Consider the following 238,246-nt stretch of genomic DNA (forward strand, 5'->3'; position numbering starts at 1 on the left):
ATCCCTTTCTAGTTTTCTACTTTTTTGATTGATTATGTGCCATCATATCAGTGTCAATTCCTAGCAAACATATAGATTTTCTCCGTTATGATCTGTCTCTAACCTGGTCTTTTCAAAGGTGCATTCACTGCCACAGTAACTGACTCCATCCACCTTGCTAACAGTCTTCTTCTCTTTCCTTCTACCTTTCTCAGATCAGAGCCTCCTCCAGAGAGCTCCTTGTCCCCCTGCATAATGTGTCTGAAATAGAATAATTTGTGCCTCAAGTGAGAACGTTGAATCTCCCTTTAGATTTGTATTTTAAGTAAAATGGGCAGCCTATGATAGATAAACTAAATCAAATCCAGTTATTTTCTAGCTGAAGCCTGTCACTGAAAGTACTTACTGCTAATAGCAAAGTCCAATGGCAAAAGATAGTACCTATGACAACAAATTAAAAAGGATTAACGTAACAGTAGCAAGTGTCTTCTTTTTAAATAAACAAGGAACGTATTTTATTTGGCAATTATATTTAATTAGTGCATTTTATTTACATAAATCATAAACCATCTTCTTTTAGCATGAAATACAGACCAAATAGAAACAGAAACCTGTACTTCAATTACATGCTAAATAAAATAGATCAAATACTTTTTATGGGACAATGCCTAACACATAAAGAAATAAATTAACACTTGCATATACTGCCTGTTGAAAAGTGCGAAACGATTCCTGAAAATTAGAAGATATTTTGTAAAGTTTAGTCTAGAAATACCACTTAAATCAGCCAACAGTGTAGCTGAGTTTAAAGATTTCCTATATCCAGGAAAATATTACCTTGAACAATTGTGCAGATTGTGCTCTTTTCAAATTTGTATCTTACCACCTGCTTTCAATTCCGTTTTTCAAAACCACTTTACTTTGTTCTGACAATGGTTAAAATCCTGATTGGCAATTAAAAAGAACACATACACACACAAAAAAAACCCCATAGTGAAATCTACATGATAGATACCAATGTATTAAGAACTCGGCCAGTCTTAGGGCTTCTGAGGTGGCCATAATGCTCAACTGCTGTAAGGCAAATGTGGTTAGAGTTGACTTTTAAAAAATATATTTCTCTTGCAGGGAAAAAAAAGCTTTTAACTATTCTCTGAATATGAAAAACATGGTATAGGATATTACTGTAATTTTTTCCCCTGCTACTAATGATTTTTGCTACTGAAACCATGTAAGCTGAACATGCAAATCCATAGGGCATTTAATTTTGCAGTGGACCAGATATTTAATTTCTTCTATTAGCCAAGGAATCCGTCCGTTACTTTTTTTCTTAAATACTCATCACACCAGCTTTTGGAATTCTCTCCATTTTTAAATAAAGACTTCTATTATGTACAAAACTTTTTTACATGAATGTAGAGTGTACAATCTTGGCAACCTCTCGGCTACAGATCATGTCCCCTTCATCAGCCAGACACCTCTGCTGTTTCCTGGGTGGTAGGAACATTGTGCATTAATGACCAAAGATCTTACAGTAGAATTCATTGTTGCTTCTCTCTGCGGTGGCAGTGCAGTAGCAAAAAGAGGGATTGTTCTTAGGAACGACCTTGTATTGTAGAAAGAGGGAGGGTATAATCCCCGATGCTTAAGTACGCCGTGGCTCAAGACGGTGTGACATCTGCGATAAAGTCCTCTGGTTATCAATCACATTTAATTGACGGACATAACCTCGGAGATCCTGATGGTTCTTATTTGCTTGAGATGCATCAGGACCTGATGAAACAGGAATGAAGAGCTATTGGGATGCTTAGTCAAAGTCAAATGTAAGCCATTTTATTACAGGTAGTCCTCAACTTCCAATCGTTCGTCTAGTGACCGTTCAAAGTTACAACGGCACTGAAAAATGTGACTTATGACCATTTTTCACACTTACGACCTTTGCAGAATGAATCATGTGATCAAAATTCAGATGCCTGGCAACTGGTTCACATTTATGACCATTGCTGTGTCCCAAGGTCGTGGCATCACTTTTTGTGATCTTCTGACAAGCAAAGTCAATGAGGAAGCCAGATTCACTTAATGTCAAGGTTCCAGAAAAACCTCTTCTGCATAAAGAAAACTCAGAAGCCATTGTCTTTAGAGTCCTTTACTAGCATGAGGAAACTGGCACACGATGAGTGAAATTCCAAAACTGAATTTCCGGATTCTTTTCCCCAAGAGTCCCACCCCCCCTGACCCCTTTGATGGTCACATGGTCCCACGTTCTCCCAGTCCATTCGAATATCTTCTTGCCACTCCTCCTGCAGATGTGAACCCCATCCGACCTTGACCGCTTGAAGAATGTTACCATACCCCTCAGCCCCCCTTCCTCCCCTCAGAGGAAAAATGTGGCAGCGTCTGGAACCCTAAGGCCTAGTATGGTTTCCAGGCCTGACACTTAACAACTGGGTTACTAACTTATCAACTGTTGTGATTCACCGAACAGCTGTGGCAAGAAAGGTGGTAAAATGGGGTAAAACTCACATAACAAATATCTCACTTAAGAACAGAAATTTTGGGCTCAACTGTGGTCGTAAATTGAGGACTACCTATAAGTTACTATTTATCAGACTTATATTTCCACTGAGACTCAAGGCAGTGAGTTACTTTACCTTAACATTACATTAAAAATGGATACATTTAACATTATTTTGACTGATACTGGAGAATTATGCATTGTTATTTAATTAGCAGAGATAATATTTATGATCTGACAAAAATGACCCTCATAATTTGAAAGCTTCCTTCCTCTCTCTTCTAAAAACCTAGACAAGGTTTTGGGGCCTAGGGCCTCTTGTGGCTCAACAGGCTAATGCAGTCTGTTATTAACACAGCTGCCTGCAATTACAATTACTGCAGGTTTGAGTCCCACCAGGCCCAAGGTTGACTCAGCCTTCCATCCTTTATAAGGTAGGTAAAATGAAGACCCAGATTGTTGGGGGGGCAAATCAAGTTGACTTTGTATATAGTATACAAATGGATGAGACTATTGCCTTATACAATGTAAGCCGCCCTGAGTCTTCGGAGAAGGGCGGGATATAAATTCAAATTAAAAAAAAAGCTGATTTCAGTAGCATTTGATTCTACTTCTAGCTTTTACTCATTGTTTCCAATCTATGACATCTTATACTGATGAAACTGATGGAAAATTGTCATTATGACAACAGCAGTATTGCAATACTTACTGAAAGGCAGGCTCCGACAAAATCTCACTGTCTTAATGGTATTTGAAATCATGCGCTGAAAATAGAGAGGGGAAAATCACCAGAGAAAGAAAATTTAAGCACCAATTCTATTACATTCTGGATTACTAAACTGGAGCTCATTGGCACCAATGTGTCTGTGGACATTTCCACTGTTACCTATCACACTCTTTGCCCCATTTGATACCTACCCAGAAGAAAAATCCCAAAGATTAAACTAGGGATAAGCGATAAGAAATTTTGGGGACAATAAGCATGCACAAAGCCATTTCATATCTTGTCTTCTGATACAACCATTTTGAAATTAGTCTAATTTATATACCACTTTATAATGCCTTGGTAAGGCCACACTTGGAATACTGCATTCAGTTTTGGTCACCACAATGTAAAACAGATGTAGAGACTCTAGAAAGAGTGCAGAGAAGAGCAACAAAGATCATTAGTTTAATGAAAAGAAGGACCAGGGGAGACATGATAGCAGTGTTCCAAAATCTCAGGGGCTGACACAAAGAAGAGGGGGGTCAACCAAAGGTGGGATTCAAATAATTTAAAAGGCCGGTTCTCTGCCCTAATGATTTTTTCCAACAACCAGTTTACCAAATTGCTCAGAACGTTAACAACCGGTTCTCCCGAAGTGGTGCGAACTGGCTGAATCCCACCACTGGAGTCAACTTATTTTCCCAAGCACCTGAGGGCAGGACAAGAAGCAATGGGTGGAAACTAATCAAGGAGAGAAGCAACTTAGAACTAAGGAGAAATTGCCTGACAGTTAGAACAATTAATAAGTGGAACGACTTGCCTGCAGAAGTTGTGAATGCTCCAACACTGGAAATTTTTAAGAAAATGTTGGATAACCATCTGACTGAGATGGTGTAGGTTTCCTGCCTGGGCAGGGGGTTGGACTAGAAGACCTCCAAGGTCCCTTCCAACTCTGTTATTCTATTTGTATTTCTATTTCCCAAGCTCCAAACGTCTGGGAACTTTGTTTGATAAGGAAGACATTATTCAGGGCAGATATCATTAATCCAAACTTTCTCTAATTGGTTTAGTTCTTTACGTGCAATCCTCTTAATGAGTTCATCATTCTTGAAAGCATACATACGGTACATAATATCCACTTCTTTCTTGTTCTCTCCATTCTAAATTCGAATTAGCATGCAGAATGCTGGTAAAAATCTATTTCTAGGAATATTTTTAAAATCCTTTGGATGGACCAAAGCAAGTCCATTTTACCCAGCATTATCCTATAGTGATAGTTAGACCAATATTTCAGGGAATTCACAGGTATGAAAATAAAGGGTTTTGCTCTGTCCTAAACATTTGATGGCTAAGAAGGAGGACAATATGGTGTTCCCTTATATTCCGTGAGCTGATCAGGTTGACAATTCCTTTCAAAGCACAGGAAGGGACTAATTTAGGAGCACCCCACAGGCTATGCGATACTCATAATTTTTTACTAACAGCCTCTGCCATCATCAGTATCTGATAGCCCGGGTATCAGCAACCTGTGGCTCTGGAGCTGCATGCAGCTCTTTGGGCCCTCTGTTGTGGCTCCCTGTCGGGTGATCCCACCACTGGCTGGTTCCACCCTCATCCTCCCTTCCCAGTTACTCCTCACCTGGCCTGAGAATGTAAGGGGGATAGTGGGGGATGGAGAAGCAGCTGGGGCAGAGACAGAGAAATTCAGAGGGAAGGAGGGAGGGAGAGGGAGAGAGGAAGGGAGGGAGAGAGAACGAGAGGGAGAGAGATCAAAAGGGTTCCCGGTGTTTTTTAACAGCCGGTTCTCTGCTCTAATGACCGACTGGGTAGGCGTTTTTTAACAGCCGGTTCTCTGCTCTAATGACCGACTGGGTAGGCGTGGCTAGGGGGGTCATGTGACTGGTAGAAGTGAGTGACGCCGAGTTGGCCACACCCACCCAGGTTTTGTGGCTCCCGGTGTTTTCTTTTCTGTGGGAAACAGGTCCAAATGGCTCTTTGAGTGTTTAAGGTTGCAGATCCCTGTGATAGCCAAATATGCAGTATATCCTATGCTATCAAAGCAAAATGGGATCCTATCTTCCAGGAATACCTTCAGTAAAATGCTTTCTTTATCTCAATACTGAACAGGTTTCTTATTCCCATGTTAACCTAAGGCAGTTCTGAAAACTATGCTGAATTCAAGTAAACATAAGAACAACCTTCTTATAGCATCTACTAGGAGGCAAAATGCGTTAAACCCGGATTTAGTTGTGCTTGTGGTAAATCCATTTAAATCAATGGAATTTAAATTTATTGTCATTTCACTTGCCTTCCTCCTCAGATGAGTTATCCTTAATATCAAGGAAGAGTTTTGATAATTCCTTCCTATCAGTAAAGCAACTCAAGGAAATGTTAACTTTTAAGAAAGCCGAATTCACATAACCGTTGCACACCATAGCAAATACAACGGCGCCTCTCAACTCTATTTTAATTATAAGGCTGTTTCTGAAACAGTAATTTGATGATGTAGGGGTAGTTCTTGATATTGATTTATCCTGAAATGATAGTGGGTCTTATGATATGTCATGTATATAAGGGACAAGATAATAATAATGGAGGCATTTCTGAAAGAGCAACATTGTATATCCACCGAACATTCATTTACTTTTATGCAGTGTGTTTTGGAAGTCGTATAAGGGAAAACTGAAGTTCTGGATTCCTCCAAACAGAACAGATAGATAAAGCCATGGTGACTCTGGGTTTGCTTTCCCCTCCAAATCAGCTAGCCCTCCACCCACAATTCCAGTCAAAATCTACAGCCTAGAATCATGGCAGCAGGCCAGCCACATTAGCTGCTAATCCGTTTCTGGACCAGGCATCAATATTGTTATAAATATTCATACATACCATACAAAAACTGCTGTTTAAGTCACAGTTTTTGCATAATCTCTATGTTCCAAAAATGAAAGCATGCTCGCCCCTTCTTTTCTCCCTATAAGGATCAATGTGTGAATTCCTTTTGTTCAGATCCATAAAGCCTGAACACTAATATGTGCACCTTCGCTAATCCTCATTTCACACCTCAAGGGCGAAGGGCTCCAGTAAATAGGAGAACCAGCAGTTCGAAGGCACCGTTCTGAATTGCCAGTTGGAGGAATATCTGAGGTAAAAGTGCCCTGGGATGGCTTGCGGCTCTTTTCTGCAAAGGAGTATGGCACCGTTTTTGGGGAAGCCCTGAACCGAGACAAACCGTGTCAACCGGAGAGCAATTTGGGGAACATTTGTGCCCCTTTTCTGTCACCTCAAGATGTCCATCACTGTTCCAGCCATTTCTAGACATGCCATCTCTCTTTTCATCTGTGCTGCTGCCTAGGGATATCTGGATTACCCAGTCCATGGAAGTGGCACAAATTTGAACTGCATTTATTTTCCCACTGGGTCAAAAAGATTTGTTGGTGTGCTTTCGCATATCTGTCAAGAATCACAACACAGAGAACTCCTTTCCTCTGGCTTGAAACATCATCATTCCTCCTGCAGTATCTGCCCTTGACAGGTATGGTCTTAAGCAGGGGTGAAATTCAGCAGGTTCTGACAGGTTCTGGAGAACTGGTAGCGGAAATTTTGAGCAGTTCGGAGAACTGGCAAATGCCACCTCTGGTTGGCCCCAGAGTGGGGTGGGAATGGAGGTTTTGCAATATCCTTCCTCTAGGAGTGGGGTGGGAATGGGGTTTTTGCAGTATCCTTTCCCTGCCATGCCCACCAAGCCACACCACACCCACCAAGCCACGCCCAGAGAACCGGTAGTAAAAAAAATTGGATTTCACCACTGGTCTTAAGTCAAAAAAAGCTCACAGTATTTAATCATTTGATCAATGGAAAACAACCTTATGATTTAAGTGGGGCAAAGTCTCCCAATATACAAACACACCACAGATGTAACACAATGCACAGGGCTTTGATACAAGACACACTACAACAGAGGCAGTGGTGGGATTCAAGTAATTTAACAACAGGTTCTCTGCCCTAATGATTTCTTCCAACAACCAGTTCAACAAACTGCTGAGCAAGTTAACAACCGGTTCTCCCAAAGAGATGCGAACTGGCTGAATCCCACCACTGAACAGAGGGCATCGGGTTTTGACATAAGAAATACTGCAAGACATTGCATAAAATCTAACCATAATCAACAACAGCAATGCGGTAAACCTCTACCTGACTCTTTCCCGACTATAATGATGAAGGTGAAAATTATATTATGTGGTACTCTCTACCTATGGAATTTGTCATATAGGCTAGTTTCAAAAATTCTTTATCAACATTTAGTGAGATCAAGAAAGAGTTTTATGTCTTGAATTAAAAAAAAAGTAATATGAAAAAAATTTAGTCATCAGCATTATGAAGTGGTACAGCCTTGAATATTTGCTGCTTTTGAAAAAGATGGAACCTACAACACTCTGGTTAAATCCTGGACACAAATTGGTGACAGAGGAAAATTAAGAGTGCTGCATAATCATGGAAGGGAAATTGCCTCGGCTTCATTCATTCAATGAATAAAGCTAACCTGCAAGAGGAAATGAAGTGTCAAAAAAACATTATTCTGGATCCATTGAACTAAAATTACTGGTTGATTGATAACGAGAAAGTTTTCTTGGCAATGGGATCTTTTGCAACTTTGAATTAATTTAACATCTGATAGCTTCTTGCTCCAATGCCTGCCCGCTAAGGCTCTTTTTGCACAGCAAATTAGAAACCCGCATTCCAAAATCAAAGTTATTATTTTTCCATTGATTCCGGCACGATAAGGATGTCACATTTGCTTTGGGAATATGCATTACCTACCATTTTTTCAAAGTTCACCAGATTGTCAATAAAGGTCTTGTTACCTTCATATGTAAATGTCATGTCTGCAATATAAATAAATCCATATAAACAGCAGAAATTTAATTTATATATATATATCATATATATATGATATATATGTATATATATCACGTTTTGACCCTAATACAGCTACTTGAAGTATTTTCTTGTAAAAAAAACAGTAATGTTTAACGTATTTTTTTCATAAGCCCTGTTTGCTAGATAAGTTAATGTTTAGATATATGAAGATATTTTTCTATCTTTATGAGTTGGAAAACTACAAAGACAAGATCACCTGTCTAATCTAAAATATCTCATTTTTTACTTCATCTTTTTTCCCCTTTAGCTCATTACCTTTGATGAGTAAAGGCATAAAGGGAATAATAGGCGGCTCCAGTTTAGCAACTGTGAGTCTGTAGGCCCTATGGTTTCTTGAAGGGTCCTAAAAAAACAGAAGAAACAAAAGAAAGAGGTATTGGATAAATTCAAATATATGTAAATTATAGCCACCTTTTTTGAAAGGAGGATTACTGTCTGAAGTACATTTTTCTTTAATTAATTAATCTATCTGCAGCAAAAGTGGCTCTGTGGTTATAATGTAACATGCTTAATTCTCTGGTTTTTCTTCTTCTTCGGGCATTTGCTGATTCACCTCTAGAAGCTATAAAACTAGGATTCTGTAAAAAATAGCGCATGAACAAATTTAAAGTTGGGATATCTAAGGAAGATAAAAGTTTTTTAGATTTCCCAGATCGACTGTAAGTAGGACAGACATTTTCTCAGAACAGGTTCCCTGAGAGTGTAATTTATTAGTCATATATGCTTGTTTTATCAGCACTGTAACGGGGTCATAAATTCTTTAAAGTCACACAAGGACGCATAAAATGTAGAAAGTAGAGGGATTTAGAATCGAGTTCGGAAATAAAATGTATCCAGAATGTGCCATGCATAGAATTAAATCTGTATTGCCATTTACCATTAAGCTTTCAAACTCTGCATAGATCTTCTTGAACTTGCTTGGAAGTTTCTGCCAAGTAAAAACAAAGAAAACATGGATCAAATTTAGATTGCTTGGTTTTTCTGAAAGCTGGTTCATATTCTCTATGCCAACAGACAGCATGCCTTCCACCAGGCCCTTTTATAGGTGAGTAGAGTGACTCTGCCCATCTTCATATGAAGGGGCAGAGTGACTTGTTCCTAGTTCTCTAACAGGTCTGAGACGGCAGAAAATCTTGTTCTTCCACCGCTCATTTACAACAAAGCAGCAGTGAAAAATACAGCAAGTTTCCTAGCAACCAGATTATAAATAGAGAACTCTGAAGCTTGGAGCAGATTTAGTTGCAGACCCCAAAATATCCTGGGAAATAGAGAGCGCCTTTGCTCCTTGGTTCACAGAAGTTAAACAGCCACAAAAGAACTTAAATTCCAATCTGAATTTTCCCATCAGCCTTCTGAGGAAAGAGCCTCTTTCCATGTTCTTGTCGCTCCCATTTTTAATCACATCCCACCGTACAATAATCTAGCAACATCATTCACAGATCGTTGTTTACAGGCCTACTGTTTACCAAGGGCACATGGTTCCTAGTCATACTGCAGAGTGCAAGCCTATCACATAATGCTCAGATTTATGTTGTGGTGTCACTTTCCAATAATAAGTTCTACAGTAATGCAGAGGACCAATTTGGAATAGTGGATGAAAGTGCCAAGCCAGAAATCAGGAGAGTTATGAATGCTAATCCTGCCTTAAGTCAGAAGGCTTACTTTGGGCCTGGAATCCTCTTTCAGCCCTAGGAAGGGCAAAACATTTCTTAATCAGGAGAATGCTACCAAGAAAACTGCAGGGAAATGTCCTGAAAGTCACCAGAAGTCAAGAGGCAATAAACAACAACAACCATCACCACCATATAACATACCCACACTCACGCCCCATACTGACAGAACAGTACTGAACAGCTTTCCAGCTATTTCTCTCATTGGTTGATTATTTGCGATTAAGAAAACAGATTTGAAGAAGTCATCGGAAAACAAGATAGGTTACCACTAAATGGCATTGACACTTTCATGCTTGTCAGATGTAATCCTCAAGGAAAGATGAAGGGTTAAAGAAAGGTAGATAAAGGAATCCATGCAGGTTTTACTCTGCTAGTCATAGCCGACTTTAGGGGGCGGTATTCATCTCTGTTTCTTTAAGCCATTGAGCCAATTGCTGTCCAAAGACATTTCCATGGTCATGTGGCCAGCATGAGACCACGCCACAGCACATAGCATACGAAGAAACACAGTGTATTGTTACCTTCCCACCGAAGCGGTACCTATTTATCTACTTGCATTTACATACTTTCAAACTGCTAGGTTAGCAGGCCATGCTGTAAATAAATGCCTAAGCTTAATTAAGCTCCCGGAGGGGAGTAGAACTAAAAAGATATGCAGAGAGCAGGAACAACCTCACCTAGAAAGGAATTTAGATTTATTTTTATAAGGGGCAGTCTTCTGCCTGGCCTCACGGAAATTTGTTTTTGATACTGAGGAGCTTAGCAAAGGTTGCCAATTATGTGGGAGAAAAAGTCCAATATCCAACACAGAAAAAGTCCCTAGATTTGAGATCTAAATAGGCTGGAGTGATTTTGATTTTTCCCTACTGAAACATCAGGACTCATGGTTACGATCCTTATACAAAAGGCATCTGCAGAAAAATCACTCTCAATAATGACAAATGTCAATCATTTGGATATGTGGGAAGAGAAGAAAAGAATTGTTTTGTTGCTGCTTGCAACTGAAAATTAGATCTCTTGAATGATCCACTGAAAATACCCAAAGATCCACAAGCAGACTCAAACCTACTGTACTTGCTCTCTATCACCATAAGTGTAAGTATCTATTGGGTACTACCAGCCTAGCCTCCTTTGCTATTCTAAAGAAACAGTAACACACAAGTCAGATGAAGAAATCAAAATCAAATCCTTGAAGAACTGCACTCACCTCCCAGGTCATTGTGAGGCGACTCACTGCAACGTTGCTTAGTCCCATAATCAAAGCAAAGAAAGAATTCAGGTTTTTATATTCCTTACAGCTGGAAGAAAAGAAGAACACAATTTGAGAAAAGAAAGCATTTGACATGGAAAAAAGATCATAGGAAGCCTTACTTCTGTTCTGCAAATGTGTTTGATTTTGGATTGTGTTCTTCTACATCAATCTTAATAACGTGCATACGTAAACATACTTGAACTCAGTCTGAGAATATAAAATACTTTTGTTATGGCAACCATAAATAGTTGTCATTGCAGTTTATTAAATTAGGTTACAATTCCGAGCACATTTACACAGAAGGAAAAGCCATTTGGAATTGCCAGGAAATAACTATTTAAATTAGGCCTTTTGGCATAAGCAAGTTCTTCAAGTTAAACAGCCAGAAATCCTGAACTAAGAAAGGTTCTAGCAATGCAGACACATTTTTTTATTTTGTATTCTGATGATTTAGTCATCCTGTTTCAGTCAATAATTCTGTTATATTATTAAAACTCAGTCTAGAACTACAATCACACAAGATTCTCATTTGGAAAAAAAAGTTCTGTTTTCAATTAAGGATATTTTAGACAATGGCCTAATATGAACCTTACTTTTTAGGCATGGAGCTCATTCCCCCTGCCTGCATCAGAACAGGGATGGGCAATTTGTTGTACACGTTGTTTAGCAGGACAATTTTTGTTTTGTTTCATTTTGATAAAGGTGGAAACGGATGCAGGATGATTTGGGAGTCAAAAATTCCCCTTTCTGGCTTCAAACCAATCTCCACCCTCCCCAAATATTTGAACCTTTGCTGCCAAATCTGGACAAGTTTGGAAAATGTTTATGTATGGAAATAAAAGTAGTTTGCCTCCAGAAGGTGTGTGTGTCCCGCTACTATTTTCATCCACAAAAATCCAGAGAAGTCCAATAATGGACCCCACACACACACAAAAAAAATCACCTTGGGATGTTGTCCTCCTTCCGGGACCTTCAACCGCCTGCAGACCTATCATACCATCTCCTTCCAACCGCTTCCACTTTGCACCAGGTGACTCCAAAATAAACCCCACACCCCAAGCTCCTTTCTCTCAGTGTTTAAGCACCTAGACAGAGAGCAAAGAGGTTCCCAGAGTGGATTTCCTGTTCTCTCTCCTCATCTTCACTGCAGCCGTCTTTGCATTATTGGAGTGCAATTAGCACAATAGGTCAGGATAGCACTTCCCTGAGGCATCTTGTTCGCACATTAGATGCTAGATTCCATTGGCTTTGAGTCTAATCCTGCAGGGCTCTTCTTAACATTCCAAAGTGCACAAGCCCGTATTTTACTTGCTCCTTATCGCTTATACAGGACACCACTGCTCTTCTAAGCTTAAGAGATTACATTTACTACGTTAAACTGCGTAGTAAAAATAACCTTTACGATTTGAATATGAACAATGCAGGCCTAAATGAGAAAAGAGAAGGGGCTTGTCAGGGTATCTCGTCAACCTAATGTGCAAATGATGAGGGTCTTGAATATATTACCGTGCTTCATGAAATAAGACAATCTACGATTGTCAATTTACGAAGAAGCAGATCCGACCAGGGCATCTAGATTGAGTGAAAATCGACTTGCCTGTGTGGTATAATCTCAGACTGGAGAAGCTGAAATGGAGGTGAAGAGGAACCTATGGCTATTCCTCCCCACATTTAGGTAGGAGAGGGGCTGAAATGGCAGCCAAGCAACTTTGGCCTTGTCTTTCCCTTCATCCCACCCTGTGAAAGAACCTAAGAACTGACCCAGAACTCTAGGCCTGCTTTTGTGAGTGCAGGAACTTCAGGGAGGGGGGGAGCATTTGAGCTATTCAATTTACCAAGGCAAAAATATTAAAAAAACAACATAGAAGCAAACAGAAAATTGAATTCCAAGACACCAAGACCGATAGACTAACTATAGCTGATTGTCTCAATAATAATGTATTTTCTATTATTTTTTTTCTTATTAAAAACACATGGATATATCGGCAGATGGAAGTTGTACAAATGGTTCAGTTGTATAACATTTTCTCCTTTTTTGCGCTAATTATTAAGAAAAGGAATTCGTTTTTCTTCTTTTCTATATACGCTACTGCCCTCTACTGGATATAATAGAGAACAAAAAAAGATCAAGATGTATACAGTAAAAAAATATTATATATTTTGTTTCTATTGTGCTAATTCCCTGTGCTCAGAAGGACTAAAGACACCCTCTGGCATGTTGGATATGTATTCATTATGTACAGATTTGAACAGAATTGAGAGCCAGACTGCCACAGTTACGATCATTAGCAACACATGAACCAATGAAACTAATGTCCAAATGAGAATTCAGAAACTTGCTTTACTTAAACCACTATTAATTTAAATTTAAAAGGACATGTGCCGCTATACAGATTCCATCCCAAATTATTAAGATAACTAAGGCCAAGCTAATGAATAGTGCAGTGTTTCTCAACCTTTCCAACTTTAAGATGTGTGGATTTCAACTCCCAGACTTCCATTTCTATGTATAAAAGGTAAAGGTTCCTCTGCACATGCGCGCTAGTCGTTTCTGGCTCTAGAGGCGGTGCCCATCTCCGTTTCTAAGCTGAAGAGCCAGCGCTGTCCGAAGACGTCTCCATGGTCATGTGGCCGGCATGAGTAAATGCCAAAGGCGCATGGAGCACTGTTACTTTCCCACCAAAGTGGTCCCTATTTTTCTACTTGCATTTTTTTATGTGCTTTCAAACTGCTAGGTTGACAGAAGCTGGGACAAGTAACGGGAATTCACTCTGTTACGCGGTGCTATGTATTCGAACCGCTGAACTGCCGACCTTCTGATCAAAAAGCTCAGCATCTTAGCCACTGAGTCACCACATCCCTATTTCTATGTATACCGCCTGACACATTCTTGGAGTTGGTTCACACATCTTAAAGTTGCAAAAGTTAAGAAACACTGTACCAGTGTAACCTTCCTCATCCTAATATCTCCAGATATGTTGTCCCACAGATCATCAATCCAAATCCCTTGAATTGTTAGCTATGGATAATGTGATTTGTAGCTGGGGTGAAATCCAATTTTTCCCCCTACCAGTTCTGTGGTCGTGGCTTGGTGAGCATGGAAGGAGAAGGATATTGCAAAATCTCCATTCCCACCCCATTCCAGGGGAAGAATACTGCAAAATCTCCATTCTCTCCCTTCCTGGGGGAAGGATATTGCAAAATCTCCATTTCCACCCCACTCTGTGGTCAGCCACAGGTGGTATTTGCCGGTTCTCCGAACTACTCAAAATTTCCACTACCGGTTCTCCAGAACCTGTTAGAACCTGCTGGATTTCACCCCTGTTTGTAGCCCAATTCATCTAAAACAGGAGTGTCAAACTTGTGGCGTCACACTTTCGTCACATGATGTATCGCAACTTTTTCCCCCTTTGCTGAAACAGGGGTTGGTGTGGCCAGAGTGTGATGCATCCGGCCAGTGAGCCACAAGTTTGACACTCCTGATCGAGAAGATATAAGGTTGACAACAATGTTCTAGAAAACTTAGATATGTAAAATTGAAGCACTGAGTTGTGTAAAACATTTGTGTAATAATTAGTGTTCTGGGCAAATCTATTCTAACCTCAAACCAGTTTATAGGTTAACATAAACACAGGAAGACATTTTCCCTCAAGTAGTTTTAGCTTAATAGCTTTGTACAAAAGAAAAATAATCCATGCTTGCCAACTTTACTGCGCTTTGATGCCCTTTCTATGGGGAAGGCTTTACTGTCATCCGTGGGAGAGAGTTACCAGGCCTACTGAAATCTATTGGAGTTGGAATCTACTCACTGGGCTGCTATTTTAATAAATTTCTTCAAGAGTTGAACACGCTTGCTGAGCTGGGAGCAAAGACAAATCTCTGTCACGACCCAAAACTGGATTTCATTAAATCTTCGTAAAAACAAATCCAGATTGGCAGTTGTCTTTTTAAAATTGTGCCGCCCAAATGTATGGTAAATCAGTTCCAGCTAGAAAACAGAAAGGAAGGGGAAAATGGAAGTCGTTAAAAATAAACAAAAAGCAACAGTTACTTTTCAAAATGCTGTGTTTTGACTGAAAATGCCTGAATTGAATATTTTTGGGTTGTCTTCCCTCTGGAAGGTTTTGGTTCCTTCCTTCTTGATTTGAAATAAATAGGCTTACCATTATCACTGAACTGGACAAACTTTGTTTAGCAAAAGTCCAGAATTGTATTCAAACCATGATTTGAAGCAATGACTTCAAAGGCATTGGCAAATTAAGGTGTGAACTGCATTTTGGTTTTCATTAATGACTGATATGGAGGTTAAAACAAACCATTGTTATTTCATACTGCGTGAGTTGCATAGTGAAGCTTCTGCTCTAAAATATAGGTTTGCTTGTAATTTTGTCTTTATTCCCTCACTGTCACATTCTCAATCAAGATGGATATTTCATAACTTAATAAGCAGTACTTGTTTCTTCCCATAACACAACATAAATGAGTGACGATTGTTTAAATAAAGTAGAATTCCTATATTCCGAAAACTTCCAGTATAATATAAGATCTGCTTCTTCTCTATACATGATTTTTATGTTTAAAAAGGCACAAAGTCAATTAAATTTGAAGATAAATGATTTGTATATATTTCACTTGTGGATATTTTCCCATAGATTCCCCCCACCAGCTTAATAATTGGCAGAAAATGTACAGATCTTCAATCTATCCTACCACTTTTTGATATAAATGTAGACAGTTTAAAAGCTTATGGACATTCACTCTTTTTACCTCATGAACACAGTTGAAAAGTTCCCATTCAAAAATGGTCATTTGGTATGCTAGATCTTTAGAGCTCATGAGTTCAAAAGTTCCCATTGTCCCCGTCGATGGGCCTTCTTGCTCCTGTAGTGGTACCTAGGACAAGTAAGAATGTAATCCTAAGAACTAGAGAACTTTGCTGTTCATCGGAATTCATGCTCCTTTTCAGATTCCCAGTTTAACATATGACCACCGGTCACCACACCAAAGAACTATGTATATCTATATACAGTACAACAAAAGCATGCACATACTTTTAGGTACACAACATTTTCATGCATAAGTAAGAAAGAAATCTATTTCTATTTGTTACCTAAGTTTAAAACTATATTTAAAACAATTACCTAATGGAAGCATTGTAGAAAGCATTGCCAGTGCTCATGGGAGTGAACATAAATCAATATTTTCCGCTCAGTTTTTAAACCATTAGACTGATTGGAGGAATGCCACTTCAGCCTTAATTCTCTCTTTAATAGAGGAAAAATATTGCACGCTGCTGTTGCAAGGTTTATGGAGCTCAATGCATGAAAAATTTAAAATGTGCTAAAATCTGTCTTTAATTTCCCCCCAGATCTTCCTCCTCTGAAAATAAGGCTTCTATGTCATTCTCAGCACTTGTTGAAACATTTCCTTTTGTTGATGTCTTAAAGCAGAAGGTGGCACTTTTTTTCTCCTCCTTCTCTCTTCTTTTATTTTTCTATTGCTCCGCTACCTTTCTGGGTAGCTGCTTCTGAGTCTTAATTTGAAAAGATTCCTTTGAGGTTTAACAGAAGCCTAGGAAGCCAAGGACTGCTGGCGAAGGATGATTATAAAATGAAAAAAGGAGCCACATCACATGGATTCTCAGCTCCTTTGTAATTAAGCCAAATGTAAGAATCAACATCTTGCCCTTGAAAATATTTCCAAAATGATCTTACCCATTGGAAAAAAAGGAAAGAAAAAGCAATACCTTGACAAATGTTAGAAAACAGGAAATGCACACAAAATATTTGTCATTGCGGTCTGCAAGCCTTTTGGTTATAAAACACTGCACACATACTAAATATTCCTATTGAGAGGTCCTTGGTACTTTCTCAGCTTGCTTGTTTTCTTGCAGATGTTTCGTTACCCAACCTATGTAACATTATCACTGCTAGTAAGGAGTGTTAATTGCTGTCAGTTTATATTCTAGTAGCTTTCCTTGACAGTGTCGGTGAGGGCGGTCTTAGAGATTCTTTGGTTGTTGGCTTCTTTGGCAGTTTCTTGATTGGGGTTTTGTTTACTTGATTGTTGGTCTGATGTTTTTTTTTATTTGCATTTATATCCCGCCCTTCTCCGAAGACTCAGGGCGGCTTACACTATGTTAGCAATAGTCTTCATCCTATTTGTATATTTATATACAAAGTCACCTTATTGCCCCCAACAATCTGGGTCCTCATTTTACCTACCTTATAAAGGATGGAAGGCTGAGTCAACCTTGTTAACCTTGGAGTTAATCTATGCTGCTCTGGGTGCTGATTGCTGGTGGAGAGGCACTTGGGTCTTTTTGTTCCTTTTTGGGCTGGGTGATAGTCTCTTTTGCATAGTCTATAGATGTTGTTAATGTCCATGTGTCTATTGATGGCTGATTTGTCAGAGTGGCAGCTTTCTAGAAATTCCCTGGCGTTTTTTTGGACTTGGCTGGGTCTACGATTGTCACATTTTTCCCAACTGAAACTATGGTTAAGTCCGTCTACACGTTGTGAAATTAAAGAGTTTTCATCGTGTCTTCTGACGGTTGGCGTTCATGGATGTGTTCTGCCACTCTTCTGCCTGTTTGTCCTCCATAGTGGTTTTTGCAGTCACTACATTGTGTATTGTAGATGACTCGTTTTTTTCTTCTGGGGTTGCTGGATCTTTGCTTAGTTTGCTAAGGATGTTTAGAAAGGCTTTACTTGGCCTGTCCCAAAGGTGCTTTTTTCAAAAAGGCTTTCTGGACTTTCTGGCTTTTCTTTGAAAACTTTTCGCTTCTCATCCAAGAAGCTTCTTCAAAACGCCTTCAAAGAAAAAACAGAAAGTCCAGTTGCCTCTTGAAAAAGCACGTTTGGGACCACCATGAATGGCCTGGTTGACTGAGAATCTCCATAGACCTTTAGTTAGCTTGTTTGCTATGCTGACTTCATGTGGTTCCAGTGGTTGGTTCGTGATTTCTGAGATATGTGTAGTTCTTTTTAGGGTTTATGTTGGTTGTGCTGTATTGGGTTGAATGGTCAGGGACTTTCTGATAAAGTTGCGTGGATATCCATTTTCTCGGAATATGTTGTATAGATCATTGGTGGGTTTCAAATTTTTTTACTACCGGTTCTGTGAGTGTGGCTTGGTGGGTGTGTCAGGGGAAGGATACTGTAAAATCTCCATTCTCTGCCCAATCCAGGGGAAGTTTACTGCAAAATCCCCATTTCCTTCCAATCAGCTGGGACTCGGGAGGCAGACAATAGATGGGGGCAGGGCCAGTCAGAGGTGGTATTTACCGGTTCTCCGAACTACTCAAAACTTCCACTACCGGTTCTCTAGAACTGGTCAGAACCTGCTGAAACCCACTTCTGGTATAGATGCTCGATTTCTTTTTTTTCCTATTGCTTAATATTGCTTTTGCTTACAATAGCAACAGCTGATGAGAAGCAGCAATCCTGATTCTTTTTGGCTTGTGAATTGCACACAGTCACACGGCAGTACTTTACATATAAATGCAGTGACCATATTTTCTTGGAAAAATAAAGGAGAAACTGAAATCTGAACAAGCTTCATAAGGACAAAAAACAAGGACAGCTTTCTGAAAATACCTTCTTTTATAATAAAATATGTACAGTCGCTGTACTTATAAGGGATTTCTGAGGGGAAAGGAAGGAAGATGAAGAGTAATTTATTCCTGACACACTTTAGTTACAGTAGTTTTAAAATATGGAGGCTTACAAGAAGTTTTACTTTTCTGGGATTATATTTCTTCCAGAATGATTTTCCTTTTGAAACTGAATGTAAAAATAGTTCTGTACTCTTGTCATTTTCACTTTTCTTTCAATAATTTCACTTAGTTCCTCAATTCTAGAGGTAGCTACATGTCTAGTTTCTTTTTATTCCACCAGAGGGCAGTATAATCCATTCACATTTGTTTTCTTCCTCTTCATGTTACTTTAAACTAGTATTGAAAAATGGGCTGTTACTATCCAGTCGCTCAGTAGAAACCATCTTAGAATATATTTGGAAGAATGCAACTGAACGCTACCCCAAACCAGACTGCATTTCTTCTCTCCTCTCGTTTCCCAGCTGTGTCATAGAGAAAAGATGGAAACTTCTTGTTTGTGTCTATGAAGATTCTTACTCAAATTTTTACTTGACTTTCTCGTTTTTCTTCTTCAGCTCTGACTGGAAAATGGGGAATCTGCAAGGATTTATACTTCTTGCAGACAGCTGGTCATTTTCATTCTTTTATAGAGTCGTTAAGGCCACTTGGAGGTTTATCTGTGTCCTCAGAGTCATCCGAGTAGTGCAAATGAGTGGAACTGCTGAAAGGACTGCGTTGTAGATTGGAGATAGATGATGTTGTATCCCTCCTCCTCTGTTGAGGGAGGGCTGTTCAGTTTTGACATAGGTGGCCTCTTTGACCCCTATTTCAAACTAGTGGTCCACTTTGTCCAAATGTGGATTTTGCTGTCTTCAAAAGAATGGCTGTTGTCTTTTAAATGCAGATGGACTGCTGAATCTTGTCCTGATCTCCTATGTCTTGTTCTTTTTTTTAAATTTATTTACATTTATATCCCGCCCTTCTCCGAAGACTCAGGGCGGCTTACAGTGTGTAAGGCAATAGTCTCATTCTATTTGTATATTTACAAAGTCAACTTATTGCCCCCCCAACAATCTGGGTCCTCATTTTACCTACCTTATAAAGGATGGAAGGCTGAGTCAACCTTGGGCCGGGCTTGAACCTGCAGTAATTGCAGGCTGCTGTGTTCTAATAACAGGCTTCTAACAGCCTGAGCTATCACGGCCCTTCTACGTTGTGCCATGCATTTATGAAGTGGTTGTTTTGTTTCCCCAATGTACAGATCCGCACATATCTCACTGCATTGTACTGCATATACCACGTTGCTTAGTTTGTGTCTGGGTGTTTTATCCTTGGGTGGACAAGCTTCTACCTTAGTGTATTCTTGGGTATAAAGTGTGCACATGTGTCGTGTTGGCTGAAGATCCTCCTGAGCTTTTCAGATATTCTTGTTTGGATTTCTAGTTTAAAACTAAATGGAATACCTTGAATTATTTAGACTATAAACATTGGGAATGTTGGTGAACCAGTGGTGGGTTTCAACTGGTATTACCACTGGTTCACTTCATGCACGTGCTTCGCATGCAAGATACAGTTTTCTTCCAAGCCTCAAATGATATTTTATTGCAAAGCTACAGCAGAATTTGTCGAATCAAGAGATGCTTATCTTATTTAGTGTCAAAGTAACTTGAAAGAATTGGCTCTCATCTGAGAAATGTTTGGAACTGAGCAAAGATACATACCAGGGAGTCAAACTGGTCACGAGGGCAAGCAAAGAGACGTCCGTTAACACTGAGTGTCGTAAACACTGAAACATCATGAGGTTTGAGAACTGCCTTCTCTGTAAAAATGAAAAGCAGAAGACAATTAAATTAGCAGGTATGTTATCAGAACATTACAGAATGGATTTCTCTCCACTGAAATCGACTCTTTGTGTAAACAAGTGTGCAATCGAGTATCATGAACAGACCGAACACGTACCGACTTACATGACAAACTATTATACTCTCAGCAAGTTTGGTACATTCAGAATCTCGGATGCAGAGCTGGTTCCCATTCAACTTCCAAGTCTGTTATTTATATTCATGACACCAAGTTAAGCAAAATTTTTGCTTGGGAAAAGTAGGTAAGTCATTTCAGTTTTGTTTCTATCTGCCCATCACAGTCTACAACTTCTTCAAGGACGACTCAGAATTGCTTGGTGAATTCTACCATTATTCTGGAGGAATGTTAATCCAAAGATATCCTGCATTTCCAGTTTTTATTTTTAATTAAGGTCTGGACAAGCCCCCACATGCTTCCATAAAACATCTGAAGCACCTTCAAAGCCTTTTCACGTTTTATCCCACAAGATAAAAATAACATCTAAAACGTTACAATTTATAATGCAGGAAACTTAGTGTTTAACATTTGTTAAAGATGTAATAGCCCCACCTTTATAGGGTGGATAAAAATCAATAATTTTTAAAATAAAAAAATCAGATTTTTAAAAATTTAAATCGATTTTTTTTATTTTTATCTAATTTATTTTAATAAAATACTTTTGGAGTAAAAATCTGTCTAATGATTTTATTCAAGATACATTAACAATTTAGTTTATTCAGCATGAACTAGAGCTTAGTTATATGGCATGAGGCTGTATATTCTGCAATATTTACATTTTTGGTAAACTCATTTGATGAATCCAAGCTCTGCAAGCTAAATACTCATTTTGTTTGCAAATAATAATATTAAAGATTCTAACTACTAGCAAGAATGAGTCCTTACATTTAAATCACCTGTCATTTCAGATCCATCATGGCAGTGCCTGTTAGTGGGCATCCACTCACCCGCTGCCTGCCACGTCCCTCACCTTGTTGTGTCAGTGTTGCATCACCAGCCGTCCCATTAAAGTGAATGGGATTGTCGGCGAGTCAACAGCAGGTCAGAGGAGGAGCCTCTGCGGAACAGAGATGACAGTTGCTCTTTAAAAATTATGATTTAAATCAAATTACTAGGGAGTTAACTCGTGATTTAAATCGACTTGATTTAAATCAAATCCACCCTGCCACTTTGTATAAAAGAAGTTGATTAGGTTATCCTAGAACAAGGGTGCCAAACTCAATTTCATTGAGGGTCACATCAGGGTTGTGTTTGACTTTGGGGGGGCCAGGGGGGGCGTGGTCAGTGGGATGTCACTTGTGCCGGGGGTGCCTGTGGAGGCCCAAGCGCTCTGCCAGCAAAAACGGGCTCCCGAGCTCTGTTTTAGGCTATGACGGCTTCCTGCAACCCTCTGCTAATGAAAACGGAGCTCGGGAGGGCCGCCCACGACCCTCACAACCTCCATTTTTGGCTGTGACTGCCTCCTGCAATCTTCTGCCATCAAAAATAGAGCTTGGGGGGGCCGCAAGTGGCCTTCCCGAGCTCTGTTTTTGCTGGCAGAGGCACTGGGGGCTGGTCCTTTGCTGTTTCCAGGGTGGCCCTGCGGGCCAGACCCCTGGGCCTTGAGTTTGACACCCCCGTCCTGGAAAATTGTAAAGTTCTTAAGTCATACTACAGTCAAGTCACTGTAGCATATCAGTGATTTTGAGCAGGGATGCTCAAAAAAAGTCAAGATGGCAGCCACAACCATGCACTTGAAGACCTGCCCCTTTTCTATACTGAATATGTCACAATGAACACAAAAATGCCAGGCCTTCAATTGCATGGTTGTGGCTGCCATTTCAGATTTTGGATGCCCTCTGTCCTGTTACCCTGAGCAAGTACAGAGAGTCCTCGACTTACAACTGTTCATTTAGTGACCATTCAAAGTTACAACGGCAATGAAAAAAAGTGACTTGTGGCTGTTTTTCACAGTTACAATGTTTGCAGCATCCCCATGATCACATGATCAAAATTCAGGTGCTTGACAACTGGTTCATATTTATGGCTGTTGCTATGTCCTGAGGTCATGTGATCGGCTTTCGCGACCTTCTGACCAGCAAAGTCAATGGGGAAATCAGATTCATTTAACAACCAGGTTACTAACTTATCAACTGCAGTGATTCACTTAACAACTGTGGCAAGAAAGGTCGTAAAATATATATATATGTGTGTGTGTGAATAACAAGTCCCCGAAACAGCATACTTCATGCTTGCACCAAAGAGCCAGTTTGGTGCAGCGGTTAAGGCACCAGGTTAAAAACCAGGTGACAGGGAGTTCTAGTATTACCTTAGTCATGCAGTCAGCTAGGTGATTTTGGGACAGATCCTCACTATCAACCCTAGAAAGCAGAAGCAAACTACTTCTGAAAATCTTACCAAGAAAACTACAGGGCCTAGCCTAGGCAGTTGCCAAGAGTCAACACTGATTTGAAGGCATAGAACAAAAAGAAAAAAAATGCATCAAATTCTGATAATATGTTGCACATGTGTAGAATACACACACACACACAAATCTCTTCCCAAGTTGAATTGACATAAAATATTTTATCACAGCTAACAAGATGTGATTGTGCATTTTGCAAATTTAAATTCACGGATCAAGGATAAGAAAATCGCAGATACAAGGGCCATTCCTTCAAATGTGGAGAAGAGCTCAAATTATAACAAGAAACTTAATTGTATCCTAAATGTACAGCCTTTAACAGATTCACATTTTAAAGAATGGATTATAACACTATGGATATGTTTTGGGTGTGGAATTTTAATAGGGAAACAGAATACTAATGTAAGAGAAGTAAAGTAACGTAATATATAATTGATGGCAGTTGGCAACATCTGCTATTTGACTCTAATAGAACACAAAAAGCTAAGGAGGGTCAGACTTGTGAAAATGTGAATGGAAAACATTGGAAATCCTGTGGTTGCAGGCAAATTGGATCGCTGGAAAATCATCACGATGACAATAAAACGGGCAGCCTTTTCTTTAATGCTGCCTGGATGTGTCCATATTGCCTCAAGACTCCTCAACGAAGTCTTCATCTTTTATTTAACAGATATCACTTAAGGTTGCTAAAGCTTCTTTCATATTTTCTATACCTGTTGTGCCTCGCCCGCCCGCCTTTCCTCAGCCGGGCCCCTCCCATCTCCTGCTATCTGAGCCAGAGACTGATAGTGAAGAAGAATGGCCTGGCATGCCTCCAGCCCCCAGCCCTGGCACCATGCCCGGACAGACTGAGCAAACAAACCTCCCTACAGCGTGTGAGCACGAAGCCAGCCATGAGCTAGAATTGCCGGCAGCTGAGCAGGAGGACGAAAAGACACAGTGGACAGATCCCCGCTTCCGGAGAATGGAGAGGCGACGTCAGCAAAAGGAAGGGAGGGGCAGGCCTGGATAAGTGCTGAGTCATGGAGCCACACCCCATGGCCTATATAAAGGATCTGCTTTTTGGCATTCCTTGAGTCAGGCAAAGTCTCATCTGGTTGCTGAAGTCACAACTTGGATTCCTGCCTGCCCTGAGAACTCTGACAGGAATTTGGGAAAGCTGCAGAGGCTTCGTGGCCACGCTTGATACAGACTTCCCAGACCCGGCCTTCAGAGGAGGAATGGGACACGACAATACCTATTTTGACAAGAGCAACGCAGCAGATGCCACACAGGCCTTAAAAAGAACAAATGTATACTTGGTCACACCTTTACTAATAGATCAACTTTTAAGGTCAGCCTTTCCCTGGTGCCTTCAGAGGTAATGGACAGCAAATCCTGTTATTTTCAATTCAATTTTTCAATCCTGTTATTTTTAATTTGACAAATATTGGGGGGAAATCAGTATATTCACTTCACCATGATTTGCCACCTCAGGATATATTCAGGCAAGATACCCAGATGCCTTACCTCCTGCTGAACTCATCTTGACCAATATCAAGCCATCTCCAGAGCCCAGTTTGTCAGCTATTGCAGAGAGGACTTCTTTAACAGATGACAAAACTGGAATGCGGATGGTGGTGTATGTGTGATCCACACAGTATACCTTGAATAAAACTTGAGACAAAAATAACACATTACGAAGGAGCCCCTAAGAACCTGCCTCATTCTGTGAAACAAGCCACTGTTATGCTGCAGTATCACTGTATAATAATGGTTCTCTCATTAAGAGAATCGGGCCGTGATAGCTCAGGCTGTAAGAAGCCTGTTATTAGAACACAGCAGCCTGCAATTACTGCAGGTTCAAGCCCGGCCCGAGGTTGACTCAGCCTTCCATCCTTTATAAGGTAGGTAAAATGAGGACCCAGATTGTTGGGGGGGCAATAAGTTGACTTTGTAAATATACAAATAGGATGAGACTATTGCCTTATACACTGTAAGCCGCCCTGAGTCTTCGGAGAAGGGCGGGATATAAATGTAAATAAAAAAAAAAGAATAACAGAGTTGGAAGGGACCTTGGAGGTCTTTTAGCCCAACCCCATGCTCGGGCAGGAAACGCAACACCATTTCAGACAAGTGGTTGTCCAAACTTTTCTTAACAACCTCCAGCGTTGGAGCACCCACAATGTCTGGAGGCAAGTCATTCCACCAATTAATTATTCTAATTGCTAGGAAATTACTCATTAGTTCTATGACTAATTCTAAATCTAGGTCTAATATCTAAATTAAAATTAATATCTTAGTTCTAATATCTTTAGGTATTATATCCAAACTAGCGGTGACAGTTCTTTAGAATGATGGATAGTAGGCCAAAATGCTCTCCTCAGGCTTACTCATTATTTCCTCTTCCCCCTTAATATGATTAATTTGTTTCTGTCTGTGTGTGCATAGAAGGGTGTCCACAAGAAAGGTGGATAATTATTAACCGAGTCATGATATCATCATGCAAATGACATAAATTATGCAATTGACCTAATTCAAGTCATTAGCATGTGTATTGTGACTTCTACTGTAGGCCTGCCTTAATGGTCCTGAGTTCTTAAGAGAGTGGATAAGAAATGAAGATACCAACTTTGAAACGTAAAACAATACGAGCTTACATTTCTGGGCTGTTAATAAGAATTGACATCACTGAGAACTGGGACATGAAATGTTTAAGTCTATCTACTCATATCCCAGCTACATGTCAACAGTCATCTTCCCACTATTGTTTTTAAGTGCCTTCCTAAACACTGTTGACATGTTTCCATTACTGTTAATGTGTGTCATGGCACCATTGGAGCCCAGTTCGGAAGAGGAGAAGTTGGAAGAGGGATCGTATGATGGGATTGGCACATCTCCCTTGGCGTGTTTAGAGAGGCCAGAGGCCAGAGGCTGAGGATGGTGCTGTCCGGAGCCCCTCAGACATTGGGGGAGGTGGTGGGCAGAGAGATGCCTGCCCTCACAAACACAGGAGAGGATCGATTGCTGACAGTTTATCAAGATGTTTCCATTTTAGTATTATAGATAATCCTCGATTTACAACCATTAATTTAGAGACTCAAAGTTATAACAGCACTGAAAAAAGTGACTTACAACTGGTTCTTGCACTTACAACTTTTCGCAGAATTCCAACAGTCACATGATCCAAATTTGGAAATGGGGCAATAATCATCATGTATTTGCAACAGTTGCTGTGGGGCCATTTGCAAATTTACCCAGCTGGTTTGTGACAAGCAATGTCAATGGGGGGAAGCCAGATTCAGTGAACAACTGCATGTTTCGCTTAATAACTGCACTGATTCACTTAACAACCAGCAAAAAAAGGATGTAAAATCAGGCGAGACTCACTTAACAGCCACCTTGATTAGCAATGGAAATTCTGATCCTAATTGTGGTTGTAAATCAAGGACTTACCTTTACATTACAACCAGGCTGAGAAGTTACTGAACTTGCGACGTACCACATTTTTCCATGTATAAGATAATATTTTCTCCTTAAAATATTTATCTAAAAATGGAGGTCTGTCTTATACACAGGGGGCTGAGAGGCTGTTGTGAAACTGCCGATAACTTATCTCTGCAAACTAGCCTCACGAGCGAAACTTCTGATTGCAGAGACAAGCTAACAGGCCTCCTCCAATCATGAGCCTTATGTAACTGAAGTCAGCTGATCCTGCAGATAGCGTGTAGCCAGTGCCCAGATGTGACAGGGAGCGGTAATGTAGGAGCATTCTGAGCCCATAAAAATGTCAGAAAAGAGGGGGGAAAATACCGATACCAGTAAGCGAATGTCTTACTCTGCAAAATAAATGTCTTCTATTTAATGTTTAAAGTACTGATTTCTGAATTTTGGGTAAGAAAAGTGGGGAGCGTCCTATACATGGGGGCGTCTTACAGATGGAAAAATATGGTAATTATTTCAGTGTGTGGACCAATGGAGCTTTGTTTTCTTTTGGCAGTGAAACTCGGGTGGTCCAGCGCACCGACTTACTTTCATCACTTCCCCGGATGGGCTGGCGTTTTTGTGTTCTTTCATCACTCATGTTAAAGTGCTGCAAAAGGACTTTGTGCTGCAGGAGGAAAAAGAAAACTTCATAATCACAGATACAAGAGAAACACAAATTCTCTAATGTATGATCTACTATTAAAGGCAGAAAAGAATTCAGAAGAGAAAAAACCTCCAAAGTTGTATTTTGAAAATATTTTATGGTACCGATCTGATATTATGACTTTGGAGATCTAAATCTGCAAGAACTCCCTTTTGTAAATTTTTAACATATAACATCTTAACATCTGAATACAAAGCCATTTCTTGACTGCAGGCAAATGTCTTACCTGAAACTTATATGATATGGGAACACAGATGAAATTAATAAGGGAAATATGGTAGTAAGTACCATGGAAACATGGTAGTATGTAACACAGAATATTTGTAAATAACTTATTTTTGTGGCATACGTATCCAAAATATTTACCTTTTTCTGAGGTCCTTTAGCTTCTTCTGATCTATCAAATGCAAATGAAACAATATTTTTTGTTATATACTATATGCTAAACTAATTAACAAAAATACAAATGCATACAGAGAGTTTTTAAAATAAATTTATATTTTAGAGATTTTACCATAAATACTTTTAGACTCTTAAGCAATGCAGAATTGAGTTTTTGATTCTGTAAATTAATTCTAGTCTAACCATATTAGTTAAACATGACTTATGTCTAACTATTATTATTCTAACCCAGCTTGTTCGTTCATGAATACATTGAGTAGTTTCCATATTTAAAGCAATACGTTAACAAATATGGCAAATTAACCCTATTCCTCATATAAATACAATGTCCACTAAAAACAAAAGTACACAATATATGCTGTTGCATTGCTTGTAACAGTGAATATCCAGGAAATTGGCTTTCAGGCAATCAAAGATCATGAACCAGAGGCTTTTTGAAACCAAATGTATATCACTCAACATTTACAGTACCCAAAACCATTGGGACCACGCTTTGCTATGCTGATGATAGTTTACATGATCATCCTTGTTGGGCCTGTTGAATAGAGTAACAGAATTGGAAGGGACCTTGGAGGTCTTCTAGTCCAACCCGCCCTGTGCAAGCAGGAGACCCTACATCATTCTTGACAAATGGCTGTACAATCTCTTCTTAAAAGCCTCCAGTAATGGAGCACCCACAACTTCTGAAAGAAAGCCATTCCAGTGGTTTATTGTTCTCACTGTCAGGAAATTACTCCTTAGTTCTATGGTACTCAATTAGTTCCCATTCATTGCTTCTTGTCCTGCCTTCAGCTGCTTCGGAGAATGGGTTGACCCAGTGCCTAGAGTCTATGAGGAACTGGATGAGTCAAAACAAGCTCAGGTGAGATCCTTTCATAATGAAGTTGCTCTTTTGCTTGATTATGATTCCGACACTGAGTTTCAATAGGGTCACGCTCACCTGAAGAAGCAAATGCCACAAACAGTTAAGGTCCATGGCTGGAGTGCCTTTTGCACAGCTTCAGCTGATGCATCCAATTTTTGTGCCCCCGACAGCAGGAATGCTGTCCTTATCAACTCACAGTTAGACTACTGCACTGCACTCTACATGAAGCTGCTCTTGAAAAAAACCCAAAAGCTTCAACTGTGGCATATGCATTTTTATTAAAAAAAACAACAACAACTAGTAGAATTTTTTGCTGAAGACTGGTCTAACGATGATAATGCTTTAGATCTAATGCTAGGCATTGGCGGAGATCAGTTTGGAGCAATGAGCTCGATCTGATACTTACATTTGTTTCATGGTTTTCTCTAGCTCTGGGAGTTGCTCTTTGAGTAGTGTAATTACCCTTGCATCATCCGATACAGATACATAAAATTCCTGTTAAATGAAAAACACACTCTTCAAGTGTCATTAAAATGTCCAGCTGATTTGACAAAATCTGTATCGTATCTACGCTGATTTCAAATAAGGATGCTTTACGTACATAATAAATAGTATTACCGTATATACTCGAGTATAAGCCGAGTTTTTCAGCACGTTTTTTGTGCTGAAAAACGTCCCCTCGGCTTATACTCGGGTCTATACGGCTTATACTCGAGTTTTTTTTTTTAAGCCCCTCGGCTTATACTCGAGTATATACGGCTTATACTCGAGGTTTTTTTTTTCTTTTTTTCACATTTTACCGGACGGCGCGGGGAAGCCCTGCCGGTGCAGTGAGAGGGCGGGGCGGGGGAGCCGCCAGCCTTCTCAGCTGAGGGAGGGAGGGTTTCCCCAACCGGTAGGTGCCTCATTTCCCACCCTCGGCTTATACTCAAGTCCCCAGTTTACCCCAGTTTTTGGGGTAAAATTGGGGACCTCGGCTTATACTCGGATCGGCTTATATTCGAGTATATACGGTAGTTAGAATTATTTACCCCAAATATTTGGATGTGGATAAACCCTTGGATCTTCACTCTAAGAGTAATATATTTCTCTCATTACCATATTGAAAATGGTGGTCTGTTTTGTGTTGTATTTTAATTTATTCATTTTAGGTTCCTTTCATCTTTTGCTATCTATCTCAGCTGCTGCTTTTCCTTTTTTTTAAAAAAAAAGCAGCGTTTCAATTCGGTTTTAATTATTAAACAAAAGAAAAACAATCTATCACCAGCAATAATAAAATAGCTTTTCAAATGTTTTCCTCATCTGATGCTCAAAAGGGACATTGAGATTAGCCATTCCAAGTAGCACAGCGAGATGGCCACCTCAGGTATTATAAAAAGTGAATTCCATTATTATTACAAAGCTTAACTAAATGGACCATCCCTAAAATTATGTGGAGGAGACACCCATAGAAGACATTTTTTTCACGAAAGCCGGAAATATCACCATGGGTGACATCCTTGGAAGACTGAAAACAGGCTTTGCCCATGTTACAATGAATACTCTCACTGCAAAGAGACAACAGTTGTTGTAATAATGGGCCTTACCTCCAGAAACGCCACGGCTGCTTCCTCTTCTGGCAAAACATCACCATAAAAAGCAGCCCACAGTAGAACTAAACGAACTACTCGCCTTTTATTATTCAGCGCATAATCCAGTTTTTCTTGCTCTGTGCCTTGAGAAGGCTGGGCATGGTAGGTGCCAGGATGTCAAGGCGAACAGTCGTTTTGCCATTGCCCATCACTATCACTCCTCTGAATTCCCTATCACTTCCTCATAACTATGGACTTTCCGGAAACTGACTTTCTCGGCCATGAGGCAATACAGTGGCCAGTCCAGCAGGGCTTTCAAGTTCAAAAGTTTAAAAGATTATCGTGACACTTGATCACTTGATGTGAGTAGCAGAAAAAGAAAGCAGAGGTGAACCCAAAGAATTTCCCAATAAAACGGCCTAGTTTGTGTTAAATGTGAACATAGTGGATTTTTCTTTGCACTGTAAAAGAAATGGAGAACGTAGTTTTCCCGTACACTAAGTTTAGATTCAAGGCCTTGGTCAAATTCTCAGAAAGTGAAATATCAGGGGATAGGAATAATAGCTGTGCTTTTATCTCAGGGCAAAGATGGATGTAGACATAACAAGAAAAACAGGCTAAGTTGCTACACTATTTCTTTTGCTCTGTATGATTGTACCATACATTTCTAAAGTCCCATTCTAACAGTAGTAGTGCCTGTGATTTGTACTATTTGAACCCAACGTAAAGTTTCTAAATCAGCAAAGAAAACAGCTAGCCTCTGTTGATTCAGCAGATCAATCCCATGAAAGATTCTTTTTTTTTCTATCACAAATGTCACTGTAATGGACCAGGTTACCGTCTTAGATCCATTAGCCAGTTTAACGAAGGAAATACCGCATTACTAAGATTAAGTTCACTGATTCATTTCCAATCCATCCACTCAATTCCATATGCTTTTACCATAACAAATCACTCCAATCCCGCTACTTTTAAGAGTTATTCTGTTTGTTTTAGCGTTTCTCTTTCATCCTCTTTCTTCCTCTCTTTTCCTAAATTGAACCAATGCTTTATTTAAATTGTGCTTACTTTTTCCCCCCCTTTTGCATCTTACAATTTCAATTTATCTATTTTTAAAAATATATTATAGACAGATTGTATTGCTGGCAGAGTTTATTTGGTGTTTCACTCTGTATTCCGACTCTGTATTTTCACAACAACAATGTTTGCGAAAGATGGATGTAGTTTGTCTCAACGTGCCACACTTCTGTGATTTGCTTCCTGCCATCGCATGAAAGACAGCAGCATGTGAAGGCACTTACCATATGTTTTTGTGGGTAAGGCAAACCAGAACTGTTCTTAGATATTATGTGGTGGAGCGAAAGTGGCTAAGGCCCGATCTGGTGGTAATAGAGCGGGACTTTAAATCCTGCTGGATTTTGTGTTGCTTTCTCTCAGGGAGGTAAATCTCCCTAAGGCAGGTGAGCAGTATTTTTTTCAATTAGCATAATAAAAACCATTTTGTGCTGTGTAGCTCTCTTCCTTGCAGAAAACCATCTAGTGCATCTCTACACAAAGACTCATGACTGCTTCAACCCCCTCTCTTCATGAAACTTTTACTTACATTTCATTATCTAACCATCAACCAAGCATCAGGCATAACCAAATGGAAGACTAAGTAATAGGCCAGGATTCAATTGGTTTAAATGCTAAAATTCTACTTAGTCCTGCTTTGTTAGGATACACTGTGATAGTTGGATTTGACAGTCAGACAGCTAGACAGCAACAGGTATCCACAGAACAAGACTACAAGGTGAAACTAATAGCCCAGATTATCCTCTGCAAATGACAGTTCTGTCAAGCAAGAAGACTTGGTGAAGGCAATTCTTAAAATAAATTGTTTTCTTTAAATCAAAACCTGAAGGCCTTTATAGAGTAGTCTCCGATATAAGTAAAATACTTCAATATTTCCTCACCAGGAAATATTATATTTTTTTTTCTCTTCAAGATACAGCCATGTGTACATGAAATAATTAAGAGGGTGATTTATGAAAACATTGATGTATTCCTCACACAGCCACCATTTCCTTTCAGTTAAAATGAAACCTTGGAAATGGCTACTGAAGTTTGACAGCTGGGATTTGGAGCACTTAATCTAATCTGGAAAACACTGAATCAAGATCAGAAGTTAACAAGTGGTTTTATAGGAGAACCTGGCGAAGAAGTTTGACAGTGAGTGCAGGCGTTGGTCCCTATAGCCTTTCAAAATCAAACAGCATTTTATCGAGTTTCTCCTGCCTTCCCATGCCGCTTCTTCCATGCAAGCCCTGTAATTATTCAATATCCTTTTACCTGCTGATTAAGTGACTCACCGCAGGCACTAACAATTTCTTTTCCATTTTTCCATTGCTCATCTACTTATTTTTAATTCTGCTAATAATTCCTCCCATGCAAATTCTATCGTAGGAAAAGGTGGAGCCCTCCCTTCCTAAATTTCATGCTGCATTTCTATCAGAATAATAGTGTTATGTATAAATAATATTCTAGAGAGGCTATAATTTCTAAGGTATTAATCAACAATGATGTTGTGACTGAATACTGATTTCATATTTTGAGCTTTAAGAACAGTTACTAACTATGCAGTCTGTTCTGCCCTCTGTATAATCACTGATTTATTTCCTTTCAGATGCTTAAACCCAACCTCAGTGTTCATTTTGGGAGAAGGGAAATACAGAGATTCATGTAAAATGTTAATAATACAACAGTGATAATAATACTCAGCACTTACGTGCAAGTTTGCAAAGCTTCACAGCTATCTGAATGTTCTGATCTTTATTAATGACTCTGAATATTACCTGTCATTTTAATTGCAAACTCAGTTGTGGAGAACTAATAAAAATGAAGTTAAAATAGCAGATCTTTACTTTTTGGCAGAAAAAGGATTTTATTCCAGTCTATACTGGAATACACTTTACTGTATAAAGTGAGTGGGAATGCACTTAAATAGGATCCCTAATTTTGCTTATTAACATTTATCAATTTTTTAAAATATTATTTGCTTATTATGGTACCCAGTCCAAGCTCACATGTAATTATATATGCTGAAATAAAATTGTGATAATAAGCGGAAAAACAATATACCTATATTATTTTAAATGATAAAAAATTGAGTTTCCAGTAGAAAAAATGGATACACTGGAGTAGAATTAGAATTAGGGCAAAGAATAACAAGACATTGCAAAATGGTTTGAAGAATCCTTGGGTTTACAAGCTACAGATAATCCTTGATTAGAGCCGTCTGTTTAACAGCCATTCAAAATTACAAATGAAGACAAATAAATATATCCCAGGTAGGGGTGAAATCCAGCAGGTTCCGGAGAACCGGTAGCGGAAATTTTGAGCAGATTGGAAAACAGGCAAATATCACCTCTGGCTGGCCCCTGAGTGGGGTGGGAATGGCTATTTTGCAATATCCTTCCCCTAGGAGTGGGGAGGAAATGGGGATTTTGCAGTATCCTTCCCCTGGAGTGGAGTGGGAATGGAGATTTTGCAGTATCCTTCCCCTGCCATCCCCACCAAGCCACGCCCATAGAACCGGTAGTTAAAAAATCTGAATTTCACCATTGGTCCCAGGGTAATGTTGTGGGATCCAATCTGAGTCGGTAACCAGGATCAGAGTTTTAGTCTTCCGAGCTTTCAGACTCATGATGAAGCCCATCCTCAGGGAACTTCTCTCTCACCAGAATGTGTGTCCTGATGAGAGGACACATTCTCTCCCTCACACATTCTGGTGACAGAGAAGTTCCCTCAGGATGGGCTCCAGAAAGCTCGGAAGACTAAACCTCTAGTCCCAATGACCGACCCAGATTGGATCCCACATTCAAAGGTAGGATGGTGCTGGAAAAAAAACAACAACTTAGTGTGACTATATGACTTTAAAAAAGGATATTGAGCCATCAGAGCTGGACAAAGTTGATTATTTGGCATGAATACACAATGCATTGTAACAAAATCATTCACACCGGCATCTGTGAAAATAAAATCGAGGGCAGAAGCAAGGTAAGTTAAAACAGCACAAAACAACAGACATATTTTTCAGTAATTCGATATTATTAACCATATAATATCAAAATTTGACACTGTAAAGATAGGACCTTGGAGCCTTCACTTTTGGCTGGAGCCTGTGTCAGAATGCCCCTGCCGGTAATCAAGCCAGCACAGGAATAGTAATCAAATCTGCAAAGATGGAAGGAGAACTATTGGAAACCCTTCTACTCCATAGGCAGAAGTGCTTTAATTGCACTTTATAAAGTTTTATCATGCAAGTCGTACATGCAAGGTCTGGCTAACAGGAGCAGCAGATTTGAATTATCGATTTCTATTGACATTACATGAAAGCATCTGGCTTGCATGACCTTCAGTACTCATCCATTAAAAGTTATAAAAGCATACAAGTTACTTTAAGCAATTAAAAAAAAAAAGAATGCCACCACTGAAATCTTGTTTTTCATGATTAAGGAATACGACACTCTGAATACAATGAGGGTTCATTCCATGCAGTAGATTTTGCAGTAAATAAATTGAATTCCATAGCAAGACAAAAATTTGAAGTGTGCCGTTGCTCACAGTATCACTTCCTTCGGGATCTTAGCCTTCTTTTTATGTTTTCAGAACAATTTTCTGTTGTTCTAATCCTGTTGATGATTCAGAATTTGCAAATGTGATAGAATTGTAAATCTGTGGGCAGTGCCAGAATAACAAGCCTGATTACTGCAGGTTGGAACCCAAAGTCCTGCAAAATTTTTATTTACTGACTTGAGTAGTAGCAAATGAACAAATTATGAAAATTTAAGCCATGAAAAGGTATTTAATTAGCATAATTTACACAGATTACAACATGTAAGGTAGAACTGTGTAACTCACTTTTTTAAGCGTAGAAGCTATTTCCTATTTAATAGGGGATTAAAATACTTTCTAGAGAAAACTACAGCCTTAGTTTTTGAATAATTAATGTTAAGAAATTCCCTAGAAATGTATGGTTCTAAGGAAGCTAGGCCACTGCAAAAGTCCACTCGATTACAGATAAAGTGGCTATGTATGTGAAAATCTGCATACAAGAGAATCAAAATCAGAGGAAGGACAAGACTTGGAGGGCGAAATTTGTGGTTTGAAAGGACCACAATCATTGAATATTTAAAGGGCATGAATGCAGCCCTGTTTGAATTAAAATTCCCTTTAACAAGCATCGTAGTATTCTGATGCCATAACATTATCCTCTTGAGAAGACAACAATGAATGGACGCTGCAGCTAATTTCCTCCATAGTCTGTCACAGATAATTGAGCTGACAGCTCCCTTTCAATCAATAAAGGCAACATAATGGACATCTTTGGTAAGGCTAGAATATTGTTCAGCTAATGGAATAAAATTGCACATTGATCCATCCTGATCTAAAACTTGCTTGTTCGGAAGCCAGAATATTCTCTAAATACATCCAATCTAAAAGTTTAAGATACAAAAATTGGGCATAGAGTTTGCGAGATTTTTACTTATTGTCTTTCTTTTATATTGAGAGGGTGGTAGAAGTAAACCACACTTTGCAGGGCAATAATGGCAGTGAACACAGAGTTCCGTAAGCCATGATGCATTTTTGATAATTTGGGCAAAATCATATCTGGGGCTTTATCATTTCTCCATTATTTATTTATTTTATTTTATTTATTAGATTTTTATACCGCCCTTCTCCCGAAGGATTCAGGGCGGTGAACAGCCAAGTAAAAACAACTAGTACATAGACAAAATTAAAAACATATTAAAAAACTAATTATAAACTGGCCAATTAAAATTAACACTAAAACAAACAATCCTAAAACCCCTCTTAAAATTTCCTCAAGCTAGCCCCGCATGGTGGAATAAGAAAGTCTTGAGCTCGCATTTAAAAGACTGGAGGTCGGAGGGTTGACGCAGCCCCGGAGGCAACTCATTCCATAGGGCTGGAGCCCCACAGAAAAGGCCCTCCCCCTGGGGGCCGCCAGTCAACATTGTTTGACTGACAGCACCCTGAGGAGACCCACCCTATGGGAGCGCACAGGCCGATGGGAGGCTATATGTGGCTCAGGCTGTAAGAAGCCTGTTATTAAAACACAGCTGCCTGCAATTACTGCAGGTTCTAGTCCCACCAGGTCCAAGGTTGACTCAGCCTTCCATCCTTTATAAGGTAGGTAAAATGAGGACCCAGATTGTTGGGGGGGCAATAAGTTGACTTTGTAAATATACAAATAGAATGAGACTATTGCCTTACACACTGTAAGCCGCCCTGAGAGTTCAGAGAAGGGCGGGATATAAATGTAAATAAATAAATAAATAAATATAGGCGGCAGTAGGTGGTCCTGTAGGTAACCCGGTCCTGTGCCAGTTTGAGGATTTATGGTTTTAAAATTGGAGGGCCAATTGGGGTCAGATAGACAGGGGCCTGACAATATCACCACTAAAAAGAACATTGAATAAGTGGCCAAAATATCAGGGTCAGAACTCTAAAGAGATTAAATCCTGCAGATGCAAGTAGATTAACAGGTACCACTTTGGTGGGAAGGTAATAGTGTTCTGTGCTTCTTTGGCATATAGCCATGGTGGCCACATAATCATGCAAAATGTCTTCAAACAATGCCAGCTCTCTTGGCCAAGAAACGAGATGAGCACTATGCCCTAGAGTCGGACTCTGTTGGACAGGGAAACCTTTTACCTGGTTGTTAGAGCTTTGCCAATTCACTAGTGAACAGTTTTGCTTTTTCTCTCCCTCAAAAGCTTTTTGTACTCCTTTTTTAAATAAGTGAAAGGGAGAATCGTTATAAAACTGGGTACTTCTATTGGCTCTAAAATGATTGCTAACTTTGGAGAGTGGGTCATTAGATTGAAAAGTTAGCAAAAGTTTAAAGAAAAGAGAAGGATTTCAAATAAATGTAAAGAAAGTGTGATTGAAGAATTTTCCATTTAGAGCCTCATCCTGTGATGTTCCAGGACAGCAAACATATATCAGGAGCTAACACTGGAATAATTGAGTGAGGGGAGGAGGGACTATTACAAATAATTTCAAAAATAGTCCATTGGAAAGTTCTTAAAAATGTAAAACAAACTCCAAGCATATCAAAAAGATATTTAAGACTTTCTATCAAATAATTCCAAGCAATCCCATTGCCCAGCTTTTATAGCACAAGTATAAATACAACAATTACATACAGTATGGATATCAACTTTTGTCAAAGGTCTATACAGAACTTGAATAAAGTGAATTCCACTTGAATAAAGTAGAATTTAAGAAATAAATGTAAGAACTTCATTTAAGAACTTAGGTATGCAGGACTGCAGATTTTATTTCTTAGATAAATTGAAGTTACAAATAGAGTTTTATTAAATTGGCCTACCCATTCCTTCATTTAGCGTTGATTCTAGACGCATCGTTTCTAGAAAGTGTTCTAAAATTTTTTCTGGAGTTCCTGACATTACAATATATCTGAGCAAGAAAAAAAAAAGAAACAAATTTGTCTCTGCACCACCCAGTGAGATAATGTCCTTGGAACTCTTTATAAACGTAGTAATTGACATGATCACGGCAATACGATAATGTTAAAAAGCCGAACTAAAGCAATTTAAAGTCACATGCTGGAAAAGGATGTTTTCACATAAAGGGTGAACTCACTGGATAGGAGATGTCAACTGCTGGCGAAATAGGAAAATTCAGATGGTTCAAATGAGTATAAAGATCTATTGCAAGCTTAAGCTCTCTACAAGAATCAAACCAACTAGCGGTCAAGGGAAATGAGTGGGAGATAAGAAAGTCATTCAAGGTGGGCTGGACTTAGATCTCTTGCAGGCGTGCAGGGACTTGTGGCTTATGACGTGTTTGACCCCTCCCTCAGGCTCAGCCTGGTCATCTCCTATTGGTGTACCAAGCTGTACCAAGAACAACATATTTTCCCCAGGAGCCATTTCTTGCACTACTGCATTGCTTAATTTTATTAGCTCTTTTTCAGATGCACCACAAATATATTCAGAGATAAAAAGGCAATGAATCCAGATTTTAACAAAGTGAAAGGGAGGAAAAGAACCGAGCTGTCGCAATTTCAATGTGGTGCTGAGGAAAATAAGATTGATGAGATACAACAAATAAGCATCTGTCATCAGAAATTTCTAAAAAGAAATATTATGTTAACAACACTACATTAGACAATGTAACTCATAGGTCAACTGGGATGTGAAACACTTATTCTTCTAAGCATATTAAATTCAGCACTCTTTTATTCAAGCTTCTGAATGCTCAAGGGCAGCTACATACAGAGTGTGGTGCAGTGGGTTCAAAAGAGAACTGGCTAAGGTGTGAGTGACTGTGATGTAAAGATTAAATTCTTTACATCACAGTGTTGTAAAAGTGTTACTTAGGCTAAGAAGGAATACAGCATCCATTTTCTGTGAACATAACATATTCTTATTTCTTCTCTATGACAAGTTGATTCCAATCAGAAAATATATGTACAATATTTTACACACACACACACACACACACACACACACACACACACACACAGTCCAACACTCATGAGACTGGAATGCTATTAAGCTTTAATCAAAGTATGATTAAAGTATATCAGGAACCATGGACAACACATCATAAATCACCAAATGAAAGCATGAGATTATAAATTCTATCCATATCAGTAAATCTGTCCTAATCATATGAGAATTTAAAATATGTATATGTATATGAGAAGATTAAACAACTGTTCTAATAAAAACCATGTAATATCCTTATAGTAGTTGGCATGAAGAAAGCTAATTTAACATATTTTGAAGGAATATATGGTTTAACATATATTGCAAATTTTCCAGAATTGTTGAGATGTATATATCAGCCACGAACTCAAATATCTTTTGTTTGATTATTGTCTTGTTTGCAGTTCTTCCTCCTGTTCCTTAAGATTGTTCTTACAGTCGAGTTTATTCAGTTTCAGGCAGTGGTGGGATTCAGCCAGTTCGCCCCACTTCGGGAGAACCGGTTGTTAACTTTCTGAGCAGTTGGACAAACTGGATGTTGGAAGAAATCATTAGGGCAGAGAACCGGTTGTTAAATTACTTGAATCCCACCACTGGTTTCAGGTTGTTGTTTTTTTATTACTGCTTAAATGTCATCATCAGTTATGGTTAAGGATTTCTTTTTGTTGATCGATAAATTTTATAAGGAATGTTTTATTTTGATATTCTCCCATTTCTTCCAGATGAGATTCTGTTAGACGCATAATCTGGAATAATATTTAAGAAATTGTTCCATCAAATTGTTTCCTTGTAGAAGTATGTTTATTTCCACTCCAATCCTGTTCCTTTTACAACTGATAGACTAGCAATTTACCTGATTTACTGCTTTTTAAATAGTATTTATGTTTAATAAAATTCAACTTATTTTAACACTTGCTTATTTCAATTAAATATTGTTAGTTTCATATTGATTTCATCTGTTTTCTAAATCCAAAACTGTTTATGCCTTGATTTTAGTTGTTTCAGATCACTCAACCATATACCCTTCTGATTTTGTAATGTTTTCTTTCTGTTTGATGCCGGAGAGATAAAACAAACCTCTCAGAAATCTTGCAGACAAGGAGATAAAGACTAAATTGATTTGGCAAAAGCTTTTAGTTCCTGATAATACTGAAGTTTAATATCCTCTTGTAATAATAAGTTCATTGAATCTCTACCTTTTTGATCAATAACTTCCTCCATTTAGTTTTACAATTATTGGATTATGAGCTGTATAACTAGAAGCTGTGGCTTCCCTGTCTATAAGTTTGGATAACAATGAGTCAGAAATCCAGCACATCTATGAGTTTTATGAACTGAAAAGTTCTAAGTTTTCACTCTCTGTGTAGGATGCTACACAGAGACAAAAAATGCATCCAAAAATGCAGCCAAGACAAAAAATAATAATAACATAATAAACAGAGAGTTGTGGGGAGAGTTCATGATATTTCTTTTGGTAAAATACTTTCATTGATATATGGGGGAAACCTCATTCATTTTGCTAAGGATTAAGATATGTCCTTTTATGATTTCAAGGAGTAATTGAAAAAATATTTCACAGAGTTTTATTTTATTGTTCAGAGCTTAAATAGGGAAGGTGTTATTTCTCCAGATTCAGTGTAGAAATGTAGCATTATTTTATATGTATTCATTTCAATTTTAATATTAATTTTAATTAACATTAAAACTGTAAAATACAGTGTTCCTGTAGGAGATGACCAGGCAAAGCCTGATGGAAGGGTCAAATGCATCATCAGTTTGGGGTAGCTATGCTCCCTTAAGAGATCTAAATCTAGCCCCCTTTGAACTCCCTTGACTCTTATCCAGTGCCAATTTGCCTTGATCATCAGTAGATCAGATTCTTGTGTATATGTAACATGAAGTAAACTCATAGTGGTTTTGAACCCTATCCTGGTTCCTGATTTCTTATGCCTATTAGTTCCATAATATTATGGATCTTCTTCATCTTTGATTTAATTTTCTAGAATCTACTGTAAAATTACAGGGGTAATTACTTCACATATAGCTACTTCATTATTTCTTATTTGACTAAGGCCATAGTGATTGACTGAGATTTTTACATTCCAAGGTTTAGGTTGTCATTTTTAATGAGTTTCTCTGAAAGACATACAATTACAGTTTTTCCTTTTTAACTTAGAAAATATTTTTTTCTGTTTTTAACTTAGAAAAATTGGGTTTTTTTCCTTTTACGCGGATTATTCAACCCATTAATGTTGGTTGAGAACATTTTAAGTTAATGCATAATTACAATGTTTAAATTAATTTATGAACAGGTACCTGCTACTTGATTCAGTTTTTGTTCTTCTAAGTCTTTATTTCCCTGTTGTATTACAGATAAGGACTGAAACATTCTATTAGCATCAAGAATAGCATTAATAAAGTACGGAAGTATTTCATAGCATCCCAAACAAGCACAAGATAAAATGGAGTAGTCCATTTGATCTTTTTATCCTGAAGAATAATTGTAAAAATCTCAAGATTTCTCATCTTCCCAAATATAGTTAAAAGCACATCTAGTAAAATCTCAATTATTCTCCCTCACCAGTTTTAGAGTAGTTGCATTTCATTTTGTTTCAGCATTGTGTCTTTAGTTTTTATGCAAATTGTACAAGTACTGGTATATTTCATGGCAATTTTCCCTTTCTTGTTTCCCAAGATTTTATTTTGAAGATTTCCTGAATTTCATCCAGATGCAGATGTCTTTAAGTCTAAAGTAGGTTTTCCATTTCTCTTTATATACCTTCTCTACTCAAATATTCAAGTATACCTCAGAACTTTGTTATTTTAATGCATGTAACATGTAATGTTTCTGCTAGTTCTAATTCAATTTAATTCTTGTTTATGAAACTTCTGAACTGAAAACAGCTCCAGATGTCATGTTTGCCTTTGTTTTGTCTCAATGTGCCGTGGTGTCTCAAAGCGCCGTGGTGGCTCAGGCTGTAAGATAGCCTGTTATTAAAACACAGTAGCCTGCAATTACTGCAGGCTCGAATCCCACCAGGCCCAAGGTTGACTCAGCCTTCCATCCTTTATAAGGTAGGTAAAATGAGGACCCAGATTGTTGGGGGGGCAATAAATTGACTTTGTAAATATACAAATAGAATGAGACTATTGCCTTACACACTGTAAGCCGCCCTGAGTCTTCGGAGAAGGGCGGGATATAAATGTAAAAAAAAAAAAATGTCTATGGAGATTCTCAGTCATCCAGGCCATGATTGTCTCAAATGTGTTTGTCCAATTGTCTTTTAAAGAAGTACCTTTGAGATTATTTTTATCTGTTTATTCTGATGCTGTACTTGTTAATTTGTTAAATCTGTCATTAATATCAGCCTTCATGCTCATTATGTCTCTTGAGTTCAATTTTGCCTCCATATCTTGTTGTCTTTACTGAATAATTGATAATGATATTCCACTGTACACAACTCACCTATTAGAAATAATTTAAACTGAGGAAAACAAACAGAAGAATCAGCTGGGCCACTTCCAGTTTGGCTTCTTCTCTATTCCTGCTAAATTTTGCTTATTTTATATTCAGAAGTTCTATTCATTAAACTTAACCATGGCAGATTGTAACATTAAGACTAAGATACCAAATAAAAGAAAATTCAGTAATCACTGATAACAAGATATATAAATGACCATTAATACCTAAGAGAGGGAATCACATAAGTGAATGACTTACGCATGTAAAGCTGTAACTTATATTAAACACTGAAGTCATATATTAGAAAGTTGTTTTCCTGGTTTTATAGAAAAATAGCACAGAAGCTAATGGGGAGATATTCTACTTTCACATTTTGTCCCAGGATCTACTCTAGAGAAGAGTTTTAAGTAAGTGTGAAATCCTAATCAAAAAGACCAGAAGGAGAAAAAAAGCATATTGAAAGATATCCTATCTTCAGAACCCTATCCGATTTGGCAAGGGAAATGTAGGAGATGACCAAGGGTGAGCCTGAGGGAGGGGTCAAATGCATCATTAGTTTCAAGTCGTTTCATGTCCATGAGAGATCTGAGTCCAGCCCACCTTGAATTCCATTCACTCTTATCTACCGCCAATTTGTTTTGACCATTAGTAGTTCAGATTGTTGTAGAGAGCATGAGTTTGCATTAAACCTTTACATTCATTTTAAACTACCTGAATTTCCTGCACTTGACAGGAAACTGGGCAGGAGAAAAGCTGAAAAGCTGAAAATAAAGCAGCAGCTGAATGGTGTCACACTTATAATCGAAGTCATAATGAGAAGAATGTAGGACATTGAGCAAGAGGGAGGATCAATACAAGTTTGTGGCCCAAGCAGAAGTAGCAATAGAAGCACAAACAATAATAATAATGACCTAACAATTTGGAAAGAGTTAAGGACATATAAAAATAACATTAGAAATTAAAATCCAGTAACTAAAATCTTTGTAATAACTTTCCTTAGAGTTTGTGATTTTTTTTTTAAAGTTGCAATACTTGATGCGTATTCACACCGAGAACTGCATAGAATGGTTTTGGAAAATGAAGGGTCTCAACTAGCATGCTTGGGCAATGATAAATCATGCTTTCTATATGGCAAGGGAACAGTTGATTATTTTTTTTGAAATGTGGCACAACTCATTCCTCCATAGAGAGAGGTCATGATGTAAATTGAGTAAAATAATTTGGAATTATTAAACATCGTTGACAATCATGAATGAAAACATACTTGTGCTGCAGAGGCTGTGTGTTTCCTTGATTAAAAGGCCTGTTTCCTGCTGGGATCTTCTCTAACACCAGGACATCTTGGTCATGTTCCTTCAATCTTACCGTGTTTGCTTCAACATCCTGAAAAAGGATTTGAACTGTCAACGTGGTAGGTGCTAAATGTCAAAAGAGTAGCTTGGGTCCTAATCCCAATTCTCTATAGGCAGATCCAGTAGAGATTTTATAGGAAGAAGAGAGGGAGGAAGTAACATTCACTCATTCCAATTTTCCCCTTCAACCCTCTCCACCATTCTATTGTGAGCTGCCCAGTCAATTTGGAGTTGGGCAGTCCCTTAATTAAACTAATAAAATTGAATGAATGGATGGATGGATGGATGGATGGATGAATACATTGCCTCCAGTGGAGGTTGCTACCGGTTCACCCTGGTTCGGGCAAACTGGTAGCAGCGGCAGCAGGAGGCTCCACCCACCCACCCAGATACTTCTGCGCATATGCAGAAGCATCGCACGCAAGCACAAGTGCACCCACAAGCGAACTGGTAGTGACGGGTTTTGAAACCCGCCCGATTGCCTCCACTTTTCACAGTGGAAACCCCAGATTTTGATACCAGAATAGAGCTGGAAAGGGAAAGATAGTCTGATGAAAAATCCTATGCCTAAAGCACTCCTCATACCTATTAAAATTCAGTTTCTCTTGGCCTGTAAGAAGTAACATCTCAGCAGCCTCTAGCTGACCTGGCTGATTTCAGAAGCTAACCAGGAGTAAGTAGCTACATGAGGATTCACTTGTAGATTCTAGGACTGTTAGTTAAACTGAGAAATTGAAAAACCATTCTGGGGGAAGAAAATAGAAACCTATTGCCAAATAAACCTGTGTGGCTGAAGCTCACATAAACCTAAGGGTAAGTTTATGTTTTATGTTAGTTGTAATACAGGTAGTCCTCAACTTACGACCACAATCGAGCCCAAAATTTCCGTTGCTAAGTGAGACACCTGTTAAAGTGAATTTTTCTCCATTTTAGGACTTTCCTTACCACAGTTGTTAACTGTAACACTGCAATCGTTAATGTTATGGCCAGCAGAACTGGCAGCAGAGTCAGACAGTGAGGAAGTTGGGGAGGAACATGGCCCAGTCCTGGAGCTGGGGAAAGTTTGGACAAGGGCTCTGCATCGGAGGCAGAGAGAGAGATAGTGAGGCAGGCAGAGGAACAGCTGGAGCCCGTTCCCAGTGTGCGCATGGGCAAAGCTGCCAGAAGACAAGAACAACTCAGAAAGCAGGGTCAACGTGGGAGTAAAGCTACACCTTGGAGATGATTGGCCCCTCCCATAGGAAACAAAAGAGGAGTGAAGAGGGAGGGGGCTTTTGCAGGAAACAATTCGTTCGTTCAGTAGTTTCAAGAATGAAAAGTTCTGTTCGTGACTCTAAGAGACTCTGTGCCAAGTTTTGCCTTACTCTGCGTTTGGAAACAAGTTATGTGGCAGTTTGACAAGCGAGATAAGGTGTGTTGAAAAATATTCCTTTGAAAAACTGTTTGGATAAACCTTGCTGACTGTGAATGAAAGTAATTCACAGTCATGTAGATAAAAGAGGTTTTGCTGGGACCAATTCCTGCTTCCTGCTTTTTAAGGGAGCCTAGTCAGAAGAGTTAAGTTAGTTAAATGGTTGTTCAATGAATCTAGCTTCCCCATTGACTTTGCTTGTCAGAAGGTCACAAAACCCTGGGACATTACAACCATCATAAATACGAGTCAGTTGCCAAATGTCTAAATTTTGATCATGTAACCATGGGGATGCTGCTATGATCATAAGTGTGAAAAATGATCATAAGTGACTTTTTTCCAATGCTGTTGTTAAGTCTGAACAGTCACTAAACGAGCTGTTGTATGTCAAGGACTACCTGTAGCAGTTTGCTGTCATGATCAATTCACTCATGATAAAACATAAATATGATGTCATTGCAACATTCAGTAGAGCTCCTCAGTCAGAGACATGATACCAAAAACTTTTAGACCACATAGTTTCTGCCACGCATAAATAAATGCAAGAAACCTCAACATACAAAGGTTTGATATTAAATGATATTTAATATTTTTAGTATTCAAAAGCGATCCCTTATTCAGGATAAATGACTCAAGGTTATTTTCTGCACACTCACCCGGAGTATCCTATTAAAGTCTTCTTTATCTACTCTCAAGAAGTGGCAGTTCTCTTCCCGTAAAACGATGGAAGCTGCTCTGGGAGCATCATTCACTAATGCCAACTTGCCAAAATCATCACCTTCGTGTAGAGTACACACCACACCCTAAAGAAGACAACAGAAATAGCAACAAAAATACATTCACAAGAAAAAAATACCATAATTTTCATCTTATTCTATTGACACTTTATATACACACAATGGATTTCTACCCCAAATAGTATAACAGATGCATCTGGCATAAAATCAACAGCCAATATGCTGGCAGGGAACAAAGCATGGCAGCTGGTCATTATGAATACTGGAAAGAAAAGGGCAAAAACAAAAAAAAATGGAGTCCATCCTCTGAAACTGGGTTCAGAAGTTGACAGACGTCTAGCTCTATAAAATGAAGCCAAGTCTGCATTTTGTCTTTGTTTGTAAAGTTCGGCTCTCTGTCCTTATAGAATAGAATAAGAGAGTTGGAAGGGACCCTGAAGGTCCTCAAGCTCAAAACCCAACTGATCAATCACATCTTTCAGAAAATATATTCTACTTTCAGTTCTTCTGGCCCATTTAAAAAGACTTGCAATCAAAATAGTTGATAATCAACATTTATGGGGCAGGCTATGGGAGACTGGGTGAGCAGGGTCTTGCTTGTGCAAACATGGAAGAATCATGGGTATTGTGGAAGAGAGAGCAGGCTTTGTTTTCATACCACATTAGATATTGGTTTATCGATTTCTACTTATATATAGTTTAAATGGCCATTTACAATAAAATGTAGAAACTCCCTTTTTTTCCTGGAATCAGGATCTATAAAGACACCAAAGGTTGTACCCAATGGTAATGAAGCCATGTGACACTAGAAGTTCATTTTAGAACGCAATTTTCATCGGCTTCCTCATATCCACTATAGCCTTGCAGGATTCACAAGAACAATATAGGACATTAGGGGAGGAATTTGGTGAAAACCCTCTGATTTGCTTTGTACAAGCCAAATTGTTTTTTCATCAGTGCCACCAATGGACTTAGCCTATTGCTTCCACAACAGAAAGGAGACAGCTCCTACGGAAAACACATGGATACAAACATTTAGGAAAGAAAATAATATTAAGAAATTGTACAGGACAATACCTTTCCATAAATTACTACGTTGACTGAACCCTTCAGAATAATATACCAAGATGTCCCCTCTTCTCCCTGATTAAATACTGCGAAAGAAAGAAAAAGTAGTTAGAGCAAAGCCACTTTTAATTGTCCAAGATCTTGCAAATTCTACATGAAAAACTATTGGATTGTTGACATCACTGTGACTGGATGCAACTGAAGCAAAAATGCCAATCCATACCACATCATTCTTCCAAGAAAGATGTAGGGTACTAAGACCAGTCATGCTATTTTGCTATTGGTAGTAAAATCTACAGCTACCTTTTTTCACTCATTAGCAAAAAAGCAATGGAACTAAATCAAATAACTGACAACTTTCTTGGCTCTCCATAACATCCAGAATCAGTTGGCTTGAAGCAACGATCTATTTCTGCACTGGCCTGGTTTTGGCCTTTTTAATGCAGCTATCTTGCAAAAGACAACCATTTCATTCAACTTGTATGTGAAGTATATGAAAGGAAGCTTCTGTTGTTGCTTTTAACAATTACGGTAGAACTAAAATCCCATCTAAAGCTCAACTTAAAAAGTAGCAAAATGAGACTGCAGAGTTCTGAGACTGAAAGCAGACAAATCTATTTGACTATGAGTAAAATCGCATTTTAATGTTTTTACACATGGCAAAATTTATTGCAAGAAAACCAGCAGTGTTTCTTTAGCAACTTTATAACTGTAGCATTATAGCAATTAGCTTTTTTTTTTGTCTTTATAAGAATTATTATTCTTATCCATTAACAGTTGTCAGAACTAATTTTGGCTAGTTTTCTTCTTCATGATTCAAGCCCTACCCAAGGGCTCAGAAATCTGATTGTCTAATTATTCATGATGTGCCCAGCAGTGCCATTGTTTGTAGCTGAACCGATGTGTTCCAAATTTAGACAATCTAAATTCTAAGTCCTTGTGCAATGGCACTTAAGGCTCAAATGAATGATTGGTACCACTTTGACTTCTTCTTCCACATCTTTGCAATCTCTATTTGAAAATCAAAGTATTTTGCAATCTTTTCTAATTCCTCATCTTCTATGTTACTATCTCTTGGAATGGCTACAACAATAAACCAAACACGGTTCTTTGCAATGCTGTGTCTGGTGGTCATTGAGCAGTCAGAATTTCAAATCCCATTAAAGTTTTGCTTTGTCATTTTCAAGGATTTTATCTGCGATTTTACATTTCTACTAATTGTTTTTTTTTACAATGAATCTGTACTTTTTCATCCCTCCCAATGCAATATGGGATGAAGATGGGCAGTTCTTAAATATGACAAAATAAATATATATATATATTTGATCATGCCTTTCTATGGTAATCTGTCTATGGGATTTTATTATGTAGTCAACAGTCTCATGACACTCTCTAGCCAAAATGGTTTGCGTTTGTTTTTTCATTTTTGCTTGGATGGCTTTGTTGCACATGTTCTATGAGGCTGCACAAAGAATTCCTTCTGTATATTCCTTTTGCCATATTCCGATAACTTCATCATTGTCATTAACACTAATCGAGTTTGGTTTCACATGATAATCAATTCATCTGACTCCGGATTCCACAACTAAGTTGACTTTGTATATAACATACAAATGGATGAAGACTGTTGCTTGACATAGTGTAAGCCGCCCTGAGTCTTCGGAGAAGGGCGGGATATAAATGCAAATAAAACAAAATAAAACAAAACTATATTCTTCTATAACAAATTCATTTCACTCAATTATCTGTCAAATTTATTTGAGAGATCATTGGAGCTTATGGCCAAATAATAATTACAAAATGCATAAAGTTATGAAAATTAGATATTACACTCCAGTCCCCTTAGGGCTAATCATTGCCCAGACTAAAATCCAAATTTTAGTTTCTCCCATTTCCTCTTAATAAAAATAGCCCAGTACATTTTGTGCATTTACATTCTTGGGCTTTTCAAATAACACAGAAAATACAATTTACTCAATTGCAGATAAGCTTAAAACTACCATTAAAAAAAGCTTTACTTACAAACTGTCCCTGCTTTGGGATGTGATTCAAACACCAGAACACCTGCTAGTTCTCGTTTTACCTTGAAGAAATACACATATGCATTACATATAAGTTTTTTATATCCTTGAACTGCATGGCTGTCTGTAAACTCAAATGGGGAAGGAAGTGAGAAGGGAGAAAAGAAAGAAAGAAAGAAAGAAAAAAAGAAAGAAAGAAAGAAAGAAAGAAAGAGGAAGGAAGGAAGGAAGGAAGGAAGGAAGGAAAGAAAGGAAGGAAGGAAGGAAGGAAGGAAGGAAGGAAGGAAGGAAGGAAGGAAGGAAGGGAAGAGGCATCAAAATATTTCAAAAGATGTTAGGCAAAAATCTCCTGAAATCAGCAAAAAAGAGTCCTCAAGACATACTGTAAATTCATGATGTAAAGCTCCTCTCACAGATGAGGCTAGAATTGCATGACAAGGAAATACATTCATTCATATAATCCCTAATAGGTGCCATTGTAGTCACATGCTAGACCAGGGGTGTCAAACTCGATTTCATTGAGGGCCGCATCAGAGTTGTGTTTAACCTTAGGGGTGGGGGTGGACATGACCAGGGTGGGCGTGACCAGTTTGATGTCACTCGTTCGGGGGTGCCTGGGGTGGCCCGAGCACTCTGACAGAGAAAATGTCTCCCAAGCTCCATTTTTGGCTGCAATGGCCTCCTGCAACCCTCTGCCAGTGAAAACGGAGCTTGGGAGGGCCATGTGTACCCTCCATTTTTACTGGCAGAGGCACCTCTGACCAGTCCTTCACTGTTTCCAGGGTGGCCCCATGGGCCAGATCTAAGCACCTCATGGGCTGGATCCGCCCCCCAGGCCTTGAGTTTGACACCCATGTGCTAGACAATCTTTCTTTATTGTTTAGAGGTTATGGCAGCCATACCATAGTTGACAAGTTGACAAGCTTTGAGCAGGTGGGAGAGAGAGAACAAAATCTGTATCCAGTTATATTTCAGATAATTCATGTTCTTTTACAATGCTGCCTCCTAAAAAGACAAGCCTTGAGCTATACTTTCTCACTCTTCCTGAAGAAAGCTGTATGTTTTACTTTCTCTGCATTCCTGCTACCTTGTCTAATGTTTCCCGCAAGTCAGACTGGAGTATACCTACTACCAACAGAACTCTGACACTTCACTATATTTATTGTGGATTGAAAGAGAAAATTATACAGAATGCACAAGAGTATGAAAAAAATCCCAGATTGACTGCTTGATGGTAGTAATCTACGGCAATGCATTGGTACCATCATATATTCGAATAGCAGACATAATCACTTGCATTAATGAATAATATAAGGGCACAAAATAGATTCACATTCAATGAGTATTATGAATGTCTGTGTTCTCGCAGTCTTCTCTCCCATGTGGAATGACTGAGCCTATTAAGTGTTTCTTCCCTGTCCAAAAAAGCCATGGAATATCTGTATGTAGTGGCCAATAATATTGGAACAAGATGAACGTATGTCTCTTGCCTTAGTTCCAGTGGTGGGATTCAGCCAGTTCGCACCACTTCGGGACAACCGGTTGTTAACTTTCTGAGCAGTTTGGCAAACTGGTTGTTGGAAGAAACCATTAGGGCAGAGAACCCGTTGTTAAATTACTTGAATCCCACCACTGCTTAGTTCCCTCCTGAAAGATATTTTCTATAAGCAGAACTGCTGAGTCTAAGTAGCAATCTTAACAATTAAATCCATCCGAAAGAAGAGCCTTCAACAGCCTGGAACTGGATCAGAGAATGAGCAACCCTGCAGCTCTAATGGTTATCATTTCCCCCCAGAGATTTCAATATAATAAACAATAATCCTTTCCAAATCTTCATCTCTATTCATCTGTGTGGAGGTTACACTTTTATGGCCATCTTAAGGAAGTAGAAGGCAGAGGAAAGATTGGGATGTTACTATACGCAGCCCATATTTATAAATAGCTAGTCACTAATCAGCCTTAGGCTGCCTGCCTGCCTGCCTGCCTATCTTAAGTTAATAAAATATTTTAAAAACTCACTGTTGTTGAAAGATGAGATAAAGCTTTAATGTGCAAAAGTTCTTCATAAATAATTTCGAGATCATCCACAGTTCTCTGCCCAGGTCTATTATAAAAGATAAATACACACCCATTATGTTACATTACAAATGGTTTGATTTTCAGTCATATTGTTGGTTCAAGAAATTATATAAATGATATCAACTCAAAGTGCTACCATAGACAATATTCTGCAATCTACTGTAGTACTAATGGGGGGGAGGGGGGGCTGGCTTTGGGCCTTGTCGATTAACAGAGACCCAGGAGGTCTCTGTCGCTGCCCCCATCCCTTTGGAACAGCCTACCCCACCCCCAGTGCTGTAGGCCCCCCACATGCCCAGCTTCAAACAATTTCAAAAAACCTTGTTTTTCCCTAGGCCTTGGGACAGGATGTTTCTGATTAACCCCTTTTAATTGGGCCCAAGTATGTTGAATGCTGTTCCCTCAGACGACTGTTCCTTTTAACTTTGTGAAGCTGCAGGGAGTCCTTTTGGAGCTGGGCTGCCTAGGAATTTCATAAATAAATACATAAAGTCTGCAACTGTGGTTAATCAGGGTTTCACAGCACACCTGATTTCTATTCTTGCCTCATGCAGGTATATGCTCCATTTACTATTAGGACTGATGCACAGTCATATGGTGAACAGTAGAAACAGGCACAAACAACATAGACAGAACATGTGGTTTCCCTCTTTTGTTCTCCCCTTCTAACTGGATCTGAGAATCCCCTAACTTTTCAAAGTGAATTCCAGGAGTTCAATTCCAGCTGCAGAAAAACTAAATGGATTCCACTTAGTATTTATCTATTTGTACGTTTAACCTCCAGAATACAGTAAAATAACAAATTAATGTGTTTTGTTGCCATTTCCCCTCCTTTTCTATAGACATTTTATGACATCGATTGTGAATAATTGTTTTTAATTAAATTGAATTTATTTGAAATTCATTAATTTATTTCAGTGTATGGAACTGATCAATAATACTTCATCTGACTGGGTAGCAACCCTAACAATAAGTAAAGCATTATTTTCATGAGCCAATAGTAGCAGAGTGAGCATCTATTAGAGTTGAGTTAGCCAAGAAAAAATTCTTCCCACTGTCACTATAGTTCTCTAAGCTACTCTGACAGTCTTCACTCATAAAATAGTCTTACATCTTCCAATTTTGAAAGAGATGCAGGAATGCATTCATCCTATGGACATAGGAAAAGAATGTCTTTTCTACAGAAAAAAAAATCTAGAAAAAAACTTAGAGATCTTTCAGCCTAATATGAATCAGACCCAATCTTGCTTCACGTCCATATCCAAATAAGATCATCCAGGTCCAGCAACCTGCTAAGACAGTAAAAATCTCTAAGGAATGCCAAGACTGTATTCTAAGCTAGAAATTAAAAGAAAAAAATCTGAGAAGAAGGCAGGGACAAACCTCTTCCAGGGAACTGCATAGCCATGATAAGTCACTAGGAAGAAAGCAAAGGTTGCAGAAGACTAAAAATGTTCATTTGCTAAATTAAATTCCAATTCAATCGGGTATTAAGCAACACTTTCTTTTGTGCAGTCACAAAATAAATTTGTGAAAACTGCTTTGCCTTCCAAACCACAAATTCTAAGTTATGTTCAGGGCTAAAAAAAGTTAATTATACACAATATACACACAATAGATATGTGAGCCATATCTCACTTGATGATGTCACATTCAAGGATATACCGTACTTGGGAGAAAAAATCCCTTAGACATGAAGCCATTTGAATAATTTTGGGCTACTCATTTCAGTCTTTGCGGGGCAATGTCCAGCCAGGCAGGCAGGAAGGAAGAATTAAGTAGGGAATTAGCCTTGAATTGTTGTGCATCTACAAGAGATCCGGGACTGACACCGCCCCCCCGCAAGCTCCCTGGAACCTTATCTATCTTTCCCAAGGAAAGGCTAGCCATCCTGGGGAAATTCCTGTATTATAGGCAGAATGTATACTAAAGTAGTTATCTTGAACTCTACACATTTGGATCTGGTTGCTTGCCCTGACAATCTTAGGAAGAAGGCCATGGCCAAACCATTTCTGAGAAATGTTGCCAAGAAAACAGCACAGACCTGTGTATGTAGTCACTAGGAATCAGGGTTGACTCAAAGGATGTAACACACCCATACACAATCAGGCTTCACACCAGACACAACTTACATATATGGTGGTGCTGTGTTTCAGAACATGGTTCTCTGAGCTGGGCAGCTTTTCCTGGACACAGAATTTTAAAAGTTCCTTCCTTCATACTCTGCTTGCCAGAGATTGATTGATTTGAGAATCGCAGATGATAATGTTTGGAGAAAGTAGGGCTGCTCTTTAAAATTCAGGAGTTACTTGTTGCACGTCCTCTGTCCCTTCACACAGTTCTCTTGAGGTAGCCATCTTGTCATCCATACAATGGACATTCCCTCCCCAAATAATCTGAATCAGATTCATAACTCCCACATAAATGTGTGTCAATGGGAAGGGGAGGTGAAGACATGATGTCAAGATATCATCATGCAAAGGCCATGAGTTACGTGTTTGCATCAGGCGTTGGGATGTAAGTATGAAATGGCAACATATGTGTGATGACATCACCATGCGTGTGTTGTTATTTTGGCATACTGTGTTTTGGCATGAACGCCACTGCTCAGAATGACTATTCATAATTTAAGAACAAACAAATCACTACAGATACGGTGACATTCTAGCTTGGCTCTTAGAATATCAAACAGGTAGCAAGTGAGGTAGAAGCCATCATTATAAAACAACTGCCTATTTCAATAACACTTTCAAATTAAATGCCTTGTTTGATGTATATGTCTAACAGGTTCCAGTGAACCAACATTTTTGCTAAACAGGTAACTCAAATACACATTAAAAAATAAAAATAAAAATCCATTTTGGTTGTCACTTCTGAATCGCACCATAATTTTTAAAAGAGAAGTCACATTTTTCAAGCAGTTTTTCAACGCACACAACAGATTTGTATTCCTTAATACATACACCATTAGAACCAGGCAGCTTTGTTTGTAGCACTTTTTTTTTAAAAAAGCGAATTTTATATTTAGAGCAATGTATGTTTTTTAATAAAAAAGGGGGGGGGGCACCCCTACCAATAGCAACCAGGGTCTGCCAATTTTCTCCCTGCCGTTTTATTCTATTTTTTTTAACACTACAGACAGTCTTTCATCATTTGACAGTTAAAATGTTGCAGTATAATAAATAAAGAATTTTTAAAGTTCCCTGTCAAAACAAGTGACACATTTTGCAAGCGAGTTTCAAATTCAAAACAATAGAAAGCACCTTTTAAAGCAGCAGTGCCATTATACAATCAAATGCTCAAAGTAATCTTTTCAGCATTTTTTAAAAATAAAAAAAAAATACATTATTTCTTTCTTGGTAATTATATGAATTTTGCAACCTCTTGAAGAATTGCAAGTCAAAGGCAGCAGCTGTGGTAATTTACAAGCAGAGGATATTTTTCAAATCAACCCAGAGCCAATAACCTACACTTCCTGTGAACTTTAATAATAGGATCATGATAAGTAGGATAACTAATATCTATCTGGACTACTCCAAAGACTGAAAATCACTGCTAACAAAACTTTTTGCACCTGGAAAGTTAGTATTCAATGACGATTAGCCTAGACTCTTTCTGCCTAAAAAATAAATTTTCACCCAGAGAATTCTTTGTACAGCAGAAATTTCCATCACATTACTATAGGGCATGTAAAAAGGTACAGTGTAATTCTAGGTTCTTGGCAACCAAGCCCATGAAAACACCTGATTTAGTTTAGGTCTTTTGCTTTATTCTATCAAAGAAAGCATATCTGAGTTATCATTTCAATCAGGTTTTTGTGCACTGCTTCTCATAGCTAAATACCAAAACTGCACACGCCCTGCCAAGCATACATACAGGAGAAAGATTTAAATCAGGGTCTCAAAAACAATAATCTATTAACCATCTTACGGCTTCCTAAGAATCATCCTCATATGAGCATCAGGTCCAATCTGAGCAAGCAGGAGGATGGTGTCTTGCAGCTCTTCGTCACATTCCTTCTTTTCTTCCTCTGTTGGCATCACAGGGGCATCTTCATGCTCATCGTCCAAAAATCGATAAAATAAATATTTGTCCTGGAAGTACTGCTCCTGGTCGACTGAAAGCAGCAATAGGATATAAAAGATTGATGGTAGAAAGCTTTATTATCTTCAACACCATTAAATGATACAGACCTGCAGTTCTCAGCAGGCAAGGCAGGGCTCTTTATGGAAGTCCAGCCAGTTGCCAGAAGACTGCTGGACTTCTCATAGATCTCTGCCAACAATGGCTCGCCTGCGCCAGAAGAGAATGTCAATGCTGGTGATTCAATACATTAACAGACAACATGCTCATTACTTTGTGTTGGATGTCAGTCATGAAATATCTATGACTCTTCCTCGTATCTGACTCCACCACATCTCCACTACGTGAGCTTTAAGTATCTCTCTTCTACTGCAAGATTTTTCGGGAATGACTAGATTACTGACATGCTATTTGCATGAAAGGTCAGTTTTTAGCTTCATCCAAATTTTGAATTCAATATCCACACCCACCAAATTTCTATAAAAAGTTTTCATGTTTCAAGTAGGATTTACAAACAAGCGCGTGGCTTCTTCACAGGAAGTTTTAGAAAGGAAGCCATTTTTGCGGATCTAGCACTGTTCACCCAAAGGTGCTTTTTCAAGAGGCAACTGGACTTCCTTGTTTTTCTTTGAAGACGTTTCGCTTCTCATCCAAGAAGCTTCTTCAGTTCTGACTGGATCTAGCACTGTTCAGTGATTTTTAAAAATCCAGTTTGGGTGTCTGAAGGCTCTCTAAGAATATGATTTGATGTAGAAGTGGCTCTGTGGTGGAAGCACCAAATGAAGAGGAGGAGGAGGAGGCTCTGCTAGAGGGAGTAAAAAGACATTCCAACCTAGAGTCCAATTTGTGGAGAAAACATCTTAGATCTGACTATTGGTCCCCCTTTAACGTGCTTATCCTCTATTGACAGTGATTCTCCTAGAAACAGACTGTATCGCTGGACACTGGAATAATTATATCTGTCAAGCATCATAATTTAAAGTATAGGTTATGAACTTTAATAGATTTCCATTGCTTCCGGTTAGAATTACTGTACTAAGGAGCCTATGTTCTGGATTCTCTTACCATGATTGAGAACACCTTCCTCCAGCAATACTTGCCACATGCCCACAGCTTGGGTCCGTAAATGAACGCAGGAACTCTGCTGCATTATCCAGTCTACCAATTCTGTTCCTACACAGCATTGTCTGAAAGATGGAAACAATATCAGCAATTTCAGGCGCAAAATATTTAGCAAAACTTTGTTGCTGCTGCTGCTGTTCTTGACATATTTATAGACTGACTTTCTTTCAAGAGTGCCAGGCAGCTATGTCCACTCAGAAATAGATGAAAGTTACTACAGGTAGTCCCCAACTCATTGACTGTTCAAAAGGTATGACAGATACCCCCCCCCCAAAAAAACGAATGACAGCTGCCCCCTCATGGTCATGTGACAGCATTTGGGGCACTCAGCAACCAGCGCACATTTTTGGCTGTTTGCAGCATCCCTTTGTCACATGATCGTAATTTATGACATTTTTGCCAAAACCCAGACTTTACTTTTGGGTTTTGGCAAAAACAATCCTTAGCAAACAATCGATTTGTTTTATGACCATTGTGTTCACTTAAAAACCACTGCAAAAAAAGTCACAAATGGTCACCTGTTTTATAACAATCACTATTTATGGTTGTAATGCGCAGGCTCCTTTATAGTTATCAATAGAGACTACATGTATGAATTGAGTTCATCCTATACTTACAGATTTCTGTTTCCCCAACAGAAGGATTACCTGCCACTCAATTCTTCCTAGCTCCTAGGAACTCACATCGCCCAGTTTCATAGGATTACATACACATGGGTGTCAAACTCACAGTGTCACGTTGCTTCTCATGTGACTTATCACAACTTTTTCCCCTTCACGGAGCTGGGGTGGACATGGCCTGCACATGATGCATCTGGCCCACGGGCCACCAGTTCGACACCCTGGATTTTAGACAGGGGTTTATTTCCTTTTTGGGAAAAAGCCTTGATTCAGTTTTGCTGAAATGCTGCCTCTGCAGGGTTTATTGAACTCATTTCATGTAACTTGCAACACATATCACCTGACAGGGTTTCCTTCTGCTGGGCAGATTTTACATCATAATAAACAAAATGTGTTGAGCTTTCTGAATATGGTTGTGTAAGTTTTAAACATTAATTTTCCATGCAGCCACCCACAGCAGTCTGTGGAGGAGACTGTCTTTCAAACTGTCAAACAAATATACATAAATACAGGCAGATAAACGCATGGACAATAGATATATGAAGATGCTAGAAACTTATTTGCCTCTCGTTTTTATGAAAGGATGTTTGTTAATTTAGAGCAGGGGTGTCAAACTCAAGGCCCAGGCTGGATTCGGCCCATGAAGTGTTTACCCTGGAAACAGCGATTCCTTGCACAAGAAGCACTAGAAACATTTAAGACAGTATATTCAGTGACTGGATAGCTTGAAATCAAAAAGATGACCAGTGATTGGTTGGCATTCACTACATTTTGCTGTTAGAATACAGCAAATGGAACAATGATTGATCAGTGATTTCTATGAGTTCCAGACTCAGAAACAGACTACAGACTACTTAGTTCTTGCTTAACAATTGGACTGGAAACTCTGTCGCTAAATGATAAACGATCAGTATATCCTCTTTTTGCTCCATTTGTTCTCCTTTTCGATTGTCCTTGCCCTGCTTTGCCAGTTTAGATATGTGGTAACCCTAGCTGAGAACGTTTGAAATTGGCAGAGAATGAGGATCATGTAAAGAAATTGTGGGCTGTTATAATTGTGCCCACTGTGAATAACAAACCAACAGAAAGCCTCAGTGTATTCCTAGCTGCAGGAATCCAAAATGCCATGGCCTGACTTCAAAAGCTTTCCTCAGATAAGAAAGAGGTGAAATGCTACTGGTTCGCACCGGTTCGAGTGAACTGGTAGTGATAAAAACTACTGGTTCGGGCGAACCAGTAGAAAAAAAAAAAGCTACCAATTCCTTTGAACGGGTATTTCCAACGATCAGCTATGTCACACAATTTAAAATCTCTAGAAAGCAGGAAATCTTGCTTTCTAGTGAATCTAAATCGCGTGGCACAGCTGATCCCCCCCCTCGCTGTTCCACTTACCTCCCCAAGCCTCCTTTTTCCGCCGTTTGGCATGTAATGTGCATGCATGTGCAGCGCGTTTGGCACACAGCATGCCTGCATGGCCAGCGAACCAGTGGCAAACCGGTTCAGATTTCACCACTGCCTCAAACATATCCTGTGCTGATAGGTAGCAGCAGTCTAAGATCAACAACTGTCTCACTATTCCTCCTATGGGCCCAACAGACCCTGTCTAGCTTAGGAGCCTTCTGCGAATGTTGACTGTTGAAGAAAAGCCAGAAATATATCTATCAACAGAATGAGTTTTTATAATTTTAAACAATAGCAGTTATTCCTTCAGGGCAAGGGCTGCAGCTGATGTTTTTGAATGAAATGCCAAAGATGGGAGACTAAACAGTGAATGCACCAGCATCTAGGGATGAAGATCCTCAAGAAGCCTTCCCTGGACCCAGCTGTTTTGAGTAACTATCGTTCAGTCTCCAACCTTCGCTTTGTGGCGAAGGTTGTTGAGAGTGTGGTGGCACACCAGTTACCCCAGTACCTGGATGAATCTGTCTATCTAGACCCGTTCCAGTCCGGTTTCCGACCCGGGTACAGCATGGAGACAGCATTGGTCGCATTGGTGGATGACCTCTGGAGGGCCCGGGATAGAGGTTATTCCTCTGCCCTGGTTCTCCTTGATCTCTCAGCGGCTTTTGATACCATCGACCATGGTATCCTGCTGCGGCGGTTGGAGGGATTGGGTGTGGGAGGCACCGTGTTTCGGTGGTTCTCATCCTATCTCTCCGACCGATCGCAGACGGTGTTGGCAGGGGGGCAGAGGTTGACCTCGAGGCGCCTCCTTTGTGGGGTGCCACAGGGGTCGGTTCTCTCGCCTCTCCTGTTCAACATCTACATGAAGCCGCTGGGCGAGGTCATCAGTGGTTTTGGGGTGAGTTATCAACTGTACGCGGATGACACCCAGCTGTACATTTCCACCCCTGACCACCCCAATGTAGCTGTTGAAGTGTTGTCTCGGTGTGTGGAGGCTGTACGGGTCTGGATGGGGAGAAACAGGCTCAAACTCAACCCCTCCAAGACTGAGTGGCTGTGGATGCTGGCATCCCGGTACAGTCAGCTGCAACCGCAGCTGACTGTTGGAGGCGAATCATTGGCCCCAATGGAGAGGGTGCGCAATTTGGGGGTTCTCCTGGATGGACGGTTGTCTTTTGAAGATCATTTGGCGACCGTCTCCAGAAGAGCTTTTTACCAGGTTCGCCTGGTCCGCCAGTTGCGCCCCTTTCTAGACCGGGATGCCTTATGCACGGTCACTCACGCCCTCGTCACTTCTCGCCTGGACTACTGTAACGCTCTCTACATGGGGCTCCCCTTGAGGTGCACCCAGAGACTTCAGTTATTTCAGAATGCATCCGCGCGGGTGATAGAGGGAGCCACTTGTGGCTCCCATATAACACCGATCCTGCGCAGGCTGCACTGGCTTCCTGTGGTTTTCCGAGTGCACTTCAAGGTGTTGGTTACCACCTTTAAAGCGCTCCATGGCATAGGACCGGGATATCTTCGGGACCGCCTTCTGTTACCACATGCCTCCCACCGGCCGGTACGCTCCCATAGAGAGGGGCCTCCTCAGGGTGCCGTCAGCCAAACAGTGCAGGCTGGCGACCCCCAGGGGGAGAGCCTTCTCTGTGGGGGCACCTACCCTCTGGAATGAGCTTCCCCCAGGACTTCGACAACTTCCAGACCTCCGGACCTTTCGCATGAGCTTAAAACATATCTATTCTTTCGAGCAGGACTGGCTTAATAGGGTTTTTTAAATATGGATTTTATTGGGGTTTATTTTATATTTTGTATTGTATTTTAAATTTAGGCTATTGGAATAAGTTTTTTAAATAGTATTTTTATTGAAATGTATCGTATTATTTTATTTGCCTGTTCACCGCCCTGAGTCCTTCAGGAGAAGGGCGGTATAAAAATTAAATTATTATTATTATTATTATTATTATTATTATTATTATTATTATTATTATTATTATTATTATTATTATTATTATTATTATTATTATTAAGATAAAAAAAATTGAAAGTCACGGCAATATAATTGAAGCCCACCCCTTTGTGAATACAACTTCAGTGCAGATTAAAAAAAGGGTGGAGCTTTAATCGTGCTGCCACAACCACTATTTTGCCTTTTTGACCACTACCACCCACATCCCCTGGATACCGGTGATTGGATTTATAAAAAAAAAAAAAGCATTTGTTTTTATTTTAACTTAATTAAGGTTCTAAAAGTTGTTGAGAAGTTCAAGGAGATGCATTAAAAACTATGGCGAAGGGAACTTCACCTGGCCTTGGTTGGGCAGTAAAGTTTTGATTTAAAACATAAATGATAACCATGATATATGGTACAAATATATTAGAATATCTTGTTAATATTCTAGGCTCCTTTCAGAAAAATGTAACACAAAAATCTGGTTAATATAACTTCTAAGGAATAACAACTTTTCTATTTATAAACATCCGTTGTCCCAGGAAACTAGAGGTTTTGTTTACTTAAACCAAACCTGACACTGTTTCAAAAGGATTGTGATTCATTGCTATGTATAGGGAAAGCAAGCTTATTTAACAATGCAAATATAATCATCTTGTTTCTCAGACAATAGCCTCATCACATGTAATTTACCATTTCAGTGAGAGAGACAAAGAAAATAAGAATATGTTGACATTGCTGAAATGACATGGCAACCGAAGCCTGTACTTCAATTTATGAAAACATACCCCAAAATTAAAATAAGACTGAAAGCTTTCTGCAAGCTTCATTACAGGTAGTCCTTGACTTCCGACCACATTGGGACTGGAACTTCCATTACTAAGCAATGCAACTGTTAAGTGAGCCATCACGTAACCTTGCCCGATTTTATGATCGTTTTTGCCATGCATGGTTGTTAAGGAAATCACATGGTTGTTAAAGCAAATCTAGCTTCCTCCACTGACTTTGTTTGTTGAAGGCCTCCTGGGAAGGTAGCAAATCATGATCATATGATTGCAGGGACACTGTGACGGTTGTAAGTGTGAGAACCAGTCATTAGTCATTTCCCGACAGTTAAAGCAATTAATCAGTGGAATGACTTGCCCCTTAGAAGTTGTAGGTGATCCAACATTGGAGGATTTTAAGAAGAGACTGGACAATCACTTGTCTGAAATGGTATAGGGTTTCCTGCATGAAGATGGGCTTGGACTAGAAGACATCCAAGGTCTCTTTCAACTCTTATTATTCTGTTTTCTATTACCTTTTAGTGCTGTTGTAACTTTAAAAAGTCACTAAATGAATGATCATAAATCAAAGATTATGTGTAATCTCTTGGAAAGACACTGAATTTGTTCAGCAATTTTGATATAGCCATTAATTATCAAATAAAGGCGATGGCTCACTTATTTTTAAAATTGGAAAACATTTTAGAGAGAGAATGTGACTGATACGTTGCATGAGCTTATAAAAAAAATGCAGGAATAGAGAATACAACACATAATGCCTGATGACCAGTCATTTCCAGTCTGCTATTCAGATAGAATAGAATAGAATAGAATATTTTTATTTATAGACCGCCCTTCTCCCGAAGGACTCAGGGCGGTGTACAGCTAAGAATAAAATACAGAAAGAAAACAACAATACAAAACTAAAAACAACCCTTAAAAAACCTATTTGATATGGCTACCTATAGATAAAATATTACCCTCTAAAATTTACAAAAAATTTAAAACCCATAAAATCAGGTCAGGTATTTGTCGGAGCCAAGGGGGAAGCTCGTTCCATAGGGTAAGAGCCCCCACAGAGAAGGCCCTCCCCCTGGGGGCCGCCAGCCGACATTGCTTGGCTGACGGCACCCTGAGGAGCCCCTCTCTGTGAGAGCGCACCGGTCGTTGGGAGATAGACGTTGGCAGTAGACGGTCCCGTAGGTATCCCGGTCCTAAGCCATGAAGCGCTTTAAAGGTAGTAACTAACACCTTGAAGCGCACCCGGAAGACAACAGGCAGCCAGTGCAGTCTGCGCAGGATAGGTGTTACATGGGAGCTCCAAACTGCTCCCTCAATAACCCGCGCAGCCGCATTCTGGACTAACTGGAGTCTCCGGGTGCTCCTCAAGGGGAGCCCCATGTAGAGAGCATTGCAATAGTCCAGACGAGAGGTAACGAGAGCATGAGTGACCGTGCATAGGGCATCCCGGTCCAGGAAGGGGCGCAACTGGCGGATCAGGCGAACCTGATAAAAAGCTCTCCTGGAGACGGCTGCCAAATGGTCTTCGAAAGACAACCGCCCATCCAGGAGCACGGCCAAGCTGTGCACCCTCTCCATTGGGGCCAATGACTCACCCCCAACAGACAGCCGCGGCTGCAGCTGACTGTACCGGGGTGCCGGCATCCACAGCCACTCCGTCTTGGAGGGATTAAGTTTGAACCTGTTCCTCCCCATCCAGACCCGTACGGCTTCCAGACACCGGGACAGTACTTCGATAGCTTCGTTGGGGTGGCCTGGGGTGGAAAAGTATAGCTGCGTGTCATCAGCGTACAGTTTTTTTTTATTTATTTGATTTTTATTGGTATCTCACCCCAAAACCACTGATGATCTCACCCAGTGGCTTCATGTAGATGTTGAACAGGAGAGGCGAGAGAATCGATCCCTGCGGCACCCCACATATGAGGCGCCTCGGAGTCGATCTCTGCCCCCCTGTCAACACCGTCTGCGTCCGGTCAGAGAGGTAGGAGGAGAATCACCGATAAACGGTGCCTCCCACTCCCAACCCCTCTAACTGGCACAGCAAGATACCATGGTCGATGGTATCGAAAGCCGCTGAGAGGTCTAATAGGACCAGGGCAGAGGAGTAACCCTTATCCCTGGCCCTCCAGAGATCATCCACCAACGCGACCAAAGCCGTCTCCGTACTGTACCCGGGCCGAAAGCCAGACTGGAACATGATGATAGTTCACATGTTGAATGAAAGGTTGATTAAACAAAATCTAGATTGTGTACCTTGATTCTATTTTTTTTTTAAAAAAACCTCTGACAATTAATAACTGACAATTTATTTACTCTCCAAAGTAGAAAAAGGAACCCAACTAATATTTAATTCAGTTTTTCAGTGCTCTGAGGAAGCTAGTTTTAGTAGAAGAAAGGATAGAAATCTGTGTTTAGTTCTTATTCTGCCAAAAACAAACTTTTTAGCAAGGCACTGCTGCCACCAGCAGGATCCATAAAAGAATAATGTTATATATGCATAGTTGCTCAAATACACAACATACAGTAAAAATATTGCCTGTTGAAAGTTAATATGTACAATGCATGTGTTTTACATTGCAGTCTATATGAAAATATACACAAAATACTGACAATGCAACTCTACATTGTGTCTATTCAAAAGTAAGCCCACCAAGTTAAAATGACTCTCCCAATAACAACTCGGGAACTGGTGCCCTTCCACATATTGTTAGACATTAGTTCCCATTATCTCCAGCCATTAGCAATTCTGGCTGGACATCCTGCCTTGGTAATTAGAATTGTCATTTGAGGCCAAGTTTGAAGGCCCAATTTAAAGATAAGTCTACTTGGTTTAAGAAAGTACACACAGGTGGCACTTCAGAGTCAGTCTTCTTTGACTCAAGATGCCTGAATGATGTTTGTAGCATTAAATCTTCAAACAGCCCAGAATTCAATGTGCTGTAAGCCACAGGTTTCAAATGGCTAAAGCATATTTTGAGATCTACAATATTGCCAATAATTCCAATATTTGAAAACCTGAGAGGACCCAAAAATATTATTAAAAATCACAAGATGATACTCAAGCAAAAAAAAATGAATATCATATTTCCCTCATGATACCTGTAGGTCTTCAGGTGGTACTTCCGGTCTCTTATCATGTGAGGAGCACGGGAGAGGATAGTATTCCGTAATACCTTTCCAGCTCGGAGGATTTTTTCTGATGGTACCTGAAGGATGAGGAAGATAGAAGGCAGTAAAGCTATTTCGCATTCCCTTGAAAAACATTAACAACCTTTTCATTCTTAATAGGAGAAACCTAGCACATGTGACAAAACCAAGAAACGTAAGAAATATAAGCTTCATTACTGTAAAAGTGTAAGTTTTACACAAATAAATCCACACTGTTCTGTCCCCCCTCGCCTCCGTCCGAGCAATGGCTTAATTAGCCGGCATTATCAGCTCTGGCAACAAACTAGCGAGCGTCTGCCAAAGTGTCTCTGTTATCTCCCTTGATGCTGATGATCACCCAGGAACAAACAGTACTTCAGCTCTTAGTTAAGCAGTTAATTTGCCTGCTACAAAGAGGCACAGCAGCTCTTGCTGCCTTTATATCCTGTGGGGTGTGGCTCCATGACTCAGCACTTCCTAGGCCTGCCCCACCCCTGCTTCTGTTGTTCCTGCCTCTCCTGCCTACGAAACCTAGGGTCCAGCCAGGCCTGATTGCCATCAGCTAGGTCTGGAGGTGTGGCCTGGGGGGGAAAGAGTCAGGGGACGAAGGCCTCATTACCTTTTCCACCTGGCCTGCCTCTAGCTCCTGGAGCTGAGCCAGGGAAGCCGGTGTTCCCAAGTAAGTCCTGACAGCCCTTCCCCCTCACTTTCTAAGTCACTTTCTGGCAGGAGGCCCGGCTCGGGGGGCGCAGACACAACACACACCTAGAAATTTCCTTGAAACCAGAGTGCGTGGTTCTACACTGTTCTAGATATTCGCCTGCAGGCTGGCATTTCCATAAAATGATTGCACTTTGCAGTTTCCATCAAGAGCAGTGGTGGGTTGCCCCTGGTTCAGACTGGGTGTTGCGAACTGGTAGTAAAACTGGGGGGAGGCTCCACCCACCAATCCCGACATCATGAAGAAGCTTCTGTGCAGAAGCAAGCGTGCGCGCACGAGCGAAGCGAGCACACATGCACGATCCCATTGCGAACCGGTAGTAAAGGTAAGTAGACCCCACCCCTGATGAAGAGCATAAATATTCAAATGAATGAAGCCATCCTGGATGGCAATTCTGGAACAAAATGCCAAAACAGAGACTTCCCCCCCCACTTTCACCAACTATGTTGCTTTACAGCAACTTCCACCAGAGCCGTTCAGATGTAACTCTACTCCAACACATGCTAAAAATGACATTATGTTTGTGAAGTCTGTTTTAAACATAGTTTGAAACTTTTCTTCTACTAGTCACATTAGAAATTTAATCTGGCTCTAAGCATACTGGGATGTGTTACAGCAGAGTTCCAGGGCATTATTTTCTGTCCACCCAGTAACTGTCCAATTATACAAATGCCAATTATAAAGTGTCTTTTAAGTCAAGTTTGTCTTCTGGTGACTTTATTGGCTTCTTCATGAATTTTGCTTGATAGCAATACATGAATGGATTGTTATCACTTTCTTCTGGAATGTTTTTTGACTTCCCAACCTACACTACAGCTTTGGGATTTCCTATTGTCTCCCATCCAATTATTTACCAGCACAGATCCTGCTTAACTTTCCAAGATCAGCCAAGGTCATCTAGGACGGTGTTCCCAAGAGGCTGGTCTAACTTTCAATCAAAACATTTTCATTTTTATTATTGTCTCCCATTCTTAAAAATATCAAAGCCTATCTGACGAACGCACGGGGCTCTATTGCTACGCAAAAGACAAGGTTCAATAAAACTTGCTTTCCCAAGGAATGCAACAGAAAGAAAAGAACCATCACCGTACTCTGTTTGCAACTTATGGTAATTTCAAATGATGTTTCAGACACAGATAATTGCTAATGCAAGTAGTGGTATCTACACTTTCTGCCAAATAAGTAATAGGAAATACAGGAGAAGAATAAAAGACACATATGTCCTAAGTCCACATACAATCCATATCAGCATTTATATACTGTAACTGCATTGCTAAAATAATATAGTGGTTTATTTAAACAATGCAAAGGGACGAACCACAGTAAATTGTTTAGAAATCTTACAATAAGCATCTTTGTTATATTAGCACTGTTAATATCTGCTGATTAGAGAATTACAATATAAATTAACTTTCCTAGGCCTGTTGCATATGTAATTCCTTATTACTTCTGAAGTTGAGTGAGATGAACAAAGGGGAACATGGAAAATAAATTGAAATAAAAGAAAACAGGTACGTCAATGAAGAACACAAATATGGATGTGACATTTTAAAGGACATAGAGACTGATACATTAAAACTAAACAAGATGGAGTCTTAAACATTTTAAAGCAAATTCTTAACTGTGGTAGGACATACATGACAGTCTAGAATAATAAGACAATATGCTGAGATAAAATCAGGAAGCCGTATACAGTATATCACTGTGGTAAAATGAGATAATAAGATGCTTATACATACCCAAACCAAAACTGTGCTAGTAGCAAATCTCTCTGAAACTGGACATTCACGTCACACAAATCATGAATTTAAGATGATGTGGACTGTCTTCTTGGCTCAATTTTACACATTAGATACAATAAAACTATTTATGAATAATTATCTTCTCATTACGTAAGTAATCCACCTTTTGTTTAATTGCTTCCATAGCCAACTCTCTTTCTGACAGATTCAATCAATTTCAAAAGATCTTAGAAATACTCAAAATTCATTGGTTTTATTTCTGGGATCATACCAAAATATTACTCTGAATATGAAACCTAGAATCATCACTCTGGATATAAAAACAAAAAATCCAGAGGTTAGAGTTTTACACATAATTAATTAAAAAAACAGATACAAGATTTAAGGTACATCGATTTGGCATTTCTATTTCTGATTATACATTACAGCATCAGTTTTCATGATTTCTTTGGTTGGTTTTAATTTGGCTTGTTTTTCATATATTTTTAGATCGTTTGGGTAGTTTGAGGCATTAATAGCTAGGGCAGAAACTGTTTTATACAGTAGAATAGAATAGAATAGAATAGAATAGAATAGAATAGAATAGAATAGAATTTTTTATTGGCCAAGTGTGATTGGACACACAAGGAATTTGTCTTGGTGAATATGCTCTCAGTGTACATAAAAGAAAAGATACGTTCATCAAAAATCATAAGGTACAACACTTAATGATACGTACTTCAGTAAAATATAAATCACTAAGTCACACAGTTTTGAAATGTAGAAAGGCATTGCCTTCATTCTTAGAATAAATGAAGGTGTACAATTATTTAATATTTGTTTAGCCTTCAGTTTCACACCTTTTTCCCCCAAGAAATATCTCACTATTCAGAATGGGCGCAAAACATTTGCATTCAACTGGGAACATGATGTCAATTCACACAAATAATAAGCATAGCAATATAATGTGTATACTTTTGAATACTTTCTTACACCCCATTCCCATCTTTTCAAATGTACATGATTTTAGGTATTCACTTTCAAAGAAGTGCTGGGTACACATATTCATTTACATTTCACCCTTTCTTAGAGAGAGTTCAAAGGGCTTACAGGGCCTCTTCTCTTCCCTAATTTCATCTAATATAGTGAAGGAGTTTGGACTGAGAATGAATGAAAGGCCTAAAGTCATCCAAGAGCTCTGTGTTCAAGACTAATTAAGTCACTACACTATTATCCATTGCTTCCAATTATTTTAAGAGGACAAATTCAGAAAATGATACAAGGAAAATTTATTTGCCATAGTGGCTGCTGGTCCATGGTTTCCTTCAGAATTCCATCTTGCTTTTAAGGCTCATGTTTTTTCAACCTGAACATGGAGAGTTTTCTGCAGGGTAGATCACAGTAATGGAGTAGATGTGGACAAAAGGGTTCTCCCAATTGAAGCATAACTCAAGAGAGGACAAAGGTGTTCCTACTCAATTAAATCATAGAACAAGGACTTAACCTATGTTAGATGGGCTTACATAACCTCTGAAGTCTCATATTTAGAAAGAGGATATCCTCCAGCATTCAACTCTGAACCTGTATCCTAAGGCTCCAAAATTACTCAGGAATGAATCTGTGTAGCAAAGGCTACCATTCCTATGCCAGGAGATATCAAACCTGGTCATAGTGATATATGCCTTACCTTCATCCCATTTAATTTAATACAATGTGCTCTATGGAGATCTCTCTTTCAGAAACATTGGGAAATTTAAGGTAGTATAATGTTGCCATCAATTATTGGCTTGAATTAGTGCCGAAAACACAAGCATACCTTATTCCAGCAACTTCTGTGGTTATTGGCTTGTATTTTACAGTAGGGGTCTCCAACCTTGGTCCCTTTAAGACTTGTGGACTTCAACTCCCAGAGTTCCTCAGCCAGCTTTGCTTTGTACAATATGGTCTCACTCTACTATACTTAAAATACCACATTTAAGTTCTACAAAGAGGGTGGTGGTATCTTTTCTGTAGCGAGTCACATGCAGGCTCACATTTAGCAAGCTTTTCCCATGTTTTGGAGGCTCCATCTTGGATGCCCTTCCTCTGCAGGCAAATATATTTCAGATAGGCTTTCAGCATTCGCTGACCTGGTGCCTAATATTAATCTGTTGAATTTGACCGGGATTTTTTAAAGTAGGATTTTATGTCCTAATTATAATATTTAGTATTTACAGCTAGAGATCACCTAATGCTAACTATCTAAAATCCAATACAGTAATTCCAGGGGTTTTTTCTTAATAGAAATTTCATTGAGATTAAAAAAATTGAGAAATTGAAAACAGGATAGAAAACTGACCAGGGTTCATAATCCTTTTTTACAAGCCATCAAAACCAGGGGTAGGTTCTACTTACCTTTAATACTGGTTCTATAGAACAAGTGTGAACCGGGGACAACCCACCACTGATCAAAACACCCTGATAGTTGGCAATATAAGCTATGATTTCATGAATGAGATGGGGGCAATTATAAAAACTTCCTGTGAAAGCACCCCTAATAATTTTATCTGTATTTTATTGTTAGATGTCCAGCATATGATGCTTAGCAAAATAGAGGATGTAAAAGAAACATTGATGACAATTTAATGCAGGAGTTCCTTAGAAACTCAGGCAAAAATGGCACACTGCGTTTATTTAAGAAGAACAAATTAAATATTATTTCTATTTTAGTGACCTCAGTTAATTCAGGTTGCTATTGAAAAAAAAAGTATTTTTAACATTTTATATAGTGCAATAGTTAATGCTAATGTAGCTCAAAGCACAATGTCAGATGCACATTATTTAGCATTTTGCCGTGGGCTGCTTTAAACTACAAGCGTCTTTCCAGAAACACACACATCGTCCTGGCACAAAATGGCCAAGCCATTACCAAAATGACATATTACTGCCAATGTCAGTAGCAATTCTTTGCCAAGAAAAAGAAAAGGAATGTGAACCAGAAAAGGGTCTGCACACAAACACACGCTGAACAACCTGAACGCAACTAATGATGCCTCATTTTCCTGTCATTTTTGTGCTCTTCCGAAAAAGGTGCTTTAACTGCTTTGCATGAATTGAATAAATTGCTTCAAAAGGCAAAACTAGCACGTGCGTAGTTCAATCTAAGCCTGCCATTGCCGTGGTCATTCTCAGTTGGAAGAAAGAAATTGCTTGCCATAAATGTTTTAATCTAAGTAAGAGAGGTGAATTGGCAACCTCTTTAGCTGGAATAAAACATCTCTATTTAAATAACTTTGATGTAAGAAAATCAAGAAGGGAGGGGAAACTGAAGGGAAAATATCTTTGCCATAGTCAGACACAAAATAATGTGCTTGGCTCAGAGTGATATTTGCTCATCCTGTGCAACAGATTTCCTATGGTGACTCAGCAGTCTCTCTCTTCTCTCTCTCTCTCCCAGAAATAAAGGTATTTGGAAGTTGCATTTGATTTTCAGGTTGCTACTCTATTGAATTTTATAGGAGAGAAAGAAAGCACCGTGGGTCTTTCTTAATTTATTCCCCATTTATTTATTTTAAAATAGTTAAAAGGATATTCGGGGGAATTTTAGAGAATACCTAAATAGGCTGCTTGCTAAAGTCATAGCTGGCTTTCTATGAAAATTGTTAAGTCGTAAATCTTTGCATGGATAAATAGAACAAGTGACAAGCACCTTGTCCTAAGAAGGATATATAGCCTTTCTTTCTATTTAAACTGGTAACCTGATAAGATAATGAGCAATCTGACCCCACTCAATCCAGAAGTGTAAAAGCAAATTGATCCTCCAGCCCTAAACCCATGGACTTTAGATGCAAACAATTTGCTTAATAGGAGGACATTAAGCAATTTAAGCAGGGGTGAAATCCAGCAGGTTCTGGAGAACGGGTAGCAGAAATTTTGAGTAGTTCAGAGAACTGGCAAATACCACCTCTGGCTGGCCCCAGGAGTAGGGAGAGAATGGAGTATCCTTCCCTCAGAAGTAGTATCCTTCCCCTGCCACGCCCACCAAATCATGCTCACCAAGCCACACCATGCCCACCAAGCCAGGCCCACAGAACCGGTAGTAAAAAAATTAGATTTCACCACTGAATTTAAGAGAATAATTGTGTACTGGAGTAAGTTTTCATGAACTCCACGGAACTTGCTTCTGATTTTTTTTTAAAGTAATAGATCATGTGTTTTTATATAATTGTTCAATATTTTTATACTACAATACAAACAATGGGATCATTCTCTACAGGAGCCTTGGAAATGCAATTTTTACAGCTCAGGAATATCAATTCTAAATTGTTCTTGACTGGAAAATCTTTCCAAAGTGGAAAATGAGTAAACTAAATTACAAAGATATTAAACATCTTCCAAATAGATTATCAGGTGGACAGTAAATCATTTTATCTTTATCAATTCCTTTCTCTTTAAATTCTGATAGCATTGGCACCATCGTTGTCTTTCCTACATTAAAAAGGGGTTTCCATAGTTGTTCTATGCTTTTACTGATTATTCCATTAGCTTCATGTTATGTTTTCATACTATAACACCAATGTCTAGAATTGTTTGAAAGACAGGTAGTCACAATTCATTTAATACAAATTTACATTTAACAAAAGTCTTTCAAAACTGAATCATTGTAAGATTCAGAGGCATGTTTCAAATACAGATGCCAAATGCATTGATTGCATGAAGTACTGAACATTGAAAAAAGCAATATTACATTTTACTGTTATTATTTTCCTACCCTGAAAACATCCAATTTTAAAAACTAAGAGAACACGCACCTATAGCATCACGCAGAACAAATTATATGAGAACAAGAGGACAAGATCCTTTTTTTATTACACTTAATGTGATCCCGTAACCCAGGGGTGTCAAACTTGATTTCATTGAGGGCTGCATCAGGGTTGAGTTTGACCTCGGGGCGGGGGGTGTCGTATGTGCGGCCAGGGGACATGGCCAGCTCAACATCACTTGTGTCAGGGGCACCTGTGGTGGCCAAATGCTAAAGCAGGACTTCCCTCAGACCCTCCCTCCCTCTCATTATAATCCCCTCCCTCCTTCCTTCCTTTTCCTTCCCTCTTCCATTGTCCTTTCATCTTCCTTCCCCTCTTTCCTTCTTTTTTCTTCCTTGCTCTCTTCCCATCTTCCCATCTTTTTCTTTGTCTTTCCTCTTTCCCTTTCTCCTTTCATGTCCCTTCTTGGATGCTCAAATGCAAAAGGGGAAATATTTCTCCTTTTGTTTTTAGTTTGTTTTGCTAGTCCTCTGCCAGTAAAACGGAGCCTAATGGACGTGTGCAGCCCCCCCCCCCCAGCTCCGTTTTCACTGGCAGAGGGCTGCAGGAGACCGTTGTAGCTGGCAGAGGCACCCTGGGCTGATCCTTCGCTGTTTCCAGGACAACCCTGTGGGCCAGATCTAAGCATCCCTGGGCCAGATCTCGCCTGTGGGCTTTGAGTTTGACACCCCTGCCATAACCCATCTGATGGGATCTTTTTTGTGGATTTTGTATTCTGTTTATTAGTAGAAGTTGCTGCACGCTAACCATCCTAGTAATCTCAAAACAAAAACATGTATACAATTCATTCTAAATTGCCATTCCCATTTTGATATCTCTTGTTCTGCAAATCAGATTTCTTTAAAACATAGCATGTCATACTTAAAAAAAATCAGTAATAGAGACTTTTGGCACAAGTATGGCAAACTGGTGACTATGAGAAAGACTAAGGAACCTGTGAGTAGACAAGTTCCTTGGAACTCTTCGATGGGGATTGGATAGATAGGAAGTGTCTCACTTGGGCTTTGGATGGCTGCTCCTCGTGAGGAGACTACAGGTAATACTATTCCATGGATTTGAGACTTTCGGAGATTGATTATTCTAAACCTATTAGAAACCTTAGGACAGGTTTGAAAACCTGTCTTGAGTGAATTTACGTTCAACTTGAATTTTAAAAAAAATTACAAGCTTAAGAACTTATAGAATTTGAAATAAGCAGCAAAAAGCTAAATAGGTTTTTGTCTAAGAAGGATATAAATAGATTAAGAGTCCAGATAAATTTGAAATACTGTATTGACTTTTACTGTAAGATTTTGGAATTAACTATAAAAATAACCTTGTGGGAAGCAGACTAATTTGGTTATCCTGATAATTGCAAGTCAGAACAAAGTTAAGTGATGATTTTAGAAACTGGACAGTAGACAGGACTAAAGATTTTAAGCAGAAGAAAAAAAATTCAAATCAGATGTTAATTAATATTGGGACTTATAAAAGGTAAAGGTTTCCCTCGCACATATGTGCTAGTCATTCCCGACTCTAGGAGATGGCTCATCTCCGTTTCAAAGCCGAAGAGCCAGCGCTGTCAAAAGACGTCTCTGTGGTCATGTGGTCGGCATGACTCAATGCCAAAGACTCACGGAATGCTGTTACCTTCCCACCAAAGGTAGTCCCTATTTTTCTACTTGCATTTTTTTAATGTGTTTTTGAACTGCTGGGTTGGCAGAAGCTGGGACAAGTAACGGGAGCTCACCAGTAGTGGGTTTCAAATCCTGTCAGTACTAGTTTGCTCATGGACACACGTGTGCTCGTGCGCACAACGCTTCTGCGCAGACATCCGGGCAGGTGGGCGGAGCCTTCTGCTACCGCTGCCGGTTTGCCCGATCCAGCTGATGGGAGCTCACCCCGTTACACAGCATTAGGGATTCGAACTGCTGAACTGCCGACCTTTCAATCGACAAGCTCAGCATCTTAGCCACTGACACAAAATTTTAAAACAAATTTCTTTAGCCTTTCCTGGAATAAACATGTTCTTGCCAATTTTCTAGAGGTCAGAGCAGAGCTAGCCTGTTGAGAATCTATGGCAATAGATATTTTGCTGGGCAAAAGCTTAAGAACGAATAATCAAGGGTATTTTACTAGCATGTTCAACATTCTTCTTATCTTCAACATCCCTAAGTAAAATCTGAAGAAATTCCTGAGATGCTGTACAAATGCTCAGTTGTCTCCTTTGGATAATATTCCAGTCATTTCAATCAGATTCACAAGTAAAACGCTCATATTCAATAGCAGGTAAAGCTTTTTTTCCCATACCAGATTAATAGCTGGAGAGCCACAAAAACACAGGGAACATTCACAGTAGAAGCAGAAAAAAACCTGGGCTTGTAGTTATTACAATGCTCTCTAGACACCTGCTTTCTAGTTCAGCATTCTGCAGGTAAAATCATCCTAGGCTCAAAGGACCACATATAGAAAACATACCATCCCCTAGAGCAGTATGAACTCATGTTTTCCAATGTTTAAGACAGAAGTCAAACCTACAACTTCTCTAATCAGAAAGTAGTAATTTTTTAGAAAGTGTCCTGAGACAGAACATTGTTTCTGAAAATGCTTTGTGAATTATTTTATTTCTTTTAGTATCTAAGATATTTAATTTGCCCAGGTGAGGTCTCTGGTCAGATATGTTTGGTAGGTTTTTGGAATGCTACTAAATTTGTTTCAAAACTTAAAATGGAGAAAACATCCATACTATGTACAGTATTTAAGGGGAAATACAGCATCTAGCATTTTGGAGCAACCGCTAGCTTCAGGGCAATCATTTTCTGGTGTTAAGCATTTTTCTCCAATATATCACAACAATTCTGCACTAGATGCTACTGCTACTGCATAATTTATAATTGACATGTAGAACAGGGACCCATCCATCAAAACCCATCTAAACTCCAGAACCAGATCAGATTGTGATTTTTCTTGTAAACTAATTGTAATTCTCAAATGAAGTTACTGAGAACTATCTTTGTTCTTAAATCATAATGATTTTTTAAATTTATTAGTTACTTAATAAATGTATGTGGCTATCCATCTGTTTATACATGACTCTGGATAGCTCACAATTAAAACAAAATAAAATCTGAATAAAAGCACAACCAACTATTAAAAACAAAAATATTACACAGCATAAAATAGTAATCAAGTATAACAGAACCCCTCACAGTCAATAAAAAACCAAGTGAAATGGGCTGACTCACACTATCAAGGCTCCATGCTTGATTGCAAAGTGAAGTTTTAATATTTTGTGAAAGGCCAGTAGGGTTGGGCCAAGTCTGATTTCTGGGGGGGGGATGTTGTTTCCAGGGGAAGGGACAACAGTAGAAAAGACCTTCCTCCTGAATCTCTCTAATTGGCATTCTTTCGCCAAGGGGACCTGCTACACACATCTCCTACCTCATCTCATAGGACAGGTAGGTATCACCAAGTCTTACTAACGTTGAATCAAACCAGTGGTGACATTCAATTTTTTTTACTACCAGTTCTTTGGGCATGGTTTGGTGGACGTGGTGTGGCTTGATGGGCGTGGCAGGGGAAGTATACTACAAAATCTCCATTCCCACCCCACTCTGGGGCCAGCCAGAGGTGGTATTTGCTGGTTCTCCAAACTACCCAAAATTTCTGCTACTGGTTCTCCAGAAGCTGTCAGAACCTGCTGGATTTCACCCCTGAATCAAACCCTGTTATTCAACACCCATCTTGGGGTGGGGGTGGGGGTTATTAGTTAAATATTCTGAAGGAAGAAAAGTATTATAGAAAAAAAGCACCAAAAAGTGACAAATGTCGCACTCCAAAAGATCAGCAATCATATTTTGAATGCAAGCAGAATTCAGAAGTTATTTACATACTGTAGCCTAACTGGATTCTGTGTGCTATTTTGGCTTTCAGATGAGAGTAATTTCAGAACAGTATTTTCATATGTGCATTGCTGGAGAAAATAAGAATATCAACTTGAATCTGCTCAATATCTCAGCTAATATATGACGAAACAAATTCAGTTGCTTTGCTACCAATGTGTCCTAACGTTGGACCTCCATATTAAACGATAAATCTGGATTACCTCAAGTCACCACACATATCAGTTATGTTCATGAAAGAATTATTCGAATGGCGATGCAATGTGTTTCACAAACTCAGGTTGTATAACAGCTTGCATACAACCAACATGTTTCAGTACTTCAGCTTATATAAGTGAACTGACAAACTGATGATCTGAACATAATGTCAAGATAAAGTGATCATAAAGCTGTCTGGCACATACTTTTCCACTCACTGCTCCTCAAAGTGACATTGTTGTGACCCAGGTTCCTGGACCCAGACTCCTGGACTCGGATGATTCAGAAAATGAGGGAGAAGACCTGGCAAGCCCTGTTTCTCTTGAGCCCTCTCCCTCCCTGGCACCCACTCAAAGGGAGGGGCCGGCACGGCCTGATTCTCCCGGGCCTTCTTCTGATTTGGCAACGCCCCAAGAACAGTTTTGGAGGGACGCAAGATTACGAAGGCTTGATCGACGTGCGCAGCAGCGGAAGAGTTGGGACAAAGCCAAGTCATAATTGTCATGCAGTGACATCTGCAGAGACTATAAATAGGAGGCGGGACTTCCTGGTTTTTTGTCTCGGACAAAGCAATGAATTTGGCGCGAGCTAACTATTTCATGGAGGGAAGAATATATTCGTGAGTAATTCTGGCCTTATCTATAATTTCCTCGTTATCTCCAGAAACTTGGCAGGCCCGTGGGTAGACGTGGCCAGGACATGTATCTATGTAAATAAAAGGAAAAAAGGAAGGCCTCTGACGGACTCTTTGCTGGGAGTATTGGGGAAGGAAACAGAACATTTTGTCCAAGACCTGACTAAAACATCTTCCACCAAAGATGGATCAGCAGCAGGTACAGCAGCAGTTAGAGCAGCTACACGCGGCTAATCAACAGCTCCAGCAGCAAGTGGCTCACTTGGCAGGCCAACTTGCTGCCAGGAATGTGCCTGCAGCCCCCCCCCATCCTCCCCCTCCCCCTCCCCCTCGCAAGGGGCCCGTAACCGGGCCGGGTAAGATTTCTGGGCAGCCTGAGATGTTCCCGACCTTCTTGGGACAGTGCCAGCTCTACATGGCTATGAGGCCAGAGGATTTCCCAGACGACCGGGCTAAGGTGGCCTTCGTGATTAACCTTCTTTCCGGCTCGGCTGCTCGATGGGCCACGCCCCTCTTGCTCCAGGACAGCCCCCTGCTGGCGGACCAACAGCGTTTTTGGCAGCACCTCGCACCATGTATGAGGACCCGTCAATGCTGACGGCAACCAGGCGCCTTAAGGAACTCCGTCAAGGGAAACGCCCCCTGCAGGAGTACATCGCCGAATTTCGTCTTTTGTGCCAGGACTCTGACTGGAATGATGCAGCGCTGGTGGACGCGTTCCAGGAGGGACTCTCAGAGGAATTGCAAGACGAGCTGGCCCGCGTGGAGGCGCCGCGGACCCTCGACAACTTGGTGCCCCTTTGTCTATGCCTCGATGCCCGTCTGCAACGGCGACCGTCCCGTCGCACCCCCCGGGACCCTCCGTCGACATCTGCACCCCCACTTCCTGCACCACCAGCACCCAGGGTCGCCCCACGTTTTGTAACCACTGCGGAAGAGCCCATGGAGTTGGGAGCGGCCAGACCTCGCCTAACAGCCCAGGAGCGGAACCGGAGGCGCCAAGGGGATTGTGCCTGTACTGTGGGAGCCCGCCACTTCGCCGCTTCTTGCCCCAGAAAGCGGCGGGCACGACGCCAGTCCCCGAATCACAGCGTGACCAATCGAAGCGGAGCAGGCCCGACCTCGGGAAACCCTAGGTCGGGCACGCATTAAGCCCCCACTGGACGCTATGGAAGTAGACTCTGGGCCCCTCGGCATCTGATTCTGGACACACGGATATGGTTGGGGAACCAGTCGGACGGGCTCCAGGCGCATGCGCTGGTGGACTCAGGGCCACAACAAACTTTATGGACCAGGCCTTTGTGACCCAGTTTGCGGTCCCGTGGTTCCGTGGACCCTCCGATGCGGGTAGAGACAATTGATGGACGAGAACTGGTGTCCGGCCCCATTAAATTCGCCACCCAGCCTTTGCGCCTGGCTATTGGGGACCATGAGGAGGCGACCCAGTTTTATGTCACGGCGGACCTTCATTTTCCCTTGGTCCTTGGGTTGGCCTGGCCGGACCCACGATCCTCAGGTGGCCTGGTCGCGAACGCCATCTCTTTCCCGAGTCTGCAGTGCGTCGATCACATCCGCCACACCTGTGCCGCCAGAACGCCCCACCGCTGCCATCACCTTGCCTCCTGAGCTGACGGACTTCGCCCGACGTGTTCAGCGAGAAGGAGGCGGACCGACTACCCGCATCGGCCCCACGATTGCCCGTGGACCTTCTGCCCAACGCACCACTGCCTGTGGGACGCCTGTATTCCATGTCGGAGCCCGAGTTGGCCGCCTCAGGGACTTCCTGGTTTTTTGTCTCGGACAAAGCAATGAATTTGGCGCGAGCTAACTATTTCATGGAGGGAAGAATATATTCGTGAGTAATTCTGGCCTTATCTATAATTTCCTCGTTATCTCCAGAAACTTGGCAGGCCCGTGGGTAGACGTGGCCAGGACATGTATCTATGTAAATAAAAGGAAAAAAGGAAGGCCTCTGACGGACTCTTTGCTGGGAGTATTGGGGGAAGGGAAACAGAACATTTTGTCCAAGACCTGACTAAAACATCTTCCACCAAAGATGGATCAGCAGCAGGTACAGCAGCAGTTAGAGAAGCTACAGCGGCTAATCAACAGCTCCAGCAGCAAGTGGCTCACTTGGCAGGCCAACTTGCTGCCAGGAATGTGCCTGCAGCCCCCCATCCTCCCACCTCCTCCTCGTCGCAAGTGCCCGATAACCGTGCGGATAAGTTTTCTGGGCAGCCTGAGATGTTCCCGACCTTCTTGGGACAGTGCCAGCTCTACATGGCTATGAGGCCAGAGGATTTCCCAGACGACCGGGCTAAGGTGGCCTTCGTGATTAACCTTCTTTCCGGCTCGGCTGCTCGATGGGCCACGCCCCTCTTGCTCCAGGACAGCCCCCCGCTGGCGGGCCAACACCGTTGTTGGCAGCACCTACGCACCATGTATGAGGACCCCGTTCGAATGCTGACGGCAACCAGGCGCCTTAAGGAACTCCGTCAAGGGAAACGCCCCCTGCAGGAGTACATCGCCGAATTTCGTCTTTTGTGCCAGGACTCTGACTGGAATGATGCAGCGCTGGTGGCCGCGTTCCAGGAGGGACTCTCAGGGGAAATGCAAGACGAGCTGGCCAGCGTGGGCGCGCGGACCCTCGACAACTTGGTGCCCTTTGTCTATGCCTCGATGCCCGTCTGCAACGGCGACCGTCCCGTCGCACCCCGGGACCCTCCGTCGACATCTGCACCCCACTTCCTGCACCACCAGCACCCAGGGTCGCCCACGTTTTGTAACCACTGCGGAAGAGCCCATGGAGTTGGGAGCGCCAGACCTCGCCTAACAGCCCAGGAGCGGAACCGAGGCGCCAAGGGGATTGTGCCTGTACTGTGGGAGCCCGCCACCGCCGCTTCTTGCCCCAGAAAGCGGTGGCACGCACGCCAGTCCCCGAATCACAGCGTGACCAATCGAAGCGGAGCAGGCCCGACCTCGGGAAACCCTAGGTCGGGCACGCATAAGCCCCACTGGACGCTATGGAAGTAGACTCTGGGCCCCTCGGCATCTGATTCTGGACACACGGATATGGTTGGGGAACCAGTCGGACGGGCTCCAGGCGCATGCGCTGGTGGACTCAGGGCCACAACAAACTTTATGGACCAGGCCTTTGTGACCCAGTTTGCGGTCCCGTGGTTCCGTGGACCCTCCGATGCGGTAGAGACAATTGATGGACGAGAACTGGTGTCCGGCCCCATTAAATTCGCCACCCAGCCTTTGCGCCTGGCTATTGGGGACCATGAGGAGGCGATCCAGTTTTATGTCACGGCGGACCTTCATTTTCCCTTGGTCCTTGGTTGGCCTGGCGGACCCACGATCCTCAGGTGGCCTGGTCGCGAACGCCATCTCTTTCCCGAGTCTGCAGTGCGTCGATCACATCCGCCACACCTGTGCCGGCCAGAACGCCCCACCGCTGCCATCACCTTGCCTCCTGAGCTGACGGACTTCGCCCGGCGTGTTCAGCGAGAAGGAGGCGGACCGACTACCCGCATCGGCCCCACGATTGCCCGTGGACCTTCTGCCCAACGCACCACTGCCTGTGGGACGCCTGTATTCCATGTCGGAGCCCGAGTTGGCCGCCTCAGGGACTTCCTGGACAAAACCTGGCCCGAGGGTTCATCCGCCTTCAAAGTCCCTCTCTCGGCCCCGGTCCTCTTTGTGAAGAAGAAGACAGGGGACTTGCGCCTATGCTGTGATTACCGCCGGCTAAACGCCATTACGGTGCGGAATCGCTACCCCTGCCGCTCATCCCGGAGCTACTGGAAAGGTTGCGGAGGCCACGATCTTCACCAAGCTCGATCTCCGGGGCCTACAACCTGGTGCGGATACGAGAAGGAGACGAATGGAAGACGGCATTCGCACCCGATACGGACACTACGAATACACTGTCATGCCATTTGGGTTGACCAATGCTCCGCCGTTTTCAGCACTTCATGAACGACGTGTTCCGAGACATGTTGGATCGGTTCGTGGTTATCTACCTCGACGACATCCTGATTTACTCCCGGTCCAGGAAAGCCACCTTCGACACGCCAGTCTGGTTCTGCAACGCTATGGAGCAACAACTCAATGCGGCTGGAGAAATGCGTCTTCTTCCGGACTTCCATAGAATTCCTCGGGCATATCATCTCGCCCGAGGGCATAGCCATGGACCCATGTAAAGTAGAAGCTTTGTGTAGCTGGGAAGCCCCTCGTCGGGTGAAGGATGTTCAGCGCCTACTGGGCTTCGCCAACTACTACCGGACCTTCATCCCGGGCTTCGCCACACTGACAGCTCCACTTACCCAGCTCCTCAGGAAGAAGGTTGCATTCCGGTGGGGTCCCCCGCAGCAAGAAGCATTCACAGCCCTCAAGAAAGCCTTCGTCACGGAACCCGTCCTGAGGCATCCCGACCCGCTCCGGCCTTTTGTGGTGGAAACGGACGCGTCCAATGTGGCTCTGGGAGCGGTGCTGCTACAGGCTCCGACGAATGGTGGCACACTTTTTCCCTGCGCTTACTACTCCCGGAAACTCAACCCTTCCGAGCGCAACTACACTATCTGGGAAAAAGAGTTGCTGGCTATCAAGGCTGCATTCGAGGCTTGGCGACACCATCTGGAGGGGGCCCGACATCAGGTGGAGGTCCGAACGGACCATCGGAATCTCGAGCACCTCACCACAGCTCGGAAGTTAAACCAGCGGCAGATCCGGTGGTCGTTGTTTTTTGCCCGGTTCAACTTCCGCGTGACCTACATTCCCAGCGGTCACAACCGGAGGGCGGATGCCCTGTCCCGCAAGCCAGAGTACCTCTGCGCCAAGGACCCCCTTCCTCCACGGACAGTGCTGCCGGCAGAAGCCTTGGCCGCAGCACGGGGGCCAGTGGACTTGCGGGCCCAGGTGCGAGGCGCAGCGCCAGGACGCCTGGTCGCAGCAAAGGAGAGCGGAGGTGGGCCCCACGTCTCCTTGGACCTTGGAGGAGGACTTACTCAAGTTTCGGGGGCGATTATATGTACCCACAGGACCACTCCGAGCCCTCGTCATGACCCAGTGCCACGACAACCCTGCAGCAGGACATTTTGGGTTCTTCAAGACCCTCCACCTGGTGACACGGACCTTTTGGTGGCCCCGAGTGCGGCATGATATACATGCCTCACGTGACATCCTGCGACGTGCCGGCAAGCCAACCCCGCCACGGGGGCCCTCCCGGCTCCTCCAACCCTTGCCGACACCCGACAGACCCTGGGGGGCGATCTCTATGGATTTCCTGACAGACCTGCCGCCGTCCTCTGGGTTCACCACGGTGCTGGTGGTGGTGGACATGCTCACCAAGATGGCACACTTCATCCCATGCCGCGGACTGCCCACAGCCGCAAAACGGCCCGCCTCTTTCTGCAGCACATCTTCCGCCTCCATGGTCTACCGGACAGGGTGGTTTCGGACCGCTGGAGTTCAGTTCACAGCCCGCTTCTGGAAGAGCCTGATGGCGCGTTGGAGGTGCAGGTATGTCTGTCGTCATCGCACCATCCGGAGACCGACGGGGGTACAGAGAAGGTCATCGGTATACTGGAACAGTATCTCCGTTGCTTCATCAACCAGCAACAGGACAACTGGGCCGACTACCTATCTCTGGCGGAGTTTGCTTTTAACAACTCTCAGCACACCTCTACTCAGATGACCCGTTCTTTGCCAATGTGGGTACCATCCGCGCTCTTCCTCTGGCACCACCGGACTCTCCTGTTCCCGAACGCAGACCTTCCTGACGGAATTGCATGCGGTCCAACAGTTGGTACGCCAGCAGCTGAATCGGGCAAAGGAGGACTACAACGGTCCGCTGACCGCTCCCGATGGGCAACGCCCCGCTGGCAGTTGGAGACCGGTGTGGCTCTCCACCAAACACCTCCCGTCCGACCGCCGGTAAAGAAGTTGGACCACCGATTCATCGGCCCGTTCCTGTCGAGGCAGTCATCAACCCGGTAGCCTACCGACTGACCCTGCCACGATCCATGCGGATCCACCCGTTTTCACCGGTCCCTTCTGGTTCCTGAGGCCACACCGAGTCCCCTTCGGTGCCCAACAGCACCCGTCACTGTCGCCGAGGACGGGTCAGAGGAATCTGAAGTCCACAGCGTACGAGACTCTCGCTGGCTAAAGGGTCGTTTCCAATATTTGATCGCGTGGAAGGGATACGGGACTGATTTCTCCTGGGTAGATGCCTCCGACGTTCATGCCCCTGACCTGGTGCAGGCCTTCCATGAGCAGAACCCAGCCCGACCGCATCCCGATCGTCAGCCCCGGGGGAAGGGCCCTGCGGTGAGGGATAGTGTTGTGACCCAGGTTCCTGGACCCAGACTCCTGGACTCGGATGATTCAGAAAATGAGGGAGAAGACCTGGCAAGCCCTGTTTCTCTTGAGCCCTCTCCCTCCCTGGCACCCACTCAAAGGGAGGGGCCGGCACGCCTGATTCTCCCGGCCTTCTTCTGATTTGGCAACGCCCCAAGAACAGTTTTGGAGGGACGCAAGATTACGAAGGCTTGATCGACGTGCGCAGCAGCGGAAGAGTTGGGACAAAGCCAAGTCATAATTGTCATGCAGTGACATCTGCAGAGACTATAAATAGGAGGCGGGACTTCCTGGTTTTTTGTCTCGGACAAAGCAATGAATTTGGCGCGAGCTAACTATTTCATGGAGGGAAGAATATATTCGTGAGTAATTCTGGCCTTATCTATAATTTCCTCGTTATCTCCAGAAACTTGGCAGGCCCGTGGGTAGACGTGGCCAGGACATGTATCTATGTAAATAAAAGGAAAAAAAAAGGAAGGCCTCTGACGGACTCTTTGCTGGGAGTATTGGGGGAAGGGAAACAGAACAGACATGCTCTTTTATTCTTCCTTATATAATGTGATTCAGCCCCAGGCACTCAAGATATTTCTCATATTTTAAGGCAGACACATTTTCGTGATAACAGGTATCAGACTTACAATCAAAATTGGGACCGGAACTTCTGTTGTTAAGTGAGGCAGTTGATAAATGAATTGCACCCAATTTTACAACCTTTTTGCTGCGGTTGTTAAGCATATTGCCATAGTGGTTCAGTGAATCACATGGTTATTAAGTGAATTTGGCTTTCTCCTTTGACTTCCTTGTCAGAAGCTGGTTAGGAAAGTCACAAATGGTGATCACGTGACCCCAAGACACACAACCATCATAAATGCATGTCAGTTGCCAAGTGTCCTAATTTTGATTATGTGTCCATGAGGAGGCTGGGACAGTCTTAAATGCAAGGACCAATTATAATTCACTTTTTCTGTGCCACTGTGATTTTGAACAGTCACTAAACAAATGGTTGTTCAGTGGTTGCCACCTATATCTATTCACTCTGATAGCAAAAGACACATAAAAAGAAACCAAATCCCATGAAATTAAAACAAGGTCAAACCAAGTTATATATGAAATATATGTAATCAACAGCTACCATGTTTCCCTGAAAATAAGACCCTGTCTTATATTTTTCTGAACCCTGAAATAAGCGCTTGGCCTCATTGCCATGCGCTAAAAAGCCTGATTGGGCTTATTATCAGGGGATGTCTTATTTTGGGGGAAACAGGGTACATAAATGAAATGTAGAAAATCATTAAAAAATAGAATTGGAAAACGTTAAAAATCTTTTCACAGGGAGAGATGCAAAACGTCTTTTGGATATGGGACAGAGATAGGCAGAGAGAAAAAAGCAGAACTCAATGTTGTGCCTCGTCCGCTTTCCCCGCAGCCGGGCCCATCTTATCTGCTTCCGAACCCTGAGGAATGTCCTAGCATGCCTTCCGGCCCCAGCCCTGGCTCCATGCCCAGACAGGCCGAGGAGGAAGAAGTGCCTCCAGCCCCCAGCTCTGGCTCCATGCCCAGGCAAACAGAGCAACTAGACCCCTCCCCCTCCCCCACAGCATGTGAGCCTGAGGAAGGTCAATTACCAACAGCTGCAGACTGGAGTGACCCTCGCTTCAGGAGAATTGATAGGCGGCGGCAACAGAAGGAAGGGAGGGGCAGGCCTGGATAAGTGCTGAGTCATGGAGCCACACCCCATGGCCTATATAAAGGATCTGCTTTCTGGCATTCTCTGAGTCAGGCAAAGTCTACCTTATCTTGCTGAAGTCACTTTCTGGTCTCCTGCCTGCCTTGAGAACTTTGCTAGGACTTTGGCAGATCTGCAGAGGCACGCCTGATTCGGATTTCCCTGACCCGGCCGTCAGCGGAGGAGTGGGACATGTCACTCAATTCCTGTTCATTCACAATTCAGTGACCTCCATGAGAAACAAGGGATAGAGTGAAGAAAACAACATTGGGCCATTGCGACATAAGGCCCACCTTTTCTGTACTTGTGTCATGATATCACACCCACCTACAGAAAGGGTAGAACTTGCAGTGGGCTCTTGTGGCTGCCAATGCTCAGGTCTCTCATGCAGCTACAAGAGATTATCAAAGTACATGATACAACTCCTCCAGACCCTTAGAGCCAAATAATAGCTCCCTTGAAACAGTAAGCTAGCATCTGGTGAACCTTGGCTCACTGAAGCACACCATCTTTTCTCGCTTGCTTGACTTCTTTGACTAAGCAAAACAGAAATTGTTTGCTAAGCACATCATCTGAATCCTGCCCTTTGGCTGTTAAACTCTTGTGCAAGTCAATAGCTGTAACCCAAGATCAACCGCTGGTTTCCAAAATTTGGTTTGTTGGAAAGGAACAAATCGTGATTCAAGATTTAGAAGACTCTCTATACAATCTGGGGTTTGTCTAGCCAAGGGGAGGAGCTAAATGGAAGCCAAAGAAAAATGCACAATAGCGGAGTCCCTTTCCATGAAAGCACAGCTATAAAGTGATATAATCTGAGAATTACTCATCTCTTTCCATTTCTCTTCCTTGAAAGGCTGACAAAGAATATGCTATTAACAACATTACCTATGCATCATATCTGGATACTATCAGGATATAGAGTATTGCTAGTTTCCTTACATTCATTTGGAAGATCTCTTGAGTCATTGGAAAAATCCAGAACTGAAATTTGGCCAGATCTTTCTATTTAGTGGCATACCAATAATCAAAGTAGAAATCAGTAAACCATTGTGGGCTTTTAAAAACAACCACCATATCCTTTCCTCTGAAAAGACTGGAATTAAGGAAGAGACAATCCAAAAATAGTTTCTTCTGATACACAAGAAAAAAATGCTTGCTCAAAAAAGTGATGCAGTCTAATGTAAAAATATTTGTAACATTCCATTTCCTGCATTCCTGAAAGTCAGTATCCTGGACCTTTTTTTCCACCCTGTTATTTTTCTAACACTTATCTGCAAGTGCATCCTGATACAAAATGATAAACTAGCCTGCCAAAACCATCAATTCTGAAAAATAATGAAATGCTTTTTGATGCTGATGTGGAAAGAAACCAGACCAAACTCAAAATTTTGTCCCCATTAGCTATAGTCAAATTTTATGTTGTTTTTTTCTACCACTCTCTAATGGATATTCATACTAGTAAAATGCATTTTCTCACTACTATGGTTATGCCATATATTATAAATTAAGTAGTTCCAGATTTCACAATTCCAGATGTGCTACATCACAATTTTGATCATTTCCATCTAGCTTTGCTAGCTGTGGTTGATGGAAGTTGTAATCCCCTCAATATACATAATATATACAGTATGCACAGTATACACAAAACTACACACACACACACATATACACACCCTGCTGAATCAGGGTAGAATGGGCGAAAAATAATGATGATTTTGGCTGAAAATGATATGGTCACCTTCAAGGTAATTCTCAAAGGTACTTTTTCAAAAGGCAACTGGCCTTTCTTTGTTTTTCCTTGAAGTCATTTCACTTCTCATCCAAGAAGCTTCTTCAGTTCAGACTGAATGGTGAAGAACGAGAAGAGGACAGTCAGTGTGTAACCAGTGTGTATTGGTGTGTATCCTCCTGATTTGAGCGCTATGACTAGCTTTGTTAGGCAGCATACCACTCATAGATTGTCTATATTTCCTGAAGAGGTGATGTTCCATTCCTGATGATAGACAAACCATGTACAATCTAGTACTAAACATAATGGCTGTGAAATAATAGAAAATACTTGAGTTTTAGATTTTAGCAGTGGTTTGCTCTCCAAGCTTGTTTCAATTTAGCTAATAAACATTTCATTACCAGACTAGGTAACATCATCAGCATAATGGCTGTGTATATCTGAGATATCCCAATAAGGACAACCCTGGTTGTGCACTGCCTCCTGTTAGTCAAGTAATATCTAAAACCACAGAAAGAGAAATGTCTTTGATATAATGTTCATTCAGGACTTTGGGAGTTCTTAAACAATTTCAATTGCTACTTCAATTGTTTGAGAACCACTTTCTCAACCATTTTCTAAAAACCCATCACTATGGTTAGTTCTATGTTTAGAACTAAACATAAATTAATCTTAAAATACATCAACAGAATTCATTGAATTACTGTTTCATTGAGTTAACTTTGAATGAAGTCTTCTAGATTAGATCCACCATAGCATGGACAAATACGTAAAAGCTGGTTATGAAAACCTACTGTGGATGTAGTTAGTTCCAATTGTTTCAAACCTTACAATTTAATCTTTGCCCTGAGTAGGAAGAATGGTTTTTTTGTGAGCCATAAACTAGAGAATATATTTAATTGTATTTCATCTGTTTTACTAGTGACACCCCCCCAAATTCTAACCATTTGTGATCCTATCCCAGAATACCGAGAATCTAAAAACTGAAAAGAAAATTATTTTGGCCTTCCAATATACCAACTCTAATCAGCATTGAAGCACAATCAGTGATAGCTAAACACCTCCAATGTTAACCTTGGCCCGGAAGAATATGGCCTGGGATCAGGGGTGAAATGCTCCAAGTTAGGACTGGATTGGCCGATCCGGTAGCGATGGCGGTGGGTGGTTCGGAGAACCGGTAGCAAAAATCCCTGCCCCCCCATTACCACCCAATGCCCAGTCACCCGCTTCCCCATTTGCCGCCTCTTTTAAAAAATGCTTTTAAAAGGTAAAAAAAGAGGCCCTGACGATCACAGCTGAGCAGTACGATCATCAGAGCCTTTTTTTTACTTTTAAAAGCATTTTTTTGCAACCTATTCAGCCGAATAGGTTATTAAAAAAATGGTTTTAAAAGGTTAAAAAAAGGCTCTGACGATCCCAGCTGAGCTGCCTGGTCATCAGAGCCTTTTTTTACTTTTAAAAGCATTTCTTTTACAACCTATTCGGCTGAATAGGTTGCAAAAAAAATGCTTTTAAAAGTAAAAAAAAAAAAAGATTGCGTGCCACAGCTGATCCCCTCCCCCATGCCATTACCCCATGCCTCCTTTTGGCATGCACTGCGCACCTTGCATTTGGTGCATGGTGCGCACTGTGCATGTGCACTGCGCATGTGTGTGTGCAGCACGCATGCGCAGCCAGCGAACTGGTAGTAAATCAGTTCAGATTTCACCGCTGTCTGGGATATACCTGAATGCAAAGCTTCCTCTACCATGCATTCTGCATCTTGAGACCATCATGTTTGTTTGTTTATTTAATATGGCACCATTATTCAACCTCCTGCCTCCAGTGCATTATAGCTTCTTGTAGCTCCCATGTGACACCTCTCCTGCGTAGGCTGCATTGGTTGCCGGTGGTCTTCCGGGTGCGATTCAAGGTTCTGGTTATCACCTTTAAAGCGCTCCATGGCATGGGACTGGGATATTTACGGGACCGCCTTCTGCCGCCAGTAACCTCCCTTCGACCTGTGCATTCCCACAGAGAGGGCCTCCTCAGGGTGCCGTCTGCCAGACAATGTCGGCTGGCGACCCCTAGTGGAAGAGCGTTCTCTGTGGGGGCTCCGGCCCTGTGGAATGAACCGCCTGTGGGGCTACATTTTCTCCCTGATCTTCGGACCTTTAAGCGCGAGCTCAAAACCTTCTTATTTCATCAAGCAGGACTGGCCTAAATAATACAGTTTTTAATTGAGGGTTTTATGGGGGTTTTAAAGGGTTTAATATATTTTATTAATTTTTACTTACTAAATTTTTAAATTTTCTCAGCATATTGAATTAGATTTTTAATTTGTTGCTGTATTTTAAACTTTTTGATATCTAAGTTTTTACCTTTGCTGTACACTGCCCTGAGTCTTTGGAGAAGGGCGGTATAAAAATATGAAAAATAAATAAATAATAAATAAATAAATTACCTTTCATCTTTTCAATAGCCCCATCTAAGCTCATCTTGTCTAACTTTCTTATTGCCATTATCTTATGTATGAGAATTTTTTTCCTATTCTACTGATTTTTTTTTTAGAATTATTCAATAATATTTCACAAACTTTCCTGTTGCTGCTAGAAAAGGATTAGCTTCTTTTTTATATTGAATAGTAATTGATGTAGTTCGCGGTTGTCCTTTTCTCAAAGGATGTAATAAAAATATACTTACAATGCAATTCTAAGCATGTATGCTTAGGAAAAAAAGTCACAAGGTTTCCAGTAGAATTTATTCTGAAGTAAGTTTACTTTAGTTCCCTCCTAATAAGTTTAGGATGCTATAATTTTCCTAAGGAACCTCCCATCCTGGATTTAAAGAAATATTTGGGGGCCCTGGTCTTTTTTCCTCTGTTATAACAATGGAAATCACTATCAAAGTGTCACATGTTCATTCCACCCAAAAGTGTTTATTTTCATGCCGGATGAGAGTAAGGCGGGAAGTACATTCTAAGACAGAAGGAAAAGCAAGGAGGTGCAACAATGTTAGAAAAGATATTAAAGATTTAAAAGATGTTTTAAAACGATCAGTCTGTCTAAGGAAACAGAAGAGACAGGAAACAGTGATTTGAATATGAAGAAAAAAGTTTGTGTGTGTGTATTTATATTTAATAGAACAGTTATTTTCTCTTGATTATCTTGTACCTAAAACATTCCTTTTTGAGATCTGTTAATTCTTTAATCTTAGGAAATAAAAATAGACACACTAAAAAAAAGCTGCTACAATACAGTATCTTTAGGTATAAATAAAAATAAGCCTAGTTTTATTGGGCGGTTTTCTAATTTCAGTTTTAGTAAGAGGTCATGTCTTTCTATGGAAAGGAGCAGGACTAATAATCAAGTAATATCCCAAGGGGGATGAAATATTTTGGATCTTTATTTACAACTTTTGAGGAAGGGAAGGGAAGGCTCTAAATGGATGTGTTCTGCCAGGGAAAGGCTTAACACATAAATTTTCTCCTTTGTATGGGCTAAAGCAGCGAAATATTATGCTATCAAATCCATCATTTTATCTTTAACTTCTAAAGACTAAAAAGTAGGGCCCATGATTTTTCCACATTCATGAAGACATTTTATTTATTTATTTATTTGTTCATCCATTTATTCAGTGCCGTCAGCGAGGCAATGTCGTCTGGCGACGCCCAGGGGAAGGGCCTTCTCTGTGGGGGCTCCCACCCTCTGGAACGAACTACCCCCCGGACTCCGTCAGCTTCCGGACCTTCGGACCTTCCGCCGCGAGCTTAAAACATACTTATTTAATTGCGCAGGACTGAGCTAGATTTTAAATTTATGGGTTTTTAATTGGGTTTTATTTTTTATATTTTTTAATTATTGGGCTTTTAGAATAAGTTTTTTAATTGTTTTTTATATTGTATTTATGTGTTTTTTAAGTGCCTGTAAACCGCCCTGAGTCCTTCGGGAGATAGGGCGGTATATAAATATGATCAATAAATAAATAAATAAATAAATATTCAGACAGACAAACATTTTAACAGCTGTCTGGCTCTAAAAGATTCTGGGTAGCTTACATTGCAATAAAAGAAAGCAAAATAATTAGTGCCTCAGAGATAAATATATTAATCCCTCCCCTTCCCCCAAAAATCCATCCAGCAGAAGCTCAGTGTTCATTCTAACCCAGAACCTGGGATAATAGCTAGTATTTAATATCATCCTGAAAATCATCGGGCTGAGAGCTATCAGGATCTTTTCAAGAATATTATTCTAGAGGCAGGCATTGCAACAAAGAACATAGACCTAACACTGGCTCAACTAAATATGTCTTTCAATCTAAAATAGAAAGCGAAATATTGTTCTCAGGATGGATAACATAGAGATTTCTATGGCCACTGCACTTCAGTGATGGTTATTGATTAATTTAAAATTCCATGCTTTTTTTTTTTTTAAATTACTCCAGAAATCTTTTGCAGATGTTTGGTTATGTTTTTGGGGTGTTTCCCCCTTTAAATCCCATTTAGATATCTTCTGGAATGGCCTAGCTGTTTATTGCCATGCTTACATCAGGGTTTTTCAAATGGTGTTCAATGGAACGCTAGGATTCCATGATAACCTGTGAGAGAGAAAATGGGGGGGGGGGGAAGGTTCACTTGAACAGAGCCGTTTTTCTATCACTAGAGCGTGTCCAGATGATCAGAGTTTCCAGGATTTTTTTAAAATTAAACTTTCCACAGTTGAAACAAGTTTCAAACTCCCAGCTCTGCTCTGCTTCCACCAACTTTTACAATTTCTATCCAGGCAGTTGCAGTACACAGTGTGATTACATGTGGCATTCTGTTTGTTTGACCTTTTGATGGAGGTATAAGCTCACAAAGAACAATGTGGATGCATTACCACTGGAGTGATACAGAACCAGGCTCATTAGCTGAGTTAGGCCAAATAATAGAAACCGAATCTTAAAGTGCAAGCCTAATTTGAAATATTCCGCTGCCTGAGCTGCAAGGCATATTGGCCTCTTCCCCCTGTTCTACATATAAAAGCCAACTGGACATCAATGGAGTTAAGAAGCACGATGGCTTGTGTGGTTAGGACCAGGGATGAAATGCTCCCAGTTTGGACTGGATCACCTGATCTGGTAGCGATGGTAGTGGGTGGTTCGGAGAACCGTTAGCAAAAATCCCTGCCCCCACCGCATGCCCAGCTGAGCCGCACGATCATCAGAGGTTGTTTTTTTTTCTTTTAAAAGCATTTTTCCTTTGGCCAAAAAAAAAATGCTTTTAAAAGTAAAAAAAAAAAACCTGATGATCGCGCAGCTCAGCTGGGATCGTCAAAGCCTTTTAAAAGCATTTTTTACAACCTCTTCGGCCAAAGAGGTTGTAGATTAAATGTTTTTAAAAGTAAAAAAAATGTTGACCACACCCACCCAGTCACATTACCTCCCCCACCAAGCCACGCCCACAGAACCAGTAGTAACAAATTTTACATTTCACCCCTGGTTAGGACGCTGGGTAGAAGATTAGCAAGCCCATATTTGAAATCTGAGTGCTTCAGTGGGGCACAGTTGAGCTTCCGTCCTTGGCTCTACCTCCCGCCAGGGACATGAAAGGAGCCCCCAAATGGACATCTCCTGGGCAATGGTGATGTCACAGGCTAATCCTGTCAACCTGGTAATGCCTTGTTGCTTCTGACACGAGAGCTATGCTACCAATTGAGTTTTACTTTAATATTGGTAAAAGAAAAGTATCCACAACTATACTTGAGGGCAAAGACCAGTTTAATGGAGCAGGACAATTTTCTTCCAGTATCAATTTTTTTTCCTTGCCATCAATTCTGCTGTCTGATGTGGTCATCATCTCTAATATCTAATAATAGAGCTAGATCTCTATCTAATAATAGGGCTGGATCTCTAGATAAGTGCGCTGTTGCTGTTGTTTTTACTACAAGAGGGATTAGGTGTCTAGACATGCAGAATGTATGATTATCAGTTTCTGAAACTTCTGATGTAACTAAACATGAATCAATTTATATTTTCTATCTGCAAATATCTTATTACCACAGAGTAAGGAAGTTGCTTATCCTGTCAAAATTAATCGTCACTGACTTAGTTGTATTTTTCCAATCAATTGTATATAAACAGAATGCTTCTGCAAGTTCAGTCTCAGAAATGAGTATTTTCCTTTTAGTCTATTTTTATTCTCCACATTAACCATAGCGACACTGGTATTTCCTGTGTTTTGATGTGTTTATTCTGCCATGGGTGAAAATGTGTAGACTTTTGCCTTATTAAAATATACACAAGTTTACAAATATCAATTGAGGCATTTCTATGCTTTGACTGGAGGTAGTCCTCGATTTACGACCACAGTTGAGCCCAAATTTTCTGTTGCTAAGTGAGGCATTTGTTAAGTGAATTTTGTCCCATTTTGCAACCATATTTGTTAAATGAATCACTTCAGTTGTTAATTTAGTAACACGGTTGTTAAGTGAATCTGGCTACCCCATTGACTTTGCCCGCCAGAAGATTGCAAAATGGTGATCATATGACCCCAGGACACTGCAATTGTCACAACTCTGAGTCAGTTGCCAAGCAGCTGAAGTTTGATCGCATGACCATGGGAATGCCGCAATGGTCCTAAGTGTGGAAAATGGCCATAAATCACTCTTTTCAGTGATGTTGTAACTTCCAACGGTCACTAAACATTCTGTTGTAAATCGAGGACTACCTGTATTGCTTTCTCAAGAAATAAATTCAGTTAGCTGCATAATGATGCCTAGCGTTTCTTCTCCTCCCCCTGAAACAAAATGAAAAAAAATTATTTACCTTATTGCTGTTCTTAGAGATTGAACACAGGCTACTATTAGACATATTCTCCTTGTCAGGCATCCCTGTGAAAATAGGGAATATATTAAAATTTATTTCTTATGGATTAACAATTCCTACTCTGGTTGAGCGTATCTGTTCACTAACACCATGAACCTTAGTTAAGTAAAACAATGTCCTCATAGTATACATATGTTTACTGAGGCTATGGATCCTGCAGTTGAAATACTACATATCCTTAAGCCTTTTACTTTTTCAAGGGGATAAAAAAACAGGATATGTTTCAAATAAACTTTATTAAATCACTGAAAATCCCCATGGTCACTGAACAAATGGTTGAGGAACATAATGATTGATATCTGATGGTGGCCTTTAAAAAAAAAAGCAATGGAACAAGATTGATACAGACTTCAGAAAAAATCAAATAAATGGGGGTAAGTGTGACTAGATTAAACATTTTTAAAACAAAAAGGGAAAAACCTGTAAAAGGAGTTTGCTTCTTTCTTAAGTCCATGGAAACACGTTTCTTAAGCCTACAAATATCTTACTCTTAAATGATAAAAGTAAACATGAAGTCTCCTTTGAGTTAATTTTGACTCCTGTTCACGTCACATCCATGTCTGTGTATTTTCTTGGCAACAAGACAGGGGTAATTTGCAACTGTCTTCCTGTGAGATGCTTTTTTAATTTCCCAATTTAGATTACAATTCTGGTATTTCCCAGAAGTCTCCCATTCAACTAGGTACAGGAATTCTTTTGCTAAATTAAAAAAAATAAAATTGACCTTGTCTGGCAGCAGGATAATATCTTCCCAATAATATTCAGTAGGTGCTTGTAGCAATTGTAAAAAAGAACATTATAATGAATCGCAATGGAAGTTCTATCTGATATTCCACACAATACTGAAGAAAGTCAACTGAATCTTTCCGAGGTTGATGAGTAACAAATTATACCTTTTTAGTGGTCATAGGCTCTTAAGAGGTGGCAACTTGCCCAAGATCATTTATTGTAATCAGAGGTAAGAAAAGCTGATGTTTTGCCTAACCTCTTATATCCTGGAACTGTACCAGATGCTTGTCTGAATGCTGCCTACAAGGCTACTGATTTGGCTGAAGGCTCCTTATTCCTTTTAACCATACACGTTTCTACTCTGAGAATTAGAGTCTTATTTTCTCTGGATGAGAAAAGTAAAGAAATCAGAAGGAAGAGAAAGTGTGAGGAATTCTCTCAAGTCTTCTCATGGAATCTTCTGTGTAAAGACTGGATGAATCATTTGCAATTTTTTTCACTGCAGATGTTTTGTACATTGCATATACCAGGGGTCTCCAACCTTGACAACTTTAAGATTTGTGGACTTCAACTCCCAGAATTCCTCAGCCAGCTTTGCTTTGCTGGCTGAGGTATTCTGGGAGTTGAAGTCCACAAGTCTTAAAGTTGTCAAGGTTGGAGACCCCTGGTATATACTGTATATGTTGCAACATAAGATGTACTTGCAATTTAAGACATATAAGCAAGTAACTTATCACCGTGCGGCGGGGGAGTAAATCCTGAAGAATTTCCTTCTTCCCATTCATCAACTTTTGAATCCTTGAAAAGGGATGAATTTCCTTAAGCGCCAGTGGAGAAACATAAAATATAAAGTGTCTGATAATGGATATATGTTCAGGTTTGAATCTAAACTAGCAGGATAATGGAGGGAAAATATAATTCCTTCTCTTTTTTTATATATTGGAAGGACGTCATCTAGTAACCCTGTTTAGGGTAGTTTATTCGCTTTTAAGGAAAGGACAACAGGTAGATCCCATGTCTGGCTACTTTGACTAGTTAAGTCTAGCACAGTGATGGCTAACCTTTTTGCCGTCACATGCCAAAAGCGGGGGAAACGTGGGAGTCGTGCGCGTGCATGCCCACACCCATAATGCAATGCTTCCCCCTGCCCCCCTGTGCATGTGCATGTGACCCCTGTGGTCCGTTTTGGGCCTAGTAGGCCTCTCTGAAGCCTCCTGGTACCAAAAAAAGGCCATAGGGGGTGCACTGCAACTCCCTGAGGCCCGTTTTGGCATGTGGGCACACCGCTTCTCCACAATCCCCCCACCCTGCCCATGCACACACAACTCCCCGCGCATGCCCGCACGTCTCCCGCATGCGCCCCGCACTAGAGACCCAAAAATTAGTTGGCCAGCAGGAGGCGCGCGTGCATGCGTAGTGAAGCTGAGCTGGGTGACGGCTCGCGTGCCCGCAAAGAGTGCTCCGCATGCCACCTGTGGCACGTGTGCCATAGGTTCACCATCAGGGTCTAGCAGTTTGCTATTTTACTTCACCAAAGTCCTGAGTATACTTGACTAGGCTCCATGTGTTGAAGCCTGGAGTGGTTCTACTCTTTCTTTAGAGAGGATGGAGAAGAGATATTAGTCAAACAGTTGCTCATTTGTGGGATGCTACAGAGTTTAGTGCTTTCTCCCCTGCTGTTTAATATTTACACGAAAATGCTGGGGATAGGATAACCATTGGGTCAGGATGTGGTACCATCAGTATTAGTGATGCCCAACTAAATATCATTATCCCATGTAGTCAATATAATGGATGGTCTTGATTTGATTACTATAGCTGTTCTGTTAAAAATAGTTTTAGGTCATTCTTAGTCTGGTCTACCTGATAGGACTAACATCAAGCTTGCAAGTCTGAATGTGCTTATCTTCCTCTCTCTTCTTTTTCTTCATGTTAATTAGAAAGCAGGAGGAAAGAGCTAAGATGTTTTTGTGAATCACTTTTCTGATCCAGGCTCAAGCCTTATTTATTTGATCATTGCCTTGGCAACGGATCTTCCCTCTGTCCTTCAAGGCCATTCTCTAGACTCATTATAGGTTGTTTTAAATTATTTTTATATTCTTTTACCATGAATGTTTTATTATATTATTGATGTATATGACCCATTGAGAGTCCTTTTTGATGGCAGTGAAGTACAAATAAAATCAATAAATAAACACAGAAAATATCAAGCCTTTGTACTGCTGAAATAAAGCAGTAAACAGTATTTAATCCTAATAACTGGTATCCAAGTTATATTCAATATCCACAGCTAGTCAACTTCTTTCTACATGATACACAAAAACCTATAAACACTCTTCTCCCTCCCTGACAAGAACAATTATTATTAATGTTAATTGTTATTAATTAAATTATGAAGTAATTAATGAGTTACTTTTTCATGGCACCTCAGAGGAGCTGCCTGAAAGAACCACTTCTATCTGCCTTATGGTAGGGATTGCCCTAATCAATGATCCTCTTCTTAAAAATGAATAACTTGGGTTTCACTGACTTCCAAAGCTTTTAGCATGAATGGTGATCATTCATCATGAATTAAACTGATAATTCATTTATCTATCTATCTATCTATCTATCTATCTATCTATCTACCTACCTACCTACCTACCTACCTACCTACCTACCTACCTACCTACCTATCTATCTATCATCTACCCAGTTTCACCATAATTAACAGAGATTATATATACCATTAGCCAAGTAAAATCTGGAGGGACTTGTTTTCCTTTATCTTTATTGTCAAATGTAGTCACTGGAATGGATGACACAAATAGATTTTTATGTTTGCATTTCTTGTAGCTTTTGTGTACTTACTATCATTGTTGGAGCCAGTTTCCATAGCACCATATGGAGGAGCCAGAAGTCCAGACATATACTGTCGATATTTCTGGGGAGAAAATACATGATAACATCATTTTGATTGAAATATTTTATCACCACGTTATTTTTTTTATAACAAATTTCTGGAGTTACACAATATGTTCATGTGCTCTTTCCTTTTTTCATTCTAAGTTCACTGAAAAAAATACAGAGATATTAAACCCTCAGATAAAATGATGCTGTATGTAAAGACTTACATTTGCGAAGATATCACTTAGAATTAATCATAATTTTGTTGATATCCAGATTATTAAGATTTGATGAAGTTATTCTAAAACAGCCATCCATCATCCGTCCGTCTGTCTGTCTGTCTGTCTATCTACCTACCTACCTACCTACCTACCTACCTACCTATCTATCATCACAAGAACCCAAGACAATACTGCAGAGCCAGGTAAGTAGAATGCATCTAGTCCAAGTTTGCACTAATCCATATACTAAGTATGGCATATCTAACAGAATAGGTTTTTTTACAATTCATGTTAACCTACAGTTTATCACAAATATCCATGGCACCCAATCTCAAGTCATATCCTCCTAACTCTAAAAGTCTTCTATTACTCAGCAGTATCAACTCTTTCATCCAAGCGAAACAGCAAGCTGCAAAATTCCATTTCAAACCCAACCCTCCACTTTCCTTTGCATCTTGTTAACATCTTATATTTAACTTGTTTGGCTTTTTTTCTCCTGCCACACAAATTTAGATGTATTCTTTTGCCCCCGATCAAAAGATGCATCAGTTTTTATCTAAAAAAAAACCCAATATTTTAGGCAAGATATTTTATCATGAAAATTCTCCCTACCATATCAGTTTAAATCAGGGCTCTCCAACCATGGTCCCAGCTTTGCTGGGTGAGGGACTCTGGGAGTTGAAGTCCACAAGTCTTAAAGGGACCAAGGTTGGAGAGCCCTGGTTTAATTCATTGCTTCGTTAAACCTCATACTATGGCTTTGGAAAACTCTGATGTTACATTTTCATGCCTACAAACCATGATGAATTAATGGTATAGAAATGAAATAAATAATAACGATTAATCAATTAGTAGAATCAGGGCCAGACAATGTTCATTTTGTGCCTTTGTACTCCTCCAAAGCTACCACCACCATTTTAAATCACCTAAAATAATATTGATTTCATTAAATTTATCTTAAATGCAAATAAAATGTAATTAAATTAAATTATTCTCATGGCTCCACCTATCTGTTGGAGTGAAGTCCCCAAGAAGTCTCTCTGAGCCTAAATCTAGATTTCTTTTTGGAAAAAAAATTCACAGATTTAAATGAACCAGAAGATAGATGACATAACCATTTTCTTCCAAAGTTCTGCCAATCTTTGTCCCTCCTTTGATATAGTGGTAGAGAAGTAGGAGTAGTGGAGAAAGACCAAGAATGTACTGTCCATGTAAGATTATAGGGAAAATGTACACTAGTCAAAAATCCATTATCTGATAGCATCTTTTCAAACTAACAAACCAATAGCAAAGGCCTAAGCTCTCATGAACTGAAATAAGAAAAACCATTTTAGTTGAAAAGATGCTGTTAGACTCATTGTGATTTGAATAATAAGAACAAACTATAGTTTAACATTTAGGCCAGACCAGTGATGGGTTTCAAATTTTTTTACTACCAGTTCTATGGGCATGGCTTGGTGGGCGTGGCAGGGGAAGGATACTGTAAAATCTCCATTCCTCCCTAATCCAGGGGAAGGTTACTGCAAAATCCCCATTTACTCTCAATCAGCTGGGACTCAGGAGGCAGAGAATAGATGGGGGCAGGGCTAGTCAGAATTTTTACTACTGGTTCTCTGAATTACTCAAAATTTCCGCTACCGATTCTCCAGAACTGGTCAGAAGCTGCTGAAACCCACCTCTGGGCCAGACTGTAATTTGGAATGGTTAAAATGTCTGCAGCATTCTTGATTGATTGATTTGATGTGCAATGGCTCCCCATTCCAAAAGACTCTTTTTAATTTTAATCAATATTGAGAGGAAGAAAGAAGAAAGTAAAAAAGGAAGAAGGGAGGGAAGGGAAAGAGAGAAGAAGGAAAAGAAGGATTGTTGTAAAACAAGTGAGAAGAATTGGTAGAAGAGCAGCCCCAAATATATAGATATAATTATTATTTTTTATTTTTTTATTTTAAATTTTTCTTAGGATGATGAATGAATTAATATGAAAGTGTAAAGAGTATACATATGATTAACAAGGGATAAGAGACTGTACATTTATAATATGTCTATGTGAAATAAAATAAAAAACTTTTTTCAAAAAGAAAAAGAAAAAAATTCAATCAATATTTAATACAACTATTCAGTTCATGATTAGCTTCTGTCCTAATGCTCGTGAGTAAGGAATTAGGAAATATTCCAGAACAGGAATGTGGGGCTGCTTTGGGGGAGAATGAGAAAGTTCCACTGACACAGGCAGTTGATCAGCAGGCTTCCAACTGGCTTCCAACAATGCTAATGTTATTGTCATTACCTACGATCCAATGGTGAAATCCAAATTTTTTTACTACCGATTCTGTGGGCGTGGCTTGGTGGATGTGGTGTGGCTTGGTGGGCATGGCAGGGGAAGGATACTGCAAAATCTCCATTCCCTCCCCATTCCTGGGGCAAGGATATAGCAAAATCTCCATTCCCACCCCACTTTGGGGCCAGCCAGAGGTAATATTTACCGGTTTTCCGAACTGCTAAAAATTTCTGCTACCGGTTCTCCAGAACCTGTCAGAACCTGTTGGATTTCACCCCTGCTACAATCCATAATTCCCAAATAATTTTTAAAAGGTGCAAATTCAAAAGATTATAGTTTATTTCTAATAAAAATATTATTTTCAACAATGCTTCCCATTTTATTCTAATATGCCAAACTGAGTTTGATCTGACAATATTTATGCATGCTCTGTGGTCCCTTGCTATAACACTAATGTATAATAGAAAAGAACCCTCCACGCGGGGATATTAAAACAATCCTGCTGATTAACACTTTGCATATTTATAAAGGTGATTTTCAAACACTACACTTATGCGGAACTGTCAATCACCAAGAACATGTGCATTATAGTCAGCCCCTGAAAAGGTGTAAATCTGGCATGGCAGCAGGTATTAAAGCCACAGTCAGGAACCTATCACTTTCATTTCAAATACAATAAACCCCGCTTACAGCCTGAATAAAAGAGAGCATAACTGAATTGCTTTAAAAAGCAATTTATTTATGTTTTAAAATGCAGATATATATTTATTACACATTACATATATATCCCATCTTTTCTCTGAAGCTTTTTTAGTTGCAGTCCCTGACCTTTGTAATGATCTCCATCTACTCCTGGCCAGTGTTACCCTTCAGGAAAGCTTTAAAAATTTGGCTTTTCCCTGGACATTGGGCTGGGAAAATAGATAAGGCATCTTATGGAGGTCAGTGGTCATCTCTTCTATACCACTGATGAGCCTTTTGCTGTGTGAGTTCAGTTATGGATTTCAATTTTTTGTTGATATTGTATGATTTTTATTTCCAATGTTGCTTCTTGGGGTTATTTAATGTATGTCCCCCAGAGTCTGGCTATAAACCTTCTAATTAAATAAACTTTGCTGATGATGATAATGATGATTTAAGAAAACTTATATGGTACTTATATGAGCCACAAGGGCGCAGCGGTTACAGTGCAGTACTGCAGGCTACTTCTGCTGCCTGCAATTTGGCAGTTCAAATCTCACCAGGCTCAAGGTTGACTCAGCCTTCCATCTTTCCAAGGCGCCAAAATGAGGACCCAGATTGTTGGGGGCAAGATGCTGACTATGTAAACCGCTTAGGGAGGGCTGTCAAGCACTGTGAAGCAGTATATAAGTCTAAGTGCTATTACTATTGCTACCCAACTCCCAACAACCCTGGCAGACATGTTGTCATTTTATCCCAACAATTAGAATTCAGCTAAGAAAAAGCCAGAGATAGACAGAGAGATACAGAGAATGGTCTTCAGAGCTCTATGATGGGATTGCCATTAAAACAACCTAGGAAAGGAGAACAATGATGAGAATTTTTTTTCCACAACTAAATACACCACCAACTTATAAAAAAAATAATGATAAAAAAATAATGTTAGATGTGTATTCAACAAACCTGCACAGACCAGTGTTGCTATGTCGAATTGGTATGACCATCCTTTCTGTTCTTTGTTAAACATGAGCGTTCTTCTGATCACCCCAAATTTAATGAACCATTTTTGGAATTTTGAACAAACTGGACAACCAATGTTCTTCCTAGTTAAAAACTGTCCTTCGATCTTTGGGAAAAATGGACTTAAACCTGCCTATTTCAATCTTAGCCTAACCCCTGAATCATGAATCAACTTTCTACTATTGACCTCACCCCATTCCTAAGAGGACCATAAGGGGCGTGCATAAGCGCACAAACGTGCCTACCGTTCCTGTCCTATTGTTTTTCTTTTCTTCTTCATATATATATATATATATATATATATATATATATATATATATATATATATATATATATATATATATATATATATATATATATATATATATAGTATATAAAGGTATATATGCTTATACCTTTATATACTATATAACCTTTCTGTATGATAGTTACATATATTGTTGTGACAAAATAAATAAATAAAATAAATAAATAATGACCCTCTAACCAAAAGTTAGATATAACTGTCCTTTTCAATTCTTCTGTTAAAAAAGCTGAAAAGGTCTATGCATCAGCTTCCAGACTGTGCACTAGGCTCACTTTCTGCAACATCACCAACTAATGCTTGTGAAAAGTTCCAGCGTGCAAAAAATGGTTACTGAAGGATTTTTATCAATACATTTATTGCTTACTGCAAGTTTCAGAAGAAGCAGCTTATAGCATATTGGCATTAATAAAATATTATGTTCTGAGATCTGTAAAAGACTTACTGATACTATTCTAATTTAAAATACTGTCTGCTCAGTATGTCAGAGTAATTAGTAGGCACTTCTTCAAGACTTATTCAGACAGGATGTGGGGTGCGGGGCTGAAAGGAATATAGACAATAAATGCACTGTCAATGTATGGAAGTTGATTGTCAACTGAATGTGATTTTTAAAAACCTGCCTTCTGGACTCGATGGTAAAACATAAATTGGAGTCGCAACAAAAACACTCTAGAAACTAATCACTTACATTTTTTAGAAAGTAGCAAATTTGATTTGTCAACTTTCCATTAAAAAAAATCCTCTTCAATAAGCAGCTTAGTGAATATTTAATACCATTTTTTGATGCAAAATAAATTCCATAGCTTGTTTTCTGAAGCTTTCAAGGCGACATAAAAAAAGGGAATAATGGCAAAAATATTAAGCTACTAAATCTTAAAAATAATGAAATGAATATGAATTAGGGCAACTATAATGTAGGGGGAGATGGAGAAGAAGGGAAAATGGCTGCCACCATGACAGTACTGAAAATCCAGTTATCAAATTCATCTTATTTCACCGTAATTGGTTGTTCACTTTGTTATTATAATGTTTCTATTAATGCATCTTCCCATAATAGTACAGGCTGGCATAAATGATTAGCAGAGTATATATATGGGGGGTGGGGGGTGTCACTAGATAAACTATGGCTTGTCTCTTCGGAAGACATTAAAAGCCTTTGCTTCTTCTGATTACCTGGCTCAGGAGATACTCGCAAGTTATAATAATAACTTTTACTGAAGTCAAATTCAAGTTGCAGTTACTAAACTTGATTAATTTAAACCTTCAACGAACCACACAATTAAAGTGTTTAAACAACCAAACAAATCACAATTCTGGGTTTGGTATGATTCAGCAAAAGCCAGTTTGGGGTAGCAGTTGTGAGTAGAAATCATGAGTCCTAGTCTTTCCGTGTTTCCCCGAAAATAAGACATGCCCGGATAATAAGCCTAATTGGGCTTTTCAGCACATGCGATAATATAAGCCACGCCGCAAAATAAGCCCCCCCACCAACTACTTACACACATGCGCAACCGGTCCCACCATTTCCTCTGGTTAATTGCCACGCAACCAAAATGAGTTGAGGAGGTGAGGCCAGAGGGGGGGAAGGGGGGGGGAACATGTCCTCTCCTCCCTATTCTTTGTGCTGGCTGAGCAGCCCAACACGTCCCACCCCACCCCCAATGGCAACAGCTGCTTCCCTTCCCCGCTGTCTCTTTATCGAGAGGGGTGGCAGGTGGGGTGGGGGAGAAGAGAGACACGTGGAGCGAGATGTGGCTCCCCTTGCCATCTCTTTCCCCCCCTCACCGGGCATGGCAGGGCTCCTTCAGTCAGAGTACAGATCACAGAGCCTCTGTCATGGGAATATTCTACCCTCCTTATGGGAAATGCAAGAATTCTTCAAAGCTTGATTACACTAAGAACTATAGCAGTCAGATAATACAGGTAGCTTCTCAACTTACGACTGCAATTGAGCCCAAAATTTATGTTGTTAAGTGAGAAATTTGTTAAGTAGTTTTGCCCCATTTTACAATTTTTCTTGCCACGTTTGTTAAGTGAATCACTGCAGTTGTTAAATTAGTAACCAGGTTGTTAAGTGAATCTGGCTTCCCCATTGATTTTGCTCATCAGAAAGTTGCAAAAGGGGATCACATCAGGGGTAAAATGCTCCCGGATCGGAGGGGATCATGCAATCCGGTAGCGATAACGGCTGCTGGTTCGGAGGACCGGTAGCAAAAATCCCTGGCCCCGTCCCCCCTGCCTCTGCTGAGCCACACCATCTGCAGAGGTTTTTTTTTTTAACTTTTAAAAGCCGGTTTTGCTTCAGCAGAAACAGGCCTTTAAAAGTAAAAAACAGCAGAACCTTAAGTGTACTCTTACTTGTAGAAAACAGCCAAAAAGCAGTTTCAGTTTCAGCCCAGACAGAATCAATCTATTCTGCTAATCTATTTCCTCGGTGATCAACTGGCTGGCTTTGCTGACTGAGGAACTCTGGGATTTGAAGTCCACAATAAAATAAAATAAAATAAAATAAAATAAAATAAAATAAAATAAAATAAAATAAAATAAAATAAAATAAAATAAAATATTTGTGCAGCTTTCTGAGATTTGGTGTGTTTCTGTAGTGTTTCACTCTAACTACACAAACACACAAAATCTCAGAAAGCTGTATGTGGCATATTGTGTGTGTGTGTGTGTGTGTGTTAGTTGTGTGTGTGTAAAGTGTGAAAGTTGGTTTTTGAGCTTTTTGTGGCTGTGTGAAGTGTGAAGTGCAGCTGCTTTTACATTGTGTGTGAGTCAGTTGTGGTGTGTGTGTAAAGTGTGAAAGTTGGTTTTTGAGCTTTTTGTGGCTGTGTGAAGTGTGAAGTGTGAAGTGCAGCTGCTTTTACACTGTGTGAGTCAGTTGTGTTGTGTTGTGTTGTGTGTGTGTAAAGTGTGAAAGTTGGTTTTTGAGCTTTTTATGGCTATGTGAAGTGTGAAGTGCAGCTGCTTTTACATTGTGTGTGAGTCAGTTGTGGTGTGTGTGTAAAGTGTGAAAGTTGGTTTTTGGTACCTCTTATTGTTTTTTAAACTTTGTTTATTATTTTTATTATTTATTGTTATTGGCCACGCCCACCAAGCCATCTGCCCACCAAGCCACGCTCACCAATTAAGCCACGCCCACAGAACCGGTAGGGAAAATTTTTAGATTTCACCCCTGGATCACATCATTCCGGAACATGTCATAAATGTGAGTCAGTTGTCGAGCATCTGAATGCACATCATGGGACCATGGGGGAGCTGCAATGGTTGCAATTGTGAAAAAGGATCATAGTCACTTTTTTCAGCACTGCTGTAACTTTGAATGGTCACTAAGCGAATTGTTTTAAGTCAAGGGTTACCTGTGATCCTACTCATAGACAAGACCTATCTATGTGGTTGCTAAGAGTCAATGCTTGATGGGACATAATCAATCAATCATCCTATAGCTTGAACATCCAGAGCTATGTGCTACCTTGGGCAAAATAAATAACAGAATTCACCAAGGGTGAATGCCACTCCTTGGCATTCCACCTCTTGGCATTCCACCCAGTGGTGAAATCCAATTTTTTTTTACTACTGGTTCTGTGGACATGGCTTGGTGGGTGTGGTGTGGTGTGGCTTGCTGGGCATGGCTTAGTGGGCATGGCAGGGGAAGGATGCTGCAAAATCCCCATTCCCTCCCCACTCCAGGGGAAGGATACTGCAAAATCTCCATTCCCACCGGTTCTCCGCTACCCATTCTTTGCCGGTTCTCCGCTACCCGTTCTTTGAACTGCTCAAAATTTCCACTACCGGTTCTCCAGGACCTGTCAGAACCTGCTGGATTTCACCCTGAGTCCACCCTTTGTACCACAAGTTTCCAAGACCACATAAAGAAATGGTGGATCTACCCATTTTTGTGGCCCCTGAAATTCTCCCAAAATGTGCCACTGAAATTCAGCCGCATGTTTCTGATAAGGAGCTTTTCCTTACCTTGAAAGGCTGCCATTCTCTATGAAAGAATGCTACAAAGAACTGTATTTCACCAAGCAATAGAACATATTGTACTGGGATAACAAGAAGAAAACATAATATGAATTTTTCCTGAAACGACCGATTATCTATGTACTATATGAGATAATGGGCTTCACATACTTTGCTCAATAGAGTGCTAAGAAAAATGTGAAATATGATACAATTTTTCCAATAGTTTTTTTCAGGTTAAATCTTTGTTTTGGACCAGAACTTTATGCTCAAAACCACTGTGTCCTTTTACAGAATATTTTCCTTTTTCTGGTGCTATTAATAAGAACCCAAATTTGAAATCAAGAGAGTGTTAGCTGAAGTCCAAGAAACTGTTTTTCTGGCTTGTCGTAAATGCCTAATCAAGATGCTAGAATAAATGATGGCATCATCTATCGAAATCATAGTACCCTGATCAGTGGTGGTATTCAGCAGCTTCTGACCAATTCTGGAGAACCACTAGTGGAAATTTTGAGTAGTTTGGAGAACCAGTAAATACCACCTCTGACTGGCCCCACCCCCATCTATTCTCTGCCTCTCGAGTCCCAGTTGATCGGGAGGAAATGGGGATTTTATAGTATCCTTCCCCTGGAGTGGGGAGGGAATAAAGATTTTACAGTATCCTTCCCCTGGAGTGGGGTGGGATTGGAGATTTTACAGTATCTTTCCCCTGCCACGCCCACCAAACCCCGCCCACCAAGCCCTGCCCACAGAACTGGTAGTAAAAAAATTTGAATCCCATCACTGCCCCTGATGTCCTAAACAGCTCATCTTGAAACAAGCTTCTCCCAGTAGAGCAGCGGTTCTCAACCTGTGGGTCGCGACCCCGTTGGGGGTCGAATGACGATTTGCCAGGGGTTGCCTAAGACCATCGGAAATATGGGAAGTATACTTGCAAGTCAAAGAATCGCGAATTCTGCTTCAGGCACAATGAATTTAAAAAGAGAGAAATCTTTGCTCTGATGTCTCCCTCTCAAGCCAGCTGCAATCACTCCCAATCGCTAGCCTAATCTGGCTTCAGGCGCGACAAACTTAATAGGGGAGGAGTCTCCGCTTGAATGCCTCCGTCCTCAAGGCAATCGCAAGCAGTTCAGATCGCTAGCCAATACAGCTTCAGGCGCGATAAATTCAAAAAAACAGTTTGCCGCTTTTTTTCCTCTTTTGCGGCTGCTGAGGTGCGCTGAGATCGCTGCCTAAAAAAAAATACTTTTACGGTTGGGGTCGCCACATCATGGGGAATTGTATTAAAGGGGTCACAGCACTATAAAGGTTGAGAACCACTGCAGTAGAGATTCAGATGAGACCTATGAATAGACATTCCAGAGAATTTTGATGGGGAGGATTAATCCAGTGAAAAACAATGATAAATCTGATAAGATATTATCAAAGATAGATGTACCCCCATTACAAACCATCGCAATAGGAAAATTCAAATACAAGTGACCAATATTGAGCTTGACTTTTCTATGTTATTTTTAGTATACTTGAAAAAAAGAACAATTCACAGAGTACGGAATCTCACCCAACTACCACCCTTCAAAAAAACCCATAACAATTCATGCTTTGTTCACTGAAATTATGCCAAATGAGACAGGGCCTTTCCCAGGGAGACATGTTTGCTAACAGAAAAGTGCAGGTTATATAAAAGCATCTCCAAGGGAATTAATGCATGAATAATAAGAAAACAACAAATTCTTTTGCGTTATTCTGCTTCATTTAATTTATGGCTGAAATCAAGTCATGTAGTCCCCCAGCTCAAAATTCAGGAAGAATCTCACTGAGTTTCCTAGAGATGCAGATACTCATGAGATGCATTTAATAGCTGGGCAATATTAATAAGAGAACATTATTCTCTTATGTTTTGAGAATAAAACAGAGAGAAGGTATTGGGGAAAGTGAGCCATCTGTAGTATTTGATATTTTTAAAAAAAAAAAAATCTATATTAAGACTGATTCATTCCAATGCAAATTGCTTGTAAAATCCAAGACTTATTCTTTAGGCCCAGAATTTTCATATGGAAGTAAAGTTAGAAAAATGTACTATTAAAACCACGTTAGGAAGTTGCTGTCTTTTTGTTTTATCATGTGAATTATGATAAATGGTGTAAGTGACTATCCTGAAAACTAACTCAAAACCTCCGAAGTCAAGCTGAGCGCTTTCTCCTTCTCCATTATCTCTGATGTAGAGATTCTGCAATCATAAAATAGCAGGAAATTGCAGGGATGGTATAAACAGCAGGAGAATATTCCTCTGATGCTTCTCCAAGCTATCAGACAGTTGCAAAACTGTTTCGCAGTGTTGTTGACTTGAAAATATACAGACAGCCAAGTCATTGGGTTAGAGTTAGAACCTCTGTTGATGCACGCACAAGCATAAATATGTGTGAGGATTGCTTAGAGATCGCTTGGATCATGCATTAATAGAAGGATATAGCATCAATAATGAAAACATTACAAGAGGCAGCATTTTTTCACACAGAGAGTATTTCACAGCATTTTTTTCCCTAACAAAGGATATACTAAATGCAGGCTATGCTAAATGTGGTTTAGCCTTAATCAGGATTAAGAGAATCATCAATAGTCCCCAAATGACAAAAATGCTTTGGTTTACTGGGTATCTCAACAATTAACTAATCAACAAAACTAATCAACTACAAGTGCTATCTTGTAGCACTAAACTTAAATCAGGACTTTTTTTTAATGCACTCAGAATACAGAAAAATAATAAATTGATCAAAATTGTAAACATGTATCAAGAATTCTTGCTGCCATTAGGTTTGACTTGTGTTGTTTTAGTCTGTGGAAAGAAACTGATCAACTTGAAAGGAGAAGATGAAGGAGATTATCTGTCATAAGACTCAATGTTGTGTAAAAAAAAATAGCTTGAGGCCCTTAAACTTGAGTGATATCCCATATGTCCCATATATCCCATATGTAGTTCGGACATTTCGTCGCGAACTAAAAACACATCTTTTTATCCGCGCGGGGCTGGCTTAAATTAGTTTTAAGGGGAAATTTTATTAATTTTAAATGGGGTTTTTAGTATGGAAATTTTTTAATCTTAGGCTAATTTAAATAAGTTTTTTAAATGGTATTTTAATCTGTATATTGTATTGTTTTATTTTTGCCTGTACACCGCCCTGAGTCCTTCGGGAGAAGGGCGGTATAAAAATAAAATAAAATAAATAAATAAATAAATAAAATATGTCATCGGCCCCCAATCTTTTGGGCATCAGGGACAGGTTCCGTGGAGAGAGGTTTTTCTGTCGATCAGAGAGGGTTGGTTTCACATGCTGCTTGCATGCCGTGGATGGGGCTTTGCTTGTTTGTACGACCTGATTTCTGGCATGCCAACCCACGGGGGTTGGGGACCCTTGCCCTACGTAATGGAACCATGAGTATTACCTAGCACAGTGATGGTTAACATTTTCAGCCCCAAGTGCCAAAACTGGAGTGTGCATGCATCCCAGAGCACTGGAACCCAGAAGAGAGCAGCTGGCCAGCTGCACTTCCGAGTTCCGTCTCGCGCATGCGTGCCAGCCAGCTGGTCTTCACATGAAAACCTGAAATCTGGAAGACAGCAGCTGGTCGCCGTGTGCGTGTGCGCCGGACCAACTGTCCAGCGCGCATGCGCGTGATGGAACCTGGAAGAGTAGCTGGTGGCGGCACCTGCCCACAGCGAGGGCTCTCCCTGCCACCTCTGGCACGCGTGCCATAGGTTCGCCATCATGGACCTAGCATATCCATCTGGTTTGTGCAAATGGACTATTAATTTTTTGCAGTTCTTTTTTGGTTTCTTCCTGAGAAGCATCAGAAAGGTTCCTGGTGCTACCTATGCCCACCTGCTCTTGGCAAGCCATACAGTATGCCTCCTACACTGCTTTTTGCAGAAGGATAATTCATAACAAGCCAGTGTTTGGCGGAACTTGGAGGAACTGTGCTTTATTTGCTGGCCAGGGAGGTTGATAGATATTGTGGGGGAAACGAAGCACTTATTGCTGGTCTTGTCTGCTTGGGGTTGAGATGAATGAGAAGGGGAGGGGGCTGACTTTGTTTAACGATGCATGCGAGTGCAAGTTTAAGCAAAGCATTAGGGAGTGGAAAGAATGGAGCAGCAACCAATTGTTGCCTAATTTATACAATACTTTCACATTTGACAGAAGCAGACTGAGGCCAATTGCTTCACCAAAAACCATAAGTAGATATAATTTTTCTGCACAGTACTTATCAGGGTTCCAATAGCACAGAATGATAACTTGTGGGAATTATTTAGTTACTATAGCAGGAATAAGGAGAAAGGAGACATGCAACTATTCTCCCCCCCCCAAAAAAAAGATCAGGAGAAATGGAAAAAAAGGAACTATAACCCCCCCACCCCCGTGCCCTTAAAAAGAGATGGCACTATGAAGGAGTGGAAATAAGACTGATTCATATTCCATAATATATTCCTGCCCACCCAAAGACTGTCAACTTCTTCATATGACTACCCAGCCCTGTATGTAATCAAAAAATGTTTCCATCTCATACTTGGAAGAAGCCTAATAGATATTGAATATGTATAAGCTTTAGACACATAAAAATTGTAAGTACTAGAAAATGCATATTTGTTTCTTTGTTTATAACAAAGTGGGCCCCAAACTTTTGGGCATCAGGGACCGATTCCATGAAGAATGGTTTTTTCGCGGATCAGAGAGGACGTGGTTTCACATGCTGCCTGCATACCGTGGATGGGGCTTCACTTGTTTGCACGGCCCGGTTGCTCGCAAACCACGAACCTGTGCCAGTCCATGGACTGGGGGTTTGAGACCTCTGGTTTATAGAATTCATATGGCCACCCAACTTGAACAATGTTATTCTGGTGATGTACATTAAACCAAAGAAGAAAAATAGAAAAATAAAATAATACCAGCTAAAACACATGGAACAACCATTAATTGGCAATCAGAAGTCCGATTTATTGCACGCCTCCAGAAGAGAATATCAGTCAACCTAGGCCAAACACCCTAAATTTGTTAATTTATATTTTGCCATTCCTTCTTTCAATTTTCCCCCAATGAAACAGGCTGGGGGCAAAAAAGACAAGTGATTCAAAATCACCCAATGGGGGAGGATGTACTTGATTTTAGGCCTCCCTTACCACACTGCGCACTCTCTCCCTCCGCTCCGTCCCTCCGTCCCTCTCTCTGCAAAAGTGCAAAAGTTAATCAACCCATAAAGCCTGTGAGCACAGGTGTAAGGGAATCCAGTACTTTACCATTACACATAAGAGTTTGGTTTACTATAAAGTATTGTTACCAGTAAAGAGGAAAATGTTGTGGAATCATACCAAAAGCCTCTGACAGTGTAACACATATGCAGGTCTAATTTAATGCAGCCTCAATGAGTTTAATACGACTTACCCGCACCCCCAATAAATGGGTAAACTATTACAATTCGAATCACAAAAATCCTTGGTGGCGAACCTATGGCACACGTGCCACAGGTGACACACAGAGCCATATTGGTGGGCACGCAAGCTCAGCTCTGGCCAGCTGATTTTTGGGCCTTCTGGGCCCACCAGAAGTCACCAAACAGACCATTTCCAGCCTCCAGAGGGCCTCCTGGGGATGGGGAGGGCCATTTTCACCCTCCCAGCCTCCTAGAAAGGCTCTGGAGCCTGCGGAGAGCAAAAAACAGGCCTACCGGGCCCACCATGCCATTGTGTGCCAAAAGTGGGGAGAGCGCAGGAGGGTCGCACGCACATGCGCGGGGGGCAAGGTGCATAGAATATGGCTGTGGGCACATGTGCACATGACACCCCCCCGCCCTTCGCCCATTTTTGGTTAGCCATCACTGATATAAATCCTTAAAATACTGGTCTTACTAGGGCTCAAATTCTGCTAAATTTCCTTTAAAAGTAAAGTACTTGCCTTCAGATTATTACTTATCAAACAAGCTTAAAGAATGCTAGCCTGAAACTCCTATTCCCATAATTTGATTGAAATTTATCTGGAAGGAAATTGAATCTCTAACCCATTCTCTTTGAAACTGCTGACAAATCCTGAATTCATCAGGCCTTGTGTTGTCCTCATATGATACTTCTCAAAAAAGCTGTTTGCCAAAAGAACCCGGGATGCCTTTTTAATATTCTATCAGTTCTTTTGATTGCTAATCCCTCAAAGAGAACCCAGTTTCCGTTGTGATTAAATTCAAAACAAAGCCCCTTCCTTTTGTTAACTTTCTAGCAAAAGAACTGTTTTGTTCTTGTGCATTTAACTGAAGCATATATTTCAGTTTCCAATATCTTAAAAGCAATTGGTAAACATGCATAGAAATTGTGGATTTTGAAACCGATGAAGATTCAATCGTCTAAGTATTAAACATGCTCAAATTGTACTTTTCTCAGAGGAAATTTACTCAAATGGCTGAAAACAAATAGTACCTTTTTCAAGTGAGTCCCCCGCCCCAATGGATTACGGGCAGAATTTTATACTACTTCACAAAGCCTATGTTATAGTGTTGCAGAAAATTTAAGTTTTAAATCAGAAGACAATACCACGAAGGGTAACAGAAACAAGCTTTATTTTGTGCAAAGGCTCAGACCCATTCACATGGAAAAAAATCTGAACCCAGGGCAACGCCCAAGCATCACTTTTATAGTTTTTACGTACATGGAGTATCATAACAAGGAAAAGAGAAGTTATTTTCATTGGTTATCATATCATCTGTCCATATATGGGCTATATCTTACATCCTCTGTTACATCTGTCACTTTCCGTACCCTTTCCTTACAAAATCATGTTTGAAACTAACTGGTAAACAGGTTACAAAGAATAACGTATAGAAATATTTCTGTACTTTCCAAAAGACTTGCAACACAACGCCTTTGCCAAACAATATTACTTCTGCTTATACTCGATAAGTAAAATCTCTAAGCCATATATGTATAAGAGCTTTCAGCTTTAGGGATATATAAGTTCCTTGCATTAGGGAGGTTTGCCTTATTCACAATAAACACAACCAGTACTGGCAGGAAGGGGAATTTACCCTGGCACTATATCCCATCGCTGCTCCCATGTAACACCACTCCTGCGCAGTCTGCACTGGCTTCCTGTGGTCTTTCGGGTGCGCTTTAAGATTTTGGTTACCACCTTTAATGCGCTCCATGGCTTAGGGCCCGGATACTTACGGGACTGCCTGCTGCTACCTTATGCCTCCCACCGACCTGTACGCTCACACAGAGAGGGTCTTCTCAGGGTGCCGTCCGGCAAGCAATCTCGGCTGGCGGCCCCCAGGGGTAGGGCCTTCTCTGTTGGAGCTCCTACTCTTTGGAACGAACTTCCCCCTGGTTTACGCCAATTGCCTGACCTTCGGACCTTTCGCCGTGAGCTGAAAACGCACTTATTTATTCAAGCGGGACTGGCTTAAAAGTTTTATTAAATTTTAATTGGGGTTATTTATGAATTTTAGGGTTTTAAATTGTTTTAAATTTCGGCCATTTATGTAATATGCTTGGTTTTAAGTTTTTGTTTTAATGTGTATATTGTGGGGGTTTTATTATTTGGCTGTACACCGCCCTGAGTCCTTCAGGAGAAGGGCGGTATAAAAATCTAATAAAATAAAAATAAATAAATAAATAAATAAATAAATCCGTGTGTCAGCTGCATCTTTCTGGGAGGCCATTCTGTCTTAAAAATCAATTTTTTTTCCTGCCTGCTTTCAAGATAGTTCTTTAGGGCAATTTTGGCTTCCTTTCCTGAGTACAATATGTTTCAGTGTGGCAGCCCTATCAGTTTGATTTATGACACTAGGAAAGGGAAACTGCATGGTATTTAGAGAAGCAGAGGGTGTGTGTGTGTGTGGAAATCAAGCCGGATGATTTTTGAATCTTGTCTGGAACTAGCAAAGCATGAAGAAGACAAGAAGGGAACAGATTCCTCAAAATGCTGGTAATCCCAATAGGGTTAAAACAATGCAGTAGCAAATGCTCAAGAGGGAGGAGGAATAGAATAATTTTAAATACAGTATTAAATAGGATATTATTGATAATATTAATAATATTAATATTATTATGTTAATATTGTTATATTAATATATAATAATAATAATAATATTAATATTATCAATTTTAATCTGTATTTATATGTATTTTAACTGCCTGTGAACCGCCCTGAGTCCTTAGGGAGATAGGGCGGTATATAAATTTGATAAATAAATAATAAATAAATAAATATATTAATAGTAATAGTATTAAAGGGTAGCACTGCTTGGACCTCTGAAAATAAAGAGATGCTACAAAGCAAAAAAAAAAAAGAATAGAACTTTATTACGGTCATAGACCAACAGTAGCAGGAGGAGGAAGAGAAGGAGGAGGAGATTATTTTACCCACCAAAAGTTAACAAGCAACTAGATTGCGTACTGACAAAAAGGAAGAAGTACTGAAATGAATGGGGCTTAAATTAGTGAAATCTGATTATTTCAATGAATCTGAAATCTGGCAGAATTTGGATTCAATCCATGATCACTTTTTTAGCCATGTGATTTCCAAACACATTGAGAAGTCATCTTCAAATGAAGTATCTGATGCAACAGGACGGAAAATCAGAATAGATTTCTTTCATGGTATATTATATAAGTCCTCATATGGATCATCCTTCCGTCACCTTCTGATAAGGCAATCTTGTTACTCATGACAATCTGCTAAGATATTTTCAGATAAGCAGGTGGCCCAGAGCAGTAAGGGAAGCTGTAAAACGTGTTAAGGAAAATGTGAAAAGTATATTTAAAACAGAACAGCGTGAAAGTTCAACAAACAATTATATTTTAAATGTTGTCAAGAGGAAGATGAATAATAACTAACAGAATGGCAACATTGGTTTTGATTAATCCAGCTGCATGTGTTGAGGACATCAATATTTTGCCGTACAGAGAGATTGTGATGGTCTTCAACTTAGTAAGTATAAAATAATCATTTTCTTAAACTTATGCCATCTCCATACAGATAAAAACCAATAGATCAAAGAAATATAGAAATAGGGGAGTCATGATAGCTGTGTTCCAATATCTCAGGGGCTGCCACAAAGAAGAGGGAGTCAAACTATTCTCCAAAGCACCTGAGGGTAGGACAAGAAGCAATGGGTGGAAACTAATCAAGGAAAGAAGCAACTCAGAACTAAGGAGAAATTTCCTGACTGTTAGAACAATCAATAAGTGGAACAACTTGCCTGCAGAAGTTGTGAATGCTCCAACACTGGAAATTTTTAAGAAAATGTTGGATAGCCATTTGTCTGAAATGGTGTAGAGTTTCCTGCCTGGGCAGGGGGTTGGACTAGAAGACCTCCAAGGTCCCTTCCAACTCTGTTATTATGTTATGTGAAGGTACATCAAAAGAAGACAGCAAACATTTTAAAAAAAACCCTTAGGGCAGGGGTCTCCAACCTTGACAACTTTAAGACTTGTAGACTTCAACTCCCAGCATATGTAGAAGTCCCAATAAAGGGGAATATTTGCAGCTCAGGGTTGTTGAAATGAGGGGTCCTTGGTGCTCTTTGAGCTTGGCTCTTTTCTTGCAGACATTTCATTGCCCAAACTAGATAACATAATCACACTAGTAAGGGATGGGGTATGCTCTCATATACATGAGAATAGATTAACTCCAAGGTTAACATCAGACCAACAACCAAGGAGTAAACAGGGCAAGAAGCTGCCAAGCAAGCCAATAGTTAACAGCCCAACCAAAGAATCTCCAAAACCACTTTCATCAACACTGACAAGGCAAGCCACTAGAATATAAAATGAGAGCAAACTCCACTCCTTACTAGCACTGATGATATCACCTAGGTTGAGTAATAAAATGTTTGTAGGAAAACAACCAAGCTTAGAGAGCACCAAGGACCTCTCAATAGAAGCACCTTTTAGATTAGAACTTCCAATGTTAAGTGTAGAAGTTTGAGACAGGTTACGGACATGGATAATGCTTGCAAAAGACTAGATAGATAAGATATAAATGATATTAAGCAGGCTAATTCAAATGCAAGTTCCTTGTTAAGATTGCAAACTTTAAAATAATTAAGAATGGGACACATGCTGGCACTCTTTTGAGAATGAAACTACAAGATACAAAAATCATATTATCGGCCCTGTGGATGCTCTTTATTTGCAATATTTATAGTCTGGCCCTATTCCAAAAAACTCTGGCTAGCGTACAACAGAAAGTGTTTAAAGTGTTTTATCGGCACTGGCATTCCTCAATAAAGTTGCATCACTTTAAAAAGGTCCTGCTTCTTACAATCTGAAGCCCAAGATAAACATGAAGTATTTTGTACCTGAAGATGAAGCTCTTTCATTTTCTTAGATTATATGTCTGAGACATGATCTAGTGCTCTCTGCATGTGTTCAAGCCAGGGGTGAAATGTTTTTTTTCACTTTTAAAAGCATTTTTTTCTACAACCTCTTCAGCTGTTGTTAAAAAATGCTTTTAAAAGCTTCTGATGATCAGGCAACTCAGCTGGGATCGTCAGAGGAGCCTTTTAAAATAATTTTTCTACAATCTCTTTGGCCGAAGAGGTTTTAAAAGCCTCTGACGATCCTAGCTGAGCCGCGCGATCATCAGAGGCTTTTTTTTTACTTTTAAAAGCATTTTTTTGGCTGAAGAAAAAATGCTTTTAAAAGTAAAAAGAAAATCTCTGATGATCGCGCGGCTTAGCTGGGCATGGGGTGGGGAGGGGCAGGGATTTTTGCTACCGGTTCTCTGAACTACTTGCCACCATCACTACCAGATTGGGCAATCCAGTCCGAACCGGGAGCAGTTCACCCCTGGTTCAGGCTACAGCTTCCACTTTTCCTAACCAGCAATATCTACAATGTTTATTGGAGATTTGGGGAATTGTCAACTCGATGCAGCTAGAGGACACCACATGCAAATTAGAAAGAGAGAGGAACTTCACAGAGAAAACATTATTTGCTTTGTTGCTACTTCTTTGTACTAGGTCAGGCTTTGCTAGCTGAGGAATTCTGGGAGTTGAAGTCCACAAGTCTTAAAGTTGCCAAGTTTGGACACCCCTGTACTAGGTGATATAAAGCACACATAAGAATAAACACTGACCATTTATTAAAGAAGTGCCTTAATATAAATTGTAGTTCTTTGTAATAAATGCTTTTCTTTTCAGTGCAAAGCCCTTCAGCTCTATTCAGCACAGCCAAAGATTTGTTGGAAACACAAATCCAAAAATATCTGGAGGGGTACCAGTTACTCTTATTTCTTAGACTACTAGACATTAATAACAGTTTGATTCAAGAACTGGAAAAAAGCCCATTTTTAAAGAGAGATTGAAGTAAAATTCACAATGAAACGATTCATATTTGAAGAGTATTGCCTTTGTTCCTATAATGAGGTACAAGGAAAATCAAATGACCTTCATGTGAGAAGATGCATCAGAGTCTTCTAAGAGATTGTAAGGGAGCCTTTAATGAATTCTTGATTAAGGGTCTTTAGTTTTAAAATACCATGTTACACACTGTGTGGTATTTTCTTTTGATTCCATAAAGATTTGAGAGAGGGGGTTGAGTCTTGAGAAATAATTTTCACTCCCTCCCCCAAACTAGAAATTTTTTCCAGCTTGTTTGACATATCATCATATCCTTTGTTTGCATTAAAACAATCTTCAGGCACTGTCCTTCTTCCGCTTTGTCACAGGATAGTATTTTCAAAATTTTACATAAGTACAGTTCCTAATTTTATAATGCAGTTGAAAAGTTTTTTTTAACTTTGAACGTTTTTATTTTTAAATGCCTTTTTAATTTGCTGAATTAAAAATAAAAAAGTCAGAGGGAAAGCAAATGATTAAAACATAAACAAAAAATTGGAAGTTTTGCAGATAAAAACATGTAATGTTTGTGATATTAAGGAGAAATAAAAACATTTCAAATATGCTTATTAAATATTATTTCCAGAATATTTGAACAAAGATGGTTAATTAGGAAAATAATATTAACATAATTAATAAATTGTAACTAAAATGTACTTTTCAATTGTAATAGTTTTTCAAAGCTTTTGGTTTTTTTTTCCCCAGCTGGAGTAATTTTCCACTTTTAAATGCTATGGATCCAGTGAAACATGTCTCTTTATTTTTTAGAGTTTTGCAAAAACACATTTCACTGCTCATGGTAGGAATTCAAGTGATTTGTTATATTTCACCAATTTATATCTCTTAGAAAGTATGGACAACAAAACCATATCAATATTCCTTGTGAGAAACTGAGAACAATTTCTCAAAAGGCTTAAACCAAAATGACAAATTGATTTTTACATCCAAAGTTGATGTCTCAATTTGCATACAACCCTGCCAATACAATCCAGAAAAACTACGGTTTACACTGAAATTTTAGTGAAGTGCTAGCAACAGATTGTCTTCACAATCCTTTTCTTGCTGACTTAATATTATGCTGCAAAGAGTTCCAATTAGATTATAAATCTAATCAGATCCCAAATCATTCTCTCAGGGCTGGTGGTATGAATAGAATAGAATAGAATAGAATAGAATAGAATAGAATAGAATAGAATAGAATAGAATAGAATAGAATAGAATAGAATTTATTGGCCAAGTGTGATTGGACACACAAGGAATTTGTCTTGGTGCATATGCTCTCAGTGTACATAAAAGAAAAAGAAAAAAAATACCTTCATCAAGGTACAACATTTACAACACAAATGATGGTCATAGGGTACAATTTAACCCTTAATGATAGCAACAAAAAGTTACAGTCATACAGTCATAAGTGGAAAGAGATTGGTGATGGAAATGATGAGAAGATTAATAGTAGTGTAGATTTAGTAAATAGTTTGACAGTGTTGAGGGAATTATTTGTTTAGCAGAGTGATGGCCTTCGGGGATAAACTGTTCTTGTGTCTAATTGTTCTGGTGTGCAGTGCTCTATAGCGTCGTTTTGAAGGTAGGAGTTGAAACAGTTTATGTCCTGGATGTGAGGGATCTGTAAATATTTTCATGGCCCTCTTCTTGATTCATGCAGTATACAGGTCTTCAATGGAAGGCAGGTTGGTAGCAATTATTCTCTCTATCTATAATAACCATTTAGCCTATCCTTTTAAAAATGATGGATTAGAAACTTTTATATATATATATAAAAGTCCCCCCTCCCCAGGTTTCTAATTCATTGTATATATGTATGTATATATATGTATGTATGTATGTATGTATGGGTTTTTTCCTATCGAAGCAACCTGATTTACCCAAATATGGGAGGCTTTCCATATTTGCTTCCCTTTCGCCTTTCAGCTTCCCTTTCGCCTTTCAGCCCCAATCCAGGAGCCCTCACAGGCAGTCGCTTTCACAACAAACTATTTTGTGTTAAATTTACTGACAAAGAAATAAATCTCTCCCCTGGTGCAGCTGACAAAGCGAGGACAACCTGTGGCTTAGAGGTTAATACATCTGCCTAATACGCAAGCAAGCCCAGGTTTGAATCCCAGAAGGGTATGGCTAGCTGATGAGAGCTAAATAGCCTGAAATAGATCTATACTAGTCTTCCTTTATTTCTTTGTCCAGTTCCAGATCATCTGCTTTTATTCTTCCCTTACGGGTATCTTTCCCTTTTCTCCGTGTGTCATCTTTTACAGATTTAGAGAGAAGGGAGGGCACATTCATTCTCAGTCAAAAGACATTGTATAGGCATGTTCTGGTAAGAAAAAAAAGCAAAGGACTCAATGAAAATTGCATAGAAGTTGCAGCCTAGATTAAAATACTGTAAAAGAGACAAAATGATTTATTAATAAGACCTTCATCCAAAGTATTCTTAAATTTTAGAAGATAAAAACTGACAATTAAAATTTATCGGCTTCAAAAGAGCACCAAGAATACCAACACTGTATTGCAAAGAAAGATCAGCTAGAACTCAATTATCAGAAAATCAAAATAATGCCACTTGCCCAAAGGCCCCAAAACTACTCCTGGATGATAGACGGCCACAAGATTGAGCAGGAATCTTGTTTCAAATATCTGGGAGGAGTCTTACATTCTGTCAACAGTAGAAAACCCCATGGGGACTACGTCACTGAAAATACACACAAGAGCTTATCTGCCATCCTTAAATTCCTCAAGACAAGCTGTGGCTACTACATTCCTACAGCACTCAAATTATTTGAAGCCAAGCCAGTTTATGGTGCCCAGCTGGGACCTTTCTCCAGTTTTGCATCATTAGAACTTATTCAATCTAAACTTCTAAAATTGGCACTGCTCAACTGCTGCCTCAGACTTCCCTTTTTTCCCCTTGGCCTTGAACCACCAACTGTGAGGGATGATTTTTCAGTCCACGTGGAAAAACACTGTGACAACTAAAATCTCAAACTTCGGTTTTTCTCCAGGTCTTCTACTCAGCATGGGATATGATCAGGCCAAAGCACTCATTTAAACAGTACATAGCAGACGCAGAGGAATATTGAACTAGCCAGATCCCCAACCTTTATTGCCAGTGAACCCACCCTTCTGCCTACCCTATGACAACTTAACTAAACTTGAAGTATCTAACAGCCTGACAGCCTTTACTCTGGCACTATGTCATATCCTTGTTCTTGGATTAGAAGCAAAATATCTTCAAAGAAAAACCAGAAAGTCCAGTTGCCTCTTGAAAAAGCACCTTTGGGATATCCATCTTGTTGTTAAAGATTTTGATCTTTTATTACCCACAGAGAGTTAAGGGAAAGGAATGGAATACTAGCTTCCAGGCAAAAACATTCCTCTTGCACATGTTTCCACTATTTAATAAGGGGATCCAAGAGGCTAATTAAGCTTAGAAAAAAATAAGGGGTCATTTGGGTCCAGAGACATACATAAACATGTTGACACTTCTTGAGATCTGTCCAGGGTGCTGAATAAATCAGTCCTTATTCTAGTTATCCAGTTCATTCTTTTCAATGTTTAACTATATATGAGCTGTTAAAATACTTTCGAAGTGATTCCTGTGAGACATGTATGAAAAATTCCCCATAAGTCAGCTATATCTTTTATCAGGCTTGCACAGCTGCTTCCTAAGTTTCTCATGACTGTCTCCACATGTGCATATCCAGGCATTTCTGTTGTATAGTTCTAAAGGGTGTGCAATCCTTCCCATTTATTTTCTGCTCTTATCAGCTTCTTCAAAATAAATTTCCTCAACTATACATATTAATATGTTCAAATTCTAACGACATAAAATTAAATATAGTCTGTTTTGGTGTCATAAAGTCAGATATAAAGGTACATAGCTCCTACCGCTGCACTATAGAGAGTATCTTAACTTACTGTTCCTGTGTATGGTTTGCTAATTGCACAGTGGCAGATAGGACAACACTCCAGAGGGTTAAAATCATTGCCCAGAGGATCATTGGTTGCCCTCTCCCCTCCTTGGAAGAGCTTTATAGCTCCCGCTGCCTTAAGAAAGTTCAAAACGTTCTTAAAGAGCCATCTCATCCTAGGCACACTTTTTTTTGAACTATTGCCCTCTGGCAAACTGTGAAGGACAATAAAAACAAGGACAAATAGGCTGAAAAACAGCTTCTATCCCAGAGCAGTAACTATGTTGAATTATACTATATTGTGCAATATTAATGCAGTATCAGGGGTTTTCAATTCAGTTGTGTAGAATGTGAAGGATGTGTGTTTTTTTTGTGTGTTTTTTTATAGTTTTCATATAGTATGAATGATGTACACTGAAGATGGCATTAAATTTCATTGTACAAGGTGCAATGACAATAAAGTAAACTTAAACATAAGAGTCAGTGAACCTTCTGCTAGGTGACATAAATCTACATAAAGCTATGAATATGTCCACATCATGACATGAAAGACTACTTTCCTGTTTGTAGTCCTGATACACATTGACGATATGCAGTTAATGTACAAGAGAATCATTGCTGACCCACATCTTCATGCATAGGAACTGGATTTACGTGAATGTGTATAACTTCCTTTCAAAATTTCCCAATGTAAATGCAGCAAGAAAGTTCCTACAGCCATGTACAGATTGAATCTTACACAGAAAAAGAAAAGGAAGGCCGATAAGCTTCCAGTAGGTGAAATTAACGAGTAGCAGTTGGTCTAAATTTCTTTCCAGAGCTATCAATGTTTCTGTTCCAGACAATGCCTGTTGACAATTCATTTGGCACCATTTAAACAGTGGCAGAAGGATATAACTAAATTTATGTGGCAAGGTAAAAAAAACCAAAAAAACTATGACTTAAATATAAAGTTTTACATGATGCAAGGGAAAGGGAAGATTGCGTTTATCTAACCTAAAATTGTATTATGCAGCTTTTTTTTTTTTTTTTAGTTTGGGTGAAAGAATGGAAACAAGGCTTTTGGAGTTAGAAGGACCCAGCCCAAGATGGTGTGCCATGAATATTTGTGGTAGGATAAAGTCAAGGTTAATGTGGAATTTTAAAAACATTGTGTTAGACACACAATATTGAGAATACAGAATTGATGCAAACCCAGGTTGTGCCCAAAAACACATTTGTGGATCTCAGCATAAGAAGCATTTTATAAACAAAAAGCAATAGACAAACAGAAATGATTAACTTATCATATTAAAATTTTGCCAAGGAGAATGTAAAATAAAATCAAGAGGAGACTAGTGGCAGAAGGATACAGCTGTCAATGGTTCTCTTATTTACAATTATTAGAAAGATTTAAGGTAGATAAAAGAATGCATGGTTTTGAACACTGTAAGACTGAATTTGAAATAGAATTGTGTATAAATGATAAACATGTAATTGCTACAATATACAAACTTTTATTGAAATTTGAACCAGCAAAAGAGCAAGTAATAGAATGTATGATAAATTTTCATTTATAATATACACATGGGACGACGGAAAAATATGTGGTTGAAAGGATTGATTTACATTAAGTTATAATTTTAAACTTCTATAAAATGATATACCGTTGGTACATATTTCCAGAGAAATTGTCTAGAATGTAAAAAGGCACTTCAAATTTATGTTGGAACTGTGAACAACAAGGAACCTTTTATCATGGCACTTCAAATTTATGTTGGAAATGTGAACAACAAGGGACATTTTATCATGTTTGGTGAACGTGTAAAAAAGCTAGCATAGTCTGAATTGAAATACATATACTGAGCCAGAAGATTTTAAATGCACAACTGATGCACAACTGAAATCAGAGATATTTCTTTTGGGCACTGATAGAAAAACAGTTGGAAAAAAAAGTCACGGAACTTCGTTTTTATACATGGTAACTGCAACAGGATAATTGTATGCACAAAGATAGAAAGATCTGACACTATCCACAATGGAGGAAAAACTGGTGAGAATGATGGAATTCGTTGAAATGGCTAAATTAACTTCTTTGATCAGAGAAAAGGCAAAATCTACATTTATTACTACCTGGAAACTCCTTTATATACTTTTTGTGGTGGGAGGGGAATGCTCATTTGTAAGCATGAAGTCTATGGAGAAAGGCTACTCAGCATGCATGTTAAGGATATAGATATTTAGTACAGATCTACTTGTACGCTGCACTTTGTCTTAATGACTAGACAGAAGAATTGGCAACACTAATGGGAATTCCTAAAGTAGATGCATGAATTCCCTGGATAGCTTCTTTCTGCAGCCCTGGGAGCCCTCACCTCCAAGCAGATTACCAAAATCTAGCTGAAAGGATGAAAAAAAGTGGCATAAGAAAACCAAATGGGGAAATGGATCAAGCCCAAATTCCCTCTCTTTCAGATGACATTGTATTGCCAGATGTAATTAAACTACTGTTTCCAGAACTATCAGTCAGCACAGCATTAACAATATTTGGAGATTCCAAAGGTTTCTTATTCCTGAAATGCTGCTTGTTTATAGATCAAAAAATTTAAGACTAAGTCAAAACTAGTTCATGTTAACTGTCAGTTCTGCGTTTAGATTCACTAAAACAAGAGCTTGCAAAGCTATGCAAAGTATCACTTTAATATTACCACCAATTTAAAATCAGACACAGATTTTAAAAAAAGAAAAACAAGGAGAAAGGAGACTCAAATTTGACAAAATCATTAGCAATTTTGATTTTAATGTGTTGACATTCTGAATAAGTAAAAAGCAAGGCAGAGTTGACTCCAGAAGCTTTTGAGGCAAATTTTATGAACTGAACAAACTTCAAAATATACAAATAGAGTTTACACAGCACAGAATCAAAAGTACAATATTGTCAAATGTAGGCATAATTAGCAAAGAAAAGCAGGTTATCCACTGGCCCAACCACCTTCAGGCTAAGAGAATGCAAAAGTTCAATGCCTCCTCGCACCAGAAGTCCCATAAGAAATTGTGCTTTGTTCTAATTTTGGAATCTGTAAGAAACAAACATGAGGAAGGAAACTTTTTAAATATGTATATTTCTGAAACAGAATTTTTTTTTAAGGAAAATCACCATGAAATAAAATGCTACAAATTATTCATCCAAAAATACTAAACCAATTGTATGTTTTAATACTATAAATATAAGGATTAATAGTTATTCTCTGTTATCTATTTATTTGGCTTATATTGCTGCTGAACTAGATACAATTTGTGATGCATACTATAGAGACATAACTGATATCTATCTTCATGTTTGTCTGTGGTGTCAGATAAATGAAATGTGTATCTGTTCATAATGTGTGCCTAACCATACGAGAAAAGGGAGGGATAAATTCAACAATACTGACTATTTAATGAGTCTTACCTTCAGTTGTCTACTATTTCTGCAATTTTAGGAAAGCCTCATTTATACATTCTACATCGCTGTAGGACACTGCTTGAAGAATTCTTTCATAGGTCAGTGCACATGATCTATGGCTACAGATATAGATTAGGAGGATCACTGTAGACTTTGGCGGATGATGAAAATGGTGCACAAGCTATGTTACTGCGAAGCAAAAGCATGATACACAAACTACACAAATTCGCTCCCAATTTCCAACTTGCAAACATAGTTGCTGGAATCATTCCTCATTTGCTAAGAGACCTGCAGCCAGTGGTGGAACAGAGTAGGAATAAAATATTAAAGTGTTATTTAGTTTGGATCCGGAGGGATATGAGCAAAGCACGAAGCTGTCATGATGAATGAGAAAATACTGATATAAATTTTGTAAGTAAAAAAATAAAACCTGCAGTATTTGGAGAATTGAAGCACATTCAAAACAGAATGACTTGCAATCATAGAAAATGTTTTTCCCTCAAACAAACTAGGAGTTGGCTTAAGTATTCATTGAGGCCAAAAAGATTGCCAAACCGATTAAGTGAAAAAATGAACGGAAACTAAAAATAGTAAAATAATTTTAATGGACAGAATAGTGTAAGAATACCAACTGTGCAAGACTTTAATGAAGCAGCACAAGATCTTGTGAGATTTGGGGATCATGCCTGAAAATATTGCTGACCTTCAGGTTAATTTTTATTGTTCTGGTATATTTATGTCAAGCATCGTGATTTCATTTGTGCCTGAAACATTAAAGAATGGCAAAAAACAAAAAAACCAATGTACAACTCTCTGAACTAGTAGATATCCTTTTCTTGTATTCCGTATTTCAGATACATGTGTTGGGAATAATGACAGATACCGATCCTTAGAATAAGTATCTTCTCAGCATCCATCATCCAAAATTCAAGAAGTTGCTTTCACATTTCTATAGTGGCTTTCAGTTCAGTAATAATCAAAATATGACCCTGCTTGTCAAATTTTCTACCTGTACTGTGAGAGGAAATGAAAAACAAAAGAACTTATTTGCTCAGCGAGACCACCGAGATTTTAATCCCAAAAAGTGTCAAATACCAAAATCAATTTTGCCTAGGGAACTGTGGAAATTATAGTCCAAAACATTTGGAATGTGCCAGGTATCGGAGGTGGAAGCCATGCCAGCTTTCCTGACAGCAGGAAGCTCACTTGAACAATTATTAGTAAAACAGGTTTATAACTATTTCAGGAATCACAGAAGAGGGACAGGCAAAGCCAAGCACCTTGCCAGGTACAACCTAGCAGAAGAAGAATCAAAGAACATGTCCTCTGTGCAAGCATGCCTGAGAAGAAAAGCAGCAGAAAGTGGCCACAGATTGCCAGCCTTTTAGACAAAGAAAAGCCAAATGTCAAAGAGGGAATACAAACTCCTTAATTCTCTATCTGCATCCTCAAAAGTCATGTATTGAAAAAGCCTAAACTATAACACTAGCAAATTATTTGGCACTGAAGGCAAATGTTAAAGCAGGAATCCTAGCTGCAAACATACCAGAGTAAATCCCATTGAATTCAGTGTTTTCTCCCAATAAATACTCATAGGAAGCCTTCAAAATAGTTATTTTAATTTAATATTTAGTTTAATTTAATTTTAATTGAATTTTAATTGTATTAATTTATTTATAATTTTATATTCTAAGGGTTTTATATCGGTCTCTGACCGTTTTAGTTTAAATTGGCCGGTTAAATATTTCATTTTAAATGTATTTTAAATTTGGGATTTGTATTGTGTACCTATGTGTTTTAGATAAGGCTGTACACCGCTCTGAGTCCTTCGGGAGAAGGGCAGTCTAGAAATCTAATTAATTAATAAATAAATAAATAAATAAATAAACTTGCAACTAATGTATTACTTTAACTTCAGATTGATGTATTTTATTTATCTGATGTCATAATTATGCTGCTAGCATTATGGGAAATTAATGTTGTTTTGGACTGATGTTTGCACATCTTATTATTTTTTAAAACACTATCCAATTATTTCTTTTAAATATAAGGAAAATAGATATGCTATATAGGATTGCCCAGCATGGAAATTATTACCCCTAAAGAATGAAGAACTAAATGTATCTCATGTTTTATTGTTAGGTTTCTGCATAAATTTCAAATTAAGCCCGGAGGATTCGAAAACAAAAGTATTCAAAAGAATATTCTGATATTCTGATATTCTTTATATCAGAATATTCGAAAGTCATGTGTTCTGATCAGGGGTGAAATCCAGCAGGTTCTGACAGGTTCTGGAGAACCGGTAGCGGAAATTTTGAGCAGTTTGGAGAACCAGCAAATACCACCTCTGGCTGGCCCCAGAGTGGGGAGGGAATGGGGATTTTGCAGTATCCTTCCTCTTCCCCACCCACCAAGCCATGCCCACCAAGCCATGCCCACAGAATCAGTAGTAAAAAAAATTGGATTTCACCACTGGTTCTGATTGACATTCAGCAGTACAAAGTACTGAGGAGAGTGACAGACTTCTTCTACTATAAGCATTGAATCAACCCAAGATTGGAACCACACCTCTATATATACCATAGGTGGTAAGAAGCTTATCCAATTCAGAGTGTTGTAGTGTTGTTATGCCATCATCCTTCAGTCCTCCCAAGTGGCTTTGCCATTTCCCTTACACAATGGCTAATTAGGGGTTGATTCTGTTTATTTTCCCCATCCAAAAGTTTTAAAAAAGCTGAGGGAAGAACAACAGCTGATAGGGTGTTGGCTGATTGTTATTTTTTCATGGCCAATTCAGTGGGAAAATGGAGGAGAGGAAAATGGAGGAGAGGAATGAGGAGACTCGAGCAATGATATTAAAGTAGGTGCAGAGTTTATGAGGGGAAAAGCTCTAGTAATGTATAAAGAATAATCCTGCATCTTTGTTATAAAAATGTTTATTGATATAAAATATACTCCAAGAAATACAGGTGGTCCTCATTTAGTGACTACAACTGGGATCAGCAACTCAATAATTACCGTTAAGCAAAGTTCTTATGATCTTACTTCAGTTTTCCTTTGTTTTACAGACCTGCGACAGTTGTAAATGCAAGTTTATGTTTTTTCATCACTGTCATAACTGTAAATATTATGTTACATAAAGCATTGGTGTAGTATATGTGTGGATCTGAGCATTGTGACCTTTTGTCCTTTTGTACATGACAGATGGAAATTTCATCAATGGACATATTTTTTAAGTATTAGCCAAGATGTTTTAGTATGGTACCCAATGTGCTGATAACCACTGAGATCACATTACTATGTGTGGGTAATCTATTGTCTGATTCACAGTCTAAGACTGTGGAAACTAAATAACTCAAGAATCATTAAGGTAACATTTAAGAATATAGGCAGCTCCTAGTGAGGTGAGTTTTGTTTTGTTTTTTGTGGTAAAATTAGGTGTTCATCTGATAAATTCAATGTTTCCAGATATCCAAGAAGTCCTTTTGGTATTGTTCCAAGAGCTCCAATCACAATAGGTATAACAACAGGGTTTTTTTTATAAGAGTTCAACTTTGATCTGCAAATCCCAGTATTTCATAATTTTTTCTAATTGTTTTTTCCTCAATGCAAGCATTACCCAAAATAACACCATCAATGAACCAGATTTTCTTGGTTTCAGTAACTATTAGATGTTTTCATGAATAAGATGTCTGTCTGTTTGGATCTTAAAACTCATAAGATCTTAACCCACTTATTTTCCAAAATCTTCTCAACTAGATGGTCCCAGTAATTTTTGCTACATTTCAATCCAAACCTCCGGCAAAATTTTTAATGAATAATTCTGGCAACTCGGCACAACTGTTTACTGTTGTTTGTTACCTGTTGAATTTTTGCCTTCATGCAATTACTTGCCAAAGCTCGTGCTTGAGCTGCTAAAATAAAGCCTTCAGTTTCTTTCTTTTTCTAACACACCTGATTTAAAAACTCCACGGGAGCTTATCAGTATTAATATTAGTTTAGCTTTCTAAAAAAATCTCAGTAATGTTGGGTGATGTACAATTGAGGAAAAGAATAACTGTGTCGGGAGACAAAGTTCATTAGGAATATATGATCTCAAGATTAAGAGAGGTCATAAGCCTTTGAAAGGCAAACGGTACTTTTATGTAAGACGGCACTCAGTTCACTCACATGCTTACCAGATCTATCCAGCTTTTTCATCTTGACTGTCACAACACAGCTAGAATAATAGGCAATGCCCAGCAGGCCTCCTTTTTTTGTAATGACCCACCACAGGATTATTCCTTCCTTCCCCAAAAGAAGTAAATTATAGGAACCAGCAACTTGCATGTTGCATTTTTCTACACTAAAAACCTATGTCGTACATAATTCCCATCATTCAAACAAATGAGTGATTTTCTTATTCAAAGAGACCTTAAATAAGCTACCAGAACTTAATCTTGATGTTATTAGCACAAATTCTTCTAGCTGTCCTTGGCTATTTAATAACAGGTATCTGTGCATTTTCAACCAAGTTCTGAAAAACAGTCAGCTTTCAATGGCAAGATACTCAATATCCCGTGAATGCTTAATTTGCATTACTTTTGCCTTGCATGAAAATATATAATCTATTTTTTTAACCGAATTTGGAATATTTTCATGAATCCTATTTTTAGACAGAAGACTCAGTGGCTGAACTATTGAGCTTCTCCCTGCCTTCTTTCTTCCAGATATCAAATATATAACATATAATAAAATTGTAATAAAACATGAGCACAATAAAATATAACTTATTCACAATTTAATCAGGGGTCAAAGATTGGGGGCTTTTCAACTCAGACAAAAAAGTTCCATTTATTATGCCAAAGGGTTGGAAAACCTAACTCAGCATGTTTATTTATTATTTATGAAATTTCAAAACCGTCTAACTGTTTCGACGATTCTGAGTGGCTTACAAAACGTGTGAATAAGATTACGCAGTTCCTTTTCCCCAAATCATTGGCTCTATGGTTATTTTTTAACATTCTACATACTAGTGTAAGAATTTAAATATTTAAATATAAGTACTTAATAATGAAGGCGAATAAATGTATCCCAGGATAATGCAGCAGGATCCAAAACCGGGACCAGAGATTTTGTCTTTTCAGCTTTCGGACTCATGCTGGGCTAGAGAGAAGTTCCCTGAAGATGGCCTTCAGCACAAGTCCAAAAGCTCAGAAGACAAAACCTCTGGTCCCAGTGATGGACCCAGATTTGCTCCTGCATAAGTACTTATTCCTAATATCCCTAAAATATTATCCTACACTTATTTGGGAGCAAATATCACTGTTGTCAACTTCAATGATGTCATCTTTGTTGATGCAATCTCCTTTGCATGACTAAAGTTTCATATAGAAAATACACTCACTTAGTGAAATCTAACACTTGCTCTCCCCATATCAGACATCATTCTTTCAGCTTTAAGGACCATTTTAAGAATTTCAGCATGGAAGATAAATTATGGCATATGGAAGCAACAATGATTGATATAAAGATCTAGTTTGGAAGTGATACATTGGAAGATCTAGTTTGGAAGATCTAGTTCAGATCTAGTTTGGAAGTGATACATTGGAAGAACATTGTAACAACTCATCCCTGATGACATTAACACCACATTAATTTCAAACAGGAAGTCAGATTTCAATTTGATTCCAGAACCAGGTGGTGGTGATGATGATCAAGATGACCACCATTATTATCATCCTCATTTTGGTTATTTAAGACCAGTTGAAAAATGTATGCAGCCTGTAGGATCTTTTAAGCAAGGCACGCTTGTCAACATGATAACTAGCTACATACATTATTAATACCTAGACTTGATGGGTATTATTAATACCTATCAATCTTAAAAAAGCCAGAAGGTGTTGAATCCATGAATGCAACCCTGCTAATATCTTGCTATTGGCCTGAGAAGATCTCCTCAATCTGAAAGACAAGGTAAATATAATTTATTTATCTATGAGATTTTATCTTGAACAAGTTTATCTATTTCTAATCTGATATCTCTCCTACTTGTAACTATTCCAAACATTTAATTAGTCTATTCAATCTTGCTCTCTAGAGATCCTGTTTTCAATACATTGGAAATTTTCTCTTGATTGCTGATCCTATCCTGAGCTTTAATGATATGTGATTTCATATTTTTTATTGATTTATTAGCTGCAACCAATGTTCCTTAAGCTTCACATGCAAAGACGAAAGACATTCTGCTTGGGGGGAAAAAGGAAATATACAACAGTTCAATTGATTGATCAATTGAATTCAGTTGAAGAAAGACCAGAAGACTCTCATATTCTCTAACACAATAAGTAAACATTGATTTGGTCAATTTAATGACCAAATTTCCAATGTGCACACTAGAAAACGAAATTAGTTGAACCGAAGGATAATTGTGAAGTCACACTAGCTTACTGAAGAAATCCTGTTCTAACGCCTCTAAACTTTTAAAAAGGGGTTTATTGCTAAAATTCCCTTTGCTACACAATTATAAATGATGTTGGAGCTCTATTCCTTTTTCACTTAGCTATCCTAACAAAATTATAGATTGGGCACTGTTTGCTTTCATTCAGATTGATCAAACTCAGAGTTTCAACATTTTGTTTTTGTTGTTACTCATATCTATTCCATAGATCTACCACACTTGAAAAACTGGTCTCTACCTTTCACTGCTCTTGCAAAAAAAAAAAGGCATGAGGGAGAAGGAAGCCTGCCCTGTTTTAATTTTCAATTGTTCTTTAAGTATTATGTCATAATTCTCTTGTTGTTCAGAAAGTCACCACTTGAAATACCAGGAGGAATTAAGCACAGAAAATGAATCTCTTCAGGCTTTCTGCTACAGCTCACCACTACGGGAAAGGGAAGAATAAATATTGAATGTAGAACTGCCCTGGATGATATTTTCAGATATTTTCTCATTGATATATAAGAAATCTCAGAGACATTAAAAATAAATATTCATACCTATGAGAACAGGAAGTTAGGAAGCACATCTAAAGGGAAAGGTATAGTTAACTATGCAGACATACAAATAAATCAGATTTAATTAAAACTGAGGATTAAAACTAGGTTTTATGGGAAAGTCTATGGTTTGAAAGTTCCAGCAGGAAAATTGGGTTCTAGTCCACCTCAACCATGCAAGCTCATGAGGTGATTTTGGCCCATTCATTGTCAGGCCAACCTACCTCACAGAACTGTAGTTGTGGGGATGAAGTGTAAAGAGGGAACATATGCAAGCTGTCTTGAGCTCCTGGATGAAAACCAAGATAGCATATAAATAAATCTGAGTCAAATTTCCTGCTTATTGTATTTGATAACAAATTGCTATGGGATTTTCCATTATAAAGCAGTCTAAAGACTGAGGTGACAAAGTCACGTATTTTTCACAGCTAGCCATCTTTGCAACACATTATTTTGAAAGTAAGCCGCCCTGAGTCTTCGGAGAAGGGCGGGATATAAATTCAAATAAAAAAAAAACATACTGTCAGCCTTACCAGGTAGACCAGATGGGAAACAGATGAGCCAATTCTCGTTTATTGTAAAGCCACATAATCAAATTTTGCAAATCTTGAAAGTAGCAATAGAGAGAATGTTTATTGGCCAAGTGTGATTGGACACACAAGGAATTTGTCTTGGTGCATATGCTCTCAGTGTACATAAAAGAAAAGATACGTTCATCAAGCAATAGCACTTAAACTTATCTACAGCTTCATAGAGCTTTACAGCCTTCTCTGATCAGTTTACAGAGTCAATATATTGCACCCAACAATCTGGGTCCTCAATTTACTGACTTCAGAAGGATAGAAGGCTGGGTCAACCTTGAGCCTGTTAGGATTGCACTCCTGGTGTGAGCAGTGAGTTAGTCTGCTGCAGTACTGCATTCTAATCAGTGCACCACCCTGGCTCTTTCACATCTCTTACAAATCTCTCACCCTCTCCTATACAACCCAAGAAACTAGAGAGAGTCCTTTCTGAGCCTGTTGCTCCATCCACTATCGAGCAAAAAAAAGATCCCTGTTTTTAGGAGAGAAGCAAAGCAGGGATCAGGGACCATTAAAGGCCAATGATGCTTATCTACAGGAGACTCATTTAATGAAATAGGATGAATCTCTATTAATAAAGGAGTAAATAGGATAGGTTTATTGCACAGATACTTCAATGAAAGCTATTGGGGTGGTCATTTTGGTTCAAAAAGAATTCCCAATTGGTTTATATTGGTTATTACTGATGTAAATGAGCATTATTTCATTTTATGTGCTAAAATAGCAGGAACTGAAATAGCTATGGTTAATGTTTATGGACCTGATTAAACAATTCTAGTAAGCTCTGGGAGTTTCGGCTAAGCAATTTGTTGTGCAGATTGTGGCAAATTCTGCCCCAGTCATTGCATTAGTTGTATCATGGCATTCTGCAAATTGGTCATCCGTTCATCCCCTTGCTGCAGGTGTTACAGCAACACTGCTGCCAGGTGCTCAGCAGGTAGCAGGGGAATTCCTTGAGGATCAGAGGCCATTCCTGAAATTCCTCCTCGTTGGAAGAGAGCATGAGACTCGATAGATTGATATCAGCCTTATCAGGTAGAACAGACAGGAAACATGGCCAGATAAGCTAATTCTACTTTGCTGTAAAGTTACATTAACAGCACGTTGCAAGTTTGAAAATACAGTTCTCCTCTCCATCTCCTTTGCAGCTGAAAAAACTAGGGAGGGTCCCTTCATAGCTTCTTGCCCGGCCACTATTCAACTGCAAGCTAGGCTCTCTCTCTCTTATTTGACCATTCCCTAATCAGCATCTCTTCTCCCCCCCCCCACAACTCCTAAGGTCTTTCCCAATACCATTATATTAACAGGCAGAAAATTGAACTCTGAGATAATCAATGCCCAGACTCACAGTGAGCTACAACCAGGGGTGAAATGCTCCCGGTTCGGACCGGATCAGTCGATCCGGTAGCGATGGCGGCGGGTGGTTCAGAGAACCGGTAGCAAAAATCCCTGGCCCTCCCTGCCTATGCCCACCCAATGCCCGGTCGCCTGCTTCCCCGCTTGCCGCTTCTTTTAAAAAATGCTTTTAAAAAGCAAAAAAAGAGGCTCTGACGATCGCAGATCCGCCGAATAGGTTGTAAAAAAAATGCTTTTAAAAGTAAAAAAAAAAGATAGCATGCCACAGCTGATTACCCCCCCCCCCATGTGCGCTGTTCTACTTACCCCATGCTTCCTTTTGGCACTCACTGCGTGCCTGCACCTTGCATTTAGTGCGTAGTGTGCATTGCGCATGCACACATACAGCGCGCATACACAGCCAGTGAACCCGTAGTAAACCGGATCAGATTTCACCACTGGTTACAACTGTCTAAATTTCTTTAGCCGGATTTTGGCTAGTTTTGGCTGGATTTTTGTTGGTAGCCTTAACTAATAAGGATGCTGAAATTGGTACTCCTTTTTTCTACATTTGATTTGATCAAAAAATTTGATTAAATAAATAAATAAATAAATACATGCACAGCCTTTTTTTTACCTCTTTCCTACTTCCACAAAAGCCACGTTCCCTTTTGAATTCCCTCCTCTAAAGTTCAACATTTGATCTGGAACCCAAACTTGAATAGCAAAACATTGTGCATTGCCTTTTGCAACTGTGCATATATTACAAAAGCATTTCATTCTGAGCAACTACATTAGGCTTTTGAAGCCAGTGTTAAAGCAGCATTGTGCTATTATTCAGGAAAACAGTTTTGAGGCATTTAAAACATACTTATTTCCCCTACACTACTGAGTGATTGAAACTTCTAATTCTAAGCACAATTACTTAAGGGTAAGTTCCATTGAATGAAATAGAATTTGCTTCTGAGTAGATCGGCACAAAAATTGCACGTGGGTGCAGGTGTTAATCTTACTTGGTGCTGTGCTGCCAAATTATATGCTGTTTTTCTAAGTCTTTTCTTTGGGAGATGCCGAAGCAATATTAAATTCAACAACTGCAGAATTTTTCTAATGTCGGGAAAATTACCGTCCCCATTCAATTCCCTTAACCTAAACTATTAAAACATATTTTAATTCTTTGTGTTTTCTAACTCAGAATAAAATAATTACAATCTTTGCCGAGTCAAATAGTACACAGAGATATGTTTTTGATCTTCAAGAATTCTTTTCTTCATTTGAAGCATAACAAACTAAGAAAGCTAATGCAAAACACCCTGACTCTTACACTAAAGTACACACAAATGTTAAAAAGGAGAATTACCATTAATTAGTGGTATAATTATAATCATATAGGACGTGAGTTCAAGCATATCTCCTGTTTCCACCCCCACCCCAAAAAGTAAAAGTAACAATATGCATTAAAAAGAAACATCATCATCTCCAGGCATGGAATAGCAGGTTTTAAAAGCTTTTAAAACTCACAGTGTTGGGTTCTCATCAGTCTAAGCCAGCAAACAGCCGCACGAGTCTCTTTTACATTTTATATCCATACTGCATTCTTCTTAGCAATGTGACCATTCAGGCACATGGTCAAGTTGTACTCAGCTTCTCCTTAGTGATGTAGGAAAGAGGCGAGCTCTGCTGATTTATCTGGGCTTTTTGCAGCTGTATAGGAGTAATGTTTCTGCATCTGGATCCTAACTGACTAGCCTTATCGCTGGCAATCCAAATTAACAGCGAAAGCAAGACCAATAATCTTTCCACCTGCACGCACACACAGACACTCACAAATAAAACAACTGCTAGGCAGCTTGCTGCCCCTACGAGAAATAACATTGTTTACGTATATTGACTCTCTGCTCTACTTTCTTTGCTGGGAAGAATAGCTAAGATAAGTAGCTGTCTGCAAAATCAAACTGCTGTTCAAAGGTCTATTTGCCATTCATTCTCTTGAAATTTATTTTGCCAGGACAAACAACTTACACACTGAAAATCAGGAATTTTTGCTACCTGTAGCCCACAACAAGCATGTGTATGTTAATTTACTATTATATTTCCATGGCATAATAATGTTTTGAAAAACCAAATGCAAAGCAAGCAGGCTGTAATGCATTTAAGATCCATTAGCAACCATAAACCCCTTCTCGTAAATAAGCATTATTTAATTACATTATCACATGCACACATAGGTTACACCCCTAGTTCCCTGATTCATTTATCCTTTTCTGCTCTGTTAGGAATGCTTTGCATCTGGGAACATTTGTCAATCGCTCCTCTTAGGAGTTGTTTTCAGATTAACCTTTTGCACTTTGAAAACATAAAAAAACAAACAACTTAGTTCTATCCATCTGGAAAAATTAAAAACTGAAGCTCCTTCAATCTATTATTTCAGGCTTTTCCATAATCAAGGAGTATCTTAGTAATAAGAAACCATATTTTATTCATTATGTTTTCAGACCAAGATAACATGAGAACTTTAAAAAAAAAACTTTAAATTTTCATAAGCACTCAAGAAAATGGAATATGCCCTGGAGCATTAATTCATTAAAAATGAGAAGAGCCTGACAAGTTTTCCCAGTCATGCTTCTGCCAATGTGATGCCCTCAAAACCCACCCAGCCCCCAACTGACAACTGTTATTAGCTTTAATCCTAGGAAATAAACCTCTTCGTTGAATACAGTAAATGTCCAGCTGACATAATATTTAAGCCCTCATAAGTATTGGAAACAGATTCATAGATGTTATACAACTGACAATAATTTATTTTACAAATAGAAAGTGATATAAAATAGCTACTATGTGCATGTTTACTAATTGGAAGCATCTGCAGGCTTATTTATATATTCTTATATTCAATTGGGTTCAGTTCTCAGACTACTGCCTGAACAAGTCCCTGTAGGTTTTTGGGCAAGGTTTTTCAGAAGTTGTTTGCAATTGCCTCCTTCCTAGGGCTGAGAGAGAGTTACTGACCTAAGGTCATCCAGCCGGCTTTGTGTCTTAGCAATAGCATTCAGACTTATATACCGCTTCACAGTGCTTTACAGCCCCTCTAAGCGATTAGCAGAGCCCGCGTATTACTTCCAACAATCTGAATCCTCATTTTGCCCACCTCAAAAGGATGGAAGACTGAGTCAACCTTGAGATGGTCAGGATCAAACTGCTGAACTTGCTGGCAGCCGGCAATCAGCAGAATTAGCCTGCAGTACTGGATTCTATCTAGCCACCGTGCCACCACGGCTCTGGAGCAATGGTTAGTTAGAATGCAGTACTTCGAAGAGACTAGAACTCACAGTCTCACAGTTTCTAGCCCAGTGATGGTGAACCTTTTCGGAACCAAGTGCCCAAACTGGAATGCACGCGGATCAGTAGTGGGTTGCACTTACCTTCGCTACCGGTTCAGAACTGTGAGCGTGCGTGTGTGCACTTTGCTCACGTGCAGCGCTTCTACGCATGCGCAGAGCATCCGTGATGATGTTCAGGCAGGTGAGTCACCCGCCGCCACCACTACTGGTTTGCCTGAACCAGGGCGAATCAGTAGAAACCCACCACTGGTGCACAGAAGCACTGGGAACCCAAAGACCAGCTGGCTGGCACACACATGCGCACCGGCCACCGGGTCTTCGGGTTTCTAGCGCACTGGCGCGTAAAGACCAGCTGGCCGGCGTGAAACCAGAAGAGCAGCTGGCAACGACGCACATGATGCCTTAACCATTACACCAACTGCTTCTCAAGTATAATTTATTTTGGAAAAAATACTTAACTCCTCCAAATTAGAGTCATAAAAAATTTAGAATCTTTTATCTTAGAACTGGTAGCACTTAGTAAATATAAAGAATGAAATTATTTGTTTTCCTTAAATTCTAGCATCTTTACTTAATGACTAATTGGGACAAACAACAGGACATGATCCTATTACAAAACAATGTAACCAGCTAAAACTGAACGAGCCATATTAGTTGAGAGACAGTTGTCAGGCTCAAGCAATCACATCCAGATGTGAAGGGTTCAAGTTAACTACTTTACTGTATCCTACTGTATCTATAATACGTCTTCCCAGTCTTTTTGCCTCCTCTTGGAAACAAATAGGTTTCCAAGATCCATGGAACTTAAGGCGGCGAGAGTTGGTCCCAGGTCATTTGTGGCTGCACAACAACTCGAGACTGATTCCCAACTTGATCCTTCTCTGGCAGCAGTTATGGATGATGAGGAGGTTGGGGAGGAACTTGGGCCAGTTCTAGAGTCTGAGGAAGACTCTGAAGGATGCCTGCGTCAGAAGCAGAGACAGAGCCAGGGCCGTCCAATATTTCCCATCCACTAGAGAGGCAGCGGAGATAAATGGGGAGGAAGAACAGCTGGGGCCTTTCCCAGAAGCGCATTTGCACAGAGCTGTTAGGAGAGGAGAACAACTGAGGATAAGGAGTCGACTCGCGAAGCAAGGCACACATGGACGCTGAATGGCCTCTCCCTGGCTGGGGAAGTGGAAAGGGGAGTGGTAGTTGTAGGAGACAACCATTTGCATTTCGGAAGATTTGCTCATCATGGTTCGTGCCTCAGAGACAGCTTGCCAGAACTTAATTTACAGCTTTGCAGCTGGAAGCTGCCAGCCTGGCAATTATCTCAAGGAACTGATAAGGTCTGTTACTGCAGTTAACTCTTTGAAGGATTATTGCCGGGACTTTTCAGTGTGTGAACGCCATTAATTCACAGGAGATAAATGAAGAGGAGTTTTTCGGGACAAGGAGTCTGTTTCTTGTTTCTGCTAAGGCTGGGTCAGAACACCTTGCCTGTTTTTTTTTTAATTTGCATTTATATCCCGCCCTTCTCCGAAGACTCAGGGCGGCTTACACTATGTCAAGCAATAGTCTTCATCCATTTGTATATTATATACAAAGTCAACTTATTGCCCCCCCAACAATCTGGGTCCTCATTTTACCTACCTTATAAAGGATGGAAAGCTGAGTCAACTTTGAGCCTGGTGGGACTTGAACCTGCAGTAATTGCAAGCAGCTGCTGTTAATAACAGACTGCATTAGTCTGTTGAGCCACCAGAGGCCCATGGTTGATAGTTTCCCAACAACAGTCCTGTTACCTAAGTTCCCAAGAAATGGAGGGGGATAGTCATTTCTACTCTTGCACCTGAAGTGTCAAAGGACATGAATGTCTATAAGTCAGTAAGAAGATATTATTATGTCACATTCCATCTGAAGAGCAGTTTTAGTATTAGAAGTTTGGGTACAGCATATACCCAATGACGCACTTTCCCGTGTCTTGTTGTTCAGATGCATGGCTTCCTTGCTAAAGGTGGGAAAGTTTCGTTTTCCTGGTTCTGTAATTGATATATCTGTCCATCAATACTGAGATAAAGCAAGGTACACATCTTAACTCTCTAAATTAGGCTGAACATCAGTGATACCAGGTAGAGACAAACATTTTAGCCAGCAGAAATAAAACATTAATCCTCACTACTTAGGAACAGACATAATTATATTGTCAAGTGAGAAACCAAGGACAGCTCAGCTTGGTCCATGAATAGAGTATAAATGGATCTGGCTAAATTGTTTTCAATACACAATAATGGCATTATTACTTCTGCGAGAAAGAAAAATACGCTTCAGCTTCCATTACTTGAATATCAAATGCTGATCACACGTAGCTCACTCAGATCCTTGGCAAGATAGAATGAGATACAGAGGTGGGTTTCAGCAGGTTCGGACCAGTTCTGGAGAACCAGTACCGGAAATTTTGAGTAGTTCGGAAAACTGGTAGTAAAAATTCTGACTGGCCCCTCCCCCATCTATTCTTTGCCGCCCGAGTCCCAACTGATCGGGAGGAAATGGGGATTTTGCAGTAACCTTCCCCTGGATTGGGGAGGGAATGGAGATTTTACAATATTCTGCCCCTGGACTGGGGTGGGAATGGAGATTTTACAGTATCCTTCCCCTGGATTGGGGTGGGAATGGAGATTTTACAGTATCCTTCCTGTGGAGTGGGGTGGGAATGGAAATTTTATAGTATTCTTCCCCTGCCACGCCCACCAAGCCATGCCCACAGAATCAGTAGTAAAAAAATTTGAAACCCACCACTGATGAGATACTTCATTTTATTGCACCTGCCATCTTTACCTTTATTTTTAATGTTACTTGTTTTATTGTCATTTCTTTACTTGATTATTATGGGTAATTGAGAATCGGCAGCATGCAAGTGTAATAAATTATTATCAGAACCTCACTACTTTGTGTGCAGCTATGATTTTGATGCATGTACAAAAGGAATGGGGGCTTCAATCACATGGTTGAAATCACCATCTTATTTTTTTTTTTTTTACTGTTCTTACAGATGTCCCTGAATCAGTTACCAAGTTGACTCACAATACAGACTCATAGTTACACTTCTGGAAACTCTATTTTTGTGAAGCTCTATTATTATAGTATGGAAGTTTGCAAACTCATTATTATTGGACAGTAATAACTAGTTGAATTCTGCCTATATACTGTATGTGACCTAAGTGTAATGGATCAACTGGAGAAAACTGTTATCCTCACATGTGCACTAAATCGTAAATTGTACTATTCATGGCAATCTGTGTCACAAAATGGCATTATTATGAACATTGCCATGAATGATACGACATCAAAGTAAATTTAACTAACTCACATATAATAGGTTGTCCAATGTTTTGTGGGGATGTCCAGGGCTGCGGTGTGGCTCAGGCTGTAAGAAGCCTGTTATTAAACACAGCTGCCTGCAATTACTGCAGGTTCAAGCCTGGCCCAAGGTTGACTCAGCCTTCCATCCTTTATAAGGTAGGTAAAATGAGGACCCAGATTGTTGGGGGCAATAAGTTGACTTTGTATATAAAGATACAAATAGGATGAAGACTATTGCTAACATAGTGTAAGCCGCCCTGAGTCTTCGGAGAAGGGCGGGATATAAATGTAAATAAAAAATAAAAAAAAGACAGAGGTTTTGCTGAATTATCTGATTTTACAAAACTTGGCTGTATTACATCAAGGACTGTGTGTGTGTGTATTATATATGGAGTCTGCCCATCACTGTCACAGAGCAATGTTGAAATTGATATTAAAAATTCAAAAGTATCCACAAACTTTCAAGCACCCACTGTATAGTATGCTTACTCCCCATAATATGGCACTATTAAATATCCTATCATTTCAGGCCTCACAGAGCCACTGTGGTTTCAACTGCCCCAGGTCCTTCTCAGTACTGCCACTGTCCATACCACCTACAATTATGAGGTGATTCTCTTTCCTAAATAGTGACAACCTAACCCCAGATCCAGAATTCAGGTAGTCCTCGACTTACAACAGTAAGTAGTAAGTAGTAAGTATTTAATAAGTATTCAAAGTTATGGCACTGAAAAAAAATGGCTTATAGGTTTTTCACACTTATGACCATTGCAGCATTCCCAAGGTCATGAGATCAAAATCCAGACGTTTGGCAACTGACTCATTTATGACGGTCGCATTGTCCCAGGGTCGTGTCATCACCTTTTGGGAACTTCTGACAAGCAAAGTCAATGGGGATTCCAGATTCACTTAACAACCATATTAATAACTGACTTAACAACTGCAGTGATTCACTTAACAATTATGGCAAGGAAAGTCGTAAAATGGGGCAAAACTCACTTAACAAATATTTCAATCAGCAACAGAAATTTTGGGCTGAATTCTGGTCATAAGTCAAGGATTACCTGCAGTCTTCAAACACTGTATTTATTCTAGGACAATGATACAGAAGCAGGAATTTGCTTTTATCTTGTTGGGTGTCCTGGGCATTTAATCAACATGCACTAATTTAATTATCTTCTTCTGAAGCACTCTCCGAGGAGACCAGCAACTTGATGCGTGGAGCAAGGGAACAAGCATACCAAAAGGATTTACTGGCTGGGCATGTTCTATCTAGCACTGTTGCCATTAATTGGAGTTATATAAACCGCTAAACAATGCGGGAAATTGTCAACCTTTACTGTGTGATGATAATCCCCTTCTGCCATGGATCAACTTGTTTAACTATTTAGAAACACAGAATTGTAGTCTGTAGAATCATCAATAGGTTTCATATTTTGTAATTTGGAAAGCAGTTTTATATTTTAACAGGGCAGTGAATGAATATCCAATAGCAAGGTGAATAATAACTCAACCAATCACTGAGGTCCTTGAATATAAGCTTTTATTTTTTGAACATCCATTCAATCAGTATATTGTTTTGGTTACTCCTAATATTTCAAACCTAGTAACTAGGCGAGATGGGTAGTGTAGATAAAATAAATTAAATAAAATAATATTTGGTTGCTCTCAAAATATTAAGCAGACCCAGGCCAGGCTAGTATCTTGAATAAGGGACTATCTACAGCTGTAGGCTAGACTGGAAAATTGAAAGGAAAAAAATCCCAGGAATTGAAAGAAATCACTGTCAACCTACTTCCACTCTGTTGTTCAGAAAACGTCTCCCCAAAGAATGATCACTGACAAGTCAATTCAGTCACCCTGAAGGAGCTCAAATGAAAGGGGATTTTTGATATTTATAATATAGAGACAGTCACCAATTTGGGAAGTCAGAGTTTGCCTTATTCCAACTTTTAGTCCCCACTCAGTCTCAAAGCTTACGGGGTGATTCTGCTCTCTTTCATCCCAGGCTCCCAGGCTCAGTTCTGCGGCGATAAAAAGAGAGGCAGCTTCCACGTACACTACCTTGAGATATAAGGCAGGTAATTGAAAAGGTAGGGCAGGGTTAGTGTACACAAGGACATCTGAAGCACAGGTAAATTTATTGGACCACAGATGGCAAAGAAAGAGAGCATAACCTACTATAAAAATTATCTTGTTTGAGAACAGTAAGGATGTAAACAATTTCACTTCCAGATAAGAGAGAGAGAAAAAAGGACAAATACCATGGTCACATTATGCCCTCTTGCACCATGTTTTGTATTATGCATTTGAAACAGATGTAAAAAAAAGTTAAGAAAATAATTGGATCTGGTTCAATTTTTTTTTATTAATTTGAATTAACCTTCCAAATGCTCTGAAATTATTACTATAAAGACTTTGGATTCTGTGGATAATTTATTAGGGGCAACCCTTTTCTCACTAGGTTTCAAAGCTTCAGAACAACAAGGTTTCTTCAAGAAAAGAGGCAGCTTATTCTTTCCCCATAAAAGAGAACTGGGCACAAGAGTGAAACCAATATACTGTTGCTAAAGAAGTACAAAGAATGGTTTTGAAGGCCAAGTTGATGTTAGTGCAACACTAAAATGTATGAATGTGCTGAGCTGCTCAGGTAGAATGAGAAGATACAGCAGTGGGACTTGGAAGTCAATTGAGCTGGAAACAAAAAGCACATCACATTACACAGTTTTGATACACTACTTGAACGAGGCGTAAGAAAGAAATCATTCACATGATTCCTTGGAATGAAATGCATGCTCAAGAGAGGTTTCTGGTTACTTGGTAGAATTAAAACTGACTTCCTGGAAGTTAAAGAACTATGGAAATGCAAAGCACGAGCTATCACAAGGGAAGTCTATATATAATCTGAGAAACTGAGCTGTCTTGGAAGATCTAAACAATTTTCTCACCCAGACTCTGAGCTAGCTCAATATGATGCCCTCCTTGAGTTAAATGAATAGGTGGTGATTCAAGACAGAATCTACATTATCAAGGCTTCCCAACAAGCAAGCTCCTTTAGCAATGGAGTATGCATTATTTAATTTTTATTTAATCAATGAAGCACACAATTAGACACTGACCCTAATTCTTCAGGGTATTGTTTTTGTTAGCAGTCTGCAAAATAAAATGAATTACCAACTCAAGTCAAAAGATAAATACAATGCCCAGAACCTGAGCATATTTTAGCTCCTACACTACAGATAGTCCTCACTTAGCAACCACAATTGGAACCAGCAACTCTGTTGCTAAGTGCTGGAGTCGCTAAGCGGAAAATCATTTGACTGTGATGGATTTATAACATCACTTCAGGGGCGCTATTCAGCAGGTTCTGACAGGTTCTGGAGAACCGGTAGCGGAAATTTTGAGTAGTTCGACAAACCGGCAAATACCACTTCTGGCTGGCTCCAGAGTGGGGTGGGAATGAGTCCTTCGGGAGAAGGGCGGTATAAAAATTTAAATAATAAATAAATAAATAAAATGGAGATTTTGCAGTATCCTTCTCTTGCCACGCCCACCAAGCCACACTATGGCCACCAAGCCATGCCCACAGAACTGGTAGTAAAAAATTTTGAATTCCACCACTGCATCAATTCCCACTTGGTCATTAAGTAAGTCACTATGAGCGGTTAAGCAAAACCTCATGGGACTGCGACTTGTGATTTCACTTCCATGTACTCCATTAGCTCTGCTTGTCACAATCCAGTTAGGAACATGGAAAAGGTGATGACATGACTGCAACAGTTGCAAATCTCAGGATTGGTTGTATCATCATATCTTTCAGCTGTCATTCAATGAGACAATCAAGTAAGCAAGGGGTAACTGCACAAAAGAGGGTATGTACCATACTTAGCTTCTTGCTATATTTTTAAGGACCTGATTGTATCTTTAAAAATTAACATTTCAGACATTTACAATGCTCTACCTGAGCTGGTCAACACACCCGGTCATGAATATTTGAAGAGGTGAATGTTTTGTGATGAGGCATTATTGGAAGAATTTCTATGCAACTGAATTATATTTTCCTTTCTCTCCTGTACTCTTATGTTGCAGTTTTGGCTCATGCCGGCTATGCTAAAGAATAAGACAATAAAAGATGTATACATCGACACTGCTAATGGAATGAAAAGAGATGAGGAAAGCAACAATAAGCAAAGAGAAGGTTCCTGCCTCAATTTGAAATGCACAATTCCAGAAATGTCTTAGCTAGAAAATGCACACAGGTACACTCCAAGGATACTGTCATTGGTTTATTGTTAGGGCCTGCAGCTATTGCTTATAGTTCCCCAATAATGGCCTTCACATGCTACCCAAGTGCCCTTATTGCTGTGGTGAATTATTACGATCAGCTGTCAAGAACATCACATAGCAAACAGCATTTTTGCAAATTCCAGTATATCAATATTGAGTACGTGTACCATGCCTGATCACTCCTACTTGCTCTTCTGTTAAGTGGAGCAGCTAACAAACCAGAGAACCCGAGTCTTGTGTTTTACTTAATGTTACATCTCAGCTAAAATCCTTTGGTTTATGGCTGTCTAACAAGCCAAAATCAGAGACTAAGGACAAATACTAGTTTCTGATTCTAACTTGCCAGGAGGGGTATGAGGGACCCTGACCAGTGGTGGGATTCAGCCAGTTCGCACCTGTTCGGGAGAACCAGTTGTTAACTTTCTAAGCAGTTCGGAGAACCGGTTGTTGGAAGAAATCTCCTTTTGTTTTTTTCCACTTTACAGGGCTAATCCGGTAAGGCAGGCAGGAAGGAAACATTCTAGCCTAATCTTTATTACCCTGCTTACAGAAACTGCCTCTGGTTAACCCTTATTACATTGTAACAGCTAAGGTAAAGCGCCCATCAATGTGAGTGATGTTGAGTTGACCACGCCCATACGGTCACATGACCACTGAGCCATGCCTACCAAGCTGGCCATTAGGGCAGAGAATCGGTTGTTAAATTATTGACCACTGACCCTGACTCAGATCTAATGCTAGATAAATTCACCTTTATTAAACTAAACACACGCAACTTTTATTTTTAGGAACAGGGTGCGAAGTGAGGAATCAGGCAGCCCTGATATACAGTACCTGGTTAAAAAGTCTGGACAATCAATACTTTTTAGACAACACAATGACAGGACAAGGAACTTCCAGTTAAATTTATTAGGGGTTTGAATTATTTTAATATAAAATTCTAACTTGTTTGCTAGCCTTTGAAAATAATTAATCTTTATTCTATATGCAGTGGGATGATCTGAGCTTTTCCCCCACCCCCAAAAAAAGTTTTAACACGCTACACAGCTCGACAGACAGCAACTCTGTCATTAGTTGCTTGAACAATCTTGTATATCATGATCTCTTTATTTAAAAGAATTTTAAAAAAGGCCTGTGCTACTTGTCTTAATTCTATTTCACCTTAAGTTCGGTGTGCAGAGACTCTTCCAGACAGAAAAGTGAGGCACCGACTAGTGAGTAGCAACTGCAAAAAATGGACTCTCCAAAGAAGTAGAAAACGTGGTGGAGTTTATTCTTCCTCAATCCCTTGAGTATTCCGGGAGAGAGATTGGCAATAAAAACAGATTGCTTGGAGCCTCAACAATCCAAACAAAGTCGTCCAAATTAACTCTCAAAATCTAATTGAGGAAATAAATGGACCTGGAAGCAGCGATTTGAGGCTTGTTCTCTTGCTGTCACAGTCTCTATATACTTGGCTGCGAGCATATGGTAATCCTTGTCCCCTTTTATTTCTTCTTAGTAAGGCTTTCCAATGTGAGAAGTCAGTTCTCTTTTCCCTATCTGGGCAATGAGCTGAGCCAAGCAGCAAAGAAGGGTGTGTGGGAGGTTGCTTACATAGGCCTGATAAAAGTAATCCAGCAGATGGTTTCTCTGCAGGGTTTTCTTTGGTGTCCTCTGACTTTTTCCTTCAAACCCCCTCACTCATCCTCCTCTTTCTTCAGAGCAGTCTTTATGCTTAGCAACCAGAGTCTGCAGGTACTCATAATCTGGAGCAGTATTTCTCAACCTTAGGGACTTTAAGATGTGCAGAACTCCCATGCAGAATGGGAGTTGGTCCATTCATCTTGGCCAAGGTTGAGAAACTCTGGTCTGGAACCATGGCTTACTCACCAGGAGGAAGGTGTTTTCCACGCATCACATTAACACTATAAATAATAGGTTTTCATTTTTCATTCATATTATTTATTCATTGCTTACAATATTTATATTTATAAAATTTATAGGGTAGGCCAACAGCAAAGTTCATCAATGCTATTGTTTTACCTTGATGAAATAAATCCTGGCACATATTTTATGTAGCCTGAGTTTAGAAGGAAGAATCACTTAAGAATGATGAACATGATCTATTTTCAGAATCAGGACTTACATAAGGCTGATCAAGCTCACCTTTCAGGAAGCAAATGCTTCTTCCCCTGGAGCAGAAAATATTTTCTTTCATATGTGTTTATGTGCATAAAATATTATATTATTGTAAACATTATATTAAGCATAAACATAAAAAGAGAATAGAAAGGAATAAAAATGCAAAAGAAAAAAGAGAGAGAAAAGTAAGAATATAATAAAGAGAAAAGGCATGTGTAAAGAAGTTATTTCCAATCTTCCTCATAACAAGTATAAACAAATTTAGTGACTCCTCACTCCCTCTAAGGTTACAAACATTTATCTTTTTATCCCATATTATATCTACAAATGAAATCCATGAATCATCTTTTCAGTCTTGGTCTCAGTAGAAAGTCCATAAAAAGGTTGTCAGAGGCAGTAAACATACCTTGTTTTATTTTTGATCAAATAAACCAACTTCTACTTCTAACCAACTTTATCTTTAGTTCATATGAAACGTAATCGTTTCTTAATCATATGAACAGCAATTCCATCATTAACCACCCTCATGAAACGCTTTTATATCCACTTCTCTCAAACTTGAAGAACCATAAATGACACTTGGAATTACTTCTGAGAGGTTTCTTTATTGTTGTTCATTTACAGATGGATCTTGCCAGAATAAAGGAACTATTTCTATAACTATAGCTATACTCTGTCCGGGAACTGCTAGGGAGGGTATGTCCTTGTTCTCTTCCTACCTACCAGACATTCCAAGGCTTGCTTTCCCTTTGCCTTCTGGGAAAGAGCTCTTCCCTCCTGCAACTCCAGACTACATTCTACCACAATTTCACTACAAATCAATATAAATGCCTAATCTCAGATCAATATTCTTACAATGTAATACTTTGCTTAACATTAGAAATTATATATATTTGTGAGTATTTACCCATCTCATACTTGGGAGAAAGTATGTGCTTTCATCAGTGCAAAATTGTCATTAGTACATACTTTCTCACAGCTGTTGAATGGGCTAAACATACACACTTGAATTAGGTCTTCTAAATTTATTTTGGTTTTTAAAAATCATTTTGAGCCTTTCAAAATAATTCATGTGATAATTATGCAACATTACCATTATTTACCTAATTGGTGTTTCTTAAATAGATTTTAATAGTTTTTTTACGCCAGTAGCTCAGAAATTAGATTTTAGATTTATACTCCAATGTGAATCATGTGCTCAGAAGAACATGAGACAAGATCTTATTGGTTATTGAATCAGTGCTTGCCATTTCTGCTCAAATTAAGCAAAATCTTTAGGCATCTTATATAGAAAAGACTGTACTTCTATGTTATACTTGCCTTCAGAAGTATATTATTCCTCAATACTTATTTTTTTAGTCCTCAAGAATGAAAATACTTGTTTTTCTCTTGTCACCCCAGAAACATCAAGCTATATATCGTGGTAGGATAATGCTCCAAAAATAAGTGAAATCCCTCCAAAATTTATTTTCTTCCTATCTGAATCTCAGCAACCAAATTGGAGATTAACACCTGAAAATGTAATAAGTACTGCATTTTATAAGTAAATTAATCTGCTCATTAATGCTTGATATACACATTGCAGGATATTGACAAGAGACAAAAAGAACTGTAATATTCCATACTATATGCTGCTGAGGTTTCTCACACAGAGAAATCAATACCAAAACTCATAGAGTACCAAAACTCGCCCATGAGAGCAATTTGAGGATTTGAAGTTTTCCTATTTCAAAAATGAGATCTTAAAAGCCCAAGGGAAGTTGTTGCTTTTTACAGATAAGAGATCGGACATCTTAATCCTCCAGGAGAACTTTTATCGCATGCAAGCTGCTACTACAGCTGCCTGTGTAAAGCTAGATGTCTCTACGGATGAACATGATATGTAGCAGAGCAGATGTTCATGGACAAGATGTTATTTAAACAGTAGCCATCAGAGGGAAAGAAAATAGCCCATTCTGGAAGGGTTGGCAGAAGAAGGGTGATATTTGTTCTTTTCATTGAACAATTACTGAGATAGTGAGGGTGATTTGGAAAACAACTACAGTTTACTTCTCTAGGCTTGTCAAAAGAACAACTGTTCTATGGAAAAAAGGAGGAAAAGGAGGACCAGGATCTAATTAAAATCCAGACTCAGCCCAAAGCATCTTCCTATCTCACAGAAAGCAACTGTTTGACCTCCCCATCCACATACCATATTTTTCAGAGCATAAGACATACCATTTTTTCCCCCAAAAAAGAGGGTGAAAATCTGGGTCATCTTATACTCCGAATGTGGCCCTGCCTAACTTCTCAAATGGAGGTCTCAGAGACTGAAAAAGCATCAGAAAAGAAGTTTCAGAAAAGAAGTCCCCAAACAGAGCTTCAGAAAAAAAGCCTCCAAACAGAGCTTCAGAAAAGAAGCCCCCAAACAGAGTTTCAGAGGCTTTTTTTCTGAAGCTCTTTCAGACGCATAAAAAAAGCAAAAAAAAAAAAAAAGCAAGGCACAGAGCTCACAACCAAGGAACCTGTTGCTAAATTTCACCTCTGGAACATCTGATTGGGGGTATTCTGGGAGGCTGATCCATCTGCCAATCATCTGCCATTTTTTCTTATTTTCCTCCCCAAAAACTATGGTGCGTCTTATACTCCGGTGCGTCTTATATATATTATTTATTTATTATTTATTTTTATATATATATTATTTCCATTTTCCAACATCATATTTATGTACAATCTGTTATCCGTCATTAATCATTAATTTTTATTTATTGCTGATTCGGACCTGCCCGACTGCCACTTCCTTTCTTCACAACCTCCCTCTACCCTCTACTACTTTCCCCTTCCTTCATCTCCTTCACTTTACTACTTCCTCTCCTCCTTCTCCACTCCTCCCTTCTTCCACCCTTTCTAACCTTCTTATTCCCCTCCTCCTTCTCAACACTTTCCTACCTACTTTCTTCCCTCCTTCTACTTCTCTCTCCCTTTCTTTCTGAAATGGCAGTTGGGCAGCCCCAATATCATTTCAAATTTTAATTTCATGTCTTCAATCATTACTGTACATTAATAACCAATCCATGTATCATTTCCCCCCCTCTCCTCCCCTCCCCTCCCCCACACACCCCCCCGCACTTCCCAGAGCAAATACTGGGTATTATGACCAACAATCACAAGCTAAGATATACAAAATATACATAAACTCCCACCCCTCTCTAAAACTTTAAATCCCCTCACAATAAAAATAAAGAGATAAGAAAGAATAATAGAAAAGGAACAATACCAATACAATCTTCCCTTCACATATTACTTCTTCTTACAGTCCATTTTTAAAATTAGTCCATCTTCTCAAATTCAAATTTTCTCCACTTGTATATTCCTTCAAATTTCATAAGTCCATTTCTTAAATTACAGTCCATCTTCTCGAGCTCAAATTTTCATCACTTATATATTTCTTCAATTGTCATAACATTAATGTCTAATCTTCCAATATTACTCCATCAGTCAAATATCATTACGAATAAAGTCTCTCATATACAATATTTCCAACTTCATAACTTTTGCTGTCTATAAACTTATATCCAAAGCGTATCAATTAAAACAAATAATCATTTAAGTTACATCCACAATATAACAGTAAACAATTAACATCATTACATTCACAACATTATCTAAATTCATAAGTTTTACTTTCCATCCATCAAAATTAAATAGTATCATCCTATAGGTTTATACCTGACAAATAACAAATAACTAAAATCCTATAATTTATATACTAAACAAATCAATTCTGGAAATTAATCATAATCATCATATTCACATCTTAAACATTCCTCCCCTCTCCTATTCTATTTTCCATCATCTCCAAACCAGTTAACTTAGCATCTATCAACAAAGGATCCCTACTCTTTAAAACATTAATATAGAAATGTCTTGCTTTCATAACTGTACTAAGAAAATACTTTCTACCTCTAAAATTCACTGACAAACCCATTGGAACTTCCCATCTAAAATATATCTGATGTTTCTTAAACTCATCCACTAAAAAAGCAAATTCTCTTCTCTTTCTTAACATTTTAGGAGGAATTTCCTTCATCATTTTTATATCTTGTCCCAATATTTGAAATTTATTTTTATAAAAGGCTTGCAAGATTTCATACCTAATCTTTTTAGTTGTAAAATAAATAACCACATCCCTCGGTAATCTATTTTGTCTTGCCCACCAAGAATTAACACGATAAATTCTTTCAATATTAATCTCAAAGTCTTCTGGCTCCACACCCTTTATCTAAGCAAAAGCTTGCGTAAAAATCTCTTAAATTTTCCTTCCCACTTTCCTGCAACCCCCTCACCCTTATGGCATATTCCATTAATCTATATTGTAATATTACTCTTTCTTCATCTGCCCTATCTACCTTTGCCTGTATATCTTCTATCTTATTATCTAAGTTCCAATTGTTTTGATTCTTTTGAATTTCCTCTATTTTCCTTTGCAACTCTAAATTAACTTTATTACGTTCTTCCAAACTATCCTCCATCTGAATACAAGACCTTAATATTTGCGAAATTGCATCCTTTACCATTTTCATTTCCCTCTTCTGCTCTTCCACCACTTCCTTAAAATCCAACATCTCTTTCTCTATTTCATCAAATTTTTGATCTATTTCTGAAAAACGAGTCTCCAGAAACTCCTGTAAAAAATTTCTTAATTCCTCTTTGATGTCGTCTTTTAATTTTCATATCTGAACTGAAGAAATTTCAAAGTTTTTAGTGGCTTTTGGTACTATTTGCTTAAAAGCTATTTTTTAAAAATATATAACCTACCCAGTAACAGAGGACAAAAAGGGGTTAAAAAGGAAAGATTCAAAAAGCTTTTCTTCTAGATCACTATAATCCCAAAGAAGAAAAAACATAAATCATAAAATTCTCATTTCTTCCATTTAGTCAGTATCTTCTTGTATATCTCCTAGTTCCATACTAGCTGTTAATAAGCATTTCCTTAACTTTTGTTTCCAATACACAAATCGCCATTTGCTTGCATTCCACAAAACACCATTTGCTTTCTTCTCTCCTATCTTCGCAACAAATGTATCCTCTATTAGGGGCTTGCAGGCTTCTTGCAAACAAATATTAGAACTCCAGTTTCTGCTCTGTCCGTGTTACAATCCATCACAAATCCATTTCTGCCACGGAGATTGGACGCTACATTTTTTTCTGCGAAAAGCAGATGCCCTCTGAGTCCGGAGCTTCTTTCAGGCTTTAGGAGCACTCCCCTCAAGCCTCCAGAAACTTTTCTGGGGCTTCTCCGGGTGGCTCAACTTCAGCCCGAATGCTCATCTCTCCCTCTTTGCCCAAGGGGGAGATTTTCAAACTGCCAGACAGCTGATTGAGGCTGTCCTGGCAGCTCTACAGACTACGGGGTTAGTGGTCTAAAAAAGACCGCCATCAATGAAGCGCAGCCAAACCAGAAGCCTCCCTCCGGTGCGTCTTATACTCCGAAAAATACTGTATATGAACTGATCACATGGCAATTGAATCTTCTCACGAAGGTGGCAAGAGGCAAAGGTTTGAATTATAAAGGTACTTTGGAGACGCAGGGCAACTGTCACCCATAAATTCATTCATTAACTTCTCATTGTCCTGCAGCATCAGTAATCTGAAGCAATAGCCTTACTCTGCCTTATGTTTGCCTGTCACTTGATAATATTTCTGTGTATAGTTTCTATGAAATAAAATGCACATGTGGCAAAGGGAAAGATTGTACCATATACATCAAATTCTTTAATTTAATTCTTTAATTCTTTGATTTTTTTTTCCTGGAACAGTCCATATATTGCTGAAGCCAATCTCCCTGTCCATGATTTAGCAAAAAAAAATAAAAATCAAGCGATTAGTATTAATTCTAATATTGTATGTAAAGAATGTTCCAGATCCATACATGTTAAATTACTGTTCAAAAGCTTTGCAACCATAGGGAAATGTTTACCGTATCAGGAAAACATAATATTTTTATAATGTGACAATTAACCACAGAATATCAGTTCTATAGATTAAAATAATTAAATTCCTGAGGCTACCACCCCAAATGTTGTAAAGAACATCTAGCTCAGGAGACATCAGCTTACTTTATTCATGTGAGTTGAGACTTCCTAAGTCATGTTTTCAAGTTTTAAAATATTACTCTCTAAAATCTAGCAAATTAGTAAGTTAAGTATGAACTATGGCTACTACGTATGAAGACACAACTAATTAAAAAGTGAGAACTTCCATCTCCCATTCGCCAATTAATGAGGTTATTTTTCAAATTTAACTACATTTTGCTGCTAATTCTAAAATTCCTCAAACTGTTTACAACATTCTTTGCCCAAAACATCACAAATCTCCAACAGCACCTAACTTTTCACACTGTGTAGCTAAATAAGTTATGAGATTATCAAATAAAAGCCAAATCATTTCAATATAATAAATATTTCATAGAATATTTCATAGAAGAAATGACAAAACAAAAAGTATGTCAGATTACAGATGCATACATAAATGAATTTTAAAAAGAAAGAGGGAATGGAGAGCCTTTTATTAAAACAAAAGTACTGATGAGCACCTCAAAAATAACAATCTGCCAATTTGTTGAAAATGTTTTGGCTTCTCCTTGCTACCATTTTGAAAAATACTTCACCGTAGCAAGATACTGTCACAGAGCTTATGAAGAACTGCAACCTGCTCTACTGAATGTACAGATAACCTATCCATGCAATATGCGGTATGATTTAGACGGCTTGACCTTTGTTCCGTCTCCCTATGTTAGCTTGGATCAATCAGTTTTTTGAGCTTACCTCCCAAAGTGCCTTGAAATCTTTCTGCTCAATGCGCAGGAGTTCACTGTTTTCTCTTGTAACAATAGTAGCATGACGAGGGGTGTTATCCAAGACCGACTCTCCAAACGCTGTCCCTATTCCCAAGGTGCATATTGTCACAGCATCCTGTGAAGCAGAGTTAAAGAGACAGCCACTCAGCCTTTGGATGTCAAAGGATGTAGGAACCACTGTCTTGCCAAAGACAAACGATCTTCAGTTGGGAACAATGCTTAGGAAATGACAACTCATTTCCTACAAATAGTGTATTTGTCCTTTAGGAAAGTCTTGTCCTAATTCAAACTAATGCATAGGTTCTGAATGTTTAGTCTACATCAAGTAATGATTAAAAAAAAAGAATGGCATCTGTTCTCTAAAGAGTGGTTTTCTATTATCAAAGTCTAGTTCACATTAGGTAGCATTACCATATTTCTGCTGTAACAAATCTGAACATCCACTACACTGCAGCAAATAGAGAAAAGTCTCTTTGCTGTCATCTAGTGGTTAACTGAAGTTTTGCAAGAGAGTTGCAGGCAACCTTATGTTAGGATGATGGGCAAACCAATTTTCAGCCTTTAATACAAATTGAACAGAACAGTCCAATGCATAAATACTTTTTCCCATTGCTAGGAGTTCAAATCCTTCAATCCTGAGATTTGATTCAGGAATCAGGAATCAGAATCAATCTTTTAGAAAGTTGATTCAGCCTTCCATCCTTCCAAAGTCAATAAAATGAAGACCAGATTGTTGGGGGCAATATGCTCTGTAAATTGCTTAGAGAGGGCTGTAAAGCACTATGAAGCCGTATATAAGTCTAAGTACTATTGTTATTAAGTGGTCTTACCAGTGCACTTACTTCAGACTGCAGAAAGCCAATCCACTGTGTTTGGGAACCTGCCTGAATGTTGTACCGCATTATACTTCCACAACTTTTTCAACATCCTGCTTTGCTGCAATTACTTGTTTATTTAATTTCTGGACAAAGCAGTGTATGTATGTATGCATGTAATGTTTGTTTGTTTGCTTGTTTGTTTGTTTGTTTGGAAGGATGATACTAAAAATAGGATTTAATGAATGAACAATGAGACCAAGAAGTAGGCATCTTGTTTAGTCTTAGTGGTTACCAATATTCAAGGCATTATATTCAAAATGTTCTTTTTGTTCTTATTTTAATATTATTTGTATATTACAGGATATCACCTAATTATTTCATCTTTGATTCATACATTTTCTTTCATTATGTTAACAGTACTGTGATGACTCATTATCTTTAACATTTTAACAGCCTAATAAAAGTCTGCTGTCTTCCCAGCATAATATTCCCAATATTGAAAGACTATTGATTCTACCTTTTTTAGAAAGAAGCTCTGTCTACTGATTCCAATGATTTTTGTTCAAAAAAATATTTTTTTTAATTTTTGTGCTCTATCCATTGAGCAAAGAAAGCAGTTCATAACAAACCATACTGAGGTTAAAATGACACATGCCTCATAACGTCATCATGCAAGTGTCACAATTATGTAATAATAGTATGACATTTGATGCTTCTACATATACTGTATCACTCAAATGATGGTTTCATGAGGTATATATTGTCACCTGCCCCCCCCCCCTTGAATGGATATGAGGGAGCAAGGGCCCTTAGTCCACATGAGAAATAGAATATTTTTAAAAACAGGACATATACAGGACATGATTATCACAGGCAAGATCACAATGAGCACATAGACAATGGTGGAGCTGGCATTACAATGTAATAATCTCTTAAATATTCAGGCTTGTTCAATGAATAAACCATAATTAGCTTCCCTATTTTTGTCTGAAGAGATGAATTCGTAAGATGGAAATAAAAATAATTAATTGCAGAGGATTCATTCTGAAAGGGAAAATTCCAACCCCTGTGGACTTGAATTCAGTAGCTGGGTTCACTTACTACACTAAGCCATGATTTACTCAAGTGCAATGGGTTTACTAACCGCAGGATTTCTGTTTTCATAATCACACTAAGCCATGTACTTTTGGCTTTGGCACAATATAGGAAGCAGAACAGTTAAGAGATGTGATATTGCTACTTTTTGATCTATTTTCCTTTTCCTTGAAAATCAAACCGCTCTATAGTTCTTTTTCAAGAAAGAAGTACAAAAGACCTTGTTCAGAAAGTAAACAAATTGGGTAACTTGAAGCATTTCTTATGCCCTAGAAGTATGATTAATCTGATTAAGTTTAGAAAACCTAATTCAGAAAGGCAGGGGTGGGTTCTACTTTACTACCAATTTGCATTGTGCCCACGCGCTCTTCTCCGCATGCGCAGAAGTTTCTGCGCATGCGCAGATCACCTATGATGATGTCTGGGTCAGTGAGCAGAGCCTCCTACCGGTTTTACTACCGGTTCTTGTGAACCGGTCCAAACCGGGAGCAACCCACCACTGCAGAAAGGGTAATATAATTGGAGAAGGAACAAAAAGGAAACCAAGTTCATATACACATCTGTAGATTTAGGGTGGCTTAAAAAACTCATCAAAAACAGGGACGTTTTTCTGGAAAGTCAGCAAGCTTTTTGATAGCTTAGAGGCCAAAGGCCCAATCTCTTTTTGGTGCCCATTTGTTTAATGGCAAAGTCATGACACAAGCCAATTAAATGATTTAACACTCTCTCGAGGAACTCCTCCTGCTCTCATGATCAGACTTTGAGAATGTGATAAAATTTGAGTTGTTCCCTCTGGAAACTGAGAACTAGCTGATGGGTCAGCCACTGAGTTTTCTGCAGAAAAGGTGAGTCAGAAACTTAAATCATGTGGTTTATTTCTGACATAAAAATTCAATTAATATATTGGTAACATGCGCACATGGAGGTCTGGAGTGCTATCTACTCCATTATCCGCCTCCAAAGTGCCACAGCCCCACTGGGGCTCCAGACTAGTTGGCACAGCCATGTCTTCAAGGCCTTTCAGAAGGTCCAAAGGATGGGAGCAGATCTGACCTGGAAGGGCAAAATGTTCATTAGAAACATCAGAAATCAATGTTAGCACAAGTCAAATTCTTCAGTCATCTATAGCAAGTAAAACTGTGGTTTAGAATGTCAGTGTTCATGGAGAAACCTGAATATTAAATAAGTAATGGGAATACACTGTATCCCAAACCAAGGTGTGGGAAGTGGGAAGTTTTTCTTTTTCTCTCAGGTATCCCAATCTAAATATTCTGAATCTTTCTCTCCCATCTTGAGGTTCTCCACTGAAGCTAGCTATGGAGCATGCTTCTTTATATAACACATACCTAAACTAATAACATTAGTAATGGCTACTGATCAAGATGATTTTAAAAGGGAACTAGACAAATACATGGAACATTAGAATAGTAATAGTTAACAGATTTGACAGATAATTTCTATCTTCTAGCAACACCTAAAATACCATCTTGTGGGAGGAATGATGGAGGAGGCTGTCATCCTCATATCATGGTTTAAATTTCTTAGATCTAGTGCCAAACTTAATAGACCTTAGTTCTGATCCAAAATAATTCTTCTGGATTTTCTCCCAAGCAAATTCTTTGTTGCAGTAAGAAACTGAGGCTATTTATATTCATACAATTCATTTTCCATTGCCCATGATATTTGTTTGAGTCATCAAAATCACATTATATTATACAGGCATACATGCCAAATATGATCTTATATAACACATTCCAATGTGTTATGAGTTAATTAATAAAAGGAGAACCTGTTTAGTATAGTTAAAGAATCAGGATAAAAACCCAGCTTAGGACAAAGCCAACTGGGTGACTTGGGCCAGTCCCTCTATCTCAACCCCCTACTGAAATATTCTCAAGAAAACCACAGACACTTGTCCAGAAGTCTGATCCAAAGGTATAATGATGATGATGATGATGATAATGATAATAATAATGATATCTATGGAATTGTATTATATGCACTAATTTGTGATTGGTCTTGTACTGTTAATAAATTTTGAGTTGAGCTGAATTGAGTATGTGCCTATTTCTGGTTTATATAACTCAGGTTAAATTAAATGTAGGTGCCTTTAAGCCTATAAGAATTTGAAATTTCCAATTTTACAGAAAACTGCTTTCAAGAAAGAGTTGACAGGTGCTCTGGGCTTTGCATAGCATGCCAAAATACCTTCAAGAAGTGGAATGACATTTTGCCAATATTTATTTTTAATTCTTTTCTATTTTACTGTATTTTTCCTTATTTTATTTCATTTATATTTTATTTCATTTTCTTGTGGGAATTTGGTTATTAGCCAATCTATGCCTACTCCTCAAAGGTGGATCGGTCTCATTAGGCACATATGATGAAATGAGCTGAAATTAGTGAAAGCTTATGTCTGTTAATAAAATTTGCTTGTTGAAAAAGGTGATACAAGACTTTCAGTTTTTTGCTACCATAGAGTAATACAGCTCTCCTGCTACAATGGTTGCCTAAGTAGAAGGTGCAATATCACTAAGAATTTTTCCTCAGTATTGCAGAGCCCTCTGCTGATTGATAAAACTCTGCAGTCGATTATATTTTTTCAGACTGAAAATCAAACAGAAGAAGGAATTTCTGCAATGCAAGTGAGCTTGGGGAGTTCATTGGAAGGGGGATAAAGGGGAAAATATATATTTTTACTCTTTAAAATACAAAAAAAAGAGCCAATACAAATCCATCCTTTTGATGAGGGCTGAATTATTTTTTATTTAGTCTATGCTTTAACTCTCTGTAAAGTTCAGGAATTTATGTGATTTAATCCTCCTTAAACCCACTAAGGAAAAAAAAAAGTCCCCAAATGGTAGTCCTGCTCAATCTACTGAGCTCTGGGTTTTTTTTAACAAAATTATGAGCTTCAGTTCACTCACACCTGGTCTACTGTCACTATGCATTCAATAACAGCTTCTAGCATTATCCCAAAAAGTATTGCTCACTTATTCTATATTTGCCTGGTATGGAACATACAAGACTAAAAGTGACCGATTTTTTTTTTCTATCATCAGCTAACAAACCTACTTTGTGAATTGTCCAATGACATCAGTATACTTTGTTGGTCTTGCCAATATATTCAAATATTCTCAGACAGAAGTTAGCCATGGAGAACTTTCACAGAATCTACTATGGTTAAGAAATAAGCTCAAAGAAAACCAGCCTTTCCCAACTTGGCATCAAAATTTTCAAAATATTCTCTTTCAAGACATCTCTAATCTGTTGGCATTAATATCTATATAAAGCAGGAAGACTGCAGTCCTAAAGCCATTAAAGCAGCATAAGACTGGCCAGATGTTCTTTTCTGGACTTCAAGGATCAGCTTTGACTTAGAAGAGGGTGGTCCTTCTTCCATGCCAACCTCTAGAGCCAGCTCAAAGAGGGCAAGAAAGGGATGAAGCAGGATGACTGAGGAAAGGGATCTATCACATTCTTAAAACCAAATTAGGATGACTTATTTGATGTTGCAAAAATAGAATGACTGTTTTAAAAACAAGAAGTTAAAGATGGGCTTTTAGGAGACTTGGTGGTCAGAAGACTCAAGAAATCCAAAATATGTACATGTAGTTGTTTTTTTAAAAGGGAGAAAAACATACTTTAAACATATATGAAAAATATGTGATACTGAACCAGTAGCTTTTTTTTTTTTTACTACCGGTTCACCCGAACCGGTAGTTTTTATCACTACCGGTTTGCCCAAACCGGGGTGAACTGGTAGCATTTTACCCCTGTCATACAGGCTATTGGAGTTTCATCCATTAGGAAAATATTTCAGTTTATTAAATGATATACATCACAGTCTTGAATATCTGGCTTATCTTCATTCATTCATGACCTTATTTTCTACGTCTCCCAAAAATACCTTTAAAGCATATATGGAAGGTGAAAAAATTTACAAAAGCTGATATTCTATACATTAGGAAATAAAGATCTGAATGTTGGCTCTCACTATTTCCAAAAGGTGAATTAGAACAAAAATATCTGTCACTTTTTAAATGGAAAACAGGTCTTTGAAAAAAATATTGAAGAAATTGGTTGCAAAAAAGGAAAATGAGGAAACAACACTTGTCTCCCCGGAATTGCTACAGGTAATTCATCCTGAAACAATACAAAAATTATGCCTTTGAATTTTTAAGATTCAAACAGAAGTTCACAGAGAAGGAGCATGAAAAATATATTCAGAAGTATTTTTTGTTCTACTGTGTATGAATTGATGCAGTAATGGAATGGAACGGATTTACCAATTAACACCATCAAAAGATAAATGATTGCAAATAAATTGTTCTCTCCATCCTATGTTCTCTCTGCCAAGTAGAAAGAGGCAACTAAGAAGGCCCAACTTTTGAGAAAAGTCCCTTTATTGATTGAAAGTCGTTCTCTCAAAATACAATGGTTGGCTAGTTTTCTTCAAGGCTACTTAAATATTAAAAATGAATTCACAGGATTGTCACTGTGGATGTAGCTGTGTTCTGTTTCTATTTATTTTATTTTTCCCTGGTGAGCAAATGCAGGATCCATCACTGCTCCCTGAGTAAGGCATATCCCATCCTGCTTACTTTAAATCTTGGCTGCCTTCTAACTGTCATCTATATTTTATAGCCCAGTTATGATACTGTATGGTAATATAAATCATGGAAAAATAAAAAATGCTGTAAAATAGCCCTTTCGTGATTTCTTATTTCTTCTTTTGCTTTTAAAATTGCTTAAATAAAGGCCACTGAAGTCAGACTCTCGTTAGGTTTTCACATATAGACAAACTACTCTCATTGTACCACCTGTAAATCAGTAACTAAAAACAGTGAATTACCATATTCAATTGCATTAGTTTCTCTCAAACTCACAGACATTCTGAGAATCTAGGTTTCTATTTCTGCACTTTTGTCGAGTGGTTTCAGTAGCCAAATCAACCCATCCAATGAAGAAAAAAAAATGATAATACTTAATACTGCAAGGGCTCTAAGTCTGCTGCTCTAAGTTTAATGTAGGAAAGAAAAAAAAACCTTTATTCATTCTACCACTGCCCTCTTGTGGTTTAGAATTCTGCAGATAATAACACAATCCAGCATAAAACAGCAAATTAATTTAATTTTCTAATTTTGCCATGTTTATTATTCACATGAAATACAAGCGTCAGCAATACCTGGACTGATCAGTTACTTCAACGGTTACTGCTTCTATACAAATAAATCAAAAAACCTTGAAGAGACAACAAAACGAAACCTGGGTTTTCACATTTTAAATTTGAATAGTTTATCTCTTTTATTGTTTCATTGTTTGTTTCGCAATATTAAAGAAGACCATATTTTGCAGAATTATAAAATATACACATATTTTATAGGAGGAGATCTTAATTTAATCTAATTTAAATTAATTGAATTGAACTGATTTAGGCACCACCAAATTTGGGACGCACACAACAGAACAAACAAAATAAAATACAATATGAGTAAAGAAAGAAAGAAACCAAAAAATAATCTAGGTAGGCCACAAGTGAAAAATAGGTAAGAAAATGGCAAAATTGGCTGAAGCACAGAAAACAGACAGACTCCAGGGCCTGGGAGTGTAGCCAAGTCTTTAAGGCCCTCACAATCCAGATGGAACTGTCTTGATCTCAGTGGATGCCTGACAGGCCTTCTAGTAAGCTACTCCATTTGTCCATCTATCCCAGGATAATTTAGACTGATCTGAGTTGTTTTTTCAATATTTCACGGAGAATTCCCATCTGGAGATGCCAGAACCTGTATCTGGAATTTTATACATACAAAGCAGGTGCTTCTATTGCTGAATTAATAGTCTCATCTCAGAATTAGATAGCTATCCCTGGATGGGCCACGGATCTTATATTCTAGATTTTTCACAAGGTGGAAAAAGTAAAAGGGAAAGAAAAACAATATATATAAATATAACCCTCAAGGAGATTTAGAAGTAACAGAATGCGAACATGGGTAATATAGCCTTTGTTTGGTCTAATTCAAGGGGTTCAGACTAAGCATTTTAGTCAGGCTTTACTGAAAATGGAATTGTCATAAATGTTGGTGTTTAGAGAATTCAAAGCATAACATGTAGGAAGTGGAGAACAAAGTAGTTCAATAATCCTAAGGCAAAAAATAGCGCTTATTTTGGGGGGAAGGTGGTCTGTGCCTCCTTCCCTAGAAACTTTGATACATCCTTGACATTCCCTTCAACTGTTCCATGAGTCTCTTCATGCTTAAGAGGTGTCAGGACAGCGTCCATAGCTATCCCCAATTCCTTGACATTTGGTCAGGGAAGGGACAGGTAGGTACAATTAGGAACGATCGTTTGCTGCTATATTTTGCATAAATATAAATGTAAACGTGGAACTCTGTATGATCCAGTTCCTTAACTTTCTGAGACTGCCCGCAGAAGGTTAGTCATATTCAAGACAGAGCAGGTCTATTTGGAAATTACCCACTAAAATGCATTTAAATTAGGAAGAGCAATGGAAATCCTAATAATAAGGATATGGTTATGCAAAGTCCTTATTAACTAGGTAAAGGTAAAGGTTCTCCCCACGCATATGTGCTAGTCGTTCCCGACTCTAGGGGAGTGGTGCTCATCTCCATTTCAAAGAGAAGAGCCAGCGCTCTCTGAAGACATCTCCATGGACATGTGGCCGGCATGACTAAACGCCAAAGGCACATGGAACGCTGTTACCTTCCCACCAAAGGCGGGCCCTATTTTTCTACTTGAATTTTTTACATGCTTTCGAATTGCTAAGTTGGCAGAAGCTGGGACAAGTAACGGGAGCTCACCCTGTTACGCAGCAGCACTAGGGATTCAAATCACTGAACTGCCAACCTTTGATCGACAAGCTCAGCATTTTAGCCACTGAGCCACTCAGCCTTATTAACTAGTTGCAAATAAAAAGGCCCAGCTGAAGAAAAGACTTAGCATGTTTCTTCTAAACAGAAAAAAGCTTCCATTCAGTGGCGTTATAGTTGTGCATACACACACCAGCTCAAATGACCCAGAAAGTCGTTTGAAGGGACCATACACATGTGCTTCAAGCAATAGATTCACTTTTCAAAGTTGACCAGATGCCTGACCGAGTGCTCCTTTGTAGGTGTCACACAGCCCTCATGACACTAAAATTCCAAAGAGGTCTTGTTAGAAAAGTAGTTTATAATAAAGGCAGAAAACTAGAAAAGAAAACCCACAGAAGCAGAGCTGCTTCCTGAGAGGATGTCTGCGAATGGTCCCTGCAGAATCAACTATACAGTCTCCAATGGAGTGTATGATGAAGACTGTGATGAAGACTTAGCCTCTTTCCTATGTGTGTCCAATATCACAACGCATATTCTAAAGGAGCAGACCTTACACGATACCACTTTCATCATATTCTCTCCTGTGGACCCTGCTGGTTCCTTGTTAGCAATTATGGAATAAAAGCCATGCTACACGAGCAAACTTTTTGGAGTCACACCTGGAAAAGGTATTGTTCAATCCTCTTGTTCAGCAAAAGTGTTTGTATGGTACATACGATGCACCATATTGCCGAATTAAAGGTTACAGGTACAAAATGTTTAGTTGTCTATCGGTAGGCAATATTTTCCTGAGGAAATTGTACTGCATTAGAAATGCAATTTTGGAATATTAGGTGGTATGAATGGATAGATAATAGAAATAAGGAATGGAAATGTACATAAAGGAGTAGAACGTTTAGAAATAGAATGTATATAATGTATATAATGTATTGAATATTGATTCTAGTTGTATGAATAATGTCACAGATCTGTTAAATATGTAATAGTGATATGTAAAGAGAAAAAAATGCAATAAAATAAAAGAATAAAAAATATGCAATTTTACCTGATGGTTGCTCGTATCGGAAACTTTAACATCCAAGGATCCTGTCAATACAGCATACCAATTTGTTCCAATATCACCTTGACGAAATACTGCCAAAAGAGAGAGGGAGATAATCAAATTCAAAGATACATTACATGTATAATAACTATATGGTTAATATAACCTAATTATAATAACTTTTGATTAAATAAGGATATTTGCATCAGCAATGATTACATTTTCAACGAGAATTTTGACTGCAGTTGTCAGTAGAATCCTTCAGACTGAAATTCCTAATGTTCTTTGGAATTTTCTAATTACATTGGTTAAAATGGGTTGGTTTATTTTTCTGTACATCTCCCTTCCATGTTCAATAAGAAACATGATGATACCATGCATTTCAAAATCTCATCGTTTTGTAAATCATGTAAATTATGATAACTTCAGGTAGTTCCTCGACTTACAACCACAATGGAGCCCAAAATGTCCATTGCTAAGCCACATAGTTGTTAAATGAGTTTTGCCCCTTTGTGGGCAAACTTTTTTTGTCACAGTTGTTAACTGAATCGTTAAACGAATCTGGCTTCCCCCATAGACTCTGCTTGTCAGAAGCCAGCTGTGAAGGTTACAAATAGTGATCACATGACCACCGAGATATTCCAACTGTCATAAATACATGCTGGTTGCCAAGCACCCAAATTTTGATCCCATGATCATGGGGATGTTACAATGGTAAGTGTGAAAACTGGTCATGTCACATTTTTCAGTGCCGTTATAACTTTTAACATTATTTATTTATTTATTTATTTATTTTATTAGATTTTTATACCGCCCTTCTCCCGAAGGACTCAGGGCGGTGTACAGCCAGATAATAAAAACCCACTATATACACATTAAAACAGAAACTTAAAACCAAGCATATTACAAAAATGGCTGAAATTTAAAAAATTTAAAACCCTAAAATTCATAAATAACCCCAATTAAAATTTAATAAAACTTTTAAGCCAGTCCCGCTTGAATAAATAAATGTGTTTTCAGCTCACGGCGAAAAGTCCGAAGATCAGGCACTTGGCGTAAACCAGGGGGAAGTTCGTTCCAAAGTGTAGGGGCTCCAACAGAGAAGGCCCTACCCCTGGGGGCCGCCAGCCGACATTGTTTGGCGGACGGCACCCTGAGAAGACCCTCTCTGTGTGAGCGTACGGGTCGGTGGGAGGCATAAGGTAACAGCAGGAGGTCCCGTAAGTACCCGGGCCCTAAGCCATGGAGCGCTTTAAAGGTGGTAACCAAGATCTTAAAGCGCACCCGAAAGACCACAGGAAGCCAGTGCAGACTGCGCAGGAGTGGTGTTACATGGGAGCATGTAACGAGTGGCTCCCGTTACTACCCGCGCAGCTGCATTCTGGACTAGCTGCAGCCTCCGGGTGCACTTCAAGGGCAGCCCCATGTAGAGAGCATTGCAATAATCCAAACGAGAAATGACAAGAGCGTGAGTGACCATGCATAAGGCATCCCGGTCAAGGAAGGGGCGCAACTGGCGAACCAAGCGTACTTGGTGAAAGGCCCTCCTAGAGACGGCCGCCAAATGATCATCAAATGACAGCCGCCAATCCAGGAGGACACCCAAGTTGCGTACCCCCTCCAATAGTCATTAAACGAATGGTTGTATGTTGAGGACTACCTGTATGATGAAATTATGAAATATGTGGTAGTTACACAAAGGGCATAAAATAAATAATTCCATCATTTGTGCAATGACATCATGACATGCTTGACACCGCTGCCCTCCTATAGATGCCCATGGATCTGCCTTTATTGCTTTCTATCAACATCATATCATAATTAATTCCCTTATCTTGACACTCTTAAACTCTAATACTATTATGTTGCAAAATGTTTTAATATAAAGAAACCCTCAGAAATGCTCCTTAGGTCTACATCACACACGATCAAAGGATGGAAGGTCAGGACGTGTCGTGTAAACTTTTATATGCAGTATATCAATCTACCTTTCATAATTGCTTCGTTTCTTCTATTCTAAAATTCATTCTGTTTCTCCAAAGCCAATCAGTCCTTTGTGGTCACTACTGAGTACTCACAGTAGTGTCCATAGTACTCAGGGCAGTTTTTTAAAAATGTTTTTTCCCCATTTGGGTGAAGGTCTCTCCCACTCTCTCTGCATTTCTGAAATGCATTACCCACTTCTATGACAAAAATAGATCTTGACAGTGAGAGCAAGAGAAGCAAAGTACAGTTTATGCCTGTCATTGCTATGGTGATTGTCAGGAGTTAAGTGAAAACTTCACACAAGCAGATTGGCAAATTGTCTTTTGTTTGTGCAGAAGCTGCTATAAAAGATGACGTTGTGCTTGGGTGGATGGAAAATATACAAGTTAATTGTGTACCTCATTACTGAGTACAACCTAGAAAATAGGACTTTGTACAGCTGGTTTTTTTAAACAAATATTTTTATTAAAAGGTTTTACATATATAATATGAAACACACTCAAAGAAATAGATGTATTAAACATGAAAGAGAAAAGCAAGCAAAGAAAAAAGATGAAGAAAATTAAATAGAAAAAATTACAAGAAAATAAAGAAATAAAAAACATAAAAAGTAATATAAATAGCTTCAATCTTCCTCTCAGGAGTTATACAATCAAAACTCTCTCTCTATAAGATTACACCATGATTCCTTTCTTTCTATAACCTATTCTTTCCAATCATCCAAACCATAAGTCACAAAATATTTTTTTTATGCAAAAAGTCGGTAAAGGGTTTCCAGTCATTGATGAATGTCAATAATGTCTTTAATCAAACAAGTCAGTTTGGCCATCTCAGAAAGTTCTCTCAATTTTGTCAACCATTCCTCTATGGTGGGTAGCACCGAATCTATCCATCCTTAGGTAATAGTGCTGTACTGACTTTTTTCCAGCTGTCAGGAATCTTCCATTTATATAAAATAATATACATCACTTGTAAAGATTACAAACGTTCATCCTCTAAACATTTATAGTGAGAGGCCAGCAGATCATCTGGACCTGTTTTAGACTTTTTAAGAACTTCACAAACTTCCATTATTATTGGTATTTTTGGTATTTGGTATTATTTGGTATTTTCATAATTTATCTCTGATTCTCTGTAATCTTTGGTAATCTTGATCTTTATATAAAGTAGAATAACACTTTTTGCATGTTTCCTATAGATTTTTCAATCTTTTAAATTTCTTCTTTCATATGTTTTTTTTAATCTGTGTAAATCCTTCTTGCGTTTCTTTCTTTTTTTTTTAAAGCAGACAAACTGTTGGCAACTGTTTCAAATATTCTCTTGCTAAATTCCTCAAAGATTTTCTGCAGGGAACCTGATGTAGTGCCATTGTCTGCAAGATGCTCTGGTGAGTCTCTTTCCTTCTCTTATTTTTGCTGTTTTTCTTGTTGATGCCATTGTATTATGGCTCCAAAGTGAAAATATATACCAGTTAACTAGGGTGAAAATAAGAAGCTTCTCCTTTTTCATTTTTCTGTTTGCTTTTCTCTTTCCTTAGCACTCTAGTCCCAATTTGCTCTCCATAGATAAGTCACTCAATCTGGGTCATTTGTTTATTTTATTTATTTGTATCCCACCTTTATTACTTTTACAAATAATTCAAGGCGACACTTATCCAATACATCTTCCTACTACTACTGTCCCCACAATAACCTTGCGAGGTGAATTGGGCTGAAACAGAGTGACTGGCACAAGGTCACCCAACTGGCTTTCATGCATAAGGCAGCACGAGAACATACAGTCTTCCACTTTCTAGCCTGATCCATTAACTACCAGATCAAGCCACGAGACCAAACTCTCAAATTACCCTTACCTTATTTTGTACAATTTACTTTATTTTGTTATTTTCCTGTATAGAAAATAATCAACATTCCTACAAAGATCCTGATTGTCTACTTAATTTTATTATCTTCAAAGGCATTTTCATCAAGATAATATTCTTTTCCTAAAATTACTGTCCCCCACTTATCTGTTTAAAACTTTCTTAAATCACAATCTATTAAGCTTTTCATGTTAAATCAAAATCCTTTAAGATAGAGCTCTTTTTCCCCTCTCTTCTTAATTCTAAAAAAAAAGGCAACTCACCAAGTGTCTTATTCTTTCCTGCCAGTTGGAAGAAATAAGTTGTACATTTTTAGTTAAGATATAAATTAACTATATCCAAAAGTGTTTAAAGAAGTGAACCTTGTACAAGTAAAGTGTCCATAAAGGTTGCATAGCAGTTTTGAGCAAAATGGTAATCCCTTAGCCCCCAAGACACTCACCCTACCTGACTTCAAGAAACTTAATGTTTGCAGTGTCCTCATGAGGAGCAGGTATCTAGAGCATAAGTGGGTGAGCTCTTAATCCCTCCTTCTCCAGAACGAATTTTGTTAGCCAGCATTCACTACCTGGCCACAGAGGTGGGATTAACTTACCTTCCCTAAGGTAAAGGTAAAGATTTCCCTTGCACATACGAGCTAGTCGTTGCCGACTCTAGGGGGCAGTGCTTATCTCCGTTTCAAAGCCGAAGAGCCAGTGCTGTCCAAAGACGTCTCCGTGGTCATGTGGCCGGCATGACTCAATGCCAAAGGCGCACGGAACGCCTTTGGCGTTTGGTATCTTCCCTATCAGTTCGCAAATGTGAACACGCGAGCACGTTTCACTCGCATGCGCCATTTCTGTGCATGCGTATGGCCTTCTGCGCATGCGCAGTAGTCACGCATGGGTGGGAGGGCAGAGCCTCCTGCAGTCACCACTACAGGTTCGCGCAATCTGGATAATATCGGCTGAATCCTTCCACTGCCTATGGTGCTGTCCCTCCTCATAGATATGCTCACGTGGACTTCTAACCTGCCATAGTTCCTCAACCGGAAGACCAAGACTTTGTAAAACTATTAAGATTAAAATCTAATTTTACTTAGCTTTTCATTGCTTTCCAGAAATATCTCCTGACACACTTTACAAATTTAAATAATGTCTGTTTTTCAAAAAACAACTCACAAAAAGTAAAAACAAGGATTTTAGTTTCTATTCCACCATTTCATTATGGCACCTCCTCCTTCACACATGCAATGAAGCTTTTTAAGACAAGATTACAAAAAAAATGCCTCAGTGGTGAAATCTAAAAAATTTTGCTACTGGTTCTGTGGGTGTGGCTTGGTGGGCATGGCTTGGTGGTCACGTGACTGGGTGGGCATGGCCAACTTGACATCAGTCACTGTTAGAGCCAGGACCTGCACATTCTGAAGTACATTCTGCCCTTCTGAAGCCCCCAACGCTTTGAGCCTCCCTCCACCCATCTGGCTTGACTGCCCCAGCGAACCTGGAGCCTTCTCTTGCCCTGCTCTCCATCCCGGAGGGTCACGCATCCCCCCCGCCAATCCTCTGTATAACTGCCCATGCTGTTTCTGCAAAGGCAGAGCCCCCCCCCTTGCAGGGCGATCCAAAGAGGGGAGGGGGATGCTGCAGAAAAGGCCGCCTTCTACCCAAGCCTCCCGTGCCGGCTCCCTGTGGCTTGGGGCTCCAAAGCAGCCCACTGGATTCACACCCAGCCATCTGCCTGCCAGCACCTATCCGGGAACTTGGACAGCAAATTCCGGCGTTCCGGGAGAAGGAGGGTCAGCTGCAGTGGTGCTTCCTGGTGGTGAAGAAGCATAGAAAGCAGGGCGGAAGCTGCAGGTAGCTGGCAGGGTGGCAGCCCACCACACAAAGAGGGGGCCAGGCCTAGCTGCACCACCACAGAGCTCGCGGCACTTTCCCTTTGGCCTAAGCGGTGGCGCTTACCTGGGCAGGCCAACATGGGTAGCCCTTCATCTTCCGAAAGAGCAGGTCGCTGCACTTGTAGTCGCACAGCCGGCCGGAGCAGAACATGGCGCAGGCGGAGAGGCATATGCAGCCCCTACCAAGGTCACCCTAGCCAAGTGATTGCTGCGCCTCTGCAGCAGCAGGCTTGACAGGGCCACCTTGTCCACCTTCACCACCTCCATGTGTGCGTGGAAGGGGCTGCCACCGCTCTTGCCACCCTCCCCCCCCGCCTGACTACAGACATCTGCCTGCCTGAAGCAACCTCCTGAAGCAACCCCGCCGCCATTTGCTGTTGTTTCACTGCGGGAGAAGGAAGAAAGTGAAAGGCGGCAGCACAGCAGTGCTCCGGGAGGGCAGGAGGGCCGCAGACATCCCGGGGCTTGTGCACATGCATGTGCTGTGCCACCTTGGTGCTCCAGAAGGACTGCAGGCCATGGACTGGTTCAGGGGCATGGCCAGCCAGCGATTGCTATCGGTTCGGCAAACCAGCCCCAATCTCCGCTACCGGTTCTCCCGAACCGGTAGCATTTCACTCCTGCTCTAAATATTGCTAAACTACAACTTCTAACAGGTCCAGATACAATTGCTTAAGCTGGAAGAAGAAGTTTAGTAACTCCTGGAGAATCACAGATTGCTCACATCTCATGGCTTTTGCAACAAGAAATTATTTTAAATAATTTAAATTTAAATAAATAAAGGGAGGAAATAAGCAAATAATGTAACGTTAAATAGCCCTGATCCCTATATTTATAAAACTCAATCCTGCTTGAGATCCACCAGATCTTGGCCCACTTAAATTAGCAATTTTCTTTGCACATATATTTATTCTCTAAGCATGATAGTGCTTGGTTTGTGCAAAGGCAATGCTTTCAATGCTATATTATCATTTAAATTATATCTTTACCGGGTGCTTTAATATCTACTTTGCTGGTTAATATTATTTTTCCCCAAAAAGTCAGATTATATATTTCTGGACAGAAAATGTAGACCCAAAACTAATTCTTCTGCCAAAAAACCATAGCATTTCTGCAGTCATTCTGACCTTTTTACTGTTGTGATTTAAAACTGTCCCATAAAGGTAATAAATGGGGGGTGGGGGATTGGTCACAAAACTTTACAAAAAGAAAATCGTAAGCACAGAAGTCTTTCCCCCATAATGAATGAATGAATGAATGAAAAAAACCAAAATTCTTCTCCATACAAACCATTGGTTACCAGAACATCCTTAAGAAGGCAGACTATTCTATCTCATTAAGGTAAAGGTTCCCTTGCACATAGTCATTCCCGACTTTAGGGGGCGGTGCTCATTTCCATTTCAAAGCTGAAGAGCCAGCGCTGTCTGAAGATGTCTCCATGGACATGTGGCCGGCATGACTAAACGCCAAAGGTGCACGGAACACAAAGGTGGCCCCCATTTTTCTACTTGCATTTTTTACGTGCTTTTGAACTGCTAGGTTGGCAGCAGCTGGGACAAGTAACGGGAGCGCACCCCATTACACGACACTAGAGATTCAAACCGCTGAACTGCCGACCTTTTGATCAACAAGCTCACCTTTTTAGCCGCTGAGCCACCACATCCCGAATTAGTAACCTGCCTCATTAGTAACTCCCAAATTGTCAGTTTTGTAGAAATTGTAGTCATGACATTTCCCACTTGCCTTCTCTCCCTTCACTTACTCTCTCTTCTTTTCTAACATAGTAAAAATATAAAAATAACATGCTTGTTCTAACTGGCAAGAGGAAAAAGGGGCAAATTGGAGGAAAAATAGAGACTGGAGACCCAATGACAACAATAAGGATCAGCTATTTCTGTTTAAAGGTAAGACAGGTTACTAACTTCCATCCTAGAACCCTGCATGAAAATTCATCTAGGATAGCTAATTAACACATCTTTTATTTGATCCATTTAAATAATAAGCCAATAATATTTAAGCTTTTTTTTCAATCTAGAAATGTTGTTATAACTTTTTTGGTCTCAGATTAATAAATATAATTATCATAGCAAATTATTTAAAATATTTATGCATATTATAAATGTACAATTAATAATAGAAATAATCTATGGCTAATGGATTACAAATGAATACATGAACTAATTTCATTAGAAAGATAACTTTATCCCTGCTCTAAAGAACATTTTTCATTAAAAACATTAAATTAAAAAAAACATTTCATATTAAAAATATAAATATCCAAAAGTGAAACATTAAAGCATAAAAAACATTTCACGTTAAAAACACTAAACATTGAAAATGAAAGGAACTTTGACCTGATTCCTGGTTTATTCTTCTACATAATGTTAATCTTTAAAAACAACTTACGTGTGATACCCTTTTCCAAGTTTTCATAATAGCCGCAGAGACATATTTGCTGGAGAAGATTGGGATGAAATTTCTCAAAAGCTTTTACTTCTTTTAGGCGAGTAAATATAATATCCACATCTTCACTTGAACGCTCCAAAGGTCTGCAAAAATAGGAATGACATTAGTTTATCATTCGCTTTTTGAGTCATAATATTCAAAGATGATGATACTGTACTGTAGGATTACAGTACCAAACTGTCAGCTAAATGGAGCTAAAATACAGAAGTCAAAATTGCGCGCAGTTAAAACCAGCCAAAATTCACCCAGCTGCGCGGGTGATAGAGGGAGCCCCTCGTGGCTCCCGAGTGACACCTATCCTGCGCAGGCTGCACTGGCTACCTGTGGCCTTCCGGGTGCGCTTCAAGGTGTTGGTGAACGTCTTTAAAGCACTCCATGGCATAGGGCCGGGTTACTTACGGGACCGCCTGCTGCTACCGAATACCTCTCACCGACCCGTGCGCTCTCACAGAGAGGGACTCCTCAGGGTGCCGTCGGCGCGACAGTGTCGTCTGGCGACGCCCAGGGGAAGGGCCTTCTCTGTGGGGGCTCCCGCCCTCTGGAACGAACTCCCCCCAGGACTCCGTCAACTTCCGGACCTCCGAACCTTTCGCCGCGAGCTTAAAACTCACTTATTCATCTGCGCTGGACTGGGTTAGTTTTTTAAGTTTATGGGTTTTTAATGGGTTTTATTTCTAAATTTTAATTCTGGCCAATTTAATAAGTTTTTTAATAGTATTTTAATTGTATTTATAGTGTATTATGTATTTTTACTTGGCTGTGAACCGCCCTGAGTCCTTCGGGAGAAGGGCGGTATACAAATTTAAATAATAAATAAATAAATAATAAATAATAAATAAAATAAATAAATATAATCAAGCAGCAGCAACAATAACCACAGCAACAACCTAACCTTGATTGTAGATCTCTCTCTTAGAAAATTTGGATCATCTTTTAAGAAATTATTTTGTCTCATTAGAATCAGAATATTAGAATTCTGTAATAGCTGAGTGACTCTCAAAAGCATATTTTTATTAGGTGCCTCTTGTGAAAAGATGATAAATGATGCAGGAGTAACTCCCAGTGTTACATATAGATAGTCCTCGTCTTACGGCCATAATTGAGCCCAAATTTTAAGTTGCTAAGTGAGAAATTTGTCAAATGAGTTTTGCCCCATTTTACAATTTTTCTTGCCGCATTTGTTAAGTGAACCACTGCAGCTGTTAAATTAGGAACACGGTTGTTAAAAGTGAATCTGGCTTCCTCATTGACTTTGCTTTTGTCAAAAGGGGATCACATGACCCCGAGTCACTGCAACCGTCATAAATATGAACCAGCTGTCAAGCATCCAAATGTAAACCACATGACCATGGTGATGCTGCCTTGATCGTAAGTGTGAAAAATAGTAATAAGTCACTTTTTTCAGTGCCGTTGTAACTCTGAACGGTTCCTAAATGAACTGTTGTAAATCAAGGACTACCTTTATTTTAATACAGGGGTCTCCAACCTTGGCAACTTTAAGACTTGTGGATTTCAACTGCCAGAGTTCCTCAGCCTGCAAAGCTGGCTGAGGAATTCTGGGAGTTGGAGTCCACAAGTCTTAAAGTTGCCAAGGTCGGAGACCCCCTGTTTTAATACACATTGCTGTGAGACAGTCTATATGATCTCATGGTTAGAAGGATTTGTATTGTCAATTATTATTTCAAATCAAACTCATGGAAGCTCATCGGATAATTTTGTGTCAGTCTTCTTGTCTCAGCTCAATCTATTTGACTGAAATACTGTGGGCACAGAACTGGAGGAAGGGAATACTATGTATATTGCCTTGAGCTCTAGGAGGAAACAACTAACAAATAAACTGTGGAGATTAAATAAAATGAAGAAATAAGTACTCAGTGACTGTGAGCCTTTGAGCTTCTTTTTTTAAAAATCAGGCTTACATTACTGTCATATTTTTCTATTCAGATAGAAAAAAAATACTACTTAGTTCAATAAGGACGAGGAAACCAAGTCAACCATGAAACAAATATCATAAAGGTGACTGGCATAAGGGCTGACAAGAAGGGGAAACATATTTTTAGACACCAAACAGTTCTGTCTCTTTGATTTACAAAAATTATCTTGAGGTCAAATCACGGCTAAAGTGTAAAGGAAAAGAAAAGTTCTTACTTTTCATCTGCACCATAATAAAGAGCAGCAATGCAGGGGGGAAAAATATCAAGCTATGCCCTTCTGAAAACATCGGCTTAAACTATGCATTATCTTCAGAAACATAGCTTTCTGAATGGAAAAAAAAGTTAACAATGTACCTCTACGTTTCTGTCTTGATTGAAAGGAAACTGTATTTTGACAGACCCTGTTTCCCCCAAAATAAGACATCTCTTGATAATAAGCCCAATCGGGCTTTTGAGTCCATGGCAATAAGGCCAAGCGCTTTATTTCAGGGTTCAAAAAAATATAAGACAGGGTCTTATTTTCAGGGAAACATGATAGTTGATACTGCATAGGACTAGCAAGCAAATGTAGCTGAACTTGGCTGATCAAGTTAAGTAGGGTTGGCTTGAATTAGTACTGTACTAACTAAAATACCATCATAGAAATCCAAGCTGTAGATTAAACTAGGAAACTGGGGGGGGGGGGAATCTCAGAAGGCAGCAATGGAGAACCATTATCTGTATTAGCTAATTAAGACAACTATACAAATTGCTCCAAAGTCAAACTCAACTAGAATGAGACTCTATTTAGTCTGGCATAGCAATACGGTATGCAGAGTTTTAATAGCTATCGTTTTTATTTTATTCTGCTTTATTTTAGGGATGTTCCTTCTAGCCTTCAAGAAATTCCATGGAAATTGATAACAAAGAAATCACCAAATCTTAATTAACGATTCCAAAATTGGGAGTTGAGTACTTGATTTTTTTAAATAGACATTCATATAGCAATAGCAACAGAACATAGACTTATATACCGCTTCACAGTGCTTTTCAGCCCTCTCTAAGCGGTTTAGAGAGTCAGCATATTGTCCCCAATAATCTAGGTCCTCATTTTACCGACCTCGGAAGGATGGAAGGCTGAGCCAACCTTGAGCCTGGTGAGATTCAAACTGCCAAATTGCAGTCAGTCAGCAGAAGTAGCCTGCAGTACTACACTCTAACCACTGCGTCATATGTCTCTCTCTTTATAGCTAATTGATTGATTTATTTAGTCAGTGGGTCAATCAATCAATTTACTTTGGTCACTGACCAGCAATTATTTTTATTTGTTTAATTTCAGAGCACCGACGATGGCTAAAATTCAAAAATTAACCAAATATAACAAAAATAGTTAAAACCACTGTTAAAACTAACTCAAAGGGAAAAGACCTGGCTGAAGAGGAAGGTCATATTGTAGGTCTTTCCCTCAAAACGTAAAAGAGTACAGAGAGAGTGAAGTTCCTAGGAAGTGAATTCCACAACTTCGGAACAACATAGGAGAAAACTATCTTCCATATGTCTGGGAAATGGAGATAAGAAAATAAGAAGGCCTGCTGATCAGACAGATTCACAATGAAATAGTCTGTTCATGTCCTAAGTATAATGACATCTGTCGAAAACATATTATGTTTATATGCTATACAAGTCTTTCTGCAACAGGTCAGTGCAAATACAATGGCTTCTATTATATATGTTGCAGTTAAAAAGGAGGATGGAATCTGGGATCTAAGAAAAGGCAATTGTCAGTGAAAGTATGAAAGCAAGCCAGCATATTCAAAGAAGCACAAAAAAAGAGAAGACAGTTCTGTGTTCTGTTGCTGCACTTCATTTGCTCACAAGTATCTGTTCCTGAACTTGATTCCAATAAAACATTCCCAAAAAACTTTTCTATATATACCACTCTGATTAATTTCTACTTGTTTTGCCAGTAATCACTGGTATTTTTTCATAATTTTCACTAAATAACATAAGGAAATAATCAGAATTCTTCCATGAATTTTAAATTCAAAAAAACAAATGTATTCTCCTTTAGGTCAAGTAAAATCTAGAGTTAGCAAGCGCTGCCTAAATTTCTGGTTTATTTATTTATATTTATTTCCCTATCAAACTTTTTAACCACCCATCTCCCTCACAGAGGTGCTCTTATTCCCAATCTATGATAATGGTGGTAACGGTGAAGCCTTCTAGCCTGATTTAAAAGCCCCGGGGGAACTCAAATGATGGCATACACTTCCAAATGGTCCTAATAAAAGCATTTTTGTATTGTGGATAATCTTGTCATAAATCAATCAATCATATTTTGTCAGCCTTTAAAATTCAATTATAAGAGAACTATCTATACATAAATAACTAATAGAATCAGAGGAGAAAAGGCAGAACAAATAGTCCTGAACAGATGACTATTTGTTTAACAATTCTTCAAAGTTACAATGGCACTGAAAAAAGTGACTTACGACTGTTCCTAGCACTTAAGACCATTGCAGCATCCCCATAGTCACAATAATCAAAGTTTTGTTGCATGGCAACGATCATGTATTTACAATGCAGCATCTCAGGGTCATCTAATAGCGACCTCTGTGACCTGCCCAGACAGTTTCTGACCAGCAAAGTTAATGGAGAAAGCCAGATTCACTTAACAACCATATGGTGACCTAAACATCTGCAGCGATTCATTTAACAACCATGGCAAAAATATTGTAAAATCGGCACGACTTACTTAACAATGGTCTTTGCTTAGTTAGCAATAGAAAATCTGATTCTTGGGGTCATAAGTTGAGGAATCAGGGTGAAATTGAGGATCATGGCTGGTGGTTCAGTGAACGGTAGTGATGGCGGAGCAAAGCTCCGCCCACCCTCCGGTGTCATTACTTCCTGGTTTTAACCAGGAAGTAATGTGTTTTACCTTCTGCGCATGCGCAGGTTTTTCCACACGTGCAGAAGTTCTGTGAGTGCATGTGACACGTGCATGTGTGTGGCGATGCACTTCCGAACCGGTAAGGAAGGTAAGTAGATTTCACCCCTGTGAGGAATATCTGTAAATCAAACCTACCTGCGGTCAGAAAGATAAGGAGAACTTCTGGCCTTAAAATTCTTTCCCTGCCTTGAAGTTTATTCTAATATAACGCTATGGATATTACCTGATCAACATTTCTGTATTCAACATCAAAGCCTTGATGTTTGCAAAAAAACCCGCAAAAAACCCACCCCTATTTCTTTCATCATTTTGAAGCTCTGTACCAGGAGTTCTGAGCAGTTCTTGGTACTCATAAATCATGAATGGTAAGTTATCAGTGCCAGCTGCATAGAAACTTTTTTTAAAAGTTGTTCACAAAGAGAACTATTTGGCAGATGAGTATCCCTCCTTCCACCTTTGCAGTAATTATGCAGGAATTTGTATCATTTGATCCAGCCTTCGGGAAGATTCTCACGGCAAGGATTGCAGGAGGGAAATTCCTTTCCTTTTCAAATTAGATGTGCAAAAAGCAGTAGAATAAACTATAAAGAAATCTATAAATCTGTCTCTGCATCCCAGTTTTAGCTGAAGTACACACATCAACAGGTTTTTCCAAACAGAAATTAACAATAGCATCTGCAAAAGGAGAAGAGGTTGGGCCGTGTTAATTCCACCCAATTCAAACACTGTATACGAAAACATATTATGTTTATATGCTATACAAGTCTTTCTGCAACAGGTCAGTGCAAATACAATGGCTTCTATTATATATGTTGCAGTTAAAAAGGAGGATGGAATCTGGGATCTAAGAAAAGGCAATTGTCAGTGAAAGTATGAAAGCAAGCCAGCATATTCAAAGAAGCACAAAAAAAGAGAAGACAGTTCTGTGTTCTGTTGCTGCACTTCATTTGCTCACAAGTATCTGTTCCTGAACTTGATTCCAATAAAACATTCCCAAAAAACTTTTCTATATATACCACTCTGATTAATTTCTACTTGTTTTGCCAGTAATCACTGGTATTTTTTCATAATTTTCACTAAATAACATAAGGAAATAATCAGAATTCTTCCATGAATTTTAAATTCAAAAAAACAAATGTATTCTCCTTTAGGTCAAGTAAAATCTAGAGTTAGCAAGCGCTGCCTAAATTTCTGGTTTATTTATTTATATTTATTTCCCTATCAAACTTTTTAACCACCCATCTCCCTCACAGAGGTGCTCTTATTCCCAATCTATGATAATGGTGGTAACGGTGAAGCCTTCTAGCCTGATTTAAAAGCCCCGGGGGAACTCAAATGATGGCATACACTTCCAAATGGTCCTAATAAAAGCATTTTTGTATTGTGGATAATCTTGTCATAAATCAATCAATCATATTTTGTCAGCCTTTAAAATTCAATTATAAGAGAACTATCTATACATAAATAACTAATAGAATCAGAGGAGAAAAGGCAGAACAAATAGTCCTGAACAGATGACTATTTGTTTAACAATTCTTCAAAGTTACAATGGCACTGAAAAAAGTGACTTACGACTGTTCCTAGCACTTAAGACCATTGCAGCATCCCCATAGTCACAATAATCAAAGTTTTGTTGCATGGCAACGATCATGTATTTACAATGCAGCATCTCAGGGTCATCTAATAGCGACCTCTGTGACCTGCCCAGACAGTTTCTGACCAGCAAAGTTAATGGAGAAAGCCAGATTCACTTAACAACCATATGGTGACCTAAACATCTGCAGCGATTCATTTAACAACCATGGCAAAAATATTGTAAAATCGGCACGACTTACTTAACAATGGTCTTTGCTTAGTTAGCAATAGAAAATCTGATTCTTGGGGTCATAAGTTGAGGAATCAGGGGTGAAATTGAGGGATCATGGCTGGTGGTTCAGTGAACCGGTAGTGATGGCGGAGCAAAGCTCCGCCCACCCTCCCGGGTGTCATTACTTCCTGGTTTTAACCAGGAAGTAATGTGTTTTTTACCTTCTGCGCATGCGCAGGTTTTCCACACGTGCAGAAGTTCTGTGAGTGCATGTGACACGTGCATGTGTGTGGCGCATGCACTTCCGAACCGGTAAGGAAGGTAAGTAGATTTCACCCCTGTGAGGAATATCTGTAAATCAAACCTACCTGCGGTCAGAAAGATAAGGAGAACTTCTGGCCTTAAAATTCTTTCCCTGCCTTGAAGTTTATTCTAATATAACGCTATGGATATTACCTGATCAACATTTCTGTATTCAACATCAAAGCCTTGATGTTTGCAAAAAAACCCGCAAAAAACCCACCCCTATTTCTTTCATCATTTTGAAGCTCTGTACCAGGAGTTCTGAGCAGTTCTTGGTACTCATAAATCATGAATGGTAAGTTATCAGTGCCAGCTGCATAGAAACTTTTTTTAAAAGTTGTTCACAAAGAGAACTATTTGGCAGATGAGTATCCCTCCTTCCACCTTTGCAGTAATTATGCAGGAATTTGTATCATTTGATCCAGCCTTCGGGAAGATTCTCACGGCAAGGATTGCAGGAGGGAAATTCCTTTCCTTTTCAAATTAGATGTGCAAAAAGCAGTAGAATAAACTATAAAGAAATCTATAAATCTGTCTCTGCATCCCAGTTTTAGCTGAAGTACACACATCAACAGGTTTTTCCAAACAGAAATTAACAATAGCATCTGCAAAAGGAGAAGAGGTTGGGCCGTGTTAATTCCACCCAATTCAAACACTGTATACGAAAAACATACCACCCAGTGGTGAAATCCATTTTTTTTTCTACTGGTTCTGTGGCCGTGGCTTGGTGGGCACGGTGTGGCTTGGTAGGCGTGGCAGGGAAAGGATACTGCAAAATCTCCATTCCCACCCCATTCTAGAGGAAGAATACTGTAAAATCTCCATTCCTACCCCACTCTGGGACCAGAGGTGATATTTGCCAGTTCTCCGAACTACTCAAAATTTCCGCTACCAGTTCTCCAGAACCTGTCAGAACCTGCTGCATTTCACCCCTGATACCGGCCAAATTTTCAAAGTGGCCTGCAAATGTCTTGAGTGTGCACTACAGGTAGTCCTCGACTTGCAACAGTTCATTTAATAATCATTCACAATTACAACAGCAGTGATAAAAGCGACCATTATGACCATTTTTTTTCACACTTAAACCACTCCAACATCCTTTTAAATGATCAAATTCCAATGCATGGCAACTCACTCATATTTATGATGATTCCAGTATCCCAACATCGTGTGATCCCCTTTTGCGACCTAACCATCAAAGTCAGATTCTCTTCACAACCATGTAATTAAGTGAACAACTGCAACGTAAAATGGGGCAAAACTCACTTAACAAACACATTACTGAGCAACATAAATTTTGGGCTCTATTATAAATTTTGGGCTCAACTGTCGTAAGTCAAGGACCACCTGTACTGAGAATGAGATAGCAATTGGTTCAGAAGGAACCAGTGAGCTGCACGAGAAAGTAGGAATATGAATTTAGGTCTCCCTGATCAAAGTCCAATATTTTACCCATTAAATTATGCTCCCAATCTTTTTTTTTAGCAATACCTGTTTCTTCTCATCTTCATAGCTAAATGGAATGAATATTGAGGAATATCAATGTCCTTAAATTATATCCCCTTCATGGATTACTGCCTTATCATGGCGAAGGGGCTTGCGTAGCTCAATGAAGCTATGAGCTATGCCATGCAGAGCCACCCAAGACGGACAGGGCATAGCAGAGAGTTCTGACAAAACGTGATCCACTGGAGAAGGAAATGGCAACCCACTCCAGTATCTTTGCTATGAAAACCCCATGGACAATACAAAAAGGAAAAAAGATATGACGCCGGAAGATGAGCCCCTCAGGTCGGAAGGTGTCCAATATGCTACTGGGGAAGAGCAGAGGGCTAGTACTAGTAGTGCCAGAAAGAGTGAAGCAACTGGGCCAAAGCCGAAAGGACGCTCAGTTGTGGATGCATTTGGTGGTGAAAGGAAAGTCCGATGCTGTAAAGATTTTCTCTCCATAGGAACCTGGAATGTAAGATCCATGAATCAAGGCAAACTGGATGTGGTCGAACAAGAGATGACGAGACTAAACATCGACATTTTAGGAATCAGCAAACTAAAATGGACAGGAATGGGCAAGAATCCCTCAGAAGAAATGGAGTAGCCTTCATAATCAATAAAAGAGTAGGGAAAGCAATACTGGGATACAATCCCCAAAATGACAGAATGATCTTAGTTCGAATCCAAGGCAAACCATTCAATATCACAGTAATCCAAGTCTATGCCCCAACCACTGGTGCTAAAGAGGATGAAATTAACCGATTCTATGAAGCCCTACAGCACCTTATAGAATTAACACCCCAAAATGATATCCTTATCATCATGGGGGATTGGAATGCTAAAGGAGCAAGCCAAAAGATAACCGGAATAACAGGCAAGTTTGGCCTTGAATGAAGCAGGGCACAGGCTGATACAATTTTGTCAAGACAGTACGATGGTCATAGCAAACACTCTTTTCCAACAACCCAAGAGACGACTCTACACATGGACATCACCAGACGGTCAACACAGAAATCAAACTGACTATGTGCTCTGCAGCCAAAGATGGAGAAGCTCTATACAGTCAGTAAAAACAAGACCAGGAGCTGACTGTGGCTCAGATTATAAGCTTCTCGTTGCAAAATTTAGGCTTAAATTGAAGAAAGTAGGGAAAAGTATTAGGCCACTCAGGTATGAACTAAATCATATCCCTGATGAATATACAGTAGAGGTGACAAATAGATTTAAGGAATTAGATCTGATAGACAGAGTGCCTGAAGAACTATGGACAGAAGTTTGCAACATTGTACAAGAAGTATCAATTAAAACCATCCCAAAGAAATGCAAGAAAGCAAAATAGCTGAGGAAAGAAGGGAAGCGAAAGGCAAGAGAGAAAGAGAAAGATACACCCATTGGAATGAGAATTCCAGAGACTAGCTAGAAGAGATAAGAATGCATTCTTAAATGAACAGTGCAAAGAAAAAGAAGAAAACAATAGAATAGAGAGGACCAGAGATCTCTTCAAGAAAATTGGAGATATGAAGGGAACATTTCATGCAAAGATGGACATGATAAAGGATCAGAATGGCAGGGACCTAACAGAGGCAGAAGAGATTAAGAAGAGGTGGCAAAATTACACAAAAGAACTATACAAGAACGAGCTTAACATCCCTGATAACCACGATGGGGTGGTCACTGATCTCGAGCCAAATATCTTAGAAAGTGAAGTCAAATGGGCCTTAGGAAATCTGAGCAACAATAAAGCTAGTGGAAGTAACAGTATTCCAGCTGAGCTATTCAAAATCTTAAAAGACAATGCAGTAAAAGTGCTACACTCAATTTGTCAGAAAATTTGGAAAACTCAACAGTGGCCACAGGATTGGAAAAGGTCAGTTTACATTCCAATTCCAAAGAAAGGCAATGCCAAAAAATGTTCAAACTATCGCACCATTGCATTCATTTCACACACTAGTAAAGCTATGCTTAAGATCCTACAAGTTAGGCTCCAGCAGTATGTAGATCGAGAACTACCAGAAGTACAGGCAGGATTTCGAAGAGGCAGAGAAACTAGAGATCAACTTGCCAACATATGCTGGATTATGGAGAAAGCTAGGGAGTTCCAGAAAAACATCTACTTCTGCTTCATTGACTATGCTAAAGCCTTTGATTGCGTGGATCACAACAAATTGTGGCAAGTTCTTAAAGAGATGAAAGTACCAGACCATCTTATTTGTCTCTTGAGAAACCTATATGCGGTTCAAGAAACAACAGTGAGAACTGGACAGGGAACCACTGATTGGTTCAAAATTGGGAAAGGAGTCCAGCAAGGCTGTATACTGTCACCCTGCCTATTTAACTTATATGCAAAGCACATCATGAGAAAGGCAGAGCTAGATGACTCAAAAGTTGGAATTAAGATTGCCGGGAGAAATATCAACAACTTCAGATATGCAGATGATACCACTCTAATGGCAGAAAGTGAAGAGGAACTAAAGAGACTCTTGATGCAGGTGAAGGAGGAGAGTGCAAAAGTTGACTTGAAATCAATATTAAGAAAACGAAGATCATGGCATCCAGCCCCCTCAATTCCTGGCAAACAGATGTGGACGAAACGGAGGTAGTGACAGATTTTATTTTCCTGGGCTCCAAGGTCATCGCAGATGGGGACTGCAGTCAAGAAATTAAAAGACGCTTGCTCCTGGGGAGGAAAGCTATGGCAAATCTAGACAGCATACTAAAAAGCAGAGACATCACCCTGCCAACAACAGTCAAGGCTATCCCAGTTGCAATGTATGGCTATGAAAGAAACGCTGAGCACCAAAGAATCGAGGCCTTTGAACTCTGGTGCTGGAGAAAACTCCTGCGAGTCCCTTGGACTGCAAGGCAAACAAACAAGTCAGTCCTAGAGGAGATCAACCCTGACTGCTCTTTAGAAGCCAGATCCTGAAGATGAAACTCAAATACTTTGGCCACCTAATGAGAAGGAAGGACTCACTGGAGAACAGCCTAATGCTGGGAAAGATTGAGGGCAAAAGAAGGAGACGGCTGGATGGAGAATGAGAATGAGGTGGCTGGATGGAGTCACTGAACCAGTCAGTGTGAGCTTAAATGGACTCCAGAGGATGGTAGAGAACAGGAAGACCTGGAGGAACATTGTCCATGGGGTCGCAATGGGTTGGACACGACTTCACAACTAACAACAACAACAAAACTATATTAGATGATAAGCTTGAAACGAATTGTTTTTCAGGGAATTATTTTCCTATACTAAAATGTATAAATGTTTCTCTTTTTCTGCAGTATCCCCCTCCTAAACAATGCATAATAGGAAACCCTAAAGACTGCCTCATAGTGACTTTTTTGTGATGTAAAAATCTCTTCTGTAAATACAGCAAAATGGCATATAACTGCTGATTTGCTTACATCAGTTTGATTCTGCTAACAGGGAATAAGAAAATATGTCTCTGTTACATTAAAACTCCGCTTCTAGTAACCAGAAACTCACTTCAGCCCCCATGTAGGATGCTGCTCAGAAATCATTGGCTCATCTCAATGGTTATTGTCCATAATGATAAGCAATGCTCCCTATAGAGAATTTTTTTTAAAAATCCTAAAAAAACTTTTTAGGTTCTAAGTGTAGAAGGTGGGATTAAATCCAAGACTTTTTATTTGGAGTTTATCATTAAACTGCGCGCCTCGTATCTTAAAGACCATCTGCTGCCTTCTGATTGGGCTTTACCATTACAGTCATTTGCAGATGCTTCCACTCACAAACATTGAGCCAAAAAATAGGGCCTTTCCTGTTGTGGATGCCATTCTTGAAATGTCCAATCCTTTAATGTTTTTCCCTGCCACTATATTTGCTTCTGTTTTTAATCGGTAGAGATTCTGATCTTATTAATGCTACTGATTTATTCTGCTTATTCTATTACCAGGGCTGATTTCATTCATTATACGCACTGATTTTATAATGTTTATGATGTCACTTTTATGCTGGAACTGCCTTTAGATTGTTGTTACAGTGTAGTAAAATGACAAGGTAGGGTAACGTTCAAGATCCTAATAACAAAAATTATTTACTGATAATTTTTAAATAACGTTAACCTTTTTTAAGATACTGTATTTTTTTTATTTTATTTTGTCACAACAGTATATGCAAACACTGACATAAAACAACAACACATCATATAAACATATATATAAGCAAAAGTATGCAACAACTATGTTAATTTGATATAATGAAAGGGAACAATAGGACAGGAACGGTAGGCACTTTTGTGCTCTTATGCACGCCCCTTATAGTCCTCTTAGGAATGGGGTGAGGTCAATAGTAGACAGTTTTTGGTTGAAGTTTTTGGGATTTTGAGAAGAGACCACAGAGTCAGGTAGTGAGTTCCAAGTGTTAACAACTCTGTTACAGAAGTCATATTTTCTGCAATCAAGATTGAAGCGGTTAACATTAATAGATTTGAATCTATTGTTTGCTCTTGTATTATTGCGATTGAAGCTGAAGTAGTCTTTTACAGGAAGGACACTGCAATAGATGATTCTGTGTGTTACACACAGGTCTTGTCGAGAGTATGGTCCAGAGTATGGCCCAAGATTGAAGTTAGTATGCACCCTCAAAACATTTCAGAGCTCTGTAGTAGATATTCCCTGTACAGGTAATCCTTAATTTACCACCACAATTGAGCTCAAAATTTCTATCACTAAAAGACAACTGTTAAGTGAACTTTGCCACCATTTTACGATTTTTCTTGCCACAGTTGCAAAGCAAATCTGGCTTCCCCATTGACATTGCTTATTAAAAGGTCACAAAAGGTGGTCATATGACCATGGAACCTTGTAACCATCATTTGTTTGCTTGTTTGTTTAAGAAAATATATATTGCTGCCTATTCACACATGGCGACTCAAGGCGGCTTACACGAATATAAAAACATCATATATAAAAAATAAAACTAATAGAAGAAAATAATAAAATAATAACCCCCCACCCTGGCGACAACCCATCACACAAGGGGCTCCATCCTGCTCTGGGTTACCCCAGGCCTGCTGGCAGAACCAGGTCTTCAGCACCTTGCTAAAGAGTGTTAGAGTCACTGCCGGTCTAATCTCTCAGGGGAATGACGTTCCAGAGAGGGAGCCACCACGGAGAAGGCCCTTCTTCCGGGTCTCACCAGGTGTATTTTCCTAGGGCTCGCATGCCAAAGGTGGCATGCAGAACCCTCTCTGTGGGCACACACGCCATTGTCAGCTGCTCTTCCGGTTCCATCACGCGCATGCATGCCATCCAGCTGCTCTCTGGAACCTGGAAAAGAGCAACTGGCCGGTGCGCATGCACGCCGGACCAGCTGGCTGGTGTGCATGCGCACAATGGAAGCCGGAAGAGCAGCTGGATGCTGTGCGCATGCGCACTGGCCAGCTGCTCTCTTCCGAGTTGTGGTGCTCTGGCGCGTGCGCATACGCACACATGCACGCCAGTTTCGGCACTCAGTGCCGAAAAGATTAACCATCACTGGACTAGGGCATGAGTAACCATGAGTAGGGATTAGTATGAATCAGTTGGCAAGCATCTGAATTTTGATCATGTGACCCTGGGGATGCTGCAATAGTTGAATAAATGTGAAAAATGGTCATAAGTCATGTTTTTCATTGCTCTTGTAACCTTGAATGGTCATTAAATAAATTGTAAGTCAAGGACTACCTGAAGCATAGGATCCTTATATTGGAAAAGGGTTGGGTAGTTTTTTAAAATTGTGTCAAACTCAATTTCATTGAGGGCTGCTTCAGGGTTGTGGTTGACCTCGGTGGGCTGGGGGGGGCATGGCTGGGTGGTTGCAGCTGATTGGGTGTGTGTGGCCAGGGTGGTTGTGATCAGCTCAATGTTGCTCACGTTGGGGGACCCCTATGGTGGCCTTGGTGGGGCTGGGGGATCCATTGTCTCCAGAACAGACCCAGGGGGTGGGAAGGGGGTGGCCCTTCGCTGGCTCCAGAGCAGCCCTGCGGATCTAAGGCTGACCGCGTTCCAGTCTGGATGGCCACAACCAAGCTGTAGATCAGTGCCCGGCTGGGCTGGGCTAGGGCTGAGGCACCAGGGGCCGGTCCTTCGCTGTTTCCAGAGCAGCCCTGTGGACCAGATCTAACCACATTGCAGGCCAGATTCAGCCTGTGGGCCTTGAGTTTGACACGCCTAGTACAGGGGATTTATCCTAATACTCAGTGTTATCCTAACACTACAGTTAGTCCATAAGTTACGACAGTTCACTTAACAATGGTTCAAAGTTATGACACCATACCAAAAGTACTTACGACATAGTCCCAAACTTATGAATATTTCAGCACCACGGCAATTGTTCACCCTTACAACTGACCACAGACAAACTGCAACATTCCCCCTGCCTATCCCCCCATCCCACAGGGACCTAAGAGGCACTGTCCCTGCTATGCTAGCCCACCGGCTCCTCCCCACCCCGTTACCGATCGCTCGCTTACCTTCTGAAGATTCAGAGTTCCAGAACAGGCTCACAGTTCCTTACCTCTCCTCAAATGAGCTATCTCCTCTCCAGACTCTCTGCTGCAGGGTTTCCCCAACAGCACCAGTTTCTTTCCCTGCTCCCGGCACTCCAAATGTGGAATGGTGAGAGCAGAGGCAGAGCGGGACGATCACGGCCTGGGCAGCTTGGCTGACTCACTGAGGTTGCCTGCGGAGGACACCCAATCTGCTTTTGGCGTGCTGGGCAGCCTCAGTGAGTCTGAAGGAGCATGAAATAGCGCAATGGAGGACAGAGGCCTGAAGGAGCGGGAGATCACACCCCTGAAGCCTTTGCAAGCTTTTGCAAAGGGACAGAGGCCTGAAGCAATGCGAGATCGAACCGTTCCTGTACAGAAGCATTTGGGGGTGCGATCTCACTCTCCTTCAGGCCTCTGTCCTCCATCCAAAAGCTTTTGCAAAGGACAAAGGCTTTTGGGAGCACTATTTCACGCTCATTCAGATTCACCGAGGCTGCCTGGTGCTCCAAAAGCAGATCAGGTGCCCAGGTTAGGCAGCCTCGGTGAGTCAGTCAAGTTGAGCTGGGCACGCTCATCCCGCTCTGCCGCTACTCTCACCGCTTCACTTTTGGAACACCAGAAGCAGGCAAAGAAACCGTGGCAGAGAGGCTGGAGAGAAGACAGCTAGCTTAATCATTGAGGTCTTCAAAAGGCAGGGGAGTCTCCACAGTGCCCGTGGAGGCAGGATGGTGGGGCAGGATGGGGGAGGGGGAAGCATGAGATACTCCAGGAGGTCAGGAGAAGCCTTGGGTGGTCGGAAATACTAGGTCTCCCATGGTTTTCCCCACCCTGAGACACCTCATGTGCAATTAACAACCTGTGCATTTGATTAGCGAATGCATTGGGCAAAGCAAGGAGGGATCATGTTCATTTAACATGATCCAATTAACAAATCTTCGGGTTACAAATGTAATTGGCAGACTTTATTACATTTGTAACCCGAAGATTATCTGTACTTGATTCTTTAATAGACTTAACTGTGATGGAATGTGCATCTGGAGGACCAGTGGGAAGAGTTTTGGCAACATAGAGTTTTTGGGCCAAAGACAGGCCCAGAATAAGAATAAGCACAACCCAAGCTGGATAGGGGAGAGGAGAAGAGATTTAGAGTATCCACATCCTAGAACCTCTCAGGATACATCTTGTGGGTTAGAAGATTATAGCTTTACTTTTGCAAAAAAAATTAGTTAGGTATAAGCAATTAAAGGATTGAACTCAATTGAATTTGGCTGTGTCATCTCTGGACTTGGGTCTGATATTAACCAATGAAGCTCTTTTTACTTAATTGTTTTTGAATTGCAACTCTTGAATTAACTGTAAAAGGAACAGCTAGAAGCTATAAAGCTTACTTAACAACTAATGAATAATACACTTAATTATTTCTTCAAAGACCAGAAATGCAGGTTCCATCATCTTTTGCCAACTCATATTTTGAATATTATCCTTCAATGTATTCTATGTAACTATAACTCATTTAAATTTTAGATATTATTTTGTTGTAATTTTAAATGTTATCATATTTAATACAATTTTTGTGTTGATATTATACTTTAAATATAGGCTGAATGCATACATAAATATACATATGTATATTCATTCATTTATTCATTCACCAAACATTCAGCTTGTACTGGTCTATATCCTCAATAAACTGAATTCAACAGAGAAATTTAAAAGAAAGGCAATATACATTTTATTCAAATAGGCATATGTCATGGTCAAGACTAGATATGATGTGGATGTCTACAGATTTAATATCTAAGATAGACAAGATTGAGATAGAGACAAATATATGGGCAGACCACAACCCGATAATGATGGTATGGAAAGGCCAAAGAAAAAAATGAGATGGACATTAAATCATAGCTTACTAAATGAAAAAGATTTTATACAATACATGGAAAAAGAACTGACATTTTTTTTCATTGCAAAATGTATGGGACACCAGTAAAGCATATATAAGAGGTTTGGCAATGACTTATGCAGGGAAAAGAAATAAACAGAATAAACTAATACAAAGGGAAATAGAGGAAGAATATAAGAAATTAGAGAAAGATTTACAAAAAAATCCACAAGACAAAAAACTTAAAAACTTAATGGACTTGAAAAAACACAAATTGAATCTAATTGAAAATGAAGATTTGGCAAGAAAAATAAAATCAACAAAGCAATTTTTTTTTGAAAACGCAAATAAACCAGGAAGGTGGTTGGCATACAAAATGAAAAAAGAAAAGAAATTAATAACACAACTATTAGACCAAGATGGAAAGATATACTATTGAAATGAGGAAAAGAAAAAAAATATTACAAAATTGTACAAAATTACAAAATATTGAAAATTACAAAAAACTATATCAACAAGAGCAGATATCAGAAGGGAAAATAGAACAATACCTGGAAAAAGCAAAGATTCCTAAAATATCAGAGGAATTCAAAAAAGCACTAGAAGAAAGAATATCAATGATGATATTGATAGAGGGGATTAAAAGACAGAAAAATGGAAAAACCCCGGGACCGGATGGATTACCAGCAGAATTGTATAAAGAACTGCAAGATGTATTAAGTGATAAAATGTTACAAGTATTCAATGTTTTACTAATAGAAGCCAAGGCACTGAAGTCATGGATGGAGGCATATATAACTCTTATAACAAAGGAAGAATTATAGAATTGGTCTATAATTCTTTATTTGTTGCAGCAAATAAAGAATTATAGACCAATTTCATTATTAAATGCAGATTATAAAATATTTGCATCAATTATGGCAGAAAGACTGAAGAGGTTGTTGAATGAATTCATACCTTTAGATCAAAATGGTTTTCTACCTAAAAGACAAATTAGAGATAATATACAAATCATACTTGATACATTGGAATATTATGAAGCTCATCCAGAAAAACAAATGGTGTTGTTATTTTTAGATGCGCAGAAAGCATTTGATAATGTGAATTGGGAATTTATGATTACACAATTACAAAAGATGGATTTTGGGGATAGATTTGTAAATATGGTTAAGACTATATATAAAGATCAATCGGCAAAGGTAATAATAAATGGCGAAATGACAGAAAAAGTAGATATCAGAAAAGGAACTAGACAAGGATGTCCGTTATCTCCATTGTTATTTATCTTGACATTAGAGGTTTTAAACAGAAAAACAAGACAAGATAAAGAAATAAAAGGAATGAAAATTAAAAAAGAAGAATACAAGAATACATGCAGATGATTTAGTATTCATTATGGAAGAACCAATGGAAATGGGTTTAAAGTTAATGCAACAAATAGAGGGCTATGGAGAGGTAGCAGGATTGAAAATAAATAAAGATAAAACTAAAATAATAGTCAAAAACATGAGAGAAAAACAAAAGAAGCAACTAATGAAGAATTGTCGTGATCCGTCAGCAGCCTCCGGAGCTGTCGATGGAATTGGACTGCGATGAGCCCGTTCCTAATGCTCGAATGAGATGAGCTCCCAGAAGGCAAGAACAGCTCAAGCAGAGAGGTCACCTCGGGAGTAGGGCCAAGAGATGATTGGCCCCTCCCATAAGGTTTAAAAGAAGACCAGCACCGGTATCTCAGTTTGCTGGAAAGCAATATTGCAGCTGCGTGCTTTGCTCTGTTCTCTGCTCTGGACATTTATCAGAAAGGACCTTGGCAGTTATCCAAACTGAACTCAGGTTTGTGATAACCGAGGAATGTTTGTTTGCTGGTGAAGCCTTTGTTTTATTTCGAGTTACACGACGCTGGGAATGAACTAATTCCCAGCTGTTCGAATAAAGTGTATCTTTCTTAAGGACTGCATTTGTTGCTACCTACTCGGGTCTGGGTCACAACAGATTTCTTTCCAGCCCACGAGGAGAAGTAGTCAACAAACCTCTAAGAATGGAGGAGCTCCGTGCTGTGACTGCACAGCTGTAGCAGCAAGTAGCTTTGTTATCTGCAGAGATGGCTCAGCTCCAAGCTCCAGCTTTTCTCCCTCCCCATAGAACATGCCCCGTAGTCTGGCATGTTGCCGTGCCAGACAAGTTTGATGGTACACAAGCCATGTTTCCTGCTTTCATGGGACAATGCCAGCTTTTTATCAGCCTGAAAAGAGAGGACTTTCCCACTGACCAAGATAAAGTGGGGTTTGTACTTTCAGGCTCTGCTGCTTGCTGGGCCACACCCCTGATGGTGCAGGATAGTCCTCTGTTGGATGATTTCAGGGGTTTTGTGATCATCTCCGCCTGATGTACGAGGACCTCATCCACATGCAGACTGCCACCAGACGACTACAGACCCTGAAACAGGGCCGCTGCAGGAGTATATCAATGAGTTTCGGCTGCTTAGCCAGGATTCAGCCTGGAATGAGGCACCCCTTATGGATGCATTCCAGGATGGCTTATCGGAGGAATTGCAGGATGAGCAGTCACAACAAGAACTTAGATATTCAAATAGTGAAGAAAGTGAGATATCTGGGCATTCAATTCAAGATGTATTACATTGAAGGAAGATAATTACTACAAATTGAGGAACCAAATTGAAATAGATTTGGAAAAATGGAAAAATTTGCAACTATCATTAATGGAAAGAACAGTGTTAATTAAAATGAATGTACTGCCGAGAATTTTGTTCTTCTTTCAAACAATTCCGATAAAATTGGAGAATAAATATTTTGAGACTTTGAATAAGATGATGTGGAAATATATATGGCAAGGAAAAAAAGCAAGAATTAATATTAAACTGCTTCAAGACTCTAAGACTAGAGGAGGATTTGGCCTACCAAACTGGGAACTTTATCACCAAGCAGCGACGTTAACCTGGGTTAAAGAATGGATTTTATGAGAAATGAGAAATACAAGACTATTGACTTTGGAAGGACATGATTTGCAACCAGGTTGGCCTGCTTTCTTATGGTATGGCAAAAATAGGATACATGGATACTTTCAGAGACATTGTGTAAGAAATGGCTTGTTAACATTATGGGAGAAAGTGAAAGAAAACACTACATGGAAATACCAATGTGGCTTTCAACAATAGAAGCGTTGACACATCCGAATATGATTAATATGGACAATACTGTGTGTTATAAAGACATTTTAACTGAGAAGGGAGTTAAAACAGAAGCAAGAATTAGAAAAACAAGGGATTGAGGCTGATTGGTACACAAGATTGCAAATACAATCAAGATATGATAAACACTTGAAACAATATGGTTTTAATTTGGGGGAATCAGAGTTGGATCAGATACTGACTGGAAAGGATGAAAAAATGATTAGAAAATTGTATAATTACCTATTGCAAGTTAGACTAGAAGATGAAGAAGTAAAAGAAACAATGATAACATGGGCGAAAAATTTTGGTTATGCAATAGAATTAGAGAAATGGCAACAACTATGGGAAAGAAATTATAAATTGACAATGGCAACGGCATATAAGGAAAACCTATATAAAATGTTTTATAAATGGCACATGCCACCAGAAAGAGTAGCAAAAATGTTTAAAGATAAATCAGCTAAATGTTGGAAATGTTCGAATTTGCCGGGCTCATATTATCATATGTGGTGGACATGTATAGAAGCAAAAAAATAGTGGTTTAGAATGCAGACATGGTTAAAGAAAATGCTACACAAATCCATAGAATTAAAGCCAGAAATTTTCTTATTGGGTATTTTTCCAGAAAGATATAGCAAAGAAGAAATTTATTTAATTATCCATGTAATAATAACAGCAAGACTTTTATTTGCGCAAAATTGGAAGTTAAGAGAGAATCCCATCAGAAGGTGAAGTAATAAAAATATTTTAGATTGTGCAGAAATGAATAGATTAACTTTAAGAATAAAAGATAAAGAGGAAAAAGTGTATTTCAAGACATGGGAAAGATTTTATGTATGGTTAGAAAAGAGACAGAAATAAAAGTCAATAAATAGATAAACAATGTTAATAAATGGAAAAGAAATGAGAAAAATGGTAATGAAGAGATAGAAACCCAGATATCGCCAAAATAGATGGAAAAGGGGGAGGCGGGATGAAGAAGAAAAGATTATAGATATAAATGTACAGCCATGGAATGATGGATTGGGTAAAATAGAAAAGAAATCGAAAAGAAAGTATATATTATCAGAAGATTGGAGTTGCTTGGATACCGAACAAGGGAAATAATACACAATAAGGAAGAAAGAAAGAAGACAGGAATAGAAGGTAAGATAGAGGAGGGGAAGGAGAGATAGGGATAGAAGGAAGGAGAAGGAGAGGAAGATAAGTTAGGGGATAAGAGTAGGAGAGAAGGTGAGAAAGGAGGAAAAGAGAAGAGGAGTGGGGGAGGAGAAAGGGAAGTAGCTTCTTTTCAAAAAACACTACACTACTAACCAGAGCATATAAAACATTTGCTAGACCAATTCTAGAATACAGCTCGCCTGTTTGGAACCCTCACCACATCTCTGACATCAATACAATTGAACGAGTCCAGAAATATTTTACAAGAAGAGTTCTCCATTCCTCTGAAAACAACAAAATACCTTATCCCACCAGACTTGAAATCCTAGGCTTAGAAAACTTGGAACTCCGTCGCCTTCGACAAGACCTAAGTTTAACTCATAGAATCATCTATTGTAATGTCCTTCCTGTTAAAGACTACTTCAGCTTTAATTGCAATAATACAAGAGCAACCAACAGATTTAAACTTAATGTTAACCGCTTTAATCTAGATTGCAGAAAATATGACTTCTGTAACAGAATCATCAGTGCTTGGAATACTTTACCTGACTCTGTGGTCTCTTCCCATAATCCTAAAAGCTTTAACCAAAAAAGGAGGAGGAGAGGAAGATAAGTTAGGGGATAAGAGTAGGAGAGAAGGTGAGAAAGGAGGAAAAGAGAAGAGGAGTGGGGGAGGAGAAAAGGTTTCTACTATTGACCTCACCCCATTCCTAAGAGGAGCATAAGGAGCGTGCATAAGCACACAAATGTGCCTATCGTTCCTGTCCTATTGTTTTTCTTTTCTTCTTCATATATATATATATATATATATATATATATATATATATATATATATGCTTATACCTCCTAATTTTTACTCATATATATGTTTATATACTATATAATCTTTTTATATGATGTTGTGACAAAATAAATAAATAAAAATAAAATAAATAAATAAAAGTAGATATGAGGAAGGAGAGGAGGAGGAAGAAGGTAGGAAAGGAGAAGGAGGGAGGGAAAAGAGAAGAAGGAGGTTTGTTGTAAAACGAAGGGAAAGAAAGTGTAAAAGAGCAACTCCAAAGGTAATTAAAAAGTTTTATTTTTGTGCTTTCTTTAGAGAGAATATGTATAATTATCTATGAATAAGAAAATGTACATTTATAATATGTTTATAAGAAAAAAAAACTTTGCTGAATTCAACAGAATATTATCCTTATCCTTGTGCAGATAATTATAACAATCTGGTTGTAATGTTATATAGTGTTATATTCTGAGAATGCACTCTGCCACAGCATAGATTTTTAAAAAATCAATTCTTTCTTGCATCATGAGCACAGACACGTGACTTTTCATTTATCAATAGTCATATGTATTATCCAATAGTTCTATCCATAACACAAAAACAAACCAAGGAAGCAGGAGTCAAGGCAGTTATTAGAGAAGATGTCTCTTCTTTCATATAATGGAAATCTTGCCCAAATGAGAACACAAAAAGGAAACACATGGATGAATTCAGGAAATGAAAGCAGGTAATTTAAGATTCACAGGCTAGAACACAAGTTTGTACTTAACATTGAAAAATGTAAATAAAACCATATTGCAAAGGCAAGACAGAGGCAAAAAACCCAAATCCAATATTTAGATTAAATAAAGGGACTCCATATAACAAAAAAGATAAGCCCATTTGTAACATATCTCAAACCAGATTAGCAATAGCAATAGCACTTAGACTTATATACCGCTTCACTGTGCTTTACAGCATTCTCTAAGTTGTTTACAGAGTCAGCCTATTACCCCCAACAATCTGGATCCTCATTTTACCAACCTCGGAAGGATGGAAGGCTGAGTCAAGCTTGAGCCCTGTGAGATTCGATCTGCCAAACTGCTGGCAGCCGGTGATTAGCAGAAGTAGCCTGCAGTACTGCATTCTAACCATTCTGCCACCAGTTCATTATGTATGAATCCAGCAATGAATCACTGAGTACCTTTCTGAAATCTTGGTTTATATTAAAACAGCAGGTAACAGTAACAACAACAACAACAACAACAACTGTACATTGCATTATGATTAGAGGTCTCAGATTGGAAAGCTTGCTTGAGAGAAAGTATACTTTTATCCTGTTATCCACACTTTTCATGGAAAGCAGCTCGTTGCCAAGTGTAGCCTTAGTTCTCCCTTTGCTCTTGGAAATGAGAAAGAATAATGAGCAGCGGTGGGTTTCACATATTCTTACCACCAGTTCACCATGCGTGCTCGCATCTTCCGCACATGCGCTTTGCTCATGTGTGCGCCTTCCATGCATGTGCCTGGCCTTGAAAACGTGGCTAAATAGGACGGCATTACGCCGAAGCGGGTGGGCGGGCCCATCTACATTAGCTGCTACCAGTTCGCCCGAACCGGTACAAACCGGCACGAACCAGCTGAATACCATCTCTGATAATGAGGATTGTTGTTCAATCTGCATTATATGTCCAAGTGGATGAATTAATCCATCCCTCCCAAACACAATGTTGGCTCTTAACCTCAAAGTCCTCAACAATTCAGCATATAAAGCAAGCAGAGAGCTTCCTTCTTAGTTCCAGGCAAACAATCTCAAGTTTCCCTTTTTAGCACCAAACTGCTCATACCCACTGAGGGAAACTTGGCAGCCCATTGCCAGAACAAGACAGGCTTTCTTTCCAGCAGGAAGATAAAGGAGATTTTCCTCTCAATTTTGCTGGTCTGTCATGGTTCACCTGGCACTTTTAAATCCCAGAACTATTTTAGGAGTAATGTATTTTATTTTCTTCACTTCCAAGCTTGAAACTGAAGGAAAACAGGAGACAATATCTCCTCTTGCATATAGGAACAACATGAAATTAACAAACAAAATTATTCCTGGGCTAAATTTTTGAGTTCACCAGAACTCAATTAGACTAGTTTTCTACCACAGCGGTCCCCAATATTTTGGCATCACAGACCAGTTTCATGGAAGACAATTTTTCCACAAAATGGGGGAAGGGGATGTTTTGGTTTTACTCACTTGCCCGCCACTTACTTCCAGCTGTGCAGTCTGGTTCCTTAACAGGCCACGGACAAGTACGGGTCCGTGGCCTGAGGGTTGAGGACCCTTGATCTTGCAGATATTAAACACTAGCTATAATTCAGATCAATATTAGACATACACAAATCAACTGAAATCAATAGGCTTTAAGATGTTTAAACATATCTAGTTCTGTATTATATTATAGCTTCTAGAGCCGTGGTGGCACAGTGGTTAGAGTGCAGTACTGCAGGCTACTTCTGCTGACTGCCAGCTGCCTGCAATTTGGCAGTTCGAATCTCACCAAGCTCAAGGTTGACTCAGCCTTCCATCCCCCCGAGGTCGGTAAAATGAGGACCCAGATTGTTGGGGGGCAACATGCTGACTGTGTAAAACCACTTAGAGAGTGCTGTAAAGCACAATGAAGCGGTATGTAAGTCTAAATGCTATTGCTACTAACATGAGGATATTCCATTATACAATTGCCTAATTTTTAAATAATTGAATGAGACTTAGTGTCTGGACTATATTCAGAATTTTAAAAGGAGTCTGACTACTGGCATAAAATATCAAAAAGGTACCCAAGAAGACTTTGAATTAACTCCTGGGGGAAAGCCAAGAAGTGTTGGACAGCATCCCATTCCGAAGAGAGCTGATGTTCCCAAAATAATTATATGGGATAAGGCCAACTTTGGAAACGCAGCATTGCACAGACGTACCATATTTTTTGGAGTATAAGACGCACCTTTTTTCCCAAAAAAAGAGGGTGAAAATCTGGGTGCGTCTTATACTCTGAATGTAGACCCACCCAGCTTCTCAAATGGAGATTTCAGAGGCTAAAAAAAGCATGAGAAATGAAGCTTCAGAAAAGAAGCCCCAAAAGAGATTCAGAAAAGAAGCCTCCAAACAGAGCTTTAGAAAAGAAGCCCCCAAACAGAGCTTCAGAGACTTTTTTTCTGAAGCTGTTTCAGAGGCTTTCAGAGGCATTAAAAAAAAGTTTTTCCTGAAAGGAAGTTTCAGAAACTTCAGAGGCAGGGGGGAAAAAAGCAAAAAAAAAAAAAAAAAAGCAAGGCACAGAGCTCACAACCAAGGAATCTGTTGCTAAAATTCACCTCTGGGAACAGCTGATTGGGGATATTCCAGTAGGCCGATCCACCTGCCAATCAGCTTTTTTCTTATTTTCCTCCCCAAAAACTAAGGTGCATCTTATACTCTGGTGCATCTTATACTCCAAAAAATATGGTAATCAGGAGGTGAAACAGGAAACAAAATTCATGTAAACACTTCATTTCATGACACACAGTATAGATAAGGCTATCCCAGTATTAGAAGTCTCTGAACCAAGGTAGGAGAAATTATGAGCTTGATTGCAAACAAAACATAAATACAGGGGATGTAACAGTAACCTATAATAAAAGGAGTGATAATGGGATATTACTATTTCTTATTAGAAATGTAGATCAGATTTAGGTATAGGCTTTCTTTCCTGATCAAAAACCTGAAGATGATCTTGAGATGGTGAAAGAAATCAAGGAAGCATGCTAAAGAGAAGTGGTAATGAATTAATTGCTCTCATATAAATGGAGTGCATTCATAAGAAGCTAAGCAAGATCACATCAAATACCCGTACAATTAGCACAGGGGCCCCCCAAGGCTGTGTGCTCTCCCCACTTCTCTTCTCTCTGTATACCAATGACTGCATCTCCAATGATCCATCTGTTAAGCTACTGAAGTTCGCAGATGATACAACAGTGATTGGTCTCATTCGAGACAATGACGAATCCGCATATAGACGAGAGGTCGAACGACTAGCCTTGTGGTGCAACCAAAACAATCTGGAACTGAACACACTCAAAACCGTAGAAATGGTGGTAGATTTTAGGAAAAACCCTTCCATACTTCCACCTCTCACAATACTTGACAACACAGTATCAACAGTAGAAACCTTCAAATTTCTGGGTTCTATCATATCGCAAGATCTCAAATGGACAGCTAACATCAAAAACATCATTAAAAAAGGACAACAAAGAATGTTCTTTCTGCGCCAACTCAGTAAGCTCAAACTGCCCAAGGAGCTGCTGATCCAATTCTACAGAGGAATTATTGAGTCTGTCATTTGCACCTCTATAACTGTCTGGTTCGGTTCTGCAACCCAACAAGAAAAACACAGACTTCAGAGGATAATTAGAACTGCAGAAAAAATAATTGCTACCAACTTGCCTTCCATTGAGGACCTGTATACTGCACGAATCAAGAAGAGGGCCGTGAAAATATTTGCAGATCCCTCGCATCCTGGACATAAACTGTTTCAACTCCTACCCTCAAAACGACGCTATAGAGCACTGCACACCAGAACAACTAGACACAAGAACAGTTTTTTCCCGAAGGCCATCACTCTGCTAAACAAATAATTCCCTCAACACTGTCAGACTATTTACTGAATCTGCAGTAATTAATTTAATTTAATTAATTTAATTAATCGTTTCATAGTTCCCATCACCAATCTCTTTCCACTTATGACTGTATGACTATAACTTGTTGCTGGCAATCCTTATGATTTATATTGATATATTATCATCAATTGTGTTGTAAATGTTGTACCTTGATGAACGTATCTTTTCTTTTATGTACACTGAGAGCATATGCACCAAGACAAATTCCTTGTGTGTCCAATCACACTTGGCCAATAAAATTCTATTCTATTCTATTCTATACTCAGGCTACAACAAACAAACTAAATATCTGGATCTCAAAGGTGCTTTTTTCAGGAGACAACTGGACTTTGTTTTTTCTTTTGATTTTTTCTTTTGAAGACGTTTTGCTTCTCATCCAAGAAGCTTCTTCAGCTCTGACAGGATAGTGGGGAATGGAAGGGTTTATATTCGTTGCAGACAGCTGGTCATTTGCATCCTTTTAGAGGGTCGTTGAAGCTCTTGGAGGCTTATCTGTGTCCTCAGGTTCCTGGATGACTGAGAATCTCTACAACTTTTAGCTATACAATTTGGGATGAACACCCTTTATTTATTTTATTTATTTTTTATTTATTTTATTTGATTTTTATACCGCCCTTCTCCCGAAGGACTCAGGGCGGTGTACAGGCATAATAAAACCGACAATACAATATACAAGTTTAAAATACGATTTAAAAATCTTATTTAAATTAGCCCAGTGATTAAAATTTGCCATACTAAGACCCCGTTTAAAATTAATAAATTAAACATTAAAATCCCCATTTAAGCCAGCCCCGCGCGGATAAAAAGATGGGTCTTGAGTTCGCGACGAAATGTCCGAAGGTCAGGTATTTGGCGTAAACCCGGGGGAAGCTCGTTCCAGAGTGTGGGAGCCCCCACAGAGAAGGACCTTCCCCTGGGGGCCGCCAGCAGACATTGTTTGGCGGACGGCACCCTGAGAAGTCCCTCTCTATGGGAGCGTACGGGTCTGTGGGAGGCGTGTGGTAACAGCAGGCGGTCCCGTAAGTACCCAGGTCCTAAGCCATGGAGCGCTTTAAAGGTCATAACCAACACCTTAAAGTGCACCCGGAAGGCCACAGGCAGCCAGTGCAGGCTGCGCAGGAGCGGTGTTACATGGGAGCTACACGTAGCTCCCTCTATAACCCGCGCAGCTGCATTCTGGACTAGCTGAAGCCTCCGAGCGCACTTCAAGGGGAGCCCCATGTAGAGAGCATTACAGTAATCCAAGCGAGAGGTAACGAGCGCATGAGTGACTGTGCATAAGGCATCCCGATCAAGGGTGTAGGAGTAGGAATGGATTTCCAGAAGAAAAATTGCAGACTACATGAACCAGGAACACTACTCAGAAACTTATAAGCATTTGAAAGGCATCTGTTCAGACACTATGAGCAACAAAATGATAGACTAAGTTTGGTCTTGACGTGACAAGACTATTCCTACGTTCTTTTTACAATGCAACACAACATAATCTAAGACATAGTTGTATTTATCAAAATTCCTATGGAAACCATTACAAAGTTTCTTTGACTGACTATATTATATAGGCATTTTGCTTTCACAATAGCTTTGTTTTATTACTAATTTATATATTCATATTTCAAAATAAACAGTCATATAATTAGTTCAGATCAAGCTGTAAAAGAACAGCAGAAAAAAAGTGCAGAAGAACTATGACTTCAAAACAACCCTTCATTTTTAAATAATTTATCAAAACCTCATCAAAGATCATAACACTCCTGACACATCAGGACAGTGACATGACATGGTTTGTTCTGCGATCAACTCCTGCAGTCAAGGACAACTGCCAAGTAAGACACCATGGGCTCTGTCTAATGTAAAAATTAATGTACACTTCATGCATAAAATTCTAATCCTTGGGCTCTCAATCTGGTTGCAGTCCTTGGACATGATTATTGACATACGCAACAATCCCTTTGACGACAAATGAAGCAAGAGGGTCTCTTTGGAAATGGCCCAACAAGCTAGAAAGAAATACTAATGTTTTCATTCCTCTCTTTAATTTTTATCACCTCTTATGTATAGCTGCAAGTTTGTTTATTTATTTATTTATTTATTTATTTTATTTTATTTTATTTATTTATTTATTTATTTATTTATTTATTTTGTCACAACAATATATGTAACTATCATACAGAAAGGTTACATAGTATATAAAGGTATAGAAGAAAAGAAAAACAATAGGACAGGAACGGTAGGCACGTTTGTGCGCTTATGCATGCCCCTTATGGTCCTCTTAGGAATGGGGTGACATCAATAGTAGAAAGTTTTTGGTTAAAGCTTTTAGGATTATGAGAAGAGACCACAGAGTCAGGTAAAGTATTCCAAGCACTGATGATTCTATTGCAGAAGTCATATTTTCTGCAATCTAGATTAAAGCGGTTGACATTAAGTTTAAATCTATTGGTTGCTCTTGTATTATTGCAATTAAAGCTGAAATAGTCTTTGACAGGAAGGACATTACAATAGATGATTCTATGAGTTAAACTTAGGTCTTGTCGAAGGAGACGGAGTTCCAAGTTTTCCAAGCCCAGGATTTCAAGTCTAGTGGGTAAGATATTTTGTTGTTTACAGAGGAATGGAGAACTCTTCTTGTAAAATATTTCTGGACTCGTTCAATTGTATTGATGTCCGAGATATGGTGAGGGTTCCAAACAGGTGAGCTGTATTCTAGAATTGGTCTAGCAAATGTTTTATATGCTCTGGTTAGTAGTGTAGTGTTTTTGGAAAAGAAGCTACGCAAGATTAGGTTTACAACTCTTAGAGCCTTTTTTGCTATGTATTTGCAGTGGGCTTTGGCACTTAGATCATTTGACATGAAAACTCCAAGGTCTTTAACGGGATGGGGGTCATCTGTAAGGTAATGTCCATCAAGCAACTACTTAGTGTTTGGGTTCTTTTTTCCTATATGTAAGACTGAGCATTTGCTGGTTGAGATTTGGAGTTGCCAAGTTTTAGACCAAGCGGTTAGATGATCAAGGTCTTTTTGAATGATAGATGTATTATCAGTGGTGTTAAATAGTTTGACATCGTCAGCAAAGAGAACACAATTACTTGAGATATGGTCACAAAGATCATTAATGTATAGTATGAAGAGTGTTGGTCCAAGGACGCTGCCTTGAGGAACGCCACTCTTGACAGGAACAGGATTTGATAGAGCATTGCCAATTTTGACCACTTGTTGTCTGTTAGACAGAAAAGCAGATATCCATTTGTGAAGGGGTCCTGAAATGCCAGGATTTTAGTTTTAGGAGAAGTTTATCGTGTACTACTGAGTCAAAAGCTTTGCAGAAGTCTATGTAGATTGCATCTATTGTTTTGCCTTGATCAAGATTTGTAGTCCATATGTTTTTACAGTGGAGAAGTTGTAAGTTGCATGATAATTTTTTCCTGAAACCAAATTGTTTATTGGAGAGTAGGTTGTTTGCTTCTAAGTGTGAGGTAATGTATTGGTTGATGATTGATTCCATGACTTTGCAGGTGACACAGCATAGAGATTGGTCTGTAATTTTCGACTAAGCTGGGGTCTCCTTTTTTGAAGATGGGGATGACTGTGGCCAGTGACCACAGTTTGGGAAGGGAACTGGTAGTGAAAGCTTTATCAAAGATTATGCTTAGGGGTTCTGCTATATTAGTGGAAAGTTTTTTTAAGAAGTAGGCACATAGTCCATCGGGTCCAATAGATAGCGATGGTTTTATGTTATGAAGAGCTTTTCCAACATTTTCTTCTGTGAAGTCTATATGAGTTAAGTCATCATGTTCATTGCTGGTACATTTGTGGAATGTCGGATATGTGTCATCGCTGTTAACAAAGTTAGTGGGAGATGCATTCTATGGGAACAAATAGAAAATAAAATTTGCCATCTGGTAGTTAATTATTTATTTATCAAATTTAGAAATCACCCATCTCCTTCATGGAGGGACTCTGGGCAGTGTACAGCTAAAATAGTAAACATATAAAAACTTTAAATAAGAGACAAGGGTAGCTAAAATTCAATATTAGAAATTAATTTTCTAATATTGAGTGTGGGGGAAGGCTTTCAGGTATCCTAATGCTAGATCAGGGTGTCAAACTCGCATCAGCAGTGATGTATTGGACTTTTTTCCCCTTTGCTAAACCAGACGGAAGCAGGGCCAGCATGTGACACATTTGGGCCGCGGGCTGCGAGTTTGACAGCCCTGTGCTAGATGGACCATGGTGATATTTACTTCAGGTAGTCATGTTATATTAATTTCTTGATATTATAATGGCATAAGATTCATACAGTCAGTTTCAAAACGAAGTTTAAGTGCTGAGAAAGAGGACCACTATTTTTAAAAATGAAGGGCAGCAGAAGCTGGGCAATGGTCTTTTGAAATGATGGGGATTTCAATAGAAAGAGTAAAATAAAGACACACCAGCAATTATGCAAACCACACCAACAAAATTCATTGCTTCCAGATTGCTGTTTATCCTCTGTCCCATTTATCCTGTCCCAGCCACCCTTTCTCAAGTAGATATGGCAGTACTCTTGTGACATATATACATCCCGGGTCTTTTTCCAGGGATGAAATCTAGTTACCTTCCTTACCAGTTCAGAAGTGCACACGCCACCTGTGCGCGTCACATGCGCATGCAGACCTTCTGTGCATGCGCAAAACACATTACTTCCTGGTTAAAACCAGGAAGTAATGACTCCCGGGCAGTGATCGCCGAACCACCAGCCACGATCGCTACCGGCTTGCGAGATCCGTTCAGAACCGGGAGCATTTCACCCCTGTCTTTTTCCCAGCAGGCCGATGCCTGAGGTTTAAATCTTATTCTAAAGAAAGCAAATGAAAAACAGTTTTGTTGCCCTCTCAACTGAATGTTAACTGCTACATAGACCTAGCCAATGAGAGTTGAGAAAGGATAACATAACTGGCATCACTTTGAATGATACACATTTATTTATTCGTTTTTAAGAATTAGATCCAGACTAATTCATGCTATTGTTAATTTGCCTCACTGGCAAAGGGAATTGTTCAACCAACAATATAATCATAAACATTGTTCCTCAGATACAAGATCCCCAAGCTACCATTTGTGCATTCACCCCAGAGGTAGGTTTCAGCAGGTTCTGACCAGTTCTGGAGAACCGGTAGCGGAAATTTTGAATAGTTTGGAGAACCAGTAAATACCATCTCTGACTGGCCCCGCCCCCATCTATTCTCTGCCTCCCAAGTCCCAGCTGATTGGGAGGATTGGGGATTTTGCAGTATCCTTCCCCGGCAGTGGGGTGGGAATGGGGATTTTGCAGTATCCTTCCCCGGCAGTGGGGTGGAAATGGAGATTTTGCAGTAACCTTCCCCTGCCATGCCCACCAAGCCACATTCACAGAACCGGTGGTAAAATTTTTGAAACCCACCATTGATTCACCCATTTATTTCTCAATGAGTAATGTGCAAAGCATTTATTTAAATACTACATCTCAGTCTAAAAGACTTTCAGGGAAGCAGATAAACTATAATAATATAATCTCACAATTATGAATTTTTTCAAAAAAAAGAATACAATGTCAAACATTGAAACCAGCTTAAATAAGAAAGCAAACCAGGTCAATAACAAGAAAAGCAGCTATAGAAAGTCCAAGGTCTCACCTAGCACTTAAGAACATGTGATTTAGTATCGATTGGGTTTCTTGGAAAAGGTAATTCCAAAAAGATGTACCTTCAGCAAGGCCAGACTAAGATATTCTTTAGATATAAAGATAAATGTCTCCCATTTAAAACACTCCTGAGTGAGGACAAGGAGTGATACAATACCAGAAAATCACTGAGAATTTTCTGCTGATCATTATCTCTCACTGTAATAGTGCTTTACAATAGCAAGTTTTTCCAAACTGTTATCTGACATATACAATCAGACCCACTCTATCATTGCAAAATTCTACCTCCTAGTTCCATGATGGTGAACCTATGGCACACATGCCACAGGTGGCATGCATAGCCATATTGGTGGGCATGCGAGCTCAGCTCCGGTGCGTGCCAGCTGATTTTCAGGCCTTCTGGGCCCACCTGCAATATGGAAACAGGCTGTTTTCTTCCTCCAGTGGAATCCCTGATAGAATCCCTGGTGGGGATGGGAAACGCCCGTCTTTTGCTCTCCTCATGCTCCAGAGCCTTTCTAGGAGCCTGGGGGGACAAAATGGCCTTCCCCACCCCCCCCAAAGGCCCTCCAGAGGCTGGAAACAGCCCATTTATCAACTTCTGGTGCCACAGGTAGGCCCGTTTTTCACTCTTCTCAGGCTCCAGAGTCTTTCTAGGAGGCTGGGGAGGGTGAAAATGGCCCTCCCCACCTACTCCTGAGGCTTCTAGAGGCTGAAAATGGCCCATTTGCCAACTTCCAGTCCCACAGGAAGTTGGCAAACAGACTGTTTCCAGCCTCTGGAGGACCTCCGGGCGAGTATGTGGTAAAGGCCATTTTCATGTCCTCCCCCACGGCTCCTAGAAAGGCTCTGAAGCCTGGTGAGAGCAAAAAATGGGCCTAACGGGCCCACCTGGCCAAAAGCAGGGGGGAGCGCGGGGGGTGTCACGTGTGCAAGCACGGGGGTGGGGAACATAGAATTATGGGTGTGGGCACGTGCATGACACACACACACCCCGCGCTCCCTCCGCTTTTTGCACGCAATGGTAAAAAGGTTCATCATCACTGTCCTAGTTTCTACTTTATTCTAATGTATATTCATAGGATGTGTATGGATAGCACAAGCCTGGTTTTCCCATATGACAGGAACAACAGCTAGGTTTTTTATCATGTGGTGCTCTGGCTTTTTATATCCAACAACAATATGAATGCCTCACATTTTTAGTAGCAATCTATAGGGCCTAGTTTCTCCTGTATATTGTTTTACTGTACTCATATTGAACACATCAGTCTCCAAGTACAGGATAGTGTTTGAAGTTGGCAAGGACTATAGCAATTGCAGGAATAGGTTAGTTTTACACTCTCCTCGCTTTCAATGGGGACATGCCACAACTGGAAAACATAAAAATAAAATTGAATCTAAAAGAGGAATACCATGTGCTCAAGGTATTAAAATCTAGCTAACTCTCCCAAAGCATAGGTAACTACAGTATGCATATATATCAGTGCCCTGACGTGGTGAACATATTAAAGTTTGAACTTAATGACCATATAGACCCATAAAAGGAAGTGAAAAGAAGAAAAATAATACAAATGAATATTCTCAGGCATATCTTTATACTGTGTTTCCCTGAAAATAAGACCCCTGTCTTATATTTTTTTGAATCCTGAAATAAGCGCTTGGCCTTATTTTCAGGGAGGTCTTATTATTTTGCAGCTTGTGGAGCAAGATGGGGCTCTTCTTGCCGTCTTACCTGATTTCTAGCTCTGCATTTAAATATTTTCGGGGAGGGCTTATTTTCGGGGGGGGAGGCTTATTTTAGCACCGATTGGGCTTATTATCAAGGGATGTCTTATTTTTGGGGAAATAGGGTATATGCAACAGACATGATGTAATAAATGTTATACTTTAAGTAAATTGAAGGATTAATAATGATAAAGGGGGCTTATTTGGCACCATTAGTTCTATTTAGAAGCCCACCTTCAAAATTGAACTATTGCTTTCTTATCTGCAGTCCTATAAGCCACTTCCATAGTAAAAATGCCCTCTAGTTAAATTTGACTCTCGTGGATTGCATCCATGTAAGTGTCTTATAATGTTCTGGGTAGTATCAAAGAAGCCATTATAAATTTCACATTCTAGATCATACCCTGAGAATTCTCAGATAGTGCCTATTCCAAGAGAATAGGCTCTATCTGGCCTATAATAATAGGCTAACTAGAGCTGATTTTATTAACTTCTAATATCAAGCAAGGTATCATCCTTGCCACTGGGATTTCTACCTATGGATGCTACTATCAACTTTCAAAGCTAGGGAGAAAAGTTAAGGGATGTTTGCTGACATTAACCACAAAAAACAATGATTTATATATGTAATAAGCCTAACAGTGATGATTGCTGGTGACCGACTGAATCTATAGCTCATTCGTCTCATTTGCAACTTAAAAAATAATTGTTCATTTTTTTAAAAAACTATCTTTTTTACTACTCTTTTTACTTTTTAATATTCAGGCACAAAAATGACTAACAGCTGGTGAACAAAAATGACTAACACCCATACTTGGAGACTGTTCATTAGTAAGTTTATAAACTGATTCATGAATGTACTGTCAGCATCCAAAGGCAACTACAATTATGATCCATGGTTGTAAAGATATCATTAAACAGCCTTTAGGCTAGGGAAGAGTATAGGGATTATTTTGCCATATTACAGTGGTACTTCAGTACTCATCATTAATTGGTTCCGGAAGGCGCAATGAATACCAAAAATAATGAGTACTAAACAAATTTTTCCTGTAAGGACTAATATAGTGAGTCATAAGGCAGACAACACCAACAAGTATACAAGATGGGTATACTGGGACAAAATGTGCTGAGTATTAAATTTGATGAGTTTCAAAGCAGTTGAGAACCAAGGTACCAGTGTAGTTTATATATACTGTAGTTGTCAATTTCATAAACAAATATCAGCTTATACCAGCCCTCCCCAGCTTGATGCCTTCTATATGTACCATAACACACCTTAATTCCCATAATTATGCCATCTGGGAATTGGCAGAGGTAAAATTCAACGGAAGGCACTCAATTTGAGGAAAATTCTTTATATTGCCACATCTTTGTACATGCATTTGGTTAAGATGCCAAATACAGGATCTCGACCCCAAAAAGGAATTGGAAGGCAGGTTATTCACATATGGTACATCTTTCTAATAATACAGTGAAGAGCCTGTAGCCTTCTTTATAGGGTTAGATTCCAATTTACCAATTCTGAGATTCATAGTTCAACCACATTTCACAGGCCACAGGCATCCATACCTTCTGGCCATTTCCAAAAAAAATGAAGTGTTCGTGTCTGTTGCCATATAAGACTACCCCCCAAAAAACGAAGCTTCTTCAGAGCGTCAAGCCAGAGATCTGGGTAATGGAGAAGAATGTACCCGAGATCTACTGCCGATTAAATTAATGCTGACTAGGCAGATGTATAGCCTGCTCTGATAGTTTCTGATGCTTGCTGTTTTCCTGCCCTTTAAATATCTTACCCAGGTTTATCACATTTACTCCCTATTAATATAATAATGCAGGCCATGCAAACACCACCTCACAACATGAGATTCAAGAAGCTGGCTTTATGGCTTCATATCAGCGTCTGGATGAGACTGTCAGGTGCTTCAAATCACTGAGAAAATGGCATAAGGACATTGATGCCGAAACCTTGAAAAATATTCCAGCCTAGTATTTATTTAAGTTTCCTGGTCTCAATGGCCGGCCTCACCTTCCTTCACCCAGAGGGCAAGTCTACCTATTGTTGTGGCCTTTGGGGGAGAGGTTTGGCCTCAGGGAGATCTTAAATGACCCGCCCGTTTCTTCTACCATTGGTGCATGAGGCCTCCCCGCCGCAGCCGTGGAGGGTACCTGCAGCAGTCAAGGGCGGGCCTGTGCAGAACCAGGGAGGGCTCATTCGACTGCATTGAAAGGTGCACTATTTTATAGCCACAGACTTCCGTGGGGTTTTTATTATGCTCGAGAGGGCAGTAAAGCAACTCTCCTCTGGACACCCAAAGAAAAAGCCCTCGTCCTCGCCGCCGTCTTCTCCCACGCCGAGCGCTCCACCCCACCCCATCTCTCCATCTCTCTCGCTCGCTCACACACACACACACCGATTCCGAATTTCCAGATCATGCGTGGCGCGTGGTAGACGAAATAATTGTAGTGGCACTTTCATTTTATGGGTGATGTGTGTCTGCGTGGGGTGGGGATGCGAGCACATGCTGCTGTCCTGCCGGCCCCTCCCTCCAGCTTCCCCACCACACACACACACACCACACGCGCCACCCAGCTGCATCCGCAGAGGTGCCGGTACCTTTTATCCAAGCAAGCGATCCACTCGGTGGAGGAAGAAGAATGGGAAGTGTGAACAGCCACCATATTTGCTCAGATTCCCCCGGACGGCTACCGATGCCGTTCAGTTGCTGCCGCGGTTGGTACGAGTGGCGGGTCTCGTCTTCTCCCTGCCTTTCCCTGCCCGCCTCGTCCTCTCCCCGCGATGCCCGCCGTCACCTCGCTTCTGAACTCGCGCCCGCTTGCCTGCTTGCCCTAAAAGAGGATGGGTAGCTTCTTCTGCCAGGCTGGCTGCGGGCTCTTGCTGCGGCCTCCCACCCGTCCCGTGGCAGTGCGGTAGGCAGAGCCTCCGAGCCCATCAATCTCGGCCACCACCACCACCACCCCTCTCTCTCTCTCCCACCGCCCCTTCCCTTCTGGCTTTCTTTCCCCTCCGCTTTATGGGCTCCTGTGCCGGATCGGCTCCCGGAGCAGCACGCAGCCTCCCTTGGCCACGATTGGCTATATATAACTCTGATGCCGCGAGCCCACTGGAGTCAGCGACGATAATGCAGAGGGACCTGTCTCCTCTGCAGAAGGGGAAATAGGAGATGGGTGTCTTGACTTTACAAGACACCTTCTGGCCCTCTTCACAGCTGGGATGTCCCAAAGGTGCTTTTTGGACCTGGATATAACAGCTGGGATGGTGTAAGGAGGCAACAGCCAGCAGTCACCCAACTAATAGCAAAAAGCGTCAACGAGGAGAGGATATAATCTCCCGCGGGAATTTTCTTTTTCCTTTTTAATGTTCGTGACAGACTCCTCAATAACCGTTTACATTTTAAGAAAAGTGCTGATGGCAGAGCACCTGCTTGCTAGGCTAAAGGTCCCTCCTGAGCGTGATGGGGGAATGAAAGTTCATGCGATATAAACTTCACCACCCATCTTTATTTCCACTCAGAAACAAGGCCTGGTGCTGACGGTTCTCCCACAATCGAGTGCCGAATAACTTCCAGGCAGCGATTTCTAATTTTATCAGTCAGCTTTTCGTGACTCACCTGGTTCATCACCAGTGGGAAAACCAGACTAGAAAGTTAGCACCCACCCCTCTCCTAGAAGAATGGAATATTTTGAGAAATATTTAAAAAGGCAACATATTATATTTCCCTGGATGAGAAATTGTTTTTTAGAGGGAGAAAGCAACCCCCACCTTTCTTAATAGCCCTCAGCAGATGTCAGCAGTTAAGAGAAAGAGCTTATCGGGGAAAAAAGCCAAGTAACTAGGTGGCTCTATTCATAGGCAAAAATTCCCTGCAGCAAGGTCTGAACAAAGGTAGGATTAGCCACTCAGCCACAATAGGAATTGCCCAATGCCCCTTCATTGCATCAGCAGTGCAAACTTCGACCAAACCTAGCTCAGGCAAACATGACCCCTACATGGCCCCATGGGAATACACAGCCAACAGAATACATGTTCATGCATTTTATCAGTCAGCTTTTCGTGTCTCGCCTGGTTCACCACCAGTGGGAAAACCAGACTAGAAAGTTAGAACAGGAATCTCAAGTTCAAAACCCAAGAGAAGATATAAAACCCCCTCACTCTCAACTCCATGTAGCCATCTGCATGAGAACCATGTGCTTGGTGGTTCTGCTTCATCCTTAAACCATTTTTCCAATCAGCCTCCATGTTTCTAGTGTCTTTCTCCCAGCTTGGAACTGAACCAGATGGATATTTCTTCCAATGCCAGCCTCCGGTCACCTGTGACCAAGGAGAATCAGTTTGGTATAGTGGTTAAGGCACCATACTAGAAAATGAGAGACTAGGAGTCCTGTTTTAGGCACATAGCCAGGTGGGTGACCTTGGACCAATCACCCTCAAACCATGGAAGGAGGCAAGGGCAAATAAGCTCTGAAAAACCTTGCCAAGAAAACTGCAAGTATTTGTCCATTGTGTATTAGAATATATATTAGCCATATGATATTTAAGATTTGTTGTTGCCCATATTTTATAGCTTATATTGGCTTTTTGTTATCAGTACACATCTATGTTTTATATCCCTTAAAATTGTACCTTTTTTTCCCTTTATGCTTTGAATATACAGCTTGAGATTTATAGCCGACAGCAGTTGATTTTCTGCTGTACTGCAGCTCTTTTAGTAATATCAGAAATCTAGATCCTTCAGTCTCTACTAGTCTTCAAGATCTGGGAGCAATGATGATCTGTGTGAAGGCTGACATCCAAGATGGTTCCAAAGTACAAGCGATCCTATTTATTGTTATAACTTAAACAAGACTTGTCCAGTCCAAGCCTGGTATTCTTATCACATTTTCTTTCTTTCTTTCTTTACCTGAATGCCAATGTCTCATCTCATTTATGTTTTAAGAATGAGCTTTTGTTGTATTTTTTATGAAATCATTTTTTTAAATTTTTTTCAATATACTTCATAAACTGAAATCTTCCAGAACAACCTATTTACAGTACCTCTATACTTTTTTGTATATTTCTGTTTTCTCTTTACACACAAACCTGTTCAAAGAGTATGTGAGTTAAGTATAGAACCAAGCAGCTTGTGATCAATAAAATGTGTATAAAACTGCACTGCAATAGTAACACTAAAAATAAGGTGGTAACTAATGTCTCGTTTCTCTCTCCACACACAGGCATACACACACACACACATATTTATTCCACTCATTTAAACAAATATTATTGGTATATATGATAGTATTATATCAGTGGTGAAATTAAAAATTTTTTACTTCTGGTTCTGTGGGTGTGGCTTGGTGAGCGTGGCAGGGGAAGGATACTGCAAAATCTCCATTACCTTCCCAACTGGTTCGGATGTGCATGTGCCACGTCATGTTTGTGCGTGGATCCTCTGTGCATACGCAAAGGCTTCTGCACATGTGCAGAGGGCAAAAACAGGTTACTTCCTGGTTAAAACCAGGAAATAACGATGACCTGGCGGGTAGGCGAAGCCTTACGCCACCATTGCTACCAGTTCTCTGAACCACCAATTCTCTGAACCACCAATTCTCTGAACCACCAGCCACCATCGCTACAGGGAGCATTGATTCCCACCCCATGTAGCCAAATATCATTTGAGCCTGGTCATTTGTGCCTCAAGTGAGAACTCTGGGTTGATTTGTTTGATGACCATTTATTTTCTCGGCTGATTATGGTATTCTCAGCAATCTTCTCCACCAAAGTTCAAAATCAAAAATACCAAAGTTCTTTTTATCTTGCTTCTTCAAAGTCCAGCTTTCATTTCCATAGAGTGACATGGGGGGAGCCATTGCCTGTACAATTCTAAACTTTATAGGTACAGATGCACCTTACCATCTGAATATATTTTCCATGTCCTTTTTAAAATATATTTCCCATGTCCCTTAATAATAATAATAATAACAACAACAACAACAACAACAATAATAATAATCTCTTTTATTCATTAAACATGAAACTAGTCAACTGAACATTTAAAAATGTGTCACAAATACGATTGACTGGTGCTAATGGTTGATATGGGTTGCTGCCAGCATCCTAGGTATCAATCACCTTCTTAAAATATATGATGTTCCGAGTAGCACAGTTTTTTGCAGTGGAACTGGTATTAGCACAGGAAGCTGCAATTTCTTGATGTGTTTTGTAAAATTCTTGAACATCGTACCAAATGCCCCAATGACAATGGGTATCACTGTTACATGTTTTATCCATAGCCATGTAGTTTCCATGACCAGGTCGCAATATTTCATAATTTTTTCCAGTTCTTTTTCTTCGACCCTGGCATTTCCTGGTACAACGATATCAATAAACTGTACATTTCGGCCCTTGCCAACCTTAATATCTGGTGTGTTGTGTTCCAAATGATGATCTGTCTGTATTTGAAAGTCCCACAAGTTCTTCAGCGTCTCATTTTTGTTAACTTTTTCCATTTTGTGCTCCCATGACTTTTCGGATACAGGCATGTCATATTTTTTACGTAATGACCAGTGGATTAATTTAGCAACTTGATCATGTCTAGCTTTATAATCAGTTTCGCAATTTTGCTGCACTCACATATTAAGTGTGAAACAGTTTCAACTTTGTCGTTGCAAAGTCAGCAGTTTGGATTGTCAGTGGATTTTTGTATTTTCGCTTTCATGGCATTAGTTTGTAGTGCTTGTTCTTGAGCAGCAAGTATTAAACCTTCCATTTCTTTCTTCCTTTCTTAAACTATGCACATCTCAGGTTGTTATCACACTTTCCTTCAATGTTTTTCAAGTGCTGTCCATGCAGAGTTTGGTTTTCCATCCATTTTATCTGTCATCCAACTGTTTTTCTTTATATTCTGCCTTTATTTCTGTTGTTTTTATAATGTTCTCTGTTTTCACAGCCTGCAGCAATCTTTCTGTGCTTTGGTCCACATAATCATTCAAACTTCATTTTTCTTCTTCTACAGTTTGGTGGATTTGCAATAGCCCTCTGCCCCCTATTCTTCTTGGCAGGTACAACCTGTTGGTGTCACTTCGTGGATGTAAAGCGTGGTAGATATTCAAACGTTTACGCATTTTCTGGTCCAAGTTTTCCAGTTCAGCCATAGTCCAGTTGATTATTCTAGCTGGGTAGCATATCACTGGAACTGCCCATGTATTAATGGCTTTAATTATGTTTCCAGCATTCAGTTTTGATTTTAATATTTTGTGGACCCTCCTGATGTATTCCTTTCGCGTTGACTCTTTGACTTTTCCATTCAAGATATTATCTGTTTCCAATATGCCTAGGTATATGTAACCCTCATCCTTTGCTAATGCTTTCACGATGCTTCCATTTCCCTGTTCTATTCCTTTTATTTTTTCCATTTTCCTCGCTGCATGGATAGGATAGCACATTTTTCAAACCCAAAGTTCATTCTGATGTCGCTGCTGAACAGTTGAACTGTGTTGAGTATTGATTCAAGTTCAGTGGGGCTTTTCTCATACAGTTTTAAGTCATCCATGTATAATAGATGGTTTATCTTGCCATGATGGCTTGAGATTTGGGAGCTGTTCTGTGTTTCGTAGGATTATTGTCAGTGGAATTAACGTGATGTTGAACAGTAGTGGTGAAAGTGAGTCCCCCTGGAAGATTCCTCATCTGATGTTGACTTCACCAATGTTTTCCCCATTTGCTGTTAGAACTGTTTTCCATTTTTGCATATTTGTTTTCAAAAATGTACAAATATTTTTGCTGATTCCAAAGTTTTCCAGACAGGTATTAATCCAGCTGTAGGGTAATGAGTCAAATGCCTTCTTGTAATCAATCCATACCATATTTAAATCATTTTTCTTCATTTTGCATTATTATCATTATCATTATCATTATATTATTTATTATTATTAAGTGCTAGTCTAAAGCATATTTCTTGACTGATGTTTCCTTTATTTGTTAATAGTTGATCCTAGAAGGCAAAGGCTATTCACTACAATATTGCACACAAATCTAAAGCAGTTTTTAAAAAATGTGTGTTTAGCAAACAGCATTGCATATGGAAGATATTTGAGCCTACTTTGTGTATTTGGTAATTATGTTTACCTATAGGACCATGTAGGATTTCAGGTTAAAAGCTTAAAAAAATGGCGAGTCACGTAGGACCTGTCTATTACTCCTTAAACCAGACGTACTGTATATTTTCCTTGGATTACACTGCAGCTTCAAAGGGCAGCCCTACAATTTGAGGAAAAGATTTAGCTATTTTAAGGCGCTGCTGGTAGTTGCTATGTGAGTGTCCTTGCATTCTCTAAAGTACCTTTTCTGCCTTTAACATGCCACATAGCCTTGCTACCTAATAAACAAGGATTTTGTTCCATATTTATTTAACAAATTAATCCCCCTATTGTTTGATTTAAGTCACCGAGAAGTTTTTAATCCATCGTGCACATGTGCAATCCATTGTGTAAATGGAAAGAATGCATTGAAAACCATTTCTCTAATGCTGCACATAGTTAGTCTTTGTCTAACCCTAGGAGGCAGCCTCTGTCTAACCTTGGCAATCTCAAAAACTAAGGGTGGATCTGGATAGTAATTGGATGAAAGACCATCAAGAAATCTCATGGCTTTATGTAGACAGGGAAATAAAAAAAAAAAAGAAACCCAGAAGAAGACACTTCCATATTGTTGCCAAAGAAAACACTGTGCAGAGACCTATCCACCAGGATCAAGTTAATTTGACAGAGTCTTTAACATTTTTTACCATTCAAAGACCCAAATATATTCTATTGGTGTATTACAATGATTAGATCATTGAATGGGACCTGGCAGCACTCTCATTTTCAAGCACTATTTTCCTTTTTCTCCTTCCTTCATTTATTTTTCCAGTTGATATGCTACTTTAATTGCAAAAGTAACTGAGCAGCTTAAAGATCGGGAAACAGTAATAAGATTTAAAGCACGCATTGTTCGTTTTATAAAACTAGAAAGCCAATTTAAAAACAACCAAGAAGCAGCCCAATTACTGACAATATTGCCCTGCAGGAAGGTCAGTTCAGCTATTCAGACCCCAAAGTTTCACTGAAAAATACAAGTCTTGATCGCTTTATGAAAATCCAAGAAAGTTAAGTCATCCTAATCATTGGGGAAACACTGTTCCAGAGAAGAGAGGCAGGATTACCCAGCCTCGAAGGTAATTCATAGAAGTGAGAACCAAATACAGGCTTCTCTTCTTGTTCTTAGGGACAAAAGTCACCAGATCTGGATAGTTCTGAAGATAATCAGGCCCTGAGCCACATAAGGACTTTAAATGCAGTGACTGCTACTTTGAATTGTACTCAGAAATAGATTGTTATCCAATGCACACCCACGCCTGGTTTAGCGAAGGGGGAAATGTCACAATATGTCATGTGATGGGGCCATGATGATGCAAATACCACCTCTGGCTGGCCCCAGAGTGGGGTGGGAATGGAGATTTCGCAATATCCTTCCCCCAGGAGTGGGGAGGGAAGGGAGATTTCGCAATATCCTTCCCCCAGTAGTGGGGTATGAATGGAGATTTTGCAATATCCTTCCCCTGGAGTGCGATGTGAATGGAGATTTCGCAATATCCTTCCCCCAGTAGTGGGGTGTGAATGGAGATTTTACAATATCCTTCCCCCGGGTGGGAATAGAGATTTTACAATATCCTTCCCCCTGGAAATAGGGACGTGGTGGCTCAGGGGCTAGGATGTTGAGCTTGTCGATCGAAAGGTCGGCAGCTTGGCGGTTCGAATCCCTAGTGCTGCCGTGTAACAGGGTGAGCTCCCGTTACTTGTCCCAGCTTTTGTCAACCTAGCATTTTCTAAAGCACGTAAAAATGCAAGTAGAAAAAATAGAGACTACCTTTGGTGGGAAGGTAACAGCATTCCGTGTGCCTTTGGCATTGAGTCATGCCAGCCACATGACCACGGAGATGTCTTCAGACAGTGCTGGCTCTTCGGCTTTGAAACAGAGATGAGCACCGCCCCCTACAGTCGGCAACGACTAGCACGTATGTGCGAGGGGAACCTTTACATTTACCTCCCCCTGGAATGGGGAGGGAATGGAGATTTTGCAGTATCCTTCCCCTGCCACGCCCACCAAACCACACCATGCCCACCAAGCTACGCCCACAGAACTGGTAATAAAAAAAGTTGAATTTCACCACTGGTCCAACTTAAATATATACCAAAATCATTTCTCATTTCCTTTGTCTTCTTTGGCACCCTGCCAAAGGCTTTTCTTGGCAAAGTTCCACGAAGTTCAGAAACATGAGACACCAGCTAGAAACAATTGTAGCAATGTTGCTTTCCTACAAAGAGCCCAAGAGCTATTGCTGCTCTTTTAAGCATTATGGGAGGTCCAATCATCTCCTGGCCTTACTCACGAGTCATCCTTTTTGCTTTAGCTGCTCTTGCCTTCTGGCAGCTCTTCGCATGCATGCACTAGGAACAGGCTCCTCCTATTCCCCTGCCTCTTTGCTGTCTGCCTCTGGAGGCTCCCAGATTGCCCTGGCCACATCTCTGCCTCCAACACAAAACCCTCGTCCAGGCCTTCCCCTGACTCCAGGACTGGCCCATTGTCCTCCCCAGCCTCCTCACTGTCCGACTCAGCTGCTAGCTCCGCAAGCTGCTGACGGACCACAACACATTTTCTTGTTCTTCCTCAAGGAAAAAAAAACCAGTCCAGTTGTCTTGGGGGGGCGGGGGAAGCATCTCCGAGACAACTATGACCTGGAAGACTGAGAATCTCCACAGATGCTCCTCTTTGAATATTCTGTTTCACTAAGCTCCTGGTGAGGGCACCAGCATAACATCCTTAAAATAAAACACTGTAACCGAGCAAAAGGAACTCTAGAAGCAGACATGGCTGGTTTAATAGCCGATTTGCTGGCATAAAGTACAGAGACTCTATATAGAAATAACTTTAAACCCCAATATTCATAGTATCCTATTTATAATTTGAATCTGTGTACTGTTGCTAAAATATAGCTGCATAAGTTGTGCATGACTATTTTTCCATTTGATGGCCAGAATAAATTACCAAAGAGCAAACAACCTACATAAAACCAAGAAGGACATGACCTTGACGGAAAGTGAAAAAGAAAGATAAAGGATGGGACAAAAGTTTTGTCCCCTCCCCCCACAAAAAATCTTCTAGGTAAGGGATGTTTTTGCTTCTTGAAATAGATGGTAGGTAGTAGTTATAAACAATCCATAATCTCCTGTTGCGCCAAAGAATCCTCAAAAGTAATAACAACCCAAAAAAACCTATAATGTTCAGAAGCTACCTGCTGGCAAAAACAAAGGAAAAGATTCCGACTTGAATTTAAAACAAAACAAAAGGAACTGGGATATTGGATTCCATGTTGGTGCATAAAGGTAATATCTACATATATTCAATTCTTCTTATTACATTTAAATTTGCATGTATTACTGCTATCTGCTGAGCTGCAGGTTATGAAACAGAAAGATGGCATAGAAATTTATTAATCCAGTCACATCAGGGGTGAAATCCAGCAGGTTCTGACAGGTTCTGGAGAACCGGTAGTGGAAATCTTGAGCAGTTCGGAGAACTGGCAAATACCACCTGTGGCTGGCCCCAGAGTGGGATGGGAATGGAGATTTTACAATATCCTTCCCCTAGGAGTGGGGAGAGAATGGGGATTTTGCAGTATCCTTCCCCTGCCACGCCCACCAAGCCACATCCACAGAACCGGTAGTAAAAAAAAATTGGATTTCACCACTGACTAATAGCCCCAAATCTCATCTTTACCCTGCTTTCTTACCCATCTTGCAGGTCTCGTGAAAGAGTATAATAAATGACAACATAGAAATTCTATCCTGCGAGCGGTTATGATTCATATTGGAACACCTGTCTATTATTATTACAGAATCATTCCCCCTTTTCTTTCAAAATTTGGTTCAGTCAGTGTATGATAATCTTACGGGTATTTATTTATGCGTGCGGAACTGTCATAGAACTTTTTAGTTGTTTTTAGGGTTTTAAATTTTTAAATTAGGTTTTTGGATTTTAAAGGTATTTAAATTCGGGCTAAATTTAATAAGTTTTTTAATTGATATTTTATTGTATGTATTTTATTGCTGTTTTTATTCTGCCTGTTCACCGCCCTGAGTCCTTCGGGAGAAGGGCGGTATACAAATTAAAATATTATTATTATTATTATTATTATTATTATTATTATTATTATTATTATTATTATTATTATTATTATTATTATTATTATTATTATTATTATTATTATCATCCAAACCAGTGATTAGATACACTGACCCCGGCATCACAAGGTTTTATTATTATTAGGTCTGACCTAAGTACAGTACATAAAATTATCTGCTACAATGTCCTACCTGTCAATGACTACTTCAGCTTCAACCACAACAATACACGAGCGCAAAATAGGTACAAACTTAAGGTGAACAACTCTAAACTCGGTTGCAGAAAATACGACTTCAGTAACAGAGTTATCAATGCCTGGAATGCACTACCTGACTCTGTGGTTTCTTCCCTAAACCCCCAAAACTTTAACCTTAGACTGTCTACTGTTGACCTCACCCCATTCCTAAGAGATCTTTAGGGGGGCGTGCATAAGCGCACCTATGTGCCTACCATCCCTGTCCTAATGTCCCCATTTATACTTATATTTGTTATCTTATACATGCTTGACAAAATAAATAAAAATAAATAAATAAACAAGTTTTCTTCTCTGGGCACCCAAAATGCTTGGATTAAAAAAAAAAAAAAAACAGGAAGGGACACCATTTCTAACTATGAAATTTCAGCCTAGCATCCTTTTTTTCCCATTTGGCCTAAAAAAATTTTTGGCTTTCCTGGATGCCAGTTTTCCTGACTGTGGAATCATGTGTTTTCTTCCCCAGGCACCAAAAACAAAAAGGCTCAATGTTTAAAAACAGCACGCAACACCTTTTTTAAGCATGGAATTCCACCCTGAATCTCATTCAAGCATCCGTTTTTGCATTTTGGTTCAAAAAGAAGTTGGCTATCTGAGCACAAATTTTCCTGACCATGGAATCACACTGTTCTGACCTAGGCTTCACAAAAGCACGAAGCAGACTCTTTGTCCCAACAAAACCCCTTTTTATTAAGCTAATATGAATTCCTCTCATTCACATCCAGCAAAGTCCCAGCAAACAGTCTTTCCAGGGTGAATTTACAACCACAGACCGTATGGCTTAGGACCGGGTTACTTATGGGGCCGCCTACTGCCACCGTTTGCCTCCCACCGACCCGTGCGCTCTCACAGAGAGGGACTCCTCAGGGTACCGTCAGCCAAGCAATGTCGGCTGGCGGCCCCCAGGGGAAGGGCCTTCTCTGTGGGGGCTCCCACCCTCTGGAATGAACTTCCCCCAGGACTTCGACAACTTTCTGACCTTCGGACCTTCCGCTGCGAGCTGAAGACGTATCTATTTTTCCGCGCAGGACTGGCATAGAATTTTTAGAATTTTATTATTGGGCTTTAAATTTTAATGGGTTTTATTGCTTTTAAATGTATTTTAAATTGGGGCCAAATTGAATAAGTTTTTTAATTATTGATTTTATTTGTATTGTATTTACTCATTGTTGTTTTTACTTGGCTGTGAACCGCCCTGAGTCCTTCGGGAGAAGGGCGGTATAAAAATTAAATAATAATAATAATTATTATTATTATTGTTGTTGTTGTTATTGTTATTGTTATTGTTATTGTTATCAAGCTTGGAGAGCTGCCAGGCCAATATCTTCCAAATGCAATGCTGTAGAACAGGGGTAGTCAACCTTTTTATATCGACCTCCCACTTTTGTATCTCTGTTAGTAGTAAAATTTTCTAACCGGCCACCGGTTCTACAGTAATGTGCCATGTATCGTCGTCTGCTCATGCCTCTCGTGCATCGTGGATTGGGTTTGTGGGGGGGCACCGGCTACCAGTTCTGCTTGTCTGTTACAGCTGGGTGGTATGGGGGAGAGATGCGCGAGCTATTCTGCGACAAGGCTCTTTTGTTTGTGGTCGCACTATAGCGCCATTTAGTTTCACTTAGGTAACGTGAACTAAACTTATGAGCGGGCAATACAAATAGTATATTTTCAAAAATTTGAATTGTCACGTGGAATTTTATGAAAACCTAATGAAAATGTTTTTAAATAATGCTATGAAAATTTTTTAAAAAGTCAATTAAATTAAAAAAAAGGAAAGTGCTTCAGTATCGGACAAAACCCCTACCGCCCACCATGAAAGCTGGAACTCCCTCTAGTGGGCAGTAGGGAACAGGTTGACTACCACTGCTGTAGAAGATAATACTTGGCAAGGAGTCTCTAAGCGTCACAGGTCTTCACACTAATGAAATGAACTAATTGTCTCCTGTAAACTCCACTCCCCTTTTCACTCTTCTTTATTCCCTATGACCATTCACCATCCACCTGTGCCTTTACTCCTGAGTTGGCCCTTGTTCCTTAACTGTTCCCTTCTCCTGGCAGCTCTGCACATGTGCACATCGGGAACAGGCTCCAGCTGTTCTTCAGCCCCACTTATCTCCGACTCCGAAGGTAGCTGATAACTGTTGGACGGCCCTGGCCCCATGTCTGCCTCCAATGCAGAGCACTCATCAGAACTTTCACCAGACTCCAGGACTGGCCCATATTCCTCCCCAGCCTCCTCACTGTCCGAGTCTGCTGCCAGCTCAGCTGGCTGCTGGCGGGCCACAACACACATGTTTTCTTCCCCAGGCATCAAAAAGGCTTGATTTTTAAAAACGGCAAGCAACACTATTTTTAGGCATGGAATTCCACCACCGAAACTCATTCTAGTGTCTGTTTTTGCATTTGGGTTCCCAAATAATTTGGATTCCTGGGCACCCGTGTATTGATTGTATTGCAGGGGTGTCCAAACTTGGTCCCTTTAAGACTTGTGGACTTCAACTCCCAGAGTCCCTCAGCCAGCAAAGCTGGCTGAGGAACTCTGGGAGTTGAAGTCCACAAGTCTTAAAGGGACCAAGTTTGGACACCCCTGTTGTATTGTATTGTGTTGATGACAACTGTATTGACAATTGATACAATTGGATTGTATTGGTGGCAATCGTTCGGGAAATCCATCCTTTTTACTTGAAGCATATTAGAAGTGGGGGGGGGGGGAAGGAACAAATTTGGATTTTCCACCACTCTTGTGGATGCCTGAAATCGGAAAACAGCCATGTTGTACAGAATGTGTTTTATTTGTCCATTAGGACAACTTGCATTTTATTCAGTAAATCTATTTTTGGAATGAAATAGTATGTCTCACAAACTTGATGGGTCTCTGAAGTTTCAGATTTATAGTTATGCTCTTTTGACATATGAGCTTTTTTCAGCAGTAAAACGTATTTGTGTAAAAGAGTGAGGTCAAATATTTGGACACAACAACATCTACTAAAAGATGACCTCAGTGCATTCCCTAGTCAGAACTGGTTGCTCAAAGGGACTTGGCTTCTCCAACTTGAGGTCACAAGGGCTCATATTTCCCTTCCATTCTGGGCCACGACAGCATCCATAAATTCTTTGCTGTGCTTTTTTCTTGTGCTTTTCTTGCCAATGCAGCTAATTACTCAAATGTGAAGTTGGAGAATTGTAAGTCAGGATCAGGTTGCTTCTGAAGCTCTAGAAGGCAGGAATGACACATCCTGGTCTGAAAAAATGGACAGAAGAGAGATGCTGAACAACCAGCAGGGTTGGGTGTTCTTCTACTAAACACTGATAGAAAGAAACTTGCCCCAGAAGAGGGAAACAAGAAAACAATTCCCAAACTGAAATGTTCTGGGAAGAGAAAGGCAGTTCTAATAAATTGAGCTCAGGCACTCTTGTTATGTTTTAAACCACATCTACCCCTCTTGATAGAAATTCAGCACATCACCACATTTTATCTTACAACACAATCCTCCTTGCAGCCGAGAAATGAAATGCTCCAGATTACTTCAGCATTTGGCAATGATAATCTCGTTCTCTGTCTCATACAGATACATTTCAAACTCTTATCTTTTTGCCTCTGATTTGTGTCTCTGCAATCCTGTCCTGCATAAATCATATTTATTGATGCTGCCCATTAAAGAGGCTTATGAGAACACGCATATGTGCAATTCAATTCAGTACAGTTTATTACAGTCATAGACCATATGTATATATTACTCATTGGTTGCCAATGAAATAAAAATGGAAGAAATTGCAAAACATTACTTTTGATTATATATTGTCAATATGTTAAAAACATAGATTTGTGATCTCCCCAAACTCCTTTTTTTTAGTAGAATATCTCAAACAACTGGCTTACCACATTCTTTTTATCTTTCTCTATACATAGAACTAACAAAAACAGATTGATCACTCCACTTATGATTTGACAACATCCAAGTCCATCAGTGTCAATTAGTTATAATTACTAAATACGTTTTGGCTCTGGGTAATGATCTTAAAGAGAAGAGGCTGTTTAAAAAAATATGCACATTATTCACTTCGAAAAGCCTGGAGCAGGCTGGATGAAATAGTCCTTCCTATGTTGGCTTATAGTTCCTATTATCCCTCAGTCAGATTGTCAATGTATCTGAAGGACACAAGGTTGAGAAAGCTGAGGAATGCTAACATTCTGACTATAATTTCATAAGAACAAAAATCAGTGGTATTGTTTTACTCTATGCTTGAGCGCTATCCTTTAAGACAGGGGTCTCCAACCTTGGCAACTTTAAGCCTGGTGGACTTCAACTCCCAGAATTCCCCAGCCAGCTTTGCTGGCTGCGGGATTTTGGGAGTTGAAGTCCACCAGGCTTAAAGTTGCCAAGGTTGGAGACCCCTGCTTTAAGACACTGTAACTGAGCAAGTTGAATGTCTTTGCATGACTTCTGAACATCCTATCACTAATAAGAAGCATGTGATTGAGTTTTCCATCGTTAAGCTTAGAAACAACAGCCAGAAGGAAAGATATTATCAGAATACAGGTCAGGACAGAATAATTTAAATTCAGATACCTTGTCCTATGAAGAAAAGCTTTTAAGAATGTCCAAAGCCCTGCAGAAGATAATAATTTAAGAACATTTACCTATGAATGTCAAAATGTAGATTCCTGCATATGGCATTGTTATTTAACAGTAATGGAGCAGTATTCTTGAACATTAAAGCCACAGAGTACTGAAATAGGGTGATAACTAGCTTTGGATACATTTGCTAATTAAAATTAAATAAAATCTTACAACACTCTAACAACAAGCATAATTATTCTGCTTATCTGAATGAGACTTAGATCCAGTTTGTCAGATGCATAGTCTAATATGGTCTTTATAGCTATTTAGACCCATGGTGTGTGACTACTTAACCAATATGTATTACATACATAAAAGTCTGCCAAACTGAACTTTTTTACTGTGATAAAAAGGTATATAATTTAGAATTCTCAGCTGAAAACATGAACACTTCCTGCAGACTTTCTAACAAAATTATGGAAAGTCTGATCAATATGACTCCATGTGGTCAAAGTCTAATTTGTTATTTAAGACTTGAGTTTCCATTATGTACAGATTTATTTCAACATGCATTTTCCAACCTTTAATTTTTCTATTGTAGGAAGTTAGCACCCACCCATCTCCTAGAAGAATGAAATATTTTGGGAAATATTAAAAAGGCGGAATATATTTCTCTGGATGAGAGGTGGAGAAACATGTTTTAGAGGCAAAGCAGCTCCCACCTTCCTGCCCTCCTCCACCTTTGTCAATGGACCAGAGACAGAAACCCAATCCCACCCCCACTTTTGTCAATGGACCATCATCTGCAACACAATAGGACCCATCAGAAACTCCCCACATGGCACCTGGGAAGATTATATCAGCCAGCAAGGCTAGCTACAACCTCTGATGGCAACCAATCAGGACACTTTTCCTGTGCCCCAGGAAGTTCAAATCCAGAGAGGGTATAAAACCCAGGGACTCTCAGCATCTCGGCCCTTTTCTGTTGGGGAACTCAAACCATGTGATCCTGTCCACAATTAAACCATCTTTCCAAGCAGTCTCCATGTTTCCAGTGTCTTTTTCCCCACTTGGAACTGAACCCAGATGGACATTTCTTCCAACACTTCATTCTCCAATTTTTTGTTTTCTCCATTTTGGGGGATTTTTTTGTTGTTTGTAATTTTTTTTTACCATTTATATGTAGCTGTTTTTTCCATTTCATTTATAAATTAAAAGCAATGAAAATATTAGCAAAAAAAAAGTATTGAATATAGCTTCTGTCAAAGGAATTCTAAGTGTGGACAGGTTTACAATAGCTGCTATTCTCAGCTCAAATTTAAAAGTGAATTGGTGGATTATCAAAGTATGATATGTCTGCAAATAGATCACATCAAATCAAGATTAACAGCCCAGCTGCAATGTTTAGCTACAGTGCAACAACTTTATATAATAATAATAATAACAGAGTTGAAAGGGACCTTGGAGGTCTTCTAGTCCAACCCCCTGCCCAGGCAGGAAACCCTACACCATTTCAGATAAATGGTTATCCAACATTTTCTTAAAAATTTCCAGTGTTGGAGCATTCACAACTTCTGCAGGCAAGTCATTCCACTGGTTAATTGTTCTAACTGTCAGGAAATTTCTCCTTAGTTCTAGGCTGCTTCTCTCCTTGATTAGTTTCCACCCATTGCTTCTTGTTCTTCCCTCAGGTGCTTTGGAGAACAGCCCGACTCCCTCTTCTCTGTGGCAGCCCCTGAGATATTGGAACACTGCTATCATGTCTCCCCTAGTCCTTTTTTTCGTTAAACTAGGCATACAGAGTTCCTGCAACCGTTCTTCATATGTTTTAGCCTCCAGTCCCCTAATCATCTTTGTTGCTCTTCTCTGCAGTCTTTCTAGAGTCTCAACATCCTTTTTACATCACGGCGACCAAAACTGAATGCAATATTCCAAGTGTGGCCTTACCAAGGCATTATAAAGTGGTATTAACACTTCACATGATCTTGATTCTATCTCTGTTTATGCAGCCCAGAAGAACCCTTTAAATATCATTAGGGCTAAGAATTTAAAGGAGCTTGGCAGAATTTTGATCTGTTGGTGAAAAACCTAATGTGGACCCTTGATTCTTGAAAATATTTAAATGTTTTATTGTTAGAGAAAGTTGCCACTTTGGAAATGATACTCCCAAGGAACTGAAACTTTCTGTATACTCTTAATAAGAATTCCAATCAACTACATAACAATAAAGGATAAAAAGAGAGATCCAAATTAAATTAAACTACTTAGTTCAGTCGCTCTTTCATTCTTCTGCTGTGGCTCCCTGTCACTCAAAATATGTGTCACAACTGCCAATGTGTGACACCCGCTGGCACACAATTTATTGAGCTTTTCAACCAAGAAACGAAAAGTTTCAGAAGAAAACAGAATATTTAATTCAACTACGTAATGCTAGTTTTGTGGCCACTCAGGAAACAGTCAGGCATGGGAAGGTTTTTGTGGCTTCCTGTGTTTTCTTTTCTTAGTTGCTCTTCTTTGCACTTTTCCCAAAGTGCAAATCCTTCTCTTATGCCACTGCACACTCCTCTGCATCAGTGGTGGGTTCTAACCGGTGTTGCCACCATTTTGCTTTGCGTAAGCGCATTGGATGGCTGAACTGCTGAGGCATTACAATCCGCTCTGCTGTGCCATTCAGCTGAGGAATAAAGGTAGTTATAGCACAGGGGTGGGTGGGAGAGCCCAGATGACGGTCGGAGCGAGCCAGTTCACTGCAGGGATGAAATGTTAAATTTGTTACTACCGGTTCTGTGGGTGTGGCTTGGTGGGGGGGGGAATGTGACTGGGTGGGCATGGCCAACTTTTTTTTTTTTACTTTTAAAAGCATATTTTCTACAACCTCTTCGGCTGAAGAGGTTGTAAAAAATGCTTTTAAAAGCCTCTGATGATCAGGCAACTCAACTGGGAAAAAATGCTTTTAAAAGTAAAAAAAAAAGTATTGAATATAGCTTCTGTCAAAGGAATTCTAAGTGTGGACAGGTTTACAATAGCTGCTATTCTCAGCTCAAATTTAAAAGTGAATTGGTGGATTATCAAAGTATGATATGTCTGCAAATAGATCACATCAAATCAAGATTAACAGCCCAGCTGCAATGTTTAGCTACAGTGCAACAACTTTATATAATAATAATAATAACAGAGTTGAAAGGGACCTTGGAGGTCTTCTAGTCCAACCCCCTGCCCAGGCAGGAAACCCTACACCATTTCAGATAAATGGTTATCCAACATTTTCTTAAAAATTTCCAGTGTTGGAGCATTCACAACTTCTGCAGGCAAGTCATTCCACTGGTTAATTGTTCTAACTGTCAGGAAATTTCTCCTTAGTTCTAGGCTGCTTCTCTCCTTGATTAGTTTCCACCCATTGCTTCTTGTTCTTCCCTCAGGTGCTTTGGAGAACAGCCCGACTCCCTCTTCTCTGTGGCAGCCCCTGAGATATTGGAACACTGCTATCATGTCTCCCCTAGTCCTTTTTTTCGTTAAACTAGGCATACAGAGTTCCTGCAACCGTTCTTCATATGTTTTAGCCTCCAGTCCCCTAATCATCTTTGTTGCTCTTCTCTGCAGTCTTTCTAGAGTCTCAACATCCTTTTTACATCACGGCGACCAAAACTGAATGCAATATTCCAAGTGTGGCCTTACCAAGGCATTATAAAGTGGTATTAACACTTCACATGATCTTGATTCTATCTCTCTGTTTATGCAGCCCAGAAGAACCCTTTAAATATCATTAGGGCTAAGAATTTAAAGGAGCTTGGCAGAATTTTGATCTGTTGGTGAAAAACCTAATGTGGACCCTTGATTCTTGAAAATATTTAAATGTTTTATTGTTAGAGAAAGTTGCCACTTTGGAAATGATACTCCCAAGGAACTGAAACTTTCTGTATACTCTTAATAAGAATTCCAATCAACTACATAACAATAAAGGATAAAAAGAGAGATCCAAATTAAATTAAACTACTTAGTTCAGTCGCTCTTTCATTCTTCTGCTGTGGCTCCCTGTCACTCAAAATATGTGTCACAACTGCCAATGTGTGACACCCGCTGGCACACAATTTATTGAGCTTTTCAACCAAGAAACGAAAAGTTTCAGAAGAAAACAGAATATTTAATTCAACTACGTAATGCTAGTTTTGTGGCCACTCAGGAAACAGTCAGGCATGGGAAGGTTTTTGTGGCTTCCTGTGTTTTCTTTTCTTAGTTGCTCTTCTTTGCACTTTTCCCAAAGTGCAAATCCTTCTTATGCCACTGCACACTCCTCTGCATCAGTGGTGGGTTCTAACCGGTGTTGCCACCATTTTGCTTTGCGTAAGCGCATTGGATGGCTGAACTGCTGAGGCATTACAATCCGCTCTGCTGTGCCATTCAGCTGAGGAATAAAGGTAGTTATAGCACAGGGGTGGGTGGGAGAGCCCAGATGACGGTCGGAGCGAGCCAGTTCACTGCAGGGATGAAATGTTAAATTTGTTACTACCGGTTCTGTGGGTGTGGCTTGGTGGGGGGGGGAATGTGACTGGGTGGGCATGGCCAACTTTTTTTTTTTTACTTTTAAAAGCATATTTTCTACAACCTCTTCGGCTGAAGAGGTTGTAAAAAATGCTTTTAAAAGCCTCTGATGATCAGGCAACTCAACTGGGAAAAAATGCTTTTAAAAGTAAAAAAAAAAGCGCTCTGATAATCGTGTGGCTTAGCTGGGCATGGGGTGGGGGCAGGGATTTTTGCTACCGGTTCTCTGACCCACCCGCCACCATCGCTACCAGATCAGGCGATCCGGTCCAAACCGGGAGCATTTCACCCCTGGTTCGCTGTCACTTCAACATCTCTGCTACTGGCTCTCCCAAACCGGGGAGAACCGGGAGCACCCCACCACTGCTCTGCATTTTCAAAATGCACCTACTATAGACATTTAACATCCTCCTTACTTAAGCACCTACACAGTAGCCTTAGGCAGTTTAGAAGAGGTAACTATGCTGCTGAACTCGGATTGATTTCTCTTTGGCAGCATGCCCAGAACATGCCATCTAAGATGACTGCTCAGCTTCCTGCTTTTGTGTAATGTGGACTCTATATTTTTTTGGGGGGGGGAAAGAACATGGGTCATCAGCAAGCCAAGTATTCCTGTTGTTGTTTTTGCAGCTGATAGGGCACCTATTGGTCATTTTCTGCCTCTGATAAGCTGCCCCACCCCACCTCTTGCACTCGGCATAGAAGTTCCTGGTTGTCCCGCAGCTGGAAAGCATAAAAGGGTGTGTTTGCCTAGCAATGTGAAATCTGTGTTCTGCAGCTGCCAAAAGGACTGCTAATTATATGGTACAGTATACAGCACAAAAAGCAAGGCAAAGCACATTGTTAGATGAGATCACAATCTACAGTACATTTCTGACTGTATATAGAGAAGAGTTCAGATGCACAGATTTCAACATCGCTTAATGATCACTGCGGCAAAAGCAAGTGGAATAGGAGAGGTCTTAAACCAAATCAAAGCTTTTTATTTCGGAAAGAATGTTTCTTATGAACAGTGTCTGTAAGGACTATTGGAAGAAAAATCCATCTAGTTCAGTTCCAAATGGGGAGAAAGACACAGGAAACATGGAGGCTGATTGGAAAGATGTTTTATTGATGGACCGACCACATGAGTTTTGAGGTGCTGGGCAGCTGAACACATGGAGTTGAGAGAGAGGGGGGTATTTATACCATCTCTTGGGCCTTGCCCTTGAGCTTCCTGTTCCTGTGAAAGAAATGTATTCTATTGGTTGTCAGACTCGCAGGCGGCTATGCAGGGGTCATAGCTAACTTTGTAGGTTGTCTGAGTTAAGTTTGGTTGAAGCTTGGACTCTCTGAGATGATGTAATGAGGAGGCTTGTGTCCTGAAAAGGTGTTGGGCCATCCCTATTGTGTCTTAATGGCTTTCCTGGTTTGGCTCTTGAGTGAGGGCTGATCTACCATTCTACCTAATTCTGCTTTGTTCAAAATATCCTGTCTTAAATGGATTGCTAAATCCGCATTTCTAAAAGTTGGCCTCAGTTTAGCATCTGTTTGGGGGCAGGGAACTATGGCTCTGAGTTTCTGTTTCCTTTTAGAGTTTATTTCTCTTTTAGGGGAAATATAATATTCTGCCTTTTTAAATATTTCTCCAAGTATTTCATTCTTCTAAGAGAGGGGTGGATGCTAACTTTCTACAGGACAAAAACCATAATGACGCTGAACGTTATATCAATACCAATGTTGTCCCATGTAGTTGTTAATATCTGACCAATACTCCATAGCCAGAATACATATCTTTTCCAGACCTATGTTTTTCTGAACAGCAATATAAGAAATATTTGGCATTCAGGGAACCAAGTTCCATGCCGGCACCCCGGTTCAGTCAGCTGCAGCCGCAGCTGGCTGTGGGGGGCGAGTTATTGGCCCCGACGGAGAGGGTGCGCAACCTGGGTGTCCTCTTGGATGGGCGGCTGTCGTTTGACGATCATTTGGCGGCCGTCTCCAAGAGGGCCTTCCACCAAGTACGCTTGGTGCGCCAGTTGCGCCCCTTCCTTGACCGGGATGCCTTATGCATGGTCACTCATGCCCTCGTCACTTCCCGCTTGGATTATTGCAATGCTCTCTACATGGGGCTGCCCTTGAAGTGCACCCGGAGGCTGCAGTTAGTCCAGAATGCAGCTGCGCGGGTAATAGTGGGAGCAACTCGTTGCTCCCATGTAACACCAATCCTGCGCAGTCTGCACTGGCTTCCTGTGGTTTTCCGGGTGCGCTTTAAGATTCTGGTCACCACCTTTAAAGCGCTCCATGGCTTAGGACCCGGGTACTTACGGGACCGCCTGCTGTTACCTTTTGCCTCCCACCGACCCGTACGCTCTCACAGAGAGGGCCTTCTCAGGGTGCCGTCCGCCAAACAATGTCGGCTGGCGGCCCCCAGAGGTAGGGCCTTCTCTGTGGGAGCTCCTACGCTCTGGAACGAGCTTCCCCCTGGGTTACGTCAAGTGCCTGATCTTCGGACCTTTCGCCGTGAGCTGAAAACGCACCTATTTATTCAAGCGGGACTGGCTTAAAATTTTAGTGGGTTTATTTATATTTTAATGTTTTAAATGTTTTAAATTCGGCCACCTTATAATATGCTTGTTTTAATTTCTTTTAATGTTTATATTGTGACTTTTACATGGCTGTACACCGCCCTGAGTCCTTCGGGAGAAGGGCGGTATAAAAATTGAATAAAATAAATAAATAAATAAATAAGTGAGGGATGAAATCCAGGGGAAGATATGCATTCAATGTAGCCCAGACAAGAGGCACCAACCATGTATTCTAAGGTAACAGGAACAGAATATTGCAAATTTGAAAGCAATTTTCTCCTCCCTCACGTGTACAGTCCAAAAAATTAGGGAGGGTCCCTTCTGAGATGTTTGTTGTTGTTGATGATGAGGCCCTCATTGTTGACGTCTTGTCTCACGTGCAGAAAAAAGATATAAAGAATAAGTGGCTTCCAATCTTTTCTACAGCAGTTATAAGTACAATTGTAAATTTACCTCTTTCAAGTTACATTGTGACTCTCTTCTTTTTATCAACTTTCCTATTTAAGTATCAATGCTTTAGATTGTAAATTAATCCTTCTCTGTTTTATGCAAAACGGGTAAAGTGAGGGGTTTTCAGTCAACAGTAAACTTAGGGTTTGTCTTTTCTCTACTCAGACTGATCAGTTTGGCAATCTCAGCAAGTTCTATCATTTTCACCAGCCATTCCTCCATTGTAGTGTTGGAAGAAACGTCCTTCTGTTCCAAGTGGGGAAGAAAGTCACTGGACTTTCCTGTCCACCATTTAAAAACATTAATGTCCACCATTTAATGGTGGACATTTTTTAAATGGTGGACAGGATCACATGGTTTGATGGGGGGGGAAGGGGAGAAATGCTGAGAGTGCCTCGGTTTTATGTCCCCTCTGGGCTTTTGAATTTGAGCTTGTATTCTGATTGATTGTCAGACTCCCATTGGGCCATGCAGGGGTAACTTTGTAGGCTGTGTTTTGAGTCCCAAGCTTGGTTGAGCCTTGCTGGGTAATGTAATCTTCCCAGGTGCCATTTGGTGAGTTCTGTTGCTAGATGGGTAGAGGGCTAATCCTACCTTTATTGGATCTCGGGTGAGAGCATTTGCCTATGAAAGCTATCTCTTTATCTCTTAAGTGCAGACATCTGCTGTGGGCTACTGAGGAGGGTGGGGGCTATTAAGAGTGAGTCTGCTTCCTGCCTAAAAAAACATGTTTCTCCGTTTTTCATCCAGGGAAATATAATATCCTGAATATTATATATAAGGGCTGGGAAGTGGCTCAGGCTGCTAATGCAGCCTGTTATTAACACACAGCTGCCTGCAATTACAATTACTGCAGGCTCGAGTCCCACCAGGCCCAAGGTTGACTCAGCCTTCCATCCTTTATAAGGTAGGTAAAATGAGGACCCAGATTGTTGGGGGGGCAATAAGTTGACTTTATATATAAATATACAAATAGGATGAGACTATTGCCTTACACAATGTAAGCTGCCCTGAGTCTTTGGAGAAGGGGGGGATATAAATTCAAATAAAAAAAAAATATTCTGCCTTTTTAATATTTCCTAGAATATTTCATTTTTCTAGGAGAGGGGTGGGTGCTAACTTCCTACAATAGGAGATATTGGCAAATCTTCAATTCTGCTTTTCATTTTCTATCTTAGTTCTTGTTTGCTTTGTATATTTTATTACAATGAAAATATTTATATATCTAATATATATGATTTGAGCCCTACTCAAATCTCTGAAAAGCAACTGTGTAGAAGAAAGCAAATCCTTTTTTTCTGTCCAGAGGGAAAAAAGAGATACAATTGTCCTATGCTACCATAAAATTGGTCTTGTCTTACTCAGATGGTGCAGTAGTTAGAATGCAATATTGCAGGCTAACTCTGCTCACTGCCAGGAGTTCAATCCTGACTTTCTAAAGGTTAATTCAGCCTTCCATCCTTCTGAGGTCAGTAAAATGAAAACCCAGATTGTTGAGGACAATGTGCCAAATGTGTAAACCGCTCAGAGAATAATGTAAAGCATTATTATATAAGCCTAAGTGCTATTGCTATTGTTTGAATTTTGGGAGAAATATCTTAATTTAGTTTAGCAATGGAACCATGTATCTAGTTAATCAGGAAGCAGAAAAGGGCCTTCATCTGTCAGTCATTCCATCTGTTGTTTGGACTGTTTGGGAGTTGAGGTAAAACCCTTCTGTCTCAGGTGAAGGGAAAATTGATGTAATGGTGGAACAAAAATTACAGTGAAAATATGCAAAAAACTGTACTTAGGCCTACATATATAGTGCATGGTCTTCAGTTTTTCAGTTGCAGTATTTTCCCAACAAACCTATATTTTGAAGAACATATTCTAGCAGTAATATAGAATCAACAACAACATGCTTTCCAAATTTCACCCTAGAAATGTATGCTGAATCATATGATCTACAGATGAATAGAATAGAATAGAATAGAATAGAATAGAATAGAATAGAATAGAATAGAATAGAATAGAATAGAATAGAATTTTTTATTGGCCAAATGTGATTGGACACACAAGGAATTGCCTTGGTGCATATGCTCTCAGTGTACATAAAAGAGAGAAATCTAACTAGATCTGAAAGACTATCTAGCTCTGAAGGCGCTAGATTAAAGCCAGTGGCTGGAATCAGAAAATAAATTAAATAATGTGCTGTACATCTAGACTGGTGAGTTTATCAACCAACGAGGAAAAAAACAGAAGCAGACAATTAAAAAAAAAAAAACAATGCTGCACAATCGTTTGAATGACTACTATTGCGAAAAAAGTAAAAAAAATCAAGATACTGAAAAAGCTGGACAATATTTTATTTGAGGGCTCCTTGGTGCTCTCTGAGCTTGCTTGTTTTCTTGCAGATGTTTCATTACCCTAACTAGGTAACATCATCAGTGCTAGTTAATATTTTATTTTGAAGCTATACCTGACACAATGAGAACATAAGGACAAAAGGGAGGACATGTCCTTCTTTTTCAGGACAACTAAAAAAGTCTAAAAGGTGCAAAAAGTAATGAGAGTAAAAAGGTGCAAAAAGTAATGAGACACATTGGTCCTGTTGAGGGGGTGGTCCTTCCTCTGGAAGTAGCCCATGTACAGCTAAGGTTAGCCTGCAACAAAGGAAAGCCCTCCAGCCCAATCAGAGGGGGCACTTGAATCAAAATATTAAGGAAGAACATGCTTCATCAACAGAACAAAGATGTCCAGAGGTCACTTTGAAAGTGTGTGGGATGGAATAAGAGAGACTCACATCATTCATTTCTGCCCTTTAGAAACAATTATGTGGCTTTATGACAGGGGTCTCCAAACTTGGCCATTTTAAGACTGGTGGACTTCAACCCCCAGAATTCCCCAGCTAGCATAGTTGGCTGAGGAATTTTGGGAATTGAAGTCCACCAGTCTTAAAGTGGCCAAGTTTGGAGACCCCTGCTTTATAGCAATGGCTATAAACCCTTAGGTTGAAGCGGTGGCTCTGATCCAGATTGGCTCATTATTCCCCTGCATTTAAAAACAACATTCTGCTAAAACAGGGATGTCAAACTCGATTTCACTGAGGGCCACATCAGGGTTGTGCTTGGCCAGGCTGAGGTGGATGTGGCCACGGTGGGCGTGGGCAGCTTGATGTCACTCATGTTGGGAGCACCTGTGGTGGCCCGAGTGCTCTGCCAGTGAAAAGAGGCTCCCGAGCTCTGTTTTTGGCTGCAACAGCCTCCTGCAACCCTTTGTCAATGAAAAGGGAGCTTGGCCATTTTTGCTGGCAGAGGCACTGCGGACCAGATCTACACACTCTGCAGGCCGGATCTGGGCCTCCAGGCTTTGAGTTTGACACCCATGTACTAAATAGTTACAAGCTAGGCCACTAGCTCAGGAACGGGAGGACCAGAAAACCACAGGCAGCAGCAGATTGCTATATCCTTTGGTTTACTATCTGATCGTACCTTAAGTTTCTAAGGAAAAACAGGACTAGGAACTCTACTGTGTTTGTCCCAGCAGGTTCTGACAGGTTCTGGAGAACTGGTAGCAGAAATTTTGAGCAGTTCAGAGAACCGATAGCGGAAATTTTGAGTAGTTCCAAGAACCAGCAAATACCACCTCTGGCTGGTCCCAGAGTGGGGTGGTAATGGAGAATTTTCAGTATCCTTCCCCTGCTATGCCCACCAAGCCACACCCACAAAGCCACACCATGCCCACCAAGCCATGCCCACAGAACCGCTAGTAAAAAAAATTGGATTTCAGCACTGGTTTGTCCCTGATAAAAGTTTTCCCTTTGCAAAATATGCTGTAAAAGTCCCCATTCAGTGATGTGTGTTAAAAATTAAGGCAGGATGACTTCCGATTCCAGATTATGCGCTTTAAAAAATAGCGATCTGTTTGTAAAATGTACTAGGATATGTCCAATCCAACTGGAACAACTTATGACCTACTTTTAGAACACAAACCATGAAATAAATAACATAGTGGAAGAAACAAGATTAAACTGCCATGAAAATGTGATTGCTTTGTTAATGCCTGACTGCATCAGAATGCGATGGCTCAGATCCAAGATTCCACAAGGAGGGCCTTCCATATTCACATGAAACCCTGCACGAAAAAAAAATAGAACCATTTTTCCTTTCTCACTGATGGACTGAAAATGTTTACCCTGCAGCGGCATATCTGACTGTGAAAACTACAGCAATTAGTACAAATTAATTTGATCATGTTGTAGCATTAAAAAAAAAGAAAAGAAACGTTTCCCAAACGGTATATCTTACTTTCAGATACAGAATAGGTTCATTATGAATAACTTACAGTTTGGGTTACCCTGGTGATTTTCGCTGAGATGAGGAGGGGGAGCAGGGAGACTTATGCTGATTGACTTCTTGGACATTTTTTAGGAATTTCTCCTAGTTTCAGAATTGTTTCACACACACATCTCGTTCTCTCTAAAGTTAATGTTACGTAAAGATGGAAGAAGGCATCTTATGATTTGGATCATTCATTCATTCATTCATTCATATTTTTTATGACTCCCCATCTCCAATGGACTCTGGGCAGGGTACAACACCAACAAACCTCCACATTAAAACTTTCTCCTTAAATGCAAGGTCAAATAACTTTTCCTTACCAGTTGTAAAAAAAAAATTAAAGCATAAAATCACACACACAGCCCAGATTAAATCAACACAAATCAGAACAACCTCCACCCCATGCATTAATGCATTAAACCCCGGCCAACCAAAGCCAAGTTTTGAGTTTTCCAGGAAAAAGGACACTGTCTTTATCCAAAGAATGTGGGGGTCACAACAGGGAAGACCTTCTTCCTCAGTCCTAAAAGATGACAATGACCATAGGTAGGACCCGTAACGTATCTGTTCTGCTGGAATTGCAGACAAGTTGTCCTTCAAATATCCAGACCCTGTGCTATATTAAGCTTCATACATAATATCTTGCACCTTGAATTGCACTTGGAAGTCAACAGGCAACCAACACAACTTGCATAGTGGCAGTGACACATGGGCATACAGAAAGGCATTATTCACATCACTGCATTTTGAACCAGCTGTGCTTCCAGGTAATCTTCAAGGGCAGTCTCATGTAGAACACATTGTACTAATCCAATTGTGAGGGTCTCACTCTCATACAGCCATTACCCAATTCAAAGACTAACTGGCTAGACAAGGTTTTAGTCCTAATAATAACCAGCATTACAAGATAGGATTATAGCATATTTTGCCTCCACTTAGATCAAGGGTGAAATCTAGCACATTCTGACAGGTTCTGGAGAACCGGTAGCGGAAATTTTGAGCAGTTTGGAGGACCGGAAGCGGAAAATTTGAGTAATTCAGAGAACTGGCAAATAACACCTCTGGCTGGCCCCAGAGTGGGGTGGGAATGGAGATTTTGCAAGATCCTTCCCTCAGGAGTGGGGTGGGAATGGAGATTTTGCAGTATCCTTCCCCTGGCACGCCCACCAAGCCACCCCCACCAAGCCACACCGTGCCCACCAAGCCACGCCCACAGAACCAATAGTAAGAAAAAAATTGAATTTCACCACTGACTTAGATCCATTATTGTCAATGTTATTGAAATTTCAGTACCTAAGGCCTTTTCCAGTATGAGGCTCTGGATAGCTATCATTTATTTTTTATTTTTTACCTTTATATCCCGCCCTTCTCCGAAGACTCAGGGTGGCTTACATTGTGTAAGGCAATAGTCTCATTCTATTTGTATATTTATATACAAAGTCAACTTATTGCCCCCCCCAACAATCTGGGTCCTCATTTTACCTACCTTATAAAGGATGGAAGGCTGAGTCAACCTAATCAATGGTTAGGTTTCTGTTTTTTCCCCCTTTTATTTTATTGCTATATTTCCTACTATATTAAAATAACAATATCAGCCTGGAATGGACACTGGATATTCATGAGATCTCTTTAGTAAATGTCTCTCAAAACCATATACTCACCATACTGATTTTCTGATAGGAGCTGAAGTCTAATACCTCTAGATCAGGGGTGTCAAACTTGTGTTGTCACATCGTCACATGATGTATCGCGACTTCCACCCCCCTTTTGCTAAAATGGGGATGGGCGTGGCCAGCCCACACCCCACGAGTTTGACACCCTTGCTCTAGAAGATATCAGGTTGCACATCCCTGATTTAGTATAATCCACAGTTGTGAATATGATTACCGTATATACTCGAATATAAGCCGATCCGAGTATAAGCCGAGATCCCCAATTTTACCCCAAAAAACTGGGGTAAACTGGGGACTCGAGTATAAGCCGAGGGAGGGAAATGAGGCAGCTACCGGTCAGGGAAAGCCTCCCTCCCTCAGCCGAGAAGGCTGGCGGCTCCCCCGCCCCGCCCTCTCACTGCACCGGCAGGGCTTCCCCGCGCTAATGCAAAAGCCCGCCAAGTTTGCACCATCCGGTATAATGTGAAAAAAAGAAGAAAAAAAAAAACTCGAGTATAAGCCGTATATACTCGAGTATAAGCCGAGGGGACGTTTTTCAGCACAAAAAACGTGCTGAAAAACTCGGCTTATACTCGAGTATATACGGTATTTTGCTTCTATTCTTTGACCCAGTTTAAACTCACTTTCACCCCTTACACCTATTAGCACTAGGATGCTCATTAAATATTATTGAGATGATGTATCCTCAGTGTGCAATTACCGAAGAAACTTGGTTTGTACAACATCCCAGCTGTGTCAAACACGGGGAAGATTTTCTTAGCTATCCAGCCTTACATTAGGCCTTTAATTCTGAATTTTCATTCTAAATATGCAGTAGGTTGGAATTCAGAATCCTTCCATGCTCCTGAAATTTTGCACAGTTTGAGTCCAAGTGTGTCACCCATGGTTGAAAGTATGTCCACTGATGCTTCCCTTGTTTCCACCTCTCTACCATTTTTTTCAAAGATGCTTTCAATTAAAAACAACAAAATGGGTAATCAACATGTTGCAAAACAAAGCACTAGCTTGTGTGTGTGTGTGTGTGTGTGTGTGTGTGTGTGTGTGTGTGTGTGTACCTAACTGTATCCTGCTGCTTTGATTACAGGTATGCCCTCTTGAGAAAAAAATGCAAAGGAAGTGATAGAGAGCATCCTGAGAAACAAGAATGGATGATTGTGATCCCCTACTTACCATAAAGGAAATAACCTTTATGGTAAGTAGACATGGTAGGAGGAGAGATATATGTCGATGGCAGCAAAAACAGGACTTGGAAAAGGGCCTACCAGACATCTCCTAATTTTATTGTAAGTAGGTGTTTAGTAACTGGGCCTGCCCATTAAAACAGCTGCCTTGTAACAATTCCAATAAAATGCTCTCAAGTTTCCTAAGGCACATATTAGTCCCCAAAAAATTGGGGAATCACCATTGCAGGTACTCATGCTGAAGCCATATTACTAAAGCCAGTTAGGCCTGGCTCAAGTCAGTGATTGCTTGCAAGACCATTTGGAAAACTCATGAGCTGGGTTTTGAATCTTTTTTATAATATTTTAAATCATGTCATTGTCCTCCTAGCTGAGGATTGGCTGTATTTATACATAATACCGTAAGTAAAGTTGGGGTATGCTTTTATTGATAGGTCCTAACAGTCTGATTCACACATACTATAAGTCTGTATCATTAACCATAATTTACAAAACACAATGGAATGTATTTATATACCATAGTACCATGACCAGTGTAAAATAGATAAAATATATTGCAAAAATTACAAGCCTTTCAGCAATAACAATTTATTCTGCATAGTATAAAGATTAACTAACTGGAGTTGATATTTACACAAAACTATAAAAGAGGGTGATACAAGAGCTAATAAAAATGAAAAATAAGGAACTAAAAGGCTAGAGCTAGTCCATGAATAAAAACAATCTAGACTATAAAATATGGCAAAAGATTAAGAGTTAGCATTAATAACACAAAACTATAAAATATTATGGCTCTAAACACCTAATACATTCTGTAAACCTATCTAACAAGAATGCTACATTCATAACATCGGACACCAGCTATTTATGTACAGTGTGTCAACACAGCATTACTTTAGAACCTATCAAACTCTAGAAGGAAGCATTACAGCATAATGCATAAGATCAAAGAGACATACGCACAAATAGAAATTGAATAATTCAGCAGTAGAGTTGATCTTTCTCTACTGATTTACTTGTTTCTATTTTCAATAGATTCTTGGCAACTTCAATTTAATGTACTTTATTTTAGCAGAGCAACATGGTCACCTGGACAGTATAAGGGGTATATTTTAAATGTTTTGAATACAGTAATCCTATGCACTGAAAGACGAGGACCTGCTCAGTGGATTCTAACTTTTTCAACCAAAAATAATGCATATGTTCCAAAAATGGGGACTTCTTATATTTTCTCTCCAATACTTAAGAAGGGAGAGCATTAAAACACATTAATGTGAAGGTCCTTGTGTCCTTTGGAAGCTCTGTCTGAAGTATTCCACAGTGCTATTGCATACCTTTGATTATCAGGAAGTAAAAGATTGGTCAGTCTACAGTTGCTTGAACCGAGTCCTTACCTTTCACCGTTTCAATCAGGCATGATAGACTGTCTTTCATGGCCGCATGGTTCTTTTTGTTACAGTGCTTCTTCTTATGGCCAAATCAGTTAAAAACCACATTATGGGTATTTAATGTGAGAAAACAACCAATGTCTATAACTGTATCTCCAGTATAATACTCAGATACTTTACTATGTTGTGGATACTTCCTCTGCCACCTACCAGATTCTCTGCTCTACAGGACTCCTTAGATACATGTAGTGCCAGCCTCTCACTTTATTTATTTATTTTATTTATTTATTTAATTTTGACAAAACAATATATACAAGCATAACACTAAAAGATTATATAATGTATAAACAAATATATGAGGAGAAACAAGGAAGTATAAGCATATATATATATATATAGGGAAAGAAACAAAAGGACAGGAACGGTAGGCACGTTTGTGCTCTTATGCACGCCCCTTAGAGTCCTCTTAGGAATGGGGTGAGGTCAACAGTGGATAGATTTTGTTTAAAGCTTTTGGGGTTATGAGAAGAGACCACAGAGTCAGGTAATGCATTCCAAGCACAGATAATTCTGTTACAGAAATCATGTTTTCTGCAATCCAAACTGGAGCGGTTGACATTAAGTTTGAATCTATTGGTAGCTCTTGTGTTATTGTAGTTGAAACTGAAGTAGTCGTTGGCAGGAAGGACGTTACAACGGATAATTCTATGAGCTAAAACCAGGTCCTGTCGAAGGCGACGGAGTTCCAAGTTTTCTAACCCCAGGATTTCGAGTCTGGTGGAATAAGGTATTTTGTTGGTTACGGAGGAGTGGAGAACTCTTCTCGTAAAATACCTCTGGACACGCTCAACTGTATTGATGTCAGAAATATGGTATGGATTCCAGACAGGCGAGCTGTAATCAAAAATTGGCCTAGCAAATGTTTTCTATGCTCTGGTCAGCAGTGTGGTGTTCTTGGAAAAGAAACTACGCAGGATTAAGTTAACAACTTCTTATTTACTAGATGAGGAAAATTCAGAAGAAGAAGAAAAAAGCACCCCGTTGAGGGGGAATATTTATTTTGATTGATCATGTGCCGTCAAGTCAACGTTAACTCTTAGCAACCCAGTGGGTTTTCTCCATGACAATCTGTTCCTAACATGGTATTTCAACCC

At 39.7% G+C, this 238,246-nt stretch overlaps 1 protein-coding gene and 1 long non-coding RNA gene across 3 annotated transcripts; both read right to left on the reverse strand.

Annotated features, from left to right (window-relative positions):
- Window positions 1–498: 498 nt before the first annotated feature.
- On the reverse strand, window positions 499–152,018 carry RAPGEF4 (Rap guanine nucleotide exchange factor 4). Of its 2 annotated transcripts, none has more exons than XM_058190484.1 (27): window positions 151,889–152,018; window positions 95,857–95,929; window positions 92,218–92,282; window positions 63,612–63,718; window positions 55,696–55,817; window positions 54,478–54,664; window positions 50,488–50,572; window positions 48,470–48,530; window positions 46,457–46,533; window positions 45,299–45,445; window positions 43,144–43,262; window positions 37,291–37,379; window positions 33,820–33,898; window positions 29,907–30,057; window positions 28,727–28,815; window positions 27,420–27,450; window positions 26,936–27,014; window positions 24,434–24,580; window positions 20,382–20,479; window positions 15,831–15,956; window positions 14,873–15,051; window positions 11,019–11,109; window positions 9,016–9,066; window positions 8,394–8,481; window positions 8,019–8,083; window positions 3,204–3,258; window positions 499–1,752 (listed from the first exon to the last, which is right to left on the reverse strand). In XM_058190484.1, the coding sequence occupies exons 2-27, from the start codon at window positions 95,912–95,914 to the stop codon at window positions 1,625–1,627; spliced, it is 2,574 nt and encodes an 857-aa protein (XP_058046467.1). In that variant the 5' UTR covers window positions 95,915–95,929; window positions 151,889–152,018; the 3' UTR covers window positions 499–1,624. The 2 variants fall into 2 exon arrangements, with proteins under 2 accessions (XP_058046467.1, XP_058046458.1); XM_058190475.1 differs by lacking the exon at window positions 151,889–152,018 and adding an exon at window positions 133,507–134,108.
- On the reverse strand, window positions 121,339–132,402 carry LOC131201996 (uncharacterized). The gene is made up of 3 exons (XR_009156047.1): window positions 132,313–132,402; window positions 123,101–123,382; window positions 121,339–122,726 (listed from the first exon to the last, which is right to left on the reverse strand). It is a non-coding gene; the product is annotated as an uncharacterized LOC131201996 (long non-coding RNA).
- Window positions 152,019–238,246: the final 86,228 nt, after the last annotated feature.

This window comes from Ahaetulla prasina, chromosome 1, assembly GCF_028640845.1.
Source record: "Ahaetulla prasina isolate Xishuangbanna chromosome 1, ASM2864084v1, whole genome shotgun sequence".
In the NCBI taxonomy this organism is placed as follows: domain Eukaryota; kingdom Metazoa; phylum Chordata; class Lepidosauria; order Squamata; family Colubridae; genus Ahaetulla; species Ahaetulla prasina.

What these genes read in the sequence shown, in the direction of transcription:
- RAPGEF4 (XM_058190484.1), bottom strand. Translation starts at nt 95,914, where the DNA reads ATGTCTGGACTTCTGGCTCCTCCATATGGTGCTATGGAAACTGGCTCC. An exon ending in TTTTCAACTGTGTTCATGAG is followed by an intron (nt 15,052 to 15,830) that starts GTAAAAAGAGTG and finishes TCTGTTTTCTAG; the next exon opens with CTGGAACTGATTTACCATAC. An exon ending in TTGTCGGAGCCTGCCTTTCA is followed by an intron (nt 1,753 to 3,203) that starts GTAAGTATTGCA and finishes CTGTTTCATCAG; the next exon opens with GTCCTGATGCATCTCAAGCA.